The sequence below is a fragment of the Drosophila miranda genome, chromosome 2, assembly GCF_003369915.1.
Source record: "Drosophila miranda strain MSH22 chromosome 2, D.miranda_PacBio2.1, whole genome shotgun sequence".
NCBI classification, from domain to species: Eukaryota; Metazoa; Arthropoda; class Insecta; order Diptera; family Drosophilidae; genus Drosophila; species Drosophila miranda.
The window spans coordinates 20,020,499-20,225,882 of NC_046675.1; the positions used below are offsets into that span (position 1 = coordinate 20,020,499).

Here is a 205,384-nt window from a genome sequence, read left to right on the forward strand (position 1 = left end):
CTATGTCGAGGAAGGCTACTAGGGTGTACTCCTTAAAATTAAAGGATGCTTCGATGATCGATGTGATCGAGTGTAGGGCCGTTTCGGTGGATCTTCCCTTCCGATAGGCATGCTGGGAGTCTGAGATCAGACTGGATGCAGCCCCAGGAGCCGCTCCATCGCCTTTAGAAGAAAAGACGATAGACTTATGGGTCTGAAATCTTTTGGGGCAGTGTGCGAGGGCTTGCCTGCCTTGGGTATGAATACGACTTTGGTCTGAAGCCAGGTGTCAGGAATGCACCCGTGGGAGAAGATTCCCTCGTAAATTATTTTGAGCCAGTTAATGGCTTTATGTCCCGCGTGAATCAGTTGGGCAGGGAAAATGCCGTCTGGCCCCGCGGACTTGTAGGGTTTAAAGCTTCTGATCGCCCAGGAAATGTTCTCCTGGCTTAGCAGTCTCAAGATGGCATTTGAGGCGACAGAAGGAGGCGCGAGGTAGTTGGGTCTGTTTTCATCGCAGCCAGGGAAATGGGTATTTAGGAGAAGATTTAGCGACTCCTCGCTGGACGTAGTCCACGACTGGCCGGTGTTCTTCAAGTAGCCCAGGGTGGGTGTTGTCTTCGAGAGAACTCTGCGCAAGCGTGAGGCTTCTGAGTTACTCTCGATTTCGCTGCAGAACTTACGCCAGGAGGCGCGTTTGGCTTTTCTAAGTTCTTTGTTGTAGGTTGACAGACTGGCCTTGTATTCGGCCCAGTTTTGCTCAACGTTTTCAGCCTTAGCTTTATTGAAGAGTCTCCGGGAGGCTTTCCGGAGTTCACCCAGTTTCGGATTCCACCATTCAGGTTTCTTCCGGCCTCTGTTCTTGCCAGAGGGGCATGCTTTGTCGAGCGCCTTATTGCAGGCGTCGGTAAAGATCTTAAGAAGACGAGTCGTGGCCTCCGTGGAGAACTCCTCCTCAGATGGGGGCTCAGGGAGAACACGACAGAGGTAATCAGAGTACCGAGTCCAGTTTGTCCGCCTGATGTTCCGGAATCGGACTGGCTTCGGTACTGAGAAGGAGAAGACAGTTTCCACGTACCTGTGGTCCGAGAAGGAGTGCTCTTCCAGGACCCTCCAGGATACAATGTTACGCTGTATCTCATGAGAGGCAAGCGTGAGGTCCAGGACCTCCTTGCGGTTTTTAATGATAAAGGTGGGATCACTACCCCGGTTTAGTAAGACCATCTGAGTGGTCAGTAAGTAACTGAAAAGGTACTCACCCCTTTCGTTTGTGTCAGTGCATTGGCATCGCACCCCACAATTAGGCCGATGTCCTTGGCCGAGCAGTCTGCGATTAGAGCCCGGAGAGGCGCGTGTGGAGGGGGGTCTGGTTGTTCATGCCCCATGTATGCGGAGCAGATCCTCAGTGAGCGCTCCTGGCCTTCGAGGCTCACGCGGTGTGGTCTTCATTGCTGAAATTTGGGAGCAAAAATAAGTGCAACTCTCTTTTTGCAAGAATGCAGGTACGAATTTTACCTGCGGTTTCAGCTACATATAGCTTGTAGTCAGAAGTCCTCAGACCGGAGACCCTGTTTCCGAGGATCCAGGGCTCCTGAATGAGGACTATGTCGGCTCCACCCTTGGCCAGGTGGAGCAGTAGAGCAGCGCATGCTGCCTTACAATGGTGGAGGTTTATCTGCAGGAGCGTCAACAACATTCCTGAGGCTCGCCTCCACCATTGTTGCTTCTAGATCGCTGTCAGGGGACTCCGGCTCCTCCCCGACAACGATGTGGCTGAGACCTCTGGCTAGGTCGCTCTCGTCGAACGCGTAGTCGTCCAAGATATCGTCCGACATCATGGACGCCGCATCCGACGCCGGGTTGTCTTCCTCGCACGAGGCCCCCTCTTTCGGGATCTCCGGCAGCTCCGGGTCTGGCTCGACCTCCGCTTGCCTGCCCTTGCGATCGGACTTGTAAGTGGATATGGTGACCTTCTTGTAGCCATAATCCACTACACCGTCCGACTTTGCGAGGAGATCACTGGATTCCTCATTTAGGACGAGGATAATCTGGCGCCTCTGCCCTTGGATTTCCTCCACCTTTGCCACCTTCCAATCGGCTGTAGGAAGGTGGGGGTTGCAGACCTGCAGTAACCTGAGGATCTTCTCAGGCTCTGCAGGCTTAGCCGAGACCCACGCTCTGGCTCTCGGGCGACTAGGGACATCTTCCCACTTCACGGCCTCCAGTTTCGCCCCTGGATAGACCTCTTTTAGGGCCGCCACCGCCTTCATGTAGAGGGCCGCAGAGCGAGCGTCTTGGCAGGCGATGGCTTTCACCTTGCCTTGATGCCACCCTGCGTCCTCACACTTTGGCGGTGGTCCGCCGTTCTCCTCCAGTTCCAGTAGGAACCGGTCCTGGAGCTCGTTCCCAACAGGTGCCACTTATCGCGAGGGACATGGCCGTCCTCGGCGCCCCTGTCCAGGACACCGATCAGGGTCTTGCCCCTCGCCACCTCAGCGAACGACCGGTTCGTGAGGTGGGTCTTCACCCGCTTGGCTTGCTGGGCTTGGCCTGGCTGATTTGCGGGGTCCTCCGCTGAGCGTTGCCGCTTGTTGGGGCCTTGGCTGCGCCCTTTCCGGCTTTGGCTGACTGGAACAGTGGAAGGATTGAGCAGGCCCACAGCCTCTGCTCCTTTCCTTCGGCTGACGCCTTGAAGTTCGGGTCTTCGTTGGACAGGATGAAAGCCGCTCGTCTCCTGTCCTGGTACGACGGCTTTCCACCCCGTGGTGCAGAGACGCTGCCCGCCGGGGCTCCCATGGGTTCTTCGGTCCCGGTGCGCTTACCAGCCGCGATTACGCTCTGCTTGGCAGCCACCCCGGTATCCGCTTCGCCCTTGGAGCCACCCGACTTGGAAGGACCCGATTGGCTTTTCGGGCCCCCCCTCGCTGCGGCTGCTGCCTGAAGACGGTGGACCGACTCAGTCTCCTTCCCCGTCTTCTTTGGACCCGGTTTCCCAGGCGCTGGTGCAGAGGGATTGGCTTGTCCCTCCGGTACTTTAAGAGGAGTACCGAGCTCCTTTGCGGCTTTGTTGGTTTTTATATGTTTATTATTTGGCATAGTAGTTCCCACGAGTAGGCGGGAAGGGGATGGTCACCCGAGGCATAGCCCGCTTGCCCCGGGAAGCCTGATTTAAACTGGAGGTCGGCAGGTATCCAGAGTCCGCATATTAGCGACCGGGCACCCCCCCGGCCATGCATCCCTCGGCATATAACAGTGTCACCTTGGATTGGGGTAATTTCACTGAGAGTTTTCTTCTCTCCGCCCGACTACCATTCGCCAGCATCCTAGCAGAGACATGACCGTGCTAGGACCTGTTTCCAGCCGCCCTCACGGGGAGAGTATAGTCGTACTTCCACCGGTGTGCACAGTTACGGCGGGTGACGGTTCGCTCGCAACCCTCTGTGTCCTAGGGGGGGGGTGTGAGACGCAGACCGCACCGGGTATTACTAACCGGAGCGGCTGCGCCTCAGTTCCGAGCTCACAGTTGTGCGAGCCGACCCGTCATCCGTTTGTCCCCCTGTAGCACCCGATGGCTGACGGCCCACTATTCACTAATTTCTCCCAAAATTTTTGGGGGAGCTCCTATTTGGTGTCGAAAAATCAACACGATGCAAAAATGTATGTGATTAAATAATTTTTTTTCTTTTAATTTCGTTTCTCTACTGCTGCGACCAATTTGATATACCATAATAGAGCATAATATCGAAAGCTACCACGGTATTGCAAAGCTATCCGTCATTCCAAAGCTGCTCGTGCGCATAATCAAGTGTTGCGGTAATTTCTATCTATGAATGACCTACCGCAAGCTATTTCGCATTCAGTTATATTAATGTATGGTGATGACGTTAAAATGTGTCTCCTTCTCCGATTGGTATTTGCACACACGCCTTCAACTCGACCCTATGAATGGTCGGAATTTACAGTGGCGAGCACATGTGGATACATGTTTATCACTTTTCACTTTAAGCACCTGTAAAATCTTTAAAAATCAATCAATCCATGTGATTTTTTTTTTTTAAAGATTCATTAATTTATTGAGAATGAAAAAAGACAACAATTTCAATTCAAAGAGATCCTTTTCCTTAAGAGACTTTAATTTTTTCAAAAAAAGAGCATGTATCCACTTTTGCACGTTTCAAAATTTGTTTACTTTAATCATTTTTTTTTAAATATTTGTTCCAAAGGGCCTTAGCTTTTATCATATTCCGAATAAGTATTGGCATGCTCTCGACTAAATTTAGTAGGTGCTGGCAAGGTATCATGCGCCACTCCGACGTCTCGCGCTCCCAAAGACTAACCCAATCCCAATCTAAATTCGTGAAAAATCGTCCCAATAATTCGAGTTTTCACTTAATCCAGTGGCCTGCTCAATAGCCCAGATCTAAATCCCATTGAAAATAGATGGGCTCTGTTTAAAAAACACTGGAAAAGAACGAGTTTGCACCAAAGGGATTGGGTGAGTCTTTGGGAGCGCGAGAGGTCGGAGTCCTTTTTCGACCACAAACTGTGTTTTTATAGAAATGAAAAAGGATAACAGGGTGCTGTAAAACGCATAAATGTTCTGTTGAGTGCAAAAATTTGCTGTACAGCGCAAAACATAGGATTTCTTTGATTTTTGTTTTGTTTACTTTCGTTCGTGGCTTTAAATTTGGATAATAAATTATTTGTTCAGCATTGCAATCGCTCGAGAGACTTCTTTAACCGCTCAGGATGCTGAAGGAACGCTGACCCAACAGAAATTTCCTGCCTTAATAAGAAAGCTGCAGCTTGTATAAAATCACAATGTCAACAAGAATGTCGTTGATGTCGCGCGGCGTGTGCCTATATCCCTGATCCCTGATATGTCAGCCATGAGTGTCTCTCTATGTCTGTTGTGAACTGTTGTAGAGACTTCCCGTAATGTTTTACGCTGCCCTTCTCCTCCGATATACTTCCAGAATATCGGGAAGACACCTCCATATCGACGCTCCAGGGCATGCTTAACAGTTTCCGTCCCATTATTGCCGACGCTGACGTTTCGAATTAAAGCTGTAGCGAATTTCGGTGCAGTTTTTACCATGTTTTTGACAGGAACACCCACCGCGAATTGACGGACTCAACCTTCAAGTCGATCTTCTTCTCTCAGTTCCTTGAGTTTTCCTGGAACTTTTTGTCAACGTTGGTCTATTCTCTTTCACCTGTTTTGTGATAAATTATAATTTCAGGTATTGAGCTTTTCGTTGCTCCTGTACCTGATTCTTTACTTGCAAAATCATCGGTTGTTGTTGCAACATCAGCTCGACTAGATCTTGCAACTCAACATAACTTGTTGCTGTTGCTGCACCTTCGCTTGGTTTTTCATCTGTACCATCATCTGTTTAATCGTCTCTCTACCAATTGGACGCCGGGGCTGATTCTCCTCCCCTGTGGAGCCTTGCCAAAAACTCATAATCCTCGACATTGACGCCTGCTCTCTCCAATGCAGGTTTTAACCACAGCTACAGTTCGGCTTTCAAACCGCTGGTCGGTAAGCCCCGCTCAGTCAATTCTTCAAAAGCTCAACTTTTAACTCCTCGTACTTAACCATTTTCAACGTTTTCTTGTATAAAAAGACTTACTTTTAATTTCGGCGAGGAACATTTTTCCGTTTTGAAAACGGAAAAATCCAGCTTTTTGTTAAAACGGAAGCACAAAGCTATGTTAAAAAAAAAACCGGAAATTTTTTTATATTAAATTTAAAAACCGAAAAACCGTTATTTTGGTTGGCATAACAAAAAGCATCCCACTTCCGATCCCAGCAGGGTAAAACCAATGTTGCCAGGATCGTGGCCAGGTGTCGATAGGAGAGAGGTGGACCTATAGTTAGGGCTCCGACCATGTTAGAGTCTAGGAGAGAGTTATTGCTTGTATAGTTTAGGTTTTATTGTATTACTTTATTATTTCCTCATTTGCCCGACTACTCCCACCGCACTACCACCTACTTTTTCCATATCTCGGCCAGCTCATCCGCAAATCCAGCGTCGATTCTCCATACGTGTTTCCGTTAATGGCTCTCGTCTGCTAGTCTCTGTGGCGCGGCTGCCGTTGCACTCTCCTTACCCTCTGGCTTCTGGCTCCGTCTTCGTTCTGGTTCGTCTGCTTTCGCTTTGGCTGTCCTTGAAATCGACCCCCTCTCTCGCCAAATCCGGCCAATCACAAGCCTGCGTTCAATGTCGGGCTTTCGGGTCAACGAGTCTTTTCCGAAAGGCTCTTGGACGTTGACATGCAATGAAAAGTCGATGGATGCGGTTGAGCGAGCGTTAGGCAATAACTATTTATTATAATTCTTATGATACTGAGAGTAAGTACAAAAAGTGAGCGTAAGCTATCTATATTACGAGGGTCATTCGAGCAATTTATTCTTTTAGAGAGTTTGACAGAACATCCCGGCCCCGTTGAAAGGACTAAACCACCGGAAGAATTTCCAACTTATGTATTGGCCTGCAACATGTTCCATTTAGGTGCACCACCCGTACAAGCCCATACTTCCCAAGCACCGTAGACTGCACTCGGCCTAGTTTCCAACGTAGTGGTGGTTTATAAATTGTCCTCATGGATGATGACCAACGTACTCTCGGGGAGGTCCGTTGAGGGTGCTGTCAACTTCGTGCGAGAACGCAATTTGTTGACGTAGTCAGCAGACCATTGCTTCCAAACCCGTTGCTTGACGGTCGTAATCGTATCGTAGCGGTCCATACTTGACAGCTTGATATTCAATGATTCGCCAACCAAGAGATGAGCCGTGAGAGCGCTATTGTCATTTGGATCGATTCTATCTCGACGACGACAGTGCTCAACTCTTCAAAGGTGAATCTGGTGTTAGCCAGCGTACGATTCAACAGCCCCTTTGCGCTCTAGACTGCCGCTTTCCAAAGGCCTCCGAAATGATGTGCCCTGGGTGGTATAAAACGGAAATTAATAGAGGCAGATGCGCAAAATTTATAAATTTCATTTTGGATCTGCTTCATGAAGCTTCAAGCCTTGGTGAGCAGGCAAACCAACACGGCTATGTATGATTTAGTAGGTGCCTTTCCTCGGATACGTAGATATGTATTGATGGGTCCACAAAAGTCAACTCCGCAGCGTTCGAATCGAGTCGAGCAGGAGCGAGTCGCGTGGGCGGTAATGAGCCCCATACTCCAAACGAATGAGAGCTACTAAGGCTTTAGGTCCAGCGTGGTAGTTCCGAAGATGCAAAAGGCGAAAATAATTCCATACAAATTTGGACTGACTAGGCAGCAGCAACGGATGTTTTTGACCGTCTGGTAGGTCTGAGTATTCCAACCGCTCACCAACTTTGATAAGTTTAAATCCGTTCACGATTTCTAAAAAGGGAGTAAGCAACTTTAAGCTACTTTTTAGTGGTTTTTGCTTCTGTTGTAAACGGATGTCCTCTGCAAAATGAGTTTGTTGAATGTTCGGTGAGGTTGTGGTAAACGGCGATTGCTTCCGACATCTCCTTATGAACCTAACCATCCAAGCAATGAGACGAAGACTGTGAGTGTACGAGCTGATATTATCGAGCACGGAGCGTTTTCCGCATTAATGTTTATTCACGGATGGGGGTTTGTTAGTTTTCAGCAAACGAAATAAATTCGATATGTTAGTTAGTCGCGCAAGAAAAGTCGACGGATGCGTTTGAGCGTTAGGCAATAACTATTTATTATAATTCGTAGTGCTTGAGCACTGGGCATAAGAGAGACTCTACTGTGGTGAATTTATTACAATGATGGTGAGAGTAAGTACAAAAAGAGAGCGTAAGCTATCAATATTACTAGGGTCATTCGAGTAATTTATTGCTTTAGAGAGTTTGACCGAACAGCATCTTTCAAGAGGCAATGCAGTTACTGCACCATCAAGTGGTCCGTGTTAACCCAGCAAATGGCTGTTACGCGCGGATCATAGGTAAAACGCAGCCTTCCTCCCGCCCAACCGACCGCATAACCGACCCGCACGATGCGCGACGCGTTAACCGAACCGAACAAACACATGCAGGAACGAAAGCTGTTAGACTAAAATGCGAGGAAAATTAGAACTAAACATTACTAGGAGAACTAAACATGCATTCAAATAATAGTTTTAATGTTACTTTGAATAATGTATAAACCTTAATTCATTACTATGAGTTAATATAGGATGCAAGGTTAACACCAAATTTGTAGTAGCCACTCGGGGGTCAATATAAAACTAAACTGAAGGTACCGATGCAGGCTGGCATCCGGCGGTCTCGGCGGCCCAGTGGCCAATTTGGTTAACATTTGTTAACTTATACAAATACCAGTACTATTACTAATTACGAGAAAGGTATGTGACTATTAGTAATTTAATAAGAGGAATTAAATTAGTGGTGGATATAATATGGTAGAGGGAATTATTATTAATCCGAGCATAAGACCCTAAACGGTTCATGCTAGGAATAATTTTATCTACAAAGTAGAAGAGACAACGATGTATAGTTTCTAGTGAGTCTAATAGGAATCGTGAGGTTTATGTGGCTCAACAAATCAGGGCTGTCTATATCACCCTTGATCAAGTTGTGCATAAAAATCACCCCAAGCATTTTACTACGATTAACCAAGGAGGTTTACTAATAGCAGTCTACTAAAGTAAGATGGGAGTCTCACACCTGCATCCCAGTTACGGCCCCGCAGAGCAAAGAGTAAAAAGCTTTTTTTACACTGATTCTATACGGTCCTGGTAAACTTTGTACTGAGGGCACCATACACAAGCGGACGAACAAGCGAGGTATAGAGAGCCTTTGACCACCTCTTTATAAACCCAAGCACGCCCATGGCCTTATTTACCATGATAGAAATGTGTTCAGAAAATTTTATCTTGGCGTCTAATATAACACCAATATCATCCACCAGGGTAATTATATCAAGAGAACTACCGCATAGGGTATAGGGAGCCAACAAGGGGCTAAAAGGATGAAATGTCATTACTTTGCATTTCGAGGCATTAAGGAGTAACAAGTTTGCACAAGATCATGACTGAAAGTTATTGATATCAGCATGCAAGCGAGAATGAAATGAAATGATAAGGACACTCTGGGCACAGAGTTTGACATCATCCGCATACATAAGTACTCGAGAGTATGTTAATACCGAAGGCAAGTCATTAATAAAAAGTGAAGAGTCTCTCTTTCTTTGTGATATTAATTTCGTTCCCTGCTGTTGCTCTCCGTGGTGGTTCCTCTCCGCCGCTGTTTCTTGGGTGTGGGTGAGCTAATCAATTGGCGCGTGTTTGACTATGCTAAGGCTTAATACGTTCTACCTTATTCGGCTATGAGCAAATATAATTCTGACTTCAGTGTTCTATGCAAAGGGCTCGCTTCAATACGAGATGTGTCTTAGATTGACTTAGGTCTTGGATAATTTAGGAGTGTAAGTATTTATGAATGTGAGGCTCCCAGCTGGATCCTCATAGTATAAAAGTAGACCCGCGCCTGTTGCCGCGGTTCACAACATTCCCGCTTTTTTCCCTTGCCATTATTTGTAAGATGTCGATGCATGACAGGGATGATTACAAATTTTTTTAAATTTTATTTCTTAGACGCGTCGTACTGCTGCTTGGCTTGCATCGAAGATGGCTACGGATGGTCATTCTGTTGCTGTTCTTTCTGGTGACTTGACTGTTGATCAACGACTTGCTGTTTTGGATCGATTTCGTTCAGGACTAGAAAAAGTTCTCATAACCACAAATGTCTTATCAAGGGGTAATTTTTTAATGAATATAACAAACATTTATTTACTCAAATTATACTCTTCATTATAGGTATTGACATTGAACAAGTTACAATTGTCGTTAATTTTGACCTGCCGGTAGATATTCGAGGCAACGCAGACTGCGAGACATATTTGCATCGCATCGGACGTACCGGACGATTTGGTATGCCATATTAGTTAAAACAAAAAATTTGAAAGCGTTTCCGACCCCATGAAGTAAATATATATTTTTTATCCGCATCAATAGCCGAGTCGATATGGCCATGTCTGTTTGTCGGTCCGATGAGAGCCTACATCCCAGAAATTAAAAGCTAGAGAAACAAAATTTTGTATCCAGATTCCTGTGATATCCCAATATTACAAGTGTATTTCAAAATTTCGCCCCGCCCCACAAAGGACACAAATCTATGTCATTCACTATTTTGATGATGTCGAAACAGATCAGATCATTATTATATCCAGAAGGAACAAATGAAATTGCAGTGGCTACGCAACGCCTTCCATACCATTAATAAAAAAAAAAAAAAAAATTGAATATATTATAATCTCCCAAACGGTTCAACCGATTCTTAGCCAAAAAATCAATTCGTCCATTTTGCGAACAACGATACCAAACGACATATAAAATATATTTTATATTACTTACATAAATCATACCCTCACATACACCCAGCGACAAAAAAGCCGCCCTCTGAAATTTCATGCATTTTTGACTTCTCCAGCATGAGGTTTCAAAAAATATTATCCGATTCGTTTAATTTTTATTTTTTGTTGTCGTTAAATCAATTTCAATCAAAAGTTTATATTAATTTGTTTTTATATCATAGTCATATAATAAGAAACAAATTATTTTTAAAATCACACGTTTGTAACGCTTTTTCGGAAATTTTAACCCAACATTACCTCCGACATCACGCGAGTCTCACCGAGTCTCCTGAACGACAGCTACTACGCCAATGGATGCGTTTGAGCGTTAGGCAATAACTATTTATTACAAATCTTAGTGCTTGAGCACTGGGCATAAGAGAGACTCTACTGTGGTGAACTTGTTACAATGATTGGGAGAGTTTTTATACAAAAAGAGCGTAGAAATATTTTACGAGGGTCACTCGAGTAGTTTGTTTTGTGAAAAGAGTTTGACCGAAAACTCCGGTCAATAACTGAGTTTGACTGAGCATTGTGAACACTAAGTTAAAACCAGATGTAATGTGAAAAAATTCTGCTAATAAAAATAATTTGTTTATAGATTAGAATTTTTTTTATTTATATTTAAAAACATAGTTTTGTTCACCATGTCGTAGTTGCCTGAAATGGGTTCTCTTTTCGCAAATTAGGTTCTTTGCTAGGGAAAACACTCTTTCCGTGAAAGCGAGATCTAGGGAACTAACTTCAACGAACAGAGCAATAGAACAGAACAGTGAGGGGAAGCAATAACATACCATTAACAAATCGTAGTCAACAAATGAAGGGAAGAAAATGAATTATAAGAAAGTGTGAAAAGGAAACATGAATCGTGTTTTGATACTGTGCACGAATTAGTATGCACTCGTGCAGGTAGAGCCGCGGCCTATGCCGCGGGGGATCTCCCCCCACCCCCATTGTTTCAATTGTACGAAAAGCTAGTCCGACCATATTATTGTCATAATGACTATCAATAATATGTACGTATTCAGCCTCGGAGACGATTTATACATACATATGTGCTTTCGTTTGCATTTATATTGATTCTTCGGCACCCGAAGCTTGATTTCAAAGTACTTCTATCTAATCACCACTTATATTGCGTTCTATTTCAGGAAAGTCTGGAATCGCTATAAACCTTGTAAGCGGAGAAAAATGTATGTCAGTGTGTAGTGCCATTGAAAAACATTTTAAAAAAGACATTCAAGTTTTAAATACTGATAACGCTGATGACATTGAAAAGATTGGAAACTAACATTTTTCATTCCATAGCTTACAGTTCAAAACATTACTATTGAATGTAAACTGTTTAATGTATAATAAAAATGGATTCAATTATTAATAATTTAATTTGTTCTCTTTGTGAGGAAGTGAAATTCTTCACTGAGGGTTATTCCGGCGATATACAGCGATTCAGACGGATGAAAATATTAGAGCGAAAGGGCGCGACTGATAAGAAAGAAGCTCCGCAAAGAGTACGAGGCGATTAGTTGGTCGAAGATGAAATGTAGAAGAAAACAGTACACAAAAAAGACATTTACAATGACCCAAAGCTCCCGTTTTCAAGGAATTCATAATTTCAAAGAATAGCTTTAAAATGGGTCCACCCAAAGTCTAGCTTCCGCGCCTTATGCGTTAAAGCTATGTTTCGGTCTTAAAGATTTATGTGATTTGACAAATGATTTATCTCCAGCTATCGCTTATAAGCTAACGAAAGTTAGGACGTCGGATACGCATACTCCACTCCAACTGTAAAGTACAAAAGACTTCAACACTCCAAAAAGTGGAGTGGTTCTCAAAACTTGCTGCTCAGAAGTGAGAAATGGCAATCCACAGAAAATAATTTAAGACGATAAGCCGATAAAACGACATTTCCTAATCGATTTTTGCCTTCAAAAATGTTACATTTTTGTTTTCAAGTTTTTCATAAATCATTTGTCTTGTAAATAGCTAGTATTCCGGAAGCATTTATAAAATATCCTTTACAGTTCCTGAGCCTCGGTGTTTTCGGCGCGTTGGATATGGATATGGATGGCGTCTTTAGGTCGTTGGAAATAGGTTCAGATCTCGTCCTCCAGTCGTGGAAAGTACCGGGGCGGCAAAAAAGAAGTCAAAAAAAATCTTTGCGGAAGGCAAAGGATTCGTTGAGATAAGTGTTGTAGATTTTATATATTTTTATTGTTGTCCTCTTTGTCCTGCATTGATCAGCTAGGCAGGCATAATGCCATCTATTCCAGAAAACTTGTATGGCTTAATGCTTTGTATTGCCTTTAAATGTTCTCCTGACATAGCATGTTCAGAAACAATATAATTGAGTCTATAACGACTCGTTGCTGGGCGTTGTCCAAAACTGGTCGGCCTTCTCCAGGTATTTGTCATTGGCATTAACTGTTTTTGACGGATGGTAGATGGTGCCAGTGTGAATCGGAGTTTCCCACTAATTCAATTCCTCTTATTAAATTACTAATACTCACATACCTTTTCCGTATTTAGTAATTGTATTTGTACTTGTATTTTGAATGCATGCTTAGTTCTTTTATTAAGTTTAGTTCTAATTTTCCTCGAATATTATTATGACAGCTTTCTTTCTTGCATGTTCCTGTTTGATTCGGTTTACGCGCCGCGCGTCATGCAGCAACGCCCCTTGGTCGGTTGGACAAGAGGAGGGCTGCGTTTTTGCCTGAGATGTGCGCGTAACAACATTCTGCTGTTTCAGAAAAACATCGATGTTAGCATCGATATTTCTCCAGCTATAATTGTTAGTGCCATCAACTGCAATCGCAGTCTGTCCAAAGGGTCGAAATATATACAGTATTTTTTTTTTTTTTTTTTTTTTTAATTTTCTCACACAGTTATACTTAACTTTGATTTTTGTGCATTGATTGTGAAGTTACATAGTTACATAATATTCAATTAAATATATACACTGGTATATAAATTGATTTAAACAACTTTCAGATTGCCGTAGTTATACTAAATTATTCTAAGACAATTCGCCTTAGCCTAATAGAGAGACTATCTGTCTCTCCTCTCTCAGTGTAAGTCGGAGTCATCCGAAGGAACTGGCTTCCGAGACAGATATAACACAACGGTGGTAGTCAGGGCGCTGACCAGGAATATGACATCGAACCAACGATGATAGAAGTTAAAGTGTAGATTGCCGAGAACCTCGGTGATGATCACCCGATACTCGGCTGGCATATTCATGCGCATCAGCAGCACCGAGGAGCAGAAATACATGCCCATGATCTGCCCGAGGATCAGTACGATGATGTTGCTCGACTTACTCGATGAAATGCGATAAAAGAACTTAGTGAGGGTTAGCAACAGGCCCCGTATGGAGGTGATCACGATGCAGCCAACCAGCCAAAACGAAATGTGCTGGTTCCAAAAGGCAAAGTCTATGTCAAAGCCGCACCAATGGATGGCTATCTCCAGGCCACGGGTTACGGGATCCTTGCGACCCACTCTGTCGAATATGATATTGATGCAACACATAAATATCTTATAGACGCAGTAGACACTGAAAAAGTGTCCAATCACATTAAAGTACTTTCCCTTCAGCGTTTCCGACCAACGCTGACGCTCTTCCATGTTTTTCAGCGAATTCAACTCCAGGAAGACGGAGCGCAGTAGCTCCTCCAAGCCGTAGACTTCTTGCTTTAGTTGGTTGATGTCTTCGCCGCTGTTTGTGCGGTGCACTGCCGACGTTATCATTTCCCAGATTCTGGGCTTTGTGCTATGCTGTTTATTATGGTTATAGGCAGCCATAGCAATGCGTCGCTTCTTGCCCGTCAGCATATCCACCGTCAAAGCCAATCGACGTTCAAAACAGATGATGTCATTACGGGAAACGGGCTTGATAAAGTAGGTCATGCTGGTGTAGGGATAGTTCACGGCACCAAATCCAGACAGTATGGCCATTACAGTGACACCAATAACACTGATCCGGGAAACGCCCTGCTCAATGGTAAATATGCCGTGGGATGCACTAAGCAGTGGAAATGGTTCACCAATACGCCAGAGGCCATAGAGAAAGACAAACCAGCAGATTGTCGTCAATATTCTCACCAATTTGTCGGAAAAAAAGGAAATGCTGTGTATCACAGAGTAGCAGATATAGATCGGTATCACAGCCGTCACCATAAACAGTAGCAACGTGAGACCCAAGCGCCAATGGAAGTACCGGGAACTCGACTCTAGAACGCCGATGATCTCGAATATAATCAACTCAAACATGGTCACCGACAGGGCGAAGGTGGATGAGAAGATCAGCTGAACGGATATGTGGCGAATTTCATAATGCTTGAAGAGTTCCTTGTTGAAAAACATCCATCCTCCGGCAAAAAACAGCATCTGCGACACAAATACAATCACACAGTCGCCCAGGAATGCCATTTTTAGCCCTCGTCTCCTTTCAGCTCAGATATAATAGTTATTTTTCAGGTACCCCAGCCAGTGGCATTGCTTCGTTGGATTAATTTCGCTCTTAGAACAAATGCCAACCGTCAAGAAACTCTTTACACACTGAAAATAAATTAAATTTTTTGACTTTGGATAAGAAAATAATGGCCTTTGGTTCAAATTTATCAAATTTGTTTAATTCATAACCATTCAGGGATTAATTATAAAGTAGTTAGTGAAAAAAAAATAACAAAACTATAAATAGGTAACTTACAAAACAACAAAAACAATGATTACTCATTTTTGACACTGTCAAGAAACTCTTTACACATTTCGTTTTCGAGCTCTGTTTTGATCTCGTTCTTAGAAAAAACGGGACTTTACCGTAATCTATGCTTTTGGCGTTGCTCAGTGATGCTCTATTTTTGCATTGACTTTGATTTGGTTGCGAAATTTTGACCAGTGCACATCTACAGACTAACTTTCTGAAATTTTTAAAATGCCTGGCAAAAGACTAAGCTTTGACGTTGTCCAGTTGATTTACTATAATCACCAGTTGGGCAAATCTGTTGCAGACATGGTAGACATGTTTTCAGTATTAAGGAAAACAATTTACAATGTCCTAAGTCGCGCGAAGAACGAAGGGAGACTGGAAACCAAATCTGGAGGTGGCCGTAAAAGGAAGATAGACAAACGGGCAGACCGCATAATCATGAGGAAAATTAATCAGAATCCGCAAATATCGGTCAGGACTCTGGCCAAGGAACTTGACGAAGAACTTGACTTGGTTGTTTCACACGAAACAGTACGCCAGGTTATTCTACGCCATAAATACTCTTCCAGAGTGGCACGAAAAAAACCGCTGCTTTCGTCGGTCAATGTGGAAAAGCGCTTCACTTTCGCTGTTAACATGATCAGTAAGCCGGCAGAGTATTGGGATGACGTCATATTTTGCGACGAAACAAAAATGATGCTATATTACAATGATGGTCCACCCAGAGTATGGCGCAAGCCGTTAACAGCTTTAGATAACCGAAACATCATTCCGACTGTAAAGTTTGGAAAACTTTCGGTTATGATTTGGGGGTGCAACTCTAGCCGAGGAGTGGGAAATATTGAATTTATTGAGAACACAATGGATGCCAAACAGTACCTCCAAATTTTAGAAACAAATTTAAAAAGCAGTGCGGAGAAATTTGGTCTCATTACGGACAATAGGGCCAAATTTAAGTTTTATCAAGACAATGATCCCAAACATAAAGAGTCCAATGTGAGAGCTTGGCTGCTTTAAAACTGTGGAAAAGTTATTGATACACCACCCCAGAGTCCCGATCTTAACCCCATTGAAAATTGGGGGCCTATTTGAAGAAGAAAGTGGGGAAAAAGACAGCCCAAAAACCGCAATCAGCTCAAAGAATTCATATTGGAAGAGTGGCAAAAGATTCCCTTTGAGTATGACCTACAAAAATTGATAAATTCGATGAAAAAACGGCTCCAGCATGTAGTCAATGCTAAGGGTGGACATACCAAATATTAAAATAAGTTAAATATATTAAATAATTACGAAGAATTTTGAATTTAAAAAATGAAAATATTTTGTGTAAAGACTTTCTTGACAGTGTCAAAAATGAGTAATCATTGTTTTTGTTATTTTTTAAGTTACCTATTTATAGTTTTGTTATTTTTTTTTCACTAACTACTTTATAATTAATCCCTGAATGGTTATGAATTAAAAAAATTTGATAAATTTGAACCAAAGGCCATTATTTTCTTATCCAAAGTCAAAAAATTTAATTTATTTTCAGTGTGTAAAGAGTTTCTCGACATACTGTACATACATATGTATATTAAACCACCAAAAAATATGTAATTAGGATGGGTGTATTTCCATGAAAAACTTAGCTATTATTTGGCACCCAGTATTTAGCGAACAGAGAATGCCGTCATGAATTTATTTCTTGCATACTACATTATTTGCTTCTATACCATATGAATTAATTGAACAGAATGAAACTAACTCTTATTTAATTTATTGCACTTTTATTTACATTCTACTTTAAACTGTTTAAATCTTTTTCACATGTCCTATATGCCACGCCAATTCCAAATCCAGTACCCAGCCATGCCGGCCACGCTCGTCGTCTGAAAAAGAGTAGCGACACAGCAGATCCAATAATAAGTCCTCCACCTGAAAAATGGGTTTTGTGAATACATGTATGTACTTACATATGTGTATTGTAAATTAACTGTACACCCTCTTCCCTGATTTCACAGATATGGAACTTTAATAAATATTCAATGATACACCCACAAAAATATTTATTACTTGTACTACGACAAGTTAAATGCGACATTTTTTAGAACAAATCCTGGATTTACTCTTTAAACTTTTCTGTATATACCGATAGTGCATTACATAAGTAGTTACTCACCTCCTTTAACAATGGTATCTGATACACAGCGATCTAATCGTTTTCCGACGTTATCCTCAAGGAATACTTTCTCTTCAACTGGCATTTTCCACGAAATTTTTACAAATTGTCCCAAAATATAAATATGAATCTTTGGGTGAATTAAGTAAAGCAAAGTGATTGGAATTTAGTCAAGTTAGCGTCGGCAAGTAAGCAGAATTTTTGAAACAAGAAACAACTGACCTAAGAACACTATATATTGTGGTTGTGATCACTTTCCATTTGTAGTATGTAAAAACACATTTGGAAGTTGGGATATCTGTGGTAAACAAAACAATGTAAAATACAGGTTCTTTTCAGGAATTGGCAATACTAATGTCAATACGTAAAATCTGACAACGCCATAATGAACTTTGTCTTTTTTTAGCATATACATATATACGTACAATGGTATAATGTATAATTGGTTTTTTTTTTGTTTACAATCAGTTCAAAAAATTAATTTGCCAAAACAATGGAAATTTCTCTAGAGGTTTTTCTTTGGATTATTTTTCCCAAAAAGAATGTGTTGATGATCTTCAACAATTTATCGCTGGTTTGCCGAATTTAATCGTGGTGGTTCAATCGATGAAATGCGTAAAAAGTTCGACGGTGGTGCTTCAAAAGACGTTAATAAAATCGGGATAGGTGATAAATCATGGATATATACGTATGAGCCGGAAACTAAACAGCAATCGACCGTGTGGGTGTTCCAATAGCAGTTCAACTTTGAAGCAAATGATCGACTGTTTCTTCGGGAGAATTGGTCATGATGCCATTGTTCCGCTAGAGAAACGTAGGACTGCAAATTTTGATTTGTACACGACCAGTTTTTTGCCGGAGGTCTTCGGAGAAATTCGCAAAACCAACTGCCGAACACGAATCATTCTTCATCATGACAATGCGAGCTCTCAGACAGTCAAAAAATCGAAATGATGACTCATCCGCCCTACAATCCTGCCTTGGCACCCAATGACTTCATTTTATTTACTCACATAAAAAAAAAATGCGTAGGTAACAAATGATGAGCGCCGAAGAAGCAGTTGAAGCGTTTAAAAACCATGCTTTGGAGGTGTCTCAAGAGGAATGAAAAAACTGCTTTGAGCAATGGTTCGAACGTATGCAAAAGTATATGGATCATAAGCTGGTATATTTTGAAAAACAATAAAGACATTTTCATTTAAAAGTTTTGGTTTTTATTTGCTATTGCCGAATAATAATTAGCAGCCCTAGTAGCCTATTCACACTGTTCACCATCGATATCTGGGATGGACCGTAATAGCCTATTCAGACAGGCTACCATCCACCATCCATTTCTGGGATGGTCCGCAAGGTTTTGCCGCTCCGAAAATTTCCCAGTTATTCCACCATCCATGTGGGATATTCCTAAACCCCAGATGTTATTTTTAACAATAAGCGTTCATTGCAGATGTTAATAAATTCGTTTGGGACTCTATCGACGTCAACTGGACAGATCCTGCAGCGCCCGTACATTTTCTGCCATCAATCGGCTCCGGCGAAGCGTGCCAAAGTGGATGGTCTACTGTGCTCACAGAGATCGCTAGAAAACGACAAAAAAAAACCTAGTTCATCAAAAGCAGCATTCAGGACCTGATCAGCACCCAAAATAAATTTCAGAAGGACTGATGCAATTTTTTATGAGAGCAAGTAAATAAATAAATTATTAATATTACGTATTTTGCTCTTAAATCAAATCCAAGACAATTGCCAAGTTTTTACTTGAATATTCATAAGAAAAACACCTCTTCCGCGCAAACATTTTGATATGTTTTATTGTCATCTGTTTTTGATGGATGGTGTTTTACATCTGACAAAATTATCAACCGCTTCCACAGCACAGACTGGGGAAATTGTATAATTGCATCATGGTCTGTGCTCAGTGTGCAAAAGCAAATAGTATGAACAATCAATTTTGGAAAATGGTATGGCATGCTTGGAACGTTATTTCAGAGATTCTTACCATTGTTCCAAAAGCAATAGAATCTCAACTAAATTTTCTCTTAGCAATTTTAGGCAATTTAGTCAAACTTTGTTGTCAATCTGTGCCGACGATGGGGCGAAGAAAATCTAAAAGAAAGCCGCCACCGAAAAGGAAAAATATAGAACCACTCGACCAGCAATTTAACTGTCCGTTCTGCAACCATGAAAAATCCTGTGAAGTGAAAATGTAACTATCTTTACTGACACGCACGAATGTGTTTATTACAGTCATTAAGAGTTAAAACCTAGCATATTACAGTTGATATAAGCCTACCTTTGCATTTAACATATTAAGATTATAATAGATCGAAATTGTTATTTTGTAAAAAAAAAAAAAAATGCCAATGGGCAGTATGCGGCTTGTGGTAAACACCAAGGAGTTTAAAATTGCACGACACATTCAGACATTCAAAACTTCAGACAGCACTTTAATTGTACATATGTATGTATACCTAAATATGTACATAAAAGTATGAGTTTTCTTTTTTAAACTTTATATCACGGCGGGAATATTACTCTCCCTTTAAGGTTTTTACTCTAAATGGCTTGAAATTCTTGTATACCAATTACATCTTTAATTTCAAAACTTTCAGGGATAAAGGAAGAAACACAGCAAAAATCACGTGTCGAGTGTGTTTGGAAGACTTTCAAACTGGAATTAATTTTTTATCAGAGCCAATTGACGTTTATAATGATTGGGTAGATGCATGCGAAACGGCCAATTAATTAAATTGGATAAAAATTAAAATTAAAACAAAAATTTAACTTAATGACATATTAAAATAAGTATGTTTGTTCTAAGAGCTTAGGATTATATAAACAGTTAAATATAATATTTGATTGAGACTTAAATAATTAACTTTCAATTCAATTAGCGGCCAGTTACTTTTAAGAACGCTAGTGTTGGCGCTCCAAATTTTGTATACTCCAAGGCCTCGCGCACACTATAGCTGAAAGAGGGCCGAAAGTGCATCTGAGCTGAAGAGGCTTTCAAATCTAGATATTAACTTTTTTCGCTGGAATCAGTATGGCAGGATGACCACACTGTAATGTTTAAATCTGTTTAAAAAACTTTTTTGTTTTTGTTTTTGAAGGAACCCCAACCAAAAGTTCTCATTTGTGCAGACTAATTTGTACGAGCTAAGTCCTCCCCACAGTTTTGCAATGGGGTCCGTCTATAATTTTAGACTTCCTCTATCCACTCGATGTAGTTCCTTACTCGTTCGTTTTATTTCGTATATCTCTTAAATCTATTGATCATATCAGACCTTTTTGGATCGATAATATCGATTGCGCTTCTGTATCTGTACACAATGTAAGGCGCAAACTTCAAATTAATTCACATGTATTTACATAATAACTAAAATATTTACACTTTTACCATTTATAACTTATTTAATACTCTGTTATTTTAAAGAGCTTAATACGGTTGGATATGTTTCATTCTGTGTGTTACTATTCTGTAGCCAATGCAAATAAAAGCCACCAAACACTATTAAATTACTAAAATTCATCTCCTCGGAGAACGTGCAGCTAGTAACGTATGTAACGTCCGCGTCCGTGGTGTCCGCAAGCTCACTTTCTGTCCCGTCCATTTAGATCCCACCTGTGAATAGAAGATCCGGATCTACGGATATTGCCACCCCAGGTGCTAGGCCTGTGGTGCCTAAACCACTGGTGGCCGTTACAACAAAACGACAAGTTTTTGTTTCACGGCTGGCCCCTGACCTCACATGATGATGTTACTGCTTTTATACAAATCCAAATAAAAGCCGCCTGTTTAAAGGTGGATAAGTTTAACTTCTCTTATGCCAGGGTGATGGCCTCCATTAAGATAAGCGTCTCCCCATCTCAATTCGACACAATTTGTTCTGACAATTTTTTCCGGGAGCATTTTGTGGTGAAAGAGTTTAAGCAAAGACTATACAATACCAAGATGTTGCATGAGGAACAAATTCTTTTTCAATTTTCGTTTGACGCTTCATGGTACGGGCGCGCGGGGCTATTACTTCAATTCTCATTTACGCTACCTTCGCCTCCGAAATGCTACTCGGCTTGGTCAATGCCTCGGTCAGCGTCGAGTCGGTGTGTCTCGAGAGAAAGAATACAAAAACAAAATATGAATCGTCTGCGTGCCGAAACCGTAGGGCAGCGTGGTCGCTGATGTCTTTGGCGCGGCACAGTGGGGACTCAGACGAAATAGTCAAAAAATTGTATGAGTGCTTTAGATAAATTTAATGTACGCATCTAATAGAGAATTTTCCAATCGAATTTTCAAGATAGTTTTAGTTTAGGAGATATAAGCACTCAAAGTTTAACATTTTTTCAGTGTGCAAATATTTATTGAACTCATATTCACTAACTAATTTAGCAAGCTGAGACGGCCAAAGGTCCCACTGTGCCGCTCCAAAGACATCGGCGATCCGCGACCACCGCTCCGACGGTGCTGAGGCTCGAGAGTCCAGAATTGCCGAACAGACGAAACCGACTGGCAGCGGGGTCGCGGTAGAGACGAAGTACAGGCGAAAAGGGAATTGAAACCCCGCGCGCTCCCTCGTGCCTTTTGGGTTCTAATGTTAGGACCCGCCATAGAACAGCTTTTTGGTCGCTCATGCAACATCTTGGTATTGTATAGTCTTTGGTTTAAGGCTAAGAAAAATAATAGCTCCCCATAAATCGCCAAAATCAGTCCAACGTGCCATTCTGTGTGTAAAACTGATTCTTTCCGCTTTCGCTATATTCCACAATCTTCGGATATCAATCTATGGGCAGCACTTATCCGCATTAACTTCAACTTGCCAGGAACTGCTGGGTTCTCGGTAAACGAGTCTAGTAACCTATTGCCCATGTCACGACATGACTTTGTTGACGGCTTGCTTGACCTCCCCGTGTCTCAAGTCAATCATATGAAAAATTCCTTAGTTCGATTGCTTGATCTGTGCTTTGTCTCGGATCCGACCATAGTGTTGTTAACCCGAGCCCTTCCGCTCACTATACCTGAAGACATCTTCCATCCTACTTTCGAAGTGTCGCTACATATAGAAACAATTGTATTGGATCCGTCGAGTAGGCTATCTGAACGTGTCCGCTACTTTCGTAAAGCCGATCTTGCGAAGCTTAATAACCTCATTAGGGATTTTAATTGGTCTGCTTTATACTTGTGCACTGATGTCATAAAAGGCACCAACATTTTTTACAATGCTCTTGACACATTTTTTGATTCTTGTAGCCCGCTTTCTTGTCCGATTAGATCTGAAAAACCCCATTGGTTTACCACAGACTTATCCAGTCAAAAAAATTGAAACAAATGTATAACAAATTTCAATAACTCTCGCTATGTAATAGCTCGGTTAAACTTGTCAGCTCTTAATGCTATAACACTACCTATCTCGATGCACTATACGTTTTTCACAGGACTCAATACAGTTTTAAGCGTAGAACGTCCGCACACCCATCCTTGCTAATTCGCATACGTCGTAATACGTCGTCAAATAATGATCGGGCAATTGCCGATCTTGTTGCCCAATTTTTCCAAGCTACCTGTTCCGAGGAAAGCTACTCTGGTCATTTGTACACAAACAGTTTACCGAGGTCGAAAGGCATTTTCAATTCTTGTTAAATGAATGACCTCTACTCCGCGCTCGGTGCAGCTATATAGACTCAATAGGTCCATCTGGGACCATCACGGGACACTGACAGATCGGCACTTACGCCCCTAGACTGTCAATCCCTCACAATGACTTCTGCAGGAGTTGTCGAAGAAATCCTCCACTTCTTCTGCCACTGCGCGGCCCTAGGAAATCATCGAAATCGTCTTCTTGGGGCCCCGTTCCTCATGGACATTTCGGAACTTTTCGAAGGGCATACGCCCATGCGGAAACACAATGGACCATTAACAGGTCGAAGTAAGCTGGTTCATCCCATCGCGCCAACTTACGCCCTCAAATTATAATAAGCGAGAGAAAGTATCATGATCGTCTTCGCAAAGAAATTTAAATTTATTGCCGTACTTAAATTTTCAGCGTCACGTAATCGCCGGCTTTCACTTGCACAAACATTTTCCGATATACTTTTGAAATCACATGAATTGGTGCTCCCGTTTTCAGAAAACACAATATTTCTCCGTTTTCAAAACGGAAACATTTTCCTCGCCGAAATGAAAAGAAATGGCTCTTTGTACAACAAAACGAAAATGTTGGTACAAACAATAAATTTGTTAAACCCTAACAATTTACTTTTCAATATGAAGTCAGATATGTTCACAACATGTTGCATCTAAGATGTCTTGATCGTCTTAGCTAGTGCACTTTCTGCTGTCGTTTTGCTTCACAACAAGCAATTGAAAAAGTGTGTTAAGCTATTAAGCGTTTTTAACAACTGTTGCAATTTGAAGTTAATGAAAGTCGAGAGGCTGTTTATTATTCACAATTTATTTGCATATGTAAACCAACTTATGGCGTATGTACATATGGGGATGATTGGGGCGAACGATTGGTGCAAGGATGTTAGTCTAATAGCTGCGACGATTAGCTCAAGACTGCCCATGCAAGGGCTGACGGGCCAAATTGCCGGGCCCTATGCAGCAAGCTTAGACGCGAGCGAGAGCGTATGATAGCCCGAGAGCGTTAGAGCTGCTCGGGAACGCTGTTAAGCCGAGTCCGAGAGATTGCGACATAAGGAGACGAAAGAATTCCGCTGCATGCGCATATGACTCGGAGTTTTGGACCGACAATGGTGGACGGAGAGTCTGTCCCGCGGGCGGGAATGGCTGAGGCGCCCCGAAAAGACCCAGAGAGGTCACCCATTGGCTCTTCCGAGTGGGGTGGTCAACTTTGAAGCCCAGAGGGAACCGTACGAGACGTACCAGGGCACTTAGGCAATCACCGGACGGCCCTTGCGGGAATATCTGTCTCTGGGCTACCACGGCCACACTGGGGCATCGACAGGCGTCCCCGAGAGCGCTTAGGCAAGGGCCGGACAGCACCTTCGGGACCCCATCAGACCATGGATTGTTACGGGGATCGCCACCGTACTGGGGACCGACAGGTGTCACCGAGAGGGTTTAGGCAATCGCCGGATAGCACCTTCGGGATTCTACGGGTCTACAAACTACGAGGAATCATACGTGGACGCCGACAGGCATCACCGAGAGGGCTTAGGCAATCGCCGGACAGCACCTTGTAACGAACCTTCCTTTTGTGCCGCTTGAGTAAGCTGGGCTCGCTCAGTGGTTAGTAGGCTCGATGCAACGAATTTATATATTTGTCCGCTTTATTTATATGGCGTTAGACTAAGGCTTAGGTCTAGATATAACAATTGATATCGTCGAGTGTGACAGCGTTGAGGCTATTGTTAGGGGCAAATCGACCTCAGCGTCTGCTTTGGCCCGCCACTCTAATCCGCAATCTACTTCTCGCACTTCCCTCCTAGATTCCGCCGGTGGATGTGGATCATCACTTAATTTAGACTCACTCTCTGCTTTCCGTTATGCACTTCACTTCACTAGTCGAACCGTACCGGGTTACTACTTCTGCGTTAAGCGGGGTTCAATATGCGCGCGCGGCAACTCATCTGCGGAAGATCTCGCTCCGTCGCCGCTGCCTCCTTTTATAACCCCGTCTTAACTTGACCTTGACTCGGCGTCGGTAAGTTTCCATTGTCGTCTCCACCGCTTTCGCAACGGGACCAGGCCAGTGGCGTGATCTCATGACCATATTTGGTCGTCATCATGCGATGCACCTCTCTGGGAGCCCTTGGACGTTTCGCCGCATCCGGATACCCGCGGGTATCCGGACTGACGTTTGCATTATCCGGCCGGCCGTCAGCTTTATTCGGCCGCGCCTCAGCCTTTTCCGGCTGTGCTTCAGCCGAATTCGGCCTGTGGGAACCCTGGTTGCTTACAACCTTCGGGACCCCATCAGACCATGGATTGTTACGGGTATCGTGACCGCACTGGGGACCGACAGGTGTCACTGACAGTGCTTAGGTTATCGCCGGATAGCACCTTCGGGATCTTACGGGACTACAAACTACGGAGGTCATACGTAGACGCTGACAGGCATCACCGAGAGGGCTTAGGCAATCGCCGGATAGCACCTTCGGGATCCTACGAGACTACAAACTACTGGGAATCATACGTGGACGCCGACAGGCATCACCGAGTGGGCTTAGGCAATCCCCGGATAGCACCTTCGGGATCCTACGGGACTACAAACTTCGGGGAATCAAACGTGGACGCCGACAGGCATCACCGAGAGGGCTTAGGCAATCGCCGGACAGCACCTTCTGGACCCCATCAGACCATGGATTGTTACGGGGATCGCGACCACACTGGGGACCGACAGGTGACACCGAGAGTGCTTAGGCAATCGTCGGATAGCACCTTCGGGAGACGAAGCCCAGCAATAACAGAGAAGCACCAGTCACCGAAAGAAGGGAAGAGACAAGGCGCAGAAAGACCCGTAAGTTATGAGACAGCAACGTCGTGCCAGCAGCGGATCAAGAGAGAGCAGAACGCAGCAACAAACCCACACGGCAGCAGCAGAAAAGAAAGGCGAAAGCCGGTGGCGGTGGAAGCCGAGCAATGCTGGTTGGAAGCTGGGAACAATCCAGAGAACGAGAAGCTGAGGGAGTTGGTTGGAGAGTGACGAGACGGACGTGCCGCGGATGAAAAAACATCGAGGTCGGGCGAAGTAAAAAGACAACAAATGCGAACCGCGACCTACGTGGACGAAACGAGTGAACCCGTAACTCAAGGAGGAAGAGATCCTCGGGAAAACCCCACATCAACGGCGCTTTCGTCGCAGAAAGAGTTGACTGGGAATAGCGCAGGATAAGTGGTAAGCGGGTCTCACGTCGTGAGTGAACGGTGCGATAGGTATGAATTGAAAAAGAAAACCAGTTAAGAACACGGTTTGAGATGGGATGAGCTTTTTTGACACCCATTTGTTTCAAAATAAAAAAGAGACTTGGTTTAATCTTTATAACATGTATTTAATTCTTGTGGCTGAGCTGAAGCTGATTTCTTGCTAGGGCCAGATAGGTAAGAGATCGATATGCAACCAATACGCAGATGGGGTTCGCATGGAACTAAAAGACGAAGGCGGCAGATCCAATGTGATTGCCGAAGTGGTGGCGGCACAGCAAGGTAATTGCCGAAGTTGCGGCGGCAGAGAACCCCTTTATCGGGAGAGCTCAGCAGCTCTCACAACGTCAACGCTTGCAAACCAATGGCGGCTCACTCTGCTCATACAATAACAATGCTTAAATTTACAGTTATTCTTCGGGGCTGGCCCGAACATACTCCCCCCGTTGCGAGCTAGTCTCTCAACAGATTCCTTAAGGGGCAGCAAGCATAGCCGAGTGACGGCCCTCCTGATGTTTCCTGAGGATGTCTTCAGGTCAGCGACGTGACACACTCCGTCCATGCCCATAACGACATCGACCACTCTAGCCAGTGCCAACGCATTGGAGGAAGATTTTCGTCCTTCACCAGAACGAGATCGGTCTTGCAGATGTTTCGCGCGGAGGTACGCCATTTCGCGCGCTCTTGCAAAAGAGTGAGATACTCTTCGCGCCAACGGGTACAAAATATTTGTTGTAGTTGGGTGACCCGCTGCCAGCTATCCAGACAATTGTAGTTCAGCTTCGTTAGGTTAGGCTCGAGGATTTGCTCATGGGGGCCGCCTAGAAGCAGATGAGCAGGAGTCAAAACGTCTAAATCATCAGGATTTTCTGAAAGCGAGAGCAAAGGGCGAGAGTTAACAATTGCAGTGATCTGACAGATCAGAGTGCGCAGCTCTTCGAAGCTAAGCACAGATGGTCCAACTGAGCGGAACAGGTGATATTTTGCGGTCTTCACGGCCGCTTCCCACAGCCCGTCAAAATGCGGCGAGCGTGGTGGAATGAAACGCCAGTCAATCGAGTCAGCCAAGCAGGATTCATGGACCTCCTTCATATGCGGTTCGCTCAGACAAAACTTCTTTAGCTCCAGAAGCTCGTTCTTGGCCCCTACGAAGTTTGTCGCATTGTCCGACCAAATTTAACTTGGCATTCCTCGAGTGGTAGTAAAACGCTTTAGTGCGCCTAGAAACGATGCTGTGGTCAAATCCTTAACGAGCTCCATGTGTATAGCCTTAGAAGTGAAACAGATGAATACGCTAATGTAGCACTTGATCGGAGGCCTCGTGCGGAATTCTGATCGGTAGAAAAAAGGTCCACAGTAATCTACTCCAGTGACTTCAAAAGCTCGAGATCCCTCCAAACGTTCCTTAGGTAAGTCTCCCATGCTGTGTTCAACCATGCGAGATCTAGTCCTGAAGCATCTCACACACTTGCTGACGACCCTTGACACTGCTTTAATACCTCCAATGGGCCAATATTTCAGCCGAATTTTGGATAGCAGCGCGCGAGGTCTGCTAAACATGATCCAGCCCTCGCACTGTATGTGACTGTATGTGTCTAATGTGTAGACTTGAATCTCGGACTCGATGGAATCTCGCCATAGGATGCACTGATACAACTTTTCGGGTGGAGACACTCGTACGCAGTGGTACATTTTACAAATGTCCTTAGTGAGAACGACTCGATATGTTCGAAAGCGAACCGTCACCGTCACATACGGTACGAGGGCTGCGGTCCGCGTAATGCACCAGCTAGCCATCGTCCAGGGTGATTCCTACCCTCTTGGCTCAGCTGCTCTGCGGCAGGATTTTTACGTGGTGACCTTATTTTGGTCGCACAGGTCATGGATAAGATGCACCAAATATCAGCTTTACTGTGCCGTGGTAATTATACCCGATACTTAAAATGAGTTTTGGGGTATATTAGATTTGTGGTGAAAATGGATGTGTGTAACGTCCGGAAGGAATCGTTTCCGACCCCTGCAACTGAACATTCTCCCGGCCGTTGAACAGGTGTTCAACCATCGTTCAAGCCGACGGAAAATCGGCGTTTAAGGGAAATGGGGAGTGATGAAACGGCTGAATCGCCTGGCCTTGTTTTCCATAGTTGATACTTCTTCCGGACAATTTAGGCAATGATCAATAGAATTTGATATTGCTAGTGCTGCATAGGCAGCGAGTTGATGGTGCTGCACGGTGGTGAGATGGTGTGGCAGAAAGCGATGATTCATGGCTGTTAGTTGCTGGCGTAGATCATTAAGTTCTTGAAGATAGTCTGATCTCTGGTTCTTCAGTTGACACAGTGGTGGCGAGGGTGATGTCTCCGATGGGTTCACGTTACCAAACCGAGCTTAGGTCGATTGTGGTGCTGAAGGTCCTGATGCTTACCTCAGTATTAAGAGCAGTGCATTCAGGATTCAGTGAGAGTAGGCCAGTTCTTTCCAGTGTTATGGTTGTCGCATACTGCTTTCAGTTTCAATGTAGAATCCTCTGCGGAAATCCATTTGTATGGATGCTGAGATTTTAGCCTGACACAGTGTTGCTGTTTTATTGTTAAACAACTAAAACTCACAGCGATTGTCAACATGGAAGATCGTGAGATGGTCAAAACAGATGAATTCCTTGTTCTGCATTTTCAGATAACGTCGAAATTCCTCTTGAGTAATGCCCATGGACTGGTCTGGTGGATGTTCACAGTTACTATGGTGGTTATGAGGTCTAAAGGCTTCAACTTGTTTAATTGGTATGTCACCTTGAAGACGTCGTGTGTTGTAACCGGGGGTTCTTCGGCCCGTATGATTCTGTATAATTGAATTACATCTTTCATTGACACAGGCAGCTTTTAAGCAGGTGGGATATTATCACGTATTTGGTCTAGTTGGTCTCTCCTAATTGTTCCGCTGACACTAGCGTGGCACTTATTCTCCGATGATGAATACCGATTAGTACATCAGATATATTGGACTGCATTAGTTGGAGACTTGTAGTGAGCAGGGTTAATTGTGTTATTTCTACTAAATATGCTTGAGTATACTCTCAGTTCTCAGTTGATAATAGCCATTTGCGGTTCCAAAATTTTTAGGCGATTATCCGTGAATACTTTATTTTTTCTGACAACGTTTATTGTCGCGTTGACAATTGGTGTTTAATTTTGGAGCAGATGTATTAGAAAGTCTTCATTGGTTTTCACTTTCTCAATTACTTGAGTCATCTCCTCAGCGTATTTTTAGTCGAGAACTCCAAAAAGATTGCTTGCTACTTTTCGTATGATATCCAGTGGTGGAACGCTTCCTGTTTGTAGCTCGATATACACTTGTTGAATGTGTTGAGCTATGGAGTTACATGCCGGGAGATTTTTTAGTTCAGGGCACATGTATCCTAACTCTGAAATTCCAGCAGACATTAGTTGCATAGCCTTCCAATATGGGTCCAAGTCATAGTATACAATCATGGTCCACTCAGAAGTTGCTATTCTTGATGTTCCAAGCTTCTCATAGAATATTCCAGGCTTGTTTGCGAATTGTGTCACATTTATTGACTGTGACAATGCTAATTGGAGCATGAGCAACAGCCCTAATAATGTTGATGTCAATTTAGGTAAAAAAATTTAAAAATGAATGCTTTAGGCGCTATACCGATTCCCAGCGCTTTACCAATGTTTTTCCTTGATGATCAACATTGACGTCAGGTCAAGAAGTGTTCATTTGACATTGGAGTGATGGGTCGAGAATTGAGAATCGCTTCAATTTCGATTATCACTGTGTTCAATTATTCAAATGTGAAAGATGCTATGTTGGTGGTTGTTATCAGCAGCTTTTTTTTTGCCGATTTTACTGCTGCTTCCCAGAAGCCGCCAAACGATGGAGCCCTGGGAGGAATGAATTTAAATTCCACTTGTTTTTTGTTGCAATGATTCGTGATCAGAGCACTTGCCTTTGAGCTAAATATGGATTCTTCTAATTCTTTGAGCTGGTTGTTTGCACCCACAAAGTTCGTTGCATTGTCGCAATGAATAGTTTGGCACTTCCCACATCTGCTTAAGAATCGACGCAGGGCGACCAAAAATGCATCTATGGTGGTCGCTTACCAGCTCCAGGTGCACTGCCCTTGTGGAAAAGCAGCAGAACACGGCGATGTATGCCTTATCTCGTCTTTTGTCTCGGATCTTATGGTGGATCGATATTGGTCCACAGTAGTCGACGCCTGCCTTAAGAAATGGGCGTGCTTGTGTGACTCTTTATGCTGGAAGATTACCCATGATCTGGTGCAACAGTTTTGGTCCTTGGTGTATCTAACAAAGCTGTGAATGATGCTTCTAGCCATTGTCTTGTCATTCAATATTGTTGTCTTGCAATCGCCCTTAATGCTTGAGCACCACAATGCATGTTCTCCTCATGGAGTTCACGCAAGATCATTTTGACGATTGGGTCATTATATGGTAGCAAAACTTGGTGTTTTGCGTTGTATGGATGTAGAGCTTCTTCAAGTCTACCACCAACTTGGATGAGCTCATCGTCTCCTAGGAAGGGAGATAACGACTTAATCGAACTTTTTCTATCCACAGTCTTATAGCGTTCTAGCTTTTTTAACTCTGCTGGATTTTTCGCATGATTATAGCGCGGGCATGACTCAGTTCTTCTGCGCAGAGCGTCGTTCTATGCGCTCTGTTGGTTTTGTAGCAGAAGCGTAACATATATGCTACAATGCGTTGCAACTTGTAAAACGAGTTGCTATGCCAGCATGTATATAGTTCATCCCCAAGTGTGCTAAGTGCGATTGGCAAGCTTTCATGCTTTCTCTCACGATTTCTGGGTTCAATCGGAGCAGCAAGCTTTACCTTTTGGACTTTTCAATTAACAACATTTCCATGGAACGCCTGTACAAATTTAATGACTTGAGGATTACCTTTGAACCTAGCTTATGTTTTAATTCTCATATATCCGCTATTTCGAATAAAGCAAAAGAAGTCATTGGTTTTATCAAAAGTCGGTCTGAGGAATTTTCTGAAACTACCCTTTCCTATTTTCTTTTCATACTTGTGCTTCCAAAGTCAAATCTTCATTAATGAATAATTTAAGTTAACTTTCGTGTGTCCTAAATTATGTTAGCGAACTTGCCAGTAGTATATAATTTATGATTTTCTTATTCTTCTTTATACACAGTTTAAAAGATCATTGTTGAACTATAAACTCTAAGCAATAAACAATGTGAAGTATTGATCAGGCCCCTGCCGTACTTGCCAATCGAAGCACCAAATTTTTTTGCATTTCCTTCATTCAGCAGAGAAATTCCAATCTGTTTCTCCAAATGAATCGTCACAAACGTAACCATGACATACGACCATTGTCGCCCTCCTTGCCGCCGGCTGTTATATCCAGAGGCCGTCTGATGCTGTGTAATTAGCCAACGTCGGCGTTCTCGTCAAAAACAGCGCTGGAACTTTCATGCAATGTTGGGCTGGCGATCGCAAATGCATTTTGTAACTACTCGTCTAACTAATCAGCTTCAACTTCGAAAACCCAAATCAACTGAAAGTTTCTCGGTGGTCGTCCTGAAATTACGGATTTTCACCACTAACATCATGGCCGTCATTGTCCACAAGATCACGGACAATCAATTAGCACATTTATACCCGATACATAATCAATATCGCCAAGCGGAGCTAACTTTGAACGACACGACAAAGATTTCGTGCCAAGAGACAGAAAATCATTTAGAACGTGTCGTCGTGCGCTACGTAGCCACTGCAAATTGATTTTTTACTTTATGGGGCCGGACACGTTTATTTCTGGACGTTAAACACATCCACTTTCAGCACATATCTAATATACCACTATTCGCTCCTGCCACAGAATATACTTCTTATTAATATACATACATATATCTAAAAGTTTATGAAAATCAAAATTTGTTGAAAGATTAATCAATTTTTTCGTAGCAGAACGCAACAGAATTGTCCTAAAGTAAATGCCATCGAGCTTCCTTTTTTGTTTTGCTCTTTTTCATGTTTTGTAATCTCTCTCGATTATCGCTCTCCCCGCTAAAGCATGCGCTCTGGTTAGCTTTGACACATCTTCCGTTCGATCGGAGCATTCGGCTGATGCTGCTGCAGCCGGGCCGCGCTAATGGAGTTGGTGTAGCTCCGACCACAAACACACAATAAATATTCAACATATTTAAATAAATATTTCGTGCTTCTTTTTTGTTGATATCTTCCTCTAAACAGTAACGTTGTCAGTTTCTGTTCTGTTTGACCCTCGCTTGAGTTTTGTGGATAGTGTCAAATAGCAAGTGAATAATAATTGTATTTTGCTACCCGATACTCAAAAGTAGTATAGGGGTAGTGTTGGCAGCTGCCGATCTTTTTCGGCAACACTGACTCCACATTTAGAAGATAAATTTCTTCGTTGTTAAGGTTACAATTGGCCGTTTATTGTTTGATGTTGTTTGTGTCTTTTTGTTAGAAGCCGTGGCCGTGAACTTAGATTTAGGTGTTAGGCGCTTTCGACGACGAAGAGGACTGACCGACTGACTAACGAAAGGTTCGAAGCAGTGGATTATAAGTAGTAAGAACGTTACATAGTATGTGCGTGCGTGTATGCACTGAGAGCGTACATAGGATGAGCGCGGTAACAGAAAACTTAAGAGAGAGGTTTTTTTGTTGTGTCTTAAAAGCTACCTTAATAGTCTCTGAGATTTGTGGATGCCCCAGATTTTCGTCCTTTGCGGGGGCGGAAGGGGGTGTGGCCAAATTTTGAGACCAAACGGTCAAGGTCCGATATCACAGGAGTGTGGTTACCAAATTTGGTTGCTCTGGCTCTTTAGGTTCTGAGATCCTTTAACTCATATTATGCAATTGGCAAGACCGACCTGAAACCTGTGTGTTAGAAAGAGACAGAGCGAGAAAGAATGAAATTGTTTTCTTGATTCTGGCTATAATAATTATACGATCTGGTTCAGATTTTACACTCCAAAACATATAGTCATCCTCCACGATTCTGCTGATTTTTGGTTTTCTCGTATCTTTGAAATTTTGGATGCCACAGATTTTCGCCCTTTGTGGAGGCGGTTGTGGGCGGGGTAAAGTTTTGACATATCACAGAAGTCCGGATATAAAATGTCGTTGCTCTAGCGCTTATAGTCTTTGAGCACTAGGCGCTGATAGGGACGGACAGACGGACGGACGGACAGACAGACAGGGCTCAATCGACTCGGCTATTGATGCTGATCAAGAATATATATACTTTATGGGGTCGGAAACGCTACCTTCTAGACGTTACACACATCCACTTTCACCACAAATCTAATATACGCCCATACTCATTTTGAGTATCGGGTATAAAAAGTTGACTTTTTATTTTTTTAGAGGATGCATTTTTCGAATTTCTTGGTATTCTTCATCTCTAAATTTGCTTTAAATAATGTGTCTCTAACAGCAAAAAATTTTGCTAGCGAATGTTTTCTTTTCATCAGACGCAAAATAAAGCCAGCTAAAAAACAAAATCAATGCAAGGTTAGCAACCAAATACAAGAGATTAAATATATTTAAATTAACAATAAACGAAACTAACAGAATCAGGCCGGCTTCGGTTTTCAATTTCACAAAATATTCCGATTTCCAATTGAAAACACATAAATTGGTGCTCCTGATTTCACAATCCGCATAATTTCTACGTTTTCAAAACGGAAAAATATTCCTCGTCGAAATGAAAAGTAAACGGCTATAAATACAACGAAACGAATCATAATTGCAAAAAGAACAAATAGATGACTTTGACACCATTACTAGGGAAATTTAACTGTAAACTGATTACTTTGTTGCTGTTAGCAGCTGTTAGCACGAAAACGAGTTTTGCCCTGACGAGTTATTTCCGATCCAAATTTAAGATTGGGTTAAACTAAAATTATTTATGCAGAAAGCACAAGCTTCTTACATATTAATGGTGTACAATTTATATTAATTCATCATTAAGTATCTATTTTTTTTTATAAAAATCTGTTTAATAGATACAATGCGTCAAGGAAATGTTTTCGTTTTAAAGCGGAGAAATCTTGCGGATTGTGAAGATGGGAGCACTAATTTATGTGATTTAAAAAATAGATCGGAAAACTTTTGTGAAAATGAAAACCGCAGCCTGGCCTATTGTATATACTAAATGGAAGCCGGGTATAAAAGTAGAGCCGCGGGGCTTGCCGCGACTCACAACGTCCTTGCTCGTATAATTTAATTTTACACGGAAACCTTCCTGTAGAGCTGTAGCTGCACGAATATGAAAAGGGCTATATATGACAAACAATATATATAAAACAATATTTATGTAATGTAAAACGATCAAAAAGTTAATTTTCTATATTAAATGATACTATTGATAATGAAATATAGCGGACAAAGGAAAAGGTAATATTTTTAATTTTTAACATATTTTATTTAAACTTAGACATTAAAATATAATAGAATAAAAAGATCTTTGCTCAATCTTATATCTATATCAAAAGATATTTTTTTTACAAAAACCATTTAGTTTTGATCTCATTAATTTTGTACAAATAAGCTACCTGTAAATGTACACAGCTAAATATTACATTTGGATTACTTTAAATAAAATAGGAACTGTCAGACATTCCCAAATTTAATCAAATCGGAAATTCGTTTAACATGAGTAAAATCAACATTTAGCACCACCTTAAGAACACCTGAATACGTTCATATGTACATCAATATAAATGTGCGAGTGTGTGTGCGTGTGTATGTATAAACATGCCAATACGTATGCCCATGAATATATGTATTTGCATACATATGTACTTTTAACTTCCTAGGTTTTAGTTGCCTCACGTTGATCTGACTTACGTACGCTCATACATACATGTATGTATGTACATTCAAATAAGAATGATATATAACTTTGCGCTTTAACTTTAGACATTCAAATGTGAAGACTAAAGAAAGCGCTTCGAATAACAAGAACGTTAAAAATGCGACAGAGGCTTTGTCGCTGAGAGTGCATATAAATACCTAGCAAAAACAGTTATCTGTTTAGTCGAGAATATTGAGCTAACTAGTAAATTCTATGAGTGAAAATTTGCGCAGGAAACAATCATGTTTTTTTCGGTGTGCTATTTGATAATCGCTATTGGCATTACAGCAATAGTGATTTCTTACATATTAATCATATTTAAGTGCAATGAAAAAGCCACTGTTCGAATCGGGCTTTCCAATCCTGAAAAAGCAATTAGAAAGTTTGGTCAGGCTCCTGGTCCGCAACCCTGGCCAATTATCGGGAACCTCGATCTATTAGGTCGATTTAAAAGCAACCCATTCGAGGGTCTTGGAGCATTAACAAAGCAGTATGGTGATATATATTCATTGACTCTTGGTCACTCAAGATGCTTGGTAGTAAATAGCTTAGATTTAATTCGAGAAGTTCTTAATAAAAATGGCAAATTTATTGGTGGACGTCCGGATTTTATACGATATCACAAGCTCTTCGGTGGTGATCGAAACAATTGTAAGTATAAGCTAAATGCATTATAAAGTCTTAGAAGATGTTGTTATTAGTTTACAAATTTCAAAGAATGGTTAATAAAGGTAAATGTATGTTCGTATGCGACTGAAATAATTGGTGCAGCCATGGAGAATGGTAGCTTGGAATTATATATTTTCAGTTGTAGAATATTTTCACAACGCCTTGTTTTTTAGCCGTTTACTTGATAAAGTCAACCAGAGATCTTTTTGGAATCATTTTATAATTTTAGTAGAGCTCTGTACTCTGTCTAACCAGATTTCTGTTCTATTCTCGTAGATCTTTGAGAACTCGAGCACCCACAGATAGTCTGCTGGAAAAATCGTTTTTATATTTAATTTATAATCCAGGTTCTGTTTTTGTTTAGTTGATATTGATATTTATGAAAATTATTTCAATTTCTAATCCACCTTTCTTCAAATCTGTCATAAAACGAGTAAAAGGACATCACCTGATACTCAACAGTGGTGAAGTTGTATCTGCAAAAGTGCAAAATCGAACAAATTCTCATTTGATATATCCAACCATCAGGGTTTTCTCGTTGTACGGTGCTTCGAATTCCAAATTGAGAACTGTAAATTTGATTATAAACAGAATCAGTTTCGTCCGCAGCTTATGAATAGCGCGTTTACAAATTTTCCGTACCGTTTTGACACGTTTTGCTGGCTATAAATTATGCACGCTTGTGTATTCACTCAACGCACTCTCTTTTTGGGGCTTATTTTGCTCAGTACACAGGACTAAGATGTATGACTAAGATTGTTTCTGTTGTGGCTACCTTTTTGGAACAAATGACGATGGAGCTGTTCTTTAATACTTAGATTTTTCGTGAACTTAACTGATACATGTCAAAAAGGCTTTTTATTATTTTAGTTTTAAGAGGAGCCAGTCTTTACAACAACCTGCAGTACATAAGCCCTTTAGGTGAAATCTAACTCTCTTATCTACAAACTCCATGCACTCCAACAGCTGAGCACCCACGGGTTGAATATAACGAGCAACCACTATGCTATGGATGTCCAGATTTGCATTAAATTCTCCTGTCTTCTATGCAATGACATAGATATCGACTTGTTCATTTATAACTCAAGTTACTACAGCTACTATTAATGGAGAATCTAAGCTGGGTCGAACGGTCATATTCTATTTTGGACTTCTATCCGTTTCACCATTCCAAAAAACTGGCTTCTCTTGTAGTAACCTATCAGAATTTTAGAGGCTTACGTAGTAAGCTCAGTGATTGCAGTGCACTCTAACTTAACGTCAAAATACTTCACAGTCCAAGTTCAACAAGAGCAAGTTCCTGTGTGTAAAACTGATTCTTTCCGCTTTCGCTATATTCCACCTCCTTCGGATATCTAAATTTATGAGCAGCACTTGCCCGCTTTAACCGCTGTTTTTTCCTCGCAATCAGATAAAGATCATATGATGATTGGTGATTTCAACTCGCCTGGTACTGTTTGGTTTTCAGTTAACGAGTCTAGCAACCTAGTGCCAATGTCACGACATGACTTTGCTGACGGCTTGCTTCACTATACCTTAAGACGCCTACCATCCTACTTTCGAAGTGTCGCTAGATATATATGTCCGCTGATTTCGTAAAGCCAAGTTTGCGAAGCTTAATTTAATAAGCTTAATTTGATTGGTCCGCTTTGTACATGTGCACTGATGTCATAAAAGGCACAAACATTTTTTACAATGCTCTTGGCACATTTTTTGATTCTTGTGACCCGCTTTCTTGTCCGATTAGATCTGGAAAGCCCCCTTGGTCTACCAAAGAATTATCCAGTCTAAAAACTTAAAATCAAGACTTTATATAAAATTGCAAGAAGTTGGTTCTCCTACCTCTCACTCTCGTTATGTAATAGCTCGGTCAAACTTCTCAGTTCTTAATGCTCAATGCAATAAGAACTACCTATCTCCATTCAGGATAATTTTTCACAGGACCCAAAACAGTATTAGAGCTTCGTAAGCAGTAATCATAGAAAGTCCCCACACCCATCTTCGCTATCATTTCGTAGTACGTCGGCCAATAATGATTAGGCAATTACAGATCTTTTTGCCCAATTTTTCCAGACTACCTATTCTGAGGAAAGCTACTCTGGTCATCCGTCCCCATAAGATTTACCGAGTTCGAACGGCATTTACAGTCCCTTGATAAATGAATGTTCTTTACTTCATGATCTTCGACTATTTAAGCCGGTGTTTTCACCGGGTCCAGATGGGGTTCTAGGTTGTGTACTCAGGTACTGCGCCGAGGCACTGTGTCGACCCTTGCTTAAACTATTCACCCTGTCCATTTAATCTTCTTGCTTCTTCCCGATCTGGAAGGAATCGATTATAATTTCTCTCCATAAAAAAGGTAGCATCAAAGTTATCCGATATTTCTAAAACGTTTGAGAAAGTCTTAGCTCCGCACTTGCGACACCTCTGCAATTCACTTATGTATACCTCCAACTCAGCATGGATTTATAAGGCGGCGATCAACCACCACGAATTTGTTAGAGTTTAGAGTCACTCTCTTCACCAGTAAAGGTTTTTCCAGGAGTACCACATGGCAGCCAGCTAGGCCCCTTAATCCTCACACTCTTTATTAATGATTTGCCTTCGTTATTAACATACTCTCGAGTACATATGTATGAGGATGATTTTAAACTCTGGGCCTAGTATAAGGACATTTTATTCCACTCTCGTTTGTAATCCGATCTCAATAGCTTTCAGTCATGGTGTTGTGTAAACTGTTAAACCTCAATGCCTCGAAATGCAAAGTTATGACATTTCATCGTTCTAGCCCTTTGTTGGCTCCCTATACCCTATTTGGTGGTTCTCTTGAGAGAATTACTCTGGTGGATGATCTGGGTGTTATGTTAGACCCCAAGTTAAAGTTTTCCGAACACATTTCTACCATGTTAAATAAGGCCATCGGCGTGCTTGGGTTTATAAAGAGGTGGTCAAAGGTCCTCGAATATTAGTTTAACAGCTATCTTTCCTGCATGTTCGCGTTCGGTTCGGTTAACACGTCGCGCGTCATGCGGCAGTGCCCCTCGGTCGGTTGGGCGGGAAGAGGGCTGCGTTTTGCCTGGGATCCGCGCGTAACAGCCTTCTGCTGGTGTCACACGGTCTACTTGACGGTGCAGTAATTGCATCGCCTCTTTTAAGATGCAGTCATTGCATGTCATCTTCCATAGTGTAGTTATTCGGCATCAGGATTAACTTCAAGTTTCACTCTTCCTAAGTCCTCATCCAACAGGAATGATATATACAAATTTATTGAAATTGAATTGATTGATTGTCTACACGACATAGTTTGCTGAATCTCAATCATAATTATGTGTTTTGCTCTTCGCAACTCTCTTATTCAAATAACAATAATGAGTGTCTGTAGGTTGATAACATTTTGTCGACGAATGTCATACTCCTTTTTTTTTAAAAAAACAATATCGATTAAAAAAATTGGAAAAAATTCAGAATTCGCGTTGTAACATGCTCAACATCTTCAGCGTAAAGGAATTTTCAAGGACCAAAGTATGCCTTTTTCGATGACCCTGTATCCCTCATGAGTGTCTCTCAATTGCAATCCTAAGCCTCCAAGTACTTTCTAAATAATTCTCTCAGCATCATGTCGAGAGCTTAATTACCAATATACAATAATCAACCATCAACGTGCAGGTGTGGCAGCTAGCTTTTTTCACTTTTTGTTTACGAATTTCACTGAGGGTGACCTATCAAGGAAGGAGATAAAGATGATGGTGCTCTCTTCTTGAGTTAATGCCGGAAAAAGTGTGAGTGGGCGAGAGAATCTGCCCCGCATATGTTCCTCATGCCCGCTATAATATTCATCCGATCAGAACGGTTTTGAGAAGCCAATAGATTATATTATTATTTATGAGTTTAGTTGTGTTTTTTTGTATCAATTTCCATGTGTATTAGATACTAATATAACGAATACATCTACATATAATACGAATACATAGATGTTATATACGATACGACTTTTTTTAAATCCGATATATATATACATATGTATATAAGTAATATGTATATTTCTATTTAAATTTTATAGCACTTGCGCTGTGCGACTGGTCAAACTTGCAACAAAAACGGCGAAACTTAGCTCGACGGCATTGTTCTCCGCGGGAATCGTCTCCGTATTTTAATAAAATGTCTCATATAGGCTGTAATGAGATCAATCACTTAATGCGTGAGCTGAATAAAGCCCAACCTGGAAAACCCTTCGATATAAAAAAATTAATTCTTGGAGCTAGCGCCAATATGTTTTGCCAATATATGTGCTCAATACGGTTTGATTATAATGACAAGGAGTTTCGGCGAATAGTGAGATATTTTGACGAAATATTTTGGGAAATTAACCAAGGATATTCTTTAGATTTCCTACCATGGATGCTACCGTTTTATAAGAATCATACTCAAAAAATAGTGCAATGGTCTACAACAATACGTAAATTTATTTTGGATAGGGTTATTCATCAACGCGAAGAAATGCTCGATTTAGACGAACCTGAAAATGACTTCACAGATGCCTTGCTAAGAAGTCTTAAAGAAGACCAGAATGTATCGCGTAACACGATTATATTTATGCTCGAAGATTTTATTGGTGGCCACTCTGCTGTCGGAAATCTGGTTATGTTAGCACTTGCATACATAGCCAAAAATCCAATGATTGGTCGTAGAATTGAACATGAAGCTGATATCGTTACAAATAAAGGACGTCGCAGAATAAACCTTTATGACATGGACGCAATGCCCTATACAATGGCTACAATTTTTGAGGTCCTGCGATATTCGTCATCACCTATTGTTCCACATGTAGCAATGGAAGACACAGCTATTGCTGGATTTGGCGTAACTAGAGGCACTATCATTTTCATTAATAATTATATGTTAAATATGAGTGAAAAATATTGGAACTCTCCCGACCATTTTGAACCAGAACGATTTCTTGATGAAAATTATAGAAGGAACATCTGGAAAGTTGTAAAATGTAACGACAATAGACGCGGTTCTGAGGGATCCGACTCCGGTATTGAGTTCGAAAAAGACACGCATGTACACACAATAAATATTGATAAGTTTACAAGTACAAAAAATTCAAAAAAAAACAAAAATATAGTTAAAGGTAAATGTGGATACCAACTAAAAAAAAATATTCCTCATTTCCTACCTTTTAGTATAGGCAAGCGCACGTGCATAGGACAAAATCTAGTGCGGGGATTTGGGTTCGTTTTATTAGCAAATATTGTGCAGTCTTATAAAATTACCAGTGCTGATATATCCAAAATTAATATTAATCATGCCAGTGTGGCCTTGCCGGCCAAATGTTTTCCTCTAGTATTGTGGCCAAGAGCATAATATCTTGCAAAGACTCGAACATACATACATATAAACTATTCATTTATAAATACATATATCTTTTCACCTCTTACAGTAAACCGCTGGATTAGGTCTTATTAAGATTTTTAGAATTAATAATAGACACAAAAAGGTTTATAACTTTCGTTTAAAGAATTTTCAGATGAAAATAGGCGTAGTCCGAATATATAATTTTTCTAGAAGACTGAAAAATGTACTTATCTATTTATTAAATTATTAAATTTGCTAATAAAATTAGACATGCTTTCATTATATACAATCAATCGGTTTTATTAATTTCGTATCGGTTACTTTTTATCAATCCCTTTTCCGGTGCCAAGGACAATTTCAGTCTAGTTTTTTTCAGATCCCCCAATTAAACTTTAGGTGACGCGGAAATACCAGGGACTACATTTTTCGGACACCTATTTCGCGCGCAACAAGAAGAACAGGAGCATACACAGTGTTCCGGTATTTAAAATAAACGTTTGCAAAATGTTAATCTTCGTTTATAGGAAGTGTAAGGTTGGAGCCTGCGCCTCCCACCGCACAAGGCAGAGTGGCAGCGGCCATGAACCGTATGAACTGGAAGCTCGCACGGAACGGCAGGACGCGTAAGCCACTTACGTTATCATTACATTAGTCATAATCATCGAAAGCTCTCGGAGGAACTCTCTAGGAACGATGCGGATCCCGGGGCAGCAGAGGAAGGACAGCGTAGCGCGAACCCGTTCGAGCCAGGGACTGGGGAGTGGGGCCTCCCTTTGGTTGGTTCCCGAGCGTGCGGTTCGACGGGTCCCAATCCCGTAACCTTCATAGAGGAGGTAAAGGACTGGATGATCTCTCACCGGATAGATGACGACGAGATACTCAGCATGATGAACGAGCCGCACTGTGGCTGTGTCAGCATAGACATTAACATCGATAGTTTCAAGATAACCAGAAAAAAAGAGGAAGCGACGCAAAACATAAAATTAAGAACTCTATGTACATATATTTTCAACTCTCATTATCAATAAACACTATAATATTAATCGAAAAGCCATCCCTTCACAGTTCTCAGTGGTTATATGTAGATCGAAAAAGTTGTAAGAGAAGCTCAAGAAAAGCGATAAGAATCGTCGGCGTGGGAAGTTTGCAATAGGATGTGTCCCCAAAGGTCTATGTGAAAAAGCAGATTGCAAATTACGGCTGTGTTCCTTTTCTACGTGGCAGACGGATTCAAAGTTGAGTGATCAGGAAACTTAGTGAACCTGGGAAAAGGAGTTTCGAGAAATTGCATTAGGAATCTGTGTGAGCCTGTCGATATACATACAAAGAGCTTGTTTGTATATGTAGCGTCATTGTGAAATACCTACATATCAGTTGTCTCGCTTGCACACTTGCAAAAGGAATTGCTTGTCCGTGCAGCTTAAAAGCAGACAAAATTCATTGACAAGCATATTAAGAAAAATGGTGAAAATAGGGGAACTTAGGGGTGACTAGTTAAGGTTCCTGATACGAGATAGGAACTTGGCGTTTTCTGGGTCCAGACCCGAATTAATACAACGACTAATTGAGTTTGAAAAATCTGAAGATGTAAGTTTGCCACAAGGAGCTGGAATTACTAGTCAACATGAGAAGACGCTGAAAGTTAGGCAAGCATCGGTCAAAGAAATAGCAAACACCTGCCAGAGTCTCTTGCCATCTCTTGCCTTGCCATCTCTGTTAACCAGTTCATCGATCGTGTCAACAAAGTAGTTATTGCTTACCAATGGGACGAGAAATTTGTATTGCCAGCAATTTATAAACGGCTTAAGGGTCCCACCAAAATGTGGTTCGACTCTTCGCCTGTTCTACACACCACATGAAACAACTTCGCTGCAACTATACAAGATTACAGATACAGAATGAAGCTAACCCAGACGAAGAAGAAGTCCATTTTAATATGGCTAATACAACCAGACGATCGAAGAGAACAGTGAAGGAGTACTGTTTCCGGATGTCCGCCCTTGGCGCGCGGTACAAACTTTAAATCAGGCCTACAGCACCGCGAATAGCAAAACAATATTGCAGCAATGCACTTTTTTACTATGAAGCAGTTTTGTGATGCAAATGAATCTTATTTCGTAAGTAAAGGTCGGCCAATAAAACCGAAGGAAGTTCAGAAGTGTTGCTTTCCTTAAGTACGCTCTCGCAGCGCTTAAGCCGCTCTTATCCCGTAGCCTTTGCTGTAGCTATCACTCTCTCCCTATTATCCAAACTCAAACAACTGTTCTTTCTCTCTCGCTCTTTAAACTTTCTGAGCAATAGCTCTCTCTGTTTAGTACCTCTCGCTATAACCGCTATTTAACCTGCTCTCTTTTTTACTAATTCCGCTTTGAGCGTTGTCTGGCACATTGGTCTGATACCAATTTTTTTGAAATTTTTTGTAAATAAATAATACAAAATAGAATACGCTGTGGTCTTCGCCAAAAAAAATTGTTAGAAGCGCTTAGCGTTTCGCGCATCGCACGCTTCGTATCGTGTCGAACGTGGTTCGAGCCAAAGCTTTGCTGTTGGAAGAGTTCGCTTAAAACAGTTCGAAGTGCTTTCGTTCAAGCGTTCAACCCAAAGTTTATGCGTTGATATTTTACCGAATTTATGCGCGCTTGGTTCGAATATTTTATTTAAACATTTTATTGCCTTATATTTAATAATTTAAAACAAAAAACGAAATGGCTTAAAGAATAGTGAATAGAAGACAAACGCGGGCTGGATGTGTGGAAGCGCGAAACTGACCAAATTACATACGCAGCGGGACAAGGTTTACCGAAGATATTAATCGAATGAGAATAGCCTTCGAGGAGGGTGCAATTTCGCTAGATCCACTACAAATCCAATGTCGTTTGGAAATCTTAGAGTCATACATTACCAAAGCAATGGCTCTGCAGTCCGAGATCGACAGTATAGATCCAGATAACTCGGAAAGGTCGGAATTAGAAGAAACGTGTTTGATTACAAAGGCGTTGTACATGTCGGCAGCGCCAAACGGGTCTTCCCAACCACAAGGAATTTTAGTTCCCGTGCAGCACCGTTCCAATTTGCCAAAATTAAAGTTGCCTAAGTTCAGCGGCAAGCACGCGGAATATAAACAATTTATTAATTTGTTCGAAAGTTTGGTAGATTCCGACCGGTCGTTGTCCAATATTGAGAAATTCAACCATCTCATTTCGTGCTTGTCCGATGAAGCCTTGGGAACGATACAGGTATTCCAAGTCACAGATAAAAACTATTCCGAAGGCTATAGAAAGTTTGAAGGGGGTATATGACAACAAGTGCTTAATATATTTCGATACACTTGCCCAGCTGTTTCAAATCCCGGCCATGACTATGCCATCCGCCTCTTCTCTGCGCTTAGTTATAGGTTTCGTGTCAGCAATTTTCGAGTCGCTCTTATCATTAGGAGACGAGCAAGAGGTTGCTAACACTATGATCGTACATCTGGCGTTGTCGAAGGTCGATTCATATACGAAATCGAAATATAAAGAGCAGCAGGACTATGATGTCCTAAAGTCTATCGATCCAAAGTGCATATATTGTAATGAATCTAAAAGGGCTCGATACAACGCCTCTCCCAACGTGCAATAAAACTACAGATCAACCTACCATCCACTTCTACAAATTTCTTGTGGATGTCCCCTGAACGTGACTGAGCATACCTCAGCCTGAAATAGGTCCGTCACAATATTGTGGCTCCAACCACTCGATTCTAAATTGGACTCGATTGGATTTGGGGCGATACCCGTGTTGGAGCGCTTCGAATTCGCAAAGGTCAAGCAGCTGTGCATTAATTGCCTTCAATCTGGGCATAGAGTTTCCCAGTGCACATCCTCTAAGTGCAGAGTTGGTTCGCAGGGCCACCACACACTATTGGATAGATATGGCGTTTCCAATGCAAATCAGAGTTCGGACTCGCAAGGTCAGGCCAATAGAGTGCAGGCTTCGTCACTTCCTACGCAGGTTGAACGTGTTTCCACTGAGCCGGAGCACGTCATCCTGGCCACAGCAGTGGTTCGAGTTCGAGACAGTTGTCGACTACCATCTACTCGAGGTTAAATAGTCATAGTTTCGTCGCCCATTCTTGGGTTCTCAGCAGCATTTCGAACCAGCAGCCGGATATTAGTTTTCCCATCAAGCAGTGGAAAATTCCGGCGAACGTGCAGTTGGCAGATCCAGCGTTCCATGACCTGCTTCGAGCAGACTCATTTTTCGAGTTGTTGTACACCGGGCAACTCAGACTCGATAATTCGTTGGTCAACCTTCGTTGATACAGAAAACTCTCCTGGGATGGGTCGTTTCTGGATTATGCAAGCAACAACAAAAGCTGCGTGTTGTGTTGCAGCTTCGTCAAAGGAAGACATGGAGTTGGGAGGCCTTGTTGAAAGGATTTGGGAGCTAGATACTGTTCCAGAGAATAAAAAATCAACAAAATATTCAGCAGAACAAATTGCTTGTGAGGACCACTTTGTGAAAAACGTTTTTTAATTTGAATTCAGGGCGGTTCGAAGTTAGCCTGCCCTTTAAATCTGATCCCCATATGCTTGGATCTTCGTTCGATATGGCTAAGCGCCGATTCTGAAAGACAGTTCGCTTCGCGAAATGTACGTTGCTTTTATGAAGGAGTACTTCGAGCTCGGTCATATGTCTCCAACAGCCAATATTATTCCGCCAGGAACGCCACATTTCATGCACACATATTTCATGCCACATCAATGCGTCCTGAGGCCTGATAGTACCTCAACCAAACTTCGAGTCGACGCGTCAGCGAAGACTACTTCGGCGCAGTCATTAAACGAAATTTTAATTGGAATCCAATAACCAATTGGAATAGGATGAAGCGATTCCGATGGAATTGCAGACAGGTTGGGCGGTCTTGAAGAAGAATTTGCGGAATCTTCACGCAGTGACCATACCAAGGCTTGAACTATGCGCCGCCACTCTCTTGTCTCAATTTTGGTCCTACGTCAAACAAGTTCTTGACAAATGCAGAATCGAGAGCGTTTATTTCTGGACGGACTCCGAAATAACGCTACATTGGATAAAGATTCCGCCATCGTCGCTTGCTGTTTTTGTGTCAAATAGGGTAGCCACAATTCAGGAGCTATCAGAAGGGATTACATGGCGTCATGTGCCATCGCTGTCAAATCCAGCGGACTTGGCTTCTCGTGTATGCGACGTCCCTGAACTCCTTGAGTCAATTTGGCTAGAAGGTCCTAAATTTTCTTGTGAGCCTGAGCACTGTTGGCCAGAGAACTCACATTTTAACATCCCAGCCGATGTAAGGGATTCACAGGTAAAAAAGTCCTCCCAAGTTTTAATTGGTGTTGAGGACTCATTTCCCAATCAGATATTTGTTCGTTTTTCGTCGTACACAAAATTAGTTAAAGTATTTGCCTATGTGTGCCGTTTTTTAAACATCGACAGGCAAAGAGAGAGCTCCATGGAGTTGACTGTGAAGGAGTTGCAGCAATCGTCCCTCAAATTGATGGAGCTGGTTCGACGAAGTGTCTTTCCGCAGGAGTTTAAACAGTTGAAAAGGGGACAGGCTCTGCCGCCAAGCCTATAAATAATGGCCCCGGTTGTCCGAAAGATGTCCGAAAAAGGGAGAACGTTTTCGCTTATCAGGGTGGGAGGCAGATTGTTGCATGCACCTGTGCCACTTGAGGCCAAGTTTCCAGTTCTACTGCCCGCCAAGAGTCACTTAGTCGAATTGTTATTGACGAATTTGCACTTAAAAAATTGTCATGCCAATGCAAAGACACTGGTATGTCTGCTGAGACAGGAGATTTGGCACGAGATGCATCCATAGTCTTCGCTACAAACCAAAGCTGATGAGTTAGGTCGTGGGAAATTAATATACTCTCGAGTAATTATGTATGCGGATGATGTTAAACTCTGTGTCCAGTATACGGATATTTCATTTCATTCTCGCTTGCAATCCGATCTCAATAACTTTCAGTCATGGTGTTGCGCAAACTTGTTACACTTGGCCACAAAACATCGATGGTGTGCGTGAACTGATAGTGCAAAACGAAATGTGACACATCGTGAGATAGAGGCATCCTTGCACATTAATTCCACTTCAATACATTCCATTTTCCATGAACACTTAGTTGTAAAAAAGGTTTGTTCTCGTTGGATACCCTATAACTTATCAATCGCTAAAAAAAAAGGTTCGCGTCGATTGGAGTAAGGAAATCCTTAAAAAGTTCGACCGTGGTGCTTCAAAAGTCGTTTATAAAATTGTGATAGGGGATGAATCATGGATATATGCGTATGAGCCGGAAACTAAACAGCAATCGGCCGTTTGGGTGTTCCAAGATGAGCGAAATGGTCGCCTGTTTCTTGGGGAAAATGGGTCATGTGGCCATTGTTCGGCTAGAGCAACGTGGGACTGTCAATTCTGAGCTGTACACGACCATTTTTTTTGCCGGAGGTCTTCGGAGAAATTCGCAAAACCAACTGCCGGGCACGAACCATTCTCCATCATGACAAGGTGAGCTTTCACACATCTCGACAATCAGGTCAATTTTTAAACAGTCAAAACATCGAAATGATAACTCATCCACCCTTCAGTCCTGACTTGGAACCCAATGACTTCTTTTTATTTCTCACATAAAAAAAAAAACTGCGTGGTCAACGATTTACGAGCGCCGAAGAAGCAGTTGAAGAGTTCAAAAACCATGTTTTGAAGGCGTCTCAAAAGGAATTGAAAAACTGCAATGAGCAATGGTTCTAACGAATGCAAAAGTGAATTGATCATGAGGGCGAATATATTACAAAACAATAAAACCATTTTCATTTAAAAATTGTTCTTATTTCCTATTCCCGAAATATAAATAGCAACCTACGTATAACAAACACTCTCTATACCTCGCTAGTTCGTCTGATCTTAGAATACGGCTCCTGTGTATGGTGCTCTCAGTACAAAGTACACCAGGACCGTATAGAATCAGTACAGAAAAACTCTGCGGGGCCTTAACTGGGATGCGGGTGTGAGACACCCATCTTACTTTAATAGACTGCTATTAGTAAACCTCCCATCCTTAGTTAACCGTAGAAAAATGCTTGCTGTGATTTTTATGCACAACTTGATCAGGGGTGACATAAACAGCCCTGATCTGTTAAGCCGCATAAGCTTCACGATTCCTATTATACTTACTAGCAATTTTACACCGTTGTTCCTTCCACTTTGTAGATCGAATTATTCCTTGCATGAACCGTTTAGGGTCTTATGCTCGGGTTATAATTCCCTCTACCATATTATATCCACCAATAATTCTCTTCCTGTTATTAAATTACTAATCCTTACACACCAATCTAGTAACTAGTAATTGCAGTGGTATTTTTTTTTTGAATGCATGCCTATTTCTCTTAGTAATTTTAGTGCTAATTTTCCTCGAACATTAGTCAAACAGCTATCTTTCCTGCATGTTCGCGTTCGGTTCGGTTAACGCTTCGCTTCCACTTGATGGTGCAGTAACTGCATCGCCTCTTGAAAGATGCTGTCATTGCATGTCAACGTCCAAGATAAAAGAACTATAACGTTCTCTGTCTGTTAAAAAAAAACTGCATTCAGTGTGATATAACAGGAGTCGGGATACAAAATTTCTTATATTTCTCTCTGAGAACAGGCGTCAAAAAAGACGGACGGGCGGACAGATGCTGATCAAGAATAAACATACGTTATGGCGTCGAAAAAGCTTCTTTCTGGGCGTTATACACATCCATTTTCCGCATAAATCTTATAGACTTCTAAAGGGTATAGAAATTGAACATAGTATAAGCGATTGGGAAGGGCGTGGTCGTATCGGTTTGAAATTTATCTCAGTATATATATCAATAGAATCAATTGTACCTTGTTTCAAGTCACTCAGCCAGGCTCCCTTTTTCATAAAGTTTTCCGATTTACTTTAGAATACACATAAATTCTGGCTCCCGTTTTCAAATTTCGCAAGATTTATTCGTTTTCAAAACTAAAACATTTTTTTTTAACCCAACCTCAAATTTGGCTCGGAAAACATTGGCCAGGACAACAATTTTCGTTTTGGTGCAAACAGCAAAAATATGTGAAAACTGGAGAACCTTACATCGAAAACAAAACGTTTGGGTTGAAAACGTAATCCGCAAAAGTAAATGAAAAACGGAGCCTGCCTGACTAACCTAATTCTTCGAATATATTCAAAAATTTCGGTTGCCTGGCCCAATTTTTGCTGGTGTACTTTTCGCGACCGATTTTTGAAACCATGCATTTCCGTGTCCATAAAACCCAAATTTAAAAAATTTAATTTTTTTTTAGTTGTATAATGTTTTGGTTTATAGATCAATTCAGTTCGATTTAATTATTTTCGGGTAGAAAATATTATTGCTTTGTCATATAAAATCAGCTGTTTTTGACATGAAAAAGAAGTCACAAGTACCCGTTAAATGGACTAACTCTCAGTGGAACAAGTTTTAGTAACCAATGTTTATTTATGATTTTTTGTAATCCTTAGTATTGAGAAACTGTAACTTAGACTTTTACTAAAATATTTTAATGTTTAATTTATTTTATTTAATTTACTTGATTAATATAAAACTAAATTTAAATTAAATTTCCTTATACAGCATCAGCGGGGCTCTGAAACTCAGACAAAGCATGTATAGGGTTTTGAACTTTTTTCTGAGAGCCCTTTCGAACTTTAGCTCGAACCTCCTCGGGTTTCTCTGGTCTCACCAAAGGCTTTTTTTCTGGTGCTTTCATTTTCCATACAACAATAGGAGACTTGAATTGAAATAAATATGTAAAATTGTTAATGAACGTGGGTAAAATTTCAGAAATACTTATACTTACTGATACAGTTCCTTGCCTAGTATATTTAGTCGAAGCTACATAGGAATACTTAACAGTAAGAACTACTGCATTCATAAGATTTTTGGCAGCTTGAATAAGCGATGTTGCGCTATCCAACTTTCAATTGAGAATGAAATCAAAATATTATTATAAAGTACAATTCAAATATCTATTGTTTTACTTACCCCAGAAACAATTAGCTCCCCGCTTATGTTTTGTACGTCTGCTTTGACTTTAGAAGTAATTTGGATTTGATGACAATAAAGAGCAATTCGTTGCAGATAAGCTAATAGGTCCTTCTTGGTGCTACTTTCTGGACACTGTTCCGCTATCTCTCGGGTTAGCTTGTCTAGTTTCGTACCTGCTTCAGAAATTTTCTTAGCGGCATTGATGACGTCCATGGTAGTTTTCAAGGGCCCACGACCTCTGAGAAAATGTAGCATAAATTTTAAATTTACCATATTGTCCTTTTCCATTTACCACAATCTTGATATTTTTCTGTTTACTTTACAATCCTTATGTAATTAAAAAAATCACCCTTATATTTTTAAATGACTTTTGTTGAGGTTTTTGTAAAAAAAATTGCAGTTCTGATACATAAAATACATAGCTATAAATTGGACCCAAAAACTTTTTCCTTCGAGGCTTTTATTGTCGACTTTTCGTCATTTAAAAAGGACTTACCACAACCCAAATTTTTTTCTCGTAATAAGGACACTCTAATTGATTTTTGAGAATTTATTCGATGTCCGGTCGCGACCACATCCAAAATAAAAAATTGTTCAATGTGAATGTCGTATTCAAGTGTCGCATTTTTTGAGAACGGAAATTTGAGCTATGTCAATTAAATTTTTTCCTCAATCTACTTTGATGAATATTGCTATTATTATTTTTTTTAAATTTATGCTAAATTGAATACAGATTTGAGGAAAATTCAAATTCACCGTTTTCTTTGGCTTGTGCCGGAAATATTGGTGCCTAAAGTGTACATTTTAGTATGTCGTATTTAAGTGTCGGGGAGTGTAAGTGCAAGAAGTGCAAGAACCAGCAGTATTCTTATACATACATATAAATAGGACAAATAGGATCGCCGACTCTGAAAGCTCGAACACCGAAATTGTGGTAGCTATGTGTAGAGTAAAAGTGGAGAGCAATCGCAGCAAATTTTAAAGACCAGACCTCGCCAATAAAGGTTGACCCTTACATTTACACTAAAAAAAAATCATTTACGGACACATTGAGAAAAAAACTGAAATGACCCGATCAAATATTTGCTCAATTCCTTCTTCGCGCAAGTAAAGACAGATTTGTACACTTATCTTTTATTACTCACTCAGCACTTTGTCCCGAGCGAACGGCAATAGTGTCTTTTCTGTATATATGTATGCATGCTAAATACTCCCACCCTTGCATCGACGATAACCTGATATGTTCTTTAGCGTACCATTTTTGGCAGTCATTTCAACGAAAATAAGAAAACATAATAGGCAATTTTTTCAAACCTTGTAAAGTCGGTCATTTCCATCATAATCATACACATGTGCTTGGCTAGAAAAATAATGTCGTTGCCAGTATCATCCCATTTTGCGACCTCGGAATCGAAAGTCATTTTCTCTCTACGAAATAGTTCCACTTGTTGGGCAATTTTCTGTTTGTCTTCCTCGGTCATTTTCCGCATTGCTTCCTGATAAAAATATTTTGTGCCATAGATAGTATAGTATAGTATATCAATTAATATTTGAACTCACTCTAGCAGTACAAATACCACTAATATCTGGGTATTCGTCGACAGTCTGATCCCCAGTATGTGCACTTGCTGAAAGATAAATCAAGCTTTAATACTGCAAGCATACAAAAATTAAAGTGGAAAACTCTTACATCGGCTTCGTGTTTCCAAGGTTAAGTCTTCTACAGGCTCAAATTCTGTATCTGTGTCTAGGTCTTCTGAACTCTAAAATTAAATTATAAATAAAGTGAAATTATTTAAACAAAATTGTAATAATATAAATATACAATACACAAAATGTACAATATAAATATGGTACTTGTCTTAAATGCTTAATAAACTGAAGTCTGTAGACCTACCTATCAGAATCTGTCGAATCAGTTGACAGTACTTTTAAAAAATGTATTAATATATTTAGCTGAATTTTGTATCGTTTGCTTGGAAAACACAGCCCACGAGTGAAGCGAATCCGATTAATTTTTCAAATAAGTTTGAGGTTAGAAAAAAAAAACCTGGCGTGATGGAACAAATCTGTTCTTGGATTCGTGTTCAGGGAATAAAATAATTATAGGGTTATCATACTCTGGTCAGCCGCGCACGATGGCTGTGTTATCTTGGGATTTTCAGAATAACTATATTCCGAGCTGTGTACAATTTGGGTCAAAAAATGTTTTAAATAATTTTAAAAAAAATAAATTTTATAATACACATGCTACCACATGTACAACATATTAGCAATATGGAAAATATATTGTAAAGTATATTTTCAAATTAAAATTAGTTTGGATTTTGTACCAATGAATCCGATGAATTTAACCAAATATGTACATTACATTTGTCAATCGTTTTTAGAAAAGAACAGTAGTCGTCTGAATTTTGTGAGATGTTATTAGATAATTGATATTTTTCTTTCTTTTTCTTTTCTGACATTTATTATTATTGATTATTATTATTATCATTGATTGCATTATCATTGACTGTGCAACACCATATTCACGCTTTAAACCAAACCATTATAGGGTTTTGTCATTATATGGTTTTTAAAAAAACTTAAAATAACGTATTCTTTTAATGTTTTTCAAGGGTTGTACCTTTTTAAATGCCTTCTAACTTCTAACAATTCAGAATTGCAAAGTTCAATGCAACAAGATGAAAGATAATAAGTTACTTGAAAATAAGAGGCACAACCTCTGAAAACACGAATTACAAAAATAAAATTCATTCAAGAAATTTAAAGCCCCAAATTTATCAGAAATAGTCGGTTTGTTTCGTAACGTGAATAAAAAGATAAATTTTGTTACGTAGTGCTATTTATAATCAGTTAATATATTAAATGTAAAATGCAGGGGAAAGGAAAATAGCTGGTAGCTACTACTCTACCTACTCGATTCATTAAAACGGCGCGGCGAATCTCGCGAACTCCATCGTAAACCAGTCGGGAGGCATCAATGAACTCATTTTCGTCGACATCTTTGTTAGTATTAGTACAAAGAGCTCCAACAGCAGCTTCCACTCGTTGTTCAAATTTAATCATTACTGGAAGAAACGAATTTGTATTATATTGTAACGGATTGGGTAGATCAAGTAGGCAGAGAATACAGATTACAGATCTACTAGAATCTAGAAATATACTGGTAGCTTTGTCTCACTTTCTCTGTATTCCTCTAAAGCATTTTCTAATTACGTTTATAAAAATATACATACATACATATATACTCCCCGACACTTGAATACGAAACACTAAAATGTACACTTTAGTCACCAATATTTCCGGCACAAGCCAAAGAAAACGGTGAATTTGAATTTTGAATAAAAAAAAATAATAATATTCACCAAAGTAGATTGAGGAAAAAAATGTAATTGACATAACTCGTTCTTAAAAAATGCGACACTTGAATACGACATTCACATTGAAAAATAATGAATAATAGGTGATACAATTGGTACAACTAGGTGTGTTCTGAAACATTATGGCAAAAACATAAAAAACCGAACTAAAATTGCTACTTCCGAGACCTTTATGAAATCTCATCTGCGAGCCGCATCTAAAAAACGCGACTAAAACTCGATTTAAAAATCTACAAACTGTACTTTAAGCTAGTGCTAAAATAATAAAACATGTTTTTTCGGAGACTCCACACCATAAACTGCAAAGTACAGAAACTGTCTACCTATGCGAAAATCATTTTTATCTGAAATGTGACCTTTTTAAATTCCATACCTTGCTCTCGAAGAACTTTAACCGCTTCCAGAACCCGTTTGGTATAAATACATGGTTCGTAGTTATCCATTTCAGCTTCAACAACATTACAAACTCGAGCGGAACGCCCTTGAATGGATCCAGCAGTTGCGCGCAAGTCTCGAGCATCGCCCACTTGTAAGGCCATTACACATTTATTTACATCTTCAAGAATATGATTCTCAGATACTGCCAAAAAGTCGTCAATGGTAGTAATGTCGTCGACGGCTTCAGTTAAAATACGAACTTGGACCTCCCATGCTTGGCGATAGGCGGTCATGTTTTCTTGAGCAACTTTTGAGTTTGGGCGCACAGTCAAGATGGATGCTGCATTTATTACTTGTGGGCATAAACTTTCTATCTGGGCAGCAGCATACCGAACCATTTTAACACCGTCTTCGTTACTAGACATGCTACACACCAGATTGGCTACCTCTACAAGCTTCTCAGCATGTTTGGTGAAAATGTCGGCTTTTTCGCGCACTTTCTTCTCATTGCCGCTTTTAGCAGCTTCAATCAAATCCAGAAGGGGTGTAGTCGTTTCCAAGAATGAGTCGGAAACATGATCAACAACAGCTTTCCTCAGCTGCCTCCGTAAATCCCGAGTTTTGCGACACATTTGGTCAATCGCACGAACCAGTCCGGGGCTGTTGTCTTTTTGACTTATCTGAAGTACATTTTTTAAATAATTTTAGACGTACAGTATAAATATTGCGATAATTCTTACATTGGACATGTATTCGGAGAGTAAATCCTGTAAAGCTTGTCTTACAGCATTGCATTCAGCGACAATTCTTTCTCGTCGCTCATCCCTTGTACAGTCGGCATCCGCCATTAGCGCTGCTGCACTTATAATGCTCTCCAGGCGTTCTTCCAGTAGCTGACGAGAACGCTTCTCACTGTAGGTCATGGGATCCATAACAATACCTTCCTACACATTAAATAAAATTAGTTACGAATGAGAGCAAATAATGCAGCATATGTAGTCATCAATCAATTTTGGTGCTCATGAAAACAAGAAGAAAAGACCTGAAGATGAACTTAGTCTTAAATACTCTGTTAACAATTATATTATTTATAAGAGTATAAAGCTAATTTATACAGGTCGTTTTTCGGAGGTTTTACCGATAAGCGTAACATCTCCTTCATTATAATTCTCCTCCCCGATTATCTTATATCTAAACCACTGGAACAGTAAACATGGCCTCTGCATGAATTTCTTCCAAGAGATTCAACCCAAGAGTCATACAATTTCCGGTGGGATTCTGATCGTAGTAAAAACGGATATTTCTTCCGAGGATTTCAAAGTGCCATTGATCTTTTTGACCTGTTCTTATAGTTACAGCTATTATATGCAATTATAGAATAGTTACATATATAGTTTCATATTTGGAATTTGTGATCGACCTATTCTGTGCTAATCTTTGATTCGCTTTTTTTTTTTTTGGTAATTTTTGTATTTGGTTATTTTGGTGTATGTGCAACGGAAGCAGTTATACCGGTCATCTGAATCAACTTTTCATAAATGGTTATGTTACATTCGTTAATGAATTATACTTACATCAAAATCGTCCAAAGCAGCAGCCAGCTCCCCGGCGCCGCTATATATATCTGTCGGTTGAGATGACTTGCCTTGAGCGACATCGCTAATGGTGTTTACAGCATCACAAACTTGTTTTAGAATGAAATCTCGATTTACTTTTGCTAGATCCAGCTCCGGATGACGAACATAGACTTTGGATGCGGTTAGAAGCATAGTGGAATGTTTCTTAAGCATAGCTCGAGCGGCTGCTAAATCATCCCGCAATTGGGGATCTTTAAGTTCTTGTTGACGCTTTGCTGCTTGTTTTATAAGTTCTCCTGCATTTCGCCCGAATTGCTAAGGGTAAATAAAAACACAGATAAATGAGACAGCAAAATAAAAAACAGGACTTCAGACATACCCTCATGTTCTCCATAAGCTCGTCCTGACTGGATGCATTTTTAAGTTTGTTTAAATCATCTTCCACTATGTGAAGTGATTTCAATAGCAGATGAACATCTACCATATCAGCTAATATCAATAGACGAGTTACAGCTGAAAGCAAATTTCTGGCTGCTCGAACCATGTTTCCCCTTTTTAGCGAGCTGCACGGATCTTCAGAAAATTCTCTGGCTGCAATGCTCATTGCATCTCCGGTTTTACGTACTTCATCGACAGCGGTGAGCATTTCTTGTGTAATGTCTGGATTTTCATAGGAAATCTGTTCTCCCTTCTGAATAAAGTTTTCTGTAGCTTTTTCAACCGCTGCAACTAATGCACTGGCACGTTTGGATTTACCTTAAAAAATAAAATCAATAAGCCTTAAATAAAATTTACAATTTTTGAAATTTTCTAACCTACACAAATGCCGTCGTTTTTATAAAATGCATTCCATATCAGAATAGAAATTGAGCTTAAGGGAGTATCACGTTGGTGGTAACATTATGGCTTACGGTCTTGAGTTATGTTATGATATGTAAACCTAATTCTGGTTTTACACGGTTTAGAAATAACACGGTTTGAAAATAAAACATAATACATTTTTTTACACGATTTTGTTCCATTTAGCACGCTTCAAAATAACACAAATAGAAACCAAACGAAGACAAGAAAGAGTATAAAGCATGTACAATGTACATATGTATTTGTTTCTTTCGTTTTTTTTTTTTTTTTTTGGCGTATACATACTATGTATTTGCATACAAGCAAATTTACTGGTCAGAGCAATTGTAGATACCAACATTTTATGAGAATTCCCTTTGTGTGGAAGACTTGTTTGGTTAAGACATTTTTTATACTCAAATTTGTTTTTCCAACGTTTCCTAATTTGTTCCCTAATTTTAATAGGTTAATAGATAAGGAACCAATCAATTTTTTGCATACCATCAACGGTTTTTTTCATGAACCAATCAACCGTGTAAAAACCGAATTATGTAGGTGTTTCCAAAAGTTTGGGAGCGACCCGTATTGGGTTAAGAGCATAGCTCGCAAACAACGGTCAACACTTTTTCCCTTTGCTGTAGACAAACTTAGAGACAACTTAGAGATACACTTTTGATCAAGCGCTCACAGAAAAAGTGTCAGTAGATGAGCAAAACCAAAAAGTGTCTGAGTAGTGTTTTTAGTTTTTTTCGTGTTTATGTTCATTTATTCATGCTTTCCGCATCTATTGGGCTATTGACAGTACAATATGTATAATATGTATATTTTTATATATTTGCAAATTCTCTGCAAACGGAACAGATACGATGAAGAACAGATGTGATGATAATGGAGATTATAGGTCGTTGTCATAGGCACCAAACCTACAAGCACGCATACATACGCAAAAGACACTTTTTTCGTTCGCTCGCGAAAAAATGCTCAGTGAAAAACAGTAGCAAATGAGATGTGAAAAAATCGGTCTTTGCTTGAGCGAGTTGAGCAAAAACAGATTTGATCTGGTCTTTTCTGTCTCTTTTCTCAACGTGTCCGTAAATGAGAGGTTTTTTTCAGACACTTCGAAAGTGTCAACCCTTATTTGTAAGACCAAGACAAGAGTCATATCTAACATACATATGTATTTATAGTGGCGGACAGTGAAATTTGGACACTCGTGTTATGTAACTTTAAGTCGATGGGGCAGCTATATTGCATTGCGGTCAGAAAACATTAGTTTTCTCAGTATTAGCCCAAAACTTGGGATAGGTCTTCTTTAAACAATTTTATACGAAATTTCGCTAAACGCGATGTTGAGAAAGTAGGACGAATGATCATCGCAAAGTCGGAGAACGCTATGAAAGTTAATGCCTAAAACGAACGGTAAGGCAGGATGGTCTGGGAATGTTTTTTTTTTATTTTAGAGTTGGGTATCTGGCACTAATTGAAGGATATGTAAAGGCGGTCACGTCCAAAAAAATTTCTAAGGAATACCACCTATTTAACTAATTCATACTCTTCAATTTTCATAGAATTAAATGTAATGGAAAACAATTTTACTTTCAGACTACAAACCTAGAATGAATTTTTCCGTACAATAATAAAAGTGAATACCAGAGTGCATTTTTAATTTATGTAAGGATAAACAAACACGTTTAAATTCAAATTTCTGATGTGTTTCGTTAGACAAACCAAAACTTAAAATAAAAAAAAATTATATCAAATTTTTGTTTACTGTTATTTTGCATTTGACCCGAAAGACGCAGTATCTGCATACTAACCGAGTAAATTGCTAGATACTGAACAAATGGTCATCTTTGAATGCTCATACCTCCTGAACTGAAAATTCGATATTCTGAAAGGTTCCATTATTTTTAAAAAATTCAAATTTAAATATTCAAATCATCCAAAGTACTCAATCAGAAAATTACTTTTTCCACCTCTTTTCGTCTGATGCGACGACGACGTTCCAAAACTATTTTAATCTATTAATCTATGAATATTAATTCATGTAATTCATTCATTCCAGTGGACTGCTGAATAGTCCAGATCCAAATCCCATTGAAAATCGATGGGCTCTGTTTAAAAAACATTGGAAAAGTACGAGTCTGCACGAAAGGGATTGGGTGAGCTCCCAAAGGGAGCGCTTGAAGTCGGAGTGGCGCATGATACCTGGCCTGCACCTACTAAATTTAGTCGAGAGTATGCCAATACTTATTCGGAATATGATAAAAGCTAAGGCCCTTTGGAACAACAAATTTGAAGCGTGCAAGAGTGGATACATGCTCTTTTTTTGAACAAATTAAAATATCTTAAGGAAAAGGATCTCTTTGAATTGAAATTGTCGTTTTTTATTCTCGCTAAATTAAAGAATCTATGACACGCTTGTCGCTTGTCGACATGCAAAAATTTTTTGAATACAAATTTGAAAATTAATTTTTATACTGCAATTTTTTTTTAACTTGTTACAGTTCCCTGCTAAATACAATTACTTTTGTTCTCTTTTTTAAGTATGCCGGATTCGAAGACAAATTTTTTGAGCTGCTTTTCTTTAAAAATTGCTTTTTCATATTTTTTGTCGCATCCATTAGATAATAAGTGAGGTTTAAATTTACCGATCTAATGGATATAGAACGATGTCATGGCATGACATTTCATGAAGGTGGTACGTCCAATGAAGATGAACCGTAGTGAAAGTTCATAGAAGATATACACACATATGTACAGTCAGGCCAACATTTATTCGGACACCCGTCTAATTCAACTTTCTTTATAAATAACTCGAAAACTATTTAACTTTAACAAAAATATTTTATTTCATTATGAAGATCAATGATACTAATACTCATTTTAAACATAAAAACAAAAAAAAAACTGTCTTTGGCATATGAAAAAGTATCAAAACGGCCACTTCTTTACGCAGAACATATTCGGACAAAAAACTTTTTTTTTATATTTTAGTTTCAATATTTTATTAATATATGTATACATATTTTATGATGATTGAAGCATCAAGAGACATACTAACAGACATATGTATGTACATACAGATCACTTAATGCGCTGGAAAATTTAATTGCTCGAAGTCAGATTGGTTAGTTTTTTTACAAAAAAATATCCTTTTTAAAGTATAGTATGGTATAGTATCCGTTCAAGGCAATAAAAAAAGGCAATACCATCTTATACATATGTGTATACCATCGCCTAATATACAGATACATATCCATGACCTGCCGTGTATGTAAGTTGCGTGTCCATGCAAATTTTATTTATTGATTACAGAAATACCTTTTTATTTTTTTATTAAATACCTTTTTATTTTATTAATTATTAAGACCGTAGTTTTGTAAAATTAGCGCTAGTTTTTACCTTTTTTTTTTTTGCTGGGACCTTTGGTGTTTACAAGAGTTGTAACTTGAAGCACAAGTGGTTCCAATGTCTTTTCTACTGACATGGTACGTATCTCTAAATTTTTTGGATCCCATTTTAAAGCAATCTGTCCAAAATCAGTTAATGTCCCCATTTTTCCTAATAAAGAGTTTTACGCGACCTTTGTTTGATTCTTAAGAAAATGGCTACGCCTATATCGAAAAACATTTTTTTCGATTAATTTAAAAAACATTTGATAAGTTCCCAAGAGTAATTTATGATTTGGAACAATGCAAATGAAACACAACAAATTGGGCATCACTGTTTGTTTATGCTATTTTGCATGTTCTTTAAATATCGCTCCATTAGCGCTTTCCCCGCTAAATCTTGCTCTCTGGTTAGCTTTGTCGGTCTTGCGCTTGATCTGAGCTTTTGGCTGCTGCTGCAGCCGGGCCGCGCTGTTGGAGTAGCTCCGACCACAAACACAGTATATTAGGATATACACACTGACGACCATCCACCATCCATTTCGGGGATGGTCCATAAGGTTTTAACGTTCCAAGCATTCCAAAACAGATGAAAAATGTCGAAAGTTGGAAAATATATATAAAAAGGAGCAGCAAATTCCTGTGGTAAGTTTAATAGATATAGATGTTATTTATTAATTTGGTTATAATGTATAATAATAATACACAATGCAGTAGATAAGAGAACAGCAGGTGGCAGGCTGAATTGAAGTGCCACTCAAGAGAACCTGCTAATAGACATTTGGCAGGAAAAGATAAAAGATTTGCGTGGAGCAGAGCAGAAAAAAATTGGACCGAGCGGGGGTGCTCCATCTGGGTGGCAGCAATAAGAAAAGCTGAACTCGTTCCTGGGAAGCTACCGGATTAACAACATGGAGCAGAACACATTGGACAACCACAATACGTTAAATGAAATATATATACATATATTGTGAACAATAATGATATGATGCAGGAAAAGAAGGTGTAGGACCTAATCAAAACGCAAAAAAATTGCAGAATGATTTATTGGAAGTGCTGAAAAATAAAATTATATAAGTTTCTTATTTTCATTACGGTCTACATGTCATTCATTAAAGTCATATGCTGCCTGTTGAGCCGGGGTTGCTGTTATTTTGCTGTTGAACGACAGCCGAAATAATTGCTACATCTTCATCATCCATTCTAAGAAAACAAATTAATACATTTATTGCGCAAATTTAATGTACTTGTTATTGGCATCAGCTGTTTTTGACGGACGGTGGATGGTGCCAGTGTGAATTGGAGTTTCACATCTGTCAAAATATCCCATCATTCCCCCGGGATGGGCTCAGTCTGTAGAGCCTATAAACATTTACCACATTTAATTTACTATAACGTGCGTCTTTTTTTAAATCAAAGTGATATAATTGATGTTTTTCTCTAAACATATTAGTGACCCCGACGTGATCTGTTTGCGCACAAACACAAGAAACACACAAAGCAGTGATATTCGACATAACGCATTTCGGTACTGTTCACTGCAAAGTTCGTGCTCTAAAAAGGCTGTAGCCATACATATATATATAAGCGCAGCCATTCTTATAGCTGAGGGCAAAAAAAAGCCCCGTCAAAAAGCTGGTTTTTTCTCGCTTGTGTTAGTGCAAAGCCCTTAGAAGCTGACGCAAAAGCAGGAGAGAAAACGGGAAGCGTTTGTTTTTCGTCGCTGGGTTTTTCGGCTGAACCGCGTATACAGGCTATTTTATCGTCGTCTTGCAAATATAATAGTGTCTCTCTCGTTTTTCAGTAACCTGATCTTACAGCGTTCGTAAAATGGCGGAAACCCATTATATTGTTCATGCTTCCAACGGCAACTCGTTGCGATGAGCGCATTTCTTACGGATGATTCCATAGTTCAGTTTACGAGGCTGGCTTACGCGCGCGATTAAATCATAGAGAATCAATCTGCGCTGAATTCAACGCTTCACAGGGCAGCTTTGAAAGGTTCGGTCTGATGGAGCTCGGCAGTGACGCGCCTGCCTATTTAACGAAGGTATATTTTAAACTGATATACCATGCCACATCATTTCACCGGAGAAGCTTCTTTCAATATGTCTTCTCGGAAGTCAAGGCTGCATCATCTGGTATTGACTCGCTTCGGTGGAGACGCCCTCTATTCACCAGACAAGGTTTCTTCGAGAGTTTCTTCCCTTCACACTCTTTATTATTGACTTGCCTTCGGTATTAACATACTCTCGAGTACTTATGTATGCAGATGTTGTTAAGCTCTGTGTCTGTGTTGGTGTAGGTGCTGGTGTAGGTGACGTAGGTAGCCCTGATCTGTTGAACCGCATAATCTTCATGATTCCTATTAGACACACTAGAAATTATACACTGTTGTATCTTCCACTCTGAAGATCGATTTATTCCTTGCATGAACCGTTTAGGGTCTTATGCAATTGCATAATTGCAATCCCCTTTAACCTATTATATCCACCACTAAGAGATGCAAAACCAATGGTTTCATAGACGGTACCAGGAACTTAGACACACTCCGCGCAATGATGCAGAGAAAAACGTATGAAGAAGCGGTCAGTCAAGCATTACCTTTGAAACATCACTATTGATATGTCGAGCTTTTCGAGAAGAGGCTGTTTTATAATCCACAAGAAAGAAAGAATTATTCCCGAAGCTACAAATAAATTTGGAATTAATCATGTGGTAAAAAAAGACAACCGAAGAGCAAAAACTAAAAGCGATACATCTCGAGAGACTAGCACCTTACCATGGAAGATACTTGGAACTTGTTCGAGATGAACAAGATTAGGCGGAGAGCAGTGTAACGAATGGATATTAAGTAAGCTGACTAATGTTGTAAAGTCGGATTTTATTGAAATAGTCAGTTTTAAACTATTAAGCGTTTTTTAATAAGTGTTGCAAATTTTTGAATTTAATAAAAGTCGAGAGGTTGTATATAATTTACAAGTTATTTGCATATGAGAAATGATAGCGAGGAGGGGTGTGCGGACATTCTACGCTTACTGTGTGGTGGTTCTTGCCACACACCCTGCACCTGCCACTGCGACAATCCTTGCCGGAGTGTTGGTGAGCCAGGCAGTTCCCGCAATATTTGTTGGTAAGGAGTCTTTCCTCGGGGCTCACGAGAAGAAATTAGAGCACGTCGGTTCTGGATGCCATGTCTAGATGCGGAGAACTAAGATGAAATACAGGAGTCGAACACATATTAGTACCGATCTTGGAACGGGTGAGGGGCACATTTAGGACATTGGAAATTGGCGCCCGGTTACATGGTCTGGTGTGGCTATGTTGATAACATTCACATTCAACATCAGGAAATATTCCCTTCGGTCAAGCGTAGGAGACCGTTCGAGAACTTCTGCGGAGGGAGCTGGAAGGAAATTGCTTTCGTAAAAAGACCCCGAATCTTTTACCAGTTTAATAGGTCATCTGAAAATTTGACTCGAAAACGATAAGATTTGATTCATCACCTGAGGCACTGGACCTGTGAGTACAGAGCCGAAAATGGTTTCCTGTCTGAGGAGAGAGACACAGATGTTGCTCAGTAAGCCACTTAACTGAATGGACGGAAGGATATCCGCTCCAATCAGGACATCTATTTGTGAACTGCCATAGAAGATCGGATCCGCCCATGAGAGGTTCGGCAGATCTCTCAAAACCCTTTGCGAGATCGGATGCGATCGCGGTTCGCGGCCAATTCCGGAATAACGTAGGCTGTGGCATTTAGTTGTAAGCCCGGCTTAGTCGGAGAGCGAATGAAAAAATTGCAGAGCTTCTTTGACTGAGCGGATACGGCATTATTTAGGCCGGAGACCTTTGCCTGGATACGTTGGAGTTGCAATTCGATCATGTCAACAAGACGTTCTGTAATGAACGTCGCCTCTGAGCCAGAGTCGATCAGAGCGCGGGCGTGGAAAGTTTTTCCAAGGTGGCAAATATTAACGATGGCCGTGCCTAGAAGGACAGCATTCGTGCCGGAGGCGAAATACGACTGAACGTTCGGCTGGGCTTCGAACGAACTTGGATTTTGTACGCTCGGTACTTGTAGATGTAGTTCAGGCCACGATGTAGAATTTTGTGCCGTTGTGGAAATCGCTTCGCTGGAGTTTGCTAGATTGCTACGGTGTAGAAGCGTGTGGTGCCAGTCTCCACACGTGATGCAATTGTGGGTGCTTTGGCATGCTCGTATCTGGTGGCCCCTTGCATAGCAGTTCAAACAAAGCTGCTTTTGCTAAATCTAGTCGGAGCGAGCGTCAGCTGAAGGAAGTGAGGGCATAAACGGATTGGATGATACTCTTTAGAGCAGAGATCAGGTTAGGTTAGGTTAGGTTGACCCGGACGTCCCTCAACGGGGCCCCACATAGGCCAATATGGCCCTTAGTTGTCCCGATGGGGGTTATGAACCGTCGCGGCAGTGTTTAGGGGATTTTCAAGTCCCCGAGAATCGAGGTATTTCTCGCATAGGCCAGTAGTTGCTGTGGCGTCCTCTTGGAGGCATCTTCCAGTGATGCCAGCACTGGCGCGCCCAGGTATTTGCTCCTTGCCCTTAAGAGAGCAGGACAGTTGCAGATGAGATGTTCCAGGGGTTCGGTTACCCCAGGTTCATCACATATCCTACAACTGTCTCTGTTGGTCTAGGAGATGCGCATGCACCAGCTTCCACTGTGCCGATGTCATCTTGCCGTTCTCCTCGCTACGGTCGATGAGTTCCACGATCAGATGTGGTTTGGTCATATCGCTGACCTTCGCTTTTGGCTTTGTTGGCTTCTTGGCCGCTTTCGGTGGAGGGGCTGCACTTTTGGGCCCGCGTTGCCGCTTGTTCGCAGGACTGTCTTTAATGGCACTCTCAGTCGAGCGTTGCCTCTTGGTGGCCATCATCTCCTCCGCCTTATTGGCAAAATCCCCATTCGATGCACTCATCTGTGGCATCGTTGCGTAGTGTATCCGGCCCTATACTCGCTGCTCGGCCCAGGCTTTAAATCAGGAAGACGCCGGACCATTGCCTTAGCTAGACACTGCTTTACCCTCGACAGAGCAAGCGACAGAGCAGAGGACAAGGAAACATTTTTGAAGTTCGACGATGTCAGCCATGTAACTAAAACTTTAGGACTTGCTTGGGATCCGGTTTCTGATCAACTGTTATTTTCGTTCTCGGCCCTGCAAGCAACATTCGCTGCAGCATAGTTTGGGGTAATAAACGGAGAGGGATTCGCAGTCTCACATTAATGAAAAACGGTCGTTCTTCGGTCTTTTTATTGTTCTCGTCTCCGCCGCAAGCAGCTCTGGTCCACTTCCTGTAAAGTTGGGAGATCGATATGGCCATATTGATCGAAGAAGCTATCTGTGGAGCTATATGGGCTCAGTAGAGCACAGTGATCTGCAGTTACTCACAGTCATCACAGGACCCTGGCAGATCGGTCCTCCCTCCCGGATACCACCATAACCTAACCTAGGCCTTTTACTCTGCACTCTGTCTGAGTCGATTATTCTACATTCTGCTTATCTTAACATACTAACACACACGCACCGCGCTTGCTGCCTTTCTGTGTTGGCCACTCTGTGCTTCGTTCATCTCTCTGTAGCTAAACTGGAGGTGGAAGTTCTTTTGTTGCTATTTTTATTTTTGCTTGTGCTTATTTTGTATATTGTTTTACAATGCGTTCCTGCTGTGGTGAACGCTGTGGCGTTATCCGTTCGGTCGCTACCAGGCAAACGTTTATCTTCTGCTGGTTATGTGGCATCAACTAGACCCGTTTTCGACATTTACTTATAACGTATAAAATATATTGCATATGTTATATAAATCATAAAATACATACCATACATATACATACATATGTATATACTGAGTTAATATCGGGTATTAAAACGAAAGGAGTATATTTTTAGCAAATTTTTGCAAATTATATTAATTGTTATTATAATATAGTTAATATACAATCAACAAGATTTATTATAATATGCTTTATTGAGTCGGCTAGATTATTTCTCTAAATTGTTTCTTTTTGTTTATTTTATTTTATTTTATTTTTTTTATTTAATTTTAGTATTTTTTGTTTTTGAAATTTCTGAATATTCCCTTATGAGCGTAGTAATTTGAAAAGCCTGAAAAAGAAATATAATCATTTAATAAAATATATACTTATTTATATGATAGATAATATAGATTGTATGTATAAGGCAGGTTAAAGCTTAATAAAGTTTATTAAATATAAAGGACCGTTTATAGAATTAAGCAGAGTATCATCAATCAAATCAATATTCGATTACAAAATCATATAGCTAGCACTAGGTGCCCTGGCAAACATTGTTTGGCATTGGCAGCAATGTGCTGGCCAATTGTAGTCGGGCGAACGTTCGTTCTCTTTCGTAGATCAGACGCGTTTTTGTTTTGCGCTCCGAATATTTTCCATTTGTTTTGCATAAAGCCTGTGTTTTCATAAATAAACTTTAATTAACTTCCTAACAAATCTACAATTTGGAAATCTATTCTATTCCGTGCATGCCTTTTGATTTGTGTTAAAACATTCTTTATTATTTATTTAACTTATAATTTTTCGGCGTCGGCTTGACTTTGTGTTGTTGCCGTGAGCACGCATTACATTGCATTACATTTTGTTGTTTTATCACTCTCTCCCTATCACCTCAACTTCAATAACTGTTGGTTTGGCACACTGGTCCGATAGTTGTTTGTTTTGAAATATTATTCGATTTTTTTTTTGTTATTTTTATTATGTAGTTTTCTGTTGTATGTGCTAAAAAAACTTGTCGCAAAGAGATCACCCATGATCAGCCGAGTATCCCCTGCTGGCTCTGCGATAGCGTAGTGAACGCAAAATGCTCTGGGTTTACGGGCCTAGTGGGCGATGCCATATCAATACGTAATGGCTTGCACTACAGTTTATGAGGCAGACGCGGAAGGGCTGTAAGGAGCTGACCGTTGACTTTAAAAAGCAGTACGATCGGCTCCTAGCCATGGAGTCTCAATTTGGCAGTCTGCAACTGCTGAATGAGTCTCCGAGGCGTAAAAGGGTCACTCCGCGGGATCTGCAAGTGCCCAACCGTCACTCTGCTGCTCCAACGACAACGACAGCTGCTGGCGATGCAGATTCGGTAGCCAAATCCATCGCTTCGGAGAACGTGCAGCCAAGTACGTATGCAGCGTCCGTGTCCGTGGTGTCCGTAAGCTCGCTAGCTGTCCCGTCTATTCCGATCCTACCAGTGATCAGAAGTTCCGGACCTCCGGATATCGCCACCACAGGTATAAGGCCTGTGGTGCCCAAACCACTGGTGGCAGTCCCTCCAAAACGACAAGTTTTTGTTTCACGGCTAACCCCTGACCTCACATCTAATGATATAATTGCTTTAATTCAAAGCAAAATAAAAGCCGTGGATCGGAAGGTGGAGAAGTTTAACTTCTTATGCCAGGGAGATAGCCTCGTTTAAGATAAGCATCTCCCCAACTGAATTTAACACCATTTGCTCTGCCAAGCTTTGGCCGGGACATTTGGTGGTGAAGGAGTTTAAAGTTAAGAAGAAGAATAGGCACCCCATAACTCTTGCAAATCATTCCAGTGTGTCACCCTCAACCTCAACTTCCTCATCTTCCCGACCTGCTTCCATTCTTCCAAAAAACTAACTTCTCTTTTAGTAATTTACCAGAATGTTAGAGGCTTACGTAGTAAGCTCAGCATTCTTTTCCGGGATTGTGTTGCATTTTCTTCCCACGTTATTGTGTTGAAACCTGGTTAAATCCGGGCATTCTTAGTTCCGAGGTTTTGGCAGGTCGGTACACAACTTTTAGATAGGACCGTTTCTCTCGACGTGCAGGAGGGGTTCTGATTGCAAGGGACTCTATCTTCACGTCGGAACACTTCACAGTCCAAGGATAACCAAGAACTGGATTTCCTGTGTGTAAAACTGAGTCTTGCCACTTTCGCTATCTTTATTTATAAGCGCACTTTAACCGCTGTTTCATCCTCGATATCAGATAAAGATCATATGATAGTTCTTGGTGACTTTAACTTGCCAGAAACTGTTTGATCTTCGTTAAACGAGTCTAGTAACCTAGTGCCCATATCACGACATGACTTTGTTGACGGCTTGCTTGACCTGTCCCTGTCTCAAGTCAACCATGTGAAAAACTCCTTGGGTCGATTGCTTGATCTGTGCTTTGTATCGGATCCGAGCTCAGTGTTATTAACCCGAGCCCTTCCGCTCACTATACCTGAACACGCCTACCATCCTACTTTCGAAGTGTCGCTAGATATAGGACCAACTGTATTGGATCGGTCGAGTAGGCCACCTGAACGTGTCCGTTGTTTTCGTAAAGCCGAGTTTACGAAACTTAATAATCTAACTAAGGATTTTGATTGGTGCGCTTTGTACTTGTGCACCGGTGTCATAAAAGGCACAAACATTTTTTACAATACTCTTGGCACATTTTTTGATTCTTGCGTCCCGCTTTCTTGTCCGATTAGATCTGGAAAACCCCCTTGGTTTACCAAAGAGTTATCCAGCCAAAAAACTTAAGATCAAGACTTTATAAAAAATTTCAAGAAGTTGGTTCTCCTACTTCTCACTCCCGCGATGTAATAGCTCGGTCAAACTTTTCAGTTCTTAATGTACAATGATATAAGAACTACCTATCTCGATGCAGGATACGTTTTTCTTAGGACCCTAAACAGATTTACTGCTTCGTAAACAGTAACCGTAAAACGTCCGCACACCCATCCTCGCTATCATTTTGTAATACGTCGGCAAATAATGATCAGGCAATTGCCGATCTTCTTGCCCAATTTTTTCAAACCACCTATTCTGAGGAAAGCTACTCTGGGCATCCGTACCCATACACTTTACCGAGGACGAACGGCATTTTCAGTCCCTTGTTAAATATATGTTCTTTACTTCATGATCTTCGACTAGTTAAGCCGGTGTTTTCACCTGCTCCTGTGTATTAACATACTCTCGAGTACTTATGTATGCGGATGATGTCAAACTCTGTGCCCAGAGTGTCCTTATCATTTCATTTCATTCTCGCTTGCATGCTGATATCAATAACTTTCAGTCATGATCTTGTGCAAACTTGTTACTCCTTAATGCCTCGAAATGCAAAGTAATGACATTTCATCCTTTTAGCCCCTTGTTGGCTCCCTATACCCTATGCGGTAGTTCTCTTGATAGAATTACCCTGGTGGATGATATTGGTGTTATATTAGACGCCAAGATAAAATTTTCTGAACACATTTCTATCATGGTAAATAAGGCCATGGGCGTGCTTGGGTTTATAAAGAGGTGGTCAAAGGCTCTCTATACCTCGCTTGTTCGTCCGATCTTAGAATACGGCTCCTGTGTATGGTGCCCTCAGTACAAAGTACACCAGGACCGTATAGAATCAGCACAGAAAAACTTTTTACTCTTTGCTCTGCGGGGTCTTAACTGTGATGCAGGTGTGAGGCTCTCATCTTACTCTAGTAGACTGCTATTAGTAAATCTCCCATCCTTAGTTAACCGTAGAAAAATGCTTGGTGTGATTTTTATGCACAACTTGATCAGGGGTGACATAGACAGCCCTGATCTGTTGAGCCGCATAAACTTCACTATTTCTATTAGGCTTACTAGAAATTGTACACCGCTGTTCCTTACACTTTGTAGATCGAGTTATTCCTTGCATGAACCGTTTAGGGTTTTATGCTCGGATTATAATTCCCTCTACCATATTATATCCACCACTAATTCTCTTCCTCTTATTAAATTACTAATCCTTACACACCTTTTTAGTAATTAGTATTTGCAGTGGTATTTGTATTTTGAACGCATGCCTAGTTCTCTTAGTAATTTTAGTGGTAATTTTCCTCGAATATTAGTCTAATAGCTATCTTTCCTGCATGATCGCGTAACAGCCATCTGCTGGTTTCGGACGGGCCACTTGACGGTGCAGTAATTGCATCGCCTCTTGCAAGATGCAGTCATTGCATGTCAACGTCCAAGAAGACTTAAGGAGCAAGTCAAAAGATGTCAGAGACATTGCACAGTACTCAGCAGCCTCTATAACCCGAACATGAGGGTGTCAAAAGGAAAGTCCCAATTCTTTAAGGAATATGTGGAGTTCCTTGGCTTTGTTGTGTCAACTGAAGGCACAAAAACAAGCCCTGACAAAGTCAAAGCCATTCAGGAACTTAGACAACCCTCCAACTTGTAAGGGGTAAGGTCTTGCCAGTTACTACCTACTACTACTACTACTTGCCAGTTACAACCCTCCAACTTGTTCGGGGTAAGGTCTTGCCAGGTCAAGAAAGGATATGCCGAAATGAACGGCTACAGCCCAATGCCAATTTGCTTAAGGAGGAGCAACGTTCTCTTTCACTAACTTATACCAGCTGGCCAAAGTGGTGCACTGAGTTCCTGCGACACAAGTTAGTGTTGAGAGATAATTTTTGGCACTCAAAATGATGCTTACTGATCAGACATGCAACCTCGCGGACGAATCATTGTCGAAATTGCTTTTTGTAAAATTAAATAATAATTATTAATTCAACGTATTTCCGACAACAAAACCAAAAAAAAAAAATTGTTTATGTATTTTCAAAAATACAATTTGAGCGCAGGCGGTAGCTTTATGGTCTCTTAAAAAGTATATGCAATAATAAGTATTGGGGCACATTCTAACACAGAAGCCATCGATTCCTGTTGAGTTTTTTAATTTTTTTTTTTTATCAAGAATAATGATTAAGTCTAATTTTTATCAAATTACTCAAATATAATCATTATCAATGAAGAAAATCGTAGAAAATCAAAAATTTACAAATCATGGCGGCAATGCAGAGATAGTACAAAAATAAAGATTTTGGTGTAAATAATGTTTTTTTTAGGTCCATTAAAAGGAATTTTTTTATTAAAAAAAAAATTATAATCATTATGACCATATTGACCAATAAAAGGGAGATTGGGCACTAGATACGTTTCGCCACTACCTATACGGAAAAAGCTACCTAAACGCCGCTGATTTGTTTAGTTTTTGACAGAAATCCCAACAACGCTGGAAGGCAAGCATTTATTAGTATGGGGCAAGGGTTTTTTACATACTAGGCAAGGAAAATCATGTAGCGGATGCACATTAATATCTTAAAAACCCAAAGTTTGTAATAGAAGCTGTAGACAAGCCAGTGAAGAAATAATGTTGAGGTTAACGAGGGCTCAAAAGGACAAACTTCAGAGGAACAGAAGAGGTCCTAGGAAACACAAATAGGAGACTAGATGATGAAGTAACTCTCCTGTGCGTCGAACAGAGGGTAAAAACAGATTTGGGATGGTGGTCCGCAAAGACAATTTCAGGTAGATCTGAAATCACAGCTTTGTAGCAACGCGCTAAGGTCCATAAGGGGAACTTTTATTGGGAATAAACAAAATGAACTTGCAGGCTTTTATAATTTTCTTCAATTCCACTAAGATCTTAACGAGTATTGTTCGGAGCAGCAGCCGTTTATAGCTCTTAAGATACATCAACGACCTACCACGGACACGACTGGTTGAGTATGGATTAATAAACGCTAGCAAAAGACAATAACTATAAATTCAAAGACTCAAGCACAAATTAATGCTCTCACCGAAACTGCAAATCAACTACTGCAGGTTAACAAGAAAGCAAAAATAAATACTTCACACCTTTATGAAACCCTCCTGACCCGGAAGAGAATTTTGATGCTCGAACTATAGAACATAATGATCGCCACCACTTTGGCAAAAGTAAATATCATAAATCCAGCTAAAATCGATAGTAATGATTTGGAGGCGATTTTAAATGTAAGTTCCACTAGTATCAGTGTAACCCAATTATTGGGCGCTGCCAATGTGAGGGTACTAGTTGATAAGGAGCTAATAATATTTGTAATTGAGATGGCAAGATATATCCTTTATCTGTAAGAATAGAACTACTTTCCCTGTCGCCCATAGCGGAGTAATATTACGATTGCCGACAAAAAAAGTCACTTCTTGCAAAGGCACTCCAAATCTTACACAAATCGTACAATCTGCACGCAATCCACCGATCTGCCTCCGGTGCTAGAAGTAGATAAGGGCGTCATAGTAACCAACGATGCCGTCGCCATCGTGACCGTGGACAGGTGTGGCAGCGGGGACCAGAATCAACGCAACGCGACATCATACCCTACTAAGCTTGCCGTACCTACTGCCCGGCCCTGGAAAGCTACAGATTTTGGCTTCTTGGGAAACTTGGGAATCTTGTCCAAATACTCAAAGCCAACGGATGAGACTGTCCTTAAACTGCAATAAGTTTCTCACTACGGCTTAGGCAATGCGAAGGGGCACACGACCATGCGGACGTTTATTAGGTAAAAGTGGGCTGGGATTCGTCCTTCTCTCCAGCTACCGTCAGAACATATCGTTCTGACCTAAAGGCTAACATGGTCACAACAAAAATAAAGGTAGTTCTTCGGTACGAATTGCAGGTCCAAATTGTGTGTATTTTATCCGCGTATGTATTTTCTAATGAAAGATTTAAACAAATTTAAGTTTTATGAGGTTTCTGTGAGTTCTACTGAGGACTCATGATAAGCTGACTATTTTACACTGACTACGTTTTGCCTTGCTGTTATAGCCATATTAATTATATTCCTTATATTAAGCAGCAGACTTACACATTGCTAACTCCTAATAATAGTCCAATAATAGACCAAATGGAAATGCATACATCTTTTAGTGCTCTCAGATTTTTGTCTTACCTGGGAAGTGCTTAAAATCACTTTGGATTGTTTTTTTTCCGTTCCAGTAAATATCATTAATGAATTCAAGTTTGGCGAAAATGATATTATAGACTCATAGTCGTGAGTGCATAGAATATTCCTTGATCGATGCTCCAGCAAGTGAATACCTTTTTGGTCAACTGCTAACCAAAGCATTCGCGGCCAGTTTGAGGTGAAGCTTTGCTAAATTTAATAGATGAATTAATTAAATCTACATTTTTTATGATCTCATAACTTCAATTTGCTATTCTAACTTATATTATTTTTGTTTAGCTCGATCTATGTTAATTGATAATGATATAATATTGATCTACAATCTATGCTTACTTACTATCTACAATCTATGTACTTACCATTACATCAAAGATTGTGGCGCGATGGAGAGGCCAACTTTGTATTAAATTAAGAAATGCTTTTTTTGCTTCTGCTGGTAACATTCCCCGAAGACTCTGATGATGCATAGCGACGGCTTCGTGGGGAATGTTGGGTACAAATCTTGGTGGCAAGCAGTGACTTGCAACTGCTCGATAGTCATTTAATATATCACGACAATCACCAAGTTCCAGTTGCCCCTGAAGAGCCGTTAACATAATTGCCTCCATCTCAGTTATTGGATAACGTTCGCTTCGTAGACTATGTAGATTTTGATGGTAAAGCAACTCTTTTTCAACTGTATCATCCAAATTGATGTAATTGTCGCAAAATAAATGTTTTTTGAATAGGAAGATATAATTTTGTTGTCGTGAACTTAAAGCATTACTTTGCTGAAATATAAAAAAAAACGTAATATTCAATACTAATTTTTGGTAATTTTAATATATTTTCTAGCTAAAGCCTTAAGTGTTCTTAATATTCTCTGATTCTTTAACGCATTTTCATATTTTAAGGCTTTTAATAGGATTTGTGACGCACACAATCGGAGTCATAGCCTTTTAATAATGGCGAATAGAGTATTATAGAATGGCATGGTTGGTAACACTACGTAAAAAATTAGTACGGGTCCGTAAAGAAGACGAGCGATGGGGAGCACACCAGAAACACCGCAGGCCCCTACTCCAGAAGTATAAAGCCCCTGTTGCTAGAGACGAGCCAGGCCACGAGTCCGGAGGGGAGGAAAAGTGTGGCATACCCAAAACGCATCCCGCATGCGATCCCGTTGCAAGGACCACCGCACTCCCACTTACTCTTTCCGTATCTCGGCCATCGGCCAGCTTACCCGCGGATCCAGCGTCGATGCTCCATGAGTGTTTCCATTAGTGGCTCTCGTCTGCCAGTCTTTGTGGCGCGGCTGCCGTTGCAATCTCCTTGCCCTCTGGGTTCTGGCTCCCCGCTTCCTGGTACCAACACGTGGCGATTCGTCTGCTTTCGCTTTGACTGACCGCGGAAATGAGTGCACTCTTTGGCTTCTTGAATTCGACTCCCCCTCTCTCGCCAAAGCCGGCCGAACACAAGCCTGCGTTCGATGTCGCATTTTCGGGTCAACTGGACTTTGCCAAAAGAGAGTGATTTCGTTGCTTCGGATCTCTCTGTGTGGCTGGCTGAGCGCCGTTCTCTCTCTCTCCCTTCCTGGGCTTCATTTCTGTGTGGGCGTTCGCTGTTCTTCGCTCCCTGCTGTTGCTCTCCGTCTTGGTTCCTCTCTGCCGCTGTCTCTGGGGTGTGGGTTAGCTGATCTTTTGTCTCGTTTTGCTATTCTAATGTTTTCCCTACGCTAACAAAACTAGCTTAATAATTAATAGTATAATTAAACTTCAGTGTCGTATGCAAAGGGCTCGCTTCAATGCGAGATTTGTCTTTAATTGACTTTTATCTTAGATTAATTATGAGTGTTATGATTTATGAATGTGATGTGCGAGCCTCATAGTATAAAAGGCTCACAACATTCCCGCTCGTTTTTCCTTGACATTATTTGTAAAATGTCGATGCATACATTGTAGAGAGGGATTTTTACAACTTTTTTAAGATGTGATTTCTTAGACGCGTCCTACTGCGGCTTGGCTTGCATCGAAGATGACTTCGGATGGTCATTCTGTTGCTGTTCTTTCTGGTGATTTGACTGTTGAGCAACTGTTGCTGTTTTAGATCGATTTCGTTCAGGACTAGAAAAAGTTCTCATAACCACAAATTTCTTATCAAGGGCTAATTTTTAATGCATATAACATACATTTATTTACTCAAATTACTCAAACTGACCTGCCGGTAGATATTCGAGGCAACACGCACTGCGAGAAATATTTGCATCTCATCGGACGTAACGGAGAATTTGGTAAGTCTTATTGGTTAAAAAAAATTATCTCGTAAAACAAATTTGTCTACAAATATGAATGTTTTATAAAAGCTTTGTATATTAGATTTGTGGTGACAGTGGATATGTGTAACACCTAGAAAGAATCGTTTCCGACCCCCGATTTTAAACCAAAAAAATCAATATGTCCCTTTTGAGTACAACGATACAAAACGACATAAAATATATTGTATAATATCCATAAATTATACGCTCAAATATTTACTGAGTGAGTACCGAGTGTAAAGTATAGCCGCGGATTTTGCCGCTGCTCACAACGCTCCCCCTCGATTCATTTCATTCCATAGATTCAAGTTCATAACATTACTTTTGTATGTGCACTGTTTGATGTACAATAAAAATGGATTCAATTATTAATAATTTAATTTCTTCTCTTTGTGAGGAAATTAAATTCTTCACAAAATAAGTCCTAGAGGGATTCAGCCGGATGAAAATATTTGTTATTTATATTATTTTAATTTACAATTATCTGCACCCGGTAAGGTGGTGTCCTGTCTTCTCTTCCGTAGAAAATAGCAGTTAATAAGATTCTATGCGACCTATAAATTCATAGTCGAATGGTTATATCTGGCAATAGTCAAACTATTCAAAACAGGCTCTATCGAAAAGCACGATCACCACACAACTATGCAAAGTTCAGCGACCAGCCGCCCTTTAAATCAGGGGACGCCTTCGACCCACTCCAAATGATGCGCTAAATGATATCTTATGGCTCCGGGGCCTTGATCTTGCAGGAAATGAGCTTCCAAAGGATTCCGACCAATGGGTACTATAACACATAAGTCACTCATCCTTACTAAAAAACAGCAACATAGTCACAGGAAATACGGACTTCCAAGTACCACAGATACTCCTTTCAATACAATCATCCCTCACAGAGACTAATGCCTCGAGGGACTCCTAGGCCCAGAGGGGGCCATAAACATCTTCAGATGAATCGGACAGAAAAGTCGGAGGAGGAATCTCAGCTAGATATAAGGAACTACTTCAGGCTCCCCGATCACTGTAGTGTCTTCCAAGGGGTAGTCATTGCAATCAGTGATGTTCTCAACCCAGTTAAACATTTATAGCGATGGCCAAGCTGATATTACATCACTAAATGGCCACGAATTTGCAGCAATTTGCTATCAGCCTTATATGGGTCCCGGGCCATTGACATTGAGGGATATTGAGGGCAACTGCATAGCAGTCGAGTTGGCCAGATCCGGTACTACAATCCCCTTTCTCCAACATAGGGAGGATATTCGTATGCCAATGACCACCTGTAAGCTTATCATAATAGACGATAGGTGGCAATTAGTTCCACGTTGTCGCATATCTCGGCAAACATGGCCGACCGCAGACAGGAAGCGCAACTCTGAGCTCAGCAAACTTAGCAGAAAGAGGTGAAGCGTAGTCAAACTTCCCCTCACAGGACATTGGCTAGTGGGCGACCACGCAAACAGAATGGGTGCGACATTTAATAACTTTTGCAGTAGCTGCAGAGATGAAGAAGAGGAAGAGACGGTGGAACACCTGTTCAGGCTGCAATATTTGGGCACGGCCTTCCTAACTGACATTTCAGAGTTGTCTACACTGTGATCACAAACTTTGTAAGAGCATCCGGATGGGATAACTGTTGACACAAAGTCTCATAATGCAGGAAAAGGAAGATCGCCAGCGGTACCACAACGGGCCGAAACCGACCCAAGTGTGACAGGCTGCTGGCGAGCCTGGCAGCCGCCTCTACCTAACATAACTGAGTCTAGATTTTTAACCGCTGCTTTTGTTTTTATATCTGGCTTATAAGCTGAGCGGAGTCCGAGAAAAATCATTGGTAATATGCTCGGCTAACTGATCCGGTTCTGGCATATGATGGCTGCTTTGAGTGTCCGATGCAAACGTTTGATGAGTTCATTTGCCTAAGAGTGATATGCAGTTGTGCGCAAATAATCAAAACCAAGTAGTCGTAATGGCTCGCTAAACAGTTTCGATTCAAATTGCGTTCCAAAGCGAGAAATCCATGTAGTGTTGGCAGCTCTTCGCCCAGAAATTCCTGTAATCCTGGAGCGATGTCGGGAAGCCACGGGTCGGAGATTCGCTCCGAATCCTCTTCTAGCGGGTCGTCGATTCCTGGGTCGCAAGTGTCGTCAGGGTTCTCAGGGCGGATCGTCATGTCGAATGCGCTTGTTGGTTCGACTTCGCGAGTGTATTCGCTTATGCTGGCGATGACAGCGGGCTCGTCGATCGTGGGTAGGGTGCTCTTGTGTGTACTGGGGGGTGTTTGCGAGACTTCGTACTCGGTGTGATGTACGAACGTGCAGGTCTCGATGAGGATCCTAGTGTCGGACCAACGGTTAGATTGTGCGATAAAAATTACCGACATGTCTCCAGGCGTGGCGCCGGGCCGTTCTGTGTCCCTTGTTCTTTGTGCTCGTGTCTCGTGTCGTGTCGGAGGATTCGTTGGCAGCGGGGGTCTCGACTTCGCGGCTCCTGGGGAGTGTACTTCACTGGCTGTGATTACCGGCGCGTTTGGGACGGGGCGTTGGTGACCTTGAAGATAGAGGCGTGTGGTGCCACACTGTATCGTTGTGTCGATGGCGTATGGGAAATCCATCCCCACGATGACTTGCTCTAGCATATTTGGTAGTACTAAGAGCGGTATCTATACCTCCCGTTCGTCTAGTCGGACGCGCGCTAGAATGATCTGAGTTATCTTGCGTGCGGAGCCGTCGGCCAGGCGGAACTGGACGCACGCCTTTCGCAAGCCGTTGTTGTGGTTGAGTTGGCGGGCGAGGTCAGCATTGATGAAGCTTCGCGATGCCCCGGTGGCGACCGTGGCTTCCGTGCGCCGTCCTTCGATTTTCACTATCCGGCCGTCGTGTACTTGTAGCGGGTTCTTTAGACGGATGTTTGAGAGAGCGTCGTTCCCGGCTGGTCCCGTGTCAGCTGGGGACACAAGTCGTTCCCCAAAGGGTGTTGGCGGCAACAGTCTACATTGCGTGTTCCGCGCTTACCGCACTCCCAGCAAAAGAGAATCGATGGGTTGGTGCAGTCGCGAGCAGGATGTCGGGCTTCACCGCAACGGCGACAGGCCGTGTGTAGGTTGGCGATTGGGGTGGTGATGTGTAGCTTCCCGTGCCGGGGTGCCGGTTTGATGTGGCCTTCTTGCGAGTTCTGTGGTGTTCCAGTAGGGTTTTCGGAAGGAATTCCGATGCGGCCAACATCGTGAGTTGCTCCAGGCTTCGTAGTTCGTGTCTTCTCACGTATAGCTGGTACGCTGGGAGGGTGTTGTCGTAGATCCTATTGACTTCTTAAGCAACGGAGCTCGATGACGAAGTCTTTGAACGGTTCGCCTAGCACTTGTTAACGGTCCTTGATCTGGTCTTCCAGTTGCTCGAAGTACCGGGGAGGCAGGAAGAAGGCTAGGAATTGTTGGGACAGGGTTGGCCTGTCGTAGAAAGGGTGGATCGGGGTATTAAAAGGTGTATATAGACGCGGGGTGGGGTAGTGTTGCTGCCTCGGCTCTTTGAAATGAACTTACGCAGCGGGTTACTTAGATTTGTGGTTTTAACTTTGTTCTTAACTAAATTCTTAGCACTTTTATACTCTTAGATTCGTACAACGTCTGTACTCGGAGCCGGGTTTCTTCGTAAGTGGCACATATTTATACGCCTGTGGTCTCTGTGTCAGCGGGGTTGAAATGCACTTCCGTGTTGGGGTGCACTTCACTGTTTTGGCGATCGTGAATTGATCTGGTTCCCGTTTCTTCGCGGTTTGGCGACCTGGCGGGTTTGTCGTTGGGTGTTTGTCATAAGTTTCCACGATGCCATCTTTTGTAGTCGATGAACCCGGAAGATTGCACCCGGCCGGTTGCTTGGTCTGGAGTGGGGGAAGTTTACGTGACCTGGTGTGTTTGGTCAGCGTTCGTGGAGTCGGCGCGTGTTTAGTATACGTGTATGAAGAGGGCGCCAGAGCGCCCTGACGGGCTTGCTCGGTGGTTTAGGATGGCTCGCGTCTCGGTAGTAGGCTGTGGCTTATTGTGCGTTGAGGGAACTATTGTATCGAACCCTTTTAGGTTCGTTCCAAGTGAGATCTAACAGGAGTATGAATACAAAATTTGGTTGCTCTAGCTCTAATGGTCTTTGCGATTTGTGGATGCCGCAGAATTTCGTCTTTTGCGGGGCGGAAGGGGGTGCGGTGAAATTTTGAAATAGACTTGTGCAGGTTCGATATCACAGGAGTATGGATACCAAATTTGGTTGCTATAGCTCTTACAATCTCTGAGATCTATGCGCCCACTATTTTGCGATAGGCAAAGCCGACCATAAAACGTGTGTGTTAGAGAGACACAGAGCGAGAGAAAATGAAATTATTTTTTTTCATACTATAATAATGATTTGATCTGGTTCAGATTCTGCAGTCTAGAAGATATAGTCATTCTCTACGATTCTGCGTTTTTGGGTATCTCGTATCTTTGAAATTGTGGATGCCACAGATTTTCGTCCTTTGTGGGCGCAAGGCGAAGTTTTGAAATACACTTGTAACAGCTCTTATAGTCTCTGAGCACTATGCGCTAATGGGGACGGGCTGACGGACAGACGGACAGACAGACATGGCTCAATCGACTCGGCCATTGATGATCAACAATATATATACTTTATGCGGTCGGAAATACTTCCTTTTGGGTATTACATACATCCACATTCACAACAAATCTAATATTTGCCTCTACTCTTCGATTACCGGGTATAAAAACCAAATTTCATTAAACTATTTCGGTTTGGTTCGAAGTGTAAATATGGTGTCGCAAAGTGTATTTAGACTTATAACTAATTTGAATAAAATATGACGGTCACGGAAATGTTAAAGTACTTGTTTAAAACAAAAGTCTTACCTGATATTGTGTTCCTTGTTGTGATGTACTCCGATATTTTTCCCATTTGGCCATTACATCACAAACTTTCTCCTCTGATAAAAGACTTCTTTCTGTATTTCCTATCACTTCATAAATGGAATACCCCTTTGAGTTATCTTGCAGTCCGATTTTTTTTTTTATAATTTCCATTACATCATTTGCTGTAGAACTGGGCTGAAATTCGATTGAATAATATTGGCCATCCATAAAATAAAACTTTGAGTAGCATGGCCTTCGATTAGTAGTACATAGTATCTCCTCGCAGCTTGGAGTCCACTGACGACGTCTTGTGCCTTGAGTTCTAAAAAAGCACTATAAAATAGAAAAATTATATCAGAAATCGGGAAGTATTACAAAAAGAGAACAATCCAAATCTATCAAAAAATGGGCCGTCAGCCATCGGGTGCTACAGAGGGATAAACGGATGACGAGTCGGCTTGTCACAACTGTAAACTCGGAACGGGGCACAGGCGCACAGTGGGGCATTCCGCCGTTTCAGCTTGCTAAATTAATAACTTCTGAACAAATAATGATATCTTCATGAAACAAACTGCATTTAAAAGAACAATTTTGCAAAATTGTATCTGCTTAAGTACATATGCTTAAGAATTTTTTTTAAATCTGAAAGTTGGTTGATTGTTTTTGTTTCTGTAAAATAATCCTATCTAATAAACTTATCATTTCTAAAGAATAACTGCTTGCCGATTTATTTTGTGATCTAACATATCTAATGGATGAAATATATGAATATATATGAATATATTCATATTCTTGTTTTTTTGTAATCTTTGTTTCTCGTTTCCTGGGCTTCTTCTGACATCTCTCCACATAGTAGACTCTGATGTTCAACTAAAATTTGACCATGTGCCAGAATTTTATGCATCGTGGGAGTTAGCTTCTTTTCAGACGCCTCCAAGAGGACGCCAAATAACTGCTGGCCTATGCTAAAAAAAAAACACAATTCTCGAGGACTTTAAAATCACATAAACACTCCCGCGATGGTTCGACAAAATTCTCAAAATTTAATCAGAGTGTCCCAATAATAAGATAGAATTTGGGTTATGGCTAGACCTTTAAAAAGATCATCGAAATAAATCGAAAATAAAAGCATTGAAGGAAGTATATCCATTAATAATGAAAATAAGTGAGAAAATTGGTAAAAACTAGTTGGGTATTGCATTTTTCTGATATAGGTACATTAATTGGGCGTCGTTTAAGGTCTCATTTATCTGTGGATAAACGTTTAAGGTGCAGCCGTTTGACTAAACCTCTGAATGCCGCATTTTGCCGTTAAATCCCGTTACTCGTTTTTTTTTTTTTTACAAAAATAGCCAACATTTTTATATGTAACGGTTTTTAACGGTTAAATGTCATTTGGGATGGAACGTAACGGAATTTAACCGTAAAGTGCGACATTTAAACGTTTGGTCAAACGGTCAAACCCAATGAATAAATCTATTTTGACTTTTCCGAGTTTTCAGGTTAACAATTAGTTTACACATATCACCCACAATTTCCCATCGTCAATGTGGTGTTGTATAGTGTAATGGGCTAATTTACAAAAAATCTTGAAATTGTGAAAACAAACATAGAGCACGATGGTAGCTGAAATCATGGACGACATCATAATATGAGTAGATTTTAACGCTGGATTTGAGGGAAAGAATTGTAAGATATGGGAATGCGCATTTGCCGTTAGCTGCAAACGGTGAAAGCAAAAAATGGCAAGATCGGCGCTGCAGTTCAGCCCGACTACATCGACCGCTAAAGGGGCTCTCTGCCGCCGCCACTTCGGCAATCAGTTTGATCTGGCGATTAAAAGATTAAACCAAATTCTCTTTTCATTTTTGAAATACATAGGTGCCAAAAAAGCTTGGCATCTCAAACAAAAGTTTAGTTTATTTTTAAAAAATCTTTAAAATCAGGTATTTTTGAGAGGTAGTGCTTTCTTTTTCACATAACTTTTGTTCTGAAAACTCTGAAAAGCTAACAAATGCAGCTTTAAATCGTACCCGAGCACTTTGTAGCTTAAGCGTATCGTCTGTAAAATATAAAGCTTTCAAATTACAAATTGAGAATTTTTGTGGTTAAAATTTTAACTTTGATAACTGACTGACTGCTTCCTCGAACGTTCTTCTCTGCATAAAAAAATAGCGCTACGGGTGTCCATATATTATACACAAAATCTATAAAACCATTGTAGATATATGTATATATAGTTATAGTGTAGATATAGTTATTTTCTATAGTTCTGAGTTGTTAATTTTCTCGTATCTTCAGAATTGTGGATGCCACAGATATTTTTTCTTTTGGGAGACGGAAGGGGCAGAGCGAAATTTTGAAATACATTTGTAACAGTGCAATGTCGCAGTAGTCTGGATATCAAATTTCGTTGCTCTAGCTCTTATAGTTTTTGATAACTAGGCGTCAAACAAGACGGACGGACAGACAGACAAGGCTATAGCCACTCGGTTATTAATGCTGTTCAAGAATAACATATATATACTTTATAGATCGGAAACGTTTCCGTCTAAGCGTTACACAGATCCACTTTCCCTACACTCATTTTGAGTATCGGGTAGAGCAAAACGGTACCCACACCCGAACCACTTTCCCTACAGCTAAACCCTGAAGTGCCAGAAACTTCCCTGATATCAAAAAATAAAGGCTGAACCGAATATTGAATTTCTACTTACGTTTTCAGCAAATCTTGCGTATTTACCCTCCTCGGACATATAGTCACTGGCACATCGTTTTAAATGGGCAATCAAGTATTTCCGAATTGATTTAATAGATGGCAAGATAACACTGCATGCCACAGATAGAAGTGCCCAATTTTTTAAATTTATTCTTGAGTTAGCATCTGGATGATCTGTTGTTTGTTTAATCAGCTGAAGATAAAGTTCGTTTAGTAAAGATTCTTTTTTCATGCATTTATCCATTATGGATTGTACAATCCGTATATGTTCATCTTCTGCTCTTTTTATAGTTTCGCCTGTAAAGAGATGTTAAGGTATGACTTTTTAGATTTTTTATAATTTTTGTATGCCCATTAACCAACTATAAGCGGCTAACGAATCTAGTAACTACATTACACATATGTACATAGGCTGCCTTCTATATCCCGTAGCCTTGGCTTTTTTTAGTACGACCAGGATACAATTTCCACTTCCATTTAAGAGATTGTAGTTAAATCATTGTAACACAGGAAGTGATACAAATCTCAAGAACCAAACGAGAAGAGCATGCTAATTGCACCAACAACAACTCCCACTACGCCACCTCAGTGAGAAACCTCATAACCAAAAACCTCTATAATTATACTCATCTGGGTCCTTACCTCAGTCCCCTATCACCTCAGTCTAACTTACAGAAAAATATCCTCTGATTACACCCCGCACTACGACTCTAACGACATATCCCACTACCTCAAACAAACTGAGCTCCACAAAAAAACCTCTACTTGGTATCAACTAGAAACACTACACTAGAAAAATGAGTAAAACCAACATCCAAATACGGATATTACCGCCCAAAATATCGAATCAAGGGTTTATCTGACTGGCGTTCCAAATATTTAGTGGTCAGTTATTTTTGAAACCGAAAGAGGGTGATGAAGTCTTGTTTAAGAGATACATCCTTCTTATTCTGCATGAGAATAATTAAAGATTTCAAATGGAGGATTAACCTTATTTTCATTTTACATTGGAAAACGCAGTCAACCTAATTTAAAAACTTGCCACATTGTTTAACAAGTTGTTGAGAAATTAGCCGCTTATCTTTATCTTCTATAGTTTCTTATTGGTTCATTTTCTCTCTTTCCCCAATCATATGCTCATCATTGTACTTTAACGCTTAAGCATATATTTTTATGCTCATCATTGTGTTGTTATTTCCTATGTAGACCTTAACATGCATAGCCAAAAACTGCAGCTGCTCACGCATACATTGGGACCGTGGTCTTCCAATTCCCTTTTGCTCGACTGCTTTTCGTAAAGTTGAGTCATTCCAAAATTCTAGTTAAAACCAACTGCCAGATCATTTTAAAATACATTGAGTGATATATTTTACCACTTTTTCGTCATGAATGCAACGTACTCTAACCTTTACTGAAGCTCGGGATATTTCACAGCGCTCATATGGGAAAAAGTGACTTAATTCTCATGATATTTTCCATAGGTGCCATAGGTGACCGGAGCAGTTGTGATAATGGTCACGGCAACTGGAATAAACTTCTGTAGAGCACTGTTTAACGTTTATTTCAGGGACAAAACCAACTTCAGGAAAATATTCGGCATTCAACGGTACCCGTAGAGTTACATTGTGAGAAAAACCCAATTCCTACGTTCTCTGAAAGATACTAGAATTGGTGTCAGTTAGGCTCAGTAAACAAGAAGAGTAGTTATTTTAAATGCCAAAAGTTTCATTATTTGAAATCCTATTCGAATGATGTCTCTGATTGAACATACTGCCATAACTGACGACAATTATAAAAACGCATGTGAGATGCTCGATAATCGTTGTAACAAAACATGGCTGATTGCTCGCTCGTTCATTCAAAAATTTCTTTCGTTGCTAATTGCAAAAAGTTCAATCATCGCCGAGCATGCGTGGTCTAGACTCAAAACTAGACTCTGAATGGCAAATCTCCCAAAGAAGTTTGGGCTATCTCAAGTGAGTCGCGCAAAGAAAATGTGAACTTAAATGACCTGTTGTCTTTCTCTTCGCTTGTTGCGGTGTCTTGGAGTCCTACCAAGATCCAAACAGATCATACACCCACTGTGCCGAATAGACGTCTTATCGTGTTGACGTGCCTAATACGCCGGTTAGTGATTGTGTATGTTGTCACAGGCAACACAGATGCAGAAGGAATAAATCGCGTTGGACGCATTGCCAACTCGATGACAATTGCGATGAACAACATCCTATAATTCTCCCAAGGGAATGCCCAATCGTTGTTTTAAAAGTTGGATATTAACACATCACCTCGCTACACCCTGGAATGGAATTAATGTTCCACACTTTTCTACATAAGTATTGGATTCTTGGCGCACGCAATATAGTTCGAAAAATTGTATTCATTGAGCGTGTGTCCACCAAAGCAATTCAAATCGAGTTTGTCACCTACTTTACAACTTCAGTATTTATAGCCACTTTCAAACGATTTTGCTCTTGACGTTGGCCTACTCATACTCAAACAATGGCAAACAATTCCATGGACCAAAAAAGGAGTGATCGGAAAAGCAGCGAACTGCGGCATACGAGCTGTCGTATTTATATACTGTATCGTTAGTGCCTATAGCATCGATTGGGGAAATAGGTTACATGGACACTGACATACGGGGAGACAGACGTATAAGAATATAAGACGCATACAAATTTTCAAAGGTCTCAGGGTCTAAAATGGTCATAAAGCAATAAAATATAAAGTTTCAGCCCGATTCGCCTGATTCAAAGTTCAAAAATATGCTATTTGGCCAATGGTTCCTATGGCAGCTATACTATATATCGCTCTAATCGGATTTATTTTTTGGATCTAGAATATTAAATAATAATCCATCCCCTAAAATTTCAGCTTGATTGGTTTACATTTAAGCCAACAATAAGTAGTTAGCCGTCAACTTTTTTACTATATCAAGGTTTTTTTATTATTCAGGTAATAGCAGATTCTTTTACGACGTTTAGAAACTTTTAAAACTCATCTATTTTTTGGTTAGTATTTGGTTATATGCAAAAATTTCCAAAATGGGTTGGTTCGGTTCTGACGATAGTCAGACCAAGCACAATAGGGCCAATGTGGTCAATAATGTCAAAATCATAGAACATACAAACGATATTCAATCATTGTACATCTTACTCCTTATTTTGACAATCGTTAGCATACTTCAATTCGTTTTGCAATTGTATGTTAAACAGAATAAAATCATTAAAAAACGCTATATGGGGGTGGGGAGAAATTTTGAGATATACGTTTTATAGTGAGATCTAACAGAAGCGTGGATATCAAATTTGGTTACTCTAGCCTTAATAGTCTCTAAGATTTGTGGATGCCCCAGATTTTCGTCCTTTGCGGGGGCGGAAGGGGGTGTGGCGAAATTTTGAGAACAAACGGTCAGGGTCCGAAATCACAGGAGTGTGGATACCAAATTTGGTTGCTCTAGCTGTTATAGGTTCTGAGATCCTTGAACTCACATTTTGCAATTTTCAAAACCGACCATGAAACCTGTTTTAAAGAGAGACAGAGCGGGAAAAGAATGAAATTGTTTTCTTTATTCTGGCTATAAAAATTATACGATTATATAATCATTCTCTACGATTCAGCGTTTTCAGTTTTCTCGTATCTTTGAAATTGTGAATGCCACAGATTTTCGCCCTTTGTGGGGGCGGAAGTGGGCGGGGCAAAGTTTTGAAACATTCTTGTAACAGTGACATATCACAGAAGTCCGGATATAAAATATCGTTGCTCTCGCTCTTCTAGTCTTTGAGCACTAGGCGCTGATAGGGACGGACAGACGGACGGTCGGACAGACAGACAGGGCTCAATCGACTCGGCTATTGATGCTGATCAAGAATATATATACTTTATGGGGTCGGAAACGATTCCTTCTGGACGTTACAAATGCTCTACAACCATAGGGAATTCATAAGTATATATAGTTTTGAACATATATGCAAACATATAATGAGGATACAAGCCCATTGATATGTTGCAATAAAATCAAAAAAGTGTAAGTCCTTGAAACCCTACCATATACTAAAATTAAAACAGTTACTGATTGTCACCCAATTAAAAAATAGATTTGACAAATCATACAAATCTTTGTCACAGAATAGACCGATTACAGGGCAGACTATTAACAAACATACCAAAATAATAGTAGAATGCTTCAATCAAGCACGTATACTAATACATATATGACCAAAGAGGAAAACTAGACAAGACACGCTGGTCACAGGTATCGACATTCTTGATCAAACTACGAACATTTCCAAAGAATGATTACAATAGCCTTCACTGGTCTTGAACCATCTCAAGCATTCCTATACATGGATGACTTGATTGTCATTGGTTGTTCTGAAAAGCATATGAACGTTTTCGATCTGTGCAGACAAAACAACATCAAGTTGCACCCAAATAAGTGCTAGTTTTTCATGAGTGAGGTCACTTTTCTTGGACAAAAATGAACTGATAAAGGTATACCGCCTGACGACACCGAATATGATGTTATTAGGAAATACCCAATCCCAATTTGTTGCATTTTGTAACTACGATAGACGATTTATTCAAAAAATTTCCGATTATTCTCGTCACATAACAAGATTATGTAAGAAAGATGTAAAGTTCGAATGGACAGCTTTTGAACCCCTTAAAACATCATTGATGAATCCAACTTTACTACAATACCCCGATTTTAGCAAAGAATTTTGCATAATCACAGATGCTAGGAAAGAGGCATGTGGAGCGGTCTTAACTCAAAACTATAATGGCCTTCAATTACCTGTAGCATATGTATCCCGTAGTTTCACTCAAGGTGAAAGTAATAAGCCAACCACAGAATAAGAGCTATCAGCAATTCATTGGGCGATTAATCACTCAAACCATATATATATGGTAGACATTTCACAGCCAAAACAGACCACAGAGCTGGATTATATTTTAATATGCTAAATCACGAAAAAAAATTCAATCCGATCAGAGCGATACATAGTATAGCTGCCATAGGCTACCATTGGCCAAGTATCGTATTTTTGAACTTTGACCTCAAGTCGGATCCTCTAACGTTGTCGAATCGGGCTAAAACTTTTTATTTTATTGTGTTATAACAAAACGAACATTTTTAGACCCTGAGACTTTTGATTCCGACACATTTTTTTTCGCCCATACCAATAATCGCAAGCCTATTACTATTGTACTGTAATTAGTTTTACCGTTATTTATTGACTGTCTTTAAATCTTATAATTTGGAGCTAACTTAGCGGAGGCATTATTTATAAGCTTAATAAGCTTGAGAAAAACTGTTGTATGCACAGTGAATCATATTCCTGCGCCGTCGAGTTATGTAAACTTAATGGCTGCACTAATGATAGCTCGAGGCATAATTGAGTGATCGTATTACGTCGCACATGAATTATGCCTGAAGCATGATTTTACGTTAGCATTGCAACAAAGTGTTACAATGTGTGTTCATCCAAATATACTAGGTACAGTGTGTACTCTTTATGTGTGCATACTACAATACATAATGGTGCCGGAGCAATTCATGGGACATACTCGTTATATGTAGTTTTCTACACATTTATTTTCGAGCGCTGTGTTTGAATGTGTTATTGGTTAAATGGTTGATTTATTTTAAGACTTACCAGATGTTCCAAGTCCAGAAAAGGTTAATATCGAATCGAAAATTTGGACCATAACTGATTCGTCTTGGTCAGAAAGTGAGCTAAGACAAAACGGAATTTGTTGTTTACTAAAAGCCCAAAACGAATGTGAAAATCCTTTATATGTTTCACCATGATCTTGGACGTTATCTCTTTGCTCAGTTCTTAATTTTTCAATCCGGTGCTTAGACAGACGTCTTAGCGTGTTTCTTAAAAACCCGCCTAGCTCTTGAGGCTTTCGAACTATGTTCATGTCTATCAATTGCCTTCTGCTTATTACAACATTCTGATATAACCTCGATCTATCTTCATGGGTAGTTCCCTTATTTTTTTTTGAGCAATCGGTAATATTTAATATCCAGTTCGATAAAGAAGGACAGTACGAAATAATTAAAGAGCCGATTTCGTCTTTTTGTAACGTCTCAAAAACAAAACACTTTTGCGAATCTATCAATGAACTTCCATCACGAAATTGCTGGACCGTTTGGGGAGTATTACGAGTAAGTGATATAGTTATAAAACTATCACTAGGATCCAACATAATTGATTCGATATCGACGTATTTAAATTGGTAAATAATAAACTTGTCCTCCGGTTGAATAAACATTATTCCATCACAGTTAACTCCAAGAATAATATTGTTTACAAAGCTCCAGTATCCTTTGTAAATAACATTGTACATTGTTGTGCCATAAAGCGGGTACTGCATTACACAACTTAAATATAGTACTTTTGCAGTTAATTCATTTCTTGATGATCCGTATTGTCTATGAGCTTGAGCTAGAATTGGTATCCAGAATTGTTGCTCTCTAGTCTTTGATATTCGACATGGTAAAAAGTTATTGATGTCGGAATAATATTCCGGCTTTGGTTGATTCGAAGGATCTCCTAATGACACTTGAGCTTGCAGTCCAGCTAGTTGAAGAGCCACTTTTTCGCTCACAGGGAACTCGTCACTCTATAATGAAAATAAAATCACCTTATTGAACATTTGATCCAATATGTGCATACAATTTTTAAATCTATCAATTAATTATCGTTACTTCCAAACAAATACCAGAATCCAATTAACTTACTTTTATTGAATTGAAGAACAGAATTTTTTAAACTAATTACTTTTTACAATTTAATGTTTTTGTCAGCTTGCAGTTTTTTAGTCCAAATTGGATGTTGTTGCGTATCAGGAAAAGTGCTACAACTTGAATTTAAAACTCCACCAGAACCATTAAACGGCTTGCTTTGTTCGGTCCAATATTGACTAATAGATTAGATTATAGTCCATAGATTATAGTCAGTGGACCAGTAGAGTAAAACTATCTCTAAAACCCTCATGTGGTATTTGCACATTGTCTTGGAATCTAGATCTTTAATCCGAGTATTTGAATCGATTTAATCCAACTGTCTCTTCGTGCTCACGTGTTATATCTAGCTCTATCGCTATCAATCACAACTTTCGCTCTTGTTTTATATACCACATTTGATTCAGTTACTATATTGAACAATTCGTGCGTTATTACTGTATTTGAAAGCAAGGTGATATATTGGATATCCTATTCTAAACAGGCAAGGATCCAGATTTAATCCTGTTCATTAAGTCCATTCGCAAATTCCATTCCTGCTTCCAAATGACATTGGCCGGATCAACAGAAATAGTTCTGCTGCAAATGGTCAACAATTCAATTGAAGTGTACCACAAAATGGGCTCATTGCTTCCAACTCCAAACGAAGTTAACAAACAATAATTTAAGAAATATGTAGACCACGAATTCGCTTAAAGCCACGCGAGCTGGACGACCTATTATATGAGCACAATGAATTATTGAATTTCTTGAAATCACTCATGCACATTCTATCCGAAATTTATCGTAGCAATAATGGTTAAATTCGGAGAGTTCAAACTTGAACAACTAACGACAGAATTGCGGTTTTAAAGCCAAACTGCAGCTACGATTGAAATCTGCGATGGAGATAGCAGGCTTTAGAGTAGAGGACCTCGAGTTCTTTGATGAGTTCAAACGAGTGCAATCTCCTATTAGACTGGCATTTGCAGTGACAATCAATAATCATAAGGCTACAAAATGTCAGTTTGCGGCTTAGATTTGGGGAAACTATTTTTTCACACGGAAAATCAGACGTAGTATTCTTTCGCGTGGACTACCCATCAACTCGACTGATTATTATTGGCTAAAGACGGACTGACAAAAAATATCATACACTCAATTGTTCTTCGAAATTAATATTGATCATGTTAGCGGTATAACAACTTTTGCTGAAGTAAAATAACCGGAGATCTAACATTCAGTCGTTGATGGTGTGGCATGCAATGCCTGATGTTAAATATTATGCTCATTCTAAAGTGATTATTGGGACTTTGGAAAAGGAATGCCCGCAATGTCATGCACTCAAATTTCAAAATGAGCCAGCTGGGATGTGTTGCTCATCAGGAAAAGTACAAATAACCAAAATTGAAACACCACCTGAACCATTGCACGGTTTACTTATCGGTACAGATCCAGATGCTAACATGTTCCTGAAGTCAATTCGCACATTCAGTTAACAATATTGCTGCAAACGGTCAACAATTTAATCCCACGTTCAAAATCAAAGGCCAAGTTTGTCACAAACTGGGCTCATTGCTGCCAAAGCCAAACGAATCTCATAAATTTTTACAAATCTATTTTATGGGTGGAGAGGACTCCGAACGTGCACTCGTGCACGTTGCGACTATCATAATCTTAATTCACATTGTGCCAGGCATTTCGTCAGAGAGCTGGACGCTCTGTTAAATGAGCACAATGAATTATTGCAATTATTTAAATGACACATGCACGCTTGAACCAGCTACAACAACATTACTACAACAACAAAAAAAGAAACGAAATAAACGAAGCAAAAATGTTAAATCCAAGGAATATCGTAATTGCGGTTAACGCCCCTATTGCTCGTGATCGGCGGGTACTTTTTGGGCAGACGGTCGGACTCGGGAGAGAGTAGACCCCTGTTATGTTAATTCGAGGGAAATGGTGATTGGCACTTTCGCTGTTAGGAGGGTTCGTGGATGCAAGTCCCCACTTCAGAAGGTAGTGTTTTTGTTGAAAGAGGAAATATTAGCGGAAGAACAAAACTTAACCTCGCGCCAGTGCCAAATCGAAAAAAAAAAACAATAAAGGAACTAACCAAATCGAAAAGAGATTTGCCACCCCATTAAGGGGGCGTCACATTCTAACCCCACGCCGGAGGCAAGGCAACCGAAAGTGTTCTTTTTTTTTGGATATACAAGTTCATATAACAAGAGTGCCAATCGCAACATAGCGGTAATGTGGACATTGGGTTTTTTAGGTGTCATTAGGTAGTGTTGAATGGAACATGGGTTTTATTTTATTACAGAATTGGCATTTTGTGCCAAGCTGATTTCCAAGGGCGAATAGAAGAAACAGATAATTGGGATAATTATTATTTTTAATTTCCACCAACTTGAAAGATTCTTGAACTCTGTTATTCGCTAAATTAGTTTTAGGGTCAATTGGGATTTTAAATAGAGTAGGGAAATGCCCCTGCTTAAAGTAATAAATAAGTTTTAAAATGAAATCGATATTGAACTAAGTTATTTTAGGGCGCCATGCCGAGTGGATTATGGAAATGAAGTGAGTCTGTGTTAGGGAGGAAAACAGCACGCGAAATCAATATGATTATATGTATCCAATGCGAGCAGCACCCCCAATAAATTAGTGATACCCATCGTTCATATGACGCTCTACAATATCCACTAATTTTCTGGAAGGGACAAGACGGATATTGTGTAAACATTAAACGACGAGATCCCGTAACAGGTAAGTTATTCATTATTAAGAATATAGTTAATTTTGTATTAAAGAGTAATTCAATTATTATTACAGGAGCCGAAACAAATAAGAACGTTAGTCAGAAGGATTTTTATTCGTATAGTTTGATGATTAGTCGCGGCCGAGACAACATCATTTTACGTTGTCGAGAGCTTTGCCAACAATTTATGGTCGACATGTATGCGAAGATAGAGAGTGAACGACTTCGATCAATCAACAGAAACTGCGTGCGGAAGAATATATTCACTTGCGAGGTGCCATTTCGAACAACGCTGACACTGCCGAAATTGGTAATTCTGTTATCTTACCATCATCGTACGTAGGTAGTTTACGTAACATGCAAGAACACATACAGGATGCTATGGCTTTCGTGCGTGAATATGGACGACCGTGTCTTTTCATTACTTTTACATGTAATCCAAAATTAGGAAATTACATCGTTGCTATTACTAGGATAAAATGCAATAAATCGTCATGACATAACAGCACGTGTGTTTTAACCAAAATTAAAGTCTTTAATCAGCTTTATTACAAAATTGTATTATTTGGCCCCACACGTTGTTGGTTGTATTTAGTTGAGTGGCAAATGCGTGGATTACCTCATGCTTACAATATACAGTCAATCCAAGGCAGACTGAGTGCTTTTATCTGCAACTGTTGATGGTGAATGTCACCGGACCATTGTCATTTCAAGATTTACGCAAGATAGATGGAGAACAGTATCCAACGTATAAAGATGCATGCCTTGCCCTAGTCTTGATAGAAGACGACAATCATGGGGACAGTATGCTTGCTGAAGCAGCATTAAACTGCACAGGAACACAAATTCGTCTACTATTTGCTATAGTAATGACTATGTGGGATAATCACAAACATTCAATGATTGATGTTATGCTGTATCGACATCGTACAAGGTGCAACGATCAAACGATATCGTTCAGTGATGCAATATACCATTAAGCATTGATTGCTATCGACGTTCATTGCATTGATATTGCGAATTTACCAATCAGTCATTTCGGCAGGACAAGGAGTATTCTTTTTTCTTGATGCACCGACATACGATCAAAAAATGGCATTGCATTGGCCGTTGCAGAAACTTTATTAGATGGAGGCAGAACAGCTCATTCAGCATTTAAGCTGAGTTATAGTTATGGCATATAACCCTAAAAGGTTCATGTTGGGCATTATTAGACCTACATATGGGTAAGTGGATTGGCCTAAAAGTACGGGTAGGTCTAGATGGAACGGAAAAGTCAATTTGACTCAACGCTAAAACACCCTTTATTATTTACTGTTGCAGCTATATGGCTGTTAAAACACATCTTATGATCAAATAGGACTCCGAGGTCATTTGAACTCGAAATTCGGTCCAGGACATGATTTCCTAAACCATATGAGACAAAATGTGGAGTGCGACAGTAAAATATCAGTTCAGAAAAAGGAAAAATAGCTGTACGCCACAATAGTTGTTCATGTAGATCCAGTTGAAGCCGTGTGTGCAAGTACCAATTAGAGTAAGGCAAACATATTTTAACCTCATCATTAGTGTAGTAGAGTATGTTATAACTTGTTAAACAGAAACAGTTCCCTATAGGATTCCCTATAGATAGGACAAAATCCAATCTAGAAGATTCGTTGGGAACCTTAATAAAGAGAGTGAATAAGCAGAGCATGGTTTACAGAATCGAATACCATGCTTAAGTCCGTAAAAACTACATCCGTCTGCAAACCACAGTGGATTAAGTTAGAAAACTCAAGAAGGTTAGTCGATGTTGAACGATGTCTGAAAAAACCGTGTTGCGACGGAGATATCAAGCTGCAACAAAGATGTTGCAGTTGCCATGTGACCTGGAAGCTTCGGGATGGTGTGTTTTAAAATGCAACTTGGTGACTTATCTGGACCCGCAGAAAACGATATGTCCATAAATGACAAACCTTCCAGAACAACACTTTTCTCGAAAATAAACAGAAAAATGCTGTTAGCGTGAGATAGATGGTACGTCTACGGAGTGGATGCGTTGTAAATATGAGACGAGTTCGTTGTTTGGAAAAAGCTAGCGAATAACTTTGCAATACCAATAGCGGAAGGTGCTGTTTTGTTCTGGTAATGAAGGGAAGGAGGAAAAGCATTTGACTTACGCTTAGAGTTAACGAACGCAAAGAATTTTTTGGGATCACTACGAAAGTTTCTACTACTTTGTGAAAGGTATTATACAAAAGATAAAGATAAAGATATAAAGAAACGACCAATTAACAAGCGGGAGATGTTGATCTAAATCGATAAAGTTTGTTTTGTGAAAACACTTTATGCGGCAAGGAGCTATGGAACTGTCAGCACCACCAGATCGGGTACACTCAAGGGATATCGACAGAGTTGGATGGTAAGGATCTTCAGGAAATGATATTGGGCTTGCTCTGGATAGCGTAGCTAGTGAAGCATCATTAACAAACATGAGGTCAAGAAGTCTGTCCCTAATGTGTTTATCAGCATTAATTTGGACAAGGGAAATATCCGTTAGCCCATTGATAAAGTCATTGTGGCAATTGGGAAACAACAGGTTAGCGTGATAGCAAGAGGCTCGACTAGCGATCCGCGTGTTGCAGGCCGCACTAAGCTCTGCAGGTTTTCCGCTAAAGAAGTGGACCAAACACAAAACTATTCTGACAGGAATTCCAAGTTTTCTGGATATTGATGAAGAGAGCACGGCTAAGCTTTTCGGGATTTACTGAAAAGCTACTTCAGACGAGTTCTTTTTTGTCCCTCCCGAGTTAGCGGCTGAATCGTCATAAACCAAGCGAGCAGTTCTGTCCCAGATTTCAAGGCTGTTCAACCCCACGGGGTGGTTGGCCCCATCTTCCTGCAAGGAATCTGGTTGCAGGACCTGGGATGGAACGATGAGCTTCCAATTGAGATGTGCCAGCCAAAAAGTTTCCTGCGAAGTTACTCCGTTACTCCATATTCCAAGATAGATTGGCTCCAAACTAGCGGCAAAAGTCGAGCATCACGGGTTCTGCGATGCCTCCGAGAAGGCTTACGGTGGCGCGATCTACGTACGCATTGAGGTTGACCGTCTGGTCGAGGTGCAGCCTTTCACGGCGAAAACGCGACTCGCACCCAGATGCGTGCCGTTACAGGAGTGGGTTGAGATCCAACTCTGGTGGCATGAACCGACTTGGCTGCAGAGGGGCCGAGATCAATAGCCCGAACCAGTTAGTAACTCCCCCGTTTTGACCTTAGAGCAGCGTGCTGTAAAGGTCCAGTTCGCACTCAACCCAGCCGAAGACTTTCTCGAACGAAGTTAGGGCCATCTTACGAGCGGCGGAATTACCGAAGCTGAACAAACTCTTATTCTAGAGTCGCAGGTTCTGAAATGCTAAAATATGACGAACGACATCCGATTATTCTTCCATATAATTGCAACTCACACACCGGATATCTCTTCATGGCGGCAACCAATTGATGGTGCGCCTCATTCGATCAAAGTATTGGATTCCAAAGGTACAAAGGCTGATGAAGGGGGTTGTGAACTTTTGCAAGGTCTGCGTTATTCACAAGAAGAGGTTGCAAACCCAAATGATGGAAGATCTTCCAACTGAGCGGTCGTCATTGTCCAGACCGTTTACGCATACAGGGATTGTCTACGCGGGTCCTTTCGGAATACGAAACTATACAAAGGCGATACATTTGGAACCCAAGTCCGACCTCACCACCGAGAAATTTCTCGCCGTCTTCGCTCGGTTCGTCCGCAGCGTATTCTTTGGACGTTGACATGCAATGACTGCAACTTTCAAGAGGCGATGCAGTTACTGCACCGTCAAGTGGCCCGTGTGAAACCAGCAGAAGGCTGTTACGCGCGGATCCCAGGCAAAACGCAGCCCTCCTCCCACCCAACCGACTGAGGGGCGCTGCCGCATAACGTGCGGCGCGTAGCCAAGCCGAACGCGAGCATGCAAGAAAGATAGCTGTTAGACTAACATTCGAGGAAAATTAGCACTAAACTTACTAAGAAACTAAGCATGCAATCAAAATTCAAATGCCTCTACAATTACTAATTACTAGAAAGGTGTGTAAGGATTAGTAATTTAATAAGAGGAAGAGAATTAGTGGTATATATAATATGGTAGAGGGAATTATAATCCGAGCATAAGACCCTAAACGGTTCATGCAAGGAATAATTCGATCTACAAAGTGGAAGGAACAACGGTATTAAATTTCTAGTCAGTCTAATAGGAATCGTGAAGTTTATGCGGCTCAACAGATCAGGGCTGTCTATGTCACCCCTGATCAAGTTGTGCATAAAAATCACACCACTCACACCTCGAGGCCAAAAACCAACCAAAACTATATAATAGAACGCGTTTGGTGATTAATAAAACTGATGAGGAATGTGATTTACGCAAGATTTACGCAGGAAAATTTAAAGATGAGTTAGTTCTCAACTAAGAAAATCCATGTTTGTCTCATGGTCAGTTGTACGTGGCATGTTCAAATGCCATAATAAAATAAAAGATTCACATATTAGAAGGTGGTTTAATGAATTGAATTAAGCCGCGTGCACCATGCTGCACAATATGTACATACATAATTGAATTCAATCATGTCTTTCTGACACGCGATTGATATAGATAATTTCGGTACTTTTGTATTTTTTTTTTGTGTTATTATTTTAATAAATTACTGAACTTAATATTTACTTGGTATTCATTATAGTAATTTCATAAAATCGTAAATTAACTTCAGCTTATTTGTGACATTCAGGTTAGGCATCAGGCAATACAAAGTTAATCTAGTAATTAATAATTGCACGTGACAATGTCAACTTTCAAAAGTTCGCTGCGGGTGTCACAATTAAAATGTTTATTTATTTTTCTCGTAGAAAATATGAAAATTAGATCAAAATTTTCGATTTTAGTAAAATGTTTATTGTAAATGTTTATGTTTCAGTAAATGTTTATTGCAAAAGTAATAAACAATTTGTAGAAATCTAACTTTCAACTAAAAATTAGGATTGCTTACCTTAACAACGCTGTATACTGCTTGCGAATATAACATACTAACTTCAACGGGATCTTGTGATAGTTCATGCGTCGATTTAAATAATCGCTTTTTAAATACAAATCTATTTTCTCCAGAAGTAGATCCATTTGAGATACGTTTTAATGTGTTACTTGAAGTTTGTTTTATTTCCCATGCCGAAATTATATCATATAAGTAATCAAAACTTTTAATGTGTTCTTCGCCATCTGGGCGAGATTGATATATGGCCCAACCTTCAATAGTAGTTAAGTTAAGTTTATCAGCAAGTTTCTGCACCGCATCTCCTGCTGTGTCGGTCGGGTGAACATCTATAGCTTTAGTACGTGCATCCAAGAAAAAAAAACGGCAAACAATAGTTCCAAGTCGTCGCATTGCCTAAAAGTTTTAACATATAATTATCAAAATGATTAATTTATTAATTTTATTAATAGTGTTTATTAATTATGTAGGCCGTCCCAGTAGCGGGTTATGGGTTATGAGTTTTGAAGTGTACACGGGCCATATATAAAAACACAAGCCCAGTGATTTGGATTATCCCTTTTTTTCGAAGTAATTTTGCACCGTCTCTGTTTATCGTCGTTTACAAAGTGATCTATCTTATCGGCCCTCTCTTTCTTATCGATATTTCTTATGTGATATGACTATTGGTATCTCCACTAACCATACAGTATATAGCTGTGCCAGTTCATACTACGAAACGTCACACGATGGGTTACCAGTCTGAGAACCCCAGAGACTTCGGCTCTGGCGTTCGGGTACTGTCGCGTCATCATGAGCGAACGCAGAGAGAACATCTTTGCATGTGTTAATACACACGCAATATGTTTCGACAAAAAAATTTGTTTGTATGCTTTTTTCGTTTTCAGAGACCTGATTCATATGCTAATTTCTGAGATATACGTTTTATAGTGAGATCTAACAGAAGTGCGGATACCAAATTTGGTTACTCTAGCCTTAATAGTCTCTGAGATTTGTGGATGCCCCAGATTTGCGTCCTTTGCGGGGGCGGAAGGGGGTGTGGCGAAATTGTGACACAAAACGGTCAAGGTCCGATATCACAGGAGTGTGGATACCAAATTTGGTTGCTCTGGCTTATAGGTTCTGAGATCCTTGAACTCACATTTTGCATTTGGCAAAACCGACCATGAAACCTGTGGGTTAGAGAGAGACAGAGCGAGAAAAAATGAAATTGTTTTTGTTAATCTACTAAGCGTTTTTAATAACTGTTGCAATTTGAAGTTAATGAAAGTCGAGAGGCTGTTTATAATTCACAATTTATTTGCATATGTAAACCAACTTATCGAACGATTGATGCGAGGATGTTAATCTAATAGCTGCGACGATTAGGTCAAGACTGACAATGCAAGGGCTGACGGGTCAAATTGCCGGGCCCTATGCAGCAAGCTTAGACGCAAGCGAGAGAGTAGGATAGCCCGACAGCGTTAGAGCTGCTCGGGGCCGCTGTTAAGCCGAGTACGAGAGATTACGATATAAAGAGACGAAAGAATTCCGCTTTGAGTGCATATGCGGTAGCAAATGATCTTTACAGTGGGGGCATTGGAAATGACAACAACAAATACATTTCCTTTGTGCCGCACCACTGGCAATAATTTAAAATATTTAAGCTGCTTGACCCGACAGTTTTCTTGATTCTGGCTATAATAATTATACGAACTGGTTCAGATTTTACCCTCTAGAACATATACATCCAGATCCTCTACGATTCTGCGTTTTCAGTATTCTCGTATATTTGAATTTGTGGATGCCGCAGATTTTTGGCCTTTGTGGGGCTGAAGTGGGCTGGGCAAAGTTTTGAAATATACTTGTAGCAGTGACATATCACAGAAGTCCGGATATAAAACTTCGTTGCTCTAGCTCTTATAGTCTTCGAGCACTAGGCGCTGATAGGGACGGACAGACGGACGGTCGGACAGACAGACAGGGCTCAATCGACTCGGCTATTGATGCTGATCAAGAATATATATACTTTATGGGGTCGGAAACGATTCCTTCTGGACGTTACACACCTAAATACCCTAAAATACTCTAAATCAAAGCAATTAACCATAACAAAATTCGAATTGTGTACATGTCTTTCTCACAAGATCTCGCGATTTGGTATATCCATATTCCATTCCATACAGTTGCGCGCCCTTTAATAGTACTAACACTATGAAAGAAGCTTGCAACTAACAGACAACTGTAATTTTGAACACCCTTATGTAATATAAGAATGTAATAACCGGATATATTTACGGACACGTATTTTCATGTTTGCTTTGCACATTACCGTCGGAAAGCGCGCGATTGACAAGTGATTTGAAATATATGTAAAACTATTTCCAAATATATGTTTATATTGGATAAACAAAGAAGTCGAGAACCGTCGGACTTTACATAATATTTATATAATTTATAATCAACCTGTTTAAAATAAGGATATAAATGTGTGATTATATTATTTTAATATTTAATATTTTTTAGTATAAATAAAAAAAATAACTTTTATTTTATTTCCCGCGCCCTAGTGTGCCATACCCCCAACCCCTGCCCATTCTGCATTTATTTTGTGGCGGTAGGTCAATTCATCAAAACACTCAATACAAGAACCAAACTCAAATTTAAGTTCTAGCGGCCAGCAATACAATAATACACACGAAAAGTACGTGAGAATGCGTGTGCACCCATACATTCAAATAAGCTGGAGGCACAACAGAAAACAGAAATTAGCATCTGCATCAGATCTCTGAGAACGAAAAAAGGATACAAACACATATTTTGGTCGAAACATATTGCGTGTGTACTAACACATGCAAAGATGTTCTCTCTGCGTTCTCTCATGATGACGCGATAGTACCCGAACGCCAGAGCCGAAGTCTCTGGGGTTCTCAGACTGGTAACCCATCGTGTGGACGTTTCGTAGTATGAACTGGCACATCTATATACTTTATGGTTAGTGGTATCGCCCACCGAGCGTATCGATGTTGCGGTAGATAACAACGCTCGCTCTTTGTTTTTTAAATACTAATTGAATTATTAATATTTAATTACTAATTATTCAATGCTTATTGTCGGGTCAAGAAGCATAAATATTGTAAAATATTTCTAGTGGTGCGGCCCAAAGGAAGTGCATTTTGTTGTTGATTGTCCTTTTCAACGCCCACTGTAAAGATCATTTTGTTACCGCTTATGCGGCTGGAAAAAACCCTCTAGCTGAACCCTCCACGAGGGTGACGGCTGGGCAATGGACATTGCATTATCCCGGGCGAGGGCATTATCCCCTCGAAAAATATTAACCGGTATGGCCTTCGGGCCAAACATGGAGGCTGAAAAGGAGCAAACACGGGCTGGGACCACAACCCAAACGTCGGTGAAAAGCGCGACTGCTACCACCGGCGGGCACGGGGAAAAGCAATCCTCTCTGCGTGTCACCAGCGGTCACACCTCGGGGAGGGCGGGAGCAGGCCATGTCAGTTGTAATACTACTGCTACAAAAACGACGCGTTGCAGGGTGAGCCGCGCGGCTGCCGTTGTCGACACAGACTCGGACCCGGAGAGCGTGCTATCCATTAGCAAGGCAGAAGAAGAAAGCAACGCTCGATCGAGAGTGCTGTCAAAGACACTCCGGCGAGCAAGCGGCAACGCGGGCCCAAGGTGACCACCCCCCAGCCGAAGGCAAGAAGCCGAGGCAGAAGGCCAAGAGCGAAGTGTCTAAGAGACATCTCATTGTAGCCTTGATCGACCGCAGCGACGAGAACGCGAAGATGACGGCGGCGCAGTGGAAGTCAGTCCACGCGCAGCTCGTTGAAGCACCCACGTTCGATGGAGCGGGATGGCTGAACGACCAAGATTCAACGACCCAACGCGGCAGTGGCTGGTGCAGAAGGTGCCCCTACTGGAAGCTCTGTGGGAGGGGGCCAAGCTGGAGGTTGTAGATAGAGAGCTGATCCCGTCCATACCAAAGGCGAAGTTGCTCTTCCCCATTGCTGTCCAGGGGGAGGTTTTGCATGCGGGTAGCCCATTACCCAACGAGGGGGGCCAGCATGTGATCCCAAGTTCGGGAAGATGGCGTAGGTGCTGAAAAAGCGCCACACCGAGGATAAAGATGAGCACACCATTCACTTAGGTGAGGTCAAGAAAGTCCTAGGTCTGGAGACCATAGTGGAGGCCGCCCAAGGTCTTGTTCTGGACGACTCGGAGGAAGAGGAGGACGGTGACCTGACAATTATAGTCAAACCGTCGTGTGAGGTTGAGTTAGCCACCCATGACACTAAGGGTGCTGCAGCTCAACCTACATAAGAGCAAGATAGCGTCGGCGGAGCTCCTCATTGCCATGGAGCAAGGGCCCGCCGACATAGTTTGACAGAAGCCGGCTCAAAAAATCTCCAACCTCTCATTGGCGCAGACGCCAGACGCAGACGTGATGGGCGTCACAATGTGAGTCACTCCTAGACTTTATATGATCCACTAACTTCGACGTAGCAAACGTGGGGGAGGAGCACACCTTCGTAGGTCCCACCTCGTCAAACGTGCTAGACCTAACTCTCGTCACAGGAAAGAGTACTTTGGTATCTGGCTGTGGACTTTTCGGAAGACCATCCTTCTCAGCCCATAAGTACATTCAGTTCAAGTGTGAATTCAAACACTCTTCGAAGATAACAGTCTATAGAAACCCCCGGAACACAAACTGGGTAAAGTTTAAAAAGACAGTTACTTCGAAGCTCGCGAATCCGGTCTCAGTGAGATCTGCGGAGGATATGGAGAAGTCCCTAGAGACCCTATCCAAGGAGTTACTGGATGCCTATCACGTATTGTGCGACCCCTCAAGAACAAAGGAGAGGTCCAAGAGGTTCACCAGAGTGGTGGAACAAAAATCTTTCTCGCCAAAGGAACAACCTCAAGGAATAATTTCAGATCGCCAAAAAAGCGAACGGCGATGAATACAAATCCTACTTGGGAGCTACAAGAAGGAAATACGCAAGACACAAAGAAACTCGTGAGTTGTCTTCCTTCCAAAGGAAGGAAAGTGCAGCCACGTGAGTCTCAAGGATTTCAGACCTATAAGCCTTATCTCCTTTCTACTAAAAACACTGGAAAAGCTGTTAAATTTACACATCAGGAATGAGGTAGTGGGACTGATGTCAACTAACCAACATGTCTGCACTAAAACGAAATCGGAGGAGACGTTACCATCGAGAACGCCCTTCACAATAAAAAGTATGCACTGGGAGTATTTGCGGACATCTCCGGAGCAGTCAATTACGAGACCACAACCGCAATAACAAATCGCCTAGAAGCGACTAACATACACCTATCAAGAACCGCCTAAGTTGGAGACGGGTGTATTCGGAGTGGGGCACCGCTTTCATGGTAACAGGTACAAGGTACCGATATGGACCACCCGAAAATTTACCAAACTAGGCTGACCTAAGAAAGCCTGATTGCAGGAAAGGCAGCACTGCGCCTAATCGCATCAGGAAACATGTCGCCACAAGGACATGGGCACAGTTCAATTGGCAGGGACATGACCAGATCTACTGACTACATGACCCCTCAAACTTGCTTCGACGTCAGAACAACCTCATCTCTGGGACCCGAAGACAGGAAAAATGGAAGGCACCAAACCGAGCACTTCAACATTTAAAGATAAGGCTGAGAGAAATAGGACACAGACACAGTTCACTTGGCAGGGACATGACCAGATCTACTGAATACATGACCCCCCAAAATCGCACCGACGCCAAAACAACCTAATCTTTGGAACTCGAAGACAGGAAAAATGAAAGTAGTAGGAGCGGGCTTATATTACTGTCGCTGCTGATAAGGCTGTCGCATAAGCTACCGGACGCCATCAGGAAAGCAGCGCAGGTCACTTAGGTTATACAGCGAGCAAAAGATGCGGTCAATCTATTCGTCGACAGCCAAGCGGCAATTATATCCATGCAGGCGTCCGCGGTCAGTTTTAAGCATGACAAAGTCAGTGCGGATATATTGGGCTCCCAGCCATTAAGCCATCGAAACGAGGCGGCAGACGTAATAGCTAAGGAAGGCGTCGAGCTGACGAATAGGAGAACAAAAAACGTGCCTATCTCCCTTAGAACGTTGCAAAGCGATCTAGAGAAGCAGACTAGATCACAAACCGAAAGTAGGTGGAGGAGCACTACCACCTGCAGAACCTCGAAAATCATGTGCAAGAAACGCAATGAGAATCTCACTACCTACCACCACCTACCACGAAAGGACTGCAGATTGTTAGTGGGAATACTAACAGGTCACTGTCTGTCTGCGGCACATGCAACAAGGCTAGGCATCAACAACAGAGACAGTTGTAGGAAATGAGATGAGCCTGGGGCAATCGAAAACCCGGAACATCTCATCTGCAACTGTCAGGCTCTCTCAAGGGCAAGGAGGAAGACGCCTCCAAGAGGACGCCAAATAACTGCTGGCCTATGCTAAAAAAAAAAAAATTCTCGAGGACTTTAAAGTCACATAAACACTCCCGCGATGGTTCGACAAAATTCTCAAAATTTAATCAGAGTGTCCCAATAATAAGATAGAATTTGGGTTATGGCTAGACCTTTAAAAAGATCATCGAAATAAATCGAAAATAAAAGCATTAAAGGAAGTATATCCATTAATAATGAAAATAAGTGAGAAAATTGGTAAAAACTAGTTGGGTATTGCATTTTTCTGATATAGGTACATTAATTGGGCGTCGTTTAAGGTCTCATTTATCTGTGGATAAACGTTTAAGGTGCAGCCGTTTGACCAAACCTCTGAATGCCGCATTTTGCCGTTAAATCTCGTTACTCGTTTTTTTTTTTACAAAAATAGCCAACATTTTTATATGTAACGGTTTTTAACGGTTAAATGTCATTTGGGATGGAACGTAACGGAATTTAACCGTAAAACGGTCAAACCCAATGAATAAATCTATTTTGACTTTTCCGAGTTTTCAGGTTCACAATTAGTTTACACATATCACCCACAATTTCCCATCGTCAATGTGGTGTTGTATAGTGTAATGGGCTAATTTACAAAAAATCTTGAAATTGTGAAAACAAACATAGAGCACGATGGTAGCTGAAATCATGGACGACATCATAATATGAGTAGATTTTAACGCTGGATTTGAGGGAAAGAATTGTAAGATATGGGAATGCGCACTTGCCGTTAGCTGCAAACGGTGAAAGCAACAAATGGCGACTACATCGAGTAGTTAAAAATAAGAAGAAACTGATGGAAGCATTTATCACCGACGTAAGATCGGTGTTCGGTGAGAGTTTGAGGCCTGAGAGAAACAGAATAGACTAACAGATAAGTTAGCAACAAGAGGTTCCAAGTCATCTCGTCAGCCCAAATGGTGGACGCAAGAGGACACCTGGAGAAATTTTTCGACTAGTATCCTGCGGATCGCACCACCATCGAAGAGACTTGGAACTTGTTCAGGAGGAGGGCGGACGTTGTGCGCTTACTGTTTACGAAGCAGTAAAACTGTTTAAGGTCCTGAGAAAAACGTATCCTGCATCGAGATATGTAGTGCTTATAGAATTTTGCATTAAGAACTGAAAAGCTTGACCGAGCTATTACATAGCGAGAGTGAGAAGAAGGAGAACCAATTTTATATAAAGACTTGATTTTAAGTTTTTTAGACTGGATTACTCCTAAACCAAAGAGGTTTTCTAGATCTAATCGGACAAGAAATGGAAACAATAGTCAAGCTGTCAACAGCTGTGCGTCCTACCCGTTGAAAATTTTGTTCGGAGTAGCCTCTAATAGATTGAGTTTTTCGTAGATTACAGATACCACAGATTTTCGCGATTTGAGAGGGTAATTCCAAATAAAGCTACACACAACATCTGCTTACTCTAGCTTTTAAAGTATAAAAACAAAATTTAGAAATCCTAAAAAAAACAACCACTCTCTTGATGAAATACTATCTATACTAAGGCACATTTTTAAATCCCGCCCGGTCTCCTTTGAAAGTTTTTTCTGCCATACATTAATTTGGTTGTTGTTTTGAACTGAGCTAACACCTATTTTATTTTAGTACATTGAAGTAGATCTGTAATGATATCCAAATCTTCGGGAATGCAATATTGCATGCTCCCGTGTAGGAAAAGTAAAAAGTTATTGTATACCCACAGGAACTGTAAAAATTAATGCTATACGACCGTATGCTATGTTTGTTCCTCATTTTTTTTATTTATATCTATAACACAATACAAATAAAAATGTATACATTTTGTTACTTTGGAAACACGTTAACAAAAGAAACACGCTTAGGAAAAAATTAATTTTTTTTTAATATAGCTTTTACTTACAGCAACTTCGACACTAGATGGTGGATAGACTCGTGTAGACACCTTTGTACTTTTGCAGTTATCGAAGCACCACTGGGCATATTGCCTTAGTTTTCCTTCTAATATTTTTAAGTTATTTTTTAAAAATGACACGTAATATCTGCAATGTGTTAAAATAATATAATATTATTGAATCTTTTAAAAAATCCTTTTAATATCGAACTAAGAGACTTAAACTAGCAGTCCAATTATTTTTTTTTCGACTTACTATGAAATGCTATATTTAGCTTGAAACAACTTACGCTATAAAAAAACAACTGATTTATGAGGCATAGTATCAATACTGATTAATGGCTATTGCAAATAAGACAGAATTATCTGTTACATGTTGATCATAAAACCCAGAGAGCTTAATTACACTGTGCGACAGTCATTTTGTACTTTGCACGATACAAAAATTAGGATATATGTAAGCCTAAATGAGTAGATTACATCCTCGTACTTTGAATTTCCACTATCCTTTTGCATTTTGCTGAAGAAACATTGCGAGTCTCCAGGGAACAAGAACAGAGAGTACACTTTTCCAAAACCTTCACTATGCAAATTAACATCAGCCGGATCTCCGATCTGGTACACGGATGTGGCCAAATTGGACTGTTCGGGTCAGCAGCCGAAGAAAAACCGTAAGTTTAAGCATTGTTATTGTTTGAGCATATTGAGCCGCCTATGTTGTGCAAACGTTGACTTTCTGCAGAGCTGCTGCGCTCCCCCCCAATGAGGGGGGGACCTGCCGCATTACCTACGGTGGCAAAGCGGGGCGAATTCGCCAAGAGCTAGAGAGTGAGCTTTTATTGCGCTCCCACTTTGCCCTAGCCTAACTTACACTAGACTTCATAAGATTCGATCCTAATAACCATTATAATATAGATCATACGCCAAATGGCGCTACAGGTTTAAAATGAAAAAAATGTATTTTTTTCTAATTCTTGACTGCGAAATGCAACCCTTGACGTTGTTATAAAAACGTTTTACTTCAGCTAAATAATAAATTACCTGAATAACAATTTACTTGGCTGAAAAGCGACAATTAGAAGACACATTAGCAACCATATTCGATCAGTCCATTCTACATTTGGATTATTTGTGGATTGTCGAATGCATTGTACAAATATTTCGTCACGTATATCTTCTCTTTCAATGCCCAGTCCAATAATATATTGAATAATTTGAAGCTCTCGCTCTGCATTCAGCTCACCACGCATATATTTCCATAATTCCTAAAAAGAGAAAAATCTTAATGAGTGAAATTTGAAACGCCCATAAAGAATATATATTTTTGATAAGGATGATAAGGATAAGGGTAAATTAAACAAAAAACACAACAAATAATATGTCTATCCCATTTCCACCTATTTTTTGTATTTTTGCACAATAGAGTAAAATATATACTTATCTATAATATAAAAATGAATCTCTGAATGTGTGATAAGCGCTGTTGTGTTGTGTGTTTGTGAGTTACTAAAAATGAATCCTATAAGGCGGCGGACAAATTTAGGCAGAAGAACCCGAAATGCAACGAATGAAATTAATTTTGATTAAATTAATCAATCTAATGCCCAGTAACGGGAAGATCGCAATGAACGTGAAAGAATTCGGTTAAGACAGAAACGTGAAGCGCGACATTCAACTAATAATGGAGCAAGTTTGTATCGAGCTGCTTCTATTACAATATGTCACTTGATTACAGTGCCCGCAACTTTGTTAATATTGGGCCTATGAGGTCAGTTAAAAAGTGTTTCCAAATGTTGCTCAAAATTATTTATTCCATGATTGGTTGAGCAAACGAACTTTCCTGGCTGTCAAAAACAATTATGTAAATGAATTAAATTTCAAAATTCAAAATGACAATCCTAGCGAATTGAGGACATATAAATCAGTTGATACGGAAACTAATGAAGATACTATTGTAAAATATATAACTATATATAATGTTGCGAAATATTAACCAACCAAAAATTTGTATCGGCACACGATTAGCGATAAAAAATTATTGACTAAAAGTAATAGAAGCAATCATATTGAAATGAAAATATAAAGGAGAAGACGTTTTGATACCGTATCCCAATGATTCCGACTGACGTACCATTCGAGTTCAAACGACTGTAGTTTCCAGGGGCAGTCATTAAGTGTTTGTGGTATTAATCTAGAAAACCCATCTTTCTCGCATGGTCAATTGTATGTTGCCTGTTCTCGTGTTAGAAAACTATCTGCTCTGTTTATTTACGCGCCAGGTAGTCAAACAAAAAAAATCGTGTACCATAACGTACTACAATGAAAATTAAACTTAATTTATAGTAAGTAAAAATAAAATGAAATATGATAAGTATCTATCATAATAAAAAATTTTTTCCCTCCAGTAGTTTGTAACCCAACAGGATCCCAAGTCCGCTATCCGGTGATTGCCTGTTGACGCCCCCGCATGATACCCTCCAGTAGTTCGTAGTCCCGCAGGTTCCCGAGGCTGCTGTGCGGCGATTGCCTAGGCGCTCTCGGTGACACCGGTCGGTGCCCGCGCATGATTCCCTCCAGGAGTTCGTAGCCCAACAGGATCCCTAGGCCGCTATCCGGCGATTGCCTAAGCGCTCCCTGTGACGTCTGTTGGTGTCCCGCATGATCCCAGTAGTTCCCCATGGTCCCGAAGGTGCTGTCCGCCGATTGCCTGTCGGTATCTCCGTATTGCAAAGACCTTTGTAGTAATTCTTAGTCCGACAGGGTCCCGTAAGTGTTATCCGGAGATAGCTTAGGCACTCTCGATTATACTTGTCAGCATCCTCGCTTGGTAAAGACCTCCGTGGTAATTCGAATCCGTGGTAGGACCCCGAAAACGAGGTCTGGCGATTACCTAACTGCTCTAGGCGATATTCGTCTGTACACCCCGTGAGATTCCCTCCAGGCCTTGGAGTTGTCCTTTTACCCTCAAAAGCTAGGAAAAGGAAAACGATTTCACTGTCACTGATATCATTGACAACAACTAAATCAGAGTAGATTGTATGACCAGTTATCACGGTGACAATGGGTACGGGAGGAAGATTTACGTAATGCAAAGAAAAAGATCCACACTCCGGTTCAGAGTAAAACTACGTCCGAGCCCGGGGTTTTCAGCAGCCCCTTGCTTTTAGAAAGTAGGGTGCCCGCTAGGCTAGGAAGGTCAAAGAACCTTCTTCCACGCGCAATAACGCGCAGGAACGCGCGACGGCAGCACATCTGGCAGAAGCTCACTGCAGCGAATAGTAAGAAATAAGGAAAACCTGATGAAAGCATTTATAAACGACGGTAAGTCCTCGGATGTTCGGTTAGAGGTAGATGGCTAGAGTATTCCTTTAAGACGTGCAATGACTTCTGAAATTCATATTTTTTTGAGTCAGTATATAATCATAATCCTGCATAATTTAGACAACTCGCTCATCTGTATCAATAAATATATGTATTAAATCATTTCGAAGTCTGCCATTAGTAAAAAGCCCGGGACTACAATAAAATGATCAAAAATTTAGCAGTATTAAAGATTAAACTCAGAAAATCGCTTTGTAACAAACGTAGGTAAATCTATTTCTATTAAGCGTTTTTTAGAAATTTCGACTTCGTTGTCGTCAACAGCAAATGACAGCAGTTGTTCTGGCTAGTTGGTGTGGCTAAATTTTGACACAAAACGGTCAAGGTCCGATATCACAGGAGTGTGGATAACAAATTTGGTTGCTCTAGCTTTTATAGTCTCTGAGATCTAGGCGCTAAGCAAAGCCGGCTATGATACGTCTGTGTTAGAAAGAGACAGGGCGAGAAAAAATTAAATTGTGTTCTTGATTCTGGCTATAATAATGATACGATCCAATTCAGATTCTGCAGTCTAGAAGATATGGTCATTCTCCACGATTCTGCGTTTTTTTTTCTCGTATCTTTAAAATTGTGGATGCCACAGATTTTCGTTCTTTGTGGGGGCGGAAGTGGGCGGGACGAAGTTTTGAAATATTCTTGTATCAGTGACATATCACAGAAGTCTGGATAAAAAACACGTTGCTCTAGCACTTATAGTCTTTGAGCACTAGGCACTAATAGGGACGGACAGACGGACGGGCGGACAGACAGCCAGGGCTCAATCGACTCGGCTATTGATGCTTATCAAGAATATATATACTTTATGGGGTCGGAAACGATTCCTTCTGGACGTTACACACTTCCGTTTTCACCACAAATCAAATATACCCCAATACTCATTTTGAGTATCGGGTATTAAAATGACTGGCTTTAGACCAATGTTCGGGCCAGCCGCCGAAGAATGAATTAGGAAGTAAATTTAAGCATTGTAATTGTTATTGTATGAGCAGAGTGAGCCGCCTATGTTTTGCAAGCGTTGATGATTTGCAGAGCTGCTCCGCTCTCCCGCTAAAGGGGCTCTCTGCCGCCGCCACTTCGGCAATCACTTTTGATCTGCCGCCTTCGTCTTTTAGTTCCATGCTAACCCCTCTGCGCATCGGTTGCATACCTCTTACCTATCTGGCCCTAGCAAGCAATCAGTTCTCTTTTTATTGTTGGAAATTAATAGGTGTCAAAAAAGCTTGGAATCTCAATCACCCCCAACTAGTCGAATAAGTCTGAATCGATTATCACTAATTTATTAATTATCACTAACAAATATCACAATTATGCTACTTTAAATAACGAGAGAGAGCAAAGCAACTATTTCTTTATGTCTGTATATTTCAGCTTATAGTTGTTAGACATCAAGAATTTACAAAAAAAAAAAATGAAAATAAGAATGTACTTACTCGAAAAATATTACAGGCCAGTAGAACATTTTCTGGATCAAACATATGAATATGTGATGTTGGGATTTTATCAGATTTCGAAAATACGATCATTTCATTCTTAGAAATTGTGTCAGAATTTTTTTTCCCTTTTCGAGTTAATGTAGACATTAGCGTACCATCAAGTAAAAGTTCATGTTGATTGAAATAATTTTCAGCAAACTCTGCCATATTGTAATGGGAATCATCGCTAAATATCTCTTTTTGATTTTCCCCATTACAGTGTAGCTCTTGAAGTTTCTTTTCAACTCTTTGTTTTCTTCTTTGTTCTCGTTCATCACCAATATGAAATTTTACCAATAAAGGAGACGAAGGTATAATAATCTCCGTCTTTCTTTCTTTATTTGATTGCCCGCCAAGTATATTTATGTCACTTTTTGCCACATTCGTCGAAGATCCTAAATCCGCAGGTTTTACTGCTTCATATATTGGCTCAGGTTTTAATTCATTTTTAAGAGTATTTATTTCACTTGTAGTTACAGGCGGTGGCGGTGGTGGCATTGTTGGTTCTGGAAGTGATGGAACGCCCTTACTAGTTATAGATTTTCCCTGATCACGTTCAACAAGAGCTGACTCCTTCTGCATACAAACTTCTATCTAAAATTAAAAAACAATGTATATTAATTTTCTATGATGATTTATTTATTTACTGAGTAAATTAGAGAACCTTTGAAGTAGGCAAAAGTGGCGAAAGTAATTGTTAAAGGTTCTGATGCTAGATTTCTCAGTAGCAGATTGGAGAAAGGATTTGTCGTGGTCGTTTCGTGAATACAAAATATTCCTTTACGGTAATCAAGCTGAAGCCATCTTTAGTGGGCAGTGTGTTCTTATTGCTTGCTGGAGATATAAATAGATTTCATTTTTTCAACATTCCAGTCCTGGTCTGGAAAGTGAAGACCCTAAACGGTTCATGCAAGGAATAATTCGATCTACAAAGTGGAAGGAACAACGGTATACAATTTCTAGTAAGTCTAATAGGAATCGTGAAGTTTATGCGGCTCAACAGATCAGGGCTGTCTATTTCACCCCTGATCAAGTTGTGCATAAGAATCACACCAAGCATTTTTCTACGGTTAACTAAGGATGGGAGGTTTACTAATAGCAGTCTATTAGAGTAAGATGGGAGTCTCACACCTTCATCTCTGTTAAGGCCCCGCAGAGCAAAGAGTAACCAGTTTTTCTGTACTGATTCTATACGGTCCTGGTGTACTTTGTACTGAGGGCACCATACCCAGGAGCCGTATTCTAAGATCGGACGAACAAGCGACGTAAATTGGACGTCATCGGCGTACATGTGCACATCAAAGTCGGACAATACCATTGGCAGGTCATTTACATAAATGGAGAACAATTATGGACCAAGTACTGATCCCTGCGGGACACCACACTTAACATATGCAAAAGACGACATTTCAGTTTCGGTGACAACAGCCTGACTCCTATTTAAGAGATAAGACGATAGCAACCGTACTGCTGAGGCAGAGAAATTACGATGATTTACGAAGCTTTGCAATGAGGATACCATGGTCAACTGAGTCAAAAGCTTTAGTATAGTCAAGAAGAGTCAAATTTCGTCATCCATTCTTTCGCGGATATCCTCTACAGTTTTTATTATGGCGGTAGAACAACTTCTATTTCGTCTGAATCCAGATTGGTTGTTGTAAGTAATGTATGCTCAGAAAGAAATGCATTTATTTGCACAGCCACCAAAGCCTCGAATGCTTTTGATGGGCTCGGTAAAATGGATATTGGCCTGTAATCTAGAGAGTTTACTTTAGGGATAGGGACTATTTTGGCCTCCTTCCCCTTTTCAGGGAATGTTGATGTAGTAATGGCTGTGTTAAAAATGTGGGTAACTTGCATTAAAATTCGGGGGAGAATTATTCTCAGAAATTTAGGGTTCATGTTGTCTAGGCCGATCGCATTCGACGTAATCTTAAGTAGGGATTCTAGAACATCACACGGACTAACACAACAGAAACTGAAGCTAGGAACAGTGTTAGGATAGGGTACTGATGCCAAGTTAAGGGTTGGGGGAAAGTCAGGTACAACTAGTTGCACAAATTTGTTATTTATTTCATTTAAGTCCATGTCAACTTGAGTGTTTCGTGTTTTCTTCCCAATTCCAATATTTTTAATAATTTGCCATTTTTTCTTACCGCATACCGCGTTATTAAACTTTGACGTGTAGAAGGCGGTCTTGGCAGAGTTTTTAGCTTTGTAACATTTGATCTTAATGATTTGGCTGTCAGTCTTATATATTTTAAACTTTTTAAAGGCGTCATTTAGTTTAATGATACCCATTTTTATTTCATGGTTGAAGCAGGAGTTATCTGTTGGTCTAACGGTCGCTTTCTTGATAGGTACATGTTCATTATAAAGATAGTCGATGTTTGATTGAAGGTGGGCAAGCTGAGAATTCACAGACGACATATAATATATTGATGTCCAGTCGAGCATGTTAATGTCAGTGTCTAGTTTTCCAAGGTCAATGTTCCTAAAGTCTCTATAGAAGGTAACATAGTCATGGTAGTCAGGATTGATGTCGTAGGTCATGAAAATAAGGACATGTTTTGAATACCCTGGCACTGTAAGTTGATCATAGAGTAACAATTTTTCGGTGCTGTCAACAAAAAATAAGTCTAATAGTGTGTTTCTGGTTTTTGTAAAGTGTGTGCGTATTTATTGGTGGTTTACAACACTTGAACCAAGACTGAACAGGCTATCTGGCAACAAATTGGACAAACTTTCTGGACAAAGCTTTAAAGTCTACGCGATAGAAATATCGAGGTTGAAGGCAAACAAGGCACACACAAGCTGTGTTAATTGTCCCCATTTCTAGATGACCAACAAATCTTACGAGTCAGAGGACCACTCAGAAATGCAAGGCACCTTCCAATGAGCGAGCGAATAATTATTATTCCCAATCATAATCCCTTTACCGATCTCGTCGTGCATAATACACAACGCCCAGCACTCCACGGCGTCCCTGAATTAACGCTGGCCACAATTCGACACAAATTCTGGATAGTCAACGGAAAAAAAACTGTCCAACGCATTTTTCAACAATGCGTCCGATGTTTTCGTCACCGGCCGAAACCAGCAGCACAATTGATAGCTGATCTTGCCCTACCTAGAGTCAATCCTCCAACTCGTGCATTCATCGCCACCGGAGTGGACTATACTGGTCGTTCGAAATTCAAGCATTCAGATTTCGTGGGCAAACAAGCTACAAGGCGTATATCGCAGTTTTTTACCTGTTTGGCTGCAAAGGCAATTCATCTTGACGCGGTCACGGGCTTAACCACCGAACACTTTCCCTTGGCTCTACATCGTTTCATCGCGCGTCGGGGCTACTATTAACACATGTATAGCGACTGCGACACAAACTTCATTGGTGCCGACTAGGCTCTTCAAACCTGGCAAATAAGAGAAACGAGAGCTACCCACAACTGCAATATCTGCTTTAGCGGCCCCACACGTCGAATGGCATTTTAATCCACCTCATAGTCCTAATTTCGGAGGCTTTTGGGAGGCAAATGTAAAGTCTGTCTCTATCGACCCTTTTCAGGATATAAAATGACCTACGAACAACTTTCTAGTGTGCTAACACATATTGAAGCCTGTTTAAATTCCAGGCCATTATGTCTACTAGCGCTAAGCCGGAGGACCTAGCTTTATTATTAGCTCCGCCGGATGTACCGACAAGAGATGTTCTACTCACAGTCCAATTTGTGTAAGGAAAGAAACTGATACGGCAATTTTTGAATCGTTGCAGTTCGGATCACATCTTCAAGCGCTTCCAAAGTAGCGACATCAATCAGTCAGCGATCTAGACCGTCATCCAACGAGTGAAAGCTGGAAAGGATAATAGAAGTTCACCCTGGAGCTGAAAGTTTAGTCAGAGTCAGAGTCGCCACCGTTAAACGATCTGATAAACGATCTGTCTCTCAACTATGTCGCAACTACCGTTGCCACAGTCCTCAGAATAAACCTACCACCGTTGTTAGCGTTGTTGTTTCGATCATACATTTACCATAACGAACACTCTATTTATTCACAAATAATTTGGTTGTTCATAGATAAACAGCACCATAAAATGGTCATTTTAGTCATTTCGGCTTTTAGCTGCAAAATATAGTCTTTTACACGCACAACAGCCAGTTTTGGGTTACGCATCCCAATATTAGCTAATAATCCATTATAGCTAGTGGTCGCCATTAGCACTATCCACACTGTACCACATTGTCATCTGCATATGTAGTTATATATATATTCTCGCAAACGGCAACTCCCGCCTTTCTTTCTTTCCTTCGCTTTGGCACTCGCTCTCTCGATCTGTCGCGTTCTAGTCAAAACCTCGTTTGCCATTTGCACAGACAATTTGAATTTAATCTTGATGTAGCACTCACTTCTCGCACTTCGCTTTATTGATTTTCAATCAAACACAGTCTTGAACTGACTCTTCAACTTACTCGTCGCTAAATCTCACTATCGGTATCGCATCAGCATACTTTTCGTGATTGTTTTGCCGCTATATTTTTTATATACTATCCGCCACAATAAACCATGTTAAACTAAACAACCATCGACATATTATTAAGTATATCGCAAACTACGGTGCTGAAAAAACTCAGTAGCTCAACCACTGCTTTATATGTAACCGATGTATATGAATACCGATGGTCTGATAAACAAATGGAGCTGTGACAGCTGTGACCAAAACGTAAATTAGTGTTGCCCAATTATTTTTGATCAAAGTTTGAGGTTGTGACCAAAAAATTATTTATAAAAAAGTCATAAGCACAGGCTCCTGTAACGGTGTCAAATAAATGTTAATTCATCAATTAATTTTTTTTATTTCGCAAGTGAGATTTTTTTTCTTGAACGAAATTCTATTTACTTTTATTCTAGAAGAAAAATTACGTTTCAAAACGAAAACAATAACGAAATATTTTTAATATATTAATATTAATATTGACAGTAACATACAAAGAGGAATAAATATGTTTACTTACTTCGTCGTCAAGATCTTGAACTAAGTGATTCATTTTGTTATTTATTTCCTCGATAAGTGGGTTAGGGGGCGTATTCTCTGTAACTTCACTTAAAAAGGCAAATATATTGTCTAAGTCAACGGTGTCTTGCAAGTTTGAAAGTTCTGTTGAAAGCTTTTCGGAGGCATTATTGTCGACCAATATCTTAGTCACGGATAAATGCGCATTTTCAGACATATTGGCCAATTTATTTATTTCGTTTTGTACCATCCTGAAAAATATGAAAAGAATTTGAAAGATTGTATATTTTTGCGTATATGTATGACAAAGCTCTCAGTTTATATATATATTAGGCTTGCGCCTATTTGTATGGGCGAAAAAAAATGTGTCGGAATCAAAAGTCTCAGGGTCGAAAAATGTTCCATGTTATAAAACAATAAAATATTAAGTTTCAGCCCGATTCGACAACGTTTAGTGGTGACGACTTGAGATCAAAGTTCAAATATACGATATTTGGCCAATGGTTTCTATGGCAGCTATACTATGTATCGCTCGATCTGAAGCCAACAATATATAGTTAACATTCAACTTTTCAGATTAATGTGTTATTACACGTCATATTACAATTACACGTTCAGAGTATTAAAATATCGAATAGCCACCCTCGTCTACCCAAAATGCATTCGGAATGGGAAAGAAATTGGGAGTAGTTGATCAAATTGAAAAAGCCTGTTTTGAAACAGCTGTGTCCAATTCTGGAAAATTTAACGGCCCTACATTCCGCCTAGAGAAACTATTAGACAAAAACTCTTATGCCTCGCATGCAGACATCACACCAGTGAAATATATTTGCGGGCAGCATTTGAGTCATGTGCACTCTTTGTCAGATTTAAAGATTCCTGGAAAACTATTAAACAAATCAAGTTTAAGTTTGGTGTGACTGATAAGTGATAGCCTGATGACTGATAGCCGATCTTTTTGCCCAATTTTTCCAAACCGCCTTTTCTGAGGAAAGCTACTCCGTTCAGCCATATGGTTTACCGAGGTCGACCGGCATTTTCAGTCCCTTGCTAAATGAAAGCGAACTGCTTCATAATCTTCGGCTAGTTAAGCCAGTTTTTTCACCGGGTCCGGTTTTAAGTACTACGCCGAGGTTCCGTGTGGGCCGTTGCTTAAACTATTCACCCTGACCATTGATTCTTTATGTTTCCCCCCGATCTGGAATCCTTTATAATACATCTCCATACGAAATGTAGCAAGTCTGACGCAAAAAAAAAAAAACAAAAAAAGCCAAAATATTGCGGAGATATCCGCTATTCCCAAAATGTTTGAGATGAGTCACTTATATCTCCAACGTAATTTTTTAGGCGGCGAACAACCACCACAAATTGGTAATCTCTAACCTCTTTCATCATTAAAGGCTTTCAAGGTAACTTACAGACGGATGTTATTTACACCGATTTTAATAAAGCATTCGACTCTTTAAACCATTTCATCCTGAGATGGATTTCTAGCTACCTTTGTTCCAAGTTCGTAAAGTGTCCTCTTCAAAAACTCCCTCTCTTAACCAGTCAAGGGAATACCTCAGCCATTTAGCCCCGTTACTTTTCACCCTCTTTATAAATGACTTGCCTTCGGTATTAACATACTCTCGAGTACTTACATGTATGTATGCGGATGATGTTAAACTCTGCTTCTAGTATAAGGACATTTCATTTAATTCTCGCTTGCAACCCGATCTTAATAATTTTCAGTCATGGTGTTGTGTAAATTTGTTACACCTTAATGACTCGAAATGCAAAGTAATGAAAGTTCATCGTTCTATCCCCTTGTCGGTTCCTTATACCCTATGCGGTGGTTCTCTCGCGAGAATTACCCTGATAGATAATCTTGGTGGAATATTAGACGCCAAGCTAAAGTTTTCTGAACACATGTGTTTTGAATGCATACTAATATTGCCAAATATTGCTCGTGTGGCGCCCCCGCCACACTCTCCTCGAGCCGATATAAGTAAAATTTCGGACGACGACTACCCAAAACTTTGTTATTTAATAGAGAGATATAAGTTGTGTTATAAAATGCAAGAATTTTTAAATACCTCTCACAGTCTTCAATAGCATCTGAGTGAACTTCAGAAACTTTGTCAAATATTTGATCACGCCTTTTCATTTCCTCATCTACTCGTCGCAATTCCCTTAACGCAGCTGCTACCTGTGAATTAAACATTTATCAAACAGTGAGTTAAACTCTTATAGAGAATGATGCTTTATAATTTAGTTTTGAAAAAACGGCACCAGAGAATATTTTGGCTGTGTAATTCTGCAGGGCTCTAGTATAAACACCTGGTCAATCTGGACAGCGGATCGAGCCCATCGAGTTTGCAACGAAGATCGATGTTGTTCAAACGGAAGGACAATCTCTGTGTACAAGACATAGTATTAATCAAGGAGGATCGTTTGCATTTAAATGTATTGCCCCTTAATCAAAGCACACTGGGATATAGGCTATGGTATGCGCCCTATAACAAAACATTCTCTATGGAATGCATATGGAAATTTACTGAACCAAAAGACCAAAACAATGATAAGTTGCACTCTTATCTTTACAGTCAAACTTGTGATTTCGACAACAATTCTCGAAACTATTTTATTCTAGGGTTGGGCATGTTAACTAAACTGCTTCAATGCTTCATCATTTTTAAATTTTCCGCAGATATGCGTTATCTCCCTTTTTTTGTGCACAAGCTACCAACTGCAAGTTACAGACTGAAGCGTTTAGTGCTTTTCTTATGAATTATGATGGTGCAGCCCTTGGATATGTCTAGCCGTTTTTTTAAATATTTAAAGATTTCTCAATAAGTGCATTAAAATAGATAACATAAGATAGAATGAGGGGGAACGTTGTGAGTTGCTGCGGATACCGCAACTCTACATTTATATGGTACTACATTTAGTCAGTATGGCTCTCCTCCGCAGACGCCGCTAATATTAAACAACACGACAAAGAGAGACAGAAAGTCAGTCTGATCGTGACGTCGTGCGCTGCGTAGGCACTGCAAATTGATTTGTTCCTTTTTGGCGAAGTTCTGAGATATACGTTTTATAGTGAGATCTAACAGGAGTGCGTTAATAGTCTCTGAGATTTGTGGATACCCCCAGATTTTCGTCCTGGGCGGAAGGGCGTGTGGCGAAATTTTGAAACAAACTCGTCAAGGTCCGATATCTCAGGAGTGTGGATCACAAATTTGGTGGCTCTAGCTTCTATAGTCTGTGAGATCTAGGCGCTAATGTTTTGCGCTAAGCAAAGCCGGCTATGCTACGTGTGTGTTAGAAAGAGAAAAAATGAAATTGTTTTCTGATTCTGGCTATAATAATGATACGATCCAATTCATATTCTGCAGTCTAGAAGATATGGGCATTCTCCACGATTCTGCGTTTTTTGTTTTCTCGTATCTGTAAAATTGTGGATGCCACAGATTTTCGTCCTTTGTACGGGTGGAAGTGGGCGGGACGAAGTTTTGAAATATTCTTGTAGCAGTGACATATCACAGAAGTCTGGATCCAAAACACGTTGCTCTAGCTCTAACAGTCTTTGAGCACTAGGCGCTAATAGGGACGGACAGACAGACGGACAGACGGACGGACGGACAGACGGACGGACAGACAGGGCTCAATCGACTCGGCTATTGATGCTGATCAAGAATATATATACTTTATGGGGTCGGAAACGATTCCTTCTGGACGTTACACACATCCACTTTTACCACAAATCTAATATACCCCTATACTCATTTTGAGTATCGGGAATAAAAAGAGAATTAATGAGTGCCGTAGCACAATGTAAGACGTAATTTCATTTCTTTTTTATAGTTATGATTTGACTGTGATATTCGCAGAATAACAAACATGTTCTAGAGCCGGAACATATTTCTTCTGTGAGCAGTACAATTTGAATAAAATAGAATACTTCGTTTAAAATGGTTTAGGCCACCTCTCTCTTACCTCTCTGGCAAAAACTCCTCGTAATCGACTTTGTATTACAATTGCACTTCGTCGCATTCTTATAAAACGAATTCTTAATTTCCATCCTCTATACGCGTGTTGTATTTTCAGAGCAGCCATTTTAATAAGTAAAAATGATTTAAAACAGTAAAACCGTTTCCAGTGTTTTTGTATTATGATTGCATTATTGAAAATTAAGTTTTTTCGTTTTTCTTCCAAAGGCTCATATGCAATAGACCGAAGAAAAACCTTTGATTTTCCGATTTGCCATTCCGAGCTGGGAACATTAAGATTTTCTAATATATGAGCAACATAATTACGGGTGCAGGAATAGGACTTATTTTGCATTAGGCATTTATACTTCAAAATAAAGTCTGTAATGCTTAAATGTACCGGAAATCCTTCTCTTCTTATACGAATAATATCCAAAATTCCAAGATATTTTAGTTGATCAAGAACTAAAGCGTGATTGTAGTTATTTTCCAGCTTCAGTGAATTGGGTTTTATGCAACGAACATACCTGTAAAGAGGCGAGAAAGTAATTTAAATTAAAACATGCTGGAACGCCATAGTAAAGTTATCTTCAAAGGTGTAACCAGGGGAAGGAAGCTGTCCCATTCTTATTAGTAAAAATCAAATTTTCATTTAATTTTCACATATTTAAAGAAATAATTTTTGCCTAATTGATTTTATATAATTTTCCGAATCAATCAAGCCGAAAAAAAAATCCGTCCTCGCTCTTCGCGAAATACTGCGTACGCCCTTGATAATCTTACATCCAAGTTGTTTTACAAATGTATTCTAAAACAATGGAAAACGTTGTGAGTTGCTGCGGACACCGCAACTCTACATTTATACCCGATACATAGTCAGTATGGCTTTCCTCCGGCAGACGCCGCTAATATCAGCCGGCACGACAAAGAGTGCATGGGAGAGAGACAGAAAATCAGTCTGAGCGTGTCGTCGGGCGCTGCGTAGCCACTGAAAATTGATTTGTTCCTTTTGGCTGTAAAAATTATCCGATAGATAAAGTCCTTCTCTATGATTGTGTGTTTTTGGTTCTCTCGTATCTTTAAAATTGTGGACGCCACAGATTTTCGTCCTTTGTAACAGTGACATATCACAGAACTCCGGATATAAAATGTCTTTGCTCTAGCTCTTATAGTCTCTGAGCACTATGCGCTCATATAGATGGACAGACAGACAGGGCTCAATCGACTCGTCTATTGATGCTGATCAAAAATATATATACTTTGTAGGGTCGGAAACGATTCGTTCTGGACCTTACATACATCCATTTTTCTTGGACGTTGACATGCAATAACTGCATCTTGCAAGAGGCGATGCAATTACTGCACCGTCAAGTAACCCGTCTGAAACCAGCAGAAGGCTACGCGAGCATGCTGGAAATATAGATGTTAGACTAGGTGTTGCGTGACCTTCCATCCATGGCGGCGATTATTAGTTATTGATCTTAATTATGAAGTCTAGTGTAAGTTAGGCTAGGGCAAAGCGGGAGCGCAATAAAAGCTCGCTCTCTCGCTCTTGGCGAATTCGCCCCGCTTTGCCACCGTAGGTTAGCTAGAGTAAGAGATTTTGAATTGTGAAGGAAATATAGTTGTTCGCTAACATTGAAATAGATCGAGCGTATCCATTTTCGCCCCGCCGAATAAATAATTAAATTACAGCCACCCAAAGTTTTCGGTTAATTCATTAGAAAAACTCTTCTAATTTTTCATGGCGCCCCCGGGTGGACTGTAAAGTTAATTAAAGGCAACAACAATAAGTGACAGTGACACAAGAAATTGCAGTATATGCAAACATATTCGCGTCGTGGTGTGTGTGTCAATCAGCAATCAATTTGCATAATATCATCGCGTCGGTCGCGCCAAGAATAATTTTTGTGCAAATTTCTGCTACCGCCGAGGGATGCCCTGCGATAAAGCGAGGAAAGTAGCAGTTGGATTCAAAGATCCAAAAGAGGAATCAAAGGTATTTGTGCAGAAAATTGAAGGCTGAGCAAAAGACATTCAGATCTCTCTTTGAGGTGTCTTGTGCTGAAAACATTGCACATCGCCTTCAATTCTAGGCACAGACGTATGATATACATATAGTAAAGCTTGATTGCATGCATTTTATTAGTAATTGCATAAATATAACTAAACACACATAAATACATACATATCGACACATACAGACATATGTGAACCGCTATTTGGACGCAACAGTTATATGTACATACATCTATCGTTTACTGCAATCACTGTCGACGATTATTTGATTTTCACGAATAATATTTCCACATTGCCGAGAATATCGCATCAATCTGCATCATCTCTAAGAAATCTAATCGTCACTGTTTCGTCGATTTACGGATCGTTACTGTCGATCGGAGACGGTATAAAAATTTCGAATGCAATGCTCATTCATCTCGTTTTGAATAGAGTCGATCCAGTGACGAAAAAAAGTGGGATGAACAGCTAACTTATGAGAAGTTGCCGCTTTGGTCCGACTTTGAGAAAGTCTTGAATCGTCGATACCAGCATCTGTCTGAGGAAGAATCGACCAAGCCAAGGCAAGACAAAGTCATGCCAAGCAAGCAACATAATCGCAGTTCATTTGCTTGTTCTTCCACTTCCACCAACAGTAGAACTCAGCAAACTTGTAGCTACTGCAATTCAGGAGACCATGTAGTGTCAAATTGCCCTCCATTTTCGCGTCTCTCGGTGATGCAAAGGTTTGAGTTTGCTAAGTCGGCATCCCTATGCATTAATTGTCTGCGAAAAGGCCACGCTGTTGTAAAATGCAAAGCCAATAAATGTCGAGTGTGCAGCCGCTCACATCATACATTATTGCATCGATACACAGTGTCGGTTAATAGTCTCGCGTTGCCACCACCCCAAGAGAGTCTTTCTCCTCCATCAAATCAGAATCAACCTTCCACGTCACATGTTTTTCATGCGACAGCGTTGGACTGGGTAATTCTCGCTACGTCGATCGTAAGCGTCCGAACTAAGAGCGGTGAACACATTCTGGCCAGAGCTCTGCTCGACTCTGGATCACAAACAAATTTCATTACCGAGGACCTCGCTAATCGCTTACAGATCCGTAGAGAGGAGTCCTGTATTAACTTGCTTGGAATTGGTGAATCTAATTCTCAAGTAAAGGATAAAATACACACAATGGTGAAGTCGCGAATAAATGGTAGTGAGTTCTCCTTTGATTTTTGGATCCTGACATCAATTTCAGGTTATCACCCTGACCAGTCAGTGAATGTGACTGACTGGCGCTTCACAGAGAACCTACCACTGGCAGACCCTTATTTCTACAAGCCACAAAGAATAGATATGCTAATTGGAGCAGAATCCTTCTTTGAATTATTACCTGTTGGTCAAATTAAACAAGGTCCTGACTTTCCAACTCTTCAGAAAACCCTTCTTGGTTGGGTTGTGTCGGGAAAATATGTTTCCAATATGCTTAAGACGACTTAGGTACTATCATCAGGTCGGTTCGAAGTAAGGCTCCCGTTTAAATCAGATCCAAATTGTTTAGGCAACTCCTTTGAGGTTGCGAAACGGCGTTTTTTGTCGCTTGAAAGACGATTGCATCGTGACTCTGAGTTGAAGAAAATGTACTTGGAATTCATGGCAGAGTACCTCTCCTTAGGTCATATGTCTCCTACTGACAATACGATTCCTTCTACTCCACACTACGTAATCCCTCATCAGTGTGTTCTGAGGCCCCAAAGTACGTCTACCAAGCTCCGAGTCGTGTTCGATGCTTCGTCCAAGACGTCCTCACAGGTGGCCTTAAATGATATTCTGGAGGAATTATACTCGACACTGCTCCGTTTCCGTCTGCACAGGTTTTCCCTGACTGCTGATGTTAAAAAGATGTATCGCCAAGTGATGGTGAACGAAACGGATCGGCAGTTTCAGCTCATAGTGTGGAGAAGAGACCCTTCTGAATCCTTGAGATTATACAAGCTCAACACTGTAACCTATGGGACTGGACCAGCCCCATTCTTAGCTATCCGGTGTTTGAAAAGGTTGAGTGAGTCTGCGAAGCTCTCATTCCCTAGAGCTGCTAACGTTATTGGGTCCGACTTTTACGTCGATGACTTGTTGACTGGTGCTGCATGCGTAGAGGAGCTAAGGGCAATTAAGTCCGAAGTGTCTCAGGTTCTTCAGACCGCAGGGTTTGAGTTGACTAAGTGGTTTTCAAACTCACCCGAGATCACCGCATCTGAGAGCACAGCCAAACCCATAACAATCTCGGATTCAGAGTCGACAAAGGCGTTAGGAATCTCATGGTTACCTACTGACGATGCCTTTAAGTTAAAAATTGACAATTCAGTTATGGGTCTCCGAGCGACAAAACGGAACATACTATCGGTGACATCAAAGTTGTTTGACCCCCTTGGTTTATTAAGTCCTATCGTTATAAAAGGCAAGATCCTATTGCAGGAGCTTTGGCTTAACAAACTAGATTGGAATGAGTCGCTCCCGCTGCATTTGGAAACAGCGTGGAATAAGTTGAAAAATACACTATCTCAATTGGAAGACATATCCATATCTCGGTTTGTGTATCCCGATCCGATGTCACCGGTTCAAATACATGCCTTTGCTGACGCCTCCATGAGAGCTTATGGAGCGTGCGTCTATATACCTAGCAGAACTGCAAAAGGTTTTAAGTAGCCCCGCTCAAGACCAAAACGTTTGATTAGTTCTCGTATCTTCAATATTGTGGATGCCACAGATTTTCGTCCTTTGTGGAGCGGAAATGGGTGGGGCGATATTTTGAAAGACTCTTGTAACAGTGAGACGAGTGTGTAACAGGAGTATGGATACTGACTTAAATGAATACGCTCAAAACACCTCAAACACCAAGCAAGTGAAGCCTCCTCCTATTTATGTGTGTCAGGCATATTGTACTGAATCTGTCCAAAAATTAACTGATAAAATAGGCGAAAACAAGTTCTATGTCACTCCTATAACAAGGGTAACATGAATGAAAAATACAAGTCCATGACTAATATAACTATCGATCAGTGGCGAAATACCGCGAAAATTAAAAAATTAATTACTTTACCTACGAACTTAAAAGTAGGAACATATTACAAGTGGCTATCAAAGAAATCAAATCAACAGTTCCAGTTAATGAGATAATAGCTGGACTTAAAGATAACGGCTATAAAGTCAAAATGAATATGAAAATAATAAATAGAAACAAAACTCCCCAACCAATGTTCAAGATAGAACGACACCTGATAGTATGCCTATTGGGGATCTTTGTCGGAAACGCTGGAAAAGACAAGACCCAGCCATCATCATATAGACCATCAGCCGCCTGCCATGTCTATCAAAGATATTTGAAAAGCTGCTCCTTAATCATATCAAGCTTACACACCAACAGTACAATCCCAAAGTACAAATTTTGATTTCGCAAACAACATGGAACCATTGAACAAGTAAAGCGGATAACCTCTGCGATATGAAATGCATTTGAAAAACAAGAGTATTACTCCGCTGTCATTCTTAATGTCACCCAAGCTTTCGGCCGCGTTTGGCGAAATCAAACATTGAAACATCCTCACAGCCGAGAACGTGGTTTTATGGTCTGGGCGGCGCTTTCTTATTCCACTCTGCGGTCCAGGTCACACAATTTCGTCCAAAGAGTTTTCGAGTATTTAGATCATTATTATAGAATGAACAACTTTGTTGCAGTGTTGTTTGCAGTGAATATGCGTAGCAACGGTACCCCGTCTTTCTCTCTCACAAACTCTTCCTTGTCCAGTGTGGCCTTCTCGCGTGCTAGGGGTTGGTGTTGGTGTGAAAAGCGACAGAGAGACTGATGCAGCGGACTAAAAATCTATACCGGTTTACGTCTGCGTTGGCTGTCCTTCCTTTTTTTGAACAGCGATACCAAAAGTCACTGTGAGAGAGAGAGCATTCGGCACTCATTTGCTCTGATACCAATTCCGTCCATTACGATAAAATGGATTCAGAAAAGCTCCGGTATTCACATTCACTAAAATGTCCTTTTGAAAACGCATAAATTGGTGCTCCCGTTTTCACAAAATGAAAGATTTCTCCGTTTTCAAAACGGAAACATTTTCCTCGACGAAATGAAAACGAATCGAAATCGCAAAATAAAAAAATAGATGAGTAATTGATGCACTAGCATAAATTTTACAACATTACCAACCTCAAATTCGGCTCGGATATAATACTTCAGGCAACAACACTTGTTTGAACACGGCCCGTTTTCCGCATTAATGTTTATTCACGGATGGTGGTGTGTTAGTTTTTAGCAAACGAATTAAATTTTGTATATGCGTTAGCCGTCCGATGGATGGACGGATGGATACGTTTGAACGTTAGGCAATAACTATTTATTACGAATCTTAGTGCTTGGGCACTGCGCATAAGAGAGACTCTACAATGATTGGGAGAGTAATTATACAAAGTGAGCGTAGGCTATCTATTTTACGATGGTCATTCGAGTTTTGTTTCGTGAAAAGAGTTTGACCAAACAACACTTTTCATTTTCGTGGAAGTAGCTGATGCAGTCTGATTCGGTTATCGGAACGTTGGCGGGAAATACATTTTTGCTCATAAGATCACAAATGTGAGCGTAACAGCACAGACTGTGTTCGTAACATGCGCGTAACAGAACAGCGGGATACGGACAACAAATTAATTTGTTTACCATTTGCAATTTAATTTGCAATATGCATTCTGTTACTCACAGCTCGTAAGACATGTTAAATACACAGGTCTTACATCTAAGATTTCTTGATCTTCTTAAATCTCACATTTTCTGCCTTCATTTTGATTAAAATGAATCATATCGATAGCAAAAATTTGTAAAAACTAGAGCACTTAAAAACGAACGCGAAACCTTTTGGCTGAAAATGCAAGAGAAAGCGCAAAAGTATTGAATATTCGAGACTTCCTAATAGTATAAACGAGTTATAAGATTACATATGTATATATTGGCTGAGTATCGGGTATATTGCCGCGGCTAACAACGTTTGCACTCGTTCGTACTAAATAACATCATAGTACACTTCGGTAAGGTACAAGAACTTACCATGGTTTTGTACTTTGAAGAACATCTATTAGAGACTGCAGCTGATGCCGAAAGTTATCACTAACTGTACATTTCGTTTTTGTTGAGCCCCGTGGATAAGTCGAATAGTTTTGTATTACGTTAAGGAATTGTGGGTCCTAAAAAGAAATGTAGGACATTTTAATTATTTAAATGCGGTTCCATAATAATATTTTGTATATTTGTTTTACGACTTTAAAACCATTGGTATGGCCCAATCCTATGAACATTGGAAGTGCACTGACGCTCAGGTACATGTGTGTATAACATTGGTTGACACCAAACTAATGTTTTGTTCTGCCTGCTTGAATATGTCCGTGCCGATCACTGCTTTCAAGCATGTTTTATAGGCATTATATCAACTGTTTATTGTAATGAACACAATTAATCGACAAATATATCGTTTTTTAATGTTAATCAGTTTATATATTGGGTTGGGACTCCTCTCCTTACCACTGTTTTAATGAAAAGAAACGACTGAGGCTTATATCATATTCCCACTGGCGACCATCCATTTCGGAGATGGTCGGAAAGATTTTGTCATTCCGAAAACTTCTCAGTTATTCCACCATCCATCTGGGATGTTCCTAAACCGCCCGATTCCATGCGGTAATTAGCCAATGGTTTTTATATGGTCGAGTAGGCCACCTGAACGTGTCCGTTGCTTTCGTAAAGCCGAGTTTACGAAGCTTAATAATCTGATCAGGGATTTTGATTGATCCGTTTTGTACTTGTGCACTGATGTCATAAAAGGCACAAACATTTTTTACAATGCTCTTGGCATTTTTTTTGATTCTTGTCTCCCGATTTCTTGTCCGACTAGATGTGGAAAACTCTCTTGGTTTACCAAAGAGTTATCCAGCCTAAAAAACTTTAAATCAAGGCGTTATAAAAAATTTCAGGAAGTTGGTTCCCCTACTTCTCACTCTCGCTATGTAAAAGCTCGGTCAAACTTTTCAGTTCTTAATGGTCAATGCTATAAGAACTACCTATCTCGATGCAGGATACGTTTTTCTCAGGACCCTAAACAGTTTTACTGCTTCGTAAACAGTAAGCATAGAATGTCCGCACACCCATCATCGCTTTCATTTCGTAATTCGTCGGCAAATAATGATCAGGCAATTGCCGATCTTTTTGCCCTATTTTACCAAACCACCTATTCTGAGGAAAGCTACTCTGGGCATACGTACCCATACACTTTACCGAGGTCGAACGCCATTTTCAGTCCCTTGTTAAATGAATGTTCTTTACTTCATGATCTTCGACTAGTTAAGCCGGTGTTTTCACCGGATGCAGACGGGGTTCCAGGTTGTGTACTCAGGTACTGCGCCGAGGCACTGTGTGGACCCTTGCTTAAACTATTCACCCTGTCCATCTATTATTCTTGCTTCCCCCCCACCTGGAAGGAGTGGTTTATAATTCCTCTCCTTAAAAAAGGTAGTAAGTCTGACGAAAAAAGTATAGAGGTATAGCAAAGTTATCCGCTATTCCCAAAATATTTGAGAAGGTATTAACTCCGCACTTGCCACATCTCTGCAAGTCACTTATATCTCCCACTCAGCATGGATTTATAAGGCGGCGATCAACCACCACGAATTTGTGAGAGTTTACCTCCTCTTTACCAGTAAAGATTTCTTCGTGAGTACCACAGGGCAGCCATCTAGGCCCCTTACTCTTCACACTATTTATTAATGACTTGCCTTCGGTATTAACATACTCTCGGGTACTTATGTATGCGGATGATGTTAAACTCTGAATCCAGTATAAGGACATTTCATTTCATTCTCGCTTGAAAATCCGATCTCAATAACTTTCAGCAATGGTGTTGCGCCAACTTGTTACACCTTAATGCCTCGAAATGCAAAGTTATGACACTTCATCGTTGGCTCCCTATACCCTATTTGGTGGTTCTCTTGAGAGAATTACCCTGGTGGATGATCTGGGTGTTATGTTAGACCCCAAGTTAAAGTTTTCCGAACACATTTCTACCATGGTAGATAAGGCCATAGCGTGCTGGGTTTATAAAGAGGTGGTCAAAGGAATTTGACGACCCCTATATAACAAAGACTCTCTATACCTCGCTTGTTCGTCCGATCTTAGAATACGGCTCCTGTGTATGGTGCCCTCAGTACAAAGTACACCAGGACCGTATAGAATCAGTACAGAAAAACTTTCTACTCTTTGCTCTGCGGGGCCTTAACTGGGATGAAGGTGTGAGACTCCCATCTTACTCTAGTAGACTGCTATTAGTAAACCTCCCATCCTTAGTTAACCGTAGAAAAATGCTTGGTGTGATTTTTATGCACAACTCGATCAGGGGTGACATAGACAGCCCTGATCTGTTAAGCCGCATAAACTTCACGATTCCTATTAGACCGACTAGAAATTTAATACCGTTGTTCCTTCCACTTTGTAGATCGAATTATTCCTTGCATGAACCGTTTAGGGTTTTATGCTCGGATTATAATTCCCTCTACCATATTATATCCACCACTAATTCTTATTAAATCCTTACTAATCCTTACACACCTTTCTAGTAATTAGTAATTGTAGTGGTATTTGTATTTTGAATGCATGCCTAGTTCTCTTAGAAATTTTAGTGCTAATTTTCCTCGAATATTAGTATAATAGCTATCTTTTCTGCATGCTCGCGTAACAGCCTTCTGCTGGTTTCAGACGGGCAACTTGACGGTGCAGTAACTGTATGGCCTCTTGAAAGATGCAGTCATTGCATGTCAACGTCCAAAGAAATACAAGCTCAACTTTAAACGAGATCCTAAGCAATTTTTTAAGTTTATTAACTCTAAACGTAATTCTTCACAATATCCCTCTTATTTACACCTAAATGGTACTTATGCTGATAACAAGACAAATCCAACATAAGGCCCGAGTGCCCTATGATACAAAATTTAACGCCCACGGGCGTTAAGACACTGGGCGTTATGACATGCACCCCACCTACATATGAATATATTTTGTCATAGCTTAAAGTTTCTGTGGCTGAGCTTCACCTTGTTTCAGTACCTGATTCTTCAGGCTGACTGGTCGATTTGCCCGTGCCCTGTGCATCAAATCTTAGAAGAGAGCGAGATAGAAAAAAAAAAGAGTAAGAGTAGCTCGAAGTTGCTGCTAAGCCGAGCACGAGCCATAGAGAGAGCTGCAGGAACGATGACGGCCGGTTGAAGAACCGAAGGAACGTCCACTACCGTGCGTAAGCATACATACATACAGTATGTCAAGAAACTCTTTACACACTGAAAATAAATTAAATTTTTTGACTTTGGATAAGAAAATAATGGCCTTTGGTTCAAATTTATCAAATTTTTTTAATTCATAACCATTCAGGGATTAATTATAAAGTAGTTAGTGAAAAAAAAATAACAAAACTATAAATAGGTAACTTACAAAACAACAAAAACAATGATTACTCATTTTTGACACTGTCAAGAAACTCTTTACACTTTTCGTTTTCGAGCTCTGTTTTGATCTCGTTCTTAGAAAAAACGGGACTTTACCGTAATCTATGCTTTTGGCGTTGCTCAGTGATGCTCTATTTTTGCATTGACTTTGATTTGGTTGCGAAATTTTGACCGGTGCACATCTACAGACTAACTTTCTGAAATTTTTAAAATGCCTGGCAAAAGACTATGCTTTGACGTTGTCCAGTTGATTTACTATAATCACCAGTTGGGCAAATCTGTTGCAGACATGGTAGACATGTTTTCAGTATCAAGGAAAACAATTTACAATGTCCTAAGTCGCGCGAAGAACGAAGGGAGACTGGAAACCAAATCTGGAGGTGGCCGTAAAAGGAAGATAGACAAACGGGCAGACCGCATAATCATGAGGAAAATTAATCAGAATCCGCAAATATCGGTCAGGACTCTGGCCAAGGAACTTGACGAAGAACTTGACTTGGTTGTTTCACACGAAACAGTACGCCAGGTTATTCTACGCCATAAATACTCTTCCAGAGTGGCACGAAAAAAACCGCTGCTTTCGTCGGTCAATGTGGAAAAGCGCTTCACTTTCGCTGTTAACATGATCAGTAAGCCGGCAGAGTATTGGGATGACGTCATATTTTGCGACGAAACAAAAATGATGCTATATTACAATGATGGTCCACCCAGAGTATGGCGCAAGCCGTTAACAGCTTTAGATAACCGAAACATCATTCCGACTGTAAAGTTTGGAAAACTTTCGGTTATGATTTGGGGGTGCATCTCTAGCCGAGGAGTGGGAAATATTGAATTTATTGAGAACACAATGGATGCCAAACAGTACCTCCAAATTTTAAAAACAAATTTAAAAAGCAGTGCGGAGAAATTTGGTCTCATTACGGACAATAGGGCCAAATTTAATTTTTATCAAGACAATGATCCCAAACATAAAGAGTCCAATGTGAGAGCTTGGCTGCTTTACAACTGTGGAAAAGTTATTGATACACCACCCCAGAGTCCCGATCTTAACCCCATTGAAAATTTGTGGGCCTATTTGAAGAAGAAAGTGGGAAAAAGACAGCCCAAAAACCGCAATCAGCTCAAAGAATTCATATTGGAAGAGTGGCAAAAGATTCCCTTTGAGTATGACCTACAAAAATTGATAAATTCGATGAAAAAACGGCTCCAGCATGTAGTCAATGCTAAGGGTGGACAGACCAAATATTAAAATAAGTTAAATATATTAAATAATTACGAAGAATTTTGAATTTAAAAAATGAAAATATTTTGTGTAAAGACTTTCTTGACAGTGTGAAAAATGAGTAATCATTGTTTTTGTTATTTTTTAAGTTACCTATTTATAGTTTTGTTATTTTTTTTTTCACTAACTACTTTATAATTAATCCCTGAATGGTTATGAATTAAAAAAATTTGATAAATTTGAACCAAAGGCCATTATTTTCTTATCCAAAGTCAAAAAATTTAATTTATTTTCAGTGTGTAAAGAGTTTCTTGACATACTGTATGTGTTGAATAATGTTTTGCGTTAGGATGCCCCAGTTGTTTATGATAATTGATTACTAATATTGAGCTGGGAATTCCGATATAAAGATATAATGATCTATGATCTATCTGTTTACTTGCATCTGTACGAAAAATGTTGTTCCTTTAGCTCCAATGGTCTCTGAGATCTAGGCGCTTATCTGTGTCTGTATCTGTATCTGCTTCTATGTTATCTGTTTTCTCGTAAAAGGAAAATTGTGGAGTCTGTAAAGAAAATATTATTGTCGGTATTGCTTACCGGTCTCGGTATTGATGCTGATCAAAAATATAGTTATGTACATATATACTTTATTGAGTCGGAAATACTTCCTTCTGGCCATAATATACATATACACGAATCTAATATAATTCGCTTTGAGTGAGTGGACTGTATAATTTGTAATATGTTCTATTTATCTATCAATTAAGGGGGTTGATTTGCGGTCGGTTGGTTGTGAGTCTAAATTTCCACTAACTTCCACTCCACAAAAGAAGTCGAGCAAAAGGGAATTGAAAGATCATGCGATGCGACGGTCCTATGCAAAACGGTACACATCGATGTATGCGTGTGCAGCTGCGGGCTTTGGCTATACGTGTGAGAACGTTACAGCTATGTTTTGGACACAAGCAATAACAACACAGCTATGCGCGTAAAAATAGTTACTTAAGGGGGATAATACAATCATGAGCATAAGAATAGGGCAGTTTTAATATAAATGAACATTGAACTAAACTAAGTGGCTAATTTCTTAACAATACCCCTATAATACCGTACCAGATATACAATTTACAATATACACTTTGTTCAACTTTGAACAACTTATATGGATAAAAAGTGGAACGAATATAATGAAAGAGCTTACCTGATATTTAGAAAGATCCTTTACAAATAAATCTTCGCTACGGCTCATATAATCAAATAAAACATCTTGCTGAACATCTCGATTTTTATCAACGAATCCATCAACAGCATAAATAACGCTACCAGCGTAGTGTCTAATGCCAAATTCAGTTTCCCAATGACGACGATCAGAACCTTTTATATAAGTTGGATGAAACTCAAACTCCGCATGCATATTATTTAAATAGGCAGAGTCTGATCCTTTGGGCATATGACATTGCTCCGTAAGTAACTTAAATACACATCTGGGAGGTTTTTCAATAAGTTCCAGGCATTGCGAATTATCTGTGAACTCTACATGTGTATATATTATATCCTCTTGCTTATACTGAAAAAAGAAGACACAAAACGTATAACAGACGTGAGCTTATGATTTATGTAATATAAAATACTGGAGGGTCCTGTCACCTTTCGCTGTGGCGCACATTGTGGTTACACGGATAAGAAATGAGGATAACTTAATTGATTGTTTCCTCGATAGAATATAAGCTATACGATATTTATACTAGAGCCTTGAAGGAATCTACAGTATTATTTAAATAAGAGGCAAGTTATATAAAATGTGAGTGCAAGTGTGATCCCTTGTTCGCTAATATTAGCTTATTCGGGTGTTTTCATGTATGAATGTTTTGACAGTCACCCAAAGCTGATATCTCATCAACACGTCTAATGATGGTGATCAAGAATAGATATACTTTGTGGAGTAAAAAACACTTACTTGCGTCTTCCTGTTATATACATTTACACCAATTTACTATCTATCCAACAGTCTGCACAAAAACTGTACGTACATATTTGCAGACCGAAGTAAAATTTTCAAATTAGACTAATATGCAATAGAGGTTAATCAAAACAAAGAAACATGTCGCCCAAAAGCATTCTGTCGGTGGTCCCGCGGAGTTGCCTTTAACAGCACCTTCTGACTCCGCTCTAGCAGTTATTTGTCGCAAGTAAAGCCCGGCCGGCGGCCGTTGCCAATGCCGTTGACAACGCTGATGCCGATGCTGATTCAGATGCTGGTGTTGGTGCTGTTTTATTCTATAAATTCCATACATGGATACATAACCTATTTACTAGAGTATGTCCTCGTGCTGCGACCACGACAGTAAATAAGGAAGCTTAAATTATGGCGGCACCTGATGGTCGCCGAAAATGTGCCCGTTAATTCGTGGCTTGGATTCGACTAGTTATCGATATACAAAAATACTATATAAATACTAGCCGCCTATCGCGGTCAAACTATCGTCCGACGACACATTCCAATCCTAAATATTAGTAATATAACGGTGGAAATAGTTTTTTGTATGTAATTTAGTTATCTTTTTTTTCAATTCGTTCAACACTGTATTCTAAAATGAACATTTCAAAACTTGTTTGTTTGCTTCATTGTGTGAAAATAATTTAATAAACCATTTAAAAACATAATAATAATAATACAATACTTTAATACTCACAATTGATTGTTCTAAGGCAAATACATAATGATTGAAGAATTTATGCAATTTTTCATTTGTATAGTTAATGCAAAGTTGCTCAAATGAGTTGTGAACAAAATTTTCAAATCCAAATATGTCGAGAACACCTAGAAACTGAGCTCCATCTTTTCCAGGATTTGTGCAGCTATTTATTTTAATAACAAGCCATGTGAAGGTTCTGGAGTACAATGCTTTGGCCATCGCATGCCGATTTTCTATAGCCTAAAACGAGACATACAAAATATAAGAAAACATAAAATATGTTAATTCTGATCTTAATTATTACTTAAAAAATAGCTTTTGATCAAATTTAGATGGCCTTGTTGAAATTTTAAAAAGATTTATTTTTCGCGAGTATTTATACCAGGTTCTCATTGTGCGTTTCCGACCTAATAAAGTACATATATACAAGGCGTGTCCGTAAAATAAGTTCCATGAATTTTTTTCACATAAAAAAACTGGTTTAATAGCAAATAAAAGTTCAACGACAGAACTGGTACTCCATCCAGCGCATCCCTCCTGGCAAACGCCTGCTACTCAGTCTCATCAAACTGCTTTACACTCTCATATGGAGATCGGTGCAGATGATCAAATTTTGTTGGCAACAGCTATGGTGTTGGTAAGGGATTCCTCAGGTGAATACAAACTCGGTAGTGCGTTGCTTGATTCATATTCTCAGGTTAATTTTGTATCCGAAACCTTTGCACAAAAACTTCGCCTTCGTCGTGAAAGACACCACATTGGAATTTGTAGTATAGGCGACTCCCTTACTAGTTTGAAGGCTCGTACGGCTATTAAGTCACGTACATCTGGCTATCAGCTCACTCTCCAGCTTGGAATTATATCCCATATTGCCTACCAGCCAGATAGTGAGATCGACATATCGAATTGGAACCTACCTGCCAGCATTGGCTCCATCCATTGGGTGAAAAATCATTCTATGGGACTAAACGTACTGATCTGCTACTGGGAAACGAAGCCTTCTATGGAGCTCTAGCTGTTGGCCATATTCGCATTGGTCCAAATCTTCCCACTTTGCAGAAGACTGTTTTTGGTTGAGTTGTTGCTGGGAGGTACCAGCGCCAACATAACATACAGCCACCATTGTGCTTGGCGACTATAGAAGAGTCGATCGACAAAAATTTGCAGCAATTATAAAAAGTGGACTCAATTGTCGATCCAAGCACTAAAATTCATCCAAATCATCATCGCTGTGAGGACCATTTTAGGGACGCAACACATAAGGATGCCAGTGGGTGAATTGTCGTTCGCTTGCCTTCAAAAGAAGGTGGCAACACTTTCCGCTCACAGAATGAGAGAAGCCAAACTGTGGAAAGCGTCCGCGGTTGGGCACTCGGGAATCCTGACGAGACTCCCGCAATTACCGGAGAGGACAGATTATTGTATACCTAGTGATCACCTCTCGATCTTACCTAGGGAGGACTGGGAGATGGGCGAACCAGGACCTGAAAATGCATCTACACTGATGGCTCAAAGTTAGACGGCCGCGTGGGAGGCGGAGTCTACTGTAGCGAGCTGAACATCAGTCATTGATGCAAGCTTCCGGATTACTGTAGTGTGTTCCAAGCGGAGGTTGTGGCCATCAAGGAGGCCATTTCTATTGTCTCCAAATTACTTCTAGACACGCACTTAGTGTGCGCCTTCTCGGATAGCCAGCTATTTAAGCTTGCGGCTCGATATCGTCGAATTCACCGACTGTAAAGGACTGCCGCAGGTCTCTGCATGAGATCGCAGAGCAGTTAGTGGGGGATCATCGATTAACATCATGAAAGAGAATTACACAGATTCCGAGATAAAAGACGATAACCTTACAGTCCATACCATCAATGGACCCGTCCTTGTAACCAAGAGTATACTGAGGAATGCTAATAAAACATGTCCGTCCGAACAGAAGTGCTACATTCACAACTTTTTCGAAAATTATGACATTTTATTAGGAAGAGAATACTTAATGGCAAGTAAAGCCGTCATTGATTACAGAAATGAAAATGTAACTTTAGGAGCACGATCGTATCCTATTATTCAGAGTGGAGAAGCTATTGAAGCTGGCAAGACCGCACAGAAGTGCACAGATCCATCTTCAAAGGAAGAGAAGATCGTGCATATGTGACTTGACCTATCTCCAGTACAGAAGGGGACAATTTGACTTTCATAAGTACAATCAAACACGAATCAAAAATATAGAATGGTTGTAGACTCTAGAAGTCTCAATGAGATAATCATTAAGGATAAATTTCCAACTTCTAGAATGGATGAAATACTAGACAAACTTGGTAGATGTCAGTATTTCACAGTATTTAACTAAAGGATTCCATCAAATTCCCACTGAACCCAGCTCGATCCCCAAAACTGAGTTCTCAACTAAGCACGGACATTATGAGTTCACTCGTATGCCTTTTGGGCTAACCATGAACAATGTGCTAGATGATTTGATCTTCAAGGATTGCTTTTATATTTAGATGACATCATTATACTTTCCACTTCATTGGAAGAACATCTGTTGCCACTAATGAGAGTCTTCGGAAAGTTGAGAGACGCCAATTTGAAGTTAAAAATGGATATATGAGAATTCTTGAAAAAAAGAAAACTGAATTCCTAGGTCATGTAGTCACTACTGAAGGAATAATACCAAATCCAGGCAAAATCTCTGCCATACTCAAATTTGCAATACCTGAAACCACTAAACAAATAAAGTCGTTCATCCGGATTCTATAGGAAATTCATTCCTAACTTTGCAAACATAGCAAAGCCCATGACACTCAAACTAAAGAAAAGAGCTGTCATACCCTCAGACACTATATTTGCATTTCCAACCTTTGATAAAATGTTCACAGTAACAGCTGATGCTAGTAACATAGCCTTAGGAACGGTTTTATCACAAGATCACTAACCGATTTGCTACTACGATAAACTATAAATAAAATAAATAAATATAAATAGTATGGGCCACCAAGTATTTCCGATCATACCAATTCGTTAGAACATTCGAGATACTTAGCGATCATAAGCCCTTGATTTGGTTGAACAACCTCAAGGAGCCCAACATGAAATTTGCAAAAATGGAAGATTAAAACAGAGGGAATTCGACCTTAAAATATGATATCTACCCGGCAAAGAAAACCACATAGCCGATGCATTATCAAGGGTACAAATTAACGAAAATCTCCTTGGAGAAGCTTCTAATAGCGCTGGCGCAACCATACACAGCGCACAGGAATATAATCCCATTAAATATTACAATCGCCAGATTGAGTTAATAGAAGGCAATGAAGATAAGGCAAAAACAGATCGCTATTTCCACAAACTGATCATTAAGATGACGTATAAAGAAATGACCAACACTTTAGGGAAGGACATAATAAAGGAATATTTATGCATCAAAAAGAGCGCATTATACTTCCATAAAGCTTATTTGGAAATCATTAACTCAAACAATATAACTAAAGCAATTAAAATCAGTACAAAACTCCATATAAACAATATTAAAAAATCATAAAGGATTACTCCATCCTGGGATTGAGAAAACAATCAATTGGCTTAGAGGAAAATACTATTACCCAGATTATCAAAAGCTAATCCAAAACATCATAAATGTATAGCCTACTTGTAATATCGCTAAAACAGAACATAGAAATACAAAGTTGGCATTCGAAACCACACCAGAGATATTGAATATCAGAGAAAAATACGTCATTGATTTCTATATGATTGGTAACCAACAGTTCCTATCATTTATTGACGTATACTCGAAATTTGCCACTCTTGTAGAAGTAAAAAGTCGTGGTTAGAAGTAAAAAGAGCCATCATGGAAGTTTTTAACGAAATGGGCCAACCACTCGAAATCAAAGCCGACAAATATTCAGCTTTCATGTGCGCAGCATTGCAAGCATGGCTGAATGCGGAAAAAGTAAAAATAGAGATCACTTCCAGCAAAAATGGAATATCTGACTTAGAGAGGTTCCATAAGACAATAAACGAAAAACTAAGAATAGTATCTAGCGAAGATAATTTAGAAGATAAATTCACCAAGTTTTAATTAATTCTATATACTTATAATCATAAAACCAAACATAATACCACGAATAGGACCCCGGCAGATATATTTATTTATGCAGGCACAACGACTATGACACACAATTGAATAAAGTGAATAAAACCACTCAATTGAATTAAAAGCTGTCACCTCAAGTTAAGTCCTAGGTAACAAACCCTTTCAAAAGGACAGGCGAAACTAGACAGGTAGACGAGAAGCACTACGAGTAAAAGAATAGGGATTGGAAAATAACACACTGTAAATCAAAATTCAAAAAGAAGAAAATATCCAATCTAAGTAAATATAATAATTGCAGAGAATAGGACGAAGCTAATGGGATCGGCGAACATCACCATAATTAAAACCCTCATCTTCCTCAATATTACCGTTGCAAGGGCACAGGGAAAAAATCATCGAAATAAACCCGATAAAATCCCAAAACGGTTATTTGATATTTACAACTGGATCTATTAATATACCTTTCAACTTTGAATATCATTACCTAACTGTTAACGTAACAAACACAGAAGAATAATACCAAAAATTATTAGTTCAAGCTACTAAATTCAAAGATATAATTCAAGTTAAATATTTAGTGGAAAAACCTCAAAAAGAAATGTATGGTTTTAAAATAACTAAATAAAAATAAAGAAAAAAATAAAAATAAAATAAATAAGTCAATATAGTAGGAACGGCATACAAATATCTATTTGGAACAGATCAAGAAAATGAGTACGACTTAGAGCAGAAAATATAGAATCAAGCAAACAACAGCGTTCAGATGAATGAATTAAATTTGGTAATAGAAGCAGTAAATAATGTTATAAACATCATTAACCAACTAAACGAAGCAAAATATAGGAATAAACAGATAGAAATTTTGATATTTAACCTACAACACTTAACTGAATACATAGAAGACATAGAATTAGAGATGCAGATAACAATATTTGGTATATTAAATCCGAAATTACTAAAAAAAAGATTATCTGGAACGGATTAATTCTGAGAAAATATTGAACATTAAAACTTCCACTTGGCTGAAATCAGACACTAATGAAATTTTAATAATCTCTAACATTCCTAAAGATAATACAAATGTCCCAATATATAAAACTAAGGCACAGTTTGATGACAATTTCCTGATGAATTAAACAACGTATTAACCGTTATAACATGCGAAAAATTTTACATCCTAAATGAAGAAGTATTTATTAAAGAAACTAAATAAAAAATAACTGATGAATGTCCATATTCAAAAACTTTCAAAAAAACTTTATTGAACCTAATATACTAATCACATGGAACTTTCCAAAAACAACGCTTAACCAGAATTGTCTACACCAAGACATCATAGCGGAAGGAAACACCATTATAAAAATTTACAATTGCTCAATGAAACTAAACGAATTTACAATATCCAATACAATGCTATATTTCGCACAGAAAGTATATGTCAATAATAACAATGTAGCCAGAGTAGAGCCAATATCTTATACACAGCCAAGAGAAATAATCATGGAACAAACTAAACATAGTAATCTATTACAAATAAGTTTACTAATTTCATTAAGATATTCAGTTCTTTAAAAATAAAATCGTTTTTAAAAACAGAATTTCGAGTTGCGGATATTTAATTATATATATTATATAGTATTGGGGAAAGACAGGATCCCTGCGGACATACTGAATTTATGTTGACTACACGTGAGTGAGCATCGCATATGTGAATAACAAAAGACCGGTTACTCAGGAAGCTGTAAACTATTTTTATAGTTGGATTTGGAAAATTTAAAAGAGTTCATTTGGTAGACAAGCCCCTCATGTCATACAGAATCAAAGGCAGGTTTAATGTATAGTAGAACCATACCCGTAGATTTGGATCTACTGAAGTCTGACTTGACGACTCTTTATTCTATGTAAAGCGTGCACTGTATTATGTTCACGGCGGAAACCAAATTGTTGTGGCGGGAGGACAACGTTATCTTCAGTAAAGTCGAATAGCCTTTTCTTGAGAATTTTCTCTAGAACTTTACTTACTGAAGAGAGCAGGCTGATGGGCCTGTAAGAGGTAGGACACTCAGGAGGCTAGTTTGCTTTTTAAATTGGGATGACTTTGGAGAGTTTAATCAAAGGCATCCATTTATAATTATTGTCAGAAACTCCACGCCTTTTCAAGGCAGTAATTTTAGGCAAAGATTTTCAATATTGTCAAGGCCAGGAGTTTCCTTAGATTTGAGATCTTTTAAAACAGCTGAAATCTCTTGGTGATCAGTCATATATGAATCGTCACTGACTACTGGAAAAGAGTTGAACGAAGCCATAAAGCTTGTGACTTCAGAGACTGTGGAGGGATCGCTAAGGTTACTTGAATGGGAATGATTTAATGCCAACATTAATGCTAATAATTCGGTTTATTGTACTGCAGTTGAGAACTGTTCTTGGTATGCTTACATTTTTCTTCTTGGTAACTTTTGTTAGCTTCCAAAAGGGAGAAGAATTTTTGTCAAGCGAGCTTAGAAAAATTATTCCCATTTTCGTTTCCAAGTTTTGATAATTTTTTATTTATGAGTTGGCTGGGCCATCTCCCAACTACCAGATCTGCTCTATTTCTGTCTCTCAACCAATTTCGACGGTGTCGATTTCTATATTTAATCAAGAAAAATATGTTGTGCGGCAGGGCTTTTGGTGTTAGGCGGATGTCTTTTTTTGGGATACTGCAATCCTTTGCCGAGAGAACTACCAGGCTAAAATCGTCTATTAATTTTTCTATGTCATCTTGTGTATCAGCGGAGACGAGGCCATAGTCTGGTAGTAATCAGGTTCTAACTCTACCAAATATGATCCAATTGTATCACTTAGTAACTCGCATTTGTTAGTTACAAAGATATCTAATGTAGAGGACTTACTTCTAGAACTAGCTGGTACATAAGAGTGTTTTTCGGAAATATGGACTAGCAAGCCACGTGACATTAAGGAATCATATAGCAGTGTTCCCCAGGTATTAGCACGACTACAACCCCACAAGGTTTTCAGGTAATGTACTTAGTAATCGTATATCATTTGAAAAAATTTGTTTTTGTGTTGGTGTCTTCTCGACCTCCGGAAAAATAACATCAATAAATTGCAGTAAAAATGCCTATATTATTAATAATATTTATGCCAATAGATTCTATAGATTGTGTGTTAGGGAGGGGTAGCAGGGTATGTCGGATAGATCTTTTAATAATTATAGCTACTCCTCCTCCTCTTCTACAAGTTCTGTCATATCTGTAGCAATAGTAGTTGTTGTGCCTAATTGAAATCTTACTGTTAAGTTAGATTTCAGTTAATAGACAAATGTCTATGTTTTTCCTTTTTAGACAATCGAAGAGCTCGTCTTTTCTGGTTTTAACGCCTCTGGCGTTCCATGTTAAAATTGAGAGATTAGATATGTTATCACTTATCCTTATAAGGCCCAATGTTAACGTCTATATCTCTTCTACTGAAAATAGTTCTTCATTACCAATACCAACATATTCGACGTATAATTATTGACTGGTCTTACCCAAGTGGTGTTTAAAAGTATTTAGGAAAGTATTAGTATTTTCCAGCTGCAGAGGCTTAGAAACCTTGTTAGCATTTGGTCTTACTCTGTTGGGTTGATATTGAGTTCTTAAATTAATATAACTGGGGCAACTGGAGTCGTTTGCTTTGTGTAAGCCGTTGCAGTTGGCACATTTAACGGCTGTTTTTCCTGGACATTCAGGGGATCAACGACTTCCTGTGCAGATTAAACTGTATGATTTGAAGGCGAATTTGATCCATGTCCAAACATTTGGCTTATCTTTTTAATCGGAAAAAGAGAAATATTCAAATTTGCCATTCATCATATTACAGGCGGCCTCATAGTCTTTCAAGTCCATGCAGTAGAGTTTAATACCCATTGAAATCTTTTTAATGGAGTATTGAGTGCAATTTCTTTCATTGCTAAAATTATGTAGTTGCTCCACTGTGCATTTAAGCACCGTTATTGGAGGGACAAACACTTTGTTTTTAGAAATGAGTTGATCAAGCTCATCGTCAATCCTACTGCTCAATGTCTTCGTTTAACTGTGATTATGTTAGCAGAGGCGAATAATAGTTTCTGCTGTCTACTGAATGATGTCCAGCGTCTGTTTTTAACATTTTTTTCGTTTTCACTTTGGGAGACATAAGGGTGTACCTCACCGATAATGGTCTCTTTGTTTTTGGAATTTTGATTTTGCTATGTTTTGTTTTATTTATTTATGTCTTTCTTTGTCGTTGGTGCATTGATGTGGCGATGCGAACGTACGTGTGTACAGGTAGAGCACTAGCACAAGACTGAAAAACTTGAATATTTGGTACAGATAATTGGTAATTGGTTTAAATCGTAGAAAAATTATTTCATTTATGTCTGTTCAGAACGTTAACCAAGATTTATACAATTTTATAAATATAAGCTCTTAGAAAAGCGCATACTAATAAAAAAAATATTAGAAAATAGTAAAAAGCTAAGAGAAATCACAACGCATCGTGTTTTAACCGATCGTTTAAATGGCATAAAGATGATGAAAAAGAAGAACTAGGCTCCAGACTATTGTATAGATACAGGTGGAAATAGTCACATCGACTTTGCTTGTTAAACTGGTTAGTAATATGTATTTATATGCTTTATTGGGTCAGATGTGCTTTCTTATGTGCGTTGCAAACATCAATGGTACAATTCTCTTGAAACATTTCAGGTTTAAAATCATTTCTATATTATATTGAGGATGATACTTACCTCTTGCATTTTTAGGGGTATTTCAGTAATATTTCCTCTAACATTTATTTGGCGCATAAGGAGAACCTTTTTGAGATCATTGGGCTTCAGTCCCAAAAGTTTTGATATATTAGAGATAATTTCTTGATCCGAATTTGAAAAATCACATCCCTCACCATCAATGTCCATGAAATCAATATTGCCTAACCATAATATCGAACTTAAAACTTTGAACACTCCATCTATTATGCTTTGGGGAATTTGTAAAACTGTAAACGCCATTGTCAGAGCATCGAACTTTGCTGATTCAAGATTTACATCTATTGCTAATGTGTCCGAAGTGTTTAGATACTTATAGAATTCTGGCGGTCTTAAATTGAGTGCCTGTGCCATTTCCATATTTTTCAGCCCCTGAGCAACTAATTGATACATAACATGATAATTCCGTTCTCCTTCACTTTGAAATGTTATCCGAGATTGTTCAAGCAGATAATCCTGAATAATGCAGCCTTTTATACAATTCGAATCATCAAAACACACTTGCATAAATTTTCCAAAGCGGGAACTGTTGTCATTTCGTATCGTCTTAGCATTTCCTAAAATAAAAAAGCATCATTAAAGAAAATCTTGAATATTTAAGCAGGCTCTAGTTTTTATTTTCGAAAAATGTTTCGATTTATTTTCTTCTTCTTCTTTACGAACAATTTTTCTGCTATCCCAACCTAAGATTTGAATCTGACATAATTGTTCTGGGAAACAACACTTATCGTTTACGTGCTAACAGCTCACACAGCCAGATTAGGTTATCGATATATCGGATTTTACACATAACCCTTAACCACACAGTATATACATAGATGTGTCAATTTATACACCGAACATGTCGCAAACGAACTTTTCTCTGGATTGTCTCCCAGGGTATTCGGCTCTGGCGTGCGGCTACCGCCGCGTCATCATGCATGTGTTAGTTTAACACACAAAATATGTTCCCACAAAAATATGTGATAGTACGTTTTGTTTTGTGTGGTTTTTGGTTCCAGCTTATTTTAATGTATGGGTGCACATGTATTGTTACATTTTGCATGGATAGGTTTTAGAATTGCTGGCATTTCTGCACTATTTCATTTTCTGTTTCACATACCCTTTACTTTAGCATTTTTAGGGCCGCCTTCTATTTTAAATCATTTTGGATTTTGTGCGCGCAATTCACTACATTGTGCGCTATACATTACTAAATTGTGCGTTTAAAACAAAATTAGAACATCATCTCAGAGCGATCCAGGCTCCGTTTTTCACATTTACAAAATTTTTCCGATTTACTTTTGAATACACATAAATTGGGGCTCCCGTTTTCACATTCCGCAAGATTTATTCGTTTTCAAAACGAAATCATTTTCGTTGAAGAAATGAAAAGTAAACGGCTTTTTATATAACGAAACGATCCTCAATTGCAAAAGGAAAAAATAGATGACTTATTGATACATTAACATAAACTTGACACCTATATCAGGGTAACTTAACTTTTGATTTCTTTATAAATAATTTTATTTTAACCCAACCTAAAATTTGGCTCTGAAAAAATTGGCCAGGGCAACAACAATTTTCGTTTTGGTGCAAACATCAAAAATATGTGAAAACTGGAGAACCTTAAAACTAAAACGAAACGTTTTGGCTGAAAACGTAATCCGCAAAAGTAAATGAAAAACGGAGCCTGCCTGTATGCCTAGCTTATCGCACAAAACGTGCTCTAAATACAAATATATTAAATACAAGAATATTAAAATTTGACCGCCAAGCAAGCAAGTCGTGTACAACATACAGAGGAGCAAAATCGTGTATTACTCGAGTGATACACTATTATTTATTAAAGAGAGTGTTTTGTTCACATTGAAAGACAACAATTGACGGTGGAAATAATTGACGTTGACACTACAACGCCAATTTTAATAAAATACAGTGGAAAAATATTTTTTATTGATTGTGCTGTTGAAGAAGAATATATGTTATTGTTCTAAACCACTCTCAGTAAACAAGCATTTGATCATTTCAGAGTCACTGAGAGAATAACGTAGCCATACTCAATAAAAAGTTGCAAGCAGTGCAGGCAGCAAAGTGATTGGCAACGCAAGTCGGCAAAGCAGTATACCAAGCAGGAAAAAGCAGTATTTCAAAGTAAGCAACGCAGTGTAAACCTCTGTCAAGCAGCACCGTAACGGAAAAACGTTTGAGCATGGCTCCAGTATCAAAACGTCTGCGAGAACAATCTGGAACTGATCTCAAGGGTTCGAAGAGCTCTGAGGAAATACCAGAAAATATACAGAAAGCCCTGGACAGAATGTTTGCTAAGCAGGCTGAACTAATTACGGCAAATACGTTAAAGTCTGATGGTGTATTGCAGGCCATAGAGGAAAAGTTCACACCAACGACCAATCAAATTCTTGGTATGGCAGAAGATGTGAAGAAACTCACTAAACGTGTCCTGCAGTTGGAAAAGGCGGGTGAGGTAATCCACGAAATGGAGCAACAGATTAACAAACTCAAAAATGAGATACATGGTATGCAAGAAATACGTGCGCAAGGTAGATATCTAAGCACACAATGTGTTGAGCGCGCCAAAGCGGACATTGCGTGTGATCTCCGTATTAAAAGAATACCCTTTGAAGAAGGTGAAATGTTGAAGGTCCGATTCAACAAGATGTGCTTTGCACTTAACAGCTGTTGATCCAGTGATAATCCTGCGACTAGAGAGTGTGAGAGAGAAGGCGGCGTTGTTGCGAGCTGTTGGCAACTGTCGCAGGGAATCGAAAAAACTGCTATCACTGGACCTAATGGAATTCGACTCGCAGGCGCGTTTTATATTAATGAGCAGCTGACTAAAGACTAACTGACTAAAAAAAAGATCTGGCTGTTTTCAAAGAGGCGATTAAAATAAGAAAAGGAAAAGCACTATCGGTTGTTTTCAGCATCCAGCTGGAGAGATTTTTAGAGTGGAGAAAATGCATGACCTGCAAACATTGCGGGATACTTCCGAGGATGAGCTTGCAGCAGGTGATCCAGGTGCAGTTAACAGGCCAGTAGAGACAGACCAGAACTACCTTTTTCGTTAGTAAAACTTCCCTTAGCCATAGTAATATAATTTTGAAGTTTAAGATTTTACGTTTCTATAGAGTTAGAAGTGATTTGTGTATATTGCGTGTGCTGCTAATATGCTATTTAGTATCTTTTAAATGGTCCATAATATGAATAGACTTCCAACGAATAGTAGGATATTGATTCGTATGCTGGCAAAACAAAAAGATGTCATAAATATTTGTCATATAAATGCTCAGAGTCTGTATGGTAAGATTCATGAGTTCCGATATATGTTTTAACAATCGAATGTTGATGTAGTTTGTGTTTCGGAAACGTGGCTCATGCCGCATCTATGTGATAGTATCATTTTGTGTACCGGATTTGATCTATACCGATCTGATCGGGAAAGAAATGGTGGGGGTGTTACTATATAAGTACATAAACAAGAAACTTAGATGCAAATTAATATGCAAACACTCTCCAGAAAGTGCAATAGAGTACCTTTCTGTAAAATTATCGGCCTCTAACTGTTCTCTTAAATTACCATTGGGCTGTCTGTACAGACCACTTCGCAATACAATCTACCACCAAGTAATTGACGCAATTTCAGTCCTATCTGTAAGCTATTCTGACGTAATTATAATCGGGGATCTAAACAGCAATATACTGAAGGAACCACATATGGCGTCAGCGATGGCATCGTTAGGCTTGCATCTAGTCAATAATAGTAGACCAACACATTTCTCAAACACTGCAAACACATTATTGGACCTTTGTTTTGTTAATGATAAAGAAAAAATCCTTCTATATGATCAGTTGTCTGTCCCAAAATTTTCCAGACACGACCTACTTTTCCTGACTTATGATTTTAATTGTAAAAAGATTGACGACGACACATGGTACCGAAATTTTAAGAGCAGTGACATTACCAAACTTAATGATGAATTTAATACATATGAATGGAATATAATATTTCACATGGATGATGTTAATTCCCAAGTAGAACAGCTACGAGCTCACATAACATGTCTTTATGAGAAATTCGTACCGCTGCGTAAATTAAAGATTGGACCAAATAAAAATCCATGGTTCAATCAATGTATTGCACACAATATATCATTAAGAGACAAAGCATATAACAAATGGAAACACTACAGAACGTTTGTTCATTATCAAAATTTAAAACTTTAAGGAAAAAACCAACCAATTAATACTGACAGCTAAAAAGTCTTTTTATTCTGTAAAGTTTCTAAGTGCATTATCAACAAGAAGGACATGGAGGGAGCTCAAAGACTTAGGAATAGGGACAAATAGGGAAGAGGACAAATAATAGCAAAATTGATGTGGACATAGATGAATTAAATAGAATATTTGCGATAAACGGGATACCTGAAGTAGCATATAATCATTATCTTGACAATATACCGAATAGTTCCTGTGCTAATAACTTTAGCTTCATGTGTGCCAGTCAGTGTGATGTCCTTGAATCTGTGCTTAAAATTAAGTCAAATGCAATGGGACTGGATGAACAACATCCAAAATTTTTTAAAATCTTATTTCCGAAAATATTGCCCTATGTGACTTACATTTGCAACACTGTGTCAACAAAATCAATGTTTCCTAGTACATGGAAGCTTGCGAAAATAACCCGGGTCGCTAAAGGAAAAAATGGGTATGGACCAATATCAATTCTATAGTTTTTGTCAAAAGTGCTTTAACAATTAATGTCACAACAAATTCGAACTTTCCTAGATAACTATGCACTACAAAGTGACAAACAGTCAGGTTACAGAAGACAAAGAAGCTGTACTACGGCAATAGTAAATATAACGGAAGACATTAGATTAAAACAAGATGAAGGAAATGTGACGCTATTAGTACTACTTGACTTCAGTAAAGCATTTGACACGGTTAACTACGAAATCTTATTAAGTAAGTTAGTCAACTTTTTCAATTTTAGTAATATAGCTTGTTATGATCCGCCTCTTTGCCAACCTGGTCTATCGATCCCAGCTAGCTCACGGGGAAGTCAGGGGTGTTTCTGACCCGATAAGCCAGCGGACGGATTGAACAAAACAAAAACAAAAAACATAAAAAAAAAACAAATCTAACCAAAGGAACAGACTTGTCCTCGTTGGCACTTTCGTCAGCGGGGATAGTTGCTTTCGTTATCCCTAGCAGGGTCCCACCCTTCCATGAGCGCTCCATTTTGAATTCGCGCGCTCCCTTTTCATATTCAGGGTACCGCTCTTCTTCTCGCTCTCGTCCCACCCAACTACCGTTTTCTACTCACTCATGACTACGTTTTACTTTCATATTATATTCATGTTATACTTTCTTATTTATCTATTTTTTTTTAACTCCTCTTTTTTTCTTCCTAGTCCCGTTTCCTTTTCTCCCACGCAACTCTGCCACTGCTTCCCAGGATCCACAATAGATGCCGCTGTCTTTTTCTTCTCCAGCCCTGATACCTATTGAGATTGAGAGTCTCTGGATTAAATTGCTCAACACGAAATTCCGCTTATATATCTCCTGACCCGGTGAGTACCTAATTTCTCGAGCTTTTCGATTATACCTGTTCTTCGTTCTATTGTAGGCTTCATGAGAGTTTCCTCGGACCTCATCTCGACCTATTTCCATCTTATCACTCCTCGCCAAGGGTGACATTTGTGCATCATTTAGGGCGCCCAGTCTGCGTGCCAATTTATAATATCGCACCACACAAAGTATGGCGACGTCCCGATGCCCGTGTGTATGGCACTCCTAACCACACACTGGATCTCCGTCCGCTTCTCGTCCCAGCACGTGTGATCCTCACTAACGTACGTCAGTACTGTCTGGTTTACTCGTTCGGCCGCGTTCGCCTGCGGTGCATAGTTCCCCGACTTCAGGTGCGTTATGCTTCTTCTATCCAGGAATTGAGAGAATTCAGCTGACACAAATTGTTTTCCATTATCGGTATGTACTATTTCAGGTACGCCAAACTGCGCGAAGACCTCGGCGTGCAAGAATCGGATCACGGCCGAAGTCGTCGCCTTAGGCAAAGCCTTCAACCAGACATATCTGGACATGTGAGCGAGGACTATCAGTATGACTGCATTGCCACTTCGAGTCCTCGGATATGGACCCAGGAAATCCAGGTACAGTTTTTGAATCGGCCTCTCGGCTATGTTTTTGGCCCCCATGAGTGGACGGTGAACCTGTGTTGAATGTTTGTTTCTTTGCAGGTGTCACAATCAGCCACATATGTCTTCACCTGCACGGTCATCCGGGGCCAATAATAGAACTGTCGCAGCCGTCCCAGTGTCCTCGCGATCCCTCCATGCATTGCCACATCGCTGTCGAGAGCCTGTTGGATCAGTGAGCTCGTCAGGGCTTCTGGGATCCATAGCTTCCACGAAAACTCCTCTAATTCCGGCCGGCCAAACTGTGTGCGCTTAAACAGCAGTCCTTCCTCCACCTTCAGGTATGGGAACTCATCCTCATCGCTTTGGACCGACTCGATTTTTCTTCGGTATTCTTCATCCTCGAAGGCTGTGGTGTCGAACTCCAGGAAGTCGATAGCGTCAACGTCAAAAGGACGTGACAGCATATCGGCGACGATATTGTCCTTTCCTTTGCGGAGCTCGATTTCGAAGTCATAAGCCTGGAGAGCCAACGACCATCCAATGCTTTGAATCGCATGAGCCACTGCGAACTCGCGTGATCTGTTATCACCGTGAATGGCATCAGTTCTACGTATGCACAGAACTTCTCTATGGCTCTTACCGCCGCCAGACACTCCTTCTCTGGCACGCTATAGTTGAGCTGTGCCCCTCTTAGCTTCGCCGAAAAGAATGCGATCGGGTGCTCTGCTCCTTTATCATCCCTCTGAAAGAGAACTGCTCCAATCCCCACGTGGCTCGCATCACACTGGATAAAGAAGTGCTTCTTAAAGTCCGGGTGATGTAGCACGGGGGCGCTGGTAAGTGCTTTTTTGAGCTCCTCGAACGATTTTCCTGCCTCCTCCGTTAGCTTAAATTGCCCTTTTCCTTTCAGAAAGTCCGTCGGAGGAGCCGAGAGTTCCGAGAAATTTCGGATAAACCGCCGATTCCAGCCAAAAATAAAAAAAAAACCAAAAATCTCCTGATTTGTTTCACGTTCCTTGGCATTGGTATTTGGGTGATCGCATGTACTTTTTTCGGATCTGTCCTAAGTGCGCCGTCGCCTACGATGTACCCTAAATACTTTAAATATTTATAGCCGAATTTCGATTTTTTTCTTCCAATTGTTAGGTTTGCCTCCTTGAGACACTTGGCCACTTCCTCTAACAGCTGTATATGCTCCTCAAACGTCCGTGAAATAACTAGTAGATCGTCCAAGTATACAAAGACATGGCTTCGGAGTCGTTGTGCAATTACTCGATCCATCAACCGACACAGCCATTGGGCTGCATTGCACAACCCGAAGGGCATCGATTTAAATTGATAGAGTGGTCTGCCCGGAACCGTGAATGCTGTGTACGTCCGACTTTCAGGCTCCAGCTCTGCCAAAATGCGTGCTTTAAATCGATGCTGCTGATGTACACAGTATCCTCTACGCGGGTCAGGATTGACTCGATGCTCTGCAGCGGGTAAGCATCTTTCACGGTTAATTTGATTAGTTTCCGCGCATCCAGACACAATCGGTTTTTTTCCGGCTTCCGTACCAGCGTCACGCGGTTGCTCCACGCGCTCTCGCCGGTTTCGATGACTCCGAGACGCAACATTTCGTCCACCTCGGTAAACAACAGCTCTTGCACCGCGGGAGATACCGGGTATAATGGCTCCTTTACGGGTACGGCTCCCTCGATTAATTGAATTTAGTGCCTTTCGAGCGTCGTTCTTCCCAAACCATGTATGTCGAATGCCCTGAAGCTGTTCTTCACCTGGTCCAGACGTGTCTGCTGCGTGTGGGTCAACTCGTGCGGTTCCGTTGGTGTACTCCTAGTCAGCACCTCAGCATCAATTTCGGCTAATTTATTGTATCGTTCTAGGCCTACTATATGCGGAGCCAGAGAAAACTTCCGCCAGAAATCGACCCCTAGGACAGCGGTTGTTTCAGCGAGGGACACAGGAACAACTCCATAGTCTGCTTCTGGCCTCCATACGTCATTACCGTCGACACATGTCCCAGTATTTTATGAGGAGTGCCGCCCGCTGTTTGTACTGAGAATTTCTTTATGTCTTGAAGTTTCAGCTCCAATTCTCCTATCAGTTCCAGGCCACCTTTCCCCAGAAGGCTCACCGATGCCCCTGTATCCAGTAGTCACATCAGCGTCCTCGGGCCCAACTTCACTCGTGCGAATAGCCTGTCATCCTGACGCATTGCCGAGTGGACTGCTGCACCTGTCCCGAGCCCGCTGTGCTCTGACTGCTCCCGTTCGGATACTCTCATCGTCTTCGTCTCCCATTATCCGATTCCTGAGTTTTTAGAGTTGTTTAGAGTTTATAGTTCAACTATGATCAGTCCTTGTAGAAAAAAAATGTACAAATCATAAAATTATCTGCTACTGGCAAGTTTGCTAACACAATTCAATACAGAAGAAAGTTAACTTAAATTATTCATTAATGAAAATTTGACTTTGGTGGCACAAGTATGTACATTTATATGAGCGACATAGAATGTGTGCGGGAGAGACAGAAAACGTGTCTGAGCGTGTCGTCGAGCGCTGCGTAGCCACTGCAAATATATTTTTTCATTTTGGCTATAAATGTGATCAGAGCTGACCAAGATTCGGCAATCTGGTAGATATGGCCATTCTCTATGATTGTGTGTTCTTAATTTTCTCCTATCTTCCAAATTGTAGGGCGAAGTTTTAAAATACACTTGTAACAGTAACATATTACAGAAGTCTGGATAAAAAATGTCGTTGCTCCATAGTCTTTGAGCACTAGGCGCTCATAGGGACGGACGGCCGAACAGACAGAATATATATATGTATTTTATGGGGTCGGAAACGATTCTTTCTGGACGTAACACACATCCACTCTCACCACAAATGTAATAAACCCCTATACTCATTTTGAGTATCGGGTATACAAATTCCAAAAAAATATGGTTCCTGTGTATGGTACCCTCAGTACAAAGTACACCAGGACCGTATAGAATCAGTACAGAAAAACTTTTTACTCTTTGGTCTGAGGGGCCTTAACTGCGATGCGGGTGTGAAACTCCCATCCTAGACTAGAAAATTAGTAGACTGCTATTAGTAAACCTCCCATCCTTAGTTAACCGTAGCCCTGAACTGTTTAGCCGCATAAACTTCACGATTTCTATTAGACTTACTAGAAATTGTATACCATTGTTCCTTCCACTGTGTAGATCGAATTATTCCTTGCATGAACCGTTTAGGGTCTTATGCTCGGATTATAATTCTCTCTACCATATTATATCTTCCTCTTATTAAATAACTAATCCTTACACACCTTTCTAGTAACTTGTAATTAGTAATTTTAGTGGTATTTTTATGTTTATTTTGAATGTATGTCTAGTTCTCTTAGAAACTTTCGTGCTAATCTTCCTCGAATATTAGTCTAACAGCTATCTTTCCTGCATGCTCGCGTAACAGCCTTCTGCTGGTGTCACTCGGGCCACTTGACGGTGCAGTAATTGCATCACCTCCACTGCGTCCAATAAAAAAAAAAATTACATACATACAATAGACTATCAAAATGTTTATCATAAGCATTTTTCATTTCAAATATATGTATGTTTTATGACCGATTAAACCTTAAAAACCTTTTATCATTTCAATTAATTTTAATATTTAAAAATTATTTTTTTAAATAAAGACAACAAATAAGTTTTATTTCTTAATTTGTTCTATAAAGTTTAAAGGCGCATTCTGCGTTTCGGAGCCGTTCGGCTTCCATACCGATTTACCTGCCACAACCACGTACGGTTGAGCTCTGGAAAATTCTCTAGTGAAATTAGTGAAGGACGTATTAACTGCTCCTTTCTTGAATGACCTTAAACGTTTCTTTGCAATCCTCCATGTATTTGATCGGACCATGCGACCAATTTTGTGTGCACATGGAACGAGTTGGAGGTCATTAGACGACTGTTTATGAGCGAGAAGCATCGTGCAGACGTTCATTATTATTGCATCAACAACGACTTCGATTGGCGATTCATAACGCCTCGCTCGCCTTATTTCGGACTATTATGGGTGGTTGCAGTGAAGACGGCCAAACAGCATTTTTATCACTCCGTGGGATCGCCACTCTTCGGCTTCGACGAGCTGCGGACATTGGTCTGCCAAATCCAAGCAGTAATAATTCTCGTCTTCTTACGTCAATTCCAGAAAACCCTGAATATCTTGGCGGTGCTCTCCTTTCAAAAAACGCAAGATTTTCCATTTCAAAACGGAGAGATTTTCCTAGCCAAAACTAAATGTTAACGACAATTTAGCTTGTGCCTTCTTTATATAACAGAGGGTTTTATGCGCGCAATACACTACACTTAAAAGCCCTAAATTATGCGTTTGACAGTGAGAAAACGTTGGCATCTACAATTTTGAATATACGAGAACTATAGAGAATGACATTATCTACCAACATGCCACCTGTACCTATAGCTGCTTTTGGAACCTTCCTGCAAGTGCATCGCTCCTGTCCTTTGCCTGGGTTTTGTTGCTTCCATGGCTCTGGGAAGACTCTTGCACGAAGGCCCACGATGGTGTAGATTCACAGCGGTGTCGGGGATAGTGTAGGTTGCTGGTGCAATTTCCAGAATTTCACGTGCCGTTATGTCGTTCTCTCCGATGTGCTGGTTGGTGTACTGGTTAAGCCGCTTTTAATTTGTTGGCGATCTGACGATCTGTAGCACTGCCATTTAGGTCTCAATCGTCGCTTTTCCAGAACAAGTTATTGAATTTGCAGATTAGTTCTGTTTGGGTTCGTAAATACAGACATTCCATGTGGTGTTGAGATTTTGTTGCTGCAAGATTCCAGTGTGTCAACAGTGATGCCCTGTGAGACTATAAGGATGCCCTGGGAATTGAACAGGATTGAGTAGAACAGGCGAGTAATCGAATGATATCTCCGAACGTGGTTTGGTTTTTTTTTGGATTGCACAGGATATTCTTTGTCACTACAATGTCTATCAAAATTAAAGCTTTTTGGAGTTTCTATGATTTATCTTTGAAACTCTACTCATATTGCGCGAGCTATTCGTGGCACTTATTTTATTCTTATTACCTTGTATACATACAAATAGTTATATTAGCTTTATGGAGTTCTTTCGCTATGATAGGATCACTTCAATTTATTTTGCTATTTTATTTATAACCTTTTTTTTGTGTAACATACATTGTAGGTAGACATTTCTTGGAGCGCATACGAAACACGTCCGATCACTAGCAAAAGGAAGGAAGCTTTCCGACATCAATAGCCGAATCTATATCTATCAGTTCATATATAGTACAAAACTAAGCACAATTGTATACATATGTACATATCGGACGACCATATAGTGGTTTTAAAAGACTCGGTCCATTAAACTAAGCCTTTACTTACCAAATGATTCAAGAATAGTATTGGCTTCCAATATTTGCTGTTGAACCCAAGAGGAAACGTTCGAAGTAATTGCACATAGATATTGCAATATAAATTTTGTGGTCTCAGTTTTTCCAGCCCCTGATTCTCCAGATATCACACAGGACTTCAAATAAAAGAACAAGTTACATAATTAGTATATTAAACAAAAATTAAAAATAAAACACATTGGCAAAAATTGCCACGGCAAAAATTGTTTCTCCCGTTTGCACAAAACCCAAGTTTTCCGTTTTCCTCGTCGAAATGAAAAGTAAACTGCTTATTATACAATAAAACAAATCTTAATCGCTAAAGGGAAAAAATAGAAAACATTATCAGTTTGGCCAGTTTGGCTATCAGAATGTTAGCAAGAAACAGTTGTTTGCACATAACAGCAAAAAATGTGAAATGTGAACAACAAATAAGAGAAAACGAAAAGATTTTGCTGCAAACGCGTCCCAATAGCAGTCTACTAGAGTAAGATGGGAGTCTCACACCCGCATCCTAGTTAAAGCCCCGCAGAGCAAAGAGTAAAAAATGTATCTGTACAAATTCTATACGGTCCTGGTGTACTTTGTACTGAGGGCACCATACACAGGAGAAGTATTCTAAGATCGGATGAACTAGCGAGATATAGAGAGTCTTTGTTCTATAGGGGTCGTCAAATTCCTTTGACCACCTCTTTAACTTTGCTATACCTCTATAATTTTTTGCGTCAGACTTGCTACCTTTTTTATGGAGAGGAATTATAAACGATTCCTTCCAGATGGGGGGGAAGCAAGAAGAATCGATGGACAGGGTGAATAGTTTAAGCACAGGTCCACACAGAGCCTCGGCGCAGTACCTGAGTACACAACCTGGTACCCCGTCTGGACCCGCTGAAAACACCGGCTGAACTAGTCGAAGATCATGAAGTAAAGAACATTCACTTAACAAGGGACTGAAAATGCAGTGGTTTGGAATAGGTGGTTTGGAAAAATTGGGCAAAAAGATCGGCAATTGCCTGATCATTATTTGCCGACGAATTACGAAATGATAGCGAGGATGGGTGTGCGGACGTTCTGTTTAAGCTGTAAAACTGTTTATGGTCCTGAGAAAAACGTATCCTGCATCGAGATAGGTAGTTCATATAGCATTGTGCCCTAAGAACTGAAAAGTTTGACCGAGCTATTACATAGCGAGAGTGAGAAGTAGGAGAACCAACTTTTTGCCATTTTATATAAAGTCTTGATTTAAAGTTTTTTAGACTTGATAATTCTTTGGTAAACCAAAGGGTGCTTTCCAGATCTAATCAGGTAGCCTACTCGACCGATCCAATACAGTTGGCCTATATCTAGCGACACTTCGAAAGTAGGATGGTGGGTGTCTTCAGGTATAGTGAGCGGAAAGGCTCGGGCTAACAACCTTATGGTCGGATCCGATACAAAGCACAGATCAAGCAATCGACCCAAGGAATTTTTGACATTTATCTGATAGCGAGGAAGAAACAGCGGTTAAAGGGGACAAGTGCTGTTCATAAATTGAGATTTGCGAAGAAGGTGGAATATACATACGAGCAAGTAATGAATATAGCAAAAGCGGGAAGAATCAGTTTTACACACGGGAATTCAAGTTCCTGTTGAACGTTGACTGTGAAGTTTTCCGACGTGAAGTTAGAGTCCACTGCAATCAGAACTCCTCCTGCACGTCGAGACGAACGGTCTCTTCTTAAAGTTGTGTACCGACCTGCCAAAACCTCGGAAAGAAGAATGTCCGGCTGTAACCAGGTTTAAGTAAACACAATAACGTGGGAAGCAAATACAACACTATCCCGGAAAAGAATGCCGAGCTTACTACGTAGGCCTCTAGCATTCTGATAGGTTATTAAAAAATAAGTTAGTTTGTTGGAAGGGAGGTTGTATATATAGTTACCAAACGGCTAACAATAAAGTATCCCAAATTCGATTGCACATCTTCAATCACTCCTTTACAATAAAGACAATTCTTTCTTATGTTCTTGACTGCAAATTGAAAAATATTTTGGCTCATTAACGCGAAATGCCTTGTTGATTACCGATTACTATTTAATTTTCTCATCTAATTTCTATTTTCTCATCTCTTAGAGACTTTTCTTACTTAGATCAATGACTTATCGTTTTAGCCACCATTCAGAGCTGGTTCATATGTTCACCAAATAACAAAAAAATGACTGCTTTGTACCATAGTGTTATCTTTTTGGGCAATCGTTCCAAAACACTATACGTATTTTACTGTATGCAATAAAAAAGTTTGGTCTTTATAGAAACAAGTAAACGGACGGAGAGATAAACAAGACTAAATCATAATGCCTGCAAGAGTAAGCGAAACTTTAAAATCAAATCTATATACATATCTATTAATCTTTATTTACGTATTTGGTTGAAGTGATCTTACCTGATTTATTTGATCATCAACAATACTTTTATAAGCAGCTTCAGCTAGAGCAAACACATGAGGGTCTGAGTAACCCATTTTCCGGCCGTGATATTTGTGAACATATTCCTTAAATAAGATTAACAGATTTGAACGTAATTACTATTTAAAAATTAAGTTTGGTAACTAAACTCTCGAACTCGATTTTAATTAGTGTTCCGGTTTACCAAATCGAACAATTTTAACGAATTAACGTTAACGTTAACGTGAATACAAAAAAATGTTATTTTTTAATGAGTATGTAATTTATTATACTGAACTTAGATACTAAAAGAATTAACGATAAATAAAGGAAAGGAGGAAAGAAAAGAATTACAAGTTTGCTAAGTTTAGGTGATACTAAATATGACGTGCTATAATTTTAAGGTATAGTTCATAGGATAATGTATGACAAAGGGAGTTCTAATTGTGGCGTATATCCAAAAGGTTCAACATTTCAGCGAATGCGTGATTGAGCATATAAACATTAAGCTTAAACATAATGCGGACGCTCCGCTGCCGGCGTTTCTGGCAGCTCAGCTGCGCGGTCTTAGCCAAGTAAGCTTGAAATTATGAGATATGAAATACGTTAGTAAAGAACCAACGAAGAATAACTTATCAATTGATGACGCTCTCTCTACTTCTTGTGAAATTAACGGATAAATAAAGCAAAGTGTAATACAGAAACGAGAGCAGCAGTAACAAGTGGAGGCAGAGACTACGAAACTAGACTATACAAAACACCACGTCGGGAGACGGCTAAAAACATTACGAAACGAGGGGGAACGTTGTGAGTTGCTGCGGACACCGCAACTCTACAGTTATACCCGATACTAAGTCAGTATGGCTCTCCTCCGGCAGACGCGGCTAATATTAAACGAAACGACAAAGAGTGCGTGCGAGAGAGACAGAAAATCAGTCTGAGCGTGACGTCGGGCGCTGCGTAGCCACTGAAAATTGATTTGTTCCTTTTGGCTATACAAATTATCTTATCTGATCCAGATTCAGCAATCTGATAGATATGATCATTATCTATGATTCTGCGTTTTTAGTTTTCTCGAATCTGCAATATTGTGGATGCAACAGATTTTCGTCCTTTGTGGGGGCGGCTATTGATGCTGATCCAGAATATATATACTTTATGGGGTCGGAAACGCTTCCTTCTGGACGTTACACGCATCCACTTTCACCACAAATCCAATATACCCCAATACTCATTTTGAGTATCGGGTATAAAAATAGATCAAATCGAATCTTGGCAACAAGATCAAAAGAAAAGAAAAAATTCTTCCACTCCCTCTTTCACATGAAATATATATAACAAACATGTGCCAAAATTATAAAACTTTGCCACCTCAAAAGAACGAAATGAAGACGTACACGCGCAATTGTCCTGCAGACTGCAAAGGCCCGTTCTGCAACCCAGTATTTTTTTTTTTTTGGAAGTTGATATGCAATGACCTCATCTTAAAAGTGGCGATGCAATTACAGCACCATCAAGTGGCCCGTGTGACACCAGTAGAAGGATGTTACACGCGGATCCCAACATGTGAAGGATATAAGTCCGGATATAAAATGTCGTTGCTCTAGCTCTTATAGTCTTTGAGCACTAGGTGCTGATAGGGACGGACAGACGGACAGACAAACAGGGCTCAATGGACTCGTCTATTGATGCTGATCAAGAATATATATACTTTATGGCGTCGGAAACGCTTCCTTCTGGACGTTTCACACATCCACTTTCACCACAAATCTAATATACCCCTATACTCATTTTAAGTATTTAAAACAATGAATGACGCCATTAGCAAATATATTGTGGCACTGAAATGTCATGAAATACAAACACTGTATTATATCATAGGGGTAGAAATAGTAGATATCACTCACTCAGTAATTATCAGACTACAGCAGCTGCGATAATAATGTACATGTACATAATGTAATGGAAATGTACAATCGGCCGAGGCCGTAAATTCGTTTTTGGAACAATTTATGAGATTGCCCACAACTGCTAAAACTGATGCGGCGATTTTGCGTAAAGTGTCCGACGGTGCAAACGAAACTGTACGTGGTCTGGAAGCTGCAAATCAAACGGGACGCGACTATTGGATTATATATCTAGCACTGGAAAAACTTGATGCCGACACGGAACGCAGTGTGGATAAAGACTCACCGACTCTCGACGACTTCTTCAACTTCTTGGATTGTTGCGAGGAATTTGAACTAGGCAAAGGGGAGCCTGCGTCTGCAGGGAAAACAGTAACTAAAGGGGACAAGTCATAAAGGTTCACACATTCGATGGTGGCAGTTGAAGGCAGCAACTGCACCAAATGCAATTCGACTGAACACATTCTGTATGGCTATCCACAATTTTTGGATATGACAGGTTTGCAAAGGCGATCTTTTGTAAAAGATACATATCTATGCTATAACTGTATGAAGACTGGTCATTTGAGCAACAAGTATAAATTGAAATACACATGTAAACAGTGCAAAGGTCACCACCACTCACTACTCCATTTACTAGATACTACATCGGGTATAATTGGGACTTTTGCGAATCAGAGTAATTCAAACGCGCATTATAACACTGAAGTCAAGTCAAATTGCCCAAGCAAAGGACACACCATCGATTGTATGTGCGCAAAGCACTGAACAATCTACTCAAGCAAAAGGATTGAACAGAAGCACATTACCCACGGCTATGGTTTATGTTCAAAAAGCAAATGGGGACTACATAACTTGTCGGCATTATTGGATACTGGCTCAGAACTCTCGAATGTATCGGACCGTTGCATTCAAGCATCCTGGTTTCGGGAGTATCTTCAGTGATAGCTGACACCACAAGGGGATTCAGCACACTTCACATCAAGTCCCGGATTTCTGAGGATCATTTGACTGTAAACGCCCATGTACTTGCCAGAATCACTTCATCATTGGCAAGGCCAAACATTGATGCATCGGCACTCGATGTGTACCACTTCTGTACCAAACGCACCAAATGACATACTATTGAGTAGCGAAAACGTCTCGTCTACATTTACAGGAAGGAAGATGTATGACAGCAAGGGCTATCTTATCGTCATTTCATAAGTTTTTGGATGGGTTATTATGTCACTCATGACACCCCAAGCAAGCAACGCAATTGCACTAACAATAACATTGGATATAAATGCTTGGCTCCAGAAGTTTTGGAAGCTGGATAACGTCGACTGAACGAACAAACTTGAACCCGAAGATGAACAAGAGAAACACTTTCTCACCACACACACTCGTGATGAAAAGGGGAAGTATATCGTGGAGCTTCCGTTCCACACCATACGCCCTGCATTTGGAGATCCTCTACAAGGAGCCCTTCAAATCGTTTCAAATCGGTTGAACGTCGCTTGCAACAGAATGGGCAGCTACGAATACAATACATACATTTCATACGAGAATATTAGGACACATGCAACAACTGACAACGGAAGAAATCACCTCTGGGCAACATTTCAACATGCCACACCACCCTGTGATGGGTTGAAAGTTCCGAGTTTTTTTCGACGGGTCATTCCGCGACGCCAATGGTAAGGCTTTGAACGACACTCTCTTTATAGGGCCCAGAATGTACAAATTCGTATTCTCATCGTATATTGTGAAAATGTTCCGCCAAATATGGCTTAGCAAAAAGAATCGAGATTTTCAGAGAATCGTTTGGAGAGAAGATCCAAATCAAGCACTTTCAACTATGTACCGTCACATAAGGAACTTCATGTGCGCCATTCCTAGCGGCTCGGGTGTTGCAACAACTAGCTTCGGATCATCATCATGAATTTCCGAATACCGCGAAAATCCTACTGGAAGATTTCTACTTTGACGATGTTCTTAGTGGATCAAACGGTGAGGATGGATTGGTCTCCTATTTTTAGCTTAAAATCCAAAACTTTATTATCATAAAATTTCTTTTGCTTAGCTTTATTTTTTTCTAAAAGTATTCTCGCTCTTTTATTAGTGGTTTCTAATCTAAATTTAACCTCTCTATCGTAATCATCTATGTTATAAAGTGCTTCTATTCTATCTAAGCTATTAAATTGAATCGGTAAGTTATTTTGTTTACCGAATACAAGTTCGTATGGACAATAATTATGGGTTACTTATGGAGTTGTGTTGAAACAGTAAACGAAATACTGTAACCATATGTCCCAATCAGTTTTATCTACTGATATGTACAAACGTATGTACTCATTGAATGTTCTGGGAATTCCTTCAATGGTACCTAATGTTTGGTGGTGGTGTGCAGTAGATGTTGTCTTGTCTACTTTTAGGTGTTTCAACAAGTTATTAATAATAGAATTTTCATATTCTATTCCCATTCCCGTAAAGGGACCGTACTTTAGAATAATTGGTTCGAATATAGCTTTTGCTTTTGTTAAATCACATATTAAGGTGACTGCGTATTCATTTCCATTCTCTGATCGTGGTAATGGACCAATAGTGTATATTATTACTCTGTCGAAAGCATATATGTATATATTGTTGAGTTTGTCATTTGTACGTTGGGCGTAGAGTTTGCCTTGGCAAATTTACTTGTTCTTTTCCTGCGCAGGATTTATTATGTTTACTTTGGTTTCTTGTAGTGACTTTTAATACACTTGCAGAGATATTTTTAAAATTATTTATTTTGAGCTGGGGTTTATCATTGAAAACAAATATGTTAATGGTCTGTGGTCTGTTTTAATTGTAAAGTGTGTACCATATATATATGGTCGAAAATGTGACCAGTGAATGGCTGCCAATTCTTGCTCTGTGGTATTCTTATTGCTTTCTTCTTTTGTAAATGAGCGGGAAGCATATGCTACGGGCAATTGTTTATCTCCATATTTTTGATTTAAAACTGCTCAGGCTTGTTTACTGGCATTTGTTATGGGGCAAAATTCTTTATTAAAATCTGGGTATTTCAATAAAGTTGAGAGAATTCATAAGAGAAATTTTTAAAAATTCGAATGCTTTTTGGCATTTGCTTGGCGTGATGTATGTGGCGTGAATAATAAGCGAAGTTTTTAATGAATCAACAAATCTTCTAGCGGTTTCTGCGTCTGTAGGGACTGGGTATTTTTCGATGACATCGTATTTCTTGTCATCTGGTAAAATTCCTTGATCAGTATGAGTATCAGTGTTATGACCTAGGAAAGTCACTTCGTATATGAAGAAAAAGAATTTTTATGTATTTGGATGTATTTTAAGGTTGCCGTTTTTCGGCAACGAGCGGCTGAGTGACAGTTGGAAATTGCAGATCCCGTGGAGTGAACCTTTTGCGACTCGGAGACTCATTAAGCAGTTGCAAGCCGTTAAACTGAGATGGCTATGATCTTACAGCTTTTTAAAGTCACTGGTCAGCTCCTTAAAGCCCTTCCGCGGCTGCCTCATAAATATGACCATGTCATTGTCCACCAAACGGCATGTCTCATAACTTTAGCGCACACCATGGCATCACCTGCGAGGCCTGTAAACCCAGCATATTTTTCGTTCACTATGCTATCGCAGAGCCAGCAGGGTGATTATGGGAGATCTCTTTCCTACAGGTTTTTTTGGCAAAAAAAAACTTCAGCTCCACTTCAACTTGATTTATTGATTGTATATTTAAAAAAAGGAGCACCGCCAGAGTAATCAGCATCAGTTCCGCTCCGACCCGTGGAGAGGTAAGCATCAGCAGCAACCACCAACAGCCCCAGCGATCCTCTATCCCTCTCGGAGCGCACTTAAAAACGCATCTCGACTTCTCCTCGAAGCGTACTTAAACCTCCGCATCCCGTCGTCTCCTCGGAGCGCACTTAAACCTCCGCATCTCGACTTCTCCTCGAAGCGTACTTAAACCTCCGCATCCCGTCTTCTCCTCGGAGCGCAAACCTCCGCACCTCGACTTCTCCTCGGAGCGCACTGAAACCTCCGCAATATTTCTTCTCGGAACGCATTAAAACCTCCGCAACATTCCTTCTCCTCGGAGCGCATTGAAACTTCCGCAACATTTCTTCTCCTCGGAACGCACTACACCGACCGGACGATCGCCAGGACCAGCACGCAGCTATCCGCCGCGTGCGGCCACCCCGAACGACGAACCCGAAGGTAGAGCCAGATGGAAGATCCGAGCACCTACCAAACTCTGCACCTTTTAAGAACAATAAAAATAACTATATTTCTTTGTACCGCTCAATCCACGCCTCATTCTTAAACCACGAGACTCTCTTTCAGCTACCACATCCAGAGATCAAACTAATTTCTGTGGACCCCGGCGCGGCGAGCATACCCCGGCCGGTCACATACTATGATAATGATCCGATCGCAATGTTGTGCAATCTTATAGAATATTGATTTTTCGGCGTTTTCAATTTTCTCTTATCTTCATAAGAACACACTTATTTCAGTGTGATAACATAGAAGTCTACACAAAAATTCTAGCTCTATGATTGGGGATATCTTTGCTAAAAACACTTAAACGGACAGACAGAAAGACGGATGGACCAACAAATAGATTATTTTAGACTTATATATAATTATGTATACCTTATAGGGCTAGAGATTATTCCTTCGGTTTGACTAAATGATTGATTAAATGTGGTCAACATTTTAAAAACCTCTGTAAGGGTATCAAAGCTTAGTGTTCTCAATAGATTATATAGATTAAATCTTACCTTATTATATATATTTATGCTTTTATATGGATTTACAGCAATAAGTATTGAGCCGGTGTAAGTCTATAGACCGCTTGTATCGGACACCAATCTGTTGTTTGTAATTTAAAAAATGTAATGTACCATAACAAGATCGCTTGTAATATAGGACGTTTGTCGTGCATTTTCCATTTTAAATTTTAAGGGTCAACGGTCTTATATCTGATTATTATGCATTGCACTGAGTTTTCACAGTTATTTTGCTTGCCATCTGTATAAAAGGACCAGACTCCAGGAGAGTAGTAAAAACGTGGGCTTCTGGTCTTCGTAGTCCAAGTATGTCTTTTTCTCCTGATGCAGTTTGACAGGGATGTGAGTCAACGACATCTTGGAGGTTTGTTGGAGGGTTTTATACGTTCTCGCAACTTAGCGATAATTCAACCAATAAAGACCTGACTGGTTAAAGTCTTCTTTTTTCTCGTATTTATACTGATCTTTCCCTTTGAACTCCTGTATCCCATCTCCTGTTATCCTCAAAAGCCAGGCCCCGCCGACCAGAGACGAAAGCCGAAGCGTGTCTTCCTCCAGTTTAGTTTCCATATGCTCCGAAAACCTGTACGTTTTATGCTACACGCTATAGAAGAAATTCTGAGTTAGAGTTACCAGCAACTTCGATTCTTAAGCTGAATTTTGACTGGAGCTTTTCCTGTACACCGTAAAATTGCGCTCCGAGAGTTTTGGTTCAAGAGATTCATTAACCTTATCGTAACCTAGAGAAAGAGATGTGGTGTGCTTTTTTTGATTTCATGCCAAAATTAAAACTTTCCTTAACTATTTAGACACAATGAGAAATAGAGAGAATGAAAGGGAGAGAGAGATTGCTATTAGCACAAGTTTGATGCATGAGATCCGAAAAAATCCATGTCAGGTCATTCAAAATGAGGTTGGCTAACCAACTAGGTTGTTGCTATGAACATTTATCAAGCGTCGCACGGTGAGACCTTCGGCTATTTCAGCTTCCTAAAATTATAGCTTCTGAACGAATAAATATTTTTTTCCTGAAATAAACTGAATTTCAAAGGGAAAAAAAATCTCATGAAAATTTAGGGATATATTTTTGTAAAGTCAAAGTTTTGTAAAGTCGATAGCGTAGTGCACACAAAATGAGCTGGGCTGACAGGCCCCGTGGGCGATGACAGCTCAAAACGTAGTGGCTGGCACTATAGTTATGAGGCATGCCGGGTGCTGGAAAATTATATGGTCATATTTATGAGGCAGACGCGGAAGGGCTTTAAAGAGCTGACCGTTGGCTTTAAAAATCAATACGATCGGTTCTAGCCATTGAGTCTCAGTTTGGCAGTCTGCAACTGCTTAATGAGTCTCCGAGGAGCAAAAGGGTCACTCCGCGGGATCTGCAAATGCCAACAATCACTCAGCCACTCGTTGCCGAAAAACTAACTCCGACCACTCAAAGTAGATCTTCGGGTATTGCCGCCACAGATACTAGTCCTGTGATGCCTAAACCACCCACAAAAACGACAAGTTTTTGCCTCAAGGATGGCGTCTGACCTCACATCTAATGACGTAACTGCTTTTATACAAAGCAAAATAAAAGCCGTCGGCTTAAAGGTGGAGAAGTATATTTTTCTTATGCCAGGGAGATAGCTTCATTCAAGACACTTTTCTCCCCATCTCATCTTAACACTACCACTATTTGCTCTGCAGAATTCTGTCCAAAGCACGATATCAGATAAAAACGAGGGGGAACGTTGTGCGTTGCTGCGGAGACCGCAACTCTATATTTATACCCGATACTTAGTCAGTATGGCTACATTAAACGATAAAGAGTACGTGCGAGAGAGACAGAAAATCAGTCAGAACGTGTCGACGGGCGCTGCGTAGCCACTGCTAATTGATTTGTTACTTCTGGCTATAATAATAATCCGATCTCATTCGGATTCGACTTTATGGGGTCGGAAACGATTCCTTCTGGACGTTACAAACATCCATTTTCACCACAAATCTAATATACCCCAATACTCAAAATGAGTGAGTATCGATTATAAAAAGATTGCAGAGCTTGGGGACAACCCTTGGGGATCCCTGACAACCAAGTTCAAGCAGCCCCATGAAACTGTTAAAAAGAGAATTCTATGATATAAAAGAAAAAAATCCCAGGGTGGGCATTTTGTACCACAAAAAAAAAACACTACTGTTTATTTAATACTTACCCTTAAAAGAACAACACGACTAAATTTTAGTTAAAAATATACCTTTAAAAAAGCTTAGTAGCAACTTGAAAAGGATACATAAATTATGTCACTACAGTATCGAAGACTAAGATTATGGTTTATTCCGGTTTCGTCAATTTCTGTCATTGTTGTCATATCCGCAACGCCAATGTTTTTTTCGATTTCCATATCTAAAAATTCAATTCAAAAGAGAGCTTTAAAATATTTGCATTTTATGTTGTTTATTTTAATTCTTAGATTTTATTACTTTATATACATATGTACATATGTAGGTAGATATACAAAATTCCGAAAGCGCGAAGGAGAATACTTTGACTTGTTTTTGAATACTAAAAACTACTACTAAAAGAAGCCGATCTGTTTTCATTTTAATTATTAAAACTCTACACTAATACTCAGTCAGTATGGCTCCTCTCCGCCAGAGGTCGCACAGGGAACGAGAAAGAATGAGAATCAAAATGAATCAAAACCACTAAAAATTGATTTGTTCTTTCTTGCTATAATAATAATCCGATCTTAGTCGTTTGTTCTTTTTCGTTTGCGCTACGCTTCTTTTATTTTCACTTTGCATTTAGTAAAAACTTCATTTTGTATTTGTTAAGCTATTAAGCGTTTTTAATAACTGTTGCAATTTGAAGTTAATGAAAGTCGAGAGGTTGTATATAATTCACAATTTATTTGCATAAGTAAACCAACTTATCGCGTATGTACATATGGGGATGATTGGGCGAACGATTGATGCGAGGATGTTAATCTAATAGCTGCGACGATTAGCTCAAGACTGACCATGCAAGGGCTGACGGGCCAAATTGCCGGGCCCTATGCAGCAAGCTTAGACGCGAGCGAGAGAGTAGGATAGCCCGAGAGCGTTAGAGCTGCTCGGGGCCGCTGTTAAGCCGAGTGCGAGAGATTGCGATATAAAGAGACGAAAGAATTCCGCTGCATGTGCATATGCGGTAGCAAATGATCTTTACAGTGGGAGCAAAGGAAATGACAACATCAAAATGCATTTCCTTTGGCCCGCACCACTGGCAATAATTTAAAATATTTTAGCTGCTTGACCCGACATACTCCCCCGGTTGGAAGCCTGACTTTCAACAGCGTCTTTAAGGGACAGCAGGCACAGCTTGTTGACGGCGCGCTTGGTGATTCCAGATGACGTCTTCAGCACAGCAACTCGGGAAACGCCATCTCGTCCAGGCAAAAGCTCGACCACTCTCGCCAGTGGCCACTTGATGGGAGGAAGATTCTTATCCTTGACAAGAACCAAATCTGCGACTGCTAAACTGGGCTTCGCAGTGCGCCACTTTGAGCGCTGCTGCAGTGACGTGATGTACTCCTCCTTCCACCGGGACCAAAAGAGCTGCTGCAGGTATGAAACGCGCTGCCAGCCGTCCAGGCGATTGAAGTTTAGCTGAGTGACGTCAGGCTCAGCGAACGAAGCAGGAGGGCCACCATTCAAGAAATGCGCTGGAGTTAGAACATATAGATCAGCAGGGCTCTCTGAAATTGAAACTAAAGGTCTTGAATTAATCAGTGCCGTGATGTGGCACAACAGCGTCCGCAGCTCGTCAAATCCAAGAACCGAGTTGCCTATCGCACGGTAGAAGTGGTACTTGGCCGTCTTCACTGCAGCCTCCCATAGACCACCAAAATGAGGGGAGCGCGGAGGAATGAAATGCCAGTCCATAGCCTCGACCAAGCAAAAATCCAGCAGCGCCTTCTGATGGTCATCGCTGAGGACCAGGCGCTTTAACTCCATCAGCTCATTCTTAGCTACGACAAAATTGGCTGCGTTGTCTGACCATATTTGCCGCGGCTTTCGTCTGGTACATATGAAGCGCTTTAGTCCATGAAGAAAAGCAACTGTGGATAAGTCCTTTATAAGCTCCAGATGAACAGCCGAATTAGTCCAAGCAAAGCTCGAGGACCAGCGTGCAGATTCCGCTCATGAAAATGGGTGATTATTGCAAGAGTCAGTGGATGGCTGCTGGGCAAGATGATTGGATGACGGCCATCAAAATCCAACGAAGAGTTTTTCAGTCGACCATCTACCCTGAGAAGTCCAAACTGATCCATGAAATCCGATAACGATGAGTTTGAGCTCGATGAGGAGACTGCTCCCCTTGCCCGCAGTGACTTCATGTCCTCCCATAACTGAGTACGCTGGACTAGTCGTAGCAATACCTGGGTTCCATGTTCAATGTCTGAGACAGTGAGTCCGGGGTGCCGAATTCGGTTGCAAAACTTGTGAATGTATCCGAAAACGCGTTGCAAAGAAGCAAATGATTTCGCATACTTGGAATCAGCAACAATGTCCATGTAGGGCGATTTAACCAGAAGAGCCTTCCGACGAAGTTCAAGGCCTGGCTTATCAGGTAGCACAGTGGGTGGCCAGTCATCTGTGGAGCCGCAAAGAAATGGAGGACCATGATCCCAAAGAGGTGACTCATTCAGCTCAGTCGGATGAGCCCCTCGAGACAGAATGTCGGCTGGGTTTAAAGCTGTAGGAACATAGCGCCATTCCATTTTTTCGGTTATTTCCTGAATCGTTGACACTCTATTTGCAACAAATATATTAAATCTTGACGGCTCGTCCCGAATCCAAGAGAGCGCAACGGCAGAATTACACCAACAGTAACACCTTCCCTTGAAGACATTCATTCCAGCTATCTCAGATATAAGCCGAGCCAGCAACTCCGCTCCACAAAGCTCCAACTTTGGTACTGTAAATGTCTCAAAGGAGCCACACGAGATTTGGCACAAAGTAAGTGACTGCTGGAGTGCTGACCCTTGGACACGACATAAATGCTTGCACCATAAGCCTAGCGTCGCAAAATCCGTGAATTTCCAGCGTAGAGTCTGGAAGCCGAGGAAATTCAAGTCGACGAATCTGACCAAAACTGGTGCATATTTCCTGCCACTCGGTGTTCAGTGCGACTGGAAGGCTTTCATCCCAGGACAACTTCTCTTGGCACAAACGCTGGAGAAAGATTTTGGATTTAGTAATTCCGGGACCAGCTAGTCCGAGAAGATCGTAGAATCGCGCTATGGATGACAAAACAGAGCGCCTGCAGGAATTCAAAGAAGATTGAAGGGCCGAGAACGAAAATAATAGTAGATCAGAAACCGGATCCCACGCAAGTCCTAAAGTTTTAGTCACATGGCTGCCATCGTCGAATTTTAAAAATGTTTCCTTGTCCTCTTCCGGAACTCCATCCAGCACAGCAGGGACGTTCGAACACCATTTCCTCAATCTGAACTGACCTCTAGACAAAATTCCAGTAGTTTGATCCCGAATTCGGATAGCCTCTTCCTGAGAGCTGGCTCCAGATATCGAGTCATCCACGTAGAAGTCACGGCGAAGGATTTCAGCTCCAACTGGAAACGCCATCTGCTCGTCCATTGCCAACTGATGCATCGCTCGCACAGATAAATAGGAGGCAGGCTTCGTCCCATAAGTAACGGTGTCCAATTGAAACACACGCAAGTCTTCTTCCCTGGAATTTCTCCACAGAATACACTGCAAGTTGCTATCCTCGGTCGAGACTCTAACACAACGATACATCTTACATATATCTCCCGTAATCGCAACGGCGTATGACCGAAATCGAGCAAGAATATGAAACAGTTTGGGTTGGATTACGGGACCAGCCATTAAAACGTCGTTCAGGGAATATCCAGATGAGGTTGAAGCGGATCCATCAAAAACGACGCGAAGCTTGGTCGTAGAACTATCTTCCTTCATGACGCAATGGTGAGGTAAAAAATATCGGCAGTTGCTGATTGACTGGACAGGAACCTGAGACATATGGCCTAAATCAAGGTACCTTTATAAATGATGCATACTGAGATTAAACATCAGGGCGACATCAGGGTCAGGAATCTACGAAGCGCTTGATTGTAAGATTCTCTAAGGAGATCCAAATTATATTTTGTTGGCAGCCGAACACAATAATCGCCTTTATGTAGTCGACGGAAATGCTGCACAAAGTGTGCTTCACAATCTAGCTCTTCTTTGGTAAACTTTACTATTGGTTCGATGCAATTTTCTACCTCCCAAAACCTCCGAAGAAGCACCTCAAGCCGATCCTCTGTGGCTTATAAAACTCCGGATCAGCTAGTGGTATGTTCGATGGAATGTTTCAGTTTTGAGTGTCAATTCCAAAGCTTGGCTGTCGATCGGATATGCTAGTGGCAACAATGGTAATCCAATGAGTAATCCAATGAGCGAGAGTGCAGGCCAACAAAAATCCATCCGTGACGAAGCTAGAGTCGCCTATTCCTGAGACTGCAGTCGATGATTTCATTTTTCGAAGCTGAAGCTGATTCGCGAAACGAGAAGTTATTAGATGCAGCTGGGAGCCGGAATTCAGCAACGCTCGGCAGGGAACTAAAACTCCGGAACGATTTTTGACTAAGACCGTAGCCGTGGCAAGTAAAACAACACCATTCCTGAGATCTTGGGCAATAAGGGCAGACGAGGTAGACGCTGAAGTAGAGGGCTCAGTGGTATGCTCAGACGGCGTAGACTCAGACAGCGCAGACTGAGATGGAGTATACGGCGCTGATTTCCCTTGGACTGCGGTATCTTCAGGGCTACCAAAATGAAGGAGGGTATGTGGTGTCTACCCCCGCAGGTACGACAGTTGCTCGAGGTGCACTGAAGTAATCGATGCCCTGTTCTGAGACAATTTATACACAACGAAAGCCGCTTGGCTTCTTTATGGCGATTTGTGGGGGACAGCGCTTTAAACTTCTGACAGTGCTGGACCTCGTGAGCACCATCGTTGCACAGCGCGCAGTGTGCTACGGTTTGGTTCGTTGTAACCAATGTGGACCTAGAATTATTATGCTTTCTACTTCTGCCCACCTGATTGCTTAACGCATAGCTTGCAATGGAAAAGTCCATCGTCTCCAATGATCTGCATCGATGCTCCAAGAGCGAGGCCATAGATTCCCACGACGGAATTAAGTTTGCGAATGCGGGGTCGTTGAATCGTTCCTCCCACTTCTCTTGGCTCGCTGGATCCAGTTTTCGGAGAAGTTCCTGCACGACGATGCATCCTGCGATCTGCTCAGTGGTGCCCAAACCCTGGAGCGCGCGCAAATGTGAATTGAACTTGTCTGAAAGCTCCCGAAGCATGACCACTGACCCAGGTTCCACAGCCTGGAGCGCCAAGATCTCATTGATGTGTGCCTGAAAGACCAATCGCCGATTATTGAATCTGTTTTCCAACAAATCTAATGCCACAGCATAATTGCCATCTGAGATTTCCAGCGACCGAACAGCCTCCAATGCCGAATCCCGCAGACAGGAACGCAAATGCTGGAGCTTTTCTATGTTTGTTAAGTCCGGATGGCTGTCGATGATGGTGGCAAACATTGAATAAAAGTCCGTCCAGTTCACATACCCGCCGCTAAACGTCGGCAATTGTATAGGAGGCAGGGATGGTACTTGTCTACGGTGAGGTAGAAATTGCGAGCCGGCAAACTCAACCGTAGTGTTGAATGGTAACCAAGGTAGAATGAAACGGCATGCGGCCGCTACTCTTAGCCATTTCCCTCATAATCGCCGCCTTCAGCGAGCTGTCAAGTGACTCAAAAATGTCACACAAACCACTGTGAATTTCGCTTCGATCCAATTCCTCAAGCTCGCCGTGAAACATCTCAAATTTGCCGATCAACTTCTCGACTTACTCTTGCTTTACCACGAGAATGTAGTAGTCATAGTCCGACGACTCATTCTGCCAAGCGGTAGCTAACCTTTTCATTTTCTCGCATAATTCCGTTGACTTAAGCTTCAAAAAAGACACCCTGTTTTGCTCACTGGTCATTGGAATTTCGTTAGCAGCATTAATTTCCATGGTAGCGGCAGCGATAGCAGAAAGACCAACGTCTCTAGCGGGAAGATGATCTCAAAGAGTAACACGAGCAATATAAGACAATAACCGAGCACAGCAAGCGAACAGCTATGTACAAACCGTATATACAAAGGCGGCCGGTGTAAGAAACGTTTCTTGCGGGAAGATGACCAAAAAGAGAAGCGCAAGCCAACAGCTACGTGCACTACCGAATATGCAAGGGAGGCCGGTGTATATATGTATGGATAACTTATGTGGTCGATGACACTGGTTGAGATGGCAATTAGTTTAGATCTTTGAATGCTACATTAGTTTGTGATTGCACTGATGGATTATTTATTGCACAATCACGTCGGGGTCACCAAATGTTAAGCTATTAAGCGTTTTTAATAACTGTTGCAATTTGAAGTTAATGAAAGTCGAGAGGTTGTATATAATTCACAATTTATTTGCATATGTAAATAAACGGGGGCAAACGATTGATGCGAGGATGTTAATCTAATAGCTGCGACGATTAGCTCAAGACTGACCATGCAAGGGCTGACGGGCCAAATTGCCGGGCCCTATGCAGCAAGCTTAGACGCGAGCGAGAGAGTAGGATAGCCCGAGAGCGTAAGAGCTGCTCGGGGCCGCTGTTAAGCCGAGTGCGAGAGATTGCGATATAAAGAGACGAAAGAATTCCGCTGCATGTGCATATGCGGTAGCAAATGATCTTTACAGTGGGGGCAAAGGAAATGACAACAACAAAATGCATTTCCTTTGGACTGGCAATAATTTACAATATTTAAACTGCTTGACCCGACAGTATTTATTCTGGGCATCGGTTAATCGTGTGTTGCTTTCTGTAATTACGCTCACGTTGAATTTATCCCGCTTCTATCCCGTAGCCTTTGCTTTAGCTACCACTCTCCTCATATTATTCAAACCAAAAAAAGGCTTCTTCCTCTCTCGCTCTTTAAACATTCTGAGCAATAGCGCTCTCTGTTATTAGCTCTTGCTATAACCGCACTCCTCTCTGCTCTCTTTTTTAATAATTCCGCTTTGAGCGTTTGTCTGGCACTTTGGTCTGATACTAATTTGTATTGAGAATTTTTAAGTAAACAATTAAACAATAAGAATGGAATTCTCTGTTGTCTGCGCCAAACAAAAATTTCAAGAAGGACATCACCCAGTGCACGCAAAATGCCCTGGATTTTCAAGCCTCGTGGGTGATGCTATCCCTAATCGTAATGGTTTGCACTACAGTTGCGAAAGAGATGGAAATTTTAATGAGGCAGACGCGGAAGGGCTTATACGATGGGCTCCGAGCCATAAAGCAAAAGAGTTACTCTCCGCGATCTGCAATTGCCAACGTTCACTCAGCCGCTCGTTGCCGATAAACTGACTCCGAAGTGTGCAACAGCTGATTTCGTTTGGCACTCCAAGGGCAACGAGAGCTGCTGGCGATACAGATTCGGTAACCGAATTCATCGCCTCGGAGAACGTGCAGCCAATAACGTCTGTAGCGTCCGTCTCCGTGGTGTGCCCAAGCTCCCTAGCTGTCCCGTTCAATTCGATCCCACCAGTGAATAGAAGTTTAGACATTCGGATATTGCCACCACAGATACCACCCACCGACAAGTTTTTGTTTTACGGCTGGCCCCTGACTTCAGGCGGAGAAGTTTAACTTCTCTTATGCCAGGGAGATCATCATTTAAGATAAGCGTCTCCACAACTCAATTTGATACCATTTGCTCTTTCATTTTGAGCAAAGCATTTAGTGGTGAGAGTTTAAGGCTAAGAAGAAGAATAGGTCCACATAAATCTCCCAAATCAGCCCAACTCGTATATTCCACCTTCTTCTGATATTATAGAATCTATTTAAAGACTATTTCTTCCTCGCTATAAGACAAAGATTTAACTTACCAGGTACTGTTGGGTCTTGGGTAAACGAGCCTAATAACCTATTGCATATTGCATAACCTTACCAATGTCACGACATGACTTTGCTTGACCTGTGCGTAACTCAATTCAACCTATAAAATCCAGACTTTATAAAAAATTTCAAGAAGTTGGTTCTTGTTGGAATTTTGAACTTATTAGTTCTTTATGATCTATGTCATAACAACTATCTATCTAGATGCAGGATACGTTTTTCTTTGGCCCCTAAATAGTTTTACAGCTTCGTAAACAGTAAGCGTAGAACGTCCGCACACCCATCACGTTGAAATTTATTAACACATCGGCTAATAATGATCACGTAATCGCCGATCTTGCCCAATTTTTCCAAACCACCTATTCTGAGGAAAGCTTCCCTGGTCGGCCGTATCCATACGGTTCACCGAGGAAGTACGGCATTTTAAGTCCCTTGTTAAATGAACCATCTCTACTACTACTAGCTCTGCACCTGAAACATCTCTGCAGGTCAGATATATCTCCAACTCAGTATGCATTTTTATGGGGGCGATAAATAATCACGAATTTGTTAAAGATTACCTCTTTCATCATTAAAGGCTTCCAAGGTAACTTACAGACGAATGTTATTTACACCGACTTTAGTAAAGCATTCGACTCTGTAAACCATTTCATCCTGAGATGGATTTCTAGCTACCTTTGTTCCAGGTCTCAAAGAGTCCTCTTCAAAAATTCCCTCTCTTCACCAGTCAAATTTATGACGTATGTCATATATATCGCTACTAGTAAACCTCCCATCCTTAGTTAACCGTAGAAAAAAGATTGGTGTGATTTGTATGCACAACTTGATGAAGGGTTTTCCCTGATCTGTTGCGCAGCATAAACTTCACGATTTTTATCAGATTCACTAGAAACTATATACCGTTGTCCCTTTAACTTTTTAGATCAAATTATTTCTTGCAGGAACCGTTTAGGGTCTTATGCTCGGATTAGAATTCGCTCTTAATAAATTACTAATACTCACATACCTTTCTCCTTATTAGTAATTGTAGTGGTATTTGTATTTTGAATGCATTCTTAGTTCTCTTAGTAAGTTTTGTTATAGTTTTCCTCGCATATTAGTCTAACAGCTATCTTTCCTGCATGTTCGCTTCGGCTACGCGCCTCGCGTCATGCGGCAGTGCCCCTCGGTCGGTTTGCATTTTGCCTGTGATCCGCGCGTAACAGCCTTCTGCTGGTGTCACACGGACCACTTGACAGTGCAGTAATTACATCGCCACTTGTAAGATGCAGTCATTGCATATCAACGTCCAACATAAAAAAATTAAAGATGGTGGTTTTCACGTATCTTCATAATTGTGGAAGCCACAATTATTATTTACAATGTTATTTACACAATGTCATTATTTACTAGTTTTACAGAATTCAAAACCAATTCATTCATAAATAAAACGAGGGGGAACGTTGTGAGTTGCTGCGGACACCGCAACTCTACAGTTATACCCGATACTTAGTCAGTATGGCTCTCCTCCGGCAGACGCCGCGAATATTAAACGACACGACAAAGACTGCGTGAGAGAGACAGAAAATCAGTCTGAGCGTGACGTCGGGCGCTGCGTAGCCACTGAAAATTGATTTGTTCCTTTTGATCCGATCTGATCCAGATTCAGCAATCTGATAGATATGGTCATTATCTATGAGTCTGCGTTTTTAGTTTTCTCGTATCTGCAATATTGTGGATGCAACAGATTTTCGTCCTTTGTGGGGGCGGAAGGGGGTGGGGCGAAATTTTGAGATATACGTTTTATAGTGATATCTAACAGGAGTGCGGATACTAAATTTGGTTACTCTAGCGTTAATAGTCTCTGAGATTTGTGGATGCCCCAGATTTTCGTTCTTTGCGGGGGCGGAAGGGGGTGTGGCGAAATTTTGACACAAAACGGTCAAGGTCCGATATCACAGGAGTGTGGATACCAAATTTGGTTGCTCTAGCTCTTATGGGTTCTGAGATCCTTGAACTCATATTTTGCAATTGGAAAAACCGACCATGAAACCTGTGTGTTAGCGAGAGACAGAGCGAGAAAGAATGAAATTGTTTTCTTGATTCTGGCTATATTAATTATACGATCTGGTTCAGATTTTACACTCTAGAACATATAGTCATCCTCTACGATTCTACGTTTTCAGTTTTCTCGTATCGTCGAAATTGTGGATGCCACAGATTTTCGTCCTTTGTGGGGGCGGAAGTGGGCGGGCGAAGTTTTGAAATATTCTTGTAGCAGTGACATATCACAGAAGTCTGGATCCAAAACATCGTTGCTCTAGCTCTTATAGTCTTTGAGCACTAGGCGCTAATAGGGACGGACAGACGGACGGACGGACAGACAGGCAGGGCTCAATCGACTCGGCTATTGATGCTGATCAAGAATTTATATACTTTATGGGGTCGGAAACGATTCCTTCTGGACGTAACACACATCCACTTTCACCACAAATCTAATATACCCCAATACTCATTTTGAGTATCGGGTATAAAAAGCGCTGGGCCACGACTTCGTCTTGCCTAAAATGATCATAGAATTGCCAAGCTGTGCAGTATATTTTTCCGCCATAATATTCAACAGCATGATGAAATGGGGGTACTATTCTAGACACTGGAGAAAATCTATCGTCATAATGATGAATCTCTGTCGGAAAAGCTGGAAAAGACAAGACCCAGCCATCATCATATAGACCTATCAGCCGGCTGGCATCTATCAAAGATATTTGAAAAGCTGTTCCTTAATCATATCAAGCTTACACACCAACAGTGCAATCCCAAAGTACAAATTTTGATTTCGCAAACAACATGGAACCATTGAACAAGTAAAGCGGATAACCTCTGCGATATGAAATGCATTTGAAAAACAAGAGTATTACTCCGCTGTCATTCTTAATGTCACCCAAGCTTTCGGCCGCGTTTGCGAAATCAAACATTGAAACATCCTCACAGCCGAGAACGTGGTTTTATGGTCTGGGCGGCGCTTTCTTATTCCACTCTGAGGTCCAGGTCACACAATTTCGTCCAAAGAGTTTTCGTGTATTTAGATCATTATTATAGAATGCACAACTTTGTTGCAGTGTTGTTTGCAGTGAATACGCGTAGCAACGGTACCCCGTCTTTCTCTCTCACAAACTCTTCCTCGTCCAGTGTGGCCTTCTCGCGAGCTAGGGGTTGGTGTGAAAAGCTAAAGAGAGAGACTGATGCAGCGGACTAAAAATCTAGAGCGGTTTACGGTCTGCGCTCTGGCCTGATGAGCTCGTGAGGTAGCTCAAAGGGGGCCTAGCTGAGGCCACCGGACGGGTCGCGGGTTGCGGATAGCGAACGGCCTACCTAGGTAGGTCAGCTGCGAATAAGCGGGCATCCCTCACGGGAGAGTACCGAAATAAGCAGTCCCGGACAGCCAGCGGGTGTTAGCTAGGTAGCAGCACTGACGATGCGCTTGTGGTGCCGCCTCAATAAGTAGCTCACACACTCCCATCCATACACAATACCTACCCACATCCCAACCCCCACACCCACCTCACACCGGGCCGGACTAAGTGTGTTACTCGACCCGTGCCGAGAGTCAGCCTGGCTGGGGGCCCGGTATAAAAACTAGCCCAGTCGCTAACGGAGGGCTCAGGGACTTGGCAGCCCCCTGTTCTAATGATGCCTTACCCGGGCAACGTGGATCTCTGCCCGGGCTGACCTTTCCCTTTCTCTGCATCTCGTGGGAACAGGATGTATAACAAGAACAAAAACCAAAAAACAAACAAAAAAACAAATGAGTGCGGCGCTCCCCAAATGCCAACTGGGAGCAATCCCAAGCTCGGAAAGGCAGCGGCCCAAAGGCCTGGCCCAACCGGCTCTATAGTAGGGAATACCTGCAAGGTGGAAGGTGCCTGTGCGAACCCGAGGGGGTCCCATCCCGAATCCGGTGTGGGTGGCAAGGTAACTCCCGAAGCTGACACCTTGGAAGGAAAGCTAAGCAATATTGCGGCTGCCCGACCTTCTGGTAAAGCGGAGGGGGTTGACTTGCCGTCGACAAGCGCCCAAGCCAGACGCTACACATATGCCGAAAAGAGGAGTGCAGGGCACATACTCCGTCGGCAACACGCCAGCAGTGAAGCCAGCCCATCAGCCGACTGGCTGAATAAGGTGGAATGGGCTTCGGCCGTGCTCCCGGAGTTCACCTTGGAACAGAAAAAGGTGGCTCCCCAAGCCAAGAGGCAGCGCTCGCAGGAGACACCGGGACCGGTAGCAAAGCGCTCCAGAGTGCTGCCAAATGTCTCCTTTGCGCAGATTGCCAAGGAGAGGACGCTAATTGGTGTCCTCGACAGAGGCAGCGCAGAGGGTAGAATCCCAAGGAGTCAGTGGAAGTGGGTGGAAGCGGCACTGGCCGACCGCTGCTTGGAACTCCTCGACAAAGACCCTGGACCTCCGCCAGTCTGCAAGGACATGGGGTGGTTCCAGGGCAATGTTAAGATAATTGCCTGCGAAGACGAGCGCTCTGTAAAGCTTTATAAAGCGGCGGTAGCGCAGGTCGGCGAGGTCTATGCTGGGGCGAAACTCGTCGCAGTCGACTGGAGCGAGGTGCCCAGCAGACCGAGGGCCAGAATTTGGGTGCCGACTACCTTTAAGGAGCCAGAACGCATCCTCAAGATGCTGCAGAGATGCAACCCAGGACTACCAACCTCAGATTGGAAGGTAGCCAAGGTTGAGACGACACAAGGGCCGACTAACCAGGCAGTGCTCGTTCTCAATAAAGAGTCGCTGGCCCCGATAGAGGCAGCAAAAGGAGAGCTAAACTTCGGCTTCAGCTCGGTCACCATCAAGGTGTACAAATCGGACGCGGCGGCCGCGGCGCTTCCTGTCGTCCACCCAGACGTGCAGGATGTCGATGCGGAGATCGAAGCGCCTGACGACGAGCTGGAGCCAGACCAGGAAGGCTTCTCCTCAGAGACAGAGCTGATGCTCGACTTTGAGTCAATGTGCCGAGAGAGAGTCTCAGATGACTCGGACGCGGACATCACGGTGGTGGAGAATCTTGAAGATGGTCCTAAGGATCCTTCAAATAAATCTCCACCACTGTAAAGCAGCATCGGCTGCTCTCATACTCCGCCTAGACGCAAGCGGAGCCGACGTAGTCCTGATCCAGGAGCCTTGGGTGGTAGGAGGCAAGGTCTGTGGATTGGGGACGAGGTAATACAAGATCATTGTATCCCAAAATGAAGGTAAAATCCGTACCTGCATACTTGCCAGAAAGCACCTAAATATCTTTCTGCTCCATAATTATAGCGATGGCGATAACACGTCGGTAAGCCTAGAACTAAAAGGGAATCATCTCAGGCTGGTGGCGTCCTATATGGCCCACGAGGAGGATAATCCTCCGAACGACCTTGTTCGCAAAATAGCCAGCGACAGCTAAAGGACGGACAAAGACCTACTTATAGGTTGCGATGCCAACGCCCACCACACCCAATGGGGGAGCACGGACACGAATGTAAGGGGTGAGTCACTGTTCAGCTTCATCCTGAACTCAAATTTATTCATATGCAATCGGGGTAACGACCCCACATTTATAATTAAAAATCGGCAGGAGGTCATTGACCTCACGCTAGTGTCAAGCAAACTGCTGGACACAATCAAGAGCTGGAGAGTCCTAGGAGACCACTCCTTCTCGGACCACAGGTATATCGAGACGATATTATCCTTCGATATTCCCAAACCAACCGACTATATCAACCCCAGAAAAGCCAACTGGGAAAAATATAACACAACCCTGGAGGAGCTACTCCCTCCTAACGCCCCTAATTGCCCGAACACTGAAGACAACCTAAACCGTCTTGTGAACAGCTTTACGGATGCGTGCAACAAAGCCTTCAAGGCAGCATGCCCTTCTACCAGACCAAGGGGGAAGAAGAAACCCCCCTGGTGGTCTAAGCAACTAGACACCCTTCGTAGAACTTGTAGGACTCTATTCAATAGAGCCACAAGAACTAAGGAGGATACTCACTGGGCAGACTATAAAACCAGTCTAGCACTATACAAAAAGGAAACGAGGAAGGCTAAAAGAGCCTCCTGGCAAAAATATTGCTCCGAAATCGAGGAAACTTCGGAGGCCGCAAGACTCCGGAAAGTTCTCTCAAAAACTACCCCCTCGGTAGGTTACCTCAAAAAGAATGATGGCACGTGGACCAACTCTAGTGAGGAGTACCTACACATTCTGCTCGACACGCATTTCCCCGGATGCACATCCACCGAGCCGTCACACCTCCCAGAAGAGGGATCGGTAGAATCGATGGACCATATCCTTACAAAACGGAACATAAGTTGGGCAGTAAACAGCTTCAACCCGTTTAAATCGCCAGGCCCGGACCAGGTAATCCCGGCCCAACTTCAGAAGGCCGGGGAGACGGCCATCAACTGGCTACATAGTATCTTCAGGAAGATACTGGCGGTATGTACAATACCGCAAGCGTGGCTTAAGGCTAGGATAGTTTTCATCCCTAAAGCAGGCAAAGCCTCACACTCAACCCCGAAAGACTTTAGACCAATCAGTTTATCGTCTTTCCTACTCAAAACCTTTGAGAGACTTATCGGGTTACAATTACGGACTACCATAAGTCCCCAGCTGTACTCAAGTGCGCAGCATGCCTACCGGAAAGGAAAATCCACGGAAACGGCACTTCACGAAGTGATCTCGAGTGTAGAAAAATCCCTGCATCTCAAAGAATACTCACTAATAGCTTTTCTCGATATCGAGGGAGCCTTCAACAAAGTCACACCGGGCGCCATTACAGAAGCCCGGACTGACCTGGGGGTGGACCGTCACTTGGTGATGCTCATTGATTAATTGCTCATACGCAGGACGGTGACATCATCGATGGATCGTCCACCCAGTCAAGGTCTTTCAACAGAGGAACCCCGCAAGGGGGAGTTCTGTCTCCTCTTCTATGGAACATTGCAGTCAATAAGATTCTATGCGACCTGGAAGAGGGGGCGGTATTCACATTCACTAAAATGTCCTTTTGAAAACGCATAAATTGGTGCTCCCGTTTTCACAAAATGAAAGATTTCTCCGTTTTCAAAACGGAAAAATTTTCCTCGACGAAATGAAAACAAATCGAAATCGCAAAATTAAAAAATAGATGACTAATTAATGCACTAGCATACATTTTACAACATTACCAACCTAAAATTCGGCTCGGATATAATAGTTCAAGCAAGAACAATTGTTTGAACACGGCGCGTTTTCCGACTAAACGGGAAAGCGTGACGGCATTGATGATACCCCAAATATCTTTATTGCCGAAAAGGCAGACTTATTACGGCTTATATAAGAGCAAAAAAAATCTCTGACTGGCTTAATGTGGCACACAACTACAAGCACTACAACCAACATGGATTACCCACAAAGTATCCAAGTGTCGCAAAGGCTTCTAGTATTCGGGTCTTCACTCGCTTACGCTTACACACTGCCCTCACCCACACACACCTTCTCAAGGGACTTAGCGCTCCTAACTGATCTTTCTGCAATGCTCCCTCATTATCAGCCCAACACATGACCTAAACTACAACTACAATTGATGTTAATCTTTTAGTTTTCTTCTCAGTATAATTATTACTTGACATGTCACAAATAAGTTTTGGTGCCCATTTTTCACTTATCTCAAAAAATGATCTTAATATTTTGGAAAACAAATAGATGTGCATACATAGTATATATACATTCATATGTAGTAAAGCGGCTCATAGACTAGCTAAAGTACTTATTTTTTGTTTAACACCCGACATGTAAAACTAAGAAAAATTTACTTTGGAGACCAGAGAACAAGCCCTCCGTTTATTTTTTGGCAATTGAGCTGTTGTATCAAAAATGGACCGAACCGATAATCACTTGCTATTACTATGAAGTCTGCGGTGAAATTAAGTCCATTTATAAATTAAATACATATTTAAAACTAGAGAAAACATATTTTAAATTTTAATTTTAAGGTTCTCCAGTTTTCACATATTTTTTGGGTTTGCACCAAAACGAAAATTGTTGTTGCCCTGACAAATTTTTTCCGAGCCAAATTTTAGGTTGGGTTAAAATAAAATTATTTATAAAGAAATCAAAAGTTAAGTTACCCTGATATAGGTGTCAAGTTTATGTTAATGCATCAATAATTCATCTATTTTCTTCCTTTTGCCGTTTATTTTTCATTTCTTCAACGAAAATGTTTTCTTTTGAAAACGAATAAATCTTGCGAAAAGTGAAAACGGGAGCCCCAATTTATGTGTATTCAAAAGTAAATCGGAATACTTTTGTGAATGTGAAAAACGGAGCCTGGCTGAATATTTAGGTTATGCCTTATAACAGTGGTGGGAAAGCTTTTGTGAGCAGTCCAGCAACAACAACATATAACTCTTGAAAGCATCAATATCTGCGTCAAGCACACGCAATGTTATTTGTTTTTGGTTGCTTTGTCCCGAGCAGCAAATACAGGCATATTGGCATACGTCACAAGAATTTTTACTTGTTTTTGTATTCTTGACCGTTATATTATTTGGACGTTGAATCGATTATCAATTGGCTGTATCATGCACATTGCAAAGGAATATTTTTTTAGTATTGCGCAGCAGTGTACACTAGGCGGCATAATTATTTTGACGAAGTAAAAATCGTGTATTTTTTATCAAAACTTTTTTGGGACTTTATTAAGAATTTTTGATTTATTTTTCTTTTAAATATATAACTAATAGAAACTTAAAAATAAGGAAACAAATATATTTTCATTCAAACTTAAAAAGATTTTAATTAATAAGTAATTTCACAGTATGGCATAAGAATTTTGACAAGATTGTTTAATTTAAATAACAAAGTTTAAACTTTACAAAAGTGAATGAATTAAGCAAAATTTAATAAAATATATATCCTCCTTTAGCTTCAATAACTTTTTAGAGTCGCCGTGCTACAGAATCCACTAAATTTTGAAGGATCTCCGGAGATACCGCTTACCAAAGGGAAGTGAGGTCAGAAATTGTCTTTTCTCTCGTATTGTTGAACGAAACTGTCCACTATAAATTTAATAAGTTTAAAAAACATGATGGTTTCAGAAATTTAACCAGATCATGCGCCAAGCGTAAAACAACTCCAACTGAAGTCCGAGTCCTTCTACGCGCATTTACAAAAAATGTGTTTTCTGAAACTTGACCGCAGAGAACCCAATCAGTTAACGCAGCCTGACGACGTTTAATAGAATGACATTGTTTATGACAAAGGCAAACAAACTAAAAAGACTGGCCTTTGCAAAGGAGTATGTGCATAAGCCAAAGAAGTTCTGGAGAAGCGTTTTGTGGACTGATAAAAGCTTATTTGAGTATAACTCATAAAAAACTAAAGTTTTCATAAGAATGCCAGCAAAGCAAAGAAAAAGTAAACGATTTTTAAAAAAGTGAGCCGTGGCGGAGGCTCCGTCATGTTTTGGGGATGTGCTGCATACAGTGTGCTAGGAGACTTTATTCCTATCACCGGCTCAATGAACCAGGGCAATTATTTATACACCCCTACATGAACACGCATTCCCCTCCGGTAATAGGCTGATTGGAGAGTCATTAATCCTGCAACAGGATAATGCCCCAGGCCACAAAGCCCGTATGATTACCACATTTTTGAGGGATGTTGGTGTTACCACCTTGAACTGGCCTCCTCAAAGTCCAGATTTGAATATTATTGAAAACGTCTGGTTTCTTTTAAAACGCAAAAGAACAGTTTCGTTCAACAAAACGAGAGAAAATACAATTTCTGAGCTCAATTCCTTTTGACTAGCGGTATCTCCGGAGATCCTTCAAAATTTAGTGGATTCTGTAACACGGCGACTCCAAAAAGTTATTGAAGCTAAAGTAGGATATATATTTTATTAAATTTTGCTCAATTCATTCACTTTTGTAAAGTTTAAACTTTGTTATTTAAATTAAACAATCTTGTCAAAATTCTTATGCCATACTGTGAAATTACTTATTAATTAAAATCTTTTTAAGTTTGAATGAAAACATATTTGTTTCCTTATTTTTAAGTTTCTATTAGTTATATATTTAAAAGAAAAATAAATCAAAAATTCTTAATAAAGTCACAAAAAAGTTATGCTAAAAGGTACACGATTTTTACTTTGTCAAAATAATTATGCCAAACTAGTGTAAACGTGGAATCTATTTTGTGACCCGAAATCGATCACCAGCTGCGCCCACAGGTATTCTTTTACAATTTTCCCATTTGGGTATAGCTTGCGTCGTTGGTCTTGTGGGAGCAAGGACGTGACCACACAATTTTTGTATATTTGAAAAGTGTGCAATGTAGATACATACATATATTTAAAATGCATGTTAATTTTCGATATAAAGCCATATGCTGAAAAAATCGCATAGCAATATTCATAATTTACGTGCATATGTGTGTACATATTTGGTTAGCGATGGTTATTTTTAAATTAAATTTTAAAGGTTTATTTTTCCCCATACAAAATGTAAACATAATTATATTGGTTTTTTTTTGGAACAGCAGGATTGGCGCGTGTTTTTAACATTAACTGTAATCTCAATAGGTATGATATGGTGATGTGTCGCAAAATAATTGCCTAAATTCCACTTTGGTGGCACAAACGAAATTTCAGAGCACGTCAGCTGAAGGATAAAATGCACTGTATACACATTAGCGCTCCAAAATTTGTTTCATTTGAAACTATAAATATTGGTTTATACAAATACGTAGATACAGCCATATACATATACATATAGTAAGTTCTAGGATATCGTCATTATCAAAAGTTTTAGCATGAGCGTAAGAATCTGAAACAAACTAAATGTACATACATACATATCTACTCATCACATTTGCATGGACATATCATCTGCATATGTACATAGTGTCAGTAAACAAGTTTTAACAAACACTGTTATCTTACTCCTCACTCTTTCAAGAGATATAACAAATACAAATGTAATCTAAAGAAAATCATATTTATACAATCGCATTCTTAAATTTATTATTGATTTAATAAACTGCACCTGGATTTTGGTTTCCGGGTTAACTTATCCTATATTAAGGGCGGGTCTTTTCGAAAGATAAAATATATGTTAGATCGAAGCACCAGTAAAGGTTTGATTGTATATAAACACAACTATTCTATTTCTGATTTTTTTATAGCGACATTCACAAGACTATGGCAATTCCCATGAAAATTCATATATATAAAACATGGTATTTTTAAGGAAACAAGTTATCCTCTGTTGTAAATTACTATAACAAAAAAATCGAAAAAATTTGGATTGTTCGATATTTTTTTAACGGTGCCTTTGCCTCCTTTAACCTTTTCCACAGAGGGAACGTTGGGAATTTTTGAAAGATGTGAAACATTGATTCTCTTGTGCATTATCCATAGTAAAACAGCCGAACATAAAAAATCATACAGGCTCCGGTTTTTATTTAAATCTGCGGATTAAATTTTCAGCCAAAACCTGTTTTATCGTTTAAGGTGCTCCAGTTTTCACAAATTTTTGTTATTATTCAGACAGGCTCCGTTTTTCACTTACTTTTGCGGATGACCGCTCGAATTGGCTCTTTTACTTTTCTTATTCCTTAATAAGCCCCTTGGAGCCGCTTGGCTCCCGGTTTCACAAATTTTTGGTATCGATAAGTTTCAATTTCTCATTGATTCTGGCAAACAACAACAGCTGACCTGGTTGCTTTGAAAAATTAGCGGGATAAAAATGCCTTTGTATTTTCAATGGATTGTTTTGAAGCAAAAAGACGACAGAAAGCACGCAAGTTAATAATATGTCCTTACCCGGATTTTCTGTTATGTGCATGTTAGAATCACAGTCTGTACTGCTATGCGGCAACATTTATTTGTTTTCAATGTTCCGATAACCAAATCGGACTGCGACAGCTGTTTGCACCAAAACGAGAAAAAAGGTTGCCATGACCATTTAATTCCGAGCCAAATTTTAGGTTGGGTTAAGAAAACGTTATTTATAAAAAAGGACAAGTTAATTTTCACTGATATTAGTGTCAAGTTAATGGTAATTCATCAATAAGTCATCTATATTTTCCTTATGCACCTAAGATTAGAATTTGTTATGTAAAAATCCGTTTATGTTTTCGTTTTGAAAAGTAACAAATCTGTCGGATTGTACAAATGGGAGCCGTAATTTATGTGATTTCAAAAGTAAATCGGAAAACTTTTGTGAAATTGAAAAACTGAGCCTGGCTGAATATGTTTAATTTTCTCATCGTTTTTTGCAATCATGAACAGCTCAACTGGTGGCTTCCTAAATATATAGATAGGAAATTATTTGAAAGCACAATTGCAATGGTGGTGTAACTACAGTTTGGAGATGCACTTATTTCTGTTTTTGCAAGATCTATTTTTAAACGGGATGAAAATCCCAAAAAAAAATTTTCCACGATTTTATTCCATTTAGCGCTGTACAAAATAACAACACAACTAGATAAAAATACACACAGCTCACAAGCAACTAGAAACCATACGACAACAAGAAAGAGCATTAAGACAATATGTACATATTTGTTTCTCTTTCTTTTTTTGCGTATACACACATACATACATACATAGATACATACAAGGAAATTTACTGGTCGGAGTAATTGTAGATAGCAAAAATTTGGGGGAATTCCCTTTTTATGGAAATTGAAGGGAATTATATTTTTGCAAAAGAAATTGTTTGTGAGAGGGTGGAACACCGTAGCGGGTATCCAGAGGAAAAATATCCAAAGGAAGAAGTCAGAGTGGTTCCAATAAATTTGTTCCATGTAGTTGCGTATATATCTAGGTTGGCAACTTATATCGGGGTGGAAAACGTAGCTAATACTTAGCTTAACCGTTTAGCTGCGGTGAGCGCCGTATCGGTAGTGGACTGTGGATCGTAGATTGTAGATGGTGTAGCCCATCCGAGCGCGTGACCGAGTTAGGACCGGAGTGCCCGGACTTGGCACAGTGCGCGGCAATTATTAACTGCAGTCCTGAACAGAAATGTTTTTATATTTTGTGAACTATCAATGTTTGTGAACAATCAATTGAAAATACAAAGGCACTTTTATCACGCTCGATATTTTCAAAGCAACCAGGTCAGCTGTTTTTGTTTGCCAGAATCGATGAGAAAAAGAAAACATATCGATGACAAATATTTTTGAAAACGGGAGCACCTAAAATCGAAACGTTTTGGCGCCACTAACGCATTCTATAGAACTGTTTTTTACATCTTTCCTACCTTTGCTCCATTAGTTTCCCCTCCCAGAAATCTTTCTGTCACTATTTCGTACACACCGCGGCTATTAAACTTAAGGATTATAAAATTTCGTTTATATAAGATGTTTAAGCTGTCTGGCTTGCAGTCAGATTTTTCTAAGCATTCAATTTTAAAATCGTAATTTTCCATTTGTAACACTCTATGCTATAGGAACTGCTTGGATAAATGAAAGCTCAACTTTAAGCGAGATCGTAAATAATTTTTTAATTTTGTTATCTCTAAACATAGTTCATTACAATTCAGTCCCGGAGATCCCGAGTATGGTGCCCGCGGTGTCGGACGTAGCATCAGTGGTGTCGGAGGACATCCTGGATGGCTATGTGTCCGACGAGAGCGACCTTGGAGCGACAGAGGACGGAAGAAACCTGAATGGTGGACTAATAAACGGGGGGAGCTCCGGAAAGCCTCCCGAAGACTCTTTAACAAAGATTAGGCTGAGAACGTTGGGCGTAACTGGGCCGAATACAAGTTCAGTCGGTCAACTTATAATAAAAAACTTAGGAAAGCCAAACGCGCCTCCTGGCGTAAGTTCTGCAGCGAAATCGAGAACAACTCAGAAGCTTCGCGTTTGCGCAGAGTTCTCTCGAAGAAAACACCCACCCTGGGCTACTTAAAGAACACCGACCAGTCGTGGACTACGTCCAGCGATGAGTCGCTAAATCTTCTCCTAAAAACTCACTTCCCTGGCTGCGATGAAAACAGACCCAACTACCATACAAGTCCGCGGGGCCAGAGGGCATTATCCCTGCCCAAATGATTCACGCTGGACATAAAGCCACTAATTGGCTCAAAAGGATATAAGAGGGAATATTCCCCCATGGATACATCCCAGAAACCTGGATTCATAGCAAAGTCGTCTTTATTCTCAAGACAGGCTCGCACACTGCCACAAAAGATTTTAGACCTATTAGTCTATCGTCTTTCCTTCTGAAGGCGATGGAAGGGCTTCTGGGGTTGCATCTCACGGCAAGTATTCCGCCCAACCTAATCTCAGACTCCCAGAATGTGGCAGAATGTCTATCGGAAGGAAGCCTAATCGATCAGAGGCTACAATGCAGGACGGTTGAGGCATCACTGGGGACGTCAACGTCCACCAGTTTGGTCAGCAGAGCACACCGCAGGGCGGAATCCTCTCACCCCTCCTATGGGTGTGGCTGCCGCGTAGTGTCGTATGCGGACGATGTTGCTATAGCATTCTCCGAAAAATTTCCGCAGACGTTGTGCTAGTGCATGACAAGATGGGCAAACAAATGCGGGCTAGGACGAGTCAACCGGTCTAAAACGGAACTTGTGCTTTTCACTAAGAAGTACAAAGATCCGGTACAGACTCCCCCAAAACTCTGTGGGGAAGCACTAGCTTTTAGCAACAATACCAAGTATCTTGGGGAATGACCCCGTATATAGTTCGGTGGATAAACATCGCCATCATACGACCAATCATGCTCTATGGAGTGGTAGTATGGTGGCCAGCCCTAGACAAAATAACTTGTCTCCACAGGCTCAATAGAGTTCAACGCATGACAGAGCTATGCACAACTCGTGGGATACGGATTACTCCAGGGGAAGCCCTGGATACCGTGCTGGACCTCCTTCCCGTAGATCTCATGGGAAAGAAGGTGGCAACACTTTCCGCTCACAGAATGAGAGAAGCACTCGGGAATCCTGACGAGACTCCCGCAATTACCTGAGAGGACAGATTATTGTATCCCTAGTGATCACCACTCTTATCAGAGAGAGATCAGGTAGCGGTGCCTTTGGCTACGTGTAGGCTTCTTACGCAGGAAATATTCGAGCAGTCTCGAGATCGATATGGCCTCATCGATCGAAAAAGCGCTCTGCAGTTACCCGAGCAATCGCGGGACACTGGCGGATAGACACTGACGCCTCTAAGCGGTCAATCTCTCACAATGACAATGAGGAATCGGTCTCCCACTTCTTCCGCCATTGCCCAGCTCCTGGAAATCGTGTTGCTCATGAGTGAGTGAACAAAAAAGAGTTGTTCACTTAAGTGAGCAACGGAACATGTTCCTTCCAAACAGTTCTTTTTTGATTGTATTTTGACGTATTTTGAGAATAGTTTTATGTGTAGTGCAGTGTTACGCATTAAAAATACAAAATAGTAATAAATTTTGATTAAATGTAAAATTATAATTAGCTTGTCGTGGTCTTCATGTTAAATACTTTTGAGTCATTATGGTTCCCCTGTGAATTATGTACAATTTTAAGTTGCCACAAACAGTTCTTCTAATGCTGGTAATTTCAATACAAGTATTTTTCTGTCTGGACCATCTAAGTTAAACCTCTTTTCATCACTAAAGATGACATTTGATTTATGTGATTACTTCATGCGCGCCGCTGTACAAGTTTGGTTTGGGCACCCTCGAGGTACTCCTAAGGCAGAAATAGTTATGCACAATTTTGTTTTCTTGTTACCCATATGATCCTCAATTTGTCCGATATTCATGGAATGAACCACATTAAGACACTGTATCTGGCGTTTGCACCGGATACCGATTTCCTTAGTACAGCTATACCTATTTTAATGCAGTTTATATGCTAGTTATTTCGTCTCGGCTTCATCGCTTCCTTGTCCATCACCAGCCTTGCTAGTCCAAATTACACTTTACCTAAACAATTCTACATCTAGATCATCTAAATCATCATTTAATGCACAACTTTACACAATTACGCGCTACACACATGCTAGAATCAATATTGCTGAGCGATTAATAGCCAAACTGTAAGAAAGAGAAAACAGAATATCTAAATAATAGAATATCACATGCAATTCGATTCTCCAGAATTTACGGACAAAATTGAACAGTATATTTTAACTGTTTTAATATTAATATTTAATTACATGGGTACAAAACATATACTTTACTCCGTCTTTTTTTAATTATTAGGGCATAATAAATATCCTTCAGCTCAGAAGCAACATTTATAAGCTGATTAAAATTTCAAAGATATTACTTAAAAAAAAAAAACAATAAAAATTGTATTTCACTTGCATGGTCTCAAGAATTAGTCTATTGAAATTGATACTGATGGTTAACGGAAAATTGAAGATGAGTAAATTTAGTTATTGTGGGCGGACCTTTTGTTGAAATTGTAAAATGTTAGTTGTGACTTTATTAATGAAATCAAATTCGATTTGAATATTTTTTACAAAGGAAACTAACATTTTGTTGTTGCTTTTATAATTTTATATGTAAATATATGATAAATATAATGAAGTGGCGCTCTTGCATTTTATACGCAAATATACTTTAGTATTTGCTTCCAGTTATGTTTTAAGTTTTTTATTTCGATAGTCAATTTTAGAGTCGGTTTCAAAACAAACAAAAATGATCATCCCCACTTTTATCATATTTTACAAAACAAGTGGTTTTTAATTTTTGTGGAACAGTGTCAATTCGGTGTATATTTTCTTCTCGAACAAGTCGTTAACTCGTGATTTGTTTGTAGAATATCTGAATTTTTGTTCGCCTCTTTCTGATTCAACTTTTTATTTATGTTAAATGGCTGACATCTCGACCTCGTCAACTCCATATTTAGATTTTGCTTGACTTCTTATTGCTGATTGTTTGGATTCATTTGTCCGTTGACAATGGGTAAAAAATATGGGTGAGCCATAGCTTCGCGAGCGGTGAGTCGGTCAACATGATCGTAACGCAATAGTTTATCAAGAAAGTCTAATGCTTCAGGAGAAACTAGATGTTGGTTGTCGGAATGAACAAATCTTTCCCATCTCTTTCGTGAGTGACGCTGTAAAATGTCGTGAAATCGCGGATCTAGGTCAATATTGTATTTATCTAAATATGCGTAGAGCTCTTCAGTGCCCAACACCTTTGCAATGCGTACCAGTTGGTCATAATTGTCATGACCATGGAAGAACGGCTCTTTTCGAAATATCATCGACGCCAGCATACAACCCAAGGACCACATATCAAGTGAATAGTCGTACATCTGATAATCGACAAGAAGCTCAGGTCCTTTAAAATATCGCGATGCCACCCGCACATTATACTCTTGGCCTGGATGATAAAACTCAGCAAGGCCCCAATCTATAAGGCGTAACTTCCGATTTTCATGGTCTATCATTACATTGTGTGGCTTTACATCTCGATGCATAATGCCCATGCTGTGACAGTAGTCAAGCGCCTTAAGAAGCTCAAACAAATAGTAGCGAATCTCGTAGTCTGTTAGTGTTTGGTAAAGTTGTTTAAAATCCGTGTTATTGACGTGCTCAAATATTAACGCTGGTGTGCGAGAAACTGGATCCTTAACAACTGCTAGCAGTGTTATGATATTTGTTCCACCGCGTAAATTCTCCAGAATTTTAATTTCACGCTTGATCTTCTTCTTTTTCACAGGTTTTAGAATTTTGACAACACATTTTTCTGTGGTTGTAATATTAATAGCCTCGAAAACCTCGGAATACTTGCCACGCCCAAGTTTCCGGACCAATTGGTAATCGTCTTGATTGCCCCAATCGACGACATAATTTTCGTAGTCCCAATATTCATCTGGTTTGTGCGCATTCACATCTGTGTATACACGGGCGGCACTTGGTAATGTCATTTCCACTAATGGTTTGTCCTTTCGCTGTACCTCTTCTGCAAACGTTAGTTGTATGGAGAGCCGTGCGGCTTCGTAATATGCCTCAGGTTTCTGTTGATTGCTACAAACAACAATATTGTTATTGTTTGACTGTCTGAAAGAAAAACATATTTTTTTTTGTTTGTTATTTGTTGTTTAAGTATATATCTATTTTTTTGTATATCCCTAATTTTAACAGAAAAAATTATGTCACCAAAAAAAACAGGAAGAGGAAGTTACAACATACTTGGGGCCCGTACGCTCTAACTAAAATTATAATAAATAATATGATTGCTGTAAGGTATGCGGTTAGATTTAGATTCATCATACGCCGACAGAGCACTTTTTATACCCGATACTCAAAATGAGTATAGGGGTTTATTAGATTTGTGGTGAAAACGGATGTGTGTAACGTCCAGAAGGAAGCGATTCCGATCCCATAAAGTATATATATTCTTGATCAGCATCAATAACCGAGTCGATTGAGCCATGTCCGTTTGTCCGTCCCTATCATCGCCTAGTGCTCAGAGACTATAAGAGCTGGAGCACCGACATTTTGTATCTAGACTTCTGTGATAGGTCACGTTATAAGTGTATTTTAAAACTTCGCCCCGCCAACTTCCGCCCCCACAAAGAACGAAAATCTGTGGCATCCACAAATTCAGAGGTACGAGAAAACTGAAAACGCAGAATCGTAGAGGATGACCATATCTTCTAGAGTGCAAAATCTGAGCCAGATCGTATAATTATTATATCCAGAATCAAGAAAACAATTTTCTGTCGTTGAAAAATAGTCAAAACTAGATGAATGCATTTTAAATATAACAAAGCGTCAAATAATCACTTACAGAGCGCGATCGATGAAAAGGTTCAGGATCGTCCTGAAAGATGGGATATTCTCTCTCTTAGTAAATGATTCCATACTGGACACAACTCCTCTGCGAATAATTTCTTCATACTTGTTTGCATTCAGCATACCCTTAATTATAATACCCCCTAAAACATACCATAATTTAGTTTTATATTTAGTTAGGTATCTCATATCATAATATAAGGCGAATGCTTTACGGTGGCAATGCAGCGTTTAGGAAAAGCGTTCTCCTCTTCTGCGGCGAACTGTGCGCGAACCATCGGGTACAATAAGATTCAATTTGGACTCATCTGAGAGTATGATTCGTGACCACTCAGAATTACTCCATTTTTTTTTTTTTACCAATTCATTCTTCTTCTTCATTCAAATACACAGAAGTGGATTTTTGCCAGGTGTCCTTGTTATTAAAGACACCTCCTTTGGACGACGTTAAATAGTTCAAGCCGAAATATAATCGGCGAAACGTTGCTGCAGCTCTGATGATATCTTAACATAATAATTAAACCGATCCTGAAGATCGTTTAATAATAACACGATCTTTCCTTTCGTTATTGCTAAGATTGGTACCACAAAATATTAATTAATTACTAATTTAAAAAAAAAACGTGTTAATTGTTTTGTTATTGAATTTGTTATTAGTTTATAAAAACAAATTAACTTATGGAAAAAATGTATTTTTGGTGGTAAAATGTTGTTTTTCTATTTTAATTTAATTTTTCCTTCCGTTGGGTAAAAATGACCGAAAAAACGTTACAAACGTGTGGTTTTCAAAATGATTTGTTTCTAAATATATGACTATGATACGTAAAAGCAAATTAGTATAAACCATAGCTCGCACATAACGGTCAACACTTTTTCCCTTTGCTGTCTGGTCACGGACGAAACAGAAAAATACCACGCACAGACGGTCTCTCACCGAGCAGAACACTTTTTGTCTCTTCGCTTGTGTTATGTGCTTCAAGAGACAACTTAGAGAGACACTAGTGATCAAGCGCTCACAGAAAAAGTGTCGGTAGATGAGCAGAACCAAACAAGTGTTAGAGTAAAGTGTTTTTAGTTTTTTCGTGTTCATGTTTATTTATTCATGTTTGCCGCATCTATTGGGGTTATTGTATTGTGATATGTATATTTTTTATATATTTGCGAGTTTTCTGCAAACAGATACGATGAAGAAGAGATGTGATGATAATGGAGGTTATACCCATTATAAATTAAATTCATTTTAAGCGCCAATAGTCAAACAGCATACTATTCACAAAGGCAAGTGATCGTTGCCAAACCTACAAGCACGCATGCATACGCAAGACACTTTTTTCGTTCGCTCGCAACAAAATGCTCAGTGAAAAACAGTAACAAAAGAGAAGTGAAAAAATCGGTCTTTGCTTGAGGGAAGAGCGAGTTGAGCAAAACAGATTTGATCTGGTCTTTTCTGTCTCTTTTCTCAATGTGCCCGTAAATGAGAGGTTTTTTTTCAGAAACGCCGAAAGTGTCAACCGTTATTTGCGAGGTCTGGTATACAATTTTGTTTGAAATTGATAAAGCGACAACAAACGAAGAGAAACGTTGTGAGTTTCTGCTGCAACCGCAACTCTACATTTATACCCGATACATAGTCAGTATGCCTACATTAAGCGACAAAGAGTGCGTGCGGGAGAGACAGAAATCGACAATCTGGTAGATATGGTCATTCTTTATGATTGTGCGTTTTTAGTTAAGTCAATATTGTGGATGCCACAGATTTTCGTCCTTTGTGGGGGCGGAAAGGGGTGGGGCGAAATTTTGAAATACACTTGTGCAGGTTCGATATCACTGGAGTATGGATACCAAATTTGGTTGCTCACTTTTAGCGATAGGCAAAGCCGACTTTGAAACGTGTGTGTTAGAGAGAGACAGAGCGAGAATTAAACTGTTTTCATCATTCTGGCTATAATAATGATACGATCCTGTTCAGATACTGCAGTCTTGAAGATATTTTCATTCTCTACATATCACAGAAGTCTGGATACAAAATTTCTCTGAGCAACAGGCGATCATAGGGACGGACAGACAGACAGGGCTCAATCGACTCGACTATTGATGCTGATCAAGAATATATATACTTTATGGGGTCGGAAACGATTCCTTCTGGACTTTACACACATCCACTTTTACCACAAATCTAATATACCCCATACTCATTTTGAGCATCGGGTAAAAAAATAAAAATTGAAGAAATGTTTGATTGGGAAAACCTTACGCTAAAGAAGTCAAACAGGCAAGAAATTTCAGAGTGCGGCTTTTTTTGTCGCTGGGTGTGTATCATATAAGAAATCAATTTTTCGACCGATCATTTCTATGGAAGAACTTGGTATACGGGTCATCATTTGGACCCGTTGGGAAATTTTCGTCTAACTAATTAGGAGCCTATTTGCTTGACTTCCAGTATTAATTTTTTTTAGTTTTCTAGTTACATTTCCTAAATCAATAAATTGATGGCAACACACAGTTTTCTGACGATTTGTGCCAGAGACTCTCATATTCATTATTCATTGGATTTTCGAGTGTCATAAAAAAAAAGTATAATAATGTCTACAGCGCCAGTAAATAAGAGTTTATATTCAATAAACCAATTTTTGTATCCTAATATACTAAACGAAATCTACAGTTAAATTGTAGAATTGGTCTCAAATTAAAAATATTCTTATTCTCAACAACGTACCCAAATGTATAAAATTTGATGTAATTTAACCTTGGTGGCTTCGATGATGGTTTATTGATATCTCTGCAACCCAGAGAGGCGATCGTCGGTTGCAATAGTGGTGTTGAGAAGTAGGCTAATTGACGCTGCACCCCGACTACGTTCCATAGACGATTAATGTTCTAATATAAGATGCAAAATAAAAAATATTTTTAGTACTAAAACCTGTTTTTTATAAAAGAAATAAGCAAAAGGTTAGATATGTAAACAATTAACGCATTATATACATATATATTTATACATGCATGTGACAAATGAAAAAAATATATATTTAAGCAGAATAAAAAGATGCTTTCAATAACATATGTATACTCAATTCAATAAAAAGCAACCTGCATTTCAAGCTTGAAAAAACACAAGTGTAGGTATATGTATGTATATTAATGTATTTAAGTCGGAAGATTTAATGCCGCATGAAACACATTAATATATGTACGTATGTACATTTACGCCAGAGTATAAAAATACATACACATAATCGAATGACATACGCATGTATGTATATCTGTTGGTAATACGAAAACACCACAGTTGTTAGTTGTTTTCATCATATAACAGAGCTTTTTATGAATACTCACGTCGTTGCTAAAGGCGTCGCCGTGTATAATGTCCAAAAGTTTTTTATTTTATGGTTAACCGCCAATCATTACCGAATGAGTTCTGCATAATAAGTAATGTGGCTGAAAAGAATAGACGGTAGTGTCAAGAAACAAATTTAAGAAAAGAATTTGGGACAGCAGAATTAGAACAAAAAATTGGTTCACGTATATTTCCATGGTAAATAAATTTTGAGATTTTCATTACTTTTTTGCTATCTTTTACCAAATTTTGCGACCATTAAAAGTTCTTTGAGATTAAATATTGTCTAAGTATATAAATGCAAAGGGAAATCCAACGTGAAATACATTAATCTATATACGTTGGTCATTCGAATAATGGATGGTGGATGGTCGTAAACATAAACAGACTATGGACGCGAAATTGCCAGTTTCATTAAATATAATAATGTTAAATTAAACTTTTAGCTAATTTTAATTTCAAAAAAATTTGACATATGAGTTTGTTTTTTTAAGTTCGTCCAAGTATTCGTACGGTGTTTTCTTTTTATATCTACATCAGAGCTATTTTGACAGCTTTTGTGCGAGAAACAAGAACATTTGTACCCTTCAGGATTGCCAGCAAGAAGGAAATGAAGTGTCCTGGATACAGAGCTTAACTACATTAAATTACATGATTACTATCGAATTTTAATAACGAAGGTAGGTCATTAAAGTCGAGTGTAAGAAGTAAGGGTCACAGATGGATGTAGTACTCTAGAAGTAACCTTAACTCGTGAAGAGAGGGGGGACTCTTTCAGACCTGGAACGAATTGCTTGCCTTTTTACTATTAATTAATTTAAATAACCAAATTATATTGGCCGGTCATTTAGTCGTGTGTTTGTGTTGTTGCCTTTTGTAAGTTAAACTTTTCATTGTACTTAGCCTACTCTGTTTTTATAACTGTTGCACTTCTATCGATCACTTCCTATCAGCATAATCTTAACGTACATATGTACAAAACCCCACAAGAGCCTTACCTTATGGCTTATAACTTATGGATTACTTAAAATAAAAAAAGAAACTGAAGTACTACAGTCTCACAGTAAGACACATAATAATGACAACTACCCTTATAATTACACTTATAAAACTTTCGCCCTGCGAATACATATAAAAATTAATTTTCAACGAGCGGAAACGTTGTGACCGGCGGCAAGATCCGGGTATAAAACCCGGTCCTCAGTTCGTTTTTTGTTTTCATTATTTTTTCTTTTTAGAATACTAATATAAGAAATGTTTAACATCTGTTTGACAATATATTCAAATGCCGCATTTTGGCGTTTACGAACGACACCTTAAAAGACCTAACCTAATTAATGTACCTACATATGTATGTAAATAAAAAATAAAAATATGACAAGTCAAAATTTTTAAATAATATACCACCAAAACGGTACACTATTATTTCTGTTCCAGATATCAGCTATATAAGTTATGTAAAAGAAGAAGTCACTCTGAAAAAACCGTAAAAAGATACGATATTAAAAAATTCTTTAAACAATAAATTTATTAAAAAAAACAGATAAATTATTTTTAAAATATTGTTAAGCCCAAAATCTATGGTTCCCAGCGGAAATGTTGTGTTGAGTAGTGTTGTTAGTTACATAACTCTACTTTAATGGTATAATTAATATTGGTGTGGTAATTTTATTATGTTAAATGTATATTATCGTGTTATTTATTATATCATATATTATTATTTTTTCTTTATTATGTATTACTAGGTGACCCGGAAAGCGTTGTTTTGCCATGTATATTTTGTTTAGGTGTTCTATCAGCACTGATGACAATAGCGTGATTGTCACTTTGTAGTTTGTGCATGTGTGATTTGAATAATTTCAATAATATAGTATTGTGCTCATTTAACAGAGCGTCCAGCTCGCTGACTATACTCTTGGCAAAATTGGAATTGAGATTATGATAGTCGAAACCACCCATAAAGTTGTTTGGAAAAATGTATGAGATTCGTTTAGCGTTGGCAGCATTGAGCCCACTTTGTGATAAAGTCGGCATTTAATTTTGAACGTGGAATTAAATTGTTGACCGTTTGCAGCAATATTGTTAACTATTTCTATTCCTCCAAATGATGTCATTTGGAAACATGAATTGAATGTGCGAATTGACTTCAAAAACATGCTACGATCAGGATCTGACCGATAAGTAATCCGTGCAGTGGTTTCGGTGGTGTTTCAGTTTCGGTTAACACATCGAGCAACACATCCCAGCTGTCCCTGTTTTAAATTTGAGTGCATGACAATGCGAACGTTCCCTTTCCAAAGTACGAATAACCACTTTAGAATCAGCATAATATCACTAACCATACAGTATACTGTATGGTTAGTGATAATATTTAACATCAGGCTCATGCTGGAATGCTAGTCGAAGAAATAAATTTGATGTAAATGCTCTATGAAATTGTTGGCGTTGTTGGTCAATTCCTCTACGTCTTTCGACTATGTATCCAGTGTTGCCATTTCAGCTTACTTTAAGCTAGATTTGGCTTATTTTAAAACAAAATAGCTTGAAAAATAATTGAAATGCTTATAGCTTGAAATCTATCTTATTTCAAATTTCATTTAGCTTATTTTGGCTTCAAAAAATGTGGTACAAAACACTTTTTGTTTTTTGATTTTATTGTAATATTTCTTAATATTTATTAAGAAATAGGATTTGTCTTAATTTTTGTTGCTATTTTGGTATATTATCCAATTTTGTGTATAGATGTTAGGTAATTATTCGTTGATAAGTTTCAGTCACACTATGGTATTGCACAGTTCTGCACATTTGCATACAAAAAAATTAAAAAAAAAGTGTTTTATAAACAAAATTTCCACAATATCTGGTTAAATTTCATGAATTTAAGGTGGGGCTACGCAATGTGCGAACTGAATCCACATAAGCGTACTGCTGCTTTTGTAAGTCAACAATTGGGGCCAAGTCGTGGGAATTATGGCAGTATGCTGTCGCTATAAAAAATATGCGTCCAATGCTAGCATGACAAAAACTAACAAAATACCTCTTGTTAGAAAGTCCTCAAAAACAGAGGAGCAAAAGGCTGTACATTGCTGAGCACTCGGCCATGGCATAATGAAATGGATAAAATCATGTCATTACATTAATAAAAAATGCAATTATCCCATATTTTGATGTGTTTTATGGTTAGCTTAGCTGTAAGCTTATTCTAGCTTTTTTCTCTTCAATCTAGCTTATGGTGACTCTCAAAATCTGGCAGCACTGGTACCCAGTGTGACCGCAGCACACACCATCGGCCACATTACCAGCTGAATTTTGTAAATAAAGCAGCTACGAGAAAGCCATAACCGGCCCGCCATCGGCGGCTGCAGCCAACATATTCGCCTCGAATTCCTCTCGAATCGTACTTCAGGCTCGCAACTAGACTTCTCGGAGCGTAAGTGAACCTCCGCAACCAGACTTCTCGGAGCGTAAGTGAACCTCCGCAACCAGACTTCTCGGAGCGTAATTGAACCTCCGCAACCAGACTTCTCGGAGTGTTTTTGAACCTCCGCAACCACACTTCTCGGAGCATTCTGGATATCTATGGAAAGTCTGCGAGGTCTTTTACCTTGCCGCGGCCCGGGAGGAGCTTGCTTGATACTCCTCAGACGGAGCCAAGCGTTTTTTTTTCAACTATTAACGTCTACGTTACAGAATGTCAAAATCAGTATAAGGGTTTTCTTACATTATTTACATGCGACCATATTCATTATTTATCTCAAAAACCAAATTAAGGTTCCAGCTACCGGGAGAGCATGGTCCGGGATCGATGACGACGAAGCCAAGCCCCGAGAGGGAAACCAACAAACGCTTCTGTTTGGGGAAACCAGCTGAAATTATTGGCGATCTGAGGCCAGTCGATGGTGTCACTAGGCTGGACTACTCTTACAGACTCATGGAGCAGATCTCACAGTTCTGGGTGGGTATAACGAGCAAAGACAAAGCTTGGCACAAAAAGCTAAGCAACTTCTAGGTGCGTCATCAGGTCAGGCAATGTTTTGTGCATCTCCCGGAAGCTGATGACACCCTTGGCGTACCTTTCATCCTTTGACACTAGATGGGAGGTGATTGACAGCACTGAGGAATTGTTTTCGGATCAAAGAATTATAGCTTTTAAGTAGATTCTTAATGTCCATCACGTCGACACGCTTGGCAAATGGCATATCCACTCTGATGCTGCCCACAAAATTCAACTTTAAAGAGTATTACTTCTTCAAATTAGATTTGGCAGATTATAAAAGTAGGTATATATGTATATAGATATTGAATAAATCAAATGAATCTGTTGATGTAGATTCACTTGATTTTGTGTGATTGTCAATATGACAATCGTATGCTGAAAATGTAAATTTGTATGCTACCGGTTCATGTACCAGTAACAAATGGTCGCCGCAATCGGTACTTGAACAAATTGGGCTTCGGAGATGTGAATACGTCAGAGTTTTCTTTCGTACTGATTTTATTTGGTAAAATGCGAGGTTTATATACAAGTTCTATGAGTATAATTGTTTACTTAGGATATTAGGTATGTTTAATTAGTTCTGAGTATAATATTGCTAGGGAAATGTGTTATATATATTTAGGACTAAGCCATTACTACAAATCCAACAGTGGAATATTCCAAGGGTCAGTTTTATGACGGTCACAATGGTTATTATGCAGATGGTGAGAGATTTGACCACATGCAGGTCATCCAGAATGTGTTCAATGATAGTGCTGTAAATATCTTAACAGTGTATGTACACAAATGCATGCAGCTGTCCGTTGTATATTTATTTAGGTCAGTAGTGCATGTCACATATTTATATTTAGAGCATATTATCGTTTATTTATTTAGGTGGCTGGGAAATCTTAACATTTTATGGCTAGCTATTTGTCTAGGTCTAATCATACGATTTTGTATTTTAATTGAAATCGTACATCCTCCCGGCCGTTGAACATAGTATGCTCAACCATCATCAATATTGATTGTGAATGGATGCCTTGGTGCGGTTTCTTCACTAGCTGATGAGCTAAGTGTATGTCTCTGCTGAGAAGGGAGTCTTGTTGTGTACCACCTTTTAACCGATGAATCATTACAATGATCATGAAAAAAAGCAGTGCAATGTATATGGCAATATGATGATGATCAATGGTTTCAAGATTGTGGGGTAACTTGAAACTTTTAGGTGGTAGCAGATTCGATTCCATTTGATATAGCTCCTTGTAGTTCAGCTTTTCATCGTTCCTTGAAACTTTATTTGTAGAACGTTCAGTTGATGTTTCGTTGAGGTCACTATCTCCGAAACGAGCGTATGATACCTGCAGAGTAGTTTCCAATGTGCTCTGACCTGTGACAGTCATTAGCGAATTCCGAATGATGCATCCAGGTTCGGCGATCAATATTCCTGAGTGTTGTGGTTTGATATCCGAAATGCCATCTTCACATACCGCTGACAGCTTTAATGATGACTTTGTTGCAAAAATCCATCGATTTCTTTTATGCATGCTCAACCATAAAAATGATTTTTTTGTGTTGACTAGGTGACATGATGAGTCCGTTTTATTGTGAAACATTTGTAATTCACAACTTGTTTCGGCTGAGAACATTGTTTGTTTATTATAGCAAACAAAGTCATTGTTTGCTCTTTGATGACAGTTTTTAAATTCAGTCTCTGATAGTTCAACAAATTCGTCACGGTGACTATTGATTGCCATATATGGTGTTTTTATTTCAAACATGCTTATCCCATTTTTATTTGGGTTCACCAAATGAATAAATCAAATGAATCTGTTGATGTAGATTCACTTGATTTTGTGTGATTGTCAATATGACAATCGTATGCTGAAAATGTAAATTTGTATGCTACCGGTTCATGTACCAGTAACAAATGGTCGCCGCAATCGGTACTTGAACAAATTGGGCTTCGGAGATGTGAATACGTCAGAGTTATCTTTCGTACTGATTTTATTTGGTAAAATGCGAGGTTTATATACAAGTTCTATGAGTATAATTGTTTACTTAGGATATTAGGTATGTTTAATTAGTTCTGAGTATAATATTGCTAGGGAAATGTGTTATATATATTTAGGACTAAGCCATTACTACAAATCCAACAGTGGAATATTCCAAGGTCAGATTTATGACGGTCACAATGGTTATTATGCAGATGGTGAGAGATTTGACCACATGCAGGTCATCCAGAATGTGTTCAATGATAGTGCTGTAAATATCTTAACAGTGTATGTACACAAATGCATGCAGCTGTCCGTTGTATATTTATTTAGGTCAGTAGTGCATGTCACATATTTATATTTAGAGCATATTATCGTTTATTTATTTAGGTGGCTGGGAAATCTTAACCTTTTATGGCTAGCTATTTGTCTAGGTCTAATCATACGATTTTGTATTTTAATTGAAATCGTACAGATATAGAGCTCTTTGGCAATGAATATTTTACCACATTTACAGTAAAAGTCGAGCCACAGAGTCTGCAGTTGCGATGCTGAAACGACGAAACCCGCGTCGCCTCTCACCTACAAGCAGTCGAGCCACGGAATCTGTTGCGATGCCAAGAAACCGCGTCCCCTTCCTCCCCTCTGACCTACAAGCTGTTAACCGTTATGTACAGCCTGGTCAGGGTCCTGCGAGGCCCCGCAGCGGCTGCCGGTGGAGCAGCAACGGCCGGTGGGGCAGCACGGACCGGTGGAGTAGCACGGGCCGGTGAGGCAGCACGGACTGGTGAGGCAGCACGACTCGAATTCCACTTTAACCTCCGCAACCACACTTCTTGGAGAGTTATTGAACCTCCGCAACGAATCTTCTTCTCGGGGGGGCATGGCTTTTGATTCAATTAGTTGGTTTAAATTGTTTAAAACTAAATTATTTAAAAGCTAATTTAAACTTCAATTAAATAAACGCTCGGCGGGGATGATGCAGGCACGAGTGCTAAACTGTAAACTGCGCGCAAAGAAATAAGTTGTAGGCTAAGCTAAAGCCGGGAGCCGGGGATACAGGATCTGCAACCACCGCGACCAAAGGAGCGAAAGGGGAAGCGTCCAGGAGTGCGAGACGGTCGGACCGATTTACGGCGTCAAGTAGTGGACCGCAATTTAAATTGAACAGCACAATATATTTTCTGGAAGCAAGTGTGTCGCTTACAGTTTTCTATCGATTCGTTTCCTCAAAGGTTTCAGCAGGAGCCAGCCGGAAAGAGATACGAGAGATACGCGCAAAGAAACAAGTTGTAGGCTAAGCTTAAGCCGGGAGTGGGGATACAGGATCTGTTTGGTCCAACTTTGAGAAAGTCTTGAATCGCCAATAACAGCATCTGTCTTCTGAAAAATTGACGAAGCCAAGAAGACAAAGTCATACCAAGCAAGCAACGTAATGGCAGTTCGTTTGCATGTTCTTCCACTTCCACCAACAGTAGAACTCAGCAAACTTGTAGCTATTGCAATTCAGGAGACCATGTAGTGTCGAATTGCTGTCCATTTACGCGTCTCTCGGTTATGCAAAGGTTTGAGTTTGCCAAGTCGGCAGCCTTATGCATTAATTGTCTGCGAAAATGCCACGCTGTTGTAAAATGCAAAGCCAATAAATGTCGAGTGTGTCATATCATAGATTATTGCATCGATACACAGTGACTGCAAATAGTCTCGCGTTGCCACCGAGAGTACTACTCCTCCGTCAAATAGGATCAACCTTCCACGTCACTGCAGAAGGTTGGAAAATATCGTTGTTGTCTTCAAAGCCCAAAGTAGCGCCCCTTAAGACCAAAACGCTCCCATGGCTTCAGTTATGTGCCGCTCACCCTCTCGCAGATCCACGTTACAGTACCAAGTCCCTATTAAACGTCTCTATCGAACGAATCGTTTGTTGGTCGGATTCAGTAGAAACTCTTCATTGGATTCGGTCTCATCCATCGTCGTTGTCGACTGCCGTTTCGAATAGAGGAAGATTCAAAAGTGGTCAGATGATGTTATATGGCGGCATGTACGCACGAAACAGAACCCAGCAGATATTGTCTCAAGAGGTTGTGACGTCAACGAAATCGTCCAATCAATCTGGTTCGAAGGATAATCATTTCAAGAGCATGAAGGAGAAAACTGGTCCAAGAACTCTCACCTAAAACCTTCTGTAGACCTTCAGCTGGAAAACAGGAAGACTGCGGTTGGGCTGACCGCTGCTGTGCGAAGTTCGGAGTCCTGTGGTTAAAAATTCAGACAAATGGCTTCAGTGGCAACCCAACCTGGCCGAGGACAATCTGCCGCCGCAGGATCGGCTCGTCGGGAATGTCAACGCCACGCACGCAGAAGAGGGTCGTTGACCTCAGGACTAGCACTGGCATAATATTTTTTGAAATGTTAAGCTTTGAAATCGTAGTTTTGAAGTCTAGTGTAAGTTACGCTAGGGCAAAGAGGGAGCGCAATAAAAGCTCGCTCTTGGTGAAGATGCTAAGAGGTGAAGTTGTAAGAAAAAATAGAGCATTCGTTGAAATTGAATAATATCGAGAGAGATTTCCTTTCGTCTCCCCCAGTCTCTACTCATTTCACTCGCTAAACTGGCCCGCCGCAGATGGAAAACTTGACGTTGACATGGACGTAATCCACTTGGAGAAGCGGAGAAAGTATTTTCACTGCCGTACAGGAGACTATCTATACCCTCAATATCGTCGATAATGTCAGCTTGTACACTTACAGTCACCGACACCAGATGAGCGTCGTTTTGCTTCACATTACCTGATTTGAAACATTCAACAAACTTATTTTGCAGAGGATATTCGTTTATTTCAGAAGAAACGAGGGGGAACGTTGTGAGTTGCTGCGGACACCGCAACTCTACAGTTATACCCGATACTTAGTCAGTATGGCTCTCCTCCGGCAGACGCCGCTAATATTAAACGACACGACAAAGAGTGCGTGCGAGAGAGACAGAAAATCAGTCTGAGCGTGACGTCGGGCGCTGCGTAGCCACTGCAAATTGATTTGTTCCTTTTGGCTATAAAAATGATTTGATCTGATCCAGATTCAGCAATCTTATAGATATGATCATTATCTATGATTCTGCGTTTTAAGTTTTCTCGAATCTGCAATATTGTGGATGCAACAGTTCTTCGTCCTTTGTGGGGGCGGAAGGGGGTGCGGCGAAATTTTGAGATATACGTTTTATAGTGAGATCTAAGAGAAGTGCGGATACCAAATTTGGTTACTCTAGCGTTAATAGTCTCTGAGATTTGTGGATGCCCCAGATTTGCATCCTTTGCGGGGGCGGAAGGGGGTGTGGCGAAATTTTGAAACAAACTCGTCTCGGTCCGATATATTAGGAGTGTGGATACCTAATTTGGTTGCTCTAGCTTTTATAGTCTCTGAGATCTAGGCGCTAATGTTTTACTCTAAGAAAAGCCGCCTATGCTACGTGTGTGTTAGAGAGAGACAGGGCGAGAAAAAATTAAATTGTTTTCTTGATGCTGGCTATAATAATAATACGATCCAATTCAGATTCTGCAGTCTAAAAGATATGGTCATTCTCTACGATTCTGCGTTTTTGGTTTTATCGTATCTTTATCTTTTCGTTCTTTGTGGGGGCGGAAGTGGGCGGGGCGAAGTTTTGAAATATTTTTGTAGCAGTGACATATCACAGAAGTCTGGATAAAAAACACGTTGCTCTAGCACTTATAGTCTTTGAGCACTAGGCACTAATAGGGACGGACAGACGGACGGGCGGACAGACAGCCAGGGCTCAATCGACTCGGCTATTGATGCTTATCAAGAATATATATACTTTATGGGGTCGGAAACGATTCCTTCTGGACGTTACACACATCCACTTTCACCACAAATCTAATATACCCCAATACTCATTTTGAGTATCGGGTATAAAAACCATAAAAGAGCAGCTTAAAGTTTACCCTTTTAAAAAACGTGAACGGATTTGAACTTAAAAAACGAAAGGGACCTACTAAATCGTTTACCTGCTCACCAAGGCCATTCATATCGAAGTAGTCTTTGGCTTGTCTACGAAAGTGTCGCAAGTTGCCGGTAGACATCTTCTGCGATAATGACACTACCTTTGTAGGGGCATCGCATCAACTGCAGGAACTAAAAAA

At 40.2% G+C, this 205,384-nt stretch overlaps 8 protein-coding genes, 3 long non-coding RNA genes and 1 pseudogene across 21 annotated transcripts in view; 6 read left to right on the plus strand and 6 right to left on the minus strand.

The window, feature by feature from the left end:
- The window catches only part of LOC108157005 (DEAD-box helicase Dbp80), a 19,066-nt gene extending 7,276 nt beyond the window's left edge, over positions 1-11,790 (plus strand). Inside the window, exons 9-11 of the mRNA XM_033388932.1 lie at positions 9,592-9,754; positions 9,814-9,927; positions 11,561-11,790. Of these exons, the coding sequence (XP_033244823.1) occupies positions 9,592-9,754; positions 9,814-9,927; positions 11,561-11,700 (417 nt within the window). The 3' untranslated portion in view covers positions 11,701-11,790. The remainder of the gene's footprint in view (positions 1-9,591; positions 9,755-9,813; positions 9,928-11,560) is intronic.
- A 1,510-nt stretch (positions 11,791-13,300) lies between these two features.
- On the minus strand, positions 13,301-14,965 carry LOC117187081 (Golgi pH regulator-like). The gene has a single exon (XM_033388933.1). It carries the CDS (start codon positions 14,841-14,843, stop codon positions 13,479-13,481), a length of 1,365 nt encoding a protein of 454 aa, XP_033244824.1. The 5' UTR covers positions 14,844-14,965; the 3' UTR covers positions 13,301-13,478.
- A 1,789-nt stretch (positions 14,966-16,754) lies between these two features.
- On the minus strand, positions 16,755-17,448 carry LOC117187223 (MICOS complex subunit Mic10). The gene is made up of 2 exons (XM_033389430.1): positions 17,282-17,448; positions 16,755-17,037 (listed from the first exon to the last, which is right to left on the minus strand). The coding sequence occupies exons 1-2, from the start codon at positions 17,364-17,366 to the stop codon at positions 16,901-16,903; spliced, it is 222 nt and encodes a 73-aa protein (XP_033245321.1). The 5' UTR covers positions 17,367-17,448; the 3' UTR covers positions 16,755-16,900.
- Positions 17,449-19,319: 1,871 nt separating this feature from the next.
- On the plus strand, positions 19,320-20,687 carry LOC117187222 (transcription elongation factor 1 homolog). Its single transcript, XM_033389429.1, has 2 exons — positions 19,320-19,487; positions 19,894-20,687. The coding sequence occupies exons 1-2, from the start codon at positions 19,372-19,374 to the stop codon at positions 20,024-20,026; spliced, it is 249 nt and encodes an 82-aa protein (XP_033245320.1). The 5' UTR covers positions 19,320-19,371; the 3' UTR covers positions 20,027-20,687.
- A 14,416-nt stretch (positions 20,688-35,103) lies between these two features.
- Positions 35,104-41,369, plus strand: LOC117187272 (cytochrome P450 307a1). The gene is made up of 2 exons (XM_033389611.1): positions 35,104-35,711; positions 39,790-41,369. The coding sequence occupies exons 1-2, from the start codon at positions 35,303-35,305 to the stop codon at positions 41,094-41,096; spliced, it is 1,716 nt and encodes a 571-aa protein (XP_033245502.1). The 5' UTR covers positions 35,104-35,302; the 3' UTR covers positions 41,097-41,369.
- Positions 41,370-48,493: 7,124 nt separating this feature from the next.
- LOC117187080 lies at positions 48,494-49,332 on the minus strand. Its single transcript, XR_004471864.1, has 3 exons — positions 48,976-49,332; positions 48,803-48,872; positions 48,494-48,672 (listed from the first exon to the last, which is right to left on the minus strand). It is a non-coding gene; the product is annotated as an uncharacterized LOC117187080 (long non-coding RNA).
- A 314-nt stretch (positions 49,333-49,646) lies between these two features.
- Positions 49,647-59,941, minus strand: LOC117187079 (catenin alpha). Its single transcript, XM_033388931.1, has 12 exons — positions 59,725-59,941; positions 55,859-56,235; positions 55,477-55,794; positions 54,643-54,846; positions 53,898-54,582; positions 53,061-53,212; positions 51,829-51,901; positions 51,699-51,766; positions 51,453-51,634; positions 50,136-50,376; positions 49,951-50,067; positions 49,647-49,881 (listed from the first exon to the last, which is right to left on the minus strand). The coding sequence occupies exons 1-12, from the start codon at positions 59,876-59,878 to the stop codon at positions 49,717-49,719; spliced, it is 2,736 nt and encodes a 911-aa protein (XP_033244822.1). The 5' UTR covers positions 59,879-59,941; the 3' UTR covers positions 49,647-49,716.
- A 5,834-nt stretch (positions 59,942-65,775) lies between these two features.
- LOC108154923 (unconventional myosin-VIIa) lies at positions 65,776-184,456 on the minus strand. Of its 9 annotated transcripts, XM_033389751.1 has the most exons (22): positions 184,210-184,451; positions 165,439-165,551; positions 163,151-163,213; positions 156,462-156,569; positions 154,032-154,176; positions 142,444-143,018; positions 133,583-133,825; positions 132,091-132,456; positions 126,228-126,364; positions 119,133-119,652; positions 117,230-117,342; positions 115,153-115,402; positions 110,096-110,731; positions 106,326-106,549; positions 105,294-105,432; positions 96,949-97,344; positions 88,069-89,044; positions 82,404-82,702; positions 79,687-80,019; positions 72,862-73,272; positions 72,488-72,691; positions 65,776-65,852 (listed from the first exon to the last, which is right to left on the minus strand). In XM_033389751.1, the coding sequence occupies exons 2-22, from the start codon at positions 165,547-165,549 to the stop codon at positions 65,781-65,783; spliced, it is 6,321 nt and encodes a 2,106-aa protein (XP_033245642.1). In that variant the 5' UTR covers positions 165,550-165,551; positions 184,210-184,451; the 3' UTR covers positions 65,776-65,780. The 9 variants fall into 9 exon arrangements, with proteins under 9 accessions (XP_033245642.1, XP_033245643.1, XP_033245645.1 ...); XM_033389752.1 differs by lacking the exon at positions 156,462-156,569; XM_033389754.1 differs by lacking the exon at positions 110,096-110,731.
- LOC117187333 lies at positions 91,023-92,413 on the plus strand. The gene is made up of 3 exons (XR_004472043.1): positions 91,023-91,166; positions 91,700-91,916; positions 91,983-92,413. It is a non-coding gene; the product is annotated as an uncharacterized LOC117187333 (long non-coding RNA).
- LOC117187332 lies at positions 178,068-180,014 on the plus strand (annotated as a pseudogene).
- Positions 184,457-189,259: 4,803 nt separating the features above from the next.
- LOC108154925 (casein kinase II subunit alpha) lies at positions 189,260-196,273 on the minus strand. 3 transcript variants are annotated; one of them, XM_017285385.2, is made up of 3 exons: positions 195,154-195,170; positions 194,643-194,803; positions 189,260-191,188 (listed from the first exon to the last, which is right to left on the minus strand). In XM_017285385.2, the coding sequence occupies exon 3, from the start codon at positions 191,053-191,055 to the stop codon at positions 190,045-190,047; it is 1,011 nt and encodes a 336-aa protein (XP_017140874.1). In that variant the 5' UTR covers positions 191,056-191,188; positions 194,643-194,803; positions 195,154-195,170; the 3' UTR covers positions 189,260-190,044. The 3 variants fall into 3 exon arrangements, 2 of the variants coding, with proteins under 2 accessions (XP_017140874.1, XP_017140873.1); XR_004471844.1 differs by lacking the exons at positions 189,260-191,188; positions 195,154-195,170 and adding exons at positions 195,260-195,361; positions 196,259-196,273 and having other exon boundaries at positions 194,713-194,803; XM_017285384.2 differs by lacking the exon at positions 195,154-195,170 and having other exon boundaries at positions 189,260-191,184; positions 194,643-194,731.
- A 2,244-nt stretch (positions 196,274-198,517) lies between these two features.
- Positions 198,518-202,210, plus strand: LOC117187052. Its single transcript, XR_004471845.1, has 2 exons — positions 198,518-199,215; positions 201,748-202,210. It is a non-coding gene; the product is annotated as an uncharacterized LOC117187052 (long non-coding RNA).
- The last annotated feature ends 3,174 nt before the right edge of the window (positions 202,211-205,384 follow it).

What these genes read in the sequence shown, in the direction of transcription:
- LOC117187081 (XM_033388933.1), bottom strand. Translation starts at nt 14,843, where the DNA reads ATGGCATTCCTGGGCGACTGTGTGATTGTATTTGTGTCGCAGATGCTG.
- LOC117187223 (XM_033389430.1), bottom strand. Translation starts at nt 17,366, where the DNA reads ATGCCAGTTGAAGAGAAAGTATTCCTTGAGGATAACGTCGGAAAACGA. An exon ending in AGATACCATTGTTAAAGGAG is followed by an intron (nt 17,038 to 17,281) that starts GTGAGTAACTAC and finishes CCCATTTTTCAG; the next exon opens with GTGGAGGACTTATTATTGGA.
- LOC117187222 (XM_033389429.1), top strand. Translation starts at nt 19,372, where the DNA reads ATGGGGCGAAGAAAATCTAAAAGAAAGCCGCCACCGAAAAGGAAAAAT. An exon ending in AAATCCTGTGAAGTGAAAAT is followed by an intron (nt 19,488 to 19,893) that starts GTAACTATCTTT and finishes CAAAACTTTCAG; the next exon opens with GGATAAAGGAAGAAACACAG.
- LOC117187272 (XM_033389611.1), top strand. Translation starts at nt 35,303, where the DNA reads ATGTTTTTTTCGGTGTGCTATTTGATAATCGCTATTGGCATTACAGCA. An exon ending in CGGTGGTGATCGAAACAATT is followed by an intron (nt 35,712 to 39,789) that starts GTAAGTATAAGC and finishes TAAATTTTATAG; the next exon opens with CACTTGCGCTGTGCGACTGG.
- LOC117187079 (XM_033388931.1), bottom strand. Translation starts at nt 59,878, where the DNA reads ATGGGGACATTAACTGATTTTGGACAGATTGCTTTAAAATGGGATCCA. An exon ending in TCTCCGAATACATGTCCAAT is followed by an intron (nt 54,583 to 54,642) that starts GTAAGAATTATC and finishes AATGTACTTCAG; the next exon opens with ATAAGTCAAAAAGACAACAG. An exon ending in TAAAGTTCTTCGAGAGCAAG is followed by an intron (nt 53,213 to 53,897) that starts GTATGGAATTTA and finishes CGTTTCTTCCAG; the next exon opens with TAATGATTAAATTTGAACAA.
- LOC108154923 (XM_033389751.1), bottom strand. Translation starts at nt 165,549, where the DNA reads ATGGAAATCGAAAAAAACATTGGCGTTGCGGATATGACAACAATGACA. An exon ending in GCATAAATATATATAATAAG is followed by an intron (nt 156,570 to 163,150) that starts GTAAGATTTAAT and finishes ATCTTATTTAAG; the next exon opens with GAATATGTTCACAAATATCA. An exon ending in AGGATCTTTCTAAATATCAG is followed by an intron (nt 126,365 to 132,090) that starts GTAAGCTCTTTC and finishes ATTTCTTTTTAG; the next exon opens with GACCCACAATTCCTTAACGT.
- LOC108154925 (XM_017285385.2), bottom strand. Translation starts at nt 191,055, where the DNA reads ATGACATTACCAAGTGCCGCCCGTGTATACACAGATGTGAATGCGCAC.